The sequence below is a fragment of the Phyllopteryx taeniolatus genome, chromosome 17 (assembly GCF_024500385.1).
Source record: "Phyllopteryx taeniolatus isolate TA_2022b chromosome 17, UOR_Ptae_1.2, whole genome shotgun sequence".
In the NCBI taxonomy this organism is placed as follows: Eukaryota; Metazoa; Chordata; class Actinopteri; order Syngnathiformes; family Syngnathidae; genus Phyllopteryx; species Phyllopteryx taeniolatus.
This window is the reverse complement of record NC_084518.1, coordinates 21,866,635-22,132,820: the sequence shown is the minus strand read 5'-3', so window position 1 is coordinate 22,132,820 and position 266,186 is coordinate 21,866,635. Positions and strand designations below refer to the sequence as shown.

General features: G+C 44.3%; 14 protein-coding genes and 3 long non-coding RNA genes across 33 annotated transcripts; 7 read left to right on the top strand and 10 right to left on the bottom strand.

The window, feature by feature from the left end:
* Window positions 1–642: 642 nt before the first annotated feature.
* On the top strand, window positions 643–20,206 carry si:dkey-175m17.7 (uncharacterized). Its single transcript, XM_061752690.1, has 6 exons — window positions 643–851; window positions 7,687–9,701; window positions 10,043–10,345; window positions 10,734–10,995; window positions 18,274–18,373; window positions 19,433–20,206. Exons 2-6 carry the CDS (start codon window positions 7,703–7,705, stop codon window positions 19,559–19,561), a joined length of 2,793 nt encoding a protein of 930 aa, XP_061608674.1. The 5' UTR covers window positions 643–851; window positions 7,687–7,702; the 3' UTR covers window positions 19,562–20,206.
* A 446-nt stretch (window positions 20,207–20,652) lies between these two features.
* LOC133466896 (barrier-to-autointegration factor-like) lies at window positions 20,653–22,960 on the bottom strand. Its single transcript, XM_061751052.1, has 3 exons — window positions 21,926–22,960; window positions 21,164–21,324; window positions 20,653–20,952 (listed from the first exon to the last, which is right to left on the bottom strand). The coding sequence occupies exons 2-3, from the start codon at window positions 21,287–21,289 to the stop codon at window positions 20,806–20,808; spliced, it is 273 nt and encodes a 90-aa protein (XP_061607036.1). The 5' UTR covers window positions 21,290–21,324; window positions 21,926–22,960; the 3' UTR covers window positions 20,653–20,805.
* Window positions 22,961–23,739: 779 nt separating this feature from the next.
* LOC133466894 (barrier-to-autointegration factor) lies at window positions 23,740–26,615 on the bottom strand. 2 transcript variants are annotated; one of them, XM_061751051.1, is made up of 3 exons: window positions 26,476–26,615; window positions 25,211–25,382; window positions 23,740–25,050 (listed from the first exon to the last, which is right to left on the bottom strand). In XM_061751051.1, the coding sequence occupies exons 2-3, from the start codon at window positions 25,334–25,336 to the stop codon at window positions 24,904–24,906; spliced, it is 273 nt and encodes a 90-aa protein (XP_061607035.1). In that variant the 5' UTR covers window positions 25,337–25,382; window positions 26,476–26,615; the 3' UTR covers window positions 23,740–24,903. The 2 variants fall into 2 exon arrangements, with proteins under 2 accessions (XP_061607035.1, XP_061607034.1); XM_061751050.1 differs by having other exon boundaries at window positions 26,410–26,556.
* A 671-nt stretch (window positions 26,616–27,286) lies between these two features.
* prdx5 (peroxiredoxin 5) lies at window positions 27,287–30,535 on the bottom strand. The gene is made up of 6 exons (XM_061751049.1): window positions 30,377–30,535; window positions 28,196–28,330; window positions 27,974–28,105; window positions 27,816–27,854; window positions 27,672–27,736; window positions 27,287–27,576 (listed from the first exon to the last, which is right to left on the bottom strand). The coding sequence occupies exons 1-6, from the start codon at window positions 30,470–30,472 to the stop codon at window positions 27,471–27,473; spliced, it is 573 nt and encodes a 190-aa protein (XP_061607033.1). The 5' UTR covers window positions 30,473–30,535; the 3' UTR covers window positions 27,287–27,470.
* A 951-nt stretch (window positions 30,536–31,486) lies between these two features.
* Window positions 31,487–45,261, bottom strand: esrra (estrogen-related receptor alpha). 3 transcript variants are annotated; one of them, XM_061751046.1, is made up of 8 exons: window positions 44,763–45,261; window positions 43,479–43,560; window positions 38,287–38,670; window positions 36,550–36,666; window positions 36,319–36,432; window positions 35,517–35,684; window positions 34,917–35,186; window positions 31,487–34,151 (listed from the first exon to the last, which is right to left on the bottom strand). In XM_061751046.1, exons 3-8 carry the CDS (start codon window positions 38,663–38,665, stop codon window positions 33,898–33,900), a joined length of 1,302 nt encoding a protein of 433 aa, XP_061607030.1. In that variant the 5' UTR covers window positions 38,666–38,670; window positions 43,479–43,560; window positions 44,763–45,261; the 3' UTR covers window positions 31,487–33,897. The 3 variants fall into 3 exon arrangements, with proteins under 3 accessions (XP_061607030.1, XP_061607031.1, XP_061607032.1); XM_061751047.1 differs by lacking the exon at window positions 43,479–43,560 and having other exon boundaries at window positions 44,763–45,260; XM_061751048.1 differs by lacking the exons at window positions 43,479–43,560; window positions 44,763–45,261 and adding an exon at window positions 40,911–41,728.
* Window positions 45,262–47,298: 2,037 nt separating this feature from the next.
* On the top strand, window positions 47,299–58,928 carry LOC133467536 (uncharacterized). Of its 2 annotated transcripts, XR_009785241.1 has the most exons (5): window positions 47,299–47,536; window positions 47,599–47,660; window positions 55,756–55,825; window positions 55,909–56,225; window positions 56,606–58,928. It is a non-coding gene; the product is annotated as an uncharacterized LOC133467536 (long non-coding RNA). The 2 variants fall into 2 exon arrangements; XR_009785240.1 differs by having other exon boundaries at window positions 55,909–58,928.
* Window positions 48,875–54,421, bottom strand: LOC133467535 (potassium channel subfamily K member 4). Its single transcript, XM_061752500.1, is given in 9 exon segments — window positions 48,875–49,475; window positions 49,477–49,979; window positions 50,053–50,195; window positions 50,963–51,149; window positions 51,233–51,393; window positions 51,474–51,588; window positions 52,428–52,692; window positions 52,823–52,943; window positions 53,504–54,421. Coding segments are annotated over 9 exon segments (1,584 nt in total). The 5' UTR covers window positions 53,529–54,421; the 3' UTR covers window positions 48,875–49,411.
* A 61-nt stretch (window positions 58,929–58,989) lies between the features above and the next one.
* Window positions 58,990–68,767, bottom strand: adssl (adenylosuccinate synthase, like). Its single transcript, XM_061752274.1, has 14 exons — window positions 68,646–68,767; window positions 65,339–65,578; window positions 64,860–64,962; window positions 64,104–64,172; window positions 63,945–63,995; window positions 63,786–63,852; window positions 63,556–63,663; window positions 62,683–62,764; window positions 61,869–61,995; window positions 61,628–61,782; window positions 61,040–61,164; window positions 60,865–60,962; window positions 60,597–60,746; window positions 58,990–59,724 (listed from the first exon to the last, which is right to left on the bottom strand). The coding sequence occupies exons 2-14, from the start codon at window positions 65,561–65,563 to the stop codon at window positions 59,672–59,674; spliced, it is 1,413 nt and encodes a 470-aa protein (XP_061608258.1). The 5' UTR covers window positions 65,564–65,578; window positions 68,646–68,767; the 3' UTR covers window positions 58,990–59,671.
* A 2,233-nt stretch (window positions 68,768–71,000) lies between these two features.
* kif4 (kinesin family member 4) lies at window positions 71,001–82,898 on the bottom strand. 4 transcript variants are annotated; one of them, XM_061750633.1, is made up of 32 exons: window positions 82,501–82,896; window positions 81,806–81,947; window positions 80,452–80,566; window positions 80,173–80,363; window positions 79,986–80,075; window positions 79,699–79,865; window positions 78,407–78,498; window positions 78,169–78,288; window positions 77,675–77,850; window positions 77,266–77,327; window positions 77,019–77,151; window positions 76,809–76,867; window positions 76,526–76,631; window positions 76,330–76,437; window positions 76,024–76,206; window positions 75,566–75,669; window positions 75,298–75,442; window positions 74,966–75,076; window positions 74,797–74,880; window positions 74,545–74,658; window positions 74,251–74,406; window positions 74,067–74,164; window positions 73,772–73,901; window positions 73,472–73,642; window positions 73,278–73,385; window positions 72,820–72,990; window positions 72,634–72,753; window positions 72,475–72,543; window positions 72,098–72,172; window positions 71,845–71,970; window positions 71,524–71,613; window positions 71,001–71,425 (listed from the first exon to the last, which is right to left on the bottom strand). In XM_061750633.1, the coding sequence occupies exons 2-32, from the start codon at window positions 81,926–81,928 to the stop codon at window positions 71,264–71,266; spliced, it is 3,759 nt and encodes a 1,252-aa protein (XP_061606617.1). In that variant the 5' UTR covers window positions 81,929–81,947; window positions 82,501–82,896; the 3' UTR covers window positions 71,001–71,263. The 4 variants fall into 4 exon arrangements, with proteins under 4 accessions (XP_061606617.1, XP_061606619.1, XP_061606618.1 ...); XM_061750635.1 differs by lacking the exon at window positions 71,845–71,970 and having other exon boundaries at window positions 82,501–82,898; XM_061750634.1 differs by lacking the exon at window positions 72,475–72,543 and having other exon boundaries at window positions 82,501–82,897.
* Window positions 82,899–85,028: 2,130 nt separating this feature from the next.
* On the top strand, window positions 85,029–97,837 carry ammecr1 (AMMECR nuclear protein 1). The gene is made up of 6 exons (XM_061750637.1): window positions 85,029–86,418; window positions 89,568–89,678; window positions 90,791–90,905; window positions 91,092–91,182; window positions 92,841–92,937; window positions 94,021–97,837. Exons 1-6 carry the CDS (start codon window positions 85,934–85,936, stop codon window positions 94,133–94,135), a joined length of 1,014 nt encoding a protein of 337 aa, XP_061606621.1. The 5' UTR covers window positions 85,029–85,933; the 3' UTR covers window positions 94,136–97,837.
* Window positions 97,838–100,370: 2,533 nt separating this feature from the next.
* LOC133466729 (transmembrane protein 164) lies at window positions 100,371–112,010 on the bottom strand. Of its 2 annotated transcripts, none has more exons than XM_061750638.1 (6): window positions 111,202–112,010; window positions 106,312–106,361; window positions 105,043–105,109; window positions 103,878–103,956; window positions 102,465–102,565; window positions 100,371–101,761 (listed from the first exon to the last, which is right to left on the bottom strand). In XM_061750638.1, exons 1-6 carry the CDS (start codon window positions 111,637–111,639, stop codon window positions 101,555–101,557), a joined length of 942 nt encoding a protein of 313 aa, XP_061606622.1. In that variant the 5' UTR covers window positions 111,640–112,010; the 3' UTR covers window positions 100,371–101,554. The 2 variants fall into 2 exon arrangements, with proteins under 2 accessions (XP_061606622.1, XP_061606624.1); XM_061750640.1 differs by lacking the exon at window positions 111,202–112,010 and adding an exon at window positions 111,113–111,132.
* Window positions 112,011–119,963: 7,953 nt separating this feature from the next.
* On the bottom strand, window positions 119,964–176,579 carry gabra3 (gamma-aminobutyric acid type A receptor subunit alpha3). 7 transcript variants are annotated; one of them, XM_061751308.1, is made up of 13 exons: window positions 176,181–176,223; window positions 165,697–166,032; window positions 157,547–157,653; window positions 147,462–147,580; window positions 145,355–145,422; window positions 136,810–137,030; window positions 135,535–135,617; window positions 135,094–135,237; window positions 133,471–133,623; window positions 132,833–133,038; window positions 126,833–126,871; window positions 126,388–126,693; window positions 119,964–125,043 (listed from the first exon to the last, which is right to left on the bottom strand). In XM_061751308.1, exons 2-13 carry the CDS (start codon window positions 165,871–165,873, stop codon window positions 124,984–124,986), a joined length of 1,683 nt encoding a protein of 560 aa, XP_061607292.1. In that variant the 5' UTR covers window positions 165,874–166,032; window positions 176,181–176,223; the 3' UTR covers window positions 119,964–124,983. The 7 variants fall into 7 exon arrangements, with proteins under 7 accessions (XP_061607292.1, XP_061607296.1, XP_061607293.1 ...); XM_061751312.1 differs by lacking the exon at window positions 165,697–166,032 and having other exon boundaries at window positions 176,181–176,579; XM_061751309.1 differs by lacking the exon at window positions 126,833–126,871 and having other exon boundaries at window positions 176,181–176,219.
* Window positions 137,712–172,770, top strand: LOC133466984 (uncharacterized). Its single transcript, XR_009785101.1, has 3 exons — window positions 137,712–138,603; window positions 169,908–170,012; window positions 171,373–172,770. It is a non-coding gene; the product is annotated as an uncharacterized LOC133466984 (long non-coding RNA).
* Window positions 176,580–187,716: 11,137 nt separating the features above from the next.
* On the top strand, window positions 187,717–189,450 carry LOC133467358 (uncharacterized). Its single transcript, XR_009785206.1, has 3 exons — window positions 187,717–188,003; window positions 188,221–188,422; window positions 188,491–189,450. It is a non-coding gene; the product is annotated as an uncharacterized LOC133467358 (long non-coding RNA).
* Window positions 189,451–205,145: 15,695 nt separating this feature from the next.
* Window positions 205,146–244,473, top strand: gabrb4 (gamma-aminobutyric acid type A receptor subunit beta4). 2 transcript variants are annotated; one of them, XM_061752192.1, is made up of 10 exons: window positions 205,146–205,997; window positions 207,828–207,919; window positions 227,210–227,277; window positions 228,248–228,468; window positions 233,431–233,513; window positions 235,545–235,682; window positions 237,121–237,273; window positions 237,875–238,131; window positions 238,678–238,767; window positions 239,282–244,473. In XM_061752192.1, exons 1-10 carry the CDS (start codon window positions 205,918–205,920, stop codon window positions 239,633–239,635), a joined length of 1,536 nt encoding a protein of 511 aa, XP_061608176.1. In that variant the 5' UTR covers window positions 205,146–205,917; the 3' UTR covers window positions 239,636–244,473. The 2 variants fall into 2 exon arrangements, with proteins under 2 accessions (XP_061608176.1, XP_061608177.1); XM_061752193.1 differs by lacking the exon at window positions 238,678–238,767 and having other exon boundaries at window positions 205,147–205,997.
* Window positions 244,474–252,722: 8,249 nt separating this feature from the next.
* Window positions 252,723–258,153, bottom strand: tmlhe (trimethyllysine hydroxylase, epsilon). 2 transcript variants are annotated; one of them, XM_061750809.1, is made up of 8 exons: window positions 257,901–258,153; window positions 257,076–257,213; window positions 256,820–256,996; window positions 255,162–255,441; window positions 254,925–255,044; window positions 253,827–254,063; window positions 253,598–253,736; window positions 252,723–253,457 (listed from the first exon to the last, which is right to left on the bottom strand). In XM_061750809.1, exons 2-8 carry the CDS (start codon window positions 257,206–257,208, stop codon window positions 253,326–253,328), a joined length of 1,218 nt encoding a protein of 405 aa, XP_061606793.1. In that variant the 5' UTR covers window positions 257,209–257,213; window positions 257,901–258,153; the 3' UTR covers window positions 252,723–253,325. The 2 variants fall into 2 exon arrangements, with proteins under 2 accessions (XP_061606793.1, XP_061606792.1); XM_061750808.1 differs by having other exon boundaries at window positions 257,076–258,152.
* A 45-nt stretch (window positions 258,154–258,198) lies between these two features.
* On the top strand, window positions 258,199–264,950 carry mpp1 (MAGUK p55 scaffold protein 1). The gene is made up of 12 exons (XM_061750807.1): window positions 258,199–258,712; window positions 260,957–261,085; window positions 261,202–261,280; window positions 261,402–261,487; window positions 261,599–261,667; window positions 261,828–262,024; window positions 262,464–262,567; window positions 262,655–262,735; window positions 263,498–263,578; window positions 263,663–263,865; window positions 264,080–264,154; window positions 264,242–264,950. The coding sequence occupies exons 1-12, from the start codon at window positions 258,590–258,592 to the stop codon at window positions 264,416–264,418; spliced, it is 1,404 nt and encodes a 467-aa protein (XP_061606791.1). The 5' UTR covers window positions 258,199–258,589; the 3' UTR covers window positions 264,419–264,950.
* The last annotated feature ends 1,236 nt before the right edge of the window (window positions 264,951–266,186 follow it).

Here is a 266,186-nt window from a genome sequence, read left to right as displayed (position 1 = left end):
TCTAGTGGTAAGTGCAGGAATCACTGCCCAGGTACAATTCAGTTGTATTTCACTTTTTAGGAGCATACATTTTCTTTGAACCTTTAAGAACTGTTTGTTTGAAAACTTTGATTTCGGTACAATTTGGATTTGACTTTGGCTCACACTTTACCGCGATGCTTTTAAACGAGCGGTATAAACTCCCGCCATATTCATTGAGGCCAACTTAGCAACATTTCAGCGCGACCTGTTATCGTGAACTACTTAACAATGAACACGGATCGACGACTTGAAGTACTTTGGCCACCTCTGGTAATATGAAAACATTATAAATCCTTCCAATTCATTGCACAGTATTGTGTGGGATTGAAGTGAAAGAGAGAAAGAGAGAAAGAGACCAAAACCAAATGGGACGATGCACGACGAATGTGAGCATGACGACACGCACGCGCGTGGCCCTTTTCTTGATCTCGTGCGCTCGCCCATTGGCCTGAGATGACGTCATGCGCAGCAGAAACAATAGAGCCCACCTCCCAGCGCGCGCGCACTCACTCCGCCAAGCAAGCGCTCCTCATGCCCGCCCCCCCCCCCCCACCCCCAGGCCCCCCCAGGCCCCCCCCCCCCCCTGCTCAGTCAAACAATCCATTTCTCGCTCTCTCGCTTTTTTTTTTTTTTTTAAGTATCTTCTTCTTCTTCTTCTTCTTCTTCTTCTTCTTTTTGAAGCCTCATGACCACGCGAGCGCGCGGACAGGCTCGGCGCCGCGCACATCTGGATCCGACCAGATCCGTCGGTACCGGCGCGGGCGTGAAGACGACGAGTGGTGACGCCGCATGTAAAATGACGACCACACCGCCGGGCTGCCTCTCTTGATGTAAGTGGCTCGCTTCGGTCCGGTTCCGGTCGGGTCGGGTCGGGTCGGGTCCGCCTTGCGTGCTGCACGCGTGCACGCGCCGAGTGTGACATCTGGGAGCTTGTCTCCAACGCCGCTTTGTGGGTTGAACATTGAACGTGCTTCATTTTCAAAGTCTGCTGACATGTTATGTGCGGTGGGGTTTCTTCGAAATGAGTCATCATTGCTGTTTGAATGAAAGGATTGTGCAGGACGCAAAGTCTGTCAACATAGTCCCAAAAAAAAGGGCGATTGAATAGTGGAAAATCAGGTAGTGGGGCTCCATGTGCTGTGGCTTCACGAAGACAACAAAGATGCTATTACCACTTATTATAAGGGCCAATCATCCAATTATGTTTTGATGACATGACAGTTTGGAGATAGATAGACGCGTGTGTTACATACTGCAGCTTAAGTCGACTAGTGCTTTTAGTTACATTACTGTCAGATCATTGATTCCACATCCAGTGCAAAGGTTAGCAATCGAGGGCACAACGGCGGGCACGAGGGGTCGTGCTTCTGAGGCCGTGGGTTCGACTCCTTGCGTTCATCTCGGGGCGTCTGGTTTTCCTTGTTCCGTCAACACGCGAGCAGGCCCCAAAACGCCCGTGCGTTCCATTGTCAAAGGTTTCTACGACCTAATTGAAACGGATGTCAGTTATCCACTTTGTGAAAGTCGGATCAGCGCCAGCGAATGCTTTGCACATTCTCCTCGTTGAACTTATTGTTGAATTCATTCCCCTGTGACGGCGTTAATCAAAAGTGAGCAGTGTTTAGCTTGTCGTTAGGGTCACGCACAAACCCATCCGCGTGTCTTTGCTCTCCAATTTTTTTTTTGGGGGGGGGGGGGGGGTCAAGCTGTTTGTTTGAAATGACCCTTTTTACGCCAATATATCAGCGGCGTGTAAACGATGTTGTTGTGTCAATGCATGACAATGGCTCTCCAAAACGAACAGCGGGGCTTCAGAAGCCCCTCCCCCGAGGAGATTCTTCTTTAAAGCACACTGTGGCTGTTGGGTTGTTTTTTTTCCCCCAGCAGCTGACAGAGGACTCGAATTCCAACTTTCTTTTCTAAGGAGCTTTTCTTCTGTCGCTATTCTTAGCGGTCTATATCAGGCCACGTTTTTTGCTCCTTCTGATGAACATGCGCACCACAAATCAGAACGCTTTGCAGGAATCGAATGTCATCATGCTGCCGGTTCCATTTATAATATCCACTGATGAGCAGTGGTCTTGTCTGGAAAGGACTTTTCTTGGTTGTAAACTTTTCGAGCCACCTCCACACATCTTCTGGGTCTTCCCGTTGCGTAGGTGTCACGTCTAGATGTTGTCGTGCATCCCAATCGGGAGTAGCTCAGAATAATGTTGCAGCGCCCGGAGCGCAGACAACCGCAATTTGGTCATTTGGTTCGCTCGCCGCCGAGCGTGTCAGGACTCTGATTGTGAGGTCCCGCGGCTCGCTGATGAAACGCAGAAACGAGGCCGATGGTCATTTGGAAAATGGCCCGTAACAGTCATTTGGCTGGAGCCGAATGATTGGCAAAAACAATTGGATCGGAAGTCAACGGCAGGTTGAATTGTGGCCCTAATTGCAATTGTGAGGCCGCGCGCACCCTATCGGCTGCGTTTCAGATACGCTTTTCAAATCCCGCGACATATCCCCATTTGCTGAAATCAAGGATTCGCTTGGACTTGGTGCAGATGATGTTGATCCTTTGGCACCGTGCGGGCTCAACACTCTCAACTTGAAGAATGCACGGTGTGGCTGCTTCTGACGGGACATTGAGGACGCAGCGTCTGATCCACGTGCACTTGGGCCGGTTGCCAGTCGACACAGCGCAGGCTTTTATTACCCTTTGAGCTGCACTTCAACTCTTCAAATGTTTGGGTCGCGACCTGACACGGTGGGAATGCAAAGCTTTGTCCAATTTTGCGAAAATACAATTCTTGCGTCATGAAAGGAAGAGTGCTCTTGTTCAAATATTTTAGCAGGATAGAGAGATTTTCTTTTTCAATAACAAATGACGGGGAAGTCTTACATCGTAGTTCATCAAGTCCATTTTCTTTCTCTGTGTTTCTGTTCATAAAAATTCACAAAGACTACAAAAGGTGCCACTATTTCAATAAGCCAAAACAAAATACAGTTTTTCACCCTTTGGTCATTGTCAGGACAAGCTCATCTGTCCATCTTAAAATAGATGCCCTCGCAGAATTCTGCAATCCTGGTGTTGTTGTTGTTGTTTTAATTGTAAACGTCGACGTGAGCGCAGCCCGTCTGTAACAGGACGTTCAGAGGATGCGAAGCTTGCGGCAGTGTCGAAATATAGCAGCGCCTTTTTGCTGTCTTGACCTAACAGCGCCATCGCTTGCCCTTCTTGTAGTGCGTCGTCGTCATTGTGCAATCATAGAATAACTGCATTATTACGCAATATGCTATTGCATGATATGAATATTGATTTCTTGTTTCCTATTGATCGTTTGAGCTTGACATCAAACGATCAATAGGAAACAAGAAGTCAATATTTGAGTGATTTACGTCTGGCGTCCGACGACAGCCCCTCATGTTCAAGCCGCCCGTTGGCCACGGGAGTCAAATTATCGAGATGGTGTTTTCTCGTCTCCAATGTTGGATCCGAGGTATTTGACGTTACCGTAACAACACGGCGCCGTAGTTTGCCCCAAAACCAGAACACTTTGCACTGGGAGAGTCATCGCAATGAAAGTAGATTTGCCTTTGTTAGATTGTGCCGCTTGAACGAGTTGTGTGGTACAAGTGCACACATTGTAAAGCCTCATTGTAAAGTTATGTACACCGAGTGAGTGATGTTTGCAAACCCCGTCAATGCGCTGGAAGCTCAAATGGGTTTTTCTGCAGTCCAACGGCTGCTCCGATTTACGGGGAGGTTGAAATCACCTCGGAGACATTTTGCAGCATTGCTTGAGCCAAACTACTGTATAATCACAACTCTGATTCAGTCGTTCCAAACATCCTCTCGAGAAGCCTCTGCTGTGATGCACCAGAAAAAAAAGGGATTATGCATACTGTGCCATTTCTCCCAATCTTGATTGAGCGTAGCCTGATTGGTCTTTCCTGTTTGCAGTCACACAGTGCGTCCTCTCTGCTGCATTCAGGCACGTGTAATGCATTTGACCACGGGCAGAAGAAACACAAAGATCGTCTTTGAATCTTTTACAGGCAGCTAGCCGTCTGTTCCCCAACAGCTTCTCCCCGAAACACTGCGCCGTCCATCTTTGAAAGCAGACTTAACACAACGGTACATCTGCTCTGTGAAAGATGACTACAGCGCCCAGAGCTAATCACTGGAGTTCTGCTCTTACGTCTCTTGAAGGCAAAGCAATACATTGGAAAAAGAAAAAAAAACTCCCTTGCACCACAAGAGGGAGGGCTCTTTTTTTCCTCAGGGGCACCCTACCTGGCGAGGAAGCGCCGTCACTCGTCACATTGACAGATGGGCCGAATATAGCCACAAGGTTCGCACTTTTGTCTTCGCAACACAAGCCGCGACATGAGGTACACATGGACAATCTAATGAAGAAGGCAAACAAAAGGTTACACTGTCCGAGGGGTACAAAAAGTCTACACACCCTTGTTCAAAAGCCCTGTTTTTTCAAAACTTCTTCCACCATGAGCGTGGCCTCTAAATGAGAAAGAAAATGGCATCTTTTCAAAATCAACAAGTGAAATCATGTGGTTGCACTAGCGTGCACACGCTCCTATATTTGGGATGCGTTCCATCGGACCAGAACGACATCTCTCAAACACGCGGGAAAAGGTGTTATGGTCCGATGAAAGCAAGGTTGAACTTTTGGGCCATAAGTCCAAAAGGTACTCGTTACTAAAAGAACACCAAATAGTGCCGACAGTGACACACGGTGCTTTGGAGCTGTTTTTCTTCAGCTGGAACTGGGCCAGCCTGAGACAAGGTGAAGGGAATCCTGAACAGTTCCAAATAGCGGTCAAGTTAGCACGAAACCTTCCGGCTTCTGCTAGAAAGCAAAAAGCCTACTAGAACAGCTGAAATGGATTTGGGCCTCTTCAGAAGCGCTTTGAATGGTGAATGTGATTCATTCTGAACAGAAGTTATAACAGTTGTTTATTATTGCCGCCGCTCAAGAAGATGAGGGGGGGAAAAAAAAAAGCAATTCCATTTTATCGTTTACATGCCACGTTAATAATAGAAACAGTTTTGAATGATCTTGGTTGTGTTTTTTTTTATCCTGGCATTTTTAAAAAGGGGTGTGCAGACTTTTTGTATCCACTGTATATCATTGTTGAGGTTGTCGTGGTGTCAAAGTGTACTGCATAAAACCGAGAGCCTCCAAAGACTCGTTTGTTCTTTTTGGATGATTTTATTCGCAAAGCATGAAGTGTAAGATTTGAGATTTCTTTTTGAAGGGATCGCATCCAAGCCGAAGACTGCCGCGTAAACCCACCCGTGTGTTGGCCTCCTGGAATCCCACTCGATTCGATTCGATTCGATTTGAGGGCACGGCAATGATATTACTGGGAAATGAATCCCATTAATCCCATCAGATCAAATACACACTTTTGAAAGACTGTCGAAAGATTTGCAGGTGAAGTAAGCTGCGTCTGCTAATGCAAAATTTCCATCGGTAACAGAGAAACTCGTCTCGCCAGTCTAGTGATCCGCTGAAATTGTGTACCCGCATCACTGCCGATACCGGAGGCAGGCTAGCATTGCCTTCTCCTTTTTTGGTGGGATCCTTTTGTCTCGGCGACTCTGACTGTCTGCTGTATGAACAACTATGAGGGAGTGAAAAGGCCACTGGCCGGCCTTCGGTGACTGCGCGAGAGAGAGAGAGAGCGGCTTCCGCCGTGACAAATCTGGGTCAATGTAACCCCCACCCCCACCCCCACCCCCCTCTCTACCACAGGCTAAGCTGAAAAAGAAAAAACAAAACTCACACACTCGCCCGAGATGAGGACGCCATCAACGGTGCGTGTGCGTGTGCGTAAGCGTGGGCATACCAGAGATCAGGTTGCCTTCTCTATGTGTCGCCGTTTGTTTCCGTGTGGGGACGGAGGGCATCCCCGCAATATTTGGGATTTGGTTGTCTGGTCAATTTGGCACACGAGGGATGTTTTGTGCATTTCCATACAACCTCGTCTAATGCTTCGAGCCATGCATTTCGGTTTTGGTTTTTAGTCGTCCACACACTAAAGGAAGACACTTTGCAGGGCAGCCACTTGATTTTAGATCAACTAAGACATTGGTATCGACCAATTTCAGTTCACTATAGCATGTAGCAAAGACAGGGGACAAACAATCATAATCAATGACAATTTTGGATCATGAATGCAATGTTTTGAGCAGACAAATTCTTCATTTTGGCTGAAGGAGCCATTCAACTGTGAATTACAGTCATGGCTAAAAACGTCGGACCCCCTGGGGCGCCAATGTTGTCAAATCTGCACACAGAGATTAGGGAGGGAGGGGCTTCGTCTTCTAGTCAGCGACACTGGCGCGAAAGGCCTTGTCGACTGTTATTCTCTGTGACATTGATGCTGGCGGAGAATCATCCGTCATGTCAATCTGTCGACGTCACCGTGTGAAAAGGCTTCACGCGATCTGAATGCGGCTTTGCTCGTTTGGCTTTGCGACGCAGGTGAAAAACCGAGAACCGCTTTCAAACCCGCAGCCACCTGTATGACGCGCAACCGAGTTTACGAGCAGGCCCGATGAGCCCAAAAACTGCGCTCTTAGCGGTATCGAGGGCAGGAGCCTACGCTACAATTTGCAACCAACTGAACTGCGTGGTTAAAAGTAAATCAAGTATTTAATCAACAGATTAATGAGTGGTGGAGGCATTAAACATCACCGACGATCCTCATTCATCAGTGTGTGTGTGTGTGTGTGTGTGTGTGTTTTCTGTTGTGGTGGAGTGTCATGAAACGATAGAAAGTTTGCCTTTTCACGAACTGTGATCCATCGCTCCTCGGCGCTGTGTCGCCTTGAGGAAGGGTTGGATTGTCGTGTGTGATGTTTGTGGCGGCCCGTTTACAAGACAAATGCACATCTCCGATGGAGCCGACCAGTCGGCATCATTCTGTTCCGATTTTAGCAGTGACCATTTTAAAGCGGACTCCGAGGCACCGTTCAAAATGGCGCGCACGGCCGGTGGGCTTCGAAGGTCGCAAAGTCCGGCGGTGCGTATTGATCGTCGGCCGTGGCGCCATCCTCCACGTGGGCAGACGTGATGAATCCTCTGAGGGAGGAAGGTTGCTGCACGTTCCCCGCGATGTTTGCAAATAAGCCATTTTCCATCCTGATGAGCATACTCTTGCCCCTCTCTGATTCGATTTTGCATCCGAATGGCACCTCCTGTTGTTGCGGTGTCGAACCTTTCCATATATCCATGAACGTTCCGTTTGTGGCGAGTGGCACGGCAGCAGAAAGGCGGACGCGCACACTGAAATGGATTTGGGGTCCAAAGGGGGTCGTTCCTCGCAACAATTGAGGTCGAGGTCTTCAGGCTGTAATCTTCATGTGCCATTTGTGCGGTCAATCGGAGATGTGACATCGATGTGACGTGAGGTGGGACTCGTACAAATGTGACAAACGTACCGAAAACTTTTCCGGTGTTGTGCTTTTGGGGTATGACTTCACATCTCATAAAGCATTGAGTAGCTGCGCCGACAATGAAAGGGCAAATGGTACTGTGGAAATAGGACAAATAGGACAATGATCGTAATTTGGGGACAAAATCTGGGGAATTTGAATTTGTTTGCTTTGCCTAAACTCTGCCTTCGTCTTTCTTCCTCTTTGCCGGACAGCTCCCCATGAAGCCAGATGCCTCCTCTTCCTCTGGACGAGCGCATCGCGGTCATCCGGCGGCCAGAAAACATAGCCTTGCGTGAGGCTTCGCCTCAAGCCCTCCCACATCCCTCCTCTTCCAATGGACAAATTAGCCGTGCCCCTCGCCCTCACTTTGCTCAGCCTCCTTTCTACTCACCCACCTGTAAATCTCTGACTCTGGAATGCAAACGCAGAGCTTCCCGTCCGCAGAAAACCACGGCCGAGCGTTCCGTCGTACCGCCCGGTCACGGGCGCGTCCCGAGCCACCGCCACAGCAACGGAACCGTAACGCTCAGCCCTCGACCGCCGTCCCACACGCATACTATCGATATCAGATTGACTCTGGACAAAGGCAACTCGCTCGAGGGTACGCGGGGGAAATGCGGCCCTCCGCGTTCGGATCAGCGTGAGAGAAGAACCGGCGGTGCCGAGCCGTCAGGCGGAGGTGAGCACAAATCACAGCGAAGTCGACACAGTCAGCCGTCGTCGACATCCGCCGGAGGAGGAGTCCTGCGCTTTGTCCCTGCCCAGGCACAGCGGTACAACCTCGAGAAAGAAACGGCAACTTCTGGGAGCAGACCCGACCCTCAATTCCCCTTGCTGGATCATAAGCATTCCAAGCCGGGAACCGTGCGGCACAGTCTCCCCTACCCCCGCAATTCCGTCCCCGTTCCCCATGCAGCCGTCCTAAACTCTTCCTCTCCGCCTCCGCCCGCACGCATCCCCGCCTCCTTCCAAGAATTTCGCCAGCCTCGCGCATCCCGCCACAGAGATCCCCGTCCTCATATTCTTCACGGTCTCCCCCTGTCCCCCTGCACGTCCCGCGCAGGAGGGTTCCCCAGTCCCGACCACACCTGCACCGTTGACTGCACCCACCCCTTCGGATGTGGTTGCTGGAGGTTGGTGAGGTGCAGAGGGTCTAAAGGGCACGCCTCCGCTTGCCAAGGAGGCGGAAGTAGCTCTTCCACCTCGTTCTCTTGCGTTCATAATGTCGGCGCGGTAAAAAAAGGAGGCAGAGAAATGGGCCTGAGAAATCTGGGAGGGTGCCTTTCCGCCGCTTCCCCGTCGAACACTTCGTCAACCAACAGCACCGTGTCTGAACACCGATCAAGCCTGTTCAAGCCTCTCCGCTGTGCCTCCTGCGCGACTGAGGCCGGACACTTTGAGAGTCCCGCTATTCTTCGTAAAAAGATGGTGGGGGGATGCCTGCCTTGTAGCCCGATGTCCTCGTCTGGCCCTCTCCGGGCAATACAAAGCTGCGTCACGGGTTGCAATCCCAAAGCCTCCCACGCAGGGAGCTCCACCTGCAGCTATTGTAGCAGCGACCCCATAGTGGTAACATTCGACCCTCGCCGAGGCCAAGCCCCGGGACGAAGCATCGGAGCGCCTCATTCGGCCGCGATGTTCCGAGCTGCTGCTGCTGAGGATGATGAGGATGAGGATGAGGATGATGATGATGATGATGATGATGACGACGACTACGGCGTGCGCACCATCTGGCCCGAAGAACTGGCAAGAAAGATGACCCATTCAACGGCCCAAGAGAATCACTGCGCCGGAATAGGAGTGGGCAAGACGAGTTCCAAGCAGATCCAAAACGCAAGCCGAAGAACTGGGCTCGTCCGCCTGGACTGCCGAGAGCTCCGGGAGTACGCGCACTCTCGGCTCACAGACCACGCCGGCCGGCGGCGACTACGGCAGGACAAGACGGCCGCCCTGGATTTCACGGGCCGCGGGTCGGGACCGGGGTACGACGAACAACGAGGAGCGGCCGGCGCTTTTGAGCGCAACCGAGACGCACCGTATCCTCGTTCGCCTTCTCCACCTTCGCCAGTTTCTTTTTCGCCGCCGCCGCCGTCCGCGCCCAGCACACTCATCAAACCCGAACCCCGGCAGAGAGACAGGGAGGGCGGGTGTTCTCTACCGTCAGCACGGTCCCTTCACTTGGCTCTGAACTCACTCGACAGAGAGCAAAATGAGGAGAAGAGCAGAAGTAAGACTCTCATCATTCTGTGTTACGGGTCGTCACCGAAAATAGTCCCAACGTGAAAAGTCTGATGCGTATTTGATGCATGTTACGCATATTGCAAAGCTACCATCAGCTGCTACATATGTCCTGGTTCATGTCCATGTTCCTCTTCCTTTCTCGCATTGTTTTTCGCCGTTTATCAGCTGTTGCCTCTTTTAGAATGAATATTGCTAAAAAGTGAAAGAAGAAGGTCAACCAATTGCATAGCTGAAACTAGGTTTCATGTCATTTATGCCCAAATGCTTCCATTTCCTGAACATTAGATTTTCTGGTGAGCAATAAAATGTCATCTTGTCCTCTTCCAGTGCACCTCTCTCTGCCACTCTCCTCTTCGCTGCCAGCCTCCCTGTCTGACGAGTCGGCGATGACTCCCGACGCGGAGAACGCCGTGGTCAGCGCCATCCTGCCGTTCTTGTTCCTCGGAAATGAAAGGGACGCTCGAGAGCTCGATCTGCTGTTGCGCCTCAACGTCGGCTACGTGGTCAACGTGACCGCGCACCTCCCCCTCTACCACCTCAAATCCGGACTGCATTACAAAAGGCTGCCGGCCACCGACAACAGCAAGCAGAACCTTCGGCAGTACTTTGAGGAGGTTTTTGAGTTTATCGGTGAGATGTTTGCACTCATTTGTTGCGACCGTGGCTGTCTTCTTCGTTTTTTCTCTCAATTCAACTTGAGCGGTGGCCTACGCGATGCTGCTCATACCTGAAATGTCGGCACGCGACGCGAGATATATCGACTCGTAACGCGGAGACACTCATAGGTTGGGGCGCTTGTAAGTAAGTCAAGGTACCACCGTACTTACAACTGCTCTATTCCAGTTTGGCCGTGGGCAAAAAAAAACGATGCTATTCTGCTTGGTCACGGCTGTTGAAGTGGCCTAAAGCGAGGCACTGCACTTTGCCCTCACAGATTGACTTTATCGTGGTGTATTTTCTGGGCTGTTGGGTGGCAAAAGTGACATCGGCTGTTTTTCTTTGTTGGCTTCGTCCACAGAGGAAGCATATCAGAGCGGCCAGGGTGTGTTGGTGCATTGCCAGGCAGGCGTGTCCCGTTCTGCCACCGTCGTCATCGCCTACCTAATGAAGCACACCCTCATGACCATGACGGACGCCTACAAATACGTGCGCAGCCGTCGTCCTGTGGTGTCGCCGAATCTAAACTTCATGGGGCAGCTTTTGGAGTTTGAGAGGGACCTCAACTCTGGCGTGACTCCTCGCATCCTGATGCCCAAACTTGACGGTGTAGAGACCCAGGTGTAAGGACGATCGGGGGATCAGGAACACGAGGGGAACGGGGCTCTGTTTGGCGATCGGTGCACTTTGATACCGGGAAACATGAGAAACTGATAAGTGACCTCATGTTAGTAGCTATTTAACTTGATCATCACCCCGTCCACTTTGTAGATAACGCGCCAATACAGATGCGATCTCTTTTTTTCCTCATCATTTACACGAAGAAGCGTGCAAACGCTATCGAGGCTATGTTTACGTTATGTTGCGGGCGGTCACGGCGGCCCCGTTGCAGGGGGAAAAAAAGGCATTATTTGTGAGCGGAATTGGCAAACATTCGATTGCCGTGGATACCCGGCAAGATGTTCAAATTGTTCAAACCTTTTCCACAGCAATCCGGTGGGCCCTCGCGAAACGGGTTACACGCAACTTAAGCCGTGTGTATGTAACGCAATTTAGAGGTGATCCGGAATGGAACGGGAAGGCTATATTTGCAATCCGGCACCTCGCAATCATTTCGCACAACTCTTATAAAGCTGAGCCATGTGTTTCATTGACCTACAGTGCCCGCGCGCCCGTTAATCACGTACATACACACTGTGCGGTGTGTTATGTACGTGATTAACGGGCTCTTTTTTTCATGTTTTGGTACAAGAGTCAATGTTCGAGGGCAATATTATCGAACATGAATTGAGTGCTAGCGTACTCCGCTGCCCTCCCCGGGAGAAAAATGCGTTTTGGGCAAACGGGGCTGCTGTGGCTTCCGCGAACTCGCCGTCAATACGGCCTCACACAAGCCATACGTGCACGCAAAATTGCATCGCTGCTCTTAAGACGATAGTTTCCAACATGTAGCGACATGTAGCGCGTTCTTACAGTGCACTTTGCCAATCTGTTAATGACGAAGGTTCATAATACAGATACGAGTAGCACGAATGTGTCTGATGATTTCTTTGGGTGCTTTGGTTTTAGTCAGCCATCCTGAAATTCCAAACGGCGGACATTGCCGCGCTAAGAAAGGGAATTTGTCGGTTCCTTGGGAAATGCATATAGATATTTGGTCCACTTATAGGAGCTAATACGAGTGTTGTATCAAGAATTCTGCATTAAGTAAGTCATGTATTATTCAGTTTAAAAGACATTGCTGAGTCCTATTTTTGCGATTGTAGTCTTCCGTCAAATTGTGGAGCTGACTCTTTTGGGTTTTCTTTTTTTTTTTTTTTTTAGCTACGGGTAACATACGTGAGACAAAATGTTTCAAAACAAGTAAAAACACCTCAGCATCAGTATCGTCTCGCGACACAATAGTAAACATTATTAGATGTATTGTGCAGCTGTATACAAAATGAAAACTGGATACAACTCTTGTATTGGATTGTAGAGATGTAATAGTGTGGTCAGCGAGTACTTTGTGTGTATTATGGTCTGGCACCACATTCACACTCGACGGATAACCTTTCGAGTTAAGCTCACAGGACACTTTTTTTGTAATTTCAACTCTAATGTGTTGTTCCCTGACTCAAATTGCATAAGAGAGAGCGAGCGAGAGAGCGAGAGAGCCGTTTCAAGTGTTTCTCTCTTACTGACACTCCTCAAACCAAATCTGCTTTTCCAGAGTTGCCAGCGGCCATTGTTATGTTTGCCCCTCTCCTGCCTTATTGTACTCACTGCGGCGCTCGCGACTATGCATCGCTGCACGGTGAAGGCTTCGCTCGGATCGGGCAAGGTACCGAGAGTCACTGTGAACGCTTCTTCGACTGCGAAGGTCGAGGCCTTGAAGAGGTCCGTCCGCTCGGAATCTATTACTTCTTGATCTTTCGTGTCAGAAAGAAAAACAAAATCGCCACTGAAACAAGATGACAAACGTAGTCTCTCCTGTGATATCTAAAGGTGGGGCTATACATTGTTTCATGTTTATTGTATTCAGCTTTGACTGGCAGGGGTTTGCCCGATGCGGCAGCGTGCTGCTGTTGTATTTGTAAACTCGTTTGATCGAAAGAATTGAGGGTTTTTTGAGCGGATCATAAGCCACGGGAATTATATTGCACCATTTGAAACGCGTGCTGTATATACACTGTGCTGTGTTCCAAAATTGGACGAAGGAAGACGTTTTGCTTGAATCGGTCGTTTTTCCCTTATTCAAATAAGATCATGAAGTGTTCATTTGACTCGGAGAATCATCAATTGAGTCTTCCCGAGCTTCGACCGCAGTGGAAGAGAGCCGTGATTTTTATACACTTCATATGCAAATGGCTGTCGAAGGAAGTTGTTTCATGTCATACTTGATGAACCTACTGGAGAGATATTCTCCTTGGGCCGCAGTCTAGCGGGAAAAACATTTTTATGGGGCATTTGTAAAGCCGAAAGATTTGCCGTGTTTTTTTGATACATTGTAAATAAGTGCATCGCATACTTGGTGGAACGTCCTGTTATACTGCTATTTGTATTTTGCCAATCTTTCATCAACGTGTTACTTTCTGCAGCAAATATCACCTTTCCAGCCACCGCTTATTCAATTGAAAGGCAAAAAGAAAATGATGACCTTCTTTCCTCAGAATTGGACAAGTCCGATGCTCGTGCGTTGAAAATTCTACGACCTATTATATGATCTACCTGTGATCTCCCCTCCTTCCCGGAAAGGATTGTCTCTTTTCATACTGTAGTACTCAGTCGTTCTATTTCGACAATGTCTTCACCTAATTATTTCATGTGCACTGTGACTAATACAATGCTGCTATATCACTAAGACTTCTTGGTATGTCACATTTATCACAAAAAGGTGCAGAAAGCACGCTGCCTCAAAGCTGTGTGTTCATTTCACTGGCAACTTGCACAGCTGAAGCAACTGTCGTGTCTTCCTTGAAAAAAAAAAGAAGAGACATTTTGGACCTTTCTTTTAGGCCGTTAATGGCTCGCCGTGATGCGTCTTTTGCTGCAGATGTGTTGGTCTACAGCAGAGGTCACAATGCAACAAGCCAGCGCGTGAACTTGCACACTGGTGACACGGCGCGCCCACCGGTCCCCACAAGAACTCAAAAGCCGCACAAAATCGATCAAAAGCCTCAGTGGCTCAGAGGAACATCATTGAGATTTGAATCCGCGTGGGGTTCAGAACCCTCTACGGTGGCCGCGAAAGCTTTGTGGGCATTGAAGTCAGATCGCAAAAACGGAACAGCGGCCCAGGCCACCTGGACGCAGAATATTAGGGATAAATGTGTAGGAACAATTCAATTCCTTCCGGAAATGGCCTCCCTCAAACTGCTTCCACAAGTCACAGTTGTCCCGAGATGTATGCAATAAAGAATGAAGACTCAGGGGGGACTAAGTGGCAAAACCCAACTGCAAACCAAGGAATCGACCCACATGTGTAGCTTCCAAACGATAGGTGCCTCAGCTCTAGGAGCCTTCCCAGCTCCTTTGAAATGAAGCTGAAAAATACAATTTGTACATATTCAAATTCACCCTTTGTATAAACAATTCAGGGGTGTCAAACCAAGCAATCATCGTGTAGCACAAATATGCAAAGCATCAAGTTATACTGACGCCATTGAGAGAAAATGAGACCCCCTTTTTCCACATACGTGACATCTTCTAGGCATCCAGCAATTCGAAATGAAATGTGCTTTGGAAGATCAATTTTGTGTGATTATTCCTGTCCCTAAGTAGAGAGTGCGTTGGCACGATGACGATGACGACTTCCCATCCAGGCCGAGCAGTTGTGCAATAGACACGCCCGAACCGTGGACGGCGGCGGCTCGACTGCATTGGATGGGACTGACAGACGATTTACTGGCGCAACTGAAGATCTCTCTCATGACCTCCACTTTCGTCGATGCTTCGAAACCAATCAAATGTTGACCCTCGCAGGATCCGAACAGCGTGCGGTGGGTGCAAAACGCGACGGCTGGACGGTGACGTCGTTCACGTTCATTTCTCGCGGGCACATTGGAACGCTCCCTTTTGATAATAAAACAAGAAATGAAATATGTAAGCGTTTGTGTTATTTGTATGTTTTCCTTCAAGCAGACGACGCACAAGTCCGAGTTCAAAACTTTGCCGAACATCCAAAACCGCCATGCCCTATGAGCCAACCAACCTTCTCTGGAAGTTGAGTATTGAGCGCCGCCATCAATACAGGCAGCCAATTGTAATCGAGGATTCGGATCATCGTGCCACCCACGGCTGCTTGCTTGGGCATTGCGTAACACTATGTGATCGACCCCCTGCGGGCGCATCAATAGGCGACGTGTTCAGTATGTGGTTGCAATGAACGCCTTGCACGATCACGGCGCTCAAGTGCGCGTGTAGACTGCATGGATTATACTGCGACTGCCTTCTATGATTGCTTCGCTTTCTGGCCTGAAATTATCGATAAGAGCGTTGTTGCATACCGTATCGTGGGTACAATGGGGTCCATCCGCCACTTTGCGGAAGTCATTGCGCGGGGGACAGTATGCGCAATGATGTAATGTACAACAGTGTTGGTAATTCCACCATTAACGGCTAAAAGGACTTCTCATAATTAAATGGTGGCCCTCCCTCTGAATATTGTGAATAAATACCTCTTGCGATATTTTAGTCGTGTCCGACGGGACGGCAACCGCATTCAATTGGTGAGCACGCATTGCAATTGGACTTTTTTGCAGCTTCAAACGCATTGCGGTCGAAGTGACCGAAATAGCGGCGCTACATTTACTCGGCCCAGTCCGGTACGGTACGGTCTTCAGATGGGCCCAAATGAAAATCTTTCAGCAATACGCTCGACGACGGAGTCCCCAAGTCGACAGTATGCTGGCCTTTTACGCAAGGCTTATCCAAAACAGCCGTTGCGGGGGGGGGCGATAACACGCGGGGCAGTACACCGCAAGACCGGGTTCCTTTTTCTTTCATCTTTTTATTTTCCAGCCCGAGACAAAATTCATTGAAGATTTGAAATAGGGAAACTGTTTATTTGGATCTGAATGTAAAGGCAAAGATGTGGCAAGGGAACGTGAGGAAACGGCTCATCTCAAGGGTCTCTGAGCTTGAAGGCCTCCGTGCGTCGTCAGGCTTAATGAAGCATTATTAATCAAGTTAGGAGTCAATGAACCAATAGCAGGGATTAGTTTGCGTATTTGGTGGGAGGAGCAGTCGAAGTTCCTCCCAATGATTTGAAGATGAGATCGCTTCAGAAAAGACATTTGTTGGAGGACTTACAAACGGGGGCTTACACGGATACAAAAATACAATCGCGCAGCCCGTTTCATCGTTTGTCTCTGTAGACGACAATACCGCATTGCATCTACGTTTATTTCGATACATCTGCGTGTACACAGATAGCGCTGTATCAAACATTTGGCCTTGACAATAGGACCCAAACGCTCAGTTTAGCTGGATGCCGTCGGAGAGGTACAGTATTCGTTGAATTCATGGAAAGGGGTGTTTGATTAACACGGCTTTCATGCAGAACTCCACTCCAACAGAATCCCGCTCATAATCATAAGATCATAAACTACTACAGGCACCTATCGCATGGTGCAGTGCAGATTTCCTTGCAAAAAAAGACAAAGAACGTATGGAATGTTGCGGTATTGTGTACGGGATTTAGTTGCCCGAATTGGGGGAAATGCTGGGCACGGGTGAACAAAATGGTTTTGAACTCAATTTGAGTACCGAAATATGATGTACTTTTTTTCCCCATTAGCATCTTTTTTATGATGGGCAATAGAAGTAAAAGAAATTATTGTGATTGGCCTCACAGAAGCCTGTTTAATTAGACCGCCAAACGCGCCATTTACGCCTTCGAATGCAACACACCCAAGTGCTGAAGGTTGCAAACAAGGTTACGAGGTCAAGGTTATCGTCACCCTTTCTACAAATTGAATGCCTCTCATTCACAAAATCTCACACCCATAACAATCACTTTTTCCCCATACAGACTGCAATATTTATCATCACAGCGGGTAAAGTGTTGACAAAACAGAAAAATACATCGGTTGGTTGGCTCTCCTCGCATCAACGGAATCATCGCCCCATCCGATATGGCGGCACTGTCGACGTACGATGCTGCCACAAGCGTGATCTGCGCGTATACGACGTATGCGCATTGGGAGCGCAAACGAAATAGATCCACGGCGAGCTCGGAAAGACCTCTTGGTCATCACGCCAACTTTGCTTTTCGCCGGCACGGTTCGAGATCAAACCATTGCCATCATTCACTCCGTTGCTTAACAACGCCGTTCAACCCCCAACGAAAACGATAGTTGGTCAGATATCGAACTGTTGACCTGGACAGTTACGTCACGATGCGCCGCTATTGAACTATTTCAGACATTCATTTGTAAAACGAACCTTGTGGTCTTGGGTGTCTGAAGGCGCAAATTCAACCGGCTTTTTAGTGCGATGCCGCATCTGCCCACAAGAATGAATTCCAGGGTGCTGCTGTATTGTAACGCATTAGACTGCAGCGGTCCCCATAGCAACAGAGGAGAGGGAGGGCATCCCAGAGAGGGGAGGGGCTAGTGATGATTCAGACCGCTGGAGCTGAGATGAAGTACACTGCAAATCCCAAATAGGCAAAAGCATACATGTCAGCTAGCGCGAGGAAGACTGGGAAAATCCCCAATTTTCACACTTCCCCCCTCGTGGATGCAGCGGCTCCCCCTCCTCCGTCTGGCGGATACCACTCACCGCAGAGGGGATTGCAGCGCACTGGGCCGTTGAGAGCCGGGGAGCGTCCGGGCTGCGGTCTGTGAGGGGCGGGGTCCGGCTACATCGACATCGACAAAACGGGAGAGATTGCACCTGAAGAGCACTATCGTACGGGTAAGGAGACGACAAATGGGTGGATGGGGATGCAAAGATCCACAATAGACTCACTTCAGCTTTGTTACTCCTTATTGACAATGCAGCAATTTTTATTTTTATTTCTAGTCACGTTGATGACACACTCAGAAGCAGGGGGTGCTCATTTCCTCCCCAAGGTTGTTCTCGTTGGCGGTCGAATGGAATCCGTTACCGTCACGTATTCTATTGGGTTGCATTATCTGGCTGCATTATGACACGTTGGCCATAACGACTTGAGACATCTGACTTAAGCGCCGTGTATTGTGGCTTTCGACTCTCCTTGGTTGATTTAAACCTATAAAAATGATTCGACTTGACAAACATGCACGGTTTCTTTGAAATTAACATTTTACGCGTTGACAAACGAAAAGCCGATCCTTTCTGGAGCGCCGCGACTAAAATCGAATAGGAAACGTGATCGAGTTAGTGGTTGCGCGCGGTCCGAGGACTTGACGATCTTTTGCTACGTTGGTATCCAGAATGAAAGGAGACACCCCAGTGAACAGCACCATGAGTGTCGGCCAGGCCAGGAAGCTGGTGGAGCAACTGAAGATCGAGGCCAGCTTCTGCAGGATAAAGGTAAACATGGCGTGCACGACATCAAACTGGGAGCTGCTCATAGTGCGCCTGTCATGCAGACAAATACAATAACCAACATATTCAAAACCACCAGAGAGTAGAAAGACATTGGGTTAAAGGCAGAATATTTCATACATAACCATACATTTTCTAATGCGGCGACTGTACGGCACGAGTGCATGCACACGCTTTTTTTAGCTACATCTCCAATATGATGCCTTATTGAAATTGGACAAATATGTGCCCATTTTGCGCTCGCGCTTCTTTGGTCACACTGAAGGCAATTCTTCTGGTTGACGAGAAAGGCAAGAAAGGCTGCGGGGCCGCACATGAACAAGAAGTAACCTGCCACGCTAGCTTCAGCAACCCGGGGTCGTATTGGCTTTGCGCAGTGCCAGAAAAATCACAGGGTTTTTTTTTGGGTCAAGTGAATTTTTTCCACATCAAGATGATCAGACTGACAGCGTGATGAGAGCTGTTTCCAAATATTCTCGGAAACATTCGGCATTCTAGATGCTCGACGGCTAACACTGCGCAACTTAGTGAGTTCCAATATAAGAAAGCTTGCGTAAAAACTGGACGTTGTGTGTATCTAAATAGCTACTGGATTACTACCTGCAACTACAAGCACAAAAACATGTTAAATGGATAAATAGCCCATCTTACGTCTCAATCAAAATGAAGCACCATTACCGCTGAGCAGAGAGTTTTTGTGGGTTTCGCTCAAAAACAACTCAACTGTTTATTTAGCACCAGTAAAATACGTCGGTGGAAGGGTTGTTACATTTGGGAGCAAATGTGGATAAAAGCTACAGACAGATCCGTTGCATTATTTTCACTTTTCACCTTTCAAGAGAACGACACACGAATCAAGTTGAGAAAATTCCTATTTTGCATTTTGTCGCAATATTTCGAGTTCCATTAGTTCAAGGAGCAGATCGGATTCATCCCTGGTTCCCGTGTGATCAAATTTCATTTCCCACATTTCAAGCGCACTTTGTTAGCGTGTGTATTTTAAGCAACGGGCCCACGCTCACGGACTGCTCCGACGCTCCGCAGGTATCCAAGGCGGCCGCCGACCTGATGGCGTACTGCGACGCCCACGCCTGCGACGACCCCCTGATCACACCCGTGGCCACTTCGGAGAACCCGTTCAGGGAGAAGAAGTTCTTCTGCGCTCTGCTTTGAGCTCCGTCAGGGATCGTTAGTAGCCTTCCAAAAACTAGAAAACGCAGAGTACAATGTGCGCGCGTACCACCGACGACGGCTCGGCGCCCATGCGCGGTCCAGCCCAACACAAAAGGAACACGAGCGAGTTGCCAGGTCCAAAGGAAAAGAAACACACACCACACAAAAATGGTCATCTGTAAGGAAACATCCCATTTTTAAATAGGCCACTCACTCAAGAGGATCTATTGATGTGTAAACATTTCCAATGTCGATTTTATTTGGAATGTTAGTCCAACATTAGAGTTCTAATAATGGCTGTTGATTCTTTAAAGTCATTTATGAGTGAACCGTCATCAGGTCAAAGTAATATTCCGATTGTGTGTGAGTGTGTGTGTTTGTGCGCGCGCTCCTGTCCAATATGTGGTTTAGTGCAAAGGTCAACAAAAACATTCCAAAAGGTGCATCCAACCACCAGCGCCACTTCATTAGGTACACCAGCCAATTATTCATACAATCCTTATTTTGACATTAGAAACAATAATACAGAGGTATTATATGTGTATTATTCACTGAGTGTAGTATTTTGACAAACAATGCCATAGAAAGATGATTCTGATTCTGATTCTGATACGCATGGAATAAATGGTTGTCGTCTGTGTCCCACCCTTGCCTCGGTTTTTATCCGACAATGTGAATTATCGTGGCTGTACTTTCCAGTTGCGTCAGTCAGTAGATGATACTTAATAAGCCACTGTCAATAGTTTGCCCTAATAATATCGGGTTACAGCTCTCGTATCGAATACCAGATCCGATTGTGCAGGCGTATCTGGTCAAAGGGACCGTGAGGGTAATTACTGTACATACAGTATTAACATGAAAATACAGTGTCGCAGTTCCAAGATAGTCATTTTCAAACCTCTGATAACATTCTTCCTTTTAAAGGCAAGAGTGGGAAATCTTACTGCTAATTTTGCGGCGTTCTTTTCGGAAACCTCGCCGAATGATTTCAACATTTGGGATTACGGCCGCGTCGTTCACCACCACAGAACATCGAGTACTGAAATAAAAACACATCCCTTCTATTTGATTTGACAAAACGGCCACTGCAGTGAACATGCACAAATTTATTCATTGGCAAAAAATCACAGCCGGACAAAGAAGCATCAGTAATAAGCAACAGTTGCGCTACTTGCACGCGGCCTTCAGAGCTTATCTGACTGGATTCCGCACTTTCAAATGTAACAGTTTGAGCGATGAACGCTTCATAGGAAGGCGTCACACCATTCTTTAAGGCAGCCGAAGCAGTCGCCTTGTTGTTTCGAATTTGCGCCACAAGTGTCCTTAAGCCATTCCCGGAAAAGCTCCTCGTCTTTCTTGAGGACCAGAAACTGTCCAAAGACGACGTACGCCTGGTGGACGCAGAACACAAATGAGAGAAAAACAGCATTTTACCATTCCCGACAGCTGAACATTGCAAACTACATGGCATAAATACTTTGACGTTTATGCCCTATGTACTGCAGCGCTAGCATAGGTCGATGGTTGTGCCAGACCTGTCGTAAAACTGAGGACCCTTGTATTAGTCGAAATGCACGCAAGCGTATGATCATGAAACGGAACCTTGTGAAAACCTTTCTCTTCCAGTCTTTTGCCAAGGACCTCTCCGACGCCGGCCAGCGCAAATACTGGCTTTTCTCCCATTGGCTCGCACACAAAGTCTCGATGTTTCCGGGTTGTCGAAGACATGGCCGCTTGGGCGAAGGTCACAGATCAAAAGAAACCTGCGAGCCAAAGGCCACGAGTATGTCTTAGAAAACGGATGCCGCAAAGGTCAATTACACTCACACAAATTAGTCCAGGTTCTTGTTGCTTTATGAAACTTTACATGAGCAATTGCCCACGCAATCAAGACAGCGCGGGTTCAAGTCCTGACAGCGCCCCAATATGCATGCAACCCACTGTGTCAAAAGAGTTGGCAGTTATTTGACATGGCATTTAAGTGACAAGAGATTCCTTCCAATGTCCTCGCGACCAAATGGACTCAAACGCAACAGGGTATATATATATATATATATATATAATACGCCATCTGTCCAAGTGTTCGATGACAAATGACAAATGTTAAGTCAATGAATAACAAGGTAGTTCAAATGAAAACCTACACTAATATTGCGGACGGCAATGCAGAACGCGCCTCATCTCATCGGTCAAGGGACTGCCGCTCATCTCTTAAAATTGCAACCTCACTCCTCGACGCGTTTTCGCCGCCATGCTATCGAGGATCTTCACAAGGAACGCGGATCTTTCCTTTTAGCTCGCCAGCATCGCCAGCGTGCGATGAACAGAAACGTTTTTGCAAAGCTGAAAGTGAAGAACATTTACCTTTGCTTTGTCATGGACATTCTTTGGAGATTGTGGACATGCGTTCCTTTGCTTTGTGTCCTGAAGCGAGCGAGCGAGCTTCAAAACCCACTAGTTTTTTCTTCAGATCTCTGCTGCCCACGTCTTTGTGACATCACCTTCAAAGAGGGTTCGCTAATATTGCTTTGTGACATGGGGACGATTACTTAAGAGTACGTGTCATTGACATTGACATTGCCCCACCCAAATCCCGCCATACGGCACAGGACCTTCGGAACAAATGGCGAGAGACCACAAAGCGAGCAATCAGCTAAAGCGACCGAACAAACTTTGACCAACGTAGTTGCACTTTCAAACAAAGCAAACCTTTGAACCAGTCTCCTAATATGTGCGCCTCGAACATGCAAATTTGCACGTTGCTTTCTCAGAAGGTCGTCTTGTGGAACCATTTTTAGGTTTGCCATATTTGGAAGACAGCCTTTCTTCCGAAAACACCAGCACTCGCTCGCTCTACGACACATTACACTCAACGCCGACTTTGGGCGGCAGCTGTACAATGTCGGATTGCCCCTTGATAGAAAGGTTTCGAGTCAACGGTTCCAGCGGCTGACAATCTCAGTAACGCCGCCGTCGAAGGACAACGTCTTGAGAGAAGCGCTGCCCAGTTGACCTGGTGACCAACGGCCCCTGCTTTGAAGGCGTCTCTGGATGCACCATTGATTGGCGCCCGCATGTTTGGACAGGTCTGTGCAGAATGCAGTTGATGAGCCTGACTTGGGCCCTGAACTACAATAGATTTTCGACAAAACCGGTTCTTTCGTTTACTCGACGCGTGACACAAACACGACGGCCGCACCAATACATTCACAAATAAACAAGAGCACACCGTAGAAGCATTTTGGATCTTTGTTTGGTACATTACTACAAGTTTTAACTGTGGCTGATCTTTTTGACGACGCTGTTCAGAAGAGGACTATAATTGGGTCATGATAAGATTTAGATTGTATCAGACGTGTGCTACTTTTGAATAGGTGGTTTAGGGCACATCCCAAAAAAAACAAAAAAACAAAAACGCCACCAAACATTCAAACCATGGCCAATTCTTTTTTTCATTGTTTTGATAAAAACCTTTGTGCACATAATTACAAGGCAATCGGACAAGTACAGAAGCGTATGGGACAAGGGCCAATTACATAACAGACTAATGAAAAAAATCTAATCAATAAATCAGTACAAAACAAAAGAGCAGGGATGATGAGGGGTGCTGAATTTGGGGGGAGGGGGAAAAAAAGCTCAGGGTCGTCTTCTCGTGTTTTCATCCGCTCTGGAGGGACATCCAGTTCTCGGTCAATTTAGTGCCCCATTTTTTGCCAGATTGGGATTCCTCTGACGCTGTGGAAGATCACCGCAGTCCATCCAGTAGCTTGTGCTACTACAGAAAGGTCAGGAAAAGGCTACTCGGACACCAACGTTCTATTTGAGGTACATTAATTGGTGGCAGATGTGTGCCAACTTCCATTTAACAAGTTCGAACAGGATTTGTTCATTCTGAACAAAGCCACATTGCCAATTATGAGGGTGTGCACGCTTGTGCAACCATCTAATTCTATTCTTCCTTCCCCCTGAAAATATTATTTTACAATTAAGTAGTAGACATTTCTAAATCAGATTAATGGTGATTTATCTTGGTCTCTTTTGGTATCACAAAACCTGGAATTTGAGCAAAAGGTGTGTAGACTTTATATACACTGGAGGAATCAGCCTGCACACACCCCCCCCACCTGATGGATTATTATAGATTATCAACACTGAAATAAAACCTGCGATGAAAGAAGCATTTCTTCATTTGCGATTTTATTTGATAAAGAGCCACTGCAGTGAACACGTCCAAATTCATTCATTTCCTCAATTCCGAAGAGCAAAACTAATGTTTTCAGAGCCAGACAAGCATCAAGCAGCGGTTATACGCTCACACAGCTCACCTGACTGGATTAATTACAGATAACACATATGAAGGCATCTTATGTTTAAAGTTAACAAAGAAACTTCAGCTTCACTTAACATCAAATGATTACTTCAATGTGACATTTGAACAAAAAGCCTTTTTTTTGTGAGAGCTTTTTAGTAGATATTATTATGGTTGGAGCAACTGCAGTCTATATTTTTTGTTTGAGAGAAAAATTGCCAGCGTTTTCATTTGTAGACTTGTTCAAAACAAAGTTGGAAGGTCAAACTTTAAAACTGCATTTGTGTTAACCAATTACAATGTTACACGCACACACAGCTGAGACGAATGTCAGTTTACCATTTTTTTTTTTTTTTCGTTTAATGTAGTTTTCAACTGTGCCTAACAGGCAACCCATCAACTCTCTTCAAAATTGGCTGTGGACCAATAAATAGCACAAACAGTGATATGATGTGCTGATGAGCTTCACGTAGCTTTATAAACCTTTCGATACGTTGGAAAATCAAATAATCAAGAAAGGGTGAATGAATAGTGAGCAGCTTTGTTCAAACCGAGGAAATCAGTCTATAAATAATTTGGCAAACTTGCAAACACAGATGTGGGATTGTCAAATAAAGGCTGCAATCAATTTTGCTGAAGATCTTTTTGGCTTCCAAACAGCCTTCTTGAATTTGAATCATGTCCAGTCAACAATCGGGGAGGAGGGGCCTTGAGCTTGTGTTGTGTACATTCAATAGCAGCAGTAAAGCTTGAACTCTTGGAAAACAACTTTACCAACAACTTTCAAATTTATTTAGATGGTCTTTAAGAACAATTAAAATGTGAAACAGACCGTGAACGTCAGTGAAAAAGCAACTGTATGATTAAAACTTGACTTCAATAAACCTCATAGGTGTGTTGCAGTGTTTGTTCATATATATATATATATATAAATATATATATATGTCTATGTATATGGTGGATTTAAATCTAGTGAAGAGCCGATGAACAGTTTCAACTACCAGAAAATGTAAAAAACGGACAGATGAATCCTTTATAGGAAGGCGTCACACCATTCTTTAAGGCAGCTGAAGCAGTCACATTGTTGTTTCGAATTTGCACCACAAGTGTCCTTAAGCCATTCCCGGAAAAGCTCCTCGTCTTTCTTGAGGACCAGAAACTGTCCAAGGACGACGTACGCCTGGGGAACGCACAACAAGGTGAAAACAGTATTTTCAATGATTTGCTACCTCTGGGTTATAAAAACAGGGATGCACATAACAATTTTGGTCTTGTTCCCTGCTTGGAGCGCTTCTTTTTTTTTTATTTTTAAATAAATTTAATGAAAGTGAATATGTTACCTTATCAAAACCCTTCTCCTCCAGTCTTTTGCCGAGGACCTCACCGATGCCCCCAAGAGCAAACACGGGTTTTTCTCCCATTGGCTCGGTCACAAAGTCTCGATGTTTCTGAGATGTCGACGACATGGCTGCTTTGTTGAAGGTCAAAGATCAGGTCACAGATAAAACAAGCCTGTAAGCCAAAGACAACAAATCTAGATTTCCTGTGATTAAGAATCCGGTCGTCGCTTGGTTGATTTTTTTTATTTTTTATTATTTTTATTTTTTTACTCGTGTTGCGAGCAAGCTTCAGATATGCTGCAGTTACAGTGAAGTGAGGGGTGGGGGGGGGGGGGGGGGGGGGGGGGGGGGTTGGGGGGGAGGTCGCCACAGTCACCAATAAACTTTCAGCTTTTTACTGAATGGGACAACAATTACAATAACGTGTGTGAAAAAAATCTAATCATTTATTTATACTCGCTTTTCCAATGTGTTACGTTATATATTTTACAACACAGTGCTATTTAGCATTCTTAAAACATTGATGTGTTTTGCGGGCTGTAACAGACAAATGGCATTTCAGATCATTTCCATTGGGAAATTTGATTTGCTATAAAAGTAAATTAAAAAGATTTGTTTTTTTTCCCCCCTTCTGGCTCTTTTCAGTGATTTCGTCTACTTAAGTGTTAGTATAATAATGACATTTGCATAGTTACATTTGACTAAGTGTCAATTAGTTTGCAAACAACTGAAATCAAAACAATGACCATAATATGTAGCATTACGGTTTTAGGTATGTGAATATTGAATGGATTATATGTCCTAAATTAGCAGTAAACTGAAACATCAACCCCCTGAACGCACACAGAATTAACACCAGCGTTGATATTTTCGTAACTACAACAATAACGATAAACCGTTTACGCTCAAGAAACAATGGCGTAGTCATGTTGAATTGCGCGCGCAATCGGTTCCAAAGCTAACATGAAACTCACACTGGCTAAAGTCCACAATATGATCGAGCTGCTGATGAGAAAACAATAACTGTTAGCATAGTTACACAATGTGTGTGTGTGAGATCCATGTTCAGCTCGCTGTGTAGAAAGCACAGTTTGATCGAAACACCAACTATTAGGGCGCCACAATACTAATGGCTAAATGAGCTTGCGCGTTCCCATGTTAGCTTTAAGCGAAGCTAAATGTGCGTGTTTGAATCTTACCGGTGATGCCAAACGGCGAGTGGCGCTCCCTGCGAGCAAAGCTTTTGTTGGCTGACGAGATCTTACCTTCTGGTTCTGCTGTCGCGTCCTGGAGTAATATTAGCTGAATTGAGCCTGCAACGCGCTTCTTCTACTTCCTGCTCGTCTTCTTCGGTGTCTTTTTCTTCTTTGGTGGTTACTGGCAATTGGCGCCATATCGCCACGAACTGGACTGGAGGGTCGTGTTAGAACATGTAATCAAAGTGTCTGCACAGGAGCGTCATGAGGACAATTACGCAGTATCACTTAATTGGTCCCAAAATTATTCATTTACTACTAATAATGTATGGTTGTTCATCGAGCTATGCACTTTTCAATTCCTGCTACTTCATCAGCTTTGTGCTCAACAAGACAGGCCATGAGTAAGAAAAGTACCATGCGGTCGAGAGTAAAGCTAATTATTTGAGTACACTATAGACATTATACTTGTGACATTGTTTGTTGAGTGGTGCGCAATGACAGTTTTCTCAAATGTAAAGCGTGTGCCTTGCGGGGCTCAAAGTTTGGGAAACACTGCTTACGGTACTTACTGTACAGTGTAACTAATTTATGCTTAAAAAAAATCATTGTGGGAGTTTTTGGATCAATTCCCTACACAGACATTTTGAAGCAACATTGTATACTGCTCTATTTAACTTCAAAAAATTGCCACATATAAACAGATGCAATGCAGACAGTCCATGCAAATGAGGTGACTATATTCGTCTTCACAGTGTGCTCTATATTTTGGAATCAGGCATTCACTCATATCAATTTAACACACACTAAAATATCTAAGAACAATACTGAAGTTACTGCTTGAGAAACTCACGTTATTCATGCTCAAGAACAGAAGACAGCATATTAGATTGTTTATTGTCTTTCCTGTCATATTTGTGCGGATTAATGACCTTGCATCTCCATTTTCTAACGAGCACTCATGCAAAATGTGTGGTGCTCTTTGGGACGAGGAAGAAACATTGTAACAGATCTGGACCAGTCAGCGCAACGTTTACAGTTTGCTAGACAAGTTGTAAACAAGTCTAAAGTTCGGACATGATACTGGGTGCCAGGCTGCAGGTCAGCCCGGTGCCGTCGGGCTCCACGTTGATCTTCTTCACGACTCCATCCTCCACCAGCATAGCATATCTGCAACACACGTGAGACAAATATCAAGTCAAATACGGCATTTGAGTACAATTTATCTCACTGCACTGGCAAAAGCGCAACAACGAGTACCTTACCTCTTTGATCTCTTGTTTCCAAGCGCCTGCACAATCTGATCACTGTCAAGTACCAAGTCCACAGCCTGCGAAGCAGAGAGAAACGCATGCAAACACGGTTCCAAGAAGTCGTCGTCAACAGCACGTCTTCATTGTTCGGTTTACCTTTGTAAACGCTCCAGTTGGATCAGCCAGCATTCGAACCTGTGGGAGAAAATACATCGCCTGTCTTGTCTATCAATAATCATAGCACAGTGAAAAATAAAGACTCTGGACACACAATAGCAGCGAGAGAGGAAAACGACGCGTCTTCTGAAGCGTACCTTGCCATCGGCTCCATGCTCCTTTCCCCAGGCAGCCATCACAAAAGCATCATTCACAGACACGCAGGCCACCTCCTGTATGCCTTTACTCTTCAAGTCCGCTGCCTGCTGCACAAACCCTGGGAGGTGAGTCTGAAAGCCAAAACAGAAAAGAGCCAAGTCTGTTGGCACACATTACGAATACCACGATGCGACACGACAACAAATGTAGTTTGCGCTTGCCTTGGAGCAACCAGGGGTGAAAGCTCCAGGCACAGCAAAGAGGACGCCTTTCTTCCCCTTAAAGAGTTGATCCATTGCCACCTTAGTTTCTGGCTTGCCCTCTTGGACTTCCACCGCAGGAAGAGACTCGCCCACCTGAGAGGGGAAATAATACCAAGTCAATTTGCCCACTACGGAGAATTGGACGTCACGCGTGTAACTAAATTAATGACGTACTTGTGTTACTTTATCATATTCCGTTAACCGTATTCCCTAATCGAATCTAATAGAAAAGTAGTCCTACTTTTAGGCCTTTGGCGCCATCTTGTGGCATCTAAGTGCCGAGGCGCTATGTTGGCGTGACGCATCTTAACTGCGAGACAAGCAGGGGAGGAGCTCAATTTAGCCAAGGAGGCAGAAGGCGAAGGCTTAGAAAAACCTATGATCAAGTAGTTGTTGCAGTTACACGTGCGCTTTAGGCCAATTTTCTTTTTGAATCCTATAAATCAGTGAGATATTTATCTTTCAAGGGTAATGTAAGAGGAGTTAGAAATCATATTCAAGTGTTTTAGGATCAGTAGTTTGTTGTATTCGGCTCTAAACATTACAATCGAAATTCTAATATTTGTTCCATGAAATTGTATTCATTTATTCATTTTGTAGTGTTTCTCTTGCCTGCCCTGGTTCCAGTAAGTGTATGGTTATTGGATAGATATATATATATTTTTTTTTTTTTTTTTTTGTCCAATCAGATTTCAGCCTCTCTGTGTTACCATGTCAGTCTAATCTGCCCAGGCCCTTCAGAATAACTAATACTGACAAATATAAGTTAATAATTAGCATCGCTGGTGACAGGATGCATTGTATTTAAAAGTTTGATGTCTTTGGCAGGTTATTCGATAAATATTGAAGCGCCCCAGATGATGTCCGTGGCACTGATGTGTGCGGTTAAATTGCATTTTTGTGTCGTATTGAGGCTTTCTATAGCAGGGGTATAAAGAGAAGGATTAAGTCAGGTTAATCCCCCCCCCCCCCCCCCCCCCCCAAAAAAGGTCCACATTCAAATGTACCACTGTTGAAGGCTACGGTGGGGTCGCTCTAGTTGTATGTTAAAGGATTACTGCCTAAGTACAGCTCAGTTGTATTTAACTTAACTCATTTCAATACATTTGCATTTAATCTTTAAGAAGTGTTCACGTTTTCCCAACATTCGACAACATTGAGGTAGAATATTCGACTTTGCAATGCACTTACAATATATAGCAACATTGAAGTAGTTAAGCGGGCGGCACGGTGAACAACTGGTTAGAGCGTCTGCCGCATAGTTCTGAAAATGGAAGGATGGATATTTAAGCGGTGTTGATGTTCAAACTGTGCATAAATGGTTTAGTGAAATGCAATATTTAGTACTTTTATTTATTTATTTTTTAATCCTTGGTCCTGCTACACTTCTGTAAATGTTGCTCGAGATGCCCGCTTACGTCTTTTTTTTTGTAAAACGTTTGAGAACCACAGCAGTATTTGCAGTTCTACTTGAGCGTCGCTAGAGGGCGACAAACCAAACAGAAGGAGCTCCGTGGTCGAAATGGCCGAAAGACTTTCATGAACCATCAAGTCTGAAATTGACGGATTAGTGGCGCATTTTTTTTATTTGAGAAAATAGAAGGGGAAACAAACTGTACAAAACGCTTGACCAGCCCCGACATAGACGTAGATAGTATGTATTTATATTTGAATAAGCGTGATGTCAAAACACACACATGCGTCGATTAGGTATGATGTAACGAAAAAGTGACATTATTAAAACTAGTACTATTAACATTACTACTGTTTATTGTGCTCAATGTGACGCCCAACAACGCAATGTTTAATAAATATACGTATTGTGTAATTTAGCGGAGGCATTTCATAAGACAATGTATGCAAACTACTGGCAAATAGGCCGCATTAAAGAAACGTTGACGTCACGTTTTTACATTTTAGGCCGTCGCCGGGAGCAGGTGACTAGATGACCTGTAGGTTCCAAACTCCGTGAGGATAGTAAACAAATGTATTGCTAGTTAAATGCTGTCATGGCGACATCACGGACGTTAGCATGAGAAGCTACCAAAAGAAGAATAAGGATCATGTTGAGAGTAGTGCGTGTATTTAATGTACATTTGCGAGTACAGCAAGATGTTGTTCATGTAAACGCGGTCTTACCTTAATCGGCATTTTGAGCAAACAAGAAGAGTGGATCAACCTCACGCAATGTTCGACACGGGTGCGTTTAAGGACGGTGGGAGCGGCGGAAAGCATGTTACGCTAGCTCGCGCTTCATAAAGCTTATGTGACGAAGAGGCGTGTCGAGACGATGATTTCTGTCGAGGAGGCAAACACGCCTCCGAGCTGCCTTCAGGTACCACTAGTGGCGACTGCAACCTCACCTTGACTTCCGTGCCTTGGCCAGGCCTCTACTAAATCTTGATGAACTGCGCCATCTGCTAGCTGGAAGCCATGCGTGTGATGAGTTGCCAAAAAAAAAAAAACGTTTGATAGCATTTGAACGCAGCACGCTGAAGTAAGAGCCCCAAGGTGCCTTTGTTTTGTTATGTTGGAGCAAAATATTTGAAATTTGCAACATGGACAAGAATTCTCTTATTTCCACATAATTAACCCTTACGTAGTGTTCGGCTCAAGTTTGACCCCCCTTTTTTTTTTTTTTTTTAAACTTTTGACAGTAATAGAAAATATCCCCTAAATGTCATTCTTCCCCCTGAAACTTGACTTTTCCTTAAGTGACCCAAAATACAGAAAATATGCAAGTACATGTGCTACAAAGTTTGGGTACCCTCGGCTCTGCTGTGTCAAATTTGACCCCTGTGCCCACATTTGCACCGTGGATCTTTGTAGGCTCATGGGGGGAATCTTGAAACTGAAAGCATAAAACAGCCTAAGAAGCATCAATCCTATTAATTCATTAAATACAAGGAAAAGAAGTCAAGCAGAGGCCGCAAGTGCTGCACCTACAAAAAACAAATATTCCAATGTAGCAAATTAAGAGACTTTCCCTTTACGCTGGAACAGCAACGATTCATTTTTACAATTTTGTTTTTTTCAGACAGGCTTTTAATACATTTTGAAAAAGCTCTGCAGTTCACGATTTGATAGAGACAATTATCAGGATATTTTTGGCCCAGATCAAAATTGACACTGAACATACTACTGTACATGTATGTGCATGTAAAATGACCACGATGTATATGAGGTTAAACAATTTTTTTTTTTTCAAACCACAAATACTGTACTAGAGTAGAAATGACACCAATGATATGAGGTGGGTAGTGTGTCAATTTATTTCATAGCACCTCAAATAATCCACTCCCTCTTGCCTCAAACAGTGGAATAAATATCATTTATTCACAGTGATTTTAATGTGGACATGTTTAGACAAGGACAGCAAAACTATTACCCAACTTTAAAAGAAAACAAAGCCTACACAGAAATTCACAGCCAGCAACACGAATAAAAACAAAACAGTGTCAACAAACAGTATATTGAGTAAAAAATAGAATTTAATAATTTAAATCGTCTGTCAAAATACAAACATTGATTTGAGCTTTTAAAGTGTAGTGGCTATTTCTCATAACTGGCAATGTTGAATGTACAGGGCGGCTGTACAAGGAAACAAGTGAGTTTTGGTAACTTATTGTATTGCTAATTTATATTAAATGTACACGGAAACCACAAATGACTTTGTAATTGCAATTGCAGCACTGCAAACGACTCCCATTCTGTCAGACATTGGGTTCCTATGACTACGTTGCCACGTACCTAAAACATAACAGTATTAATACGAAGACACGAGCTTCACGTAAAAAGACGTTTCTTCGTCTTCTCCACGTTTCAAAATTTGGTTAGTAAGCAAATCAGTATGCTGTAGCCAATAAACAGTTGAACAACTTTGCAGGACAAGATCTTTAAAAACGTTTGTTGAACTGGAAAACATTTACTGTACCCAAAATGCTAATTTAAATGAGCAAATCACAAGATCTGAACATTTTGTCTCCACAGTTATTTGTCTGTTTGGCATACTACTACGCTTCTCTCGCCTCACATATCTGCTGGAAACCACATTTTGATCCCTGCAATATAACAGCTTTCAGAAAACACAGTTAAGAAAAACGTAGCATTGCTAATTTCCTAAATGAACATCTTAATCTCCATCCCACAACAGTATGTCAGAGTAGAAATCCAACCCATTCACATCAACACACCTTTCAAATCTTAGAAAGGAACATGTATGGAAAAAAAAGGGAGGGGAGGGGTGGGGGGGGGGAATTCTTAACAAATTTCAATACACTATAAGCTGCACAAATACTGTACATTTGTAATGAAGGAAATTGTCACATTTGCTGGCTTCATCACTTTAAATTGCATGTTGCTAGTTATATCACTGTAACTGTACATGGCTAAAAGATTAAATGGCACTTTGGCCAATTTTCAGAGGATTCAATGGTGGACAGCAGGTGCATTGAAGGTGACGATGACTTATTTTGGAAGTCTACCATACAAACAATGAATAGGTTGAGGCTTAGGGTACGGAGTCAGACAAGGGTTCAACGTTCAATGTTGCATTTCGAGTTGCCCTGAGCCCATTAAAGGGCGCTTACAAGTTAGACACGTACAAACACAAAGTACATTGAAACAACGGATTACTTTGCAATGCACTTCCTCACTGCAGAAAATGCACATGAAAGGAACACGTTCAACTCATTTTTAGAGCAGCATGGCTGAGGTCCATAACAAGGGTCAAGAGGACAACAGTATGGAAAACAAAAATGAGGCAGATGCATTTCTTTCTGTCCAACCTCGATGTTGCCACACTCAAAAGTGTGGTTGCAAATGGAAGCCATTTTTCGTGTGCTAACAGGATGAACAAACAAATTATAACACCGTCCAAGGAGAGGATTTCTAGGGGACACTTTTCATGTGCACTTCCCCTAGATTATACATTTCAAAAGAACAAACTTCCCACATTTTGAAGAGTTCTCTCTTACCAGGTCCGAAGCAGTCTATGGATGAAATCAAATAAAAGTACTTGGGGTCCTGAGAGTGGAGAACTACCAACCCATAACAAAACTAGGAACTAACCACATTATCCATTTTAAGGTGATCGACATTAATCAAGTCATTATATTGCTTTTAGCATATTGCGAGAAAGTCCTGGAAAAAAAAAAAAAAAAAAAAAAAAAAATCTGCCTACAACGGCACTAAACTATAGTAAAATAATGCACCCTGTGTACTAAAGTGGACCCTCAAGTCTTTGCCGGATATGTTATGGCTTTTGCGAGTCACCGTTGCATCGGTTGCAAAGTTCAAAAGCCGCATGACTGAAGTCTGTTCTGGATGACTTCCACGTTCTCCGGTGGTTATGCAACTGCAGAACGATGCTGCGATGAAACGTCACGGAGGCCACTGCAAGTAACTTGGCATTCAGGTTGTGTCACTTCGCAGTTTTTCTCCACACAAATGTGGATCTTGACAGTGCTCACTGAAGCTTGACAGTTACAACTTGAGAGCGGGCACGATGCTGTCTCTCTTTCCTCTCGTAGGCTACAATGTTAAAAGAATCCCTTTCCTCATGAATAATTCTCTCATAAAATCTCTCTTTTGAGGCAAACAATTCGCCCACTGATAAAGACTTCGATCTCTGCGTCATCCTACGTTTGCTGCTGCTCCCTTTAGGGAGAGTCCATCATGGCTTCCAGCATCTCCAAGAATAGTTTGTGCATGGGTGTACCGCCACGGGTCTTGATGCTGTAGAAAGTAGTCAGAGCCCGACCGGCGGTCTGCCGGAGGAGCGGCAGCGTTAAAAGGAGGCGGCCGGCTCGCTGGGGGTCGTCCGGGTGGCGCTGACACTCCAGCTCCAGCAGGGCCTGGTGGAGGAGGTCCCGCAGCTTCTGCACGGCCTCCATGTCCTCGATGTAAACAGAGTCTGAAAGAGCAACAGGGAGGACGTGATGAGCCACTGTGTTTACTCTCGCAACTTTCCCCAACCTTTATTGACCAAACAGTGGATTGGATGTGCATTTCTAAATGAGCTGCTGACTTGCCAGTCATCTTGACTTGACTACTTTTACCCATACATTAAAACACAGAGCTCAGCTTCCTCTTTCAGACTTGCCTGTTTACTCTTCCATTATTTTCTGTAGCAGTTATGCGTATGTATGCCTTTATTGCCATGGAAACTGTATGCACAGTATAACCAAACAAGCATTTTATTTTAATGTACGTTGACATGATCCAAACTAATGGTGCTTGTTGTTGCCAGCGTACCTAACATTCCTACTTTCACACATTCATCAGTTGGAAAACAATGATTCCTGTCAGTTCAAAGGTTACAATGCGTGTCTTGCAATAATCGGCATCAGCTTGCTTTGGTGAAGCCTCCAGCTTACTTGTAAAAACCGTGTTCTACATATCATTTAGCCCCATTATTATTTACAATTGAAACAATTCTGTTCAAAAAAATGTGCATTTACAAAACAGTTTCTCTCTAGTTTCGATTGAGAGACAGGTGTTACGATAAAATGAAGTTGCAGAACTGTTCTGCACCGTACTAAGAAGTGAATTGAATTTGCTATGAGAGGGGTTAGAACAAGAAACATCTCACAGTATGATAATGCGTAGTTACTGTATTGTAACTCATTTAATTGGCTGGTAAACATCTATCTGCACAACAATACAAGATGTACTGCACCTGAGTTAGTAAGCGCGATGGCTTTTAGCATGACAAACTCCTCTCGGTCCACACTGAGGGCACGGAAACGTCTGGCGAGTTGACTGATTGCCGCATTTAGCTCCGTTAGGCCGGCAACACGAGACATTTCCTCATCAAGGACAAAATCCTCGGCGAAGACGACCTCATCTTCACAGCCAAGCGAGCGGTACGCTACGCCCAGCACCAGCACCTCCAGCCAAACCGACTGTAGCACAGACATCTGGTCTGCTAGCGACAGAGACAAGAAGCCTGCGGGGGAATAGAAAAAGCCAGAGGGAAGGTTCTGAATGCTAAGGAGGAAAACTGGCAACAGGCCTCTCATTTGAGAGTCAGCTGAAACAACAAGTACTGGCAGCAGAGCTTTAGAGCACCACATACTGAGATCCACTTGATAAGAACACAAGCTCCAGCATACAGAATAGCTAACCGCTCTATGGCCCAACCGCCAGTACAGTTACAAAATGAAAACATACCTCCTCCAAGGAAGTTGTTTTCTACGCCACTGTTTGGCTGTTAGTGGGCTAAAGTTATGCTGAAACTATGGGATTGTGAGCTCTGTATTCAACCTGCATCTCTTACCCGGAATGTGTTTGGCCCAGCCAATGATGACGACCAGCTCGCGGTCAGCAAGGTCACAAAGGGTCGTAAGAGTGCGCTGGGCTGTGTCGGGCTGGAGGGGGTCAGGCATTGCAAATAACTTTTCTGGCTCTGCAACTAACAGGTGGGACACGATGATGTTGGAGGAACCTGTACACAAAACACCAAAACAAGATACTTTTTGTTTGGGTTTAAAAAAAAAAAAAAAAAAAAAAAAAAGGATATTAGAATATCATTAAGCCCAATGATATGTTTGTACCCAATAACATTTATATTCAGAATATTATATTTCTACATTTTAAAGTACTGTAGCAGAAAACATTTGACGAGATCTGGTTCCCCAAATTGTAAGCAAAAATTAAATACATTTATTATTAATAATATGAAGAAAATGATGCAGTGACTATATTCTAAGACAAAATAAGTATGCAGTCCAATCAGACTTCGGAACAGTTAAATATTCCTATTTATGGATTGAGTCCATCTATAAAATGATGGGCTTGGTTTTGTGAGGAGACTAATGGACTGGCCATTTGAAAAAAAATGATATAGGTTAAATAAATGATCTGAAGCAGTCTATGAAAAAGCAAACATCCAAATGTAACCGTGATTATTTACATAAATAGAAGGACTTGAGTGTAGTACAGTAGGTGGCAGTGTTTGCAAATACATTCGGATGACTTTTGCCATCGTGTTTGTCACCGATTTTGTTTTAGTTCTGCTCTCAAATTGTTGTGCGCAGTTTGATCTCTGTAACAAAAATGCCTACAGAAACCTTACAAACCCTTTTCGTTGTCCTTAGTTAGTGATAGGGGGACGCTCTGGTATGTTGCGTTCTCCACTTCTGGACGTCTTTTGTACTTCTGTCGTCCACCTCGCACCCTATCAAGACGAACTCCTGCAAAAGGACATTCAAAAAAAGATTATGTTGAGAAAAACACAAACAGCACAAAAAAATCAAATAAATAAATGCAGCCAAATAATCTGCTTGCGGTTTGGTGGAAGTGACGCTCACCCTCTTTCAGCATGCCCACTTTGAGGCACTTGGTGAAGCGGCATGCCTGGCACGCCTTTCTGCGCCTTTTGGTGATCTCGCACTCGTTTGATGCAGGACAGCTGTATTCAATGTTACCTTCATGCAAGAATAGAAAATGATCAGATGATTAAGTAGTCAATCATCAATGAATTGATAAATGAAGGAAAAGGACCTTTATACCATCGCCAGAATGCAAAATACATACAGTAAACCAGCTGAACAGCTGTTGTGACTTTGCATTTATGTTGCATAACAGCATGTATGTGACTGTTCAATTCAGATTTGGAAATAAAATCGGGCCTGTAATTTGCCCACAGGCACCTGCAGGACTAGAAGACACGAAATGATCTGGTCTGGTGAGACAACAATTGAACTCTTTGGCGCAAACGCTTAAAGAAAGCCGTGCACAGGTCTTTATCTGGCCGAAACCATCCCTAAGGCGAAGCGTGGTCGTGGTCTGGTGATGTTTTTCAGCAGCGGGAACTGGAAGGCTAGGCAGGATTGAGAGTTAAGATGAATGCAGCAATGCGCCGTGACACCCTGGATGAAAAGCTGCCACACATCAGGCCGGTACGACGGGTCATCTTTCTGCAGGACAACGACCATAACCACGCAGCCAAGATATCAAAAGGAGTGACTTTAAGACGGCCGAGTCGAGCGGCCCGGCCACGGCCCAGGCTTGAATCGGACTGAAAATCTGGGATTTGTAATGGCTGTCCACCAACACTTCCCATCGAACCCGATGGAAGTTTGAGAGTTGCTGCAAATAGGAACGGGCAAAACTGCCCAAAGACACATGTGCCGTGCACGTGGCATCATTTTCAAAAAGATTCGAGGCTGGAATTGCTGCCACAGGGCCATCAGCAAAGTATTGAGCAAAAGCTGCGAATGCTTCTGTACGTGAGGTGTCCTTTATCCGAATCTAGTGCAAATGTTAAAAATCATGTCATGTCGTCTTTATAGGGTGCTGTGTAGAATTTGGAGGGTTCAATGAATTTATTCCATTTTAAGGGTGTAACATGACAGAATATGGAAATAATCCCTTAAATGTGGTTTTTTTGGTTTGTTTGTTTGTTTGTTTGTTTTGAAGTTAACAACAGTAGTGTTACGGTGGTGAAGGTCAGGCCTCTACTGTTCAAATGATGTACTGTAAAGGCGAACCTTGTGCTGTTTCACATCTCAGTAGAACCCTAATTCCAAAACATAATGGCATATCGAGTCAAACAAAAACTACATTTGAATTGACTAATTGTATCACCCCCATGTCCCAAATGAATTGTGGGTTTTCTGCCAACTATGATCCAGGATCTGCCTGAGGTGAAATGACATGAAACTGCTTCAAATATGGGACTTCTCTTGCCAGGAAACTGTTCATCTCTGGATTGAGTTAAGGATGTCCAATGCCAAGTCAAAATCCAGAGCTCCCTTTTCTGGCTTTGAATACAAAATGGAAACAATCATCTGTTGCTGTCCGCTTACCCCCATGGCATTACAGGTCACTTGCAAATGCCCTGCTGCAACATATGCTGTCATCAAATAAACACCATCTTACGTTTATGCCACGGACAAATGGTAAATATGCAGTATTGTAATGTAGATTTACATACTAAACTTGCATTTACACAAATCTCAAACCTATTTTCATCTATAAATCACTGCACTATTTACTATAGTTTACTCGACACGCCGACGTAGAAAAACAAATTCATGCCATACCTTGGATGGTTCTCTTGAAGAAAGCTTTGCAGGCTTCACATGAAGCCACGCCGTAGTGGTAGCCTGAAGCCACATCCCCGCACACCAAACACAGCCTCTTGGGTAACGTGCTCAGCGCATACTTGCACCGCCCGGCACCGTTTCCGGTCGATCCCTCGTCCGCTCCGTCTCCGCTCTCGTCTTTGAAGTGGCATCGCAAGGCTGGCGTGTAGAGCGGCGGCGAATAGCGTTTTGCGCCGTCTCCTCTGGTCTCGCCACCTCCGCTTTGAGAGGAGTCGGAAGAGGCCCCGCCGGGACTGGTCCGACCTCCCCCGCCTCCCTCCGGACTGCTCGGTTCAGCCTTGATGTAGACGTCTGACCGGCGATCCCTGGAAGACATGATGTCTAGAGGGCAAGAAAAGACAAATAAAAGTCTAAGCAGCATTTGGGGCAGCAGTAGCTCTTCTGTAAGCAAACAAAATCAAGCTCAAGGGCGCTCCGCCCTTTGTGCAGCGCATCACTCCGAAATGGCTCCTTGATGTGCCTGCATGTGTGGTCTTGTGCAACCAAAATATACAGCAGAGTGAAAATTGAAATACGATTGCCATTTATAAACAAGAGTGTGATACGATTGAATCAATTGTTACTGCATTTCAATCCCGTCGGTTAACTTGACATTTTCATCAAAGTGTAAATGTTGCCCAACAGGGGCCACACGACCCTGTCAATATCCAAGCGCCACATAAAGCTGTTAGGAATTTCCCTATTGTGGGACAAATAAAGGATTATCTCATCTCCCCCCAACTATACTGATCACTACTGAATTACTTGCCGTAGTTTGCATCTAAAGTTGTCAATGAAGGAAAACGTGCTACTGCACAGAAAAGCCTGGTTTCTTTGTGCACGTCAGCTATTATTTTAACCCATGGAATAAATTAATGGGATTCTGCCAAATCCAAGCCTTCCGCACCTCTTGAAACTGCACTTTAAGTGTGGCCAGTGTGAAGTCTTCGGCACAGGCATCTCCGTAAATTAAAATAGCCAAGGTGACTGCATGAAGGTCACACTGCTCGTAAAGCGTGCTCGCTCTTCACTTTCCAGACGCATAACTAATGTTATAATATGGAAGGCTGCAAGAGTGCTGCAGCAATGCACGTTCGCTCCTCTCGATGGGGAGAAGAAAAAAAAAAAAAAAAAAAAGTAACATTACAGCAAACATGTTTATGCACACAAAGTCCATACTGTACATGCGATAAGGTGCACAAGGACATTCCCATTAACCATTAAAAATACTGTTTGGCCCATACTAAAGGAATAAATATATGGTTCAATTGATTATTGCATGTTAATAGACTATTGCCCATGAGCAGAGTGTGAATTAAGACTATAAAATGCCACCACACAGGACTGAATTTTAGCTTTAATTTGGCATGTCTCAGTTTGTCATCCTTACAATGTCTACTTTCAAACAACAACAGCAACAGAGTAATACGCATGGTTAGATCACCTTGAGCAAGTTGCATTAGGCTTTAAAGTGGTGGTCAAATTCCCGAGACTTGGGCAAAAGACAACAAATCGGTCTTTGACACGGAACGGAAGAAAATCTAATGAGCACACATACTTCGGGAGCAAGCACATTTGCAAGACGCCACTCAATAGACTACCAGGCCAAATAAAGACAAACATTCTATGACCTTGCTTGGAAGAGTATTGAAGTGTGATTTAGGATCATTTTAATGCCGTTATCATTTGCACCCCATTAATGACACTGTTCCATTTAGGGTTGTCTATTACATCAACACACAGTGCATTTAATAGTTGTGGCGATGAAAGAAACTGCAGCATTCTTTTGAAGGGAAAAAAAAGGTCAGTGAAAAGCTAAAGATAAAATCTTGAGTCATTCATAGAAATGATAAATGTAGCCATGGCGGGAGTGTGACATACCATCACACAGGGATCACAGTGACTTATCTACATGCTAAATCCCAACAAGCTCCAGATATCAATCACAACCAAGTGACTCTGTATGCTTTACATTTATTGCCGCAGCAATAAAGCCCGTGCAATCACAGCTGGTAACTTTGGTTGGAGTTTGCCCCCTCCGTCCTGAGAATGCGGCAGTTAGTGTCGCTGCAAACCTGGGTCTTTAAAAGTGTCCGTTTCTCACCAAAGGGGATGAATCCAAATGTATAACTACTGTGGAATTGCGTTCAGCCTGCCCCAAGTTCTTTCCCGTGTGCACCGCTGCACACGCCGACTTCTGCTTGGCTCAGTCACGAACATCTTGGGGGGGGAAGAAGAGAGAAAAAAAAAAAAAAAAAAAAAAAAGCATTTTCAAGCCAATGGAGCCGTCCGAGTCAACCGGGCTGAACTGTATCGAAGCCAGTTTAAGTTGTCTCAATTCGCTGGTCGGGTGTTTTGACTTGCCACCGAGGCTTCGAATTTTCGTCGATCTCTTGTCCTAACCTCGAACAAAAACAACAGTGGAACGCACCAACATGTTAGCATTGGCTCCCACATTAGCCAAACGCTACAAGTTAGCTTCCCTGAGCTAACCAGCTCGCATTTGCTAACGGTTCATTCACAGCGACCGAGCTACATCCAGATTTAGTTTGGTCACTTACCCAGACTGGGCTACGTCTTACCTTGTAGCGGAGACTAGTTCAGCGCTGAGGTCTCCCGGCTGCGTGACAATATGGTTCAGATAAATCCGAGAAGCAATATCCCGATTGCCTGCTACTAGCTCCGCAGTAGTGTTGCTAATATGAGCCGAGCTGCTAGCTGCCTGCTGCTAGCTACCTCTCCCAGCCAAAAAGCTGTTTGGGCAACAAACACTTCACGAGACCATTATTGTACACCACTCCGACTACTGTACTGTCTGACGCACTTGTAAAAGATAAAAAGCTAATTCAATGCATGAATGCTAAGAGTCGAGTATTTGCCATAATCATGCATTCTCATCAGAATTACTTGTTTTAATTGTATTATTAGTGTTGATTATCTCCTTGTATGCTACATAAACAGTGTCGCAGTTCCCCAATGAATTGAACTATAAAAGAATAAAACATGCAGCGCATTCAGGACGGGTGAGTCACAGTTATGCGAACCCCAAATCCATTCATGTGTTTCGAAATATGAGGCTTGGCCTGCAACAAGATTACTAGCTGTATGGTGGACAGAGAAGGAATGATGTCATGGTTTCTCTGGAAGATCAGAGCACCCACTAAGTGGCCATCAACAGCCCGAAGGGGGAAGATTTGAAGCAGTGATGGCGTCATAGTGGGCATTCGCTGCCCCCCATCCCCCACGGCAGGGGTCTGCAGCCTGCAGCTCCACAGCCGCATGTGGCTCTCTGTGACTTTGGGAAATAAATCCAAAGTATTGCCTTTTAAATTACTTTGTTCAATTTTTTTTTCTCCAAATGTAATACTAAATTTGAAGATTATGGTGCTCTTGTAACCTTCAGATAAAACGGTTTTATTTTTCTCTGTCACTCGAAATATGCCGATATTGAGCTATTCGGCAAACCACGGATAAATCCAACAAAAGAAAAGTTTTTGAAGAAAACACCATTTAATGATATACCCTACATGAACTATATTAAAAAAGAAAAAAAGATAAGCTTACAATTGTGCGTGAAAATGAAGGTGAGTTCTACAACCCTACGTAAAATCACATTAAGCATGCAAAATAAATATTCTAATTGGTTATTATTTTGTGTCTGCTAGTGTAGAAGCTTGGGACGGCCAAGCATTCATAGAGACGTCACGTCCTTCGATGCAGCGTTCAGACTCTCGTCCCTCGCGAGGGTTGCTCATACACACTGAACGCGCATTCGCTTCATTTGCACCACACTCGTGCTTCTCTCCTCCCTTCACATCGAGCGAAGGTGTGCTGTAAGCGGCCACGACCAGCATGACAAGCTGCTTCCTTTGATTTGTTTTTTCTTCAGTGTTCTACTCCCCATTGGAGCCCCTCCGCCCCACGACACTCACGATAATAATAACGAGTAATAACGAGGGACGCCAGACCCCCGTTATTATTGTTGTTGTGAAGCACAATTCACCGAGCGTTGGATTGTTGGTCCATTAAAAAGGAAGGTGATCTGAAAGGGGCCGTGGGTGAGATTTAAAAGAGCGGGGGCTATTTTGGCTCCCATTCATTGGAATGGAATCTGCCACGATGATCATCACTGGCGAAAATGACAAGCTTCGCCATTTCATCCACTGTTACATCATCAATTATGAATATAGTAATGTATTGTATACTTCATAGAGCGTATTATCTTTGTGGCTTTGCAGCGGCTGAGACTCGCTCGCTTAAAACCCGGAAATGCCGTGTTGTACCGACCACAAAGTGGGCAGTTACGTGAATATTAATTGGCAGAATTTCGTCACGACTGTCAGCGTTTTCAAATCCGACCGCTTTACAAGCCTTATGCCGTTTATTGACTTTTGCATTCAATCAACAACCTGCATAGATGTCAAACTTCAACCATGTCACAGACTCATATTGACGTATTTTATGCATGAAATAGTAGAAAAAAATGGATTCTGATGGAAGGTTGGCGACCCCAGCCAGTCATTTACCCAACAATTCCCACTGTGGCATACCCGTTTATAACGCTTAATATTGTGCGTGTTTAACACCTCACATTTTCTGGCAATATGAGTTGCATGTTGTGGTACAACCGATGGCTTACTTTACTAGTTAACAAAAAATAGTATCATCAAACATTTATTGAGCGGCAGAATGTGTTCCACTAATGCCCCCCCTCCACAATGTGCTCTGACGCCGACACTGTTTTGCAGGGACAGGGATTCCTATTTTTTAGTTTATAATATAACTTGGGAGAGTTCTTAAAAAAAATAAAAATAAAAACCTAGAAATTTGGCTTATTTTTCTTAATTTCACCGGCTGCATACAATGCAAATGAAATACAAAGTTATGAAATAAAGTCATCATTCAATTGGGTCTTCAAACCACTTGAGCAAATGCAGGGTTGAAAGGTGTTTGGACCACAAACAACGCGGAAGGCAAGCGAACAAATAGCTTGCCAACAAACAAACCCAAAAGAGCACAATAAACCACAACAAATGCCACCAAGTAAGACCCCTGCTTCACTACAGGATTGCGCTGTAAATATGTTATCAACTTTCCAAACATTATGAATTGCTTGCTTACAACTATCAGTAGATATGAGGGAGCATTACCCGTTTGCCGGAGCGGAAGCTTACACGCACTACGTGGGCCGCAGCGTCTGTTGTAGGTCGTCGACAGCTGCTGTTGGGACGCCTGCGAAGTAAATGGTTCGGGCTGAAAGTTACTGAGGTTTCAAATCACAAAAAAACTGCGGTAAGAAAGACGGCAACGGTGAGCGCGGCCTGTCGAGCCTCTGAACTTCAATCCGGGCCCGAAAAAACATGACCCCGTGTGACCAGTGGCAACAAAAGCATCGGCGAACATAAAAGAACGTCACTTCATCCCAGAAACGTGTGCCACGCAGAATGTATTCAGATTTATGGACAAGACTCAACAAACCGCCCCCCTTTACGCTGCGTGATATGCTCCAAAGGTCAAAGTCACGGGAATGCTTCAAGGACACACGGCAAAGCAGACACCTCGTTGGGAGCTGAAGTTTGGTCGTAGCTCTTTGGCACGCATCGCGGTACATACTTTATGTATTTCGGTCTTTTATTTAAATCTCATGCACAGCAGCCTGCCACGCTCCGACGGAATGCCGACGCTGAAGCCGACACGCCGTAAAGTACAATGTCCTTTAGGTGTGACATTGTTTCCGAGCTCCTTTTCTTGGCCGGTGATTAGGCATCAAATAAGCGCACGTCGAGGTTTTGGATGTGCCGCGCACCGTGCAGCCGCCGAGAGCGGCGCCCAGGGGTGACCTTGCCTCCTGATCTCGAACCGGTGAAAGGTTAATTGCCAAAGTGGATTACGCCTTCAGATGAGTGATCTCAATCCTAGACCGGCAGGCCTCGGTTACATTTGGAGGTCAGTGTGCTGAGAGGCAGGAAGTCCATGAACTCCGAGAATGTTCACGTTCATAAGTTAAGGAGCCTCAAGTGTGGACTGTGGAAGAAAGTGGCGAGTGCGTGCACAACACGGCTCGCTTTATCTTATGGAAATCACACGACTGCACATTTTGTCCCAACGGACAATACAGTACACCCTATTTAAAAACACCGTCTGGAGGTTGATCAAAGACACTGGGGCTCGATTGTGGAACTTTAAGGCCTTTCGTGACGTCTAGAAGTGGCAAGTGCTTTAGTGCACAGACACAAGAGTTGTCTGCAGTCAATTACAAACGGAAAGACAACTCAATGACAAATTCCCACGCCAACTTCACTCTGTCCGACGTGCATACAAATCAAGGCACCTTTATTGAAAAAAAATGTATTCAAAAACCGCACATGCACAACTGACGAATAACCAGCCCCAAATATGTATTTCGAGTCGCGCGGGTTTACTGTGATACTCACCGAAAGCGCCTTTTATACGCGGGGCCAGGCAGGTCCGCCGTCCGTTTGGTCGCAATATCGCGTTCGTCACACCTGACGGCGACTCGACCGAGCAATTTGGGATGCCAGCTCGCGGCGACCCCGTCGTCTTGGCCTGCTCGGGTCCGGACACTGCTCTTCAAATCTTCGCCTTCGACTCCCACAGCTGAAGCTGGTGTTACATGGTCGAGTTCGCGGCCAGGGAATACTGCATCCTCTTGTGGCAATTTCACAATAAAACACTGGCGACACTTGCCGCTAAACCTTCTGGACGTTGCTCACGTTCGGCAATTTTCGCACTGGAGATATTTAACTCAAAACCTAAGTGTACATGTACTATCTGGCAACTAATACAACTGGAATTGCGATAGAATTGCTTTTTATCTTGACGTGTTAAAGATTAGCTTCCGGTCTTACAGTTGTTTTTTTTTCTCACTAACTTGGTATTCCAAATGACGTCAGATCCCGTCCCGTGCCTCGGCTCCTCCCCCTGCCCAAATTTGCGTCTGCTCTCCGGGTTACGTCCACCAGCGTCATCAACTTCGGAACGGGGGAAGGAAATTTTGATATCAAAAATATATTTAGGACAGCGAGGTCATTTTTTTTTTTTTTTTTTTTATATGTACAGATATCTCCCAAATCTTAATCAACCAACACACAGTGAACAACATGCAACAATACAGTAGTGTGATGACACATTTCATATACATATATATATATATATATATATATATATATATATATATATATATATATATATATATGGATGATAGTGTTGGCTTTTTTCAATTCAAATAGTCCCGAACGCTGTAAAAGAGACTTGTGGAAAGTATGCCGTCGGTCTTGTGACACTGGCTCGCGGGACGACGAATTTCCTCCGTGGATCGTGTAACACGAAACCCTTAACGGGCGACATCAGAGTTTGCGTGCATCGCAACTGTTTAGCAGATGGATGGACGTTTGTTTTCTCCAAACACTACAGAGAAAGATGGCTGCGCCGGCACGAGGCTGTAGTCCATTTTGGAAATATATATGCCATTTAAAAAAGATCATCTAGGAAGCTGCATTTGTGTGTATTTAGCCTAGTCTCCGCCCCACCACCCTTTTTGACTAGTCGCGTCAAACGTGCGCCTCGTCGCGGTCACGCGTGCAACGGGCTGTGGGTGCAGGACGGTCGCGGCGCGCGCACGCGCGCACGCAGGCGAAAGGAAAAAGTGACGGCGGTGTCACCGCGACCTTGAAGCAAGGTCATCGAGTCTCCACTGCAGACGCTGCGATTGCGCGGCACCGCATCGCGCCGCTGCAGTGTCAACGCCGACAAAAGCGTAGGATGACTTCAAATGGAAGCATCGGATTTAGTGCATTATGCAGTCTAGCCCGATACTGGATGGGGTATACATAGTGCGCATGGCAGCTGGGGTCCCTCGGGCGCCACTTTCAGCAGGTCCTGACCTTAGACAGGTGCCAGCTGATGCCACTACATAAATACCAAGACGCCATTGTACAGGAAAAGCACATTACTGCATCAATGAGTCATACGTAGCGAGGCAGCTAGACGCTGCACTTTAAGCATTGCGACGAGGATACAAAGTGGTGAGCAGTTGGAGGCGTTAGTGCTGCAGTCTTTCTAACCTGCACAGAATCGAGAGGAAGCGCAAGTAAACCACAACGCGAGAAGATATGGCTCAGTCTTCCTCGATGATGAGCGGTTAGAATGCGCAGTAATGGTCGACACTGCAATGTCACAGAGCGTTGTTCGGTGGAGTTTGGGACGAACGTTGCAAGAACAGTAGGCAGTCTCTGCTCGACTGAACATTGTGTTTAGAATAATATGCACATCAAGAGAGCATATTTTCAGTTGGTTTTTTTCAACTGCAGGTCAGAAGGAAGAAAAGCGTGCGGGCGAACGAGTCAGTGTGCGCCCTCTGGTGGCGGCAGCGGGGAGAGCAGGAGCATTCCAGCAGCTGAGTGTGTCAAGGCGCGCGCGGGCGCGAGTGCGCGCGCGCCCGTGTCCTCCAGTAAAAGGTCACCCACTGCCAGTGCGCATCATCACAGCCTCCACGCCAGAAGGCTGCCTGCCATCTTTGTGCATGCTACAGTAAACTGTCCCATTTGCTTGATTAACCGCACAGTGCTCCTCTGCATATTGCGCGTTCGACAACAAAGACGACGCTTGATGTGATTTGAGATCAGTTATTTTCTTCATGCATAAGTTCAGGTCAAAGTGTGTCGCAAGGCAGCTTATTTTCTCTGCATTCGATGGGGTAACTAATACGATACAGTGCAGTTGTGCACCATTCTAACGTGCAAGAACCAAATGAAAAGCTACTGTGTCGTTAAAAATGGAGCATGAGCATCATTGTGAAGGCAGCTTGCGTTTTTGATCTGGGCAATTTGCTGCTGTTTGACATGAGAGCATTGTTTTCCGACCTTTATTGAGCCAAGACACATATTTTACATTAGGGTGGGTGGGGGGGGGGGGGGGGGATCTCATGGCAACACCACGTAATAAAATGAAAATTAAAATGTCTGCCATCTAGTGGAAGCGCATTTCATTGTTCCGCCTGCCACTATATATAGTCCCTCACTATATCGCGGTTCGCCTTTTGCGGCTTCGGTGCATTGCAGATTTGTTGTTTTCTAACATTTTGACAGTGGCTGATTCGCTCGTTTGGGATCATTTCACACACAAACAGAAGCGCAACGTGCCTGTTGTAAAGCACAGCTGGCCCGAGTCACAAAACTACATGTTTATGGTAAAGTAAACATGAGCTAACTTCATTTTGACGAAGAAATTGTAATCCCATTTACTTCGCAGGCGTCCCAACAGCAGGAAAGACACGGCCGCCGGTGCACTTTGGATCGCATCGTTGAACCAAGGTAACAGAATAAATGCAAGTACATATTCACACGCGACCTGCCGTTTGCCACAAGTGACGTCGAGTCACTCAACATGCAGAGTGGCTCGCTAGCTCGTCGCTAGCTCGCCGCTAGCTCGCTAGCTCGTCGCTAGCTCGTCGCTAGCTCGCTAGCAGGCAGCCAAGTCGACAAGCTCGCTGACTCCGAAAATCCCACGCATTCAGTCAAACACGAGGATGCGTGCTATCGGTATTTTGCGTGTAGTGGCTACGTCATGGATTTCGTATGGAATGTAACGCTCACGATAAATGAGGGATTAGGTTATGTTGCTTACAAAGAGAGTCCAAAAATCTCTCGATATACATTGTATGAAATCAATGGTTTTCCAAGCAATGAATTGAAATGAAGGCTAGCGTGCCGTGGCGCAGTGTATTGTGTTCCTTTCCTGGCTGTAAGTGTTTCACCTGCCTGCAATCATCATCATCATCATCATTGTGTATATTTAGTCTGCATGTGCGCCATCTTCCATGTGCCACTTGTCCCCGCTGTAGAAATGTTTGCCGAGCTCCTCTGGAATTGTCACCACATTTTTTGTTTTGTTCTGGTATTTCTATTAAAGGGCATCGTGTATTGTTCCGAGTCTTTTGAGTCCTCCGACGCGTGAGTGCTTGTTGTCGGTATGTGTGCTATTCCAGTCTTGCAGCTCGGGCTTAATTTGTCCTCGCCGGCATACACAATGTGGACAAAAGTATTGGAACACCTCGCTGTTCAAGCCTCAGCGAGTGAGAGAGAAGGGAGGACATGACGTGTTGAGTGTCCCCTTTAACAAAAGACGTTCGACAATATTGGGCGTGAATAGGAAGATTTGCCAATTGCCAAGGTCGGACATCGCTTACGTTGGACGTGAACGAAGGCACGGCTTACAATCTGCCAAACATACTTGAAGGATTCTCAAGTGCTTCCACATCATCCCAACCTTGCTTCATGCACATTCGCTCCTCCAAGTCCAAGTTGGAAGTTGGAAGACGAGATCGCTCCAGTCGGGCTCGGATCTATTTCTGTATGTCACGCTTAATGATAGTCTTCGAGCTCGGCATCTATCGCACAATTGAAAAGAAAATCCTCTGCGGGGGACACAGCACACGAGAAATAGTCACAATCCGAACTGGTCCGCTCGCTACCCGCAGTACCGATAACATTAATCGGCAATGTCATCGTGAACTTTGTTTCCACAGTAAACACAGTGGTTGTATTTTATTCAAAAAAGACATACATACAGTAAATGGAGTGGAGTAACGTTCGGCACCAGGCCGTCATTTTTTCAATTTTGAAATGTACAAATGTGCCAACTCAAAGGTTTGTTGGCAGGCATCTGTAGGAGGTCAGCAGCACGCAAAATAGTTGCATTTACGGTCTGATGTTTTGCTTTGGTTTGGTCATCCTGATTAGTATTATTATTTTGGACGCTTAAACAACAAATTCATAAAAAAACGAGGCGGCTAATTCTAGAAAGGGTTGATCCTCTCTCAGCCCAGCAGAGGGCAGCGGTTCCTCAGGCAGCAAGTCAAAAAGCTCATTTGAACATTTCAAGGCATATGTGCTCAAGTCAAGAGGATCATCTGCAAAACACATGCGCCCAAAGCTTGTGCAACATTTCAATTTCACGTGCCTGGAAATATGCAATACACACAAAGAAATTGTGTTTTTTGTTTTTTTTGGTCACACCTTTTTAGTGCGTCCCACAGTGGGCACATTGTGTTACAGTAAGTCCTTTATAGTTGAGGCTTCAGCGGTATGTTTGGAACTGGTCGTGGGGTTCCATTGTAGTCCTTTTCTGTGGTTTCCATGACGTTTGGGGCTCCCGCGTGGGGCGGGCCCCCCGTGGCGCCTCCTTTTGTGCGATTGGCCGCGTTTTGGATTTGCTTGCTTTTTGTTGTCGAATTGAGTATCTAAATGTAAACGAGCGCTTTGGGCATCAGATGACTCATCAATGAATGCGAGGTTTTCCCCCAAATAGTCAAGCGGCTGAGAAAAGAGGGGGTCCTTGTTTTCTTCAGGCACCTGCTCAGACCGAGCGGTTTCAGATTCGGACGCTGACTCGGACTCATCGGAGGAAGTATAAGAGGAGTACGATTCCGAATCAGTTTCGCTCTCACTCTGATCTTCTCCCTCAGGAGTCCCAGGAGCCGAACCGCCGTGGGCGTGGCTGCGATCCCGGTGCCGCCGCCGCCGCCGCCGCCGCCGCCGTCTAAAGGGGTCATCAATTTTCCCGGAGATGCGAAAATCCATATTCTGGATGTTTTGAGTCCAGTCAGTGGCGTGGGCTCGCAGTTCCTCCATCTAAGACAGGGGCATCAAATCAGCGGTGATGAAAAGAGCGAGAATGCTAAAACCCACCGGGCGGAATAAGTACCTCTGCTCTGGTCTTCTTGGAGAGAACTCGAAGCCAATTTCCAATCATTGACAGAATGGACGCGAAGTAGGCGAGACCCACCAAGATCCAGAACCATACCAATGGCTTGTACCAGTGGTCACTGCCTCGCAGCCCCGAATCCCCTTCAAGAGGAGCAGCCACGGTTACGATCAACACTTCTGTACAACCTTGACTTCCGTGCATGGTGAATACAAACTTCAGACAGAAGACACCGACACAACAGGCGGGACAACCAGTACTTTATCTCCAATGAGAAAAGAGACAGGAATCATTCACTGGCTACATGGAAATTGTCTTAGAAAAGTGACATAAAGGCATCTCTATTGATAGCGTCGGCCCAACCAAGTCAACCATAAAAGCGTGCTAAGCGAAAGACGGTAAACGGCGTGCTTAAATATTTAGCGCTCTTTAATTACAGCATCACGGCGCCCAAAGCGCAAAAATTCATCCACCAATCGGCAGCTGCTGCCGGGCCCCCTGGGGAGCATATCGGGGTGCAGCGTCTTGCCCAAGGACACTTGGTCGGCGCAGAGTCAGAGCCGGGATTCCGTTCCACCAAAGGCGCCGCAGCCACCCCGAGATGGAAAGACATTCTACATAAAGCAACATTATTAAACATGAAGAGGTAACTTGAAAGTTAGTGAGTCGGAACCAATTGCGATAGAGTTCACGCTGCCACGATGATTGACATGTGAGACCGTTTCGCGATTGCATGAGCTGTGCCTCAATGCTGGCCAATCGCAAAGGCAGCATGCGAGAAGGCCCGACTCAGACAGGAACGAAGCCCTGGTGCAGATTTTTGTTCTCTCGCTGGTACTTGAAATCGACCTTTTTTTTTTTTTTTTTAACTGAAGTTAAAAGTTAATTTTCAGAGACGAGTGTAGTTCACCTGCCACATAGTCTCCGAACCCCACCGTTGTCAGGGTGATGACGACAAAGTATGCGGACTCCAGCAGGGTCCAGCCTTCCACCCTTTGGAAAACCAGGATCGGCACGGCAACAAACAGCAGGCAGCCCAGCAGGATGGACAAGATGGCCGAAATCACTCGCACAACGGTTTGACTGATACGCCATTTCTGTCAGCGGAGAAGAAACCGCAGCGCTGTGGGTCAAACAAAACCAACAGACGGTGCAAGTCGAGTTCAATTGGGGTTCTGACCAGGAAGAGTTTCTCTATTTTGGCAACTGTCTTCCTCAACCCGGTACCCAGATGGTCTCCAACTCCGGCAAGCAAGATGCCAAAGAACGGAATCCCAACCAAGGCGTAGAAAATACAAAACAGTTGACCGCCTTCCGTCTTGGGGGAGATGTTTCCAAAACCTGGATAAGCAGAATCAGACTAAAGAACGATCGGGTCGCCAGGCGGGACGCGCCTCGCGGTCTTGCGGTAGAACACCCACCGATAGTCGTGATGACCGTCCCGGAGAAAAAAAAGGCGCTGGCCAGATTCCACTGGCTGACATAGGTGGCGTTCCTGCCAGGATCCACACCTGCACCGATGGCCTCTGCCACCTCCTGGCACGGAATCGTGGCACAATTCAGTAACGGGTCCGTCAAACATGACAAATCAGTACATTATTCCATCCATTGATTGACAAAAAAAAAAAACTGGACCGCTCCATTCTGAATCAATAGATTTCCTGATCGAATGATTTGTATGAATCCAAAAACGACGCTGCCGGCAAACATCGTTACTTATATTGAACTGCACCTTTGTGAATTCTGATTACAGTGTGGCTTTATGGCAGCGTGTGTCTTACCCGCAAAGCGTACCCAAAAAAAAGGCAACTGTGAAAAGCATGATCTTATGAAATTGAATTGATGTCATCCAAAAAAAAAAAAAAAGCTTCAAACCCGGAACCTTTGACTGTGAAGCGGACGTGGCCGAACGTGACCAATTTTGGAAGGAAATAACATTCTGAAATCATATCAAAAGAAAAAAAAAAGAACAATTTCCGAATTGGAATGATTGCTTTGCCCCCCCCCCATTTAATATTGAACAAGTAATAATCTTTCCCTCCTAAGAATGTATGCAGCATCGTGTGCATGTTACGTAAACGCGTGATGCTGACTTGGACTCGCCGAACACAACTGAGCGCTACGCTGGCTCGGAAGGATCAAAGAGGGCCGAAGAGCGGAGTGGCGCGCCCGGGACCGACGAGTCGGGGAGTGGACGGCGGCGGGGAGGGCGACCGTGTTACTTTTTGATGGGTCGCTAGCTACAGACTGCACGTGCGACAATACGCGATGGAACACTGCACATCTGCTCCTAACGCGAAGCCGCCAGAAGCAGACTTTTGGTGGCAGTGTTGGATTTCTAGGAGGGTTAGGAGATCTCCAACGACTGCGCTTACCTCTATGAGCGCTTGCAGGTTTTCCGGGCCGACACATGTGAAGTTCATCAGGAATTCCCGACACGTGCCCTGCAGCCGCCTGTGCTGGCCTTCCTCCGGCGGCGCCTCCAAAGCCCGGAACACCACGGCACCCAGCACCAAGTACAGCAGCACCCCTGTGAGGATGGCGAGCAGGGTGGAGCAGCGCATGGCCGCACTTCCGCTCGCTTCAAATGTGGGCGCCGGTTTTCCTCTGCCGGGGTCCGCGCTGTTGTGGCTGCTGCAGCTGAAACGGCCCAAAAGCGGTGGCGCCACTTCTCATAAACGTTGTTAACGATTAAAGGTGCGAAATGAACAAAGCCGGACTTGGTCAACGTCATGCAAGCAAAGACTGGTGCCGTTTTAGCTCCACAAACCTGTTACCGCGACCGCGCCTTCGCCTTTTCCAGTCTTTCTTTTCACCGGGCCTAAGGAAGGATTCCCTTGATCCGAAACCACCGGGGAGCCCGTCCGCATCACACTTTGTTGGAGGGGACACTACACACAGGCAAGGACACGTCACGTCGGGGGATTTTGAATGAGAAACAGACTCCTTGGACACTTTGGACACGTTTACAATCTAATGCCGGGCTGTCAAATTCATTCGTCGTACTTTCGGTTTCGCTCACAGGGCCGCCGTCGTGACGTCGGAGAAAATCATAGAAATGTGTCATGGCCGCATTATTCCTGTATTGATTTTGTTCCTACAGTGTAAACTGCTGTACTGTATATTTTGGGTAAAAATTGTATCAGGAGTCATGGAAAAGAGCGGCAACCAAACGTTGAAGTATAAAATAAAATGCTTGTCGTAGCTGTTAAAAGTAAAATCATCATAATAATAATTGCTACAGATTTCATTTCGCAAGAAACACGTCAACATCAGGATTTCGTAGGCCGCATCAAATTCCACACGTGGGCCAGATTCAGCCCCCGGGCCTCGAGTTCGACGGACGGCTGCGATCTGATTCAAAGTATCGTCCCTGGAGACAAGCTAACGCTCGATTTTCATTGGCGATCATTGCCAAATTAGCAGCGTGCTTATCGCAGTGGAATCGCACCGCATGGCTTTGCATTGCGTCCCATCGATCGGTTCAGCCCTCCGTCCGTCTCCGGCACTGCGACTGCCTCCGCTCGCCGTTTCCGGGCCACGGGGCGAGAGGCGGGGTACGCCCCGGACTGATCGTCAGTCCATCACAGGGCTTACGCGCGCTGTACACATTGGCAAGCGTGAACATCACCTCCAGAATACGGCCGATTGGCAGTCTTCGGGCGGCGTCACACAAGGATGATTGGAATTTTGCCGCACGAGGCGGGGGCATCGGAGCCAAACTTGAAGAACTGAAGTGAAGGTGTCGAATAGGCTCAAGCGATGCACATCGTTGACATTTGGGATTGTGGGAGGAAGAAACATTGAAATGCCGCACAGAACAGATTTGAACCCACAGACCTTTTGGTGCGAGGCAACAGTGCAAACCGCTCACGCCGCTGTGCCGAAACCAATTGAGAGCCGTTCTCCAAATCTTACACCTTCGAAAACCTCAGTAGTTCCACCGCTGCAAGCCAGCACATCAATAAACCTCGTGTGGCTTTCAAACTTCGGCACTGTAAATCCATGTGGAGCATATTAACGTTTCGGGTCATTCGTATACAATTAAATGACAAAAATATTACAAATGCATCCATTCTGAAAAGATCAGCAAGAAGTCTTTGAATAGAAGATATGAGTAGGATCCAGCTGTGAACCTGGACAAAAATGTTGACATTGGCACAATTCAATCGTGTCCAGGACATTATTTGGGAAAACGGCTCTCTGAAGACAGCAAAAAAGTTCAAATCACTCACTCACGCCGCCGCAGATCTTTCTGTGATGGCCACATGTGGTATTCTTGCAAAATACATGAAACATGAACACGTTGCGACATTCAACGCAGCAGCAAATCGGATAAAACCCCACCCGACGAAGAAGGACGATGCGGCTACAATATAGAAGGATCCTCTCGGAATACCTGAGGGGGGTCCGGAATGTGCTCACTGCCACAAGTGCACCTACCTTAAAAAGCAAGAACGAGAAGAAGCCAGAGTTGCAGTCGCCTCATGCAGCGTGAACTGATGACTTGAGGTGGGCACATATGGGCTGGGTGCCGGTGCGTGTGCGCGTGCGCGCGCGTGTGTTAATGTGGGTGAGGAGGGAGGCTGCTGCTCAACACACAAGGGAGGAGAAAATACTCAATCAAGCTGACATTATGAGGGTGAAGAAAGCGGAGTAAGAGTGAACTCAAAGAGAGAGAGGGGGGGGGGAGGGGAAGAGGACCACACGTGCTCCTGTGAAATGCGATGTCGAGGTGGACGTGACATCGTGCGGTCGGTCGCCTCTTTGCGCGGCTGCCCGTAGAGATTCAGTGTGGGATGGAGGTCTGATGGCCGCCGGCTCGGCGTCCCCGCTCTCAAAAACCTCACGTGCTGCTCGACAGAAGTGCGGCACGTCTGTGTGTGTATTTTGTTTTTATTTTCAGCGCCTCTTGGGGACATAGGTGCGTTTGGCGCCGTCACTCGTGGTGGCACCTTGCAGTCTGGGGCCTGAAAATGAGGTCCCCGTGGAAAAGGAACAATTGCAAGTCCAGTACTACCGGACACGCCTATGCGGCGTGGGCTCCGCCTGCATAGAATCGCCACAAAAGCGATCCTGTCGAAGGTGGTTGCATTCTGGATGACGCATTTGGGAGGCCTGCGAGCTCAGGCCGTGAAATGCGAGGTCAACGCCCATTTTTGATCACATACATTCAAATCTAGTACCGGCGCCAGCTTTCTAAGGTCAAGCGATTTATTTTCCTTCGGTGCCCAATTCCACCCCACCCAGGCTCCGTAATCACGCAGCCGCTCTGCCGACTGTGTTAAACATGACGGCCACTGAGACGGACCCGCCGGCTAATTTCCTTGGACGTGCGATCGTGAATTTGATTGGCTGCCCGACATTTTGAAGAACTTGGATTGAATGGAAATACATCTCGATCAGGGGTGTCAAACTTACATTGTAGATACGGTTTTCCTCAGAGGGCCATTTTGCTTGTAAAACCATATCAATGTTTAATCGCCTCATCATATTATTACACATCGACAACAAATTGATGCATAACTAGTTTTGAAATCAGAAGTCAAGGATCTATTGTTCAAGTAACTGCAAAAGGGGTTTGGAGGCAAAACATGCTTACAATAGTTCATTACTATTTATTACATGTGAATATTATACAAAAATTTGGAAGAGATTTGAGCAACAATCATGCAAGTTGACACACATGATTTGCTTTCGCAGGCCACATACAATGATGTGGCGGGCCGGATCTGGCCCCCGGGCCTTGACTTTGACACCCGTGATCGAGATGGTGGGTCATTTGATTTTGAAGTGTCACAATTTACTTTCTTGTTTAGTCACAATAATGAGCTTGACTTTCAATTGTTTCCACAGAAAATGTTTTTGACACCAGTGATGAAGAATACGGGAGGGAATAATATGCGGATGTTGCCGGGGGGGGCGTCATTCAGGGGCGGGGGCGAAGTCCAAGTCGGGGTAACATTGGAGCATCAAGTCAACGGAGGTAGGCCGCTCGCCGCATCAGCGCAACCACGCAAGACGAAAACACAGTGCGGCGCAGACACCGAGAATCACAGACAATGAAAAAAGCACGAGTCATTTCGGCACCTCTTGCATTGTGCCAGCAAAACGTGACTACGAGATGCGTTTACCGGCCGAACCAGAAACTCTTCAGGCCGAACACCGGAAAGGTGGGACATTCTACATTTGCAACCACATGAAGTCTTTTTCAATGCAAGTTCAGTGAGTAGCACCGGTACTCTTATTTTAGTAGTGCTGCGCGTGCGTCCATGTAAAGTGTCCGTGTCAGGAAACCTGTGGGCAGACTTCCAAGGATGCGCGTCAGGCGTCAGGCAAAGTGTCCACAGCTGACACTGATGAGCTGTGGTCATCACCAAGTCCCAGCCTCTTTTCAAGCTGGCCAAATAACATCATCCTCAACACGGAGGAGGGGGAAACAAATGCACCGTTACAGCCAATGTCCACAAGGCAGTGCCGAAGAGCCCCTAAAGTCTCCGCAACACAATGGAAACCAGAATGTGTATGTGTGTGTGTGTGTGTGTGTGTGTAGCTACGTCTGCCGGAGTGAAAGCGCATCACTGTCGACAGATCGGTGACTACGGTACTCCTAAGGCCCGCAACCAAAAGCGACTCAACTGGGACAATCGCGGAACAAACCCAGTCGGCAACTCCCAGCTGCACATCAGGCGATTGACCCTCGCCGACCCCCGGTGTTGTCATCGGGAAACAACGTTTTTGGGAGATGCCACGTACCTCGTTGCAATCTCATCTTTTCCCCATTGAATCACAAGTAACATAAGCATGCCACAAGAGGGCAGCAAACCAATACTTTTGTCGAAATGAAACTCCTCAACTGACTTCAACATCGCTGAACGTTTGTGTTCTAGGGCCACATTGGAATTTTAAACAGTACACGTTCGTGGAAGAGCTTGAAAAAAAAAAAAGAGAAAATGCAACAAAATAGCCATAGATGCTTATTTTCAAATTGTATTTTTGCTTAAAAATAGAAATGTACAGTATATTTACAATTGATTATGGTTATATTCGATAAATGACCAGTAAATTTGGACCTACGAACGACAACCGCGGCCTATTGTCCAATGAAAACCTCTCTGGCAGTGTTAATGAGCCCGACGTGAGTGTCATTTGTAAAAAGCAAAATTCGCTCTGATTGTGAAAATAAATGAGTGATGCCAGCTTATAAACGTGACAACATACTGTAAATACACACAAGCACTAACTAGGTCTGCGTACAGTGATGCCATTGTAAAATGTTCGGATGCAAGTCCAACTCCATCTTGGCACAGTACTTAGTTAAAATTGGATTGATTTCATGCATTCGGCAGATCAAACAACATTTATCTCCTTTAGTTCACTCCGCTTTTGAGCGAGCGTCTGTCTCCGTGTGTTCTCATAAAAGCTGAGCGCATTCCATCTGCAATGAAACGGCTGAATACGACGTTTAATTGAATCAGAAGGATGAACTGTCTTTTTTTTATTTCCAGTGAAAATAGACAGCCAGCCGCCAGAGCAGACAGAAATTGTGGAAACGCTGCAGAGGAAAAAACAACAACAACAACAACACACAAACAGCTACGTAACATTTTTACAGGACTTCAGCAGGAATCAAATTCCGTCACATCATGCAAATGTCCATTTTCAGCCGTAATGTTATAAATCGTAAGCGTAAATAACTGTCCTTCTATGTTCAGGTGACAGGCAAGCTGGAGCCTAAGGCTGACTTTGGGTGATATTTGGGGTGGGGCGTCAATTGTAAACGTTCCACACATGCTGTAAAGTGTGACTACCCATAAGCACTGCTGCAACATTTGTTTTCAATTTGAACACAGAGAAAGGCATTATACATTCCAAAAATTGAGGAGAAAAAAAAAACCATACTTACTGGTCAATTTTCAGCTTTGGTTCCTCACTCTTGTGGTTAAATACGGTCCATCGGGTCACGGGAAACGCAAGTGATGAGCCAATAACACCTACGAAGAAGCGAAGCGGTAAGAAAAAGCTCAAATTGTTCGGCCCAAGCATAAACGTGTTGACATTTACCAAGGAAGAAAAAGGAAGGGAGGCCCTGACGACCGTGCAATTATGAGCACTTTATTTTCAATTAAGACTCTTCTTTCTTCCATTTTTGATGATGCAGACTTCTGTGGACTGAAGATTGATTTATTAGCAAACGTCTGCATGTTTGCTTATTTAAGTGAAGGTGCACTAAGAAAAAAAACTGCAAGAATAGCCATTTTCCTAATGCTATTGTGTTACAAAACTGAATCCTGCTTTTGGGTTTTTCAAAAAGGTAACGTTCTTATAGTTTCCATGTGTGAGGATTGTCTCGCCATGACAAAAAAAAAAAAAGAAAAAGAAACACTTGCGAAGTAAAGTACGATTTCCCCTCGGGATTATTAAATAATTGAAATTGGTAATGTATTAAATAGTTCATATTTGAACTACAAGATAAACTCATGAATCAATGGCTAAAAGTTTGAAGCTTAGTCTCCATGGTAACAAGTAACCAAGACTGGAACTAAAGGGTAACTTTGACATATTGCGAGACTATTCTTGTTAATTGCCTACTTTTGGTGCACAAAACAGGTTTGCGTGTGTTGGGCCTCGGTTGCATTAGAAAGGCTGGACGACATTTCACCTCAGCATCGATCTCCCGAGAAAACCACTTTACGGTTTCATCTAATTCCTCCTGGCACTGAAAAGCTTCTACAAAGAGAACGTCCACATGAGGGTTTAAAGGGAGAAAAATACTGGACGGGTCAATCATTCTATAGATTTCCTGGAAGCAATGAACGTGGGGCTTTTTACAGAGATATGGTCAATTAGAAATATTAACTTGGGTGTTCAATTTTTTTTTTATAAATCAAACTGTTTCTAACTAAATTATCCTTATTCAATAGTCAAAGCACAAACAAGATTTTAAAGTTTCCATTTATTGGCAATAGCAAGCCACATCTTTTGCTTTGGACATCAGAAATACAATGTCACAGGAAACCTATTTTACATTCACATCAAAGTTGTGACATGGAAAAAACTTTCGGAATCTAATTATGATTTCCGCCCCCCCCTCCCCCCCCCCCCTTTTTTTTTGTATTAAGGATGATTTACAAAAGCACAATATTCACTCCAACAATCACAGTCACAAACAAGTGAAATGGATTTAAAACTGTTCAAGCAAAGCTATTGTATAATAATGGCGTTCAAGTTGCCATTTCATAGCAGAGATTGTAAAACAATATTACTCTATTATGCCACCCAGTTTCAAAGGCTTCATTCTCTTTAACGACCCAGTAAATCTGTGGAAATAATTGTTAAAAGGTAAACAGACACAGCTCCATAAGCTTCAAAATCATAAAAAAAAAAAAAAATTACAAACATTTCACTGTGGAAAGGAACAATGCGTACAATAAATACGCAATTTTAAAGCTTGACACCCTAAAAACACAAAGCATCAGCTGGAAACTGGTTACTGGTAACTGCGAGGCAGAAACGTTTCAAAAACATCTTTGCTGGTGAAGTATCGCCATTAGCATGGAGTTTACATTTGACACGATGGCAAAGTGACGTCGTCTTGGCCGCAAGTTTGGAAGGCGGGTCAGTACAGTTTGATCATGCTCTCTCTGGACTTTCCCACTCCAACCCACTTCACTGCAATGAAAGGGAACCAAAGGTCATTTTACATGTGTGTTTGACCCTTTGTCACTTGCAATAAATGGCTAAAAGTGCATCGGCGAGAGTGGAATTACAAACGAATGAGCGGAAATTCGGATTCGCTCTCGAGTCGGCTTGAAAAACAAATCCCAAATCAGAATTTCCACATTCAAATGAAAATTAATCAAAGCCCGTCATTTATTCTGACAAGAGCTGCAATGCCATTTACTTCCGCCGCCATTTGCGCATATGCGCAGTTGGAGCCACAGTTGTACCAGATCACGTGGCTGACGTAGCCATACTCTCCCCCGAGACGATAATCACCGCGAAACCAGGAGTTGCGCGGATGTTGGCAGACTGCAACCGTCCGTGGCAGATGAATTTCATAAAGTTATGCCAGATTCATTCAACACATCGCGGCAGATGATTGACGAGAGCTAGCCGAATAACTAACTAGCAGCTAAGCTAACTAGCAGAAGCAGATGTTAGCAGCCAGTGTGGATTTCCGCATTTTACAAACCCGGCGTATAACAGACCACGGCCGCATTGCGGTTGAGGGATCCTGGTTAAAGTAGGCCATTTTAAACTAAAGCGCTTGCCAAAAGGGGCCTGCCAAAATGCTTCTCTGGTGTTGTGACAAAATCTGCAACCCCTAAAAAACTGCGACCAGGACGCAACCAAGGAGCTATAGATAGTTTTCAAACAATCAAATTGGATTTTTCCTTAGTTGGACAATGACGTTTTCATTTCGGATTAGTAGAAGGAGTAAGGATTCGATTGTGATTCGCTAATCATTCGTTACTGATTCGTTCAATGAGAATAGCAAATGGAGATTTAGCATGCAAATCCAAGCTCAAAATGTTCCAAACCTGGCACTTGCAGGAAGTCCTCAATGAAGCGAATGTAGTTCTGCGCCTGCGACGGCAGCTCGGCAAAGCTGCGAGCCGCCTCGGTGCTGCGGCACCACCCGGGGAAGGTCTTGTACTCCACGGTGACGCGCGTCAGAACGTCCATGTTAGCTGCACCACGAAGAACAAAAAGCGTCCAGGTTTACAAATGCAAGGTCAAGGACAGGATCAGACAAGCTGCAGTGCAACAAGCGCCCGGCAGACATTTCCACGAGGGTTCGTCACTTGCCTGGGAAACTTGGCAGAGGTTCCCCATCAACATGATAGGCCACGCCCACTTTGATCTCCGTCAGAGTGTCCAAAATGTCCAGTTTGGTCAGAGCAATGCTGCAAACACAAGCTCAAACTCAGTGCAGCCGTGACAATGAAGAGCAGCCGCACCTGAGGAGATTTCGGTCGCTCACGCCGAGAAGCCGTTGACCATGTGAGCGTATCGGACCAGTATCAAGTCCAGCCAGCCGCAACGTCGCTTTCTGCCAGTTGTCACGCCTACTTCGTGACCTCGCGACTGTAAAAGCGCCCCCGTCTCCTGCAAGACAAATTGGACTGCCATTTGCCTATATGACATCGATTTTCCCAAGTAAAATGAATTAAAACACAAGAGTATTTCCCTACATAGTTGCTTTTTGGTACTCGCAAATTTACCTATTCTGATTTTTGGGGCGGAACCTATCCCCAACAGATCAGATTTTATTGGGACAGCACAAGTCCTCGATAGCTTGAAATAAGGCTGGTATCTGCCCAATACCAATAACTGGTACTCGCCCAACCCTACTTAATGTGATGCAATAACATCAATTTCCACTGTAGCTTCATTTGTAAGTATGTTTACAGGTTGTGCGATATTAGTCCAAACTTGTAACTATACAAATCATGTTCAATATAACATGCATGCGTTTTAGAGAAGAAAAAAAAAAAAAGTTTTTTTTTTTTTTTTTTTTTATAAATCTGGTTTTACACACACAGACGTCTCCAAACGCATCCCAACTCACGTTATCCTGTTCTGTTGGGAAAGCACCGACGCCCACACGGGTCGTGTAGGCTTTGACGACGCCGTACACTCTGCCAACGTGTGACGGGGGCACGCCAAGTCCGGTGCACACTCCTCCGACGGTGCAGTTCGACGACGTCACAAAGGGATACGTGCCTGAGTGGACAATTGTCTATTAGCCGAAGGAGCCAAAAACATCTGGCAGTCAGCACGATTAAATGCCCAATGGTCTTGCCACTCACCAAAGTCAATATCCAGCAGCGCCGCGTTTGCTCCCTCCACCAGGATTTTCTTACTTGGTCCAGTAAGCGCTTTATGCATGAAGTATACGCCATCTGTCACCAGAGGGCGCAGTCGCTCCGCATATGCCTGAAAAAAGAAACGCTTCCTTCAACCAACAAAGAACAACTATTACTACATAGTCTGGCAATTTACTGATTTTATTAGAATTACCAATCAATGTACATTAATAACTGAACACAGTGTACCAGAGGCATGTTTCAAGTTATTTTAAACTTATATTCAAGTATTCTTGAGCACCTGTTGTCCCTCTTGCCAGCACTCCCTGTTGAAGTTTACTGTAAGGTGTCACTTATGTGACTGTTTAAAAGAATTACAAATGTATACATTTAAACACCCAAATGTTCAACCAAACCATATAATTTCGTCTAACGTCTACTGACACAATGCGAAACACCATCGACGGGCTAACGGCAATTAGCACAGATGTTTTGGTAGCGCTTCACACAACTGCGACTTCAACTGCTACATACGAAAATACTTACAGATATTTATTCTCTCAATCAACATTACTGGACCTTCTTTCCCTCTTTGTCTTGCTCTTAATTATGCTGCATCTCAGCCTAGCATGTTGCGACACAAAGTGGCACTACACTGAAGGCGCGCAACTCTAAATTCGAATTTGCCTTTGTACTGTAAAAACCCATTTAAAAACCAAAAAACACGATCGCTTCAAAATCTACGATGTAGCGAGAAGGCGAATGATGAACCGCGATACAGAAGCATAACGCTGTGTGCGATTTCATCCCCTCTCACCTTTAACTGCTCCAGTTCACCTTCAATGTCCACATTGAGATTTGGATACATTGCCAGGAAATGCTCCGCTAACATACGGAACCTAAAAAAAAAAACAAGCAACTATGGTTCAGTTAAACAGTCTGTCCATAGCTATTCATTCAAGCTACAAAAAATTGGACATGGACTGACAGCTGTTTTCCAAAGCTCGTCATGGACGATCGTGTGCCACCACTTACGCGCAGAAGCGTTATTACAGTTATAAAGGTGCTTGTACAGCAGGTGAAAAGAAACTTTGTCCTGAATTAACAAAACCAGTACAATAGCATTTTTGCAATATTTAAATAACACACACTAAGGTGGGCTACTTAAAATGTGCACTTAACATAGCGACAATCAAGCCGGATTTGAGCATTTTCGCTCCCTTACAATCAACGTAAATACTTTAGTGTGCTTCAGTAGACTTTTCAGGCCTCGGCACGGTACTTGGATATTTATTTTTCAGATGATGTTTTACTTTTATTCCATACAGCATCTCCAGTATCTCCACTTTCTACTTCTGACTTTGATTTCAAGTCAGCGGCCGGCGCGATCTTGAGGACTTATGTGGGGGAAAAAACATCAACAGCAGCAGCATGGAGGAATATGAAGCGTGGAGCCATAACGACGATGGCGCGGCAGATTCGGAGAAGCGAGATATTACCCATCGATGGCTTTAAGACCTTTTTTTCCCTTCCAATGTTATCGACTTGAAGAACGATTCAAGGTGAATGTGTTGTCTTATGATCATCCACAATGTCGTCCCCAGATGAGCTACTGCAACAGTCAACAGCCGAGATTCTTCTATTTCTTCTTCTGTACCGCGCTTTAAGAGAGAAGCCCAAACAAACTCACTTGTCCTCAAAGACTTTGAAATCGGAGACAAGGTCACAGACTCGCAGGCCATTCCGAGCGGCTTTGGAGGAGTAGGCGGGGCCTATTCCCTTTTTGGTTGTTCCCAAACTGCAGCAAAGATAAACACGCAACAGGTAATGAGAGGAAAAAGTCGAACGGGAAAGCAGTCCCCCCAGCAGACATGATGCACAATCAGACGTCAGTGCTTTCAATAATGTGAGCAAAATTACTTTTTCCCTTCTTGCTGCTGCCGCTGCTGCTCCTGAATGCCATCGACGGCCTGATGGAAGTTGAACACTAGAGGTGGACCGAGGGAGCCTCAATAACACGCTTCCACATTCAAAAATATATATATATATAATAAGTTCAGATTTAAAAAATATACTCACCAATGTGAGCACGATCCGAAATCTTGAGTCTATCTTCCCATCCTTGTAATCCTGCATAGAAAAATAATCATAATAATAATAAAATAAATCCCATCAAATGGTTTCATTATCCAGAGAACTTGACAAATGCATATTTATATAAACAAGCCTTTACAGTACCTTTGCCTTTTTTCAGGTTAGATTGCGCCTCTGCAAACAGCCCTGGGAGGTGTACGACCACTCCATTGCCTGCAACGTTAAATCAGACATTTATTTACTAGAATGTTGTAAATAAAGCAAAAACCATGCCATTACATTTCTCAGGAATACTGAGGTATTTCTGTGATCGTATCCTTTCTACATAACACATCGTGAACCTCTGTCAACTGTCCCGTTTCTAAAATAAAAAGAAAGCAAGAATTTGTTGTGTCGTTAATCACTGTCCAATGGAAACTCGAAGTATGAAATGGATCTCTATTTTGTTAAACAAACAAAATTCACAATAGCGGATATAAAAAGTCTCCACACCCCCATTCAAATGACTTTTTTGTTGGTTTTTTTGATCTCACACATGCTCGGTGTGATTCAGAGTGAACGTGGCAAACAAACTGCTGCATCTTTTGCTCAAGGGCACCTCGACAGGAGCCAGCAAGCAGACAACTGTGTTGAGTTTGGTTCATTGCTGAAAAGTAGGAGTTCTCTAGACACCAAAAAACCTAATAATACCTCAAGGAAAATTCCTACTGCTTAAAAAAAAAAAAAAAAAAAAAAGAACAATGAACAATGAATGACGCACACAATTGGTGTTGGGATCAAAATGTTTATGGAAACTGTGCAACATTGTGTGTGGACAGTATTTTTTTAGTATTTTCTTTTTATCTTCCCTGAAAATGCAAGTTAGTCGCAATAAATGAGAGAACCATCCGAGGATATTACCTATAAAGGAGATGGCCTTCTTGTTGAGGACACCGCTGGGCAGCAAGTGAAAGTCGTACTCCACAGAGTCCACCACCACAGTGTGACCTGCATTGTTGCCACCCTGTAGACAAAAATAATAATAATTCAGATTTCCGATCTCGAAGGGTACGTAAACGCCACATCCCACGCATTGGCGAAAGAGATAAAACGCCGGTCGGTCGGAACCATTTTGTGCAGCATGACCAGTTCAGTTGACACTTTTTGAAAAGATGAGCACAATTGGAATCTATCGTCGCACACTTCCTGGCAAACATGGCTAGCGGCAATGGAGCTTGTCCACATCCGGGACCTCGACACAGGTCATGAATAATTAACTAGTGCTGATCTGAAACCACTTTGGCTGGCCTCTCCAATTTTATTGAGCGCTCCAAGGACGAATGAATGTCACGGCTGGCGCGCGTCTAAAGTGTGATGTTGAGTACGAGCGTAGCTGCTACCTGACACCTGCACACGATATCCGCATCCATTGCCAGCAAGTCCACAACTTTTCCTTTGCCCTCGTCCCCCCATTGGGCTCCGAGCACCACGGTCACTTTGTTGGCAGGCTCCTTCTGGGAACGCAGCGGCGACTCCGGCGTGACGTTCTCTCGTGGCCGCTTGACCACCGGCTCCCCGTTCTCTCGCCCATTAACATTAGCCATGTTTTCGCTGCTGGATGCCATGCTGCTGCCCTCCTTCTGTTGGAAACCGGAATAGCGTTTTACCGCGTTTCTAAAACGGGAAGTGCTCCTCTTGCGCACTGCCGCTAGATGTCACTGTTTCATTTACGCCAAGTACGTCGACGCGTCCGCCATGTTCAATGTGTCAAATGTTTCCCCTAAACTAATGCAATCAAGTCAATGGACTGAACTTCATAAAGCGCCTTTCTACAAATTGCACAAAGTTAATGCCTCTTATTCACTAATTGACACACGCACTATATAATACATATTTAACTTTTCATCTTACGATTATAAACAGAGGCGGTGAATAAGTGATAAGTGAAAGATTAACGTTTCAGTTATACAGTGGACTTACTTGTGGTTCGGCACCCGCGGATTCACCTGTTCGAAGATTTGTAAAAAAAAATGGTTTTAATTGAAATTAAATTAATTTAATTCCAATTAAATTTTTCTTTTTTGGAGGGTGAACCAACACCAAAAATGCTTATTGGTGGTTTATCCCATCTTATTCAAGAATATTTTGAAAAAAAAAAAAAAAAGTTTTTTTCAATGAAATTATAAAGGGCATAAATTATCCGCCGTTTTTTGCAAGTCACGGTCCATCCCTGTCGCTATCACCCGCGAACAGCGGGGGTGCTCTGTATTGCAATTTTGGAAAATTGATGTACTGAATGAAATCTTTGGGAGCTATTTATTTGTTTAACTTAAGACATGCTGCTGAGTCTGTGAGCCGCCTGCACTTTTTGTCAGAATTTTAAAACAAATACGTCAATTGTTTAAGATTTGAAAAAAAAAGACTAAGGTTGAAAATCTGAAAAGCTGTTTAAAGCATATATGCTTTCAGGCATTGAAATGAAATTAAGTGTTGGCATGTTATTCAAAAGCTTGCAAAAATGAGTGAAAAACAAACATCCTCTTCTGAAAGGGGAAAAGGCCAAATGATGAGACAGAAGAGCCCACGGCTTCCAAGAAAAAGTATTTAAGAGACAACATCAGCAGTCCTACTTCAAATTCGGGTTTATTGCCACTGGTGATTCTCACACACCAGGTCTACGTTTGCTCTGCGTAATATGTGGCAGCAGGCGTGCAAATGAGGCAATGAAGTCTTCAAAACTGCTGAAAACTCTGAAGATTTTCTGCAATGCCGGTGACCAAAATATTTTGGTTTTGTTTTGTTTCTCTGCCGGTCTGTCAAAAACATTGCTTTACATGAAACCAGTTCACGCACAAAAAAGGTTGGGGACACTAGCTGATCTAGTGGATGAGGAAAAAAAAAAAAGGAATGGAATGTGTCAGTCTGATGAAAGCAAACCTCAGAAAGAGACATTTTTTGAAAAGGTTGGCTTTTTTTTTTAGCTACAAATCTGGAAAGAAAAATCTTGATCAGATAGCAAAGCAGCTAACACAACGAGCATGCACTCTTGTGCAAAAACTAACATTAGCACGGATTTACAAGCCTGCTACTTTCAACCCTGTAACTGTAATTAGAGTAATACTAAAATTAGTATTCAATTTAAATGTAACTTAATTTCATGATAATGGTAGTATATTCCGCAATATGTTTGAAATATGTGTTTTTCAGCTGGTGCCTGAGTATCTGTAACAGTTGCGCCAAACATGACACAACTCATAAAATATTGGATAAAAAGTGTACGATTGATGGTTGAGCTGGATGAATCAAATGATATAATGGGTCAGTACCTGTTTTTCCTTGAAAACGTAACAAAAATGATCATATAAATAGTAAAATCCTAAATTGCCCTCCAGTTTGGGAGTAACCAGTATACACACACAGAGTAAATAGTCAAATGAAAATGTCAAAACTTTATTGGAATATTGTCAAGAAAGATTTCGGACAACGCAACACGTTCAACCCTCCTTGCAGCCGTGCAAAAATCATTCAAAGATGGATGGATGGATGGATGATGCACGAAATGACTCCACGTTCTGAAGGACAAACACAGCAGTGGCCTACAGAAATGACAGGCAGACGTTATCATCACTGGCTGTCAATTCATAGGTCATCACCTTGTGCCCCATGACTCTTTTTTTTGATAAACAGCCTCGTAGCGTATTGGCTCATAGCAATCGCCGCAGTCGTCTGTGTTAACTTTCTGCAAGTAGCAGCACCTCCACCGGAACTCGATCCAGCATCCACATGGAGTTGCTGTTACATGCAGCGAGCACCGGAAATCTCATCAAGGCACTGCAGCTCGGCTCCGTCAGGCAGATGTGTGACGAGACCGAGGTGGCTCCTTCCCACTGCGGCCACACGTCCGAGGTGAGAGCGCGACCGAGCGCGTGAAGACCAAAGTTCAACGTTAGCTGAGGTTAAGCGAGGATTTCGACTGCTTTTGACGAGGGTTCCGCTGGCAAGTGACTTTGACCTGCTCATTTCCTCCTCCCGGTTTTATTGCCCCAGATAGACCACATCGTCCAAGCAAGAGTGTGGCCAAAGGGGCAAAGCTTGACAAGATAACGCACGTTTTATGGGGGCAATCATGACGATGCCTGTCAATAGGTGAAAACACGGGCGTGTCAAATCTGCAGGCCTTGCACTTCCTGCTGAAACTGATGTTTGTCTACAATTTGACATTTTGTGACATGTTTCTTCTTTGTCCTGCTCAATAACTCTGTTGACTTTACCTTTCAGTAAAATTCAGCCTGATGACGTTGTTGAAAAATCGAATTAGCTTCTTTGCTCGTACTTTTTTTCTTCCTCTTCGAGAAGACCCAAATGTTCTAAATACGACCAAAAGAAAATCAATCCATCGTAATTCAAACCTCTTCACCTCCTCGGGTGTGAGGCTGGGTACGCCCTGGCCTGGTTACCAGTCAATCAATCAAAGTAAAAGCATAAGAACTAATATAGCCATATTCCCCATTTCCCCTGAAACATTACAAAAATCTGTTAAAGTTTTCCACACTGTTCAACGCCATAAATCAAATTGTCTCCTTTAATATTCCAATGTTCCTTTAAATATTGAAATAATGCTCAAATTGTGTTGTTTCCTGTGAAGAAACTCAATTAGATGCGTTCACGTTAGTTGTAAATGCAGTCTTCAATTGGAGCTGTACTCACCTAGCCGACGACATTTAGGCCGCAGCAGTACGTTAGAGATCAGGCGAGCGAGCTCAGCGCAGACTTGGGTGGAAGTGGAGAGGTGAGAGCTGCATTTTCGCTGTCAAAGGGTTCGTCACGGCAGAGCAGGAATGGCAACCAGGCCGAGCCGCCAGTTTAAGAGATCAGGGGTTGGTGAGAGGTTAATGATTACAATGGCTGTCAATATTTAACAGGCCCTGTGCCCTGCCCCTGTCCAACATCCTGATTCCACGCCGACTGACACAGGGAAGGGCCGCCATCAAGTACATCTCCTTTGTCCTCGCTATAGAATATGCGCTGAACACCTCACAAGTGCACCCGAGGCCAGGAGTCATTCGATGGGTTGTCACAGGCTGAGTCGATGTTCGCGGCAAGATGCAAACGTGCCCCGCGGCTAAGGTTAGCACGTGAGCTCCGTGTAGGAGCCACATTTGTGCTGCGTTGGGTTTTCTCGCGCGGTCACGAACGATCAGTTTACCTGAAAAAGCTCGGGGCGTGAAACATTCTCAATGTAAGGTGACCTGCGGTCAGGTCAGTAAGCACAGTAAGATGATTCAAGTGTGTAGGAAGGGCGGGTGGGGTTGAATACGTGAAAATACGTGGAACCTCTACATTCAAACGCAATCTATTCCATGACGGTGGTTGATTTTGAAGTTGTTCTAATGTACAAACCCTTTTCCCCATTCGTAAAATATCAAATGAATGAATGCAATTTCACTCATTGGCAAGACACCAACCTACTTTCGCTCTCTGCTTACCACCACCACCACCCGCGCGTAGCACACCTTCAAGGAGCACCCACAGAAAAGTCACAAAAAGCCTAAACACGCATGCATGCAAATACCACAGAGATTCAAACCCTGAAACACATGACGGTATCGACGTACAGTACGACATGTCAAGGTTACGAACTGCACACAGTGAGCAACTTTGCCGGGTCGTGTAAGTTTTTTTTTTTTTAAGCAGCAAATGACGGAACCCTATTTTTGGGGAAATGATGAATCGGCCGAGTTTTTAACAGTTGCGCTGGTTTATGGTGTGTCTCGGTTATTAATACTAAACACGTGTCAGACGAGTGCCTGTAAAATAAGATAGAATTGTTATCAGACTGTACGACACACTAAAGACATCACCATGTTCATAATGAAACAGAATGTAAAGGACACAGGAGTTTCCACCTTTTGGAGATGTCGCTTTAAGTTTATATTCAACACAAAAGCAGTATAGTTGTCTTCGTTGAAGCTACAAATATGAGCCAAATATCAAATGTTTTCCTTCAAAGTAAAGGCATATTTACACATTCTTGTAACTGTTCATTCATATACTTGGGTTATCTTATCGCTAAGTTCAAGGCATGGCTACGCCGGAGTGCAGAGTCCAGCATCTTGAAGACTTGAAGAGAGAGAATATGTGCACAGCAATAACGTGTAATGCTGATAAATCACCGTCTTTCACCTTTGGATTGACAGTCATCATTTCAGATGCAATTTCAAGCAGATCACACCTTTAACCTGCTGAGCAGGTCACATGTACTGCTCTCTATGAGCTCATTTTTCCAGAAGGAATCCACTCGACACGTTACACGAGGCACTTTTGGTGGTCGTCTAACGCCATTTGCCTTTGCAAAGATCAAATGCTCAGACGACCGGTGGAAGGCGCCTTTGAGCTCTGCGAGTACACAAAATGTGACGCTGATGTGATATAATCCACCTGTGCCTTACCAGGAAGAGGGTGCTTAAAAAAACAACTTATGGTAGGCTATGTAAGCAAGTTTCATAACTTTATGAGGACCGTTTGAATTTTTGCAGCTGACACTCAGGAAGCACGCCCCAAAAAAGCTTATTTTTCTTCAACGAGCCTTGAAGACAATATTGCCTTTCCGTACTATCGAATGGGAGCAATTTCCATGTGCACACCTTTTAAATGACAGTGTAGATTGGGAGACAGCACATCTGCCTCCAATGGAGAGGTTCTGGGTTCGAATTTCATCGCCTGGGCGGTGTTTGCACGTTGTCGTGCTTGTGAGTTCAGTTCGGATAGTCTGGATTCCTCCTATATTGCATGCATGTTTGGTTAATGCAACATTCCAAATTGTCCAAAAATCATTCTTTTTTGCCATTGGCTGGCGACCAGTCCAGGGTGCACCCTTCTCTGGCCTGAAAAATGCTGTAAAAAAGTATGCAAATGGTGATTCCTAGCTTCCAATTCAGTACTCAATCATGGTAAATAAACATAGGAGTTACATTTTTCATCAAATGAAAGGAGAATTTGAAAGAGTGAGTCAAAGACAAATGACAAGAAACAACTGAACATTGGTAAAAAAAAAACAAAAACAAGATTTGACCCTAAGACTTTATTAACCTTTGTCACTAAAAATAGAGTTGCTCAAAGACAAAGAACAAACCGCAAATTGTGCAGATTTCATGAGCATCTCATTTTGCATTCGTGCATCTTGCATCTTTTGAAAGTGTTCACGGTTCATTTCCTGCCCTCTACACAAACCTTCAGAACGAAACAGCTCGGACGCAAGTCGCACAGTAGGACAGCCCACATAGGCCAAGATGTGTGGACAACTCAACACAAGTTCATTAAAACAGTCACGATTCCTCTCTGATCGGCGTGCAGCCAGAGAAAAAACTGTTCTGAAAACTTGTTAGGAGCCGTTTCTTCTTCTTAAGGAACCTCCTGTCTTCCTCTTGATCCACATCCTGTTCTTCCTCTTGTGAAACAGGCTTACGAACTAACTTTAGTTCCAGCACCTCAAAGAAAAGTTCAATCAATTGTTTACATGTTTGTGTGTTACTTCTCTTCATCAACCAATGAGGAGTAGCTGATGTTTGAGACTGGAGCCACTTACCTTCTTTGTTGGTGTGCAAGATGGCGGCATGAAGAAGGAGCCGTCCGGACTGACAGAGTCTCTGGAAACATTTTCACTCTGGCTCTCATCCTGGAATGAAAATTACTGCATGAATACCTTAGTGATTTTGATGCTTGATCTGTATACAGCATTATGCATAGCTAATCAGATGTCAAATGCAAAGTAGCAATAATGACTCTCCTACTGTTGTGACACTGCATTATAGTGCCCGACTCATTTCCTCCTCTCAGGCAGATAAATGTAACCAGACAGGACTCATAGCAGTGCACATGTACCAAAAGTTACGGCAAGACAACCAACCTCAGCGGCAACCAGGTTGTCCATATTTCGACATTTCTCGTGGTCACACTGGCAATTCTCACTACAAGTCATCTTCCCTTTACGGCAACGACAATAATTGTTGATACAGCAGCCTTTACAAGAACACTGCACAAAAGTAAAAAAAAAAAAAAAGAAAAACGTACAGATCACATTCGAAGACGACGATGACATGCGGTCTAAAGCGAGAACCTCTTTTGTGAAAGCATATCCTGAAAATGAAGCCGGTCCTTACCCCTGTTGCCCTCGGTTTCCTCGAGGTCCGGCGTCCCTTTTCCAGTTTGTCAGGACGCCAGTCATCCTCTTCCTCCTAAGGCACAAAAACAAACATTCACTCATGGATAAAACTTGTTTCGTGATCACTCAGATGTTATCTATCATTCTCACTGTATACTGTCACAAGTTGGAAATCAGCAAAGTTTAGATCGGCGCCATATTGTATCCCCTCTTCCTATTGCTAGATTACAGGTACATCGCAATGAATTAGAATATGACAAAAAAGTCGAGGGTATTCTAATTTATTGAGATGTACCTGCAGTTTTTTTGTGTGCAGTTTTTTTCCGTACTACCAACCGGCGATGAAAGGACAAGGTAACGATCTTGAACACTTACCAGTCTGTGCTGCTCCGCTAGGTTTTGGTTCCGCTCGCACAGAACACGCAGTTTCTGGAGCTCCTCATCCTTAGGCGAGGAACCCCATTATTCAGGCATACTTGTTGATGTTTTTTTTGTTTTGTTTTTTGGAACAATTCTCAGGGTGCCGGGACTAACCTGAACTTTGAGACGCTGCAGGAGCTCCTTCTCCTTTGAGCTCTCCTCATCTTTCTGCTCAGTTTCATCCGACTCCCCACAAACAGGTTTGTTCTGGAGCTGGTCGAGGAGATAATGGACCTGCAAGGAGAAGAAAATACTGTAGAGGGGACAGATCTTGAAATAAAATGTGCAAGCGTGGAGTACTTTATCTTGATGCCTCTGCTGTAATTCCACAAGCTGCTGCTGGTGCTCCATGTCCATGGTGGACATCAGGCGTCGCTCCTCGGCCAACATTTTGCTTAACGCTTGTCCATTTGCTTTCTCCTGTTGGTGTTCACTCTCCAGCTTGGCCACATCCGTCTTTGCTGACACAAGCTGAATAAGAACATTTGCGTACGCATAACATGATCACATTTCAAAGTATCCAAAACCGTTGACAACAATTTCAAGAACAATTCAAGCACTTTAAATGCCTGAGGTAATTTGCATACTTACACAAATAAATGACTGGAACGAAAAATTATTTTGCGAGAAATGTTATTTATTTTATTTAGGACAATACATTTGGTTCAGGTTTATGCCTGCATGTTTTATTTCCTCTATTACACAGGTATAATTGTTGATTTGATTTTGGAACAATTCTCAGGGGTGCCGGGACTAACCTGAACTTTGAGACACTGCAGGAGCTCCTTCTCCTTTAATCTCTCCTCATCTTTCTGCTTAGTTTCACAAATGGATTTGTTCTGGAGCTGGTTGAGGAGACAATGGACCTGCATGGGAGAAATGGAGAGGCAAATATTGTAGAGGGAGAAATCTTTTTTAAAAAGATGTGCAAAACAACTAAAGAGATGAGTACTTTCTCTTGATGTCTCTGCTCCAAGTCCACAAGCTGCTGCTGGTGCTCCATGTCCATGGTGGACATCACGATTCGTTCATCAGCCAACATTCTGTTTAAGTCTCGTCCATTTGCCGTCTCCTGTTGGAGTTCACTCTCCAGCTTGGCTGCAGCCGTCTTTGCTGACAGCAGCTAATTGAGGGGGGCGTGTATGAGCACACGTAACAAGGTTTCATTTCTTATTCAAGACTGAACGTAAAATGGAAGCTCTTCAAAATTTCAAGTAAAACTCAAGCACTTCATCCAACCAGCTAAGTTCACCTCAGCCATCAGGACTCTGACCGCACACTTGGCATCAACAATGCTCGTGATGCCATCTATTCGCTGTTTCAGGCGCCCCTCGCTGTCTGCGGCAAGGACCTTCTGCTGAAGGTCGGCTATCTGGGCATTCCTGTTCAAATGATGAATGTTCATAAAACTGCTGGTTAATGGCAATCAGTCATGAATGTTTCCACACACATTGACTTTGGCACACCTGTCGGGGGCTTCATTGCACCAATAGTTCAAATGAACAGATTAGTGGGATTTACAAAGATTTCCGGTTCTTCTGACAAACCTGAGTTCCATTTCCGTCTTCAGGTTCTCCACCTGTTTGGTCAGAGGCGTTTCCAGCGCCCCCTGGGTCTCCAACTCAGAAATGAGCAGTGTCCGACGCTTTATGGGAGGATGACCCAAATAAACGCATTTCAAAACAAAACGGCGAGACACATGACAGACCCGAAATAATAAGGAAAACCCACCCTGATTTTGGCAGCAGGACGCTCCCCGGCATCAATCTGCTGCTTGAGGTGAGTTATGTCCTGAGCCAAGACTTTCCTGTCCTCCAGAAGGTCATTGAGGTGACGCCGGGCCTCCTCTGTGCTAACCATAACCTCCACCTCATTGAGAAGCCAATTCTGAGCACATGAAGACACACATCCCAGAGTGTAAATTCATCATGGGGAAATACACACGCAGTCACATGGAACTACTATGAGCGGCAGCAATTACTTTAGCCAGGACGTCATCGCAAAATGTTGAAGAGCAAAGACTACCTTCACTTTTGCAGCAGCTCCTTCTATCCCTCGGTTTTGACTGTCTTTTCGCTTCTCCACAACTTCGCTTCTCTTCTGCAGAGCAACTTTCAGGCGCTTGTTTGCAGCTGCAGCCTGTTGGACAAAACGTTCACATCTGTTGTGAATAGGACATGGAGCCGGCTCACGTTCCACAAGACGTAATCTACATTTGTAATTTTGTGCAGCTCACACATGGTAAATTGCACCGAAGAACAAAAGAAGAAACTTCACCTCCTCCGTTTTCCGACGCAAGACATTAGCCTGGTTCTGGAAATCCCTCTCGAGTTTAAGCAACTCATACTGACGCTTACGATCCTGTAACAAGTAGAAATGATTCTTTTTTTTTTTTTTTTAAATGTGTGGCATCCTGGCAGTGTGTCAGGAAGTCCATATACTGTACCTTCTCTTTCAGTTGAAGCACCTCTCTGTCCTTCTTGCTCTTCCAGATTCGAAACTTCTCAGAGTCATCCCTCATCTGTCTCATTAGCTGTATACGCTGGGACTTCATCGCCTGCAGAGACAATAAATTGGTTGACTTTTTGGACCATGACATCTTGAGTCGTTCAAAACAATTGTCCCCAAAAAAATAAATAATTTGTACCGGCATTACCAGATAACTACCGACGTTAGAGCAAGCGTTATTATATAATAATTACATTTTTTTTTTCATTTTTTAAAAGATGCCGTGGCAGTGTATTTGTGTGTGTTCAAGCCAGCAAAATATGAACTGACCTGTATCTCCTGCATGAGCTTGTTAACTTTCTGAACAGATGACTCTTTGAGTTTGAGCATTTTGGACTGTTCAAGAAGCTTCTTCTTCATGTCAACCAGCTGGCCCTCCAGCTCCTGCAGACGCTTCCTGCGCTGTTCACTCAGCCTTTGGGAGAAGGGTGCAAGTCAAGTCAGATGAAGCTGGAAGAGCTGGTTCTTAAGAGATGACTTAATGATGCATTGGAATAAGTACAGTAACCCTAAAGGCATATCTGATCTGAGAACATACTTAGCCTGGTTGGTGTCTTTCTTTGCAGACTGAAGTGCCAACACTAGCTCCTCTTTCTCCTTTTGCAGAGAGTTCACTGCCATCTGCAGATCCGGCATATTGTTCTATGGGATTAAATACAAAATGTCTAATTATGACGCAAAGTGATCTTTCGGCAGAATACCAAGGTGAAAAAAACCTGAGCCAAGGTCACCACGAAAAAGTATTTGCCCCCTTCCCTAATGATTCTTTTTTTCAGTTTCCAAACTTTGTTTACAATCATCAAACAAATGTAAAGTCGACAAAGCTAACACACAGAAACACAAAAGTAAGTTTAAATGGTGACTATTTATGAAAAGAAAAAAAACTATTCAAAGTGACCTGACCCTGTGTGAAAAATCATTTGGCCCTTTGCACATATTTTCCATTTACTGAATGATCTATATATAGTTATTTTAAAAAAAGCAAATGTTTCTCACCTGTTGCTCTGACTGCACGGACTCCAGCTGGCTATCATTCTGGCACATCTTCTTGACCAAGGCCTCCTTCCAACTCAACACTTTGTTCAGCTCAATCAGCTCTTTGGACAGCTGGGCCTGCTGCAGCGCGTGATGCGCTGTAAAGCCATCTAGGGAGTTCTTGCCAGCAGTTCCATTGGTATCCTATTGTCCAAAAATGGGCGAAGCATTTTAGTTTCTATTTTAATAAGAAAACGTACATTCTTTGACAAAAGCACACGATGAAAAAGAAAAGGAACATTTTCACTGGAAGAAAAATCAACTTACAGATGAGGACTCATCTGCTGCGTTTGTTGTGGCATTGCCCAGTACATCTGACACGTCCCCTCCAGCAGCCATGGCGTCAATAGAGGCAGCAATGCCCGCACTCTCACGCTTAAGAGAATTTGTTTTTATCCCAGCTCGTTAAACTTACTGACACGCAACATGTTTATCATCAGGTTTGTAGTGGTCATTTTCATACCTTGAGCTCCAAGATAACATCTTGCAGGTTCTTCATCACCTCAACGTTTTCCTTCAACTCTTGATCCTCTAGTGTCTCCAAAACCTTCTCAAGATTGACTGTGCAACTGGAATTAAGACCACAACAAGCATTCTTGAGACATCGCGACCAATAAAATCAACTTCCCAAAACATGCAGGCCCTCAAGAATGAAACATCTAACCAGCCCAATATTAAGAGTTCCAGTCTATAACATAATAACAAAAGAATATATGAAAAAAGCCAAAACTGACTGAAAAACTTACGCTGCATGATGCTGCAGTTGTTCAAGTTTGCTTTGCAGTTTCTCATTTGTTTGTTCACTCTATAATAAAAGGACATATATGACAAACGTTAAGGTGAAAAAGAAACAAGAGAAATGTCTCGAATGAATAACGTTTGATGCAAATTCACTGCAACAGTTTCCCTTCAGCTGTTTGGGGACCTTGAAGGCAGCCCTTTTCATAGTTACTCACCATAATGATTTTCTCAAACATGAGTGCGGTTTGTCCTGCAGTCTCACTCAGCTCCTTGCTCAATTTGTTGTTCTCGTCCTGCAGACTGCGGTTCTTTTCCAGCAGCTTTTTCACATTCTCGCCAGACTCTGGCCTGAGGGGAGAAAGAAAAACAAAAACAAAAAGAAAAACAAAACAAGACAAGAGCACAACAAATAAACAGTATGACCTTTTGGAAAGCCGCCAAACTTTTCCTCCTGCTTCTTACCCAGACAGCACCGGCGCGACTCCTCCACGGGCGTGAAGAAGCATCACCTGCAGCTCCTGAACCTGTGGACAAAAACAATGTCAGGACTCCCGTTAATTGCCCAACACACTGGGTACACCTGCACAATCAGATGCCATCCGCTACAAACATTCTAAAACTGAGGTTGGAACAAACACCGGCAAAGATTATTATTGTGGTTGTAGTTTGCAGTGGTTAGCAACTACCCTATCATAGAGAATTGTTGCATCTCATTTAGCAAGTTATATGCGCGATAATGGATATTGATGAGTTAAAACCTCTCGACAGTAGTCAAATATGAGCATTACTATCTTTGTAAAGGCTCCTACTGAATTTTCATGTAATTTGCATGTGGTCATCTTGCGTATGATTTTTGTTGCTTCCTATACACCTGTCGCTTCAAACGGCTCATCTCTGCCACTCTGGGGTCGATGTTCACAACAGGCTTGTTTTTAATCTTCCGAGCTCGGTCAGCGTATCGCAGCGTGTTGATGGTCTCCTCCATGTTTGAGTCTGCAGGACTGACGCACGCGATCATCAGCGTGTGACTGTTGCCTCCAAGGGAATCTGATGAGGCACAACAAATCGGTAAACTATGCTATGGGAAAATAAAATGACACTATTCATGCGGTTGTGGCTGTAAATGTAGTCATCTCGAATATCGCTTAAAAATATCTACATTTGAAAGAAATGCATTTTAGCTGACTCAACTAATTCACTTGTTGGGTGAAAAGTGATGAAAGAAGATGAAATCTAACTTTCAACTCAAGCCGACACAGGCAGTATGGACATTGCTTGTTCCAAATATTGTTTGCCTGGAGATGTGATGGGGTCCTCAAAGAGCGGATGTGTCTGAGGCTGACCTAAAAATGAATCAAAGCCTACCTTGTAACAGGCGAGTGAGTTTGGAGTCTCTGTAAGGGACAAAGGCATTTTTCTTGCTTTCATCCCCCAGGGCACTGATCACATTGCCCAAAGACAAAAGGCCTCGATTGATGCTGATGCCTGAGGATCAAAAGGTTATTGGGGACACAATCGGAGGGTAGAGCAATTTCAATTTCATTCTGCAGCACACAAGGTCTCGTTCAAGGTTACGCTAAGCGAAGGTTTCAAAGTGTCGTACCTTCCTTTAAACGATCCCCCTCCGCTTTGGTTTTCTTCTGCCTTTCCGAACCAGCCAGATCCACAAGATGCAGTTTGGAAACAGAGTCGACTCTGCAAAGATCAACAAATAAAGACTGAAAAGGTTGCCTCATATTGCCTACACACCCAAACTATTCAAAATAAGAACGGCATCTTTGTTTCCATGTGAGATTCGTATAACTATCATTCAATACATTTCTAGATCTTTATCTGGACTCATTATCCAGTAAACAGTAGACTTTACGCGATCTGATCGGTGTTATCGGTATCGGTCGATAATTAGCATTTTATGCTGATCAGGTTTCATGTCATAAGTCGCCGATCCGATCAATGACTCCGCACAAGACATTTAACGCCACGTCTTCCAAAAGCTAGTTTCTTTTTAGCCTTGTCACGTCTTGTTGCGCAGTACTGCAACTATCTGACGGCCAATGAAGTGTTTTCAATCATGTCGGTGAAAGAACATGTCGTCGGTGTGGGACTATTTTGGGGTGTCCCAGACAAACAACACGCAAGTTATTTGCAGTCGGTGCACAACTAAAGTACGTCGTGGGGAACGTCATCTAAATGCTTCAACACAACAAATTTGATCGAGCACCTGAAGAATGTACACGAGACGAGGACCATGCCGCGGCATGAGGGAGGGTTGGGGGGGGGGGGGGGGGGGGGGCGACAAACGGACTTCAACACTGGACAACACCCGTCCATATAGCTGGGACAGTGAGAAAGTTAGAGTAGCAGTAAGCATGTCATTAACAGTATTTATGAAAATAATTGCATTGCAATAAAGTAACTGAATTACAGTCAGTTAGCACCCATTATTTCTGTCATGTAATGTTGATTTGACCTAAGCTTATGTCAGTGGCCAATCCTTGAATGCCCCCCCGAGAGGTCATTGGCGTTTTAACTTTTGTCTAAAATGCTAGAGAATAATTTGAGCTGGGACGTCCAGCACGCCCGCAACCCTTGTGAGGATAGGCTGTACACAAAATGGATGGATGGATGAATACAGTACACAAGTATATACAACAAATGAACAAGTCATGTAAATAGACATTGCTCCATCTTGCGATCGGATCGGTGATGGATTATCATTTTTATTTTATTTATTTTTTTTAAACTTGGTGATCGGCCCCAAAAATCCTGATCGAGTAAAGCCTAGTAAATAGTGAGATTTTTAAACGTTCAAGTAATTTCAAAGGGAACAACACATGGCTGAACAGTGACTAGAGAATTAAATTGAACAATTGAAGGGACAATAATGGCACCGACTTGTCTTTCCCTTTGCGTTGCTCCAGTGTGATGGTGAAGATAGCATGCGAGCGTGATGAGGCAGCGTTCATGGCCGTGGAGCCCACGGTGCGAGCGGAGTTGCCGAGCTCCAGGCAGGCTACCATCTCGTGAGCGGAGACCACCCGCTTCTCAGTCAAGCCCACAATCTGAGAGTGGACATTAAAGACATGACTTTCAGACAAACACAAAACATAGCTATGAGGAAGTGTCTGTTGCTCGTTTACTAAGAACTTTTGACATTTCATTTTAAGGTTTCCAACATTTACCTTGATACCTTCTTTGGGGTCTTCCCTAATGCTCATAGCAGGTTTCTCTTTAGCGGGACACAACAAATCCAATACATCCTCATTGTAGATCTATGAAAGAGAGAAAGAAAGGACTGGGTATTAAAAAAAACCAAAAACTTCCAATTGCCAAAGAAATCTTTATTCAATCAAAACAAAGTCACACGACCTCCAGATATGACACTGCCATGCTGAATTCACAGTCTCCCCTCTTTTCCTTTTCGTCAAAGATCCTCCTGATGACTCGTGGAATAACACCAACAGACTGATCATTCTCTTGAGCCGATGTGTACGCACCCCCCATGGAGAAGGTCTTCCCAGAGCCGGTCTGTCCATATGCAAGCACAGTGGCATGGTAGCCTACAAAAGAAAAAAAACACCATTGTGGGCCTCTTTGCTAATTTGGTCATCCCCCCGGTTTAGTCATCTTCTTCAGTCACGCAGCTACCTTTTAATAGCCCACGTATTAAGGGGGACACAGCAGTAGAGAAGACCTCTTCCTGCTCTACAGTGGGATCAAATACGTAGTCGTAGGTGAACGCCTTCTCTGTGCCAACCACCACCTGAAAGAAAGATTTATATCGTACCTAAATAGTATCACCGAAAACAAATATACATGTTGTCTAAAGAACAATTACCAGCTACGCCAGAAGAGTGGACTAGTGGTTAATAGATGTGGGACAGTACAAGTATCCCACGGTACAGAGCGCACATCAATTTTTGGGCCACGGTTCGGTACGCGTTTTTACCAGAAGAAGAAGAAGAAGAAAGTCGCTAAAATACATTTTAAACAGAATAGGAAGAATATATCCCCGTGAGGATTGCTATATTATCTATGTGTATGTTTGTGTTAAATATTCATTATTTGGAGCTCTACAAGTATCGCTACTTTGGCGCAAACTCTGTTAGCTTGTAAATAGGATTTTGCATTGTGCTGTTGACATCAAGTTGGCGATGTGTCTGAAACTAAATATATGTTGTATTAAAATGTACAATGTGTGTAATCCTTTTTGTTGTGGGTTTAGTTTCAGTCAACCGCATCTGAGTGTCAATAAAAAGTAGTCTTAAGCAAAGTTGAAAAGAAAAAGAAAAGAAGATTTGTGGTTTTATGTGCTACACCATTAACTGGGCATGAAAATAAATTATTTTTACTGGAAGTCTGGAATTGAGTAGGTCGACTTGTCTGTGTAGATTGTCAGTCATCCAGGTCATGGTAATCCGCAAAGGCTGAATCAAGGCAACTGGACTGTTCTTATTTGTTGAAGACATTTCACCTTCAATCCAAAATGCTTCTTTAGTTCTAAATTTCTAGTGTGGAGTCCCTCTATTTATTCCTCAGCGTGTGTGTTCCCTGGGGTGGTCGACAATAAGGTGTTGCTGTTGATGCCCAGTGTGGTTGAGTGGAACGACCATCCTGCATACCAATCAGTTGACGGGTCGACATTTTTTTTTTGTGTAAATAATTTTGTACTTTAAAAGCTATGGGGTTTAAATGCAGCAACCCGTTTGTGCACTGGCAATTTGTAATAATGTGCTGTTTTGGTAAATCACCAAACTGCTCGAGGATACAAAGAACATGACAGGATTTCATCGAGTGTGGTGGTTTTCTGGAACATCACCACCGCAGTAAACGGGATTACAGTATACCGTATGTACAGCTTTGAGTTTGTATTTACATTCTTCTATTTTATCCACCTAATGAGCCTCCTGTGGACAAGTGTTGAGAATGAGCACTCACGTCAAACACTTAAAGCAATGTCCAATGTTTTTGTGATGTTCATATCAAGTGAACAAATTCCAACCTGTGGTTCTCCCGGCACAAATGTGAGGCAGCACTGACATCCCTCATTGATTTCTTTTGGCACTAAAGGACGACAGCGCAAGGCGACCCGCACTGGTATCACCTTTGCATCCTCGTTGGTCATGATGGAAATTCTAGATAATCTTTGAAAAGAACAAGAGGCTAATGAGCAAACATATTTTGAACAGGAGATCAAATAAACCTTCACATGTGACACATAATGTAAACTGTTGAAGGATGGCTTGCCATATTATTGAGGAAAAAATATTAGTGGTGTGTCTAATAATACCAGCAATGAAAAACAATAAATAAATAGATGACATTATCTTACAGTGCTGATAAAGCATTGAATACAAACACTGGAAAATGCAATTTATATACTATTTCCAGTGTTTGTTTTGTCTAAGTAATGCTTAAATGCCCGGCGACACGTAAGCCTTACTTCAATTCCACAGTATAACAGAATATGAAAGCAAACCAATGAATTCCTTGGTAAACTACGTACGACGACTTCATTAAAACAACGTCGTTATGTGAGGGTAGAAAATGAAAACATGCACGACAAGCTACACTTTTTTCACGTCTTCTGTACTGTAATAATTACTCATGTAATTATCTGTGTGTCAGTTTTGCTGTTTTCAAATGGAGTACAGACAAAGTGTAGCGTCGGTGATTATTCGTAGTACTTTGGCTTACCTCTCCGCCTCTTCTCCAGCGTCGTTTCTTTCACAGAAAATTACCCAACAGAGGCAACTAATGATTACAGACAACCAAAGTAACCGTCACGAAGCGAATGTGCAACCTGAAATAATTCTCAATCGTTGATAATGATAGCAGGAAAAAAGTGTAATGAAGCCAATCTCTTGAAAGGGGTGTCGTTCCTGCCCGCGACTTTCAAACATCCAGCTCCGCCCCTTCTTCTTCTTCTTCTTCTTCTTCTTCGGCTGCTGCTTCTTCTTCTTCTGCTTCGTCGTCTTCTTCTTCTCTTCTTAAGGATGAGGCCAAGTCAATGTCGCTTGGTCTCACTACTGACACCAAGAGGTGAAAAGGAAAAAGACAGCGTGACATCCTGTATGATGGCTTCACACAACACATATGGGAAGTATCGAAGTACAAATATTGTCACAAAGGCCTATTTAAGTAGATTTTTCAGGTAGGGTACTTCACTAGAGTATTTATTTGTTTTTTTACTCTCTACATTTGAAAACAGATTTCTGTATTTTCGACTCTACTTTGTCAAAATAGGTTCATTTTATCAACCTCGGCGGATGACGACACGAAAAAATGTATTTAAAAAAAAGAAGGCATAAATAGAGAGAGCTTAAGTGGTTGAGATCTAAATTAATTGAACTCTTAGGGCGTTATAATGGTTGATAACGCAACTTGGAGACGATATTCCCATCAATGCACTTATTTAAGAGAATGTTTTTATGTTGTCAGCTACTAGGATGATTTGTGGCTAACGTTGTCTTGTGCTAGCCTAAAAAACACAAGCGTCTGGTGTGCAAGAATTCTTAGTATCTGAAGAAAAATCACAAGGTAAGATGCTATATTAAATAAGAAAGTATATTTTTTTCAATTGTTACTAATAGCTAATTTGGAATTGTTTGTTCGTCAGTTCACAGCGTTAGCAAAGCTACGGGAACACATTGTTTCGATAGCATAAATGCCTGCGTCCATAAGCTAGCTCATGGGACAGTAATAAAATAGTTTTACTTTTGTACTTAAGTACATTTCAGAGTCTGTACTTTTATTTGAGAGTTTTTCATTAACCCCCCCCCCCCCCCCCACACACACACACACAAGTATCTTCTAGGTACAGAGTATAAGTACTTCTGCCAACTCAATGGATCATTGATATATATTAGAAACAGGAAAAGAACTGGCTGCACACATCCATTTTGCAGTCCTATTCATAATTTATTGTAGATCTTTTTCAAACAGGATTCACTTCATCCTGAAAACAATCAGAACAAATAGCATTGGTTTTCAGGATGAAACGATTAATGTGCACATTTAGTAGGAGAGTCATCTTGATATTAAAATACAAAGGGTGAAGAAGATGAATACAGATGGTGGGGTGGCAACATTTACAGCCAAATACTTGAGGTGGTGTGCATGCTAGTTCATCCAGGTCACATTTATGTGCCTTAAGATAGATGTGCTAAGAAAAGAAATATTGCTCAGGACATATGTATTAGTGCAGAGAGAGGAGAAAGATCTGTTAGAAAGTAAGTGTGTGACAAATCATCCCTATTGATGAAATGGGTTTTCAGCCGACCATGAAAAATGGAGAGTGACTCTCTGTTCTGGCTGGAAGAAAAAGGTCATTACACTGGGAGCCAGAGGTGTAAACAGCTGAGTCCAGTTAAATTGATGACAAGGTCTCGGAACAGAAAACAGAGCTTTACATGCAATACAACCAGTCATCACAAACTGCTTATGTTTATGTTCTACCTTTGTCATGTTCTGTAATTCTATGCATCTCGGCAGTGATGACGCTGCATTCGGTTTGCTGCTGCACCAGTACATGTCACTCTTCATGAAACAACTGGTTACAGTGTCGTCATGACCTTGTGTCAGGACCTGCAGCATTATTCACTCTAATACACACGTATGGCTCAGCCTTCTCATCTGTTACAGATACTTCCGAGCTCCGCCTAACAAGCGATTATGTCAAAGTTCCGCATGACGCGAGTATAATAATTCTTCAGGGACATCCGTTATATGATACGTTAAACACTGTAATTAAATGGCTCGATCTCGCTCACTGCCGAGCATCTGACACTGCAGAGGTCATGCACTGAAAATGGGAAGCCCTTCATGGCAATGGGAGGAGAGGAGACGCAGTCGGAAATAAGTCTGCCTGCTGAAAAAGTGATCTATGAATCCTTCAGTGAGATAAAAGAAGTGATCGCTGCGATTAAGTTTAGATACTTTTGCGGTTTTGAGTTGGCACGAAAACATACAACCGCTGGACAACATCATTAAGTACACTAGCACAACCAAATGAAGGGGTTGTACAGTACATCATATATTCGACCGTTAGACAGAGCATAATGTTTTGTTTTGAATGACAGTGTCACACGCCCGCGGTACAGAAAATGGATGGCTGGCTGGAAAGTAATGGGCGAGAACGTCATGAGTGCGCGCGCAGTTTTGAGGAAAGCGCGTTCGCGAACACGCCACTCCCAAAAAAAAAAAAAAATCAAATTTGCGCACTATGCGTAGCGAGGGGACGCAACCTGATTTCCTGAATCGGGTTCCGTCGTGCCGTGCCGACGACACCGACGCCGACGCCTGTGCCCACAGAGCGATCACAGGGCTCTCTTACCCGAACGGCACCGAGTGGCAGCAGCCGAGAGACGGGTACGCAGCGAGGATTTCTCCCGGTTCGAGGACGAGAATGCGCTTCGTTATGCACCCACCGCAACGGATGACAGCCTCTAGACAAACGTTTCTCAGCGCAAACTTTCCGCTCGGGTTGTGTTGAGTCCGCTCCAAGAGCAGACTGCGATGCAGGTGCAAAGTGGGCGCTAATGTTCCTGAAATGTCTTGCTGTGCGCCGACGCGGTCCATTGTGCCACGGCAGCCCCGCATTGACAGAGGCCATTTTAGTCTGCGTGGTCCCAGCAAAGTGTTGTGTGAATAGAAGTTGTCCAGGCAGGAGCACACAAGCTGGTGGACGAGCGATGAGCGTCCATGACACTGTGCGCAATCGCTGCTGAAGCGTTTATGGGTACTGCGTACTTGATCTCCTGGCTTCCAGCTAAGAGGTTTGCCGCGGGGCTACTCCGACATCTGGACCGCCCGGCCGCTGTCAGACGCGGCTTGAACTCGAATGCTCGTCGCCGACTGACTCGACAGCCTCGGAGGGGCGAATACCGACTGGGGCCCGAAGCTAACCGGCTCGCGTGAGCTATGGGCTTCGCTTAGTAAAGTCACGCATCGGGGAAAGCAACGCCTGGTGACGCTGCGGTCTTCTCGCCACATCGCCCGCTTCGACGTTCGCCTCCGACAAAAGACTAGCGTGACAGCGGAGTAGTGTATTGTCCGCCATACGTGTCAACGCAGTGGGATTTGTACGTGCGGTCGGCGTCCCCCCCCCACCCTTCCCGCAGTGACGGTTATGGGTCGGAAGCGGTGTGTAGGTGCAGATTGTTCCAAGATGGCGGCCGGGTGCTGCGGGGTGAAGAAGCAGAAGCTGTCGGGATCGCCCGGGTCGGGGGGTCCCGGCGGGGTGGGGGCGGGTAGCGGGGTGGCAGGAAGCGGACATTGTGGATCGGAGTTGGGGATTGGCTCCTCGGCGACTGTTGCAGGAGCGCCGAACGTGAGCAGGGCCAACGGCCTGGGGGGACCCGGGGGCAACGTTAGCGGCGGCGGTAGTAACAGCGGCTGCGGCGGCACGAGCGCTCTGTCGACTCTGTCTCCATCCCTGGCCGGCTACACTTCGTCCGGTCTCACCCCGAATCTCAGCCCAGGACCTGGATCGGGAAGTGGAGGCAGAAAAATGGTGGTTTCGGCGGAGATGTGCTGCTTCTGCTTTGACGTGCTTTATTGCCATCTGTACGGATACCAACCTCCAAGAACACCCAGGTTTACAAACGATCCCTAGTAAGTCCCAACTTATTGTCTTGTTGATTTTGCTGCACGCTCACAAGAGCACCGCTGTGTTGTCACAGGAAATGCCTTGAGCGGCAGCGTTCCTAGCCTTCGCGTCCGAGTCGGAGGCACAAACTGTCACATCCGACAATGTCACATTTGACATGAACGATTTTAATGTGAAAATCTCTCGACTGTGGCCAGTTGGAATTTGGGGCCTAACTGACTGCACTGGCCTACGCTACATCCACGTAAAGGCTGTGTTCAAATCATTTCACCGGCACTAATGTGCATACACGTGAAAGAGTATCCGTCGGATTTTATCCCGATTCCTGGTCGCTTTCTGCCACAATTTATAAGATAATGCTACCTTTTAACGCTTCTGTCGCCGGCTAACGCTAGCTAAGCCTGTCGGCTACTCGCTACTATTAGCATGCCTCAACAAAAAGGGTGGAACAACTAAAAATTCATTGTAATTTATTAAGTCACACGCAAACCCATTTGTACAAAAACACATACAATATAACTTGATCAAATAAACCACGGTGTATACAGCGTTAGCTTTCGTGCTGTTTTAATCCTGTCCGTTGTACATTCAATGAACTCCATATTGCTACATTCAAAGCTTAGCTCGGTTAGCTCAGTCAGTGGTACCACTCGCTCGATGAGGAAGCACATAATGAGATTGTAATCATTACTCGACTGCTGACTAACATTCAGTCTATTAAGTTTCAAGTGTTTTCCCCCTTTAAACCTCTATTTTTAAATCAATATTGGTGGTTAAGTGAAGTGTAGTCAAAGAGCTAATAACTGCCGTTAGCATTAACAACAAAGAAAGATGTATCTTGCCTAGGAATGACTACTTTTAAACTGTCCCGATTTCAAAATGCTATCAAATATGAACACGGACAGTGCCAATTAACACTACATGGAAGTATAGATCGTGCTTTTCATAGTTTACATTTTTTAAGTGTCACGGCCAAACTAACAATGAGCATCAGACATTTTTGAGCACACCTCATTCAGAGATTGTAATCTGATATGTTGAGTCTGCGATGGTTTAGCCTTCATGACGAGGCTGTTCAAGATCGTTTGCTTCTGTTTCCAAGCATGCCATCGACCAGTAAGGCACAAGTAAGAATACTGTCTCTAAGCGTTACTGTATGAAGGGTGTAATGTCGAATTACTGGTTTTCTACAGCACGATCTTGTGACTTTCACCTTTTTAAAAGTTTACTGACTCTATAAATGCAATCTACTGTATACCACTAAATCACTTATGATAGTCCTTATTTGAGTCCCAAACCCGAATTCTGGTGTGTATTCAGATGAATGAACACTAGTATACGTCCATAAGACAGCCTCAATGCATTTTGGATCATGTCAGATGCAGCTGTTGTACTCGTACATGTAGGGTGGATGTGGTTGAACATGTAGTTTATATTAGGGAGTTGCAGATACCACTTTTTCAGACCTGATAAGTGTACGCGGCAATTATGGTAACAATACGAAATAATGCCAATGTCTTGCAATCGTGATGGAAATATTTTATTTTAATCAAATATTGTTAAAAGTGGGAAACAAAAACTTTTCTTGAACATGGCATATTTTTCAAGCAACTTTTAACACTTTTTCGATTTAAGAACTTGTCATTACTGACATATTAACATCCAACTCTTTCTAAATGCCTTCTGTACAGACCAGCTTAAAATTCTGCAATCAAAGAATGGGCGCTGCCACACAATTTTCCCCATTCCTCATGAAAACACATCTCACAATGTTTCCCCTGACAGACCTTGCAAGCGTGACTAATTTTACCTTTCATAACAGGAAAATCCGCTGACTTTCCCAGAAAAGAAAGACTGCAGAACAACTGAGGCCATGTCTCAGTAATTGTGCTAGTGAAAAATGTGCTCTTCCAGTCCCAATGCCCACTGTAAGAAAAGAGCCCCAGTAAACAGAACATAATGTCTTTCGTCTGTGTCATCATGTTAAGTGTGTCACTGCATTTTGTGGTTTGGGCTTTTGATGTTTTTATTTTTGTATTTTTTCATGAATGGTTGAATTCCATGTTATGAATGTAAGTGCTTGTCTGTCACCAGTCAAGTATCTGGCTCATTTGCAAAGCAAAGCAAATGTATTTATATAGCGCGTTTCATACACAAGGTAACTCGATGTGCTTTACATGATTAAAAGCATTTAAAAACTAAGAAAAAACAGCTTATAAACATTTAAAACAAAGAGGAAAAAAGAAATAAAATAAAATAAAAATACAATTAAAACAGCATACAGTGCAAAAAATACCATTTCAAAGTGGAAATGCTCTACTGAAGAGTTTTTAGCCTGGACTTAAAAAACATGCACACTTGGGGCTGACGTCACTTCTGTTGGCAACTTCTTCCATTTGTGTGCAGCATAATGGCTAAATGCTGCTTCACCATGTTAGTTTTGGACTCTGGGCTCCACTATTTGACCGGACTCTGTCGCTCTCAGAGCCCTACTGGCTTTATATTCCATTAGCATTTCATTCATGTATTCAGGACTTAAGCCGTTTAGTGATTTATAGACCAGTAGCAGAAGTTTAAAGCCGACTGGAAGCCAGCGTGTTGCATATTTTCATGAACCAGTTTGTTTTACTTGGGTTTGGAGAAATCTGTCCGAGCTGACCATGACATTATGATTATGCTGAGTTTTCAAATTTAGGAGGGTTAATACACTTTCATTCAGCGTTTGGCTCATTTTATGAAAAATGTGGTGGCAGCCAAGTATGACACACAAGCATTTGGTGATTCACATTTTGCAAGTGCCAGTAAATCCTCCAGTATTTGAAAGTTTAAAGTTGGGTGTGCCATTCACTGTGAAGTGAATCACTTCTTCGAGCACAGGCCGCTCCATCGGTTAGTTACAGTTCTTACAGAATAATGCATATCGGTGGAGATTATTCCCTGTTGGTTCATAATCATGTGATTTCAGATATGCATGCCTGGATGTACCAGTGGTGTTGATTCACAGTTTCATTTGATATTTCATTCACAGGCAACTACCCAGATAAGTGTTAATTGTTTCTCAGTCTACCCTTTTAGGACTTTTACAGCTGTTCTTTCATCCAAAAGGTGTAAAATTGCCATTAAAATGAATGAATACTGTGCTTTTGTTTTTCAGCCCGCTGTTTGTCACATGGAAAATAGGCAGAGACAAGCGGTTGAGGGGTTGTATAGGTACATTTTCTGCCATGAATCTGCACTCAGGACTCAGGGAGTACACCCTTACCAGGTGAGCCATATTACTGACTGTTGGTATTGTTTGTTTAAGGTTCTTTTTGTTGTTGTTGTTGTTGTTGTATTTATTACATGTAAAAAGAGTAGCTCCGAATTTAGAAGAAAAACAAATATATATATATATATATATAACATGACCATCTACAACCAGACAAAATTTATGGCACCCTCAAATCGGTGTTAACATGAAATGCTGTGAAACTGATGTAAACCTGCTCTTTTATTTATTCGAATGAGAAAAAAAGTGCATTAGTCACATGCACTGTCCGTAGTGAAATTTGTTGTCTGTATTTAACCCATCCCTGAGGAGCAGTGTAAATTGACCTCGCATGCACTTGTCGGTGGGGGAACTCCGCGGAGTCAGGTGTTGATAGTGGTTCAAGCTTGAAGCGAGCTTGCTACGAGGAATTACTGCGCACCAGTCCACCACCGTGCCGCAACTTCATTGTCTTTAGTTGATCTGAAGCCTTGGGTGCTTCTCAAAGTTTCCGACCCTTAATCCCTTCACCAAATCAGCACAAGACCGAAGCATCCGGAAACAAACTGAACAGTTCACATCGGATTGAATTGGGTGATCATGTGACAACAGCTGTCCTTCACTGCCCCCAGATGACCTCTGGAAACGTCTTGAGTTCCAGACATGGTTTAACTCGACAAAACTGCAGTGTACGCCAGTGTGAAAATAAATCAAAATTCGCAAAATTTCCCTTTGTTAGTTTGCTGGGATCATGTGTTTGCACAATTTTGTTTTTAAAAAAAGTATTCACCTCTCTAACTGCTTTGTGTGGAATTTCTCCACTTGCAGTTCCCGACCAGGGTCAGACAGCTCTTTTGCCAAACACACGTAAACACACATGCCTCCGGTCTCCGTGGCAGCTCTCTGGAATTGTGTACAGATCCCTAAAGCTATGTGACCACACCCAACTTCAGATAATGGACCTTGTTGACCCTCCTTGGGAGGAAAATGTAGAAATGTAATAGAAATGTGTTTTGGTTCCATGTTAATCACAGCCAGCCCTCCCAGTTAACATGGATATTTAACTTCTAGAGCCGTCAATGGCAGTGAACGCGTTTAATGTTGTTTCCTTTGTTTTGTTTTGACTGCAGTGCCCTTAAAGACAGCCGCTTCCCCCCCATGACAAGGGATGAGCTGCCTCGCCTCTTCTGCTCAGTGTCTCTTCTCACCAACTTTGAAGATGTCGGTGACTACCTTGATTGGGAGGTGAGTGACAGAGGTTTACTTGTGTAGTATATGTGCACCACAGTCAGAACACTCCTTCATAAATGTCTTCTTTGTAATATTAACGCCACATGTACCCCTCCCTTTTCTAGGACTATATGTCGCTTCATTCTACAATAGATTGTATCAAAATAGTTTTCTAAAATGGTGTCTATTTTGTCATCATAGGTGGGTGTTCACGGTATTAGGATAGAGTTTTTCAATGAGAAAGGATCAAAGCGCACCGCCACCTACCTGCCAGAGGTTGCGAAGGAGCAAGGTAAATCTGTTTCTTCCTGCTAGAAGTTGGCAAATTTGTTGTCATTCAAAGGTGGCAATGTCTTCGAGCACTACAAAGTCACAAGATTTGTTGCTACTAGCCTTTTTGAAAACTAATTGCTAATTTGGGTTTTTTAAGGTAGCTAAATTGGCAACACTGGTTGTATACATAAAGTTATGAAATGTACTGAAAATTAACCGATGACTATCTGAGACAGCTTTTGAGTTGTGGTTCAACAGAATGCTTAAAAACTAATGAAACAGGCCAGGACAAAATGATGGTATCCCTTGAACAGATTGACAACATTTGGACAAAAGGGACATGTTAAAGTAAGGTCTTGTGTCCTCGAATTTGCGACACTTCAAACTTGTAATCAGCTAGTCGCTTTATTTGAAGGGTGCCAAGTAGTCACTGTGCTGTTGATGTTGTTGTCTCAGGAGATGAGAGAGAAAACTATTGACAAGCATGTAAACGTAAATGCTATAAGACAAGCTGCAAGCAGATTGATGATGTTCCTGTGACTGCAGTTGTGCATATGATTGAGATGTTTATGGTCCACGGCACTTCAGCCAACCTCCGTGGACGTGGCCGAAAGAGGAAAATGGATGACAAATTGAAGAGACGCTTGACATGAATGGTAACCGCAGAGCCCAGAACAACCTCCGAAGAAATTCTAGGTACATTTCAAGATCAAGGTAGCCTACATCAGTGTCAGTAGTCGCACCATCTGTGCTTGTTTGAGCCAAAGCAGACTTCTTGGGAGACACCCAAGGGCAGACAACTGTTGAAAGCAAATCATCATAAAGCGAGACAGGAATTGGCCACAGGATTTTGCCACAAATGTCCGTTGAAGAGAAGAGACAAAACTGGAGCTTTTTGGCAAGTCAAATCAACTCTTTGTTCACAGATGTAAAAATGAAAAGAGCAGAGCACCGTCCCTACTGCGAAACAGAGGAGGTTCAGTTATGTCTTAGGGCTGCTATGCTACATCCGGCACCAGATCTTTGGAATCTGTGTCGGATACAAGGAAATCTCAAGACGTTCTGGAGTAAATGTGCTGCCTAGTATCAGAATGCTCGCTCTCAGTTGCAGTTCATCGCTCTTGCGACAGGTTGATGATCCAAAACACCCAAGAATGGCTCGGAGACAAACATCGGAGTGGCTAAGATCTAAATCTTAGTGAACATCTGGAGAAGGAACGGAAACATGCGGTCTGGAGAAGGTGCGCGTCCGACCCGAGACGACTTTGCCAAAATACCCGAATCAAATCCTTTGATTACGGTGATTGTGCAAAAAAAAAAATTAAGTTAAGGGTATTATTTCTGTCCAGGCCTGGGTCATTAGTTTTTTATATATATATATATATATATATGATTCTGTCGAGCCACAATTTAAAAGCAAAGTCTTTATTTTTTTCAGTGCGTTTTTATTTATTAATACTTTTGTCAGTTTGAAGTTATTGCAGTGACCATTTTTAATTATGATTAAATATCAAGAACAGAGGGGTGCCAACCATTTCCTCTGTGCGTATGTATATCACGTGAGCTTAACATAAACGATCCAAATGTGAAATGTAGCTCACTTAACATAATTATGCTCTTGAATAAATATCCGACCGCCGTGTGCCTCTGTTAATTCTAAACACTTTTCTTCTGTAGGTTGGGACCACATTCAAACCATAGATTCCTTACTACGAAAGGGAGGTTACAAAGCTCCCATCACAAATGATTTCAGGAAGACCATTAAGTTAACCAGGTAAGCTCACATCACAGTATTCCATTCACAAGTACGGTGATGCTTTAATGGGGCGGTTTTTACGTAACATGTTCACAATTTCAAACTGTTCCCAGGTGTGCTGTGATGCGCTTCCGTCAAAATATCCCAACAATTCCAAATAATAGCATGCTTTACGCACGCTCTTCCTCAGCCAGTTTAGGGACCGACATTCACTCGTGCAAGCGAGCCAGCCCTCATCCCGTCCACGTACTGACGTGTAAATGACGAGTCTGGCTTTTGTTACATGGGCAGAGCCTGAGCATTTGCCCCCCGGCAAGTGTATGCGTAAACGGCCGGCTGGATCTCGCCGGCGAGTGCCGCTTTATGTCTGCCGGGCGTTTGTCTGTCTCCTCTTCCGCTTCACGCTTCACTTCGAGGGCCGGCTCACATCTCCAGCTGGCTGCTTGCGTCTACTTGCGGAAACTACGCCCGGAGTGTGGGTGTGAGGGGGGTGGGGGCAAACCAGCGCCAGAAGTCAGGCAGGTTCTTAGATTTTCTGCCCAGTCATGGTACCTGTGAGTTCAGCTGCGGGCGTGCCAGGTCGCCGTCGCCACCCCCTTCCGCCTGTCTTTGTGCACAGCAAATAGAAGAACATTTAACCAAGTTGTCGCTACAATAGCAAGCACAGCTGTAAAAATGCCAATAATGGCAGCTCATTTGAAGTGACTAATGACTTTTGAAATTTGTGCCTTTGCATCTGTACATCAACAGATTGGTCACTAATTAACTCCGCTGTGGTCAATGGTCAGAAGCTTCCAAAAACATAACATCATCGCCAAATTGTCTAAAGACCTTGCTAATCTTACTGTATCTGCATTTCTGACTTTGAAGAAAGTAATGAAAACTTGTCTAAAAAACCAAAACCAAAACACCCTTACCTCATTATTGGGGCATTTAGCAAATGTAAATAGTTGTGCTAAATCCTAAATGACCTAAACCAGGAAAAGTTTAGTCTGATTTCATGTCAGACAGTGAGAGAAAAATCGCATCTTTTTATGTAAACTTCTGCTTTCAACTACGTATAAAATACGTTGTTGTGACAATGTCTTTTGGCATTCGTAGGTACCGTAGCGAGAAGATGACAATGGGCTATGCGGAATACATAGCCCACCGCCAACATCATCACTACCAGAATGGCATCGGGCACCCTCTTCCACCCTACAACCATTATTCCTGACAGCGAGCCGCATGACCAATCATTGGACTTCTCCGCGGACCTTTTCCCAGGAGAGCCCGCCCCCTCCTGGTCTAGCTATTTCTACTACTGTACCATTTTATGATGATAGTTTCCGTTGCCATGGTGGCTGTCTCCCAAGACGTCGGCTTGGCAACGGTCTGCTACAAAGCGTCAATTGATTACGGCAAGAAATTCACCTCCTCCGTTGTCTTTCTTGGCCTGTGGTTTTTGCAGCATACATATGTCTAGTAAAGCCCTTCATTTGTATTTTTGAAATTTTAACCTTTATTATCAAGTCTCCTCAGCAAACCTAAACAGGTGTTTGATTCTGTGGATGGAAGGACGTCTCTTACGGTGGATTAACACTGCGTAAATATTGTGTGGGCTTTGATACTGTTTTACGTGTAATCATTTTCTCCCCCCCCCCCCCCCTCTGACTTTATGTAAACCATGTAGCTGGGGGCCACTGTTATTCACAAAGGCTGTTTCGTCTCTCCTCTGATCCCTCTCAAAAAAAAAAAAAAAAAAAAAAAAAAAAAAAAACAAGGTTGTTTTAGCTTTGTAAACGCTATTAGTTAGTAGATGAAAGTTTGTATTTGGATGTGTATACGCACAAAGTGTTGTTTACCGTACAGGATAGTGATGTCCTCTTCGCAGCCTGTGTTCTTTGTGTGAGCTCACAGCTTTTGTTTTTGTTTTTGTTTTTGTGTGTGGATATCGACATTCAATGTCCCCCCACCCCAAGTGAGAAGAAATTGGATTTAACATTATTAATATTATTATTATTATTAGTTTTTGGTTGACCTCCCAATCATTATCCGTGTGTTTTGTGTTTATAAATCTTTCATTAAGGGAGGATAAGTGTGCTGAAGTTTTAATTTTTTTTATAAATCTTTCCTGGTGGTAAGAGGTGTATGTAGGTTGTGAGCAATAGAAGCAGATCCGGGGCCCACATATGCAAGGTGTTGTTTCCACTTAGTGTGCGTTTACTGGTAGGGAGTCATGTGACTGACAGGGAAACTTCGTAAAGCCATATTCTCTCCAGCATACGTTGACTACATGTCCTCATTCTCGCGTCTCGTACATTATCAGTGTACTTTGTAGAAACGTCGGATGCTGGCGAAGCATTGTTCACAATGTTCGATGTATTCCAACCGCAATTTTGAGATTAGGTTCTCTTGTTTTGTCAGCTGTGAAGACATAACAGATTTAGTATGAACCGATTGTTTGCATGGGGTCAAATATGTCCCAAGAAGACATTTCCTGTGAAATTGTTGTTGTTAGTCGCACCGGGGCCGGCCGGGGCTTAAGTGTAGTGTCATGTTGCAAACTGCCTGTTTTGGTTTGACTGACTGGACTTGTTTTTTTTTTTTTTTTTTTTTTTTTTTTGAGAGAGGTTCTCGTTACTTGACCAACATCTTTTGTAACAGCCTTTACTAACTGGCAGATTCTTCCCTTTTTTTTTTTTCTTTATGCAAAAACGTCAAGGGCTTTTGGCAATCCATCCACAGCTAACCCGAAATGACGTTTCAAGTTGTGTTGCCTTAAATGAATGCATTCAAAACCAATGGACCGAGAGAGGATGCGCTGTTCTCGTTGTTCGGACTTCCCGTGCGCCAATCGCGGCACCGAACCGATGGATCGGTTGATCGTTCGTAGCTGCTCGGACACGTCCTACCCGGCTCCCGCCACCTTTGGAAGGTCAAACCACCGGCCGGAAGAGCGGCTGATCGTTACTCTCCTGCTCCATTTAATCACAGCACAACCAGAAATGATCTGCTGCAAAACCAAATTGACCATGCTCTCTGACATATATGTCTTTGTATACACATGCAATGTGTTTAGTTGCATGTACGTATGTATGAGTATGAGACCTATGGTTTTCTCCATGATATACAGTATATATTATGCTTGGACACTCTTATGAACCATTAAGAGAGTGAATAGACAAATATGGTGCTATCAGACCTCATATTGGGGTGGTCACAGCTTGTGACTGGTCATGCGGACTCATCGATCATATCATACTTAAAAAAATAAATAAATAAAATAAATTAATCAAGTGATGTTACATGTAAGATTTTCTCTCTCTATTGCTGCAAAATGCGGCACATTGAAGGAAACAAACGTAGCCCCTGCTTTCATCAAATTCATTGTGGGTGACTATTGGGATGAGTTCCCTATGGGAAAACGATATTCCTTCGCATATAATGAAGCGGGATGACTCCCAGCAGCAAACTATAGAATGTACTGTTAGCATTCACCTGAGATCTGTTGTGAGAGAATCTTACATGTGTTACCTTTACTCTCCTTGAAATATGCAGATCTGTTTTTGTTGTTGTTGTTGTTGTTGTTCCTACCGGTGTCAACACCCGTGCAGGTTTGAAAGGACAAGAAGTCACATGCTAACCTGCTCTTTTACCCCCCCCCCCCCCCCCCCCCCCCCCCCCCAATACGTACACCATGGCCCAGCCTCATGGACTAGTCTGTTCACGTCTTGATGCGTCGTTTGGATGTTGCTTTAAAAAAAACAAACAACGATGACAACCAACAACTCCTGAGCACATTCTCCGTTACCCTCAAGCTGCTGAATTGGTTGCGAAACGGCAAATACTCAAACCAAGCAGTAGGCCGGCATTTTGCATCGTGAGTTTTACGTAGAAAAGCATTGCTTGTGTACTGATGGGACGATTTCAAAGCATTGATACCTCATGGGATATTGGACTTGTTTTTTTGGGGGTAGTTTGTTGTAGCAGTTAGGTGTGTAAGCTCTGTAGGGAGGCTTCAGAGTTCGGCCTCAGCCTTCCGCACGAGGTCAATGTCGTTTTCCCGCAGAATCGAGCTCGAGCTCGAGCTCATGTTAACTTGTCCTGTTTGACTCAACCAAAGATGCTAGCGGCCATGTCCAAAATGCTGCTCTTCAGGCCTGGCTTCCTGTCCTTCCAAAAAACAAACAAAAAAAAAACAACAACAAAAAAAACCCATCATTTGTTTGTGTTTCTGTGCGCGTGTGTATTGATCTCTCAACTGTCTGGACTTGTTAAGCAACACGTTTCAATGACTTGTCATTGAAAGTATCTGAAGCCGTTCATGGCATCAAGGATGGTTCAAAATGGTTGCAAATGTGTTACTTATTTTGTTTGTTATTTTATTATTGCTCTAATTGAAAAAAAATGAAACTCCCATGGTGTGCCTCTTAGCTTTATGGGTTTATAAATGTGTCCCCTCCCCCACAAGACCAGCAGTTATACCTTGTATAAAAGATGGATTTTTTTTACATTTTTTTTATGCCATTAAAGATGAAAATCCCCGTTTTCTTTACTCTGGACCCAGTAGCTGCACTGGTGTACAATCGCACTGATACATTAGATGAGTAGTTTGAGGGGGAAAAAAAGAAAGAATAATCACAAATGAAGCAAGATCTACAATAAACTTGTTTGAAACTTTTTACTACATGGGATTTAAAAAAGAGAACACAAAGAAAATGACTGTTTTTGTACATCAGAAGTTCTTTTCAAAAGACTCTTTTGAATCTACTTTGAAAATGATTTGAGTGGTTTTCTATGTTCAGAATTTTGGAGACACTGACTTCTAAGATGTGTCACTGTACAAAATGAACTTTTTTAGTTGCTGTGGCCTGATGGGCTGGGAGGGTTGCCTGGTGTAACTCCTCATACCAATGATAAATTCTTGTCATTTTGATTTTGGAATCTTGTTTTTACTCTGCTTTAGTAACTTGAAAATGTTGATGGAAAAAAACATGAAGTGGGAAACCTAAAATCCCACCCCTGTAGAGCTAGAACCTTCCTCCTCTCCTTGAATTGCTGTTTGTTTGATAAGACTTGAAATGAGCGTTTAAAAAAAGAAATCAAATAAAATCATGATCGGAAGACCCCAACAGGAAAAAAAGCAAAAACAGATACAAAATATAGAAATGTGTATATATATAAAAAATAAAATAAATGCAAATCAGTTGGGGTGGGGTCTGTGGGCGGGTGGGTGAAAGGAAATCTATAGATGGGTTACCTGAGTATGTAAGCTGTGGATGTGAAGATAATGTAGTTTCAAACATTGTTACATTTTAAAATCATTTATTCAATAAAAAGTAAACTCATACAGCGTGTTTTGTTTCATTTGAGCACAAATTCTCCCCTCCTCCTCATTATGATGTTGATGTTGCAGTTAGACAGATGAATGGCCACCATTCTGGTTGTAAGCTTTCAAAAAGACTTCCAGCTAAGATCTCTCATTCTTTGGCCTGTCTAAAATATAGACTACAACACACAACCTAACATCATCGTGTGTTTTGTCAAATAGAAATACGCACTTGAAAAAACGGTTGTTGTTGAAACCGAATTGGTCCAATGAGGGACAAGACATACAGTATGTCCATGTATTTTTCTTTCTTTCTTTTTTTTTTTTAGGAGAAAGGGTTTATTTTGAAAAATATTCCACAATCTGTTGTTGTATAGTTCTATTTTTTACAATATACCAAATATAGACATAATCCTCGAGAACACAAATAAATAGAAGTGTGCTCATTTCCAAGAAAATAAGGAATCCCATTTTTTGTAAAAGGGTTCCATGTATCGCACCACATACAAAGTGATCTTCCCACTTGTATTACTGCGGACACCAATATTCTTTAGAAAGATAGTGACTATTTAGGGTGGAAAATGTAACCTCCCAAACACTGGAGCATACAGTGGGTACGGAAAGTTTTCAGACCCCCTTCAATTTTTCCCTCTTTGTTATATTGCAGCCATTTGTTAAAAGAACTGTGAGGCAGATGTGCTAACAAGCCGTACACCGTACCGGCCCATTTCTTCTAATCATCCTTGAGGTGGTTCTACACCTTCATTGGAGTCCAGCTGTGTTTGATTATACTGATTGGACTTGATTAGGAAAGCCACACCCCTGCCTATATAAGACCTAACAGCTCACAGTGCATGTCAGAGCAAATGAGAATCATGAGGACAAAGGAACCGCCTGAAGAGCTCAGAGACAGAATTGTGGCAAAGCACAGATCTGGCCAAGGTTGCAAAAAATATTCTGCTGCTGCACTTAATTAAGGTTCCTAAGAGCGCAGAGGCCTCCATAATCCTTAAATGGAAGACGTTTGGGACGATCAGAACCCTTCCTAGAACTGGCCGTGCGGCCAAACTGAGCAATCGGGGAAGAAGAGCCTTGGTAAAGAAGAACCCAAAGATTACTGTGGCTGAGCTCCAGAGATGCAGGTGGGAGTTGGGAGAAAGTTCTAGAAAGTCAACCATCACTGCAGCCCTCCACCAGTCGGGGCTTTATGGCAGAGTGGCCCGACGGAAGGAAGCCTCTCCTCAGCCCGCATGGAGTTTGCTAAAATAAAACACCCAAATGGACTCCCAAGATGGTGAGAAATAAGATTCTCTGTTCTGAAGAGACCAAGATAGAACTTTTTGGCCTTAATTCTAAGTGGTGTGTGTGGAGAAAACCAGGCACTGCTCATCACCTGTCCAATACAGTCCCAACAGTGAAGCATGGTGGTGGCAGCATCATGCTGTGGGGGTCTTTTTCAGCAGCAGGGACAGGGAGACTGGTTGCAATCGAAGAAACGATGACTGTGGCCAAGTACAAGGATATCCTGGACGAAAACCTTCTCCAGAGTGCTCAGAACCTCAGGCTGGGCCCAAGGTTCACCTTCAAAAAAGACAATGACCCTAAGCACACAGCTAAAATACCGAAGGAGCGTTTTCAGAACAACTCCGTGACTGTTTTTGAATGGCCCAGACACAGTCCTGACTTAAACCCAATTGAGCATGTCTGGAAAGACCTGCCCACCAACATTCACCATCCAACCTGAGAGAACTGGAGAGCATCTGCGAGGAGGAATGGCAGATGATCCCCAAATCCAGGTGTGAAAAACTTGTTGCATCATTCCCAAAAAGACTCATGGCTGTATTAGCTCAAAAGGGGGCTTCTACTAAATACTGAGCAAAGGCTCTGAATACTTATGGCTGTGGGATATGTCAGTTGTTCTTTTTTTAATAAATCTGCAAAGATTTCAACAATTCGGTTTTTTTCCCGTCAAATGGGGTGCTGTGTGTACATTAATGAGGGAACAGAAATTAACTAATGGCTGCAATATAAAAAAAAGAGTAAAACATTTAAGTGGGTCTGAATACTTTCCGTACCCACTGTATAATTGCAGAGCTGCTAGGTTACTTACTAGTAGGCAAGAAAATCACAACGACCTTGGTCAACTAAAATAACTTTAATTAAGAACCACACATAATCCCTTAAGAGTAGAAAAAAAAAATCCCTTCTTTACATTGAAGTACAATATATACGTAGAATATGCTACAACGATGTATCCCCCACACACGCTTGAAATGATATGCAACGTGACTGATGAAATATTAATACTTCCTTTCCAATGCCTACGAACGACCCAAAGTGACCTCATGCAGATAGACGATCAGATAATTGCGTTGGCGGAGTGAGTGAAATTTCCACAGGAGCATCAAGCAACACACTCAATTCAAGTTTCCCGATGCATGACTGCAGCCCCTCCCTCCCTCCCTCCCTAATTGACCAATACGCAGGACTTCCTCGGCAGAGGACATCACGGAGTGATGCTCATCACAAATCCTCATTCGTCTCGACAATGTTTGCACTGGAATTGAGCAGGATTTCGTACAAAAACATGGGACAATGAGTCAATTGTTTTGGTCCTCATGTTTAACACGTTGACATTCAAATACAAGACACCTTTTGGGTGTGTCCATTTACCATACAGTATGAACAGAATACATTTTTGAACGATTTTCTACTAAATTCCAGTGAGAACTGATTTATAACAACACTTAAGATTCCCTCATTATCACTTAATTTGAACTGGATGGCTGAAGGGAAAGGGAAAAATGCACACAGACTTCCAAATGTTATTTCCCCCCTTCTACGTTTGAACATAAACACGTTCCCATCAGTTTTGACAACACTGACGGACCCTTCACGTCACGGCACTCTTCCAACTCCAACCAGGAAATGACTTCAATTTACATTTACAGCGCAAAACCAAAACACACGCTTGACGCAAATAAAATGGCAGATACACTCATAACATATGACGTTGTACATGTAGCACATGAAGAAGAGTGACAACAGCAGATCAGTGGTGGGCCCGGGAAAAAAAAAAAGGCAGCATGAGAAATGACTTGATTTCCTGCATAGTCCTGGGAAAATTGTTCTCGATATCAAGCGGACCGAGGACCACCGCCAGCTTTGAAACAGCCACATAACGAGTCGTGTACGTATGCGGGCCAACATGAAAAAGGACGACGCATGGGATCGTGTGCGCTGTAAAAGAGGAGGTATTAAAATGAAAAACATAAAAGCAACATAAAAGGCATTGAGAGTGAAAGGCTCGCGCGCATCGGCGGTTCAGTCGACTTTCTTGCCGCGCAGTCGAAGCGTGTCCAGCAGGTGTCTGCACACGGGGCCCGTGTGCTGCGAGAGCAGCGTCACAAGCTTCCCGTGGATTAGCGTCAGGAGGGTCTGGTGGCCCGCCGCCCACACACGGTACCAAGGGCCATAAAAGGGGTCGGACACAGCCGGGCACAGCATGTTGTTGAGATTCACCTCAGTCATCTGCGGAAGAAATACATTCGGTTCATTGAAGACTCCAAGTGGTCTCTGCGTGTACACGTGGGGGTGAATGGTTATCTGTCGATACGCGCCCCGCGATTGGCCGGCGACGAGCGCAGGCTCGACTCCTGCTGCGATCGGCTCCACTTCGACCGCAACCCAAATGAAGACGAGCGGTGTTGACAACAGATGGAAGAAGGATTTATACAGCGCTATTTCGGAACCCTTAAAATTCATGTTAAATATAATTAGCAGTGGTAAATGGACATACAAGTAGATTCCCTTCCAATTCAAACATACAGCGCCTTTACCCATTAAAAGCACACAGCTCAGCTTCTTCAAGGTCAGAGACATAATTCTAAGCAAATATTGTACCAGCATGGCACAATGTGGGGAGGGGGCAATTCTTCTGAGGGCATTCTTTTACCCTCCAGTCATTGTAGGCAAAAAATATTGCTGGTTAGGTTCCCAGAGGGGCACTTTACATTACATATGAAGGGAAAAACAGCTCAGCAAAAGTCGCAATGACTTCTAATAAATAAATTCAAAAAAGATGTTGTGATCCTCCTCCTCATCTAAGCAATGCTCGTGGATAATCGTACAAAAGGTATGGATATAAGAATAATAAGAATAATATTTCAAATGAATTTCTGTCAAGCTCCAACCATGAACTATCGTAGTCGCCCAGCAGGGGTCTCTCTCTTACCAGGCCAAGGACTTGTAAGAAGAGGAAGTGATAGAGGAAGAGGATGCCTGTGGAGAGCAGCGCCCACCAAATGTCCCCCAGGGGCTCGGGCTTGTACACGCCTAAGAAGAGAAAAGCATTCATAAACAAACACATTTGTGTGTGTAGGGTAAAAAGAAGTTTACCGTGGCACTACTACTCATGTTTGTGAAGCACTGAAAAGCCAAATGTCAATTTTCCATCTTTGACGAGTTTTTAGCCTATGCAATGCGACACGGTTGCAGTGAGATATGTTATGTTGTCACACTGGCTTTTCCTGTTTCCTAATGGCTGCTTTTTCAACAAAAGAGCAGTGAGCGCACAGGTATCAAATGTGCTTGTTTCATATTGACTTCACAACAACACATCTATGCGTTCCTTGTGTCAGAAAACAATAAGACACAAGCGGGTGAGACTGCACCTCCAAAATATGTCCAAAATAAGCGAGTCCAAATATTAGAAGCGCTTCTTTTAAATGACTGCAATCAAAATAAACGTTTTGTCAAGAGCTCTGGGAATTTGACTGTAGTTCTTTTGTGTTGACAGCCACTCGATTGATGTACCTTAAGCAGGGTACGCTCACACCAACAAATGACAAGGAGAAGAGTTTGTTACTCCAACGGCTTCTTTAATTTCTTACGATAACTACTTGCCACCCCTCTTTTTTTTGTTTGTTTGTATTTTCCAGCAGTCTGGACGCCATGTGGCACCATGCTGCCTCTCCCAGGTCACTTTTGGTATTACGACAGACATCTTACGTGACTGTCATCTTGAATCCGCGACACACTATAAGAGCAGTAAAAGATTTTGGTTTTTTGAAGTCGCAAACGACACATTTAAACGTCATAAAACAGACTTAATAACACACACACACACGCACAAGGGCATTACGGTCATTAAATATACTGTCAAAAAATAACAATTAAAACTTCTGCGCTCATGATGAGCTGCCATGTCATTGGGAAACACTGTTCTTATAAATGACTCTCACAGAAAAAGAAAACCCCTGGCGGTGGTCTGTAGACAAACGTTTCCCAGCACCCCTTAAGATGACACAAAGAGCGGCCATTAGTAAGGCGCGCAATTAGCGTCCCGCTCGACACAGACAGGCCTTCACGTTGCTCGAGCCTCCCGAAAGGTGAATTAAGGGGAAATAAAGGCGTAGCTCAATTCTGCCAGGCATTTTATCAATGGTGAGTGGAGCTAGGAAACATTTGTTATAAAGTAGGATGGTAACCTTTATAGGAGGAGGTCAGGGGAGACATAAACCAAGAACAGAGAGCAGCAGCGACTACGGTTGAACCGTCTGACACGGACGACGCGGGCATTGACGTCAGAGGAGAACAAAGTTTGGCGTCGAGGGAGGCGCGATGCAGGCGGAGGTCAACACCTTACCTCCTTTCCTGAAAAGGTAAAGCGGCACCAGATACAGCATGGAGTGCTGAATGTAGTAAATCTCCTTTTCAAATGGCAGCTGAAGAGACAACACAGAGGAGAACTCACACGTTTGGTTTTTTTCTTTTGAAAGGTAAAAGAACAGAGTGGACACGAGAAACACACAAGATTATTTCAATATTGCTTCAAGTGATTGGCCACATTTCCATTCTGTTATATAGACAAAGAGGGATATCTGTGGGAATTTGATTTAGATGGGGCTCTCTGTAAACTTGTGGCACAATTTTCCTCTGTTATTAACAGTCAAAGAAAATGCATGTTTTTGTCTTTCATTTACAAGTGCAGGGTTTCCTCGATTTACAACATACGACATTTCGAGGTTACAAACAGTAACAGTGTCGTTTTTTTTAATGCGATGGTTTTATATTTTCCAATGGCGTTGCCCCGATCCAATCATGTAAATTAAATCTATTTGGAGACAAATGTCATAACAAACAAATGCTTCCCAAACGCTACAAAGACCTTTTTTCCCTTCACACTACCGAACTGGTTTTTCCCTCTGCATTTTTAATTGGACATCATTTGAAGTGGTCATGGTTAACACAAATGTTCTAATTCTTGCTTTTAGTGACAGTTTTCAAACAATGCAGGATCAATCCAAGAATTTTGAAAATCAGCTCGCTGAGGCGGTAAGGTACAAACATCAATACAGTGCCATGTAAGGAATTTAAAGGCACACAAACGGCGAGTAATTCATGAGTGGTAGCGAGAATATTGTGCACAAAAGACACACAATGCGGGCGGGCCTTACAAGGACTTCTCATGAAGAGTTCTGGTGACGTAAGAAATGTCCTGGCCAGAATGAACATTGTTCTTGTGCCCTCAATCTTGAGAAGAACACATTTCTCCGTTCATATTAACTGGCCTTTGTTCCGTAAATTTGACATTATTATTATTATTATTATTATTATTATTATTTTTTTTTAGTCAAACACAAATTAGTACAGATAAATATGTAATTTAGCCATTCCAAAAAAAAAAACATGTTTAATGTACAGTTAGAGCTTAGTCTTCAGGTCCTAACATCTCCACAAAATGAGTAAGATTGAGAAACGGGAACAACGTGTGGACAGGGCAAGCTTGCCGGAGCGTAATTGTTGCTTACCAGTCTAGTGTTGACCACAGGGAACATTAAAGCCAGCAGAGCGCCATTCAACATATGAACCTGCAGCCTAGAAATACACACATGCAATCATCACAATCGGCTGACAAGATTACATTCTGAGGTCATCACGAGGGAGCTTGACAGATTTCAGCCGACATGACCTCCAGCCACGAACTGAGCTCATCTAACACTTCTGCAACGGCATCACCTTTGAGTGCATCAGTTTGAGAGTTACTCGGTTGATGGTCGTTGATTCTACTTGTGCCGTCACATTTGTGACTATTCTAGCTATTGACTGACAACTAGTGATGAAAATGTCGGATGCGTGTGAGCCTGAAGTTAGCTTTTTGTCTCACTCACCGTTCCGTTCATACAAGCAGCCGGCTGTTCTGATCGTCCCACTGAGTTTGAGCTCAAGAAATAAATCTGCCGTCTCGTAAACAAAGATGCTAACGCCGATGCCTTCAAACGGATGCGGTACCAACAGATATGATACATGATAACAATATGGCTTTTTCCCGCGAGACCGTCATGATTCTCGGGGGCGCATTTGGAAATAAACTCTGAGCGCGCTCTGGTACACTCCCGACCGTTCGGAAACTCAGAGCGTTGTTGCAATGTGTGGAACATGTGCACGCTCAGAGTCGAGTTAGGCGTCAGATTGAATTTCCGAACGCACCCTCGGTGAGCACCGAAAACTTACCGAATGATGTATACATTTGTAACACATACATACATACATATCATATTGGAATGAGAGTACACCTTTTTAACAGCCGTAGGTACTGGTGTACGTTAACACAATGTGATAAAATATTAAAATTGTCCTTATACCTATGTATAATACGTACTATGGATTTTTTGAATGAATTCTTTTTAGGAGAAAAATGTGTATTATACACGAGAAATGACGGTAGCTATATTACTAAGACAACCACACCTAGGGGGCATTGAAGGTGTGTGACTGTTCCCAAGTGTAGGCCAAATCTATTCTCAAACCAGTAGTTTCACATTTTCTCATTTGCACATCAACATTAATACATCAGGCCACATTTGTTTGTTTGTCTTGCTGCAGGGGAGACATTTGTCTGATAGTGAAGCAGCACGCTGCAGAGTGGTGGCTGAGCATGTTGAGAGACAATTAATACATTTCTAACAATGCGATTGATATATTTAAGGCAGCTCTTGTATTGCCTTTCACTAAATGATTTGGCTATTGAGTGTATTCATCTGCACGAGATACATAATGAGTTACATACGTGAGCTTACCTAAACACAATCATTGCAGTTTTACATGGCGGGCAGGCCAGCAGAAAGATCTACGGAACAGAAAGACAAACACAAAGTTACACACTCATGTTACATTCATATTAGTGGGGATCGGATGACGAACACAACGTGGCTAAAGTAACAACAACACAAAAGGTAAAAATGAAAGGTTCAGTGCTCGGAAATGAGAAAATGAGAATTGCAGTGCAGGTTCAAGCTTCCCCTGTTGTCAAGCTTTGTTAACAACAATCACCTGGAATGGGGTGACTTTGCTGAGGAGGAACCTAGCTGCACGTGTTGGATAGAAATTCTAATTTCGATATTGGGTAACATGTCAGTATGTTCACCGTTAAGAGATCTGGCTCAGACAGATGACGTTTGAAATGTCATCAACATGTTTCATCCAAAGCATTTATTTGCATCACTAAAACCACAGATCGGACATGGTAGCAAGATGTTTGAGTAGGTGACACCGATGGAAGTCTGGTCTTTTGCGGTGACTTCATCACTGCTGCTTTTTTTTTTCTTCTTCTTCTTCTTCTTCGCACAAGAGATTACACTCTGAAATGGATTTCATGCAAATGACAAGGCAAGCAGCTTCGGAGTAAGAAGATCTTGACTAAGTAGAGATGTTTGCTCGTCTGCTCAGATATTGACTGCTTAAAGATTCATGTGTCACTGCTGACACATTTATCAAGAACTAATACGCTATATAAAATGGTAGAATTTTTTTTTTTTTGAGGACGAGGCTGATCTGTCTGTTCCAAATGATGCATGGCAAAGCCAGATTGGGATAATGTGATAACTAGCATTAATCCCCGGCTGGGCTGCCGCCGCCGCATGAAGTTGGGATATTATTTCCAGTGTGTGTGCGTTTGTGTTAACACTGTTTCGGAGTCATACAAATGCTGAGATGACTAAATCGAAGCCCTGGGATTAACATGTAACATTTTGTCAGTAGGCAGCACGGTGATGTAGTGGTTCACATGTTGCATAGGTTCTGCGTTCAAATCTCAGTTTAGGCCCGCCTCTAACTGGACTCTTAGAAATATGTTATATCTTCCACAGTTTCCCCGAGCACCTTTGCACTGTTAATAATTGTACATTCAACTTTTTCAGATACAGGGAAACCTCTGTGTTCAAATGCAGTCCAACAATTTGGAGGGAAAAAAAATCCCACAAGAAATATTAGAAATTGCATTTTGTTCCAGGTTACCAACATAGTAGTTAAAAAAAAAAAAAAAAAAAGAAAAGTTAACTGCTGAATATCAATACTAGACTGAAGATTGGTTGTTTCGAATAAAAACTAAACATGGCTCACTCTGGGGTGAATATTAGTATTTTTTTTCTTCTGTTATTGACTTAAATAGCAGATCTTCACCCAGACTAGCTCAAAAGTCAAGGCTATTACCACACTGTATGGCAAAATTCTGAATGGTTTGCTCACAGAAGCATTTTCACAAACATGCAAATCATTAGTTACACGTGCTTCACACTTGATGGGTGGGCACGTACTTTATAGTCCCAACAATTTGTATGCTCTTGGTTTGCCTCTCTTACGTGTTCTGGCCTCAGAGTTCAGCGGATGTTTGGTCGAAGCATCCGTGCCGCTTAACGTTCCCGCTTTTTATAAAAGCCGCGGTCTCGCAACATATGAGAAAATGGTTTTCCACTTGCTTCTGGAAGAATAAAAAAAAAAAAAAAAAAAAAAGATTCATTCTTCCATTCATTTTTAAAACTTCTGTTTTCTGAGTCGACGTTCTCACACAGTCAACTGTGTCATCAATCCGGCAAATCACTTGCGGTTCCGGTGTTTGATTGGCTCATTATGATCTATCGTAATACTGAAGATGGGTGACAGCAGCTTGGAGGAGAGAATAAAATGCTGCGTGATGGCGCACATACTGTATTTAACAGCAATTAACTGTTAATTGCAAGAGACCGTGACGCAGTCCGGACCCTGACTGCAGTCCGTCAGATGAAGATCCCCGCTTTAGATACTCACTGAGACGAAGGCTCACAATAAATATTTTGGTCAGATTCCAAATGGTACGACTTCAGGGGCATTCAACTGCAAACAAGTCATGAGCAGACTCAAGAGGAGGACAACAACAACAACAACAACAAGTCAACAACCGTCAACTTCATCACGACTGCGCAGAAGCATCAGCAGCTCCACGAAACAAATCGGCCACATTATGTCCACCAGCGTGAGCGATGGCAAACTATGCGTGACGCTGCTGATGTAGCATTAAAGACACAATTAACTTTAATAGCTGCATGTCCCTATTAATTTTACAGCTAAATGATAAACTCTTGGGGGTTCAGTTCTCTTCCATGGTGATCCTCTGCACCCCGAACAATCTGTCAAATCAAAAGAGAGCCTCTCTCTGGTTTGACACACGGGCACATTTCACAACATGCTGTGACCGACGGCAATCGACGGCAATCTCATCCTGAAAATGTAAAAGAGAGAAGAAACTGAACCACATAAACACACCGATTAATGAATGTTTTTAAAATAAAATACTTTCCGTGAGAGTAAAATGTCCATATGCCGGTAACACTACACCTCAAGTAAAACTACTAAACAGAATGTGTCTTTCTATGGTGATATCGGAGGCTGAACTACAGTAGCAGACACACCTTGTCATTCAATAACATGAGCGTGTGTACTAACGTTTTGGTACTCTCTGTGCTGCGGCGCTACCAACACATTAGCGGTTAGATTTTGCCCAATTTGATGTGCCTGTCGAACTTTGACACCACACTCTGGAAAAAGGTTCAACAACAGAATGTTTTGATAAAAATCTACCAACCATCTGGACTGAGTTCAAACTTGACCGAGTCCTTTATGATTAAGCTACATTTGTTATATCACATTCGTAAAAAAGTGCTGTGTAAAGAAACTATCTTACGCCAATCTTCCTTATTACAAGCACAGTCATAAAATGAACTCAACATAATTGCGATCTAGTGGATCCTCGTTGACATTGCTACTGCTGATAGAGACACTGACCGCTGATGCTAATATTGTGGTCACTTGCTGCTGCTGAATGCAGGTTGTAAACAATGCGACACATTATATGAAACGCACTCAAAGTGACAGCTTGCAAAAAGTGGAAAAACAAGGAAAGGATGAGCCACAAGCCATGAGACAGTTCTATTAAGTTGGGACCTGGATGACAAGGAGAGAAAGGTTAGGCGGTGATAAGGACTTATACACGACTGTGTTGGCAAAAACGGGATTACTGCGATAAATTAATTTCTACACTGTTATGACGGCTAGTTCATGCAAATATATATATATATATATAAAAGTCTCTGTTGCCACATCATGCCAGAGGGGAAGCCTCAACGCTTCACTCAGACTCACCACCCCCACTTTGAGACTCTTTCACCTCAGTAAGGCATACCTGAACCCCGTTTTAGATATAATATATATATAATAACCTAGACATACATTAGATGGGACATTTGGGTCATAACTCATAACACATATTCTAAAACATTGTATTTAGTAGAGATCTAGCACATCTGACTGCTCTGGGAACTTTCCATTTACACTCACCACATGATGGATCACTTAGCGTGACATCAACAAACACGGACGGACCAATAAGTCATGAGCCTGACATTTTTTTTACAGGGAGTGAAATTATGGAATATCCAATTTAAGCTATGAACGGACAACACTTAGCAAAAGCTTCTTACTAGTCTATAGCTAATACGCAGTGCATGTCAACAACACATGCATGGGTCTGTTCCTATTTTACTTTTCTATGGAGATAGAATGCAGGTGACCTTGTCTATTCATACATCCAAGTCCAGGTCAAATACAAAGACGCAAACTGGGATTTGCTTTCGAACACACAAAGCAACAAATGGATGAGCCACTAACACGTGTCTGCACCAAATGGGGTCTTTGAGTTTAATCACTAACCGCCATGTAGCCCTGTACTTTTGCTTCCACTCATGCTGTAAAACTGGTGGGGGGAGTCCACCATTTGTATGCCGGAATTTCAATGGGGATGAGACAGGAACAACTCCCCGAAACCGGATGACTTCAGCGAGGCTAAAAATGTAAGAGTTACAAGAGTAGGCCTACCGTGGTTCTTCTACATTTCATCACCGCACGCTACCAGCCGTGCCAACTATGCCAACTATGTACAATCTCAATAAGAATGTAGCCACAGTATTTATTGACCACATTACAGGTACGGCAATAGGGAAGAGTCAATGAAAAGCACTCCCGTTGCCGACAACTTCAACTTGTAAATCCAACGCGGAATCCTTTTGTGTGGCATTATCTAGCCACAGGTGCAGCAAATGATGGTACAAACAAGACCTCACCTTAACTGTCCTACACCTAGAAACCAAACCAAACTACGGTATTTAATTCTGGATCGTCAGGTTACGCACTACAGTTTATACATCAGACTCAGAAGGGCCAAGTTGAGCACCTTTGATGCGATCAAAACGTTTGCCAGGCCTCAGATGAGATGCATGTTACAGTCAGTCACAAGGAAGTGGGAAAAAAAAGAGAACTTGCAAAAGAACACTATGTTGTAGTTTGTGAAAACTTTTACTTTCGAAAAGGAGGAACTCTCATAGTGGGAACACATTTGGGTAAATCAAACAGTGTTATGTGTGGTTGTTGAGTAGCTTGAAGTGGTGTTGACAAGTATTGCATAATATGGAGCAGTGTTGGTGACAGCCCTTCTTCTAAATAAGGAATAAGGCACCCGAAATATGAGAGTGTAAATCAAGTAGTGGACACAATCAGAGTTTGCAGTTTTACCTCACGTGCTTATCGTCGTCATTGAATGTGCACATCAACGTCAATTAGTCAGAGCAGAGTGTGCCACTGACCCACAGTGTCCTCCTCACCTGGATCATGGTGACCACATGGCACGGATTCAGCAGGTAGATGACCGTCTTGGTGGCGAATTTGAAGCCCACCTCCACTCCAAAAGTCATGCACAGTGCAACAAGCAACAAGTTCTTGCCGAGACTGTCTTCCTTGGACCTTGTGCACTCTTTGCCCACCACTTTGAGCTCTCTGGAGATGTTTATTTTCTTCAACGCCACGCCAATCTCCACCAGGGACACGAGGAGCACCACCAGACTTTCGCTGATGCGCTGCTGGGGCGCGAGGAAGGCGGCGCATTCTGGGCCCCCGTTGCCCTCAAACTTGGGGTCCACCCCGCCGTACACCCAGTCTAACAGGCTGTATATGTTGTACCTGGACATATTCGTCTTCTCGTGGTGGAAAAGATACGAACAAGACGGAATAAAAGACGTCACACTGACTTCTTGGCGAAACATGAACTGCAAGATTTCCGTGTGGCAGTAGGTGGAGAGGAAGACATGTACGGGCCGCCTTGCCCGGTCTCGGCTAGCTAATTAGCCAAACCTCCTCTTCCTCTTCCTCTTCCTCCTCCTCCTCCTCCTCCTCCTCCTCCTCCTTCTTCTTCTTCTTCTTCTTCTGCGGCAGGATGATAAACTTCCAGCTAGCTGCAGGAGGCGGCCGGTACCACCGAGACTAATAGTTGTGCCGCCTCCTCATTCACCCCGCTTATTGATTTGCAGCAAGCCAGCGTGCTTGCTTGCTTGCTCTCAGAAAGTCCCAGCCTGACTTTGCAACATCATCAGCGCCGGGGAGCTAGCTGCTAGCCTAGCCACCAAGCCGTGGAAACACATGAGCCTTATCCCCGATTCTTGCCTCTCAGACTGAGCTGCAGACAGATACAATTGGCTACTGAGCTGCATTCAGTGGCCCTTTCAAATTTGACGACTCGCATTTGAAAGCTGCGAGGCAAGTATCCAATTACGAGCCCTCTGTTTAATATCTTCTATGAGTTATCATTTGTTACATCTGTTTACGTGATTGTCACTTAACATTGAAGATAAGAACATTGGTGTCAAGCCTTAGAGACAAACCGTTGGGCACACTTTGACGCACTGACACAGCCAACACGCAATGGGTGGTACATTCGGATTTTCCGGAAATTCAAAACGTCCATAAAGCTTTACTTGTTAGCTGATTTATCTGAGAACAACTTATGATTTGATTGCATTGCATGCAATAACAAGATATATATATATATATATTATTTTATTCCTTTTTGTATACTTTTATTTTATAAAATGCAAACACAAGCTACATCTCAGATGGAATGCATAGCTTAATTTAGAAAGTCTAGAAACAGACGCAGGTTTCACTTGTAAACATTTGATGTTACTTTCATTAGAGACAGATGATGCAGATGGCCCCTCTGGGGACCTTTCCTGAAGCTCCTGTCATGTGGCTGAGTTCAAGGAAATGACCAAGAATTTCACGGGTAACAGTGAAAACACACCCTCTGCATACCAACACAAACCATAGCCAAGTTTACAAAAGCGCTCTCTTATTTATCAGTTACCCGATTACCAAAGAAACCTGATGTCAAGTCAATCTATTTCTAGCCTTAAATGTACACTCTTCTCCTTTATTAATTACTAAGGTACTTACAGTACAGAAAAAAAAAAAAGTTTAAATGTTTAAACTTTCAATTGTTGCACTTCAATGTGGCAAATGGTTATTCAATGTTTAGGAAATGAATCTATTGAATAAGGGTGAAGGTGAATGGACCGGAGAGGAGGAGGAGGAGGACGACGGAAGAGTGAAAAAGTGGTTGGGATGCTTGTGTCGCTCACTGGCTGCCAAATGCACACAGACATGATTCCATTCATGTCGCAGCGTGTGGTCGGTGGCCAATTTGAACAGGATGGCTGAATAGATGACAATTTTGAAACGTGTCAATTGCATCCAAAAATACTCGAGCCGCAAAGTAAATGATAGAATTCCTTTTTGGTACAGAAATGGTACTAGTCAACGTGGAACTGTGCGTAAGCGTGTAAACAGCTGCTACACGTGCAAATATACGTTACACGATGAGCACCGCGAATTGGAAATTGACCTTGCAAAAGTTTGAACTCTGGTGCTATGATCTCCAACTGATGATAACATACTGCTACTAATCTTAGATCACCGCCCCCATCCACGGGAGAATCATGCACTTGTTTTAGGAATCGCTCTCCTTCCCTTTACTTTCTTCCAAGAAAGAAAGAATTTCGATCCTGTTTCAAGACTCGCTTCTGCAAAGTCTCCAATAAGTAGTGCACACTATTGTTCAAAAGCACCTGTGGTTATCAGAGAAACAGAAAAGTGAGTGGAAGTAAGAATTTATGAATACACGTTTATTGTTGGTGTTGTTTGCAGTGGTGTATTTAAAAATGCCTCTCAGTACAATGAATGGCTCTTACAGGAGCGTGCCTAATCATGAATTGGCTGGTGAGTGACAATATTTGAATCAGTCGTGCCTTTTTGATATGCCTCCTAGAGTTTCCTCTCGGAGGTGTTCTGCCATCGACTCCCATAAATCTTCCTTTTAAGACCGAGTCACCGACATTATTTTCATCAGTGCCATGATCTCCTTTTCATGAAATGTGCAGTGTTTGCATTCATTTTGCAAAGCGTTGGACCATTAGGTGATTTTTCATTAGCAGAAAGATTTTTCTTTTTTCCATTATGCATAAGAACTGCGAATGATGCGGCACAACTCCCTTTAGTATCAATTTCCTTTTAATTAGGCTCTGCTGAGAAACTCATGATCAAACCTGTTTGCCATCGATATCAGTATCACTTAAATCCGATATGCATAATCGTTTAGAAACCATTCTCCAGTACACACTACTCAAAATAAATCCTCTCCAACAAACCTTGGTCTAACATATATGGCAGACTTTAAAATACTCCCATAGATGTACACAGGGAAAATAAAAGCAAAATAAATTGAATGTTGCAAAAATCAGTATGCACCAAGGAAAGTTATGTTATGATCGGGTTTTTGTGGTGTTAGAGGCAAAAATGGTGGTGGACCCAGATGCGTGAAAGCAGCGCAGGAGTCTCAAATAGAAAGATTCACCCCCCCCCCTCCCCCCAAAAAAAGGCAAACAAATGGTAAAAATAAAAAAATACATTTTCAACATTCAAAGTAACAAACACACACTGGGAAGAAACAAGACACAACCAGGCAACCGTGGCTCACAATGACAACGATCCAACCCAGACTGACAGAAAACAGGGAACTAAATACAAGCTAACCGACGAGACGATGAGGCACACCTGGACAAGCCACGATCGGCCGGAGGGAGCCGATTGGTAGACACGCGGTTAACGGGAAACCTAACGAGCGAGACGACACCTTAACACAGGCAAGGGACACGAGGAGAAAACATGACGTCAAACAAAAACTTGATCTAATCAAAACAAAGTAAAACAAAAACACAGATCATGACACGTTTAGCTAAACTCAAGTTTAGATTAAAAAAAAAACCATTCCAAACATTCATCATGGGTATATTCATCATCAAAATTCTGAAAACAGTCGAGTTGAGGAAAGGAGCTGAATGGCTAAGCATGTCCTTCCTTTTATCGGCATAAGAGATGCGGCGTGGGCTCGTGTGCAAAGAGTTCGCTTTAACAGATTGCGCACTCTGGTGGTGGGCGTGTTGCCAGTAATTAACGAAGAAAACATAAATGTTCACGCCAGGGTAAAACCTCGTTTTGCTTGCAATATGCTGGCAGCGCTTTGCGTGCTGGTTTGCACCTGCCTTTCCGACACGCTATTTAAAGTCACCAAATTAGCCAGCGCAATCCGTCTGAGATTTTACAAATCACATTTTCACATATTTGCATATAATCCTCCCACAACACAAAAAATTAACTGCGCGGCAGTTCAGTGCGTTTGGCAGACGCAATCCTGGTTGCGCCCCGGTGAATAGATTGCGTCCATATTTGTTTGCGTGGGCGATCAAGATGGAGACCGTTTTTTGAAAAACCTTCAGTAAATCGGGCCCTAACCCTTTACAAAATGACATCATGCATTTGACGCATAACCTGCTGAACTGTCGTGATTGTCATAAAAAGGGGCTTTCGCAGAGCGCAGCGTCGACGAACCCGTTGATTGTGACTGTGCTACGACGGAGGCAAAACTGAATGGCCATAAAGACGCCATAAGGTATTCTATCGTGGTTGAAGCTCACAAACTAAACAGCCAAGACATTTGTTCAATTCTTACTAATGAAGGTGACAAAATCATTTTTTCAGTTCATACAGCTGTTGTATTGGATTTCATTAGCGCAACTGTATGCAGCGAAGTGACTGGGGAATGCATAAACAGTACAGTAAATACATTTCCTTAGGCAAAGCGACATTTAGATTCCGGTCTGAAGTGTTTGCCCTCCTAAGACTTTGCACTCGTTTCTCGTCTTGTTTGAACTCTTTGCCACTGCTTACACTCTTTTGTGGTAAGTAATTATTTTCAAGCAATTACTTTTATTGTGAACTTGTCATCTCCTGCATGATCCCTGCACTCCAGTTATTTCCCTGCTTTATGGTTATGACATTAGGAGGCAATTCCAGGGAGACATAATGGGAAGCCATCAAACGTGCGTTCCGGTCGGTCTGAGAGAATGAAACCATTTCAATTTCAATATTTTAGTTTTAATGATCATTCAGACAGTTGCTTCATTTGAGGGAGGTGCAGCGCATGTAACAAAAAAAAGGACCAGTTCTAATAGAAGTCACGGACAAAAGAGGTAAATAACGATGCGTAAAGAAATGCATTCTTCTCGTATTTGTACAAGGGCATAATTGCCAACAGGCCAATAATAATCATTTACAATAAGATAGCCAGTGTGCAAACAACTGGCATTTAAGTGCTCCCTGCATATTGTTGTTCTCACGATGTTTTGACAATTTTGTAGGTTTTTATTCATGCTCCTTGTCATTTTCTACTTTCGCTCAAGTAGATGGCAGTTTGTTCGGGAGCAAAGTGATACATCACCAAGTACCACCAATCTATGCTCATGTGAATTGCCGCGAGTCTATTGTCGATGCGCCCCCCCAACCTCTTAAAACAACTCGAGGTGGCAAAAGTACTCACACTCAGACTTGAGCAAAAGTACAGATACTTGTTGATAGGATGATGACTACTTGTTGGTTGTGGCTGGGTAGTGTCATTTAAAGCAGAACATTTTTGGAATATTTAACTTTTTTGCTGTTGCCCAAAACAAACAAACACAGCTATCAGCTCAATAATTACACCCGATCAAACGTCTGGTGTGTGTTTGTGTGTCCTGCGACGTGTCCCTCTTTTTTGTTGTCCTTTTCTGATCACTCGTCCAACTCGCCCGCACAGCCATCTCGCATTATCGCAGTTGGGTTCTGTGCAGTTGCCTGCTTCTCTGAACCTTTTACCGAATCTGTGTGCAAATGATCTAATTACATCGTTTACTGGATTATTACCACTACTGTTTATTAAATCAATATGTCAGAAAGCCTATTAGCTGTTCAGTGTTAAACTGTCATTTGTCTTGGCAAAAACATGTAATTGTAAATAACACTATTTATTGTTCTGTTCCAGTGAGGGTCACGGTGTTTGCACAATTGCACGGCTACAATTTATTACAATAGCATGTGAAAATGTTGGCTAATTCTCTCAAAATTGGTGAAGACTGTGAAGATGAAGAATTGATACGGAATCCATATTGGGATTCATATTCGCGTTGTTTAGCTTGCAGAGGTGCAATTTGAGTTGTATTCATTTTAAGGATGAGCGTTTATGTGACCCAAATCCTTGTTTTCTTATTTCTATGCTACGCTACTGTTATATTGTACTCCTATATGCTTTGGTCTTGTGGCATACATTTAACAATTGATGAAAGAGAGCCTCCGTCTTTCCCTCATTTGTAGCTTCGTGGAAAAACCTGCTAAGTTTGAGTGGCGAGAAACCGAGAGGATTTTTGCACTGAAATAATTGAGGCCATAGTCGTGCGGATTCTGATTTCCTTCTCTCATTGTTATGGTTACCCGGCTATATAACGTGGGAGCTCTGTGTCCTAATCTTTCCATTCTGTAAGTTTTCTCGAACGTAATCCAGAATGTCTTGTTTTTACACGGGTGCACTAAAATTGCACTTGCTGATCCGGCTGCGCAGTCCGTTTGGTGCCGAGAAATCATCTTTTTATTGAGCCTGTGTCCCAGACTTGATCAACACCTGATATCTTGATTTAGACACATCGAGAACAGAATGGGACTTCTGACCTTACGAAGATAAAAAAAATCATCTTGTCGGAAAGGTACTCGTTTCAAAAAAGATTTGCTGTTGATATTGTGCACATACGTGTGATTCATCAAAATAGACCATTGTCATCAGAAAAGTTCCTTCAGTTGAATACTTTTCTGTTCCACTTTCAATTCAACTTGATCATGTCTGGAGGCAGTTTGTGCACTTATTACAGCACATGGAATATGCCTTTGTTTGGGGTGCACATTGTGCATTATGTGATGTAATTTGACGAGCCCTGTCTGTGATTCTCTGATAGTTCGTCCCGCCGGCGTGCATGACTTGGAACTTGGAGGAAATTACATGGCAGATGTCAACCACGCACATTCTTGCACACATACTGTACATCAATTCCCCTGGCTAAGTGAAATGCTACGATTCGTTTCGGCGCCTTTGAACGGTCGCGTTTGTCATTGAATGGGAGGCAGTCGCTCAGTCTGTGAGGACTCGGCTTCCGCTTCCAATCCGTCGAGGGAGTACAAAAGAAAGCGCGACCAGTTGTTGGAGAGTTGCTGGTTTGAGTAGTGTCGAGGCGCCCTTGAGCAAGGCACCAGCCCCCTCCGGACTCAGCTCAGGGACGCGGCACCGCTTCCATCCGTTTGCCGCGTCTCCTTGCCTAAATGTGTGCGGTCTGGTTCTCTGGGTGGTGTATTGCGCGAAACACCAAATACACGGCAGAGTGAGCTTTGAATTTCCCTTCACGGATGGAAGTTTTGAAACTGTCTTAAAGTTAGATTTATTTTTCGCAATTTGCTATGTATAGATGATGGGAAATCTGTACGATCTTTAACTCTAAAATAATATTGTTCTTTAATTGACGTCACTAGCGTGTGTCAACAATGGAGACACAGTTACTGTAAACTAGTTTGTAGTCACACTTTTCATTTGTCTTCATGCAGCTCATTGTCGCGTCCTTTGTTTCACCAGGCGTCTATCCTGTCAGTCCTGATATTAATTTGACTGGTTGTTGCTGGCCTTCCCACACTGCAGGCAAATCCGATTTGTTGATGAAATTGGATCTTGAAGCTCTGCTTTCCGTCGTTTGCAAGCGACCAGATCGGATTTCTTGCATCCGCACATCAGCGCTTTGTTCTGAACTGTCTCATCATGATCGCTATTGGAACAACCTAGGCGCCAGTACGTACTGTGCGCTTAAGTATGAACAGTGTCAAATAAAAGACAATATTTAACCGTGACGTTAATTTGCCGTTACTGTTTATCGGAAGGTCGTCAGTGACGCTTTAGTAGTTCTCTTGCGCGACGTGGGTTCAGTTCCCACTCAGTGATGATGTGAATGGTCTGCCTGTAACCGTATACATATGCATGTCGTTTTACTGGCAACCAGTCTGCCTTTCGCCCAAATTCATCCTTGGTAGCCTCCATCTTCTTGATGAGTGTTTATTTGAGCCAATGTTCCCCACTTGACATGAGGAAAAATGTCACAGTAAGTATGAATACTGAGATGATGATGATGATGATCTCATCTCAATGAATTCACAAATTGAGTTAATCGGTGTGAAATCACGGCCTATTTCGAAACACAAAGCTGATGTCTTTTCTGTCTCTTTCAATGGACCGCCGTCTGTTGTCGTACTCGAGCGGCTCCGACCACCGGAGACAAATTCCTTGTGTGTTTTTGGGACATACTTGGCAAATCGAGATGATTCTGATTGTGATTGTGATATTCTCGCAGAATGCCATTACTTATGCTGTTGCATGAACGGCAACAGGTGGATACTGCCCCTTGCACACACATGGCTCTCAGCAACACCTTCCCTCATCTGAATGTGCAACTGAATTCAATTCCTTATTATGCACGCATGTACGGTATACTAGCCTGACACGTTTTTTGTTATCAAGTTGTGGCGGCGAACTCCTCCGTCACCGTGTGATGCGGCTTGGCGATATCCACAAAGTAGCAAGCGCAGGTAACGCCTGGACACGCATACCGACAATTGGGAGAGTTTGGAGCCCGACTCCACATTTCTCATCACAGTCGGCGAAGGCCCAATTTCGGATGTCTCGAATGATTAATCTGACTGATTGTCCTGACTCCCCCGCCCGCTCCCCATCTGCTCAGAAAACTGCAGGGCACTTTGCCAGACTGCACAAGACTGCTTGTCGGTTGAGTTCAACACATACCGTATTATTAGAACAATACACGCAAACTGCGATTTTTCTTTTTCATGGTTGTGTGTGAGCACTCTCCTTTTAAAAACTCGCCTTTTTTTAGGGGGAAACGAAACCCGACAACACTTATTGGTGGTTTATCGACGCTTATTCAAGACGTTATGGGGTTAAAAAAAAGAAAAAGAATACAAATAAATCTGTGTCAAAGTCACGTAAAGCTCGTTCGGCCGATGCACGGCAGACGACGGCAAACATCTTGGAGCGAAAATATACCTTTCAGATGCCTGAAATGTCTCCATTGGGACTAAAAAGAAGAAGAAGAAGAAAAAAAAAAAAACCCCTCCGAGACAAAATACGACATCCTTTTATTTCAATTTCCATTTGCTACATCTCATGACAGTAAGCACATGAACGAGAGAAGTCAACATACAGAGTCCAGTGACTGAACACAGACGGGGCCACTTCCCAGCAACACTACAGTAGGTTCCCGGGCCTGTCTTTGTGGAGTCTCGTCGGAGAGACATGCGCTGGAATTGCAGGATGTACAACTCTGCTTGCAAACAGCTGCTAATTCACAGTTAAGTTTTTTTCGCGAGGGAAAAAAAAACTGCACACAAGGTACTGATCTCGTAAGTAGATTCACGAACAGTATCTACGGCACGGCGTTAAAACACTATAACACGCAGTGTTACAGAGCTGACTGTTAGACATCGCTACGTATCGAATTGAAAAATAAATGACGCGACATATCCATATTCACAGACTATTGGAATTGATTCCACAATATCTACAAATTCACAACTTGGTAACATTTGTCTCAGCTATCAGTTATAGTTATTTAATATACTATTTGGATATGGAACGCTACCCATCAAGAGAATTGCATCAACATTTTAGAGGTTATGTTGTATAAACCATAAGCATAAATATCTTTGTATTTTTCTATACTTTTTATATGTTATGCCTTGGTGTGATGACATGGTTCCGTTGTGGTTAACTCTGGCCCTGTGGGAAAATAACTGACAAAACACATACAACCCAAAACATTGACTCTCAAATTCAAACAAGCTATGGTTACATATCTGTTTGGGCATGCATTTCAATGTTGATCACGACTATCATCTTAGGGCAAAAACATGTTCATGGTCACTCACAGAAGTGTCCTTGACAGAAACACAAATGTATACTGCATATTGTGTAGAAGGCAAAAGTTGAGTGGCTGTTGTTGCCACCTATACAGCAGATGAACAAAACAGATACTTGTGGTGAAAAATAGCTCTAATGGGAAAAAAACTAAAGTCATAAGTTGGAGCGACGGGAAATTGGGCAATCATTGTGGGTTTGCATACAGACGTAGATATCGATGTACACCTAGGTAAACTGCAGCACAGTCTCGTGAGATCTAATTCAAGATCTGTATCAAAAAGACGATATTGAATTCTGACATACCAATGCATGTCAAAATGCATGCGTATTCTTCCATTTTGGTGTCTTGTCATTACTAATCTAAACTTGGTGTCTAATCGGGTTGTCGTGATGCCACCCTCTTTCTGCTGTCGTCCCCGGGGGAATATTTGCATAGTATGTGGAGAGTGCTGCGATATGCTGGGAAGTTTCTGAGCTCGGCGACCGTACGCATTCATTCGCACGCCATTCGAGAGGTACTTCTAACACCGACCCCCCCCCCATATGACGCAGAACTGTTAGCTCCGTTGAGGCCAATTGTTTGACACGGCTTTTGCTTTGGATCTCATTAGTCTGCAATTGTACCAGCCAGAGGTTACGCCGGCTCTCCGATTTCATCACAAATGTTGCAAACGAAACAAGTCTCCTGATTGACCACGTCGTGTCAGTGAAAATCATATCGCAAACGCATACTGGCATTTTAAGCTTTAAGCATTTGAAACTGTAGGCCTACTGCAAGTGGTTAAGTGGTAAGTTACTTTTTATAAGCATCTTTAGTGGGCATGTAAATGCATCTTTGGTTGCAGCATTAAACAAGCTACAGTTTAAGGTAAAATTCGATATTGTCTGAAGCATGAAGAATTTCTCAGGCGTTTCTCAAACATTGAACATCTTAAATCGGCTAAATTACAAGCCAGTGGGATAAAACACAAACATTCGATGAGCAGGCTGAAGGAAGTCAGTTCATTAAATAGAAGTTGATTCGTATTTATGTGTGTTTAAAAATATATTTATTTGCATTCAACTGCATTTAACTGTCCTCCCAAATTAAATAGATGAAAACAAAATTGGTAGCATTACCAGTCACACGATATGAACGAGGTTTGCAATGATTTTCATGCTGTTGTATTTGACGGTGCATCTTTTGAATATGTAAATTCACTACTCACTCCTGTCATTTGGCAAGCTACTTAATAAAATAAAATACAATAAAAGGCTTCTGCGATCCACTTGGAGGACAGTGACTTTTGACACTTGCTCTGAGAGATGCAATGGTTCATTTCAGTCCTCCAGCAGAATGCATAGTTAACCACAGATTCAAAGAATTGAAAATCCCTGCAGGAGCGGAGTTGCAGAGACCTAGGCCACCTGTCACAACATGATGTGGCAAAAAAATGAGCAGTAATCCTTTTGTTAGGGAGCTATTGATCGCGATTGTTTGGCAGCATCCTCCATGTTGTTGTATTTATGCTGACCCTGTAATCACTCTTAAAATATGCTCCAAATGACATTACCAAGGAAGGAACTTCAGGAATGATTATATTTGTTACTGAGCTGCAGGTAAAGCAGGCTCATAAACTCTGCATGCTTGCAAATGAGGGGAAAAAGCACTTTCCTAACCTTGTCGGTAGAAATGAACATCACATAAATATGCACTAATCATTCATGAAGGTGTCTCTGGGGATATGAGCGGGTCACCGATGAGTGAATTGGCTGGACCACAAGAACACGGACACTAAGAGCTACTTGAGCATAATACTGCATATCCCATTTTGTGAGGCTGCATTTGAGCAGATTGTCATGCGTTCACTTTTGACTGATACATAGGACATGGTTTGTCACAATAAAACCCCTTTAAGAGAGGCTGTAACATAAACTACCACTTATTATTTAGTTTACTCCTTAAGGCTATTTCAAAAGATGCCTTAAGGAATTAAGGAACATATAGCGCTCTATTTTCATGACCGGTGAAATTCCTGTGCGGCGGACAGCGCAACAGTGCGGTAGGGGCGGTTTAGAACGGGTGTCGGTGATTTCGAAGACCAGCGCAGCCCGGCAGATCCGAGAGCAGGCGGGCTGCGCCGCAGTGGGTGTGTCTACAGCTGACTCCGTTCGCCGCGAATCAAAGCGGCTCCTCTCATTCCCTTTAAATGAGGCGCATCTGACAGCCTCAACGGAGACATCTCTGTGTGGACGAGGATGATGCGTAGTCGCAGCAATCCGTGCGTGAGTGGGGCATTGTCACTGCTCTTGGCGACAGACAATGTGAGCGGCTACCCTCACGAAATACAGAATGAGCTGGTGATAACCGTTGATGACTTGAATCGGTCTACCTGTGTCGAGATCAAATTCACCCAAATCGCATTAGAACAGCGGTCTAGGTCTGAGGTTTTTTTCTGTCACCAAATTGTCACCCCGCCGGGCACATCTCCGAGAACACACCGTCGCTTTGCCGGCACGCCCGGCTTGGCGCAGACCGGTCTGCCAAATTGGCAAACGTGCGCGGCGAGCCTTGCGCTTGCACAAAAATCAGGATCCGCCGGCATTTGCGCCCCGCCGCAGATCCGCTATGAAAATAATGTGTGGTATGTTCAACCAATCAATGTTTTCCCCACTGGCTCTGTCTTCGTTACTATAATAATGATTTACTGTATAATCCTGATCGGAATGAATCATATACTTGTTGTCTACTACAAAACATAAAAGTGGTACAAACAGTGTAGACAATCAAAGACACTTTACACAATCAAAGTATGACAAAGGCAAAAGTATAACATGAGTAAAAACATGGCTAGGTAGGCAGCAAAACCCAAGTAACCACTCACAAAGCAAAAGAAAATACTCCCCATATATATATATTTTTTCCATTTCCAAAGATATGTTATGTATAAAACAGCCATGTGTACTTCTTTCATTTCTATGACGAGAGGAAAAACTTTAGAAGTGGGCTTCGGTCTGAGGTAATGGTGGCATTTTCTTATGTGAAAAGCGCGAAACCAAATCAATACTGGATCCTAGAATGGCTTTTGTGCCCCTTCCCCATATAAAGGTTGTGGGTGGCTAGGACACAGCCACAAAGCGCCAGCTCTTGTGATGTGCACACAGGAGCTATTTTGTGCGTGTGTGCGCTGTAGATGTGTGATAATACCTTTCTGTTGTCTGTATGTTAACCAAGGCACTTGGCTCCTTTTTAATCAAACGTAGTCAGCCAGCTCAAAAGCCACTGGACTTGAAAATGCACAGGCTGCCCCATGGGATGCAAAAGCAATTCCAGATGATGCTGCGTTGGCTCTGATGAGATTCAGCTTGAGCTGAAGGCCAGACACTGAAGATTATTAAGGATGTTCCCTATGGCACTATACCGGCAGCCCCGGCTACAGGACCACAGTTAAGCGACCGTAGAACAGCTTCTTGGGTGTCTTCTAATTCATCCTTGCATAATGTGTGTGTGTGTGCATGCATGTTATTAATCCTTGTCTTTACTGGTAAGCTACAATGACAACCTGAACCACATGCTTGCAAAACATAGAAAAAGAAAACACAGTTTCACTGTTTTACAAAATGACAAGCAGTCATTGGAACACTTGGTTACACACAGCGGGAGACAGGGCCAGAGCTACTGGAAGAAGAAAAAAAAGCAATGCGACAGCAACCTCTTAGATGCAGAGATTGCATAACATCGCTGTAGAAAGTGGTCTGCCATTATGCAGCTTTGCTCGATTACATGGAACACGCACATACAGTAAATATGGTGCCTTTCTGTTGGAAACACAAGGTGTGACAGTGATAACAAATTGGCCAGCTGTGTTGTGATCATGTACTCCCTAGAAGGTAATGAGAGCATTTGCCCTCCATCTTTATGGATCAGCAAAATATCACAACACACACACACTCGCAGAAACGTCATTTCACAATCTCCCAAAACTCTTGCCTTTACAAAGATAACTACATTTGTGTCCATATATTAGTTAGCATGCTAATTCTGCATAGGAAGCCGGTGAATTCCTGGTTCATGGAGAATGATGACACCTGACGCTGTACAAGGTAGTAAATGATGGGCAGAGACTTTTTTTTTTCTGGACGCCCTAGATCAGGGACGTCAAAGCCATTTTTGTCGTGGGTCACGCTGCTGCTGCTGCTGCTGCGGTTTCCCTCGGAGGGCCGTTCTGACTGTGAAACCGTATTAATGTTTCATCGCATCATCATAGTATTCAGTGGCGCGAGGGGGTCGCTGTTGTGCCACCTTGAAAAGGACAAAAGTGAAATAATGAAAATGAAAATATTACAAATCATATGTACAGCTATGAGTTCATGAGGAGTAAAATTGGTTGTCTCAATGTATGACGGAACTTCTGGTTTAGGGCGCATCAACAAATGACTTGAAACCTTCATGCTTGTTGGAGGTAATTGGGTCAATTTGAATTGAAGCTGTCAGACAAACTTGCACTGCTTCTTACTGACACATGTTTCTGATATCTTAATGACCTCGTTAAGCTACTCGAGTGGGGTCAATTCTTAGAAACAATCGAAGTATGATGCAGTGCAGCTTGAGACCACTGGAAACTGCGGTAACATTCAACAACATGAATAACCACAAGCTCTGGCGCAATATTATCTTTGTAAAGGCAGTTCTTCTATTGGCTCTCATGAGATTACCTATTGTCCCTAATGACACACACACACGCACACACACACACACACACACAGTGGTACCCTGACCCCATTAATCTGTTCCAGGCCCCCAAAACAAATTATTATTTTTTTTGGTCCCGTGTTTTCTATAAAGAAAAATACCATTGTATTGTACAGAACATAATAAAACCTAATAAAAGACAATGTCAATAAATCAACTGTAATTATTCTATAGTATTTGTGTATCGAATGTGTGCCTTTATGGGGTGTGGCCTAGTGAGCGGTGACAGGAGCTGGAGTCAGTCTGCGTGTGAGCGTCTGGACGCGAGTTGTGGCCTACAGCAGCTCCTTGAGTGTTCTCATTTTGCATTTGTGTTTGACTGTTCAATAAAAAGCTGAAAGTACATGTGGCTCTCCTTACCCACATGTGAGGGCATGCCGTGCCTCAATTCCTTACATTTTTTTCTCACTTCATTACATTTTGGTCATCTTAATTGATCCAAAGCAATGCAATTGTAGTCTGATTTCACTCAGGAAAGAAATGTCTTTTTGTTTTCTTGCCCTGACTTTATTGTCTGTTATATATATATATATATAAAAAAAAAAAATCCTTCTCTCATTATTCTGGCATTTAGCAAATAGAACAAATTTGGCTAATCCTCATTGATTTCATGTCAGACACTCGGGGGGGGGGGAATGCATTTGTGTCTTTTTACACAGTCATGGCCAAAACATTTCGGTACCCCTGGCGTGCCAGTGTTTTTAGCCATGAATGTAGGTTGGGGCACTCGTTAGTCAAGGTACTACTGAAGCGTATGCACGCACGCACGCACGCACGCACACACACACACACGACACGACAAGATGCTAATGGCCTCCAGAAAACCTGTTTTATCTTTCATTGCGAAACCAGATCAAGACTGACTTTTGATGGAATTCAGTTGAGGTTGTTTGCCTTTATGATGGCAGGCTTTCTGTTGACATATGTGGCCCAGTAGCCCAAGTTGAAGATGAAAAAGAGGACAGGGAAAATGATGCGTGATATCTTGTCCACTTTGCTGACTCGGTTGTAAGACTTCTTCGCTTCTGTGTAGGGGTCATCCATTTTATGAAGGTAGGAGTGCTTGGCCGACGCCCCGCTACTAGCACTCTTAGAAATGGTTGTTAAACCTTGGTCTTTGGCTACGTTGATGGCGTAGGTTGTTCCAACAATGTTGAAGGTGTTGTTTGCCTTTTTGGAGAGAGTTGCCGATTCTCTTCTCTGAAAAGAAGAGAAGGCAGCAGAGGTTGTCAGGAGAAAATGCAGCAGACTCCACAATACTTCCATTTGAACTCAGAAAGAGGAAATAGAAGCAACACCACGAGACACGACACACACAAGAGCAAAACAAAAGCCTAACCATATCGTTAATCCTGGCCATGTTAGCCTGAAACGGTTCCTGAAAAGAAAAGTAGAAAAGAAAAAAAGTTGACCAATTATATTAATAATTACCCAACTTACATGCTCTGTTCATCAGTGTCTAGTTTGTACATTTTACACGATTGTCAAATCTGCATCATACAAGATTTGATTGCAGAAAAAAGAGGTGAGCACGAGAATATTCAGCTGGGAAATGTTTGAAAAAGGGTTGAAATTTAAAAAAAGATCCACGTTGGCATCACTTCAACTGGCTGATGTGTGATAGTGCTGTCAGCTGCAGCTAGAGAGCATGATTGGAAAAACCAAAAAGGGCAAAATAACAATGCCTGTAGTCATGTCTGACAAATCAATGAAAGCAGCTCGGCCTCTTCAGGCAGAAAACAAACATGGCACAGGGTATTTGATACAAAACTGCCTTCTTCGTATTTCAGAGAAACCACGAGACTGTGTCTGCTAAAAGAAAGCTTCAGACTGTCATGCTGAATTTGCACAGGGATACACTTATTTCCCAGACCTTAGCATAGGATGATTTCATAATCCTGGCTGCCTCAAAGCGGGCTACGCGCACGCACGGTCAGTATGGGAGAACAAGTAGGGCAGCAAGATTGATCGCAGATCACAGCGCAAGTTTGACTTTTCTGTAGTGTGCGCGTGCGTGCGTGCGCGTGCGTGTGCGAGGCTGTAGCGGAGTCAAGATATCCTCGCACCTCAGACCCGTGAAAGCTTCAATTGAAGAACATCTTTTTTTTTGTGTGTGTGTGTGTGAATGTAACTCCTTCTCAAGGAGGTTGTAACAATAACTCTGTGCTATAACTGCCACTCTGACATAATTAAAACCATATTAAAAAAGCAGAACACCAAATGATCCAAATGATCTTCTGGCGTGCTTCCAAGTTCTGGTTGTTTTTATTAGTTTGAAGTTGTACTATTTAGTTTGATACTTGTTTCGACGGTTACGAATGTTTGTTCGAAAGCGATGTGCGATGCGATCAACCCTTGATCGTTATCGTGAGGACCGATTGCTTCTTTGCACCACATAAGAAATCATAAATGTTCCATATGGTAAAACACCTTTCAACAGTTATTACAGGTTATGCAATGGAGCGAGTTGGCCCTGAAATGGACACTGTCCAATGACAAAGGTTTGTTTTATATCTGAACCAGTTGCAGGACAACCGGCAACGCCGAATGGGATTGTGGTCCACAATAGCGTTTCCACTCGACTCTACGTTGTATGAATGATGCCGAGTAAGAAGAAGATTGACAACTTTCTTGACAAGCCAGTATTACATATCAAATATTTAGAACACGAGAGGTGACGAAGAGCCTGTACATGTTGACATTGAATGTATTGAATTTGTTAGCACGGTATGTCGTGTTCCAAGTATTACAGATGGCATCCGAAAGAGAAAGAAGAGCACTCTAAAAGGAGGTAGTCATTAAGTTCACACCTTCTTTCCTTCCCAGTCTCGACATTTGAAAAGCAATTCTGGTTTATCAGTGCTCCCTCTTTTCATGTCTAATTTGAGGCCACAGCTTTATTTTGTTGCTCTACTTTTTCAGCTTCATTTGACTTTCCTTCCTTCCTTCACGCCATCTTTTTAATTAGCATAACTAATGTCCCCTGTTTCTGTTGCCGAACGCTTCACGATGGATCTCTTTCGGCGCAGCTCTCATCACTGAATGTTGTGTTAAGTCTCTACACTTGATATCGGCATATTGTCAAAAAGGAAATACGAAAAGCGAGAACGCAGCCGCTGAGCTCGCCGCCGTGTATTGAACTGAAGGCCTCCACCGAGTTTTGCATTTCCATTGCTGAAAGAGGACCAACTTAACTGATCTGTAAGTTCCCCCCCCCCCATCCTTCTGCCGAGGTACCAAGTGCAGGTTACTCAAAGTAAGGTCAAAGGTGGTGCTTCACACAATTCTCTCAGTTTATTGGTCAACAGGGAATTGCTTGATATAATTAACCTCTATTGCGATCCTCTGCGTACTGTATCGTCTAATTAGTTACTGTCCCACTGGGATGAGGCCATGTTATTTACATTTAGGGGACCGGCTATTGACATCCACACTATGGCTTATATAGCATTCTAAACTGTGGCAAGTGAAATCAACTGGGGGGGGGGGGGAGGTTAAAAAGAGACCGCTTGCTAATGGCTATGTGACAACACTATCAGCAGTAGACATCACGATACCTTTGAAGTTGTTGTTTTGCCTTCATACGTCCATTGTTTTCTCCCTCCAAAACTGCTGAACAGCGAATACAATAAAGTGAGGAGGCCTAAAGGGGGTCTCGCTCAAGTCGATTTGGACAAGATGACCAATTTCCTTTCCAGGACATTGATCCAGCTCCACCGAAAACCACTGCAATGTCTTTTTTTTGTATCACATAGATGGCTTACTCAGCAGCTAAAGCTAATGCTACTGTAATTCGGTATACGAATATGACCTGAATCGTAGCTAACCAAAAGTCCAAGGCAGGAGGAATGTTCTTTGCCGAAAGAACTGGCAGTCGTTTTCTCCTTCGACACATCGGCGCTGTCCTCTGCTGTACTTCGTAGAATCGAATCCAGCGTTTCCCCAACCTTTAGCGAACAAAGGCATCTCTTTGACATTGGAAAAAAGTTGCCGTGCTCGCAGCGAGGAAGCCATGACTTTCACGGGTTTATTGTACCTTCTGCCAACTCGCAGAAAAGCATTGCCTGTCACGACATGTCGCTGGCAGAGAAAGATGAACAATTATTATTGTTTATTGATGAAGCATTGATTGGGTCACTTTGGAACTCTTTTTGTGGAAATTCTAGACGGAGCCTGGTGATATTATGACGCACTCACATATTTGATAGCCTCAAGTATTTGAATGTACGACGAGTGGGAGTTGTGTCCGTGATTTGGCGTATTTGAGGCTCTTGGAAATCTGGTAGCTGTAGACAGACACTTTTCATTTGATCAAAAGTCTCCTTTGTTGTATTTTTATTCATTCATGTTGATCAGGAAATTTCACAAAATCTCTACAACTCCTTAAATGATAACAATGATTTAGGTCACATTTGAATGAATTGAATTCCTATAAAAAAAATACAGTGTGACTGCATAAAGCAAGGCCCATAAACATACGGTGAGATGAGTTAGGTCTTTAAGAACTTGTCCTGACCTCAACCCCATCGAGCACATTTAGGATTAACTAATAAATGAGAGCGAAAGAGAGGGCCAGGGACATTTGAGAAAGTTTTAACTGCAAAGCAGACACAGAGTTGACATTTTGATGTGCTTTCACTTCCTGTAGGTACGATACAATGAGTGTGGAGGTATTCCTGTAGCATAGAAGGATGTGTAGCAACAAAGGAATTTCTACGTCAACTCGCTGAAGCAGTCGCAAGCGTCAGCGTCCACTTCACCCTCGTGACATCCCGAGGCATGTTCGAGCTTCCGCTGGACACTGACCAAATGCTCCTCTCTACGCTGATGAATCCCAAGCTGCTTTTGGGTTTGCCAAAGAATACACGCTTCCATTCCGACCATATTACACCCTCAGCCGGCTTGAGGTCCGTTGGTTAAACAGATTGTTTGGCGATCCAGAGGGAATGACATCCCACCGAAGCTGTGCAACCTCTAAAGTAAATGAGAACACGCTGACTCGGCTACAGCTCACCATATCGGACCTAAAAAAGAAAGAGCCGGCGGGAAATGGAGTCATTGTTTTTGTTCCGTTGGCTGAATGACTGAGGCGGCATTTTTCCCGTTACAGCCCCACACCCCCTCCTGTTTTTTGTTTTCTTTTTTTTTTTAAAGAGTAGTCTGAGCTTTTTGCTTTCCAGTAGTTGATTCTTGTGGGGAATTAAGGGCAAGTGTGTCATGTCTGCCTGGTACGTCTATCATGACAACTACATACTCGGCATAGTCACGGCGGAGAAGTAAAGTAAAGTAAAGGGTTAGGATTTACTTCTTCACTTCCGTGCATCCATCCATTTTCTATACCTTAATTCGGGTCGCGGGCCACTGGAGGATAGCTGAGCTTCGTGTACCGCAACAATAAAGGAATTGGCATCACTCTACTAAAACCTTTGAGGGGGAGTGTGTATATTTGTTTTGTCATCAAAATCGACATTGGAACAATGGAAGGACTTTATAATAATGGAAATGTACAGTCCATTTAGAACAGAAAATGCCACATTCAGAGATCAAACTTCAGAAACCTCTCTCTTATTTTTCCGAACTTTTATTTATATATTTTTTGGTTGCCGCGATGGTTTCAGGCTTTATAATGATCTTAAGATAAAAGCCAAACTATTTGTAGTTTGTAAGTGAAGGTTGACCATATCATTATTTGAATGATGTGAAGAAAAGCCTCTCAATAAAAAGCTTCGCTGGTGGTTGATTTCCACTTTAAGACCGATCGAAAAATGGCCAGCCGTTTGCTCCTTTTGTGAGCGTGTCTCAGCTAAGCACGTCAGCAGATCTTCAACAGGAGTTGATAGTCCAAAGTTGGCACCGGTTTGCGTTTGCGATGGATCGGTTCTCCGGGTGTGACTCAGCAAATGTCTTCATCGTTGTCCGAATGGGTTAGTTCAAGTTACAATTTGATTGTCGGAGTTGGAGCAAAAGGTCAGTTGTCGAATTACAGGGTTGCGGTCAGGGGACAAGCCCATCTCTTTTTGGGTGCTACGCGGTTGACGTGACTTTTGAAATCCCTGCGAAAAATGAAATGGTGCTTGTTCTGCACAATGTACGGCTCATAAAGTGTTGGTTTTTTGATATACATTTCCTAACATAATGGCTTGGATACTTTTATTTCCTCAGCTGCAGAGAGTACAAGGCATCTATTAGCATCGACTCTCCAAAACCTTGGTCTCCAACCCTCTGCTAACTTTTTTTCCCCACCCTCCAGCGGTACGAGCGTTCACGAATGTCACATTTTGACATTTTTTTTTTTCCAATTTCCGAGCCAATGTCGAAATACTAAGCGCTCTTATCTGCGGAATGCTGCGCATTGTATAATTTCCTTTTTAAACGACACCGTTTCAGATTTACAGACGCCACGTCTGCTCTGCAAGTGGCGCGTGTAAACAGATTGTCACGTTCAAGGTAATTAGCGCCACCTAGTGGCACCTCGTGTTATATTCTTTCCTGTTTTAGGCGCTACTAAATTACATGCGTCTCAACAACAACGAAAGGCCGCTATGTCATTTGGCTGAACCAGATTATTGAAATAATTGCACTGAGTTGAGCTTACAGTGCATTTGGCTGGAAGTTGTTTGGATTTTTTTTTTGCACCCACATTATGGCTTCTCCTTTCAAAGGAACAAAGACTCCTTAATAATAATAATAATCCTAAATAGACTGAAGCACAAAAGTATTCCCAAACTCAACATTCCCAGCAAATGGTCTACACTCATCTCATATTTGATCTCCCTTGCACGGACGGATCCAATTACTTCCACTGTCTTCTTTGCTCATCAACACATGAAAGAGCGCAAACTATTGACAAATCTTTACTTGTGGAGTGAAAGTAATACGGGCCTGCAGGGATTCACTTAAGGGCGCTCTCCCTTTTTTGAGTCAATGTACTGTTCTCTTTAATGAGCGTACTGAACTGCAAGACGCTGTCTGATGTTGACAGAATGGGTTTGCACTGCCTAAAACGCTGCCACCCCTGAATTGGAGCTCGTGTCTTTGCCAGTTCCCTTTACCTCGGTTTTCTGCACTCCACCGTCCTTGCTCCATTTGCCTGTTAATGAATAAATAAAAGCTCCTTTACAGGGCAGTCTGGGTGACTTTAAGGGGGTAATTCACCCTTGTTCAGCCACCGTTGTAAAGTGACAACATTCTCACCGCTTCTTGGAGAGTTTTCAAAAGACACATCAAAGTTACAAGATGGGAGTAGTAGAACCAGAGAGAGACCTCCATTCTGCCATTTTGCTGGACATGTTCTTTATCGTGATACCTAGGTGCAATTTTGAAAACAGGAATCACTCACCCTGACTTCCATGCCCTCTTTTTTCCCATCCCACGCCCAGCTGCGCTTGGTGAAGTAGTTGACTGTGGCAAACTCAATCAAGGCAGAGAAGACAAAGGCATAGCACACGGCCATGAACCAGTCCATGGCTGTGGCGTAGGCAACCTTAGGGAGGGAGTTGCGGGCACTGATGCTTAGGGTCGTCATGGTGAGGACAGTGGTGACACCTGAGGACAGGAAACAAAATCAGTCAGTCTTTTGTCTCTTCCAGTTCTGCTTCTGTTTGTGTTTAGTTTTGGTTAATTGAATATATATAGAGAGATTTTACGCTGCAACTCCATACCTTAGTTTGACCTTCTTGCGAAATCAATACATTATAACCGTTGAAGGGCCATATGTAATAGTCGCATAATAGAAAGAGAAAGGAACTTGGACTAGCAAATTGCACCTCATCTTCGGATCTGGCAAAGTGATGACGCCATGTTAGGGTTAGCTGCATAGGCCTGCACTATCAGAATAAGATCAGTGCTACGTATGGCGTTAAATCAGCTTTGTTTTTTGGTCTGACGTCGCCCTTTGAAAGCCCCATATTCACCCGGCCACCAGCCTCTCAGACCTCAGTTATTATTTAGTGCATAAAAACTCAAGATGGCACTCACCAAACACGGTGCGCGCAGGAACCGACTCTCTGTTTAACCAGAAGGACACCTGTGACAGTATGACTGTCATGATGCAGGGAAGGTAGGTTTGGATCACAAAGTATCCAATTTTCCTTTTCAAATGGAAATATGTTGTCATCACGACATATTCCCCTGAGAGAGAGAGAGAGAGAGAGAGACGGAGACAGCGGCTCATCATTAAAAGTGTTATTATGACAAAGTCGGACAACGCGGTTTGACAAACGCTGATTGAATTAATGCGGGGACATTTATACATATTCAATGAAGTCTATTAATACCGTGGTTGTCATAGCATTCTCACCTCCCTATTTCCCGGCATGTTTAGTAGCTAAGGACTCTGAGGGCTGACTTTTCCTTAAGAGCAAAACATTCCTTGGCCTGTGCAATGCTTATTAAAGGAATCATTTAGCATCCACCTTCCATTTGGCATTTAGTGGCAACAGACCTTTACACTTTGTGTAGTTTCCCTTCAAACCACCAAACAGCACACCAAACAAAGTGTTCTCAGTAGAGTTTCTGAACACTTAGAGCGAGCGCACTTTCATTTGAGGAAAACAGGCCAGAGGGCACCGCAAGAAAGTGGTTTGCTCTCAAAGCGCCAGTGAAACCTGCCACGTGCTCTGAGGGCCACCGGGAGCAAACAGGGCAAACCTTTCACACCTTCAAGTCTTCTGGTTGCGCTGTGCTTCCGTCCTTCTGTTCAATTTCGATACCGCTTGTCTGTCTCGCTGCTGGAGCCAGCTTGAGAAACTTTGGGGCTGCATTCCACGTTTGAGCAAACTCATCCAAACTGTACACCTAAAAATGATTCCTAAACTTGATTCTGAGCTAGAAATGATCATGATCATGTTTTTGACTCCTATTGCAATTGGATAGCGTCAGAATGTTTGACCACATGGCTCCGATTCTGTTGTTCTTGCAACGGTGCCCTGTTCCTTTTTCGATTCAGAGCCCTCAAAGGTCAGGCTCCTCCATAGTCAGCGGAGCAAGTGTCATTTGATCAGAATCATCTTTATTGTCCTTAATGTCCCTCGCTCAATATGAAAAACTAAAAGTGCTAAAGCAATGCAGTCCATTGTGCCCAAATTGTGGGATGCACTTCCATTTGAGCTGGAGACATTTTCAAAAACACGTTTAGGCGGGCATTCCACTAACACTTGTTTAGTTTTTGGTCTTCTTGTGTTAACTGTTTCACATTGGAATCATCTTTATTGGCCAAGTATGTTACAAGACACACAGTGAATTTGTCTTTTGAGTCCTCTTTGTCATAAGTGCTAAATAAATCCAATTCATTTACTGACTTACTTTCCTGTTGTATCACTGTAGAGTTTGGACTTTTCCCCCCCACAGCTTTAATCCCTGCGGCTTAAAGAAAGATGCAGCTTCTTTGCAGATTTTCCCGATCCCACGTTCTGGTCTATTCTTAGCTTCTCTCTAACGCGCCGCAATCATTTTGACTGTTGATGATCTTTCTTTGATGTGCTCCGCGATGAAGTGTTAACTGTTCACATACAAAGATTCCCCCCCATGAGAGGCAGCAGTGCCAACCCACCGTAGCACCATGCTGCTCAGTACATTCCTTGTATTGTCTATGCACTGTACCTGTACTGGAACTTATGGTTTCTTTGCCAATAACGTGTCCCAGTAGGTCATACTGGTTGAGCCTGGAACCATCCTCTGCCACAGCAACCGAGCGCTCGTCTTCTTGAGTCCAGAGGTAAATCACCTCATTGTTGGTGTACGCATCTGGGAAGCAGTACGCACCAAACATGGATCAAAGAAAATGGATTAGAAGCTTGATTTCATGTCGAGAGTGATCATTCCTTTCTTGAAAGTCCAAAAATAAGGCAAGTCTTAATTCATCAATATTCTATTTATGGAAATTCTAAGGATTGATGGATGGTAAAATGGTCTCGAAACCTTTGAGTTGAAGTTGTGTAATGATAATAATAATAATAATAAAGTTTGAAAACGCTCTTAAAGGCTACAACCTGCCTGCATAATGACAGTGCAGTGCTAACGTTTGCTGTCGGTGTTACTTACAGCTTCCAAATTTCAGGGGACAGGCGTGCGCATCCATGGGGAAATCCTCCAGGTGCATGGGACATTCGGCATGAATGGTCAACCTCGGAGGGCGACGGCCGGGAGGGCGAGGTCGAGAGGAGACAGAAAATGACCGCACCAGTCAAAAACACCGGCCGAGGCACAACGTCCACTGTGTGTTTTGATGCTCGCTTGTATTTGTTGAACGGGGATCAATATAAGAGTCAATGTGCTATTTACTGAGGACACAAACGCTGGAACGCTGTGTCGCGCTAAAAGCAATCCATTTATAGAACAATTGAAACACAGAGACTAAATCATCCAAATAAAATACAGTACTCTATTTACAAACACATTCCAACCTTGAACTGTTTCCTAATCAAATCACAAGTCTAACAATAGTATATATATCATAATAATAATGAATAAATGCAGTGTTTCTTATTTGGAATGAATGTCATTTTATGAATTAGTTTTTAGCGGCTCTGTCGGCCCAAATGTATTTTGTATTAAATGTATACTATGGGTCATTTTTCCAATTGCGCAGGGATCTTCACATAGACCGATGAACACTGTTCAACCGCCTTGTTTATGTTCCATATTTCTGACAGGATATTTGACCTCTGCTTTAAAGTTACATAAAGACAAGCACGCACCTTAGTTGCGACGCCATCGGAACGAGAAGCTGCATTTTGAAGCGCTTGTCCACGGTTTACACACAACACAGAGAATCAGACAAACGGTTGCTGACATCGAGCAAGCAACACGGAACGATCCACTTTTTTATGGTATGCAATCCTTTTTTTTTGTTTTTGTACGACAAGACCCCAGTGATGATGATCGGTACGGAAGATGAATGAATGAATGACTCAACGATAAAGACACAAATTGAATGGCGCCCTCTGGATTTTCATCCATACATTGACGTCCCTCCGGGGATGACTTTTAATACTGCCTGCAATTGGATGGTTTTTAATCGCTAATAACACAGGAACGAACCTTTTGAGCATGGCGTAGTGACAAGAGATGAGAACTATACTACAGTAAACCTAGTGAATTCATGAATTCATGGGGATATGCTGAATCCTGTTCAGGGTTGCGGGGAGCCGGATGGGGAGCCCATCGAAGCCGCAAAGCATCTACCTCAGCTTTGGCTGAAAGGCAGACTACAGCCCGGACGGACCCGTTGCCAGCCAATCACAGGGCACGTATGGAGACTGACAACCATTCGCACTCGCATTAACGTGAACTGAACCCACACTGCCCACGTCTTACCTCATAGTGTAGAGAAGCGTGCCGTTGTCAACGAGTCGCAGAAGTTTGTTTGGCGTTGTCATGTTGTGGGCAACGGACTTCTTTCCGTTGTGGAAAAAGGTGTCAGGTGTCCAGATCTTGCTGGCCAGGAGGTTGTTGAGGGGCAACACCTGCATGGGCCCGTCAAATTTCAGTCTCTCGTCTCTCCAACTCTGGCGGAAAAAGACATCGATGGTGTATTCCTGTGGGGAGTAGAGTGTGAAGGTTTAACCCTATGACGCTTTCAGAAATGGTGCGACAGTCGCAGGTGTGGCATTTCTTCTGGAAAGAAAACAATAAGCTATGTCGTCACACACAGTTCTCCCCCGACAGTTGAAGAAAAGTGGACACAATTCATCTTCATTATAAGACCTGCATTCAACATTGATTCGTCATTTTAGTGTGTAGCGATGTTTGCACAAGCTATGCAAACACAACACGACACTGTAGGTGGTTGCCATGGCGGTGATAGTGACTCCATTTTCTTTATTGTAAGCCAGTTGAAAATGATTGGGAAGCTGTACGTCTAATATATAGAACTGTACATAAAAGGTGACTTGCCACAAGAGGGGTCGCAAACGTCACTCGATATTCACCAAGTTCTCAACATGCTCACAGAACAGACGACCGCCGCCCCGAACGCTTTTGCCTGCCGGCCGAGAGCTGCGGCTGCTGAGCTTCTCCAAACGCTACTTTTGTTGTTGGTGCTGAAATATTACAAGAGCCCTTATCTCAACACAGGTACACATTTATGATCGTAATATTGTTGACCACCAGTACACTTGACTGTTTTTTGGGGGGGGGGGGAATTACTAAGGCTTGAATATGTCGGTCAATATATTTTCCAAATTACAAAGGAAATATATTTCCTGTTCCGGCTGAAGGAGTCGGTGTCCCGGCAACAGACCTCCTCATTAGCAGTGTATAGCAGCCGTGCAGACTTGGGTGATCGATCATTTTCCTTTTTCTGGTGCGTTCAAAGGCGGTTCTTGGTGAGCGGTTATGTAGAACCGACTTCGCTGCGGGTGAAAATCAAAAAGCGCTGATCATTGCCAAGTGGCTTCAAAATCCTCAGCGGGGATTTGTAAAGCTTCTACTCAACACAACAAAATGGCCTCTCTGAGTACGTGCAGGATGGACGTTAATTGACGTGCCTGACCTTGCACCGTGCTGCCAACCAACTTGAAACCATTGCACTGCTTTGCCCTTAAAAAACAAATCATTGGATGTTACAAAAAAAAGGTTTGCCTTAAACCCTAAATCATGTTATTTATTAGCAGTCACAGGCTAGTATGGGACAATCACTTCATGTATGCCGTTAAAAAGTAAACAGAATCCATCATCTGTTATGCTAATCACGGCAGATTACAAGTAGATATGGGTTGTTTGCCCCGTGCAAACTGCAAACAAGTGACGGGCGTTAGGACAGCAGAAGCAGATGAACACACGCTGACGCCAGAGGGCAGCCGGATGAATCATTCCTTCGCTCAAAAGAAAAACAACAAACATTTCACAAGACAAACTGCGACGTTGTATACTAGCGCTCCGCTCCAGACCATGCTGCCATATTGGAAGGCAAGACACAATTGACTGTAAAACCAAATGGCATTTTTGCGGAGCTTATTTTTCTTTTGATGTCTTTTTTATTACTCACAATTTACCATCCCGACTGTTGGCAATCAAATTCTTTTCAACTGGATTTCTGTTGGTCGGTTTGTCGGAAGGAATACACGGAACCCGTTTTGAATTCTTTTCAATGACAAAAGAATTTCTAAAGTAAGTGTTATTATTTGTTTTACATCTGCAAATTGTCACGCGTGAATCTCGCAAAAAAGACGTATGGAAATATGTACTGTGTATCTACTGTAATAGATGGAGACATTTTCTGCAAATTGTTATTATTATATTGACTTTTCGGTGTGTTTTTTCGAAATGTCGTAAGGTGAAGTCGATCGGACTTCAGAAGGACTCCACAGGCTTTGCGGAAGATTGCGCTCAGAGTGATGACCTCTTTTATAGATCCATTTGTCTTTTAACATGACTTCTTCTTATTTTCACGGCAAAACCATAAAACCATCGGAAGACGAAGAGCTGTTCGACATCGCTATTGATGACTCCCAACTCACGAGACCTCACCGCTTTATTGTGTTGTTGTCTCACTATCACTTGCTCTCCATCCTCCATACTCTCAACCTCTGCTACCGAACACCAAATACGCGCATTTGTTGGATTTTCGATTATCGCCTGCTCCATGTCAGACTTGTTTTGCAGTTTGGGCTGCCCTTTCCGTAGCCGCAATTCTCGTCTGTCTGGTGTTTGGATGAATTGAAATCTCCAAACCGCACCTGGCTCAGCTTGCTATATTGGAGTTCATCTGCTTGCTTGTATTCCCCGCGTACAAAACTGCATCGATGGTCCAAAAGGCAAAGCGAAAACAAAAAGCCTCACACTAAAGGTAGGAACACTGAGACATTCTGTCATTGATCTCTTTCGCATTTGGATGCCCGTTGTTCGCATATTGATGAATGGATTGCGTCTGACATCCACCACACGTGTCAGTGGAGCTCCTGTGCCCCGATCAAATTCACCAAAATTGCATTCGACCAGCGCTCCACCCGCTGCGCCGGATGCGGTCCGAGCAGGTGTATGTTGAGACTGACCTTCTGCCACCAAATTGTTGTCACCGCACCCGGGCGCACGCCCTCATTGCGCAAGCCCGTACGCCCGGCTTGCCGCAAACCGGTCTGGGCAAATTGGCACACGTGGGCACCGAGCCTTGCACGCAAATCGAGATCCGCCGCATTTTCGCTGTCTTCAAAAATGGAGCCCTATATCTCTGGGTTGGCCTGTGAATGTCTCAGGATGCCCGCGGAAGAGCCGGGCGAAATGGGCGGTCTGGGTTTCTTTGCTTAGGTTAGGTTGCTGGTAAGCGGAAGAAAAAGGATGGCCTTTTCCCCGAAATCGAGAATAGCTTGCATTGTCCGAAATGCCATCGCACACGCCTGTACATCTTGAATGTTTGAGAGTCATTTTTTATGACTGCCGTGGTATTGTCACACTACTTTGTGTGTGCAAAGGCAACATCTGCGATAAAGAAGAAGCATGGCAAACTTCGGATGTCTGACAGTACCTCGTTAGCTGAAGTCTGGTGGAAAAAGAGTGAATTAAACGGGGCGGAATTAGCTAACCATTTCCAGGGTTGAAAAAGCAAGTACAAATAATGGGAGGCTGATGAGGAAAATGGAAATAGCAAGAAAATATCGATGCAACATGAATTTGTAAACATGATTACGTTTGAATGTCTGTGTCGATCGTCTCCGGTTGATAGTCGGCCACCTTTTCTCCTTTTAAATACATGACAAACGCCAGCTTACGATGACGCAAAACAATGTCATCGTCGTATTGTTCACCGTTGAAGTCAACAATCTGCATGAGCTAACCTTACGTGACGGTTGCGATTTAGCGCCCGGTAGAGATCCGCCTTGCCGTGCACCCAATGTTACACATGAAACATGTGAATTTGACAATACACGGCAGGCTGGAGATGACACACAGCGCTCCCTTCAGGCGGCACATCCATTATCTCCATTCTTTTGAGCTTCACCGGGCAATGTAATCATTGCTCAAAGATTTGATTGACGGCAGGTGATTAGCGGTCATTTTTTTTATCTTCCGTTGTCAAGAACTGTCTCTCTCTGTGCTTCTGGTGAATTCACCTTTCCCTGTTGTGAGCGCAACCTGTATGAGATTTGCAACGGACTGTGAAACTACTACAAACTGCAATTATCTTCAGTGCTCATCTTCCTGCTCTGAGGCGTAAACACATTTAGCGCTTCGCTGTGTTCAGCCGAAGGCACATTTTGTTCCGCAAATATAATCACATTGCAGTCAACAAATCAACAACAACGCCCATAACGGCATCTCTTAAAACTTCTTGTCATTAATAACCATAAAAGTAAACACTTCCCATTTGGTTTTATTGCTCTTTAATGACTTCCCCAGTTGGTCCTACTTAGTCATAGCACGTTTTGATGATATGACAGTATAGAATTGTATCACCTAAATGATGTTAAATATCATGCACCAGAATGAGGACTTGTTCAATGGGATGCCATTCTTAAAGGAGACCGAACATGATGTCATTTATTTCCCCCGATGTAAATCAGGTCCAGGTGTCTGTCCCAATAAAATACCACAAGGATCGAGAAAGAATTATAGCCAGTTTCTTAATCCTTGCGAAACTGTATATTTTGAGGGGGGGGGGGGCAAACCTATTACAGTATGTTAAACCATCAGTGATTGATAGCGTGTTCAGTGGACCTTGGAATTTTATGCACACAAACTGGTAACCTGTCTTTGAAGCGGAGTTTCATCCTAAAATTGAGAGCAACTTGCTAGCTAGTTGCCTGTCCCTAGAATTGAAGCCAGAGGGGTCAGAAAAGGTGATAAATACTGTATATATACACAGTCGTAGGTTTGCGACACTGACTGCTTTTGTAAAGCAGCTATTCTCTGTTCGCAGCCATGCTGTTAGTGTAAACAATGCAATTCAGCGAAGAGCTAGAAACTATGAAAGCCGCTAAAAAAATACTGCATTCATCCTTGGCTTGTGCTCAACTCCTCTACAAACTTTCATACAAATCAATTCTGTATGATTGCTTTTTTTTTTTTTTTAAACGCACCACTATGTCCTTCTATTTACTTTTCTAGTGCTGCAACGATGACTGTTGTAGAAAAATACAATTATGACAAAAAAGCTACACCCAAAAAGTTATTTTGTCATAACACTGTTTTAGATGACATAATGATAGATGGAGGTAATAATAATAATAATAATAATAATAATAATAAAAGGCTCATCATGCATCAACATGCATACTTGTGTATGCGGTGTGGATCGTTTCAGGGAAAATAGAGGCGAGGAGGACAGAAACATAGACAGAGCAAGTAAGAATGACGAGGCTGGAGACCAAGGAGCACACCCCCCCCCCCCCCCCCCCCCCCCCCGCCTCCTTAGTGGCGATCAGCGTCAAGATCGGAACCTACGGCAGGGCCTTGCTCTGACAAACTGCAGAGATTTGCCACGGTCGCCCGCCCGCTCCGAGCTCATTGCCCTCACTCCCGGCAACATTGCTTGTTATTTGCTGAGCATTCCAAAATGTGATTTCTTTATTTTTTTCTGAAGTGTAAAAAGAGGTATGGCATATTGGGTTTGAAGGTTACAGGTGAGAAGCGAGACGTTTCTGGGACATTTGAGGTTGGAGATGGGTAATTGGACCAGTGGCTATATAGTACGTCCAAGTAAGAGTAAGAGATCCCCTGGGCTATAGCGTCGTGTTTGGGGAACAGCTCATTTTCAACTATTTCTGCAAGCGTTTGATGGCTGGCATGACGTAGCCGGCCGGAGGGAAGCCTTGTTTAACACTATTGGATTACATTCTTCCATTTAGCGGAACCGGTCATCGACGAATCCTTCGATGTAGCACCATTAACAAGTTGACATTTTCACTTAACTAGAGAAATGTTTGTATCTAAAAACAATGGTTTTTCGAGCCAATTCCTGTTTTTGGATACCCACTATTCCAGAAGGTGCCACCAATAAAAATAACCTTTGGTTGCCATGAAACTGGGATATTGTTGTTCACTTCAGGAGGAAAGATTGTAGTCATCGAGCAAATGGCTAAAGAAATGGAAACGCTGACTAGAATAGGAGGTATAGGATGGAAATTCACTGCATCTACAAAAAGCCTGCCTGGATTTTCAGACATCTATATAAAAGAACATTTCGGAGTTCTTTCCACTTGACATTTAAGTTTGATTGTTGGAGCCAAACGGTTTCTTTCATTTCAAAAGAAATGGTGAGCCACTCTATAGCTACATTTTGTAGCTTGTGAGTGCCAAATACGCTGCAATTAAATGAAAAAAAGCTCAAAATAACTCGCCATGGCCATTATTATGCGTTCCCAAGCTCTGTAAATGCGGCCAAGCACTGTGCTCGGTAGTCATCGTTAGTATTTGAACTCACAACTCCCATCCGCGCAGTGGCTGCCCTCCTTTCTCGTAATGGGGACCAATTCCGGCAATTTGTATTGCTCACTATTGAAGTCTGCCATCGAGCGCTACTCGTGAGTCCCGTTTTTCTCATCGTAGAGTAAAATGTTGTTATATTCATTTCCCTTTCTGCTCAGTGACCAGTTTCCAATCTTTTGTAAATTGTGTAAGTTTGTTTTTTAATTCATAGATGAACTGCACTAAATCATGTGTGCAAAGAACTATCACATCAAAAAACCAAAAACAAAGCAGCTGCACTTCTCTGTCGTGCACTCGTGGTGCAACTTTGGACCGATGTTGAAATGGAAGGCTTGAAGCCTCGATGTGGTCTTCGTGTGCTCAAGGAGAATAAAAGCAGCGACATTGAATACGCAGAAAGGGCCGACACGTCGGGAAACAATGATTGTAATACGAATTGTCGATGATTGTAATAAAACAAAAGTACATCATTGTTCGGCTACAATGCAGTAGGGTAATTTCCTGAAAGGTTGTATCAATGGTCCAATAAGCAGTCATGTGCTTCCAATGAAATAGACTCCAATTGTCCCCTCTATTTGAGACGATGTGCCATATGTCCTTTAAGTACCCTACGCGACAACTTGATTCATGCGCTTTGCAAGTGGGGCATATGAAGACAACGCAAGATGGGTGCAAAAAGCGAGCCACGGAAACCCCCGAGGGGGGTGTTATCTGCTGAAAAAGATAAACGTGCTCTCTGTTGTGATACGAACATGCTCATGACCCAGAGTCATCGCCCAGATACGATGGATGTGAGCATATTGGTATTATTATGTACTGCATATACAGACGTCTTTAGGTTATGCACAATGGGGGAATTGAACCCTTTCCACAAAGCGTATCGGCATATGCGTTTAAAATGCGTACGAGCCATAGAATAGCTGTTTTCTTTTGAATGCGTGAATTGAATAACAATTGTACAGTGACGAGTTGAGGAGAATGTGAGAGGACTTTAAAGAGTTTTAAAGCAGGCCAGAGACTTTGAAATCTTGACTTAGCCGAGCAACACAAGACTTCGATCATCTGCTGCAAATACCCCTTTAGTGAAAGCAAGGGAATACTCTCTAAAGACCTCAGCCACTGTCATTATCACTAGCGATATACTGTATCCATTTGAAAAGATCCTTGTGGATTTGTATAAAATGTGACTTTGACTGCACCGCCGCACTTTGTGTAGACCTCTAGTGAGACCGAAGAACTCCAAAGCTCACTAATCTAGCTCCATAATACAAGATGTCAAGCCAGCTCTGAGCTCAAGCAAAAAACGTCCTTACCCCGAGGCGGTCAATTATATCTGCCGTGATCAAATATGTCTTGCGTCCAATGTTTAAAGGCGCTCATCCAGGTCTCTTAAATGACTCTTAAATGAATTTCACGAATAAAAAGGTTTGCATGGTCTGGATTGTTGATCTAGTCTGTGCCTGTTGAAGATGACTTCATTGTTGATTGTTTTACTTAGTTCATCATTGTTCAGTGGTCTGCCTAATGGCTAATATATGCAAGGCTGTACTGTAATTAAAATGATTCATGATAATAACTTGAACTTGTTATTTTGCCTCATTGTTGTCAACATTCAACATTGGCATTGCATCAGTTACATTTGGATGGTTTTCCTTTTTGTATTTTTGACCGTCTAGTTTTGTTATTGCATAACCAGTACTTAATGTTATTTATATACAGACTTGAGTAGACCAATTTCCCGACGGAATGATTGACAGTATATTGTTTACTTACAATAAAACCTACAAATAATATATTCCCTTGTAGAAAAAAAGGCAGGGCCATAACTTGATAACCATAAACAGCTACACTGTTGTAAAAAGTACTTACCCCTTTCTCAAATTCTTTTTTTTTGCATGTTAATGCTTAAGATCATGAAGCAAATGTAGATATCAGACAAAGATAACCCAAGTAAACATAAAATGCAGTTTTTCAAGGGTGATTTAATTTCTTGCCCTGTGTGGAAAAAGTAATCGACCCTCATGAATGAACTGTGGTTGATCGCATTTTTGGGGGGAAAGCGAGTTCATTTTCAAGCCTAATTACCTCCAGGTCTGTTCAATCAAGAAATCACTTGATCAAATCAACCTGTCTAACAAAATGAAGTGGCTGCAATCTCCACACAGATGTGAAAGGAACAGAAAATGCTCCATTTCAGTTGTTGCTGCTGAGGGTGGCCCAACCAGTTAGGTTAGGTTTAGTAGGCCATCACTTATTCGCACAGGGCCAGGTAGCTTTGAATAGTCGCCCCCCGACTTATTTTAGGTTTGCTTGGGTTGTCTTTGTCTGATATTTATATTTCTTTGCTGATTTCAAACAAAGTCAGGAAACTATGCAAAAAAAATACAAAGTTGAGAAGGGGGCCGATGCTTTTTTTTTTTAATGGGGTTAACATGAGGGGTTAGCAAATGTAAATGCTTTTGTTGAAAGAGATGAAGATGGAAGGAAAAATACTCACCATGTCAGTGTCCGACACTGGGCCAAAACTTGTCACGTAAATGTTTGTCGTCACTTCGGTCACACTCTCTGTGAAAACCGACAGAAAGGAACGCGACGTGAAACTCAGAGCAATCATTCTCGTCAGTCTTGCCAAACGCATTATTCATGTCCATACATAGCAAGGCTGTAAATTAGCACTTGCTTAATGGGGGTTAACCAAATTTCATGTCACTATTTAAAACAGGCTTCTGGCGTTCAAAACAAAAAACGACTGAGCAAATATGATTTTCTTATTGACATTGTTAAAATGAAGACACATTTGACAATATTTCCTTGACGTGGAAGCTAGATGAACTATTTCTAACTGGATGGGATCATCCCTGTCACTGTTCTTCTATCTTGTTTGGATGCCAGAGTTGCATTAAGCAGAATAATGTGGACGTAGCTGTCCTACCCGATGTGACGCCGTTCTTCTTTCCACCGCAAGCTCGATGAGCCTGCGCTATATGATGAAACAACAATCAATTCGTTCTTAACGATCAATTCATCGATTCCTAAGCCCGAGTACAAACACAAGCTAGATCAGGGTTTACGGTCCCAATCTTTATTGCGGTGTGCTGAACTGACCTAGAGACATGAATTCATTGGCACGGGAAGGTTTAGGGGCAAATCATTTCTGATGGGCTCCAGGTTGGTAAATCTAACATTTGTCTAGCTCAAATGTATTTTGTCCACACCAGCGAAAAATGCTTTTAGAGCAAAGACATCCACTTTGACCCAAAATAATGTGGTTGTTTTTTTGGGTCTGCACATAAAGCAGCTTAGCATCTAAGGACCGGCCCTCTTGTCAGTCCTTCGCAATGGCTACAATTATTTGCTATTACACGGTTGTATAGACATCATACAAAATATGATGAGTAAATGTGATCATCTATTATGTATGACCTTCCAATGTGTTTTCTGCTCAAATTCTGGAATAATTGCATGTATCGCTGCACCTTACATTAGGGAAACTTGCAAATGGGGAAAATGATCAGAATGCATCAATGTCATTGAGAGTTGCTGAAAACCACCTCAATTTGAATTGGAATGAATTAAGTAGGACACGAGGCAAGGGTAGCGGTAGACCAAGATTTGTGGCTTGAATCAGCTCCTCTGGGGCGGATATGTGAAGCAGCCTTTTGGGTCTCTTGGCGAGACAAATAGCTTCTCCCGTTAGCGCAACAACTCGAGAGTGATGGGACTTTTATCCAAAAGCGAAGGAGACACTTTGCGCTAACTATGTCCCGGACCTACGAGACCACCCGCAGGTGAAGTCTCCTTCTCTTCTGGTGAAGAAGCCCCATGAGAGAAGCGATCCACTTCCGCATGAATCATCCCGACGACACAAATAGTTGGCGCAAAGTGTGTGATTATCACCACGCCGCGTCAGCTGTGTTTGCATGGCGTGCATCGGTGGAGGAAGAATGACTTTGTCTGTTTTCTTTTTCTGTTTACAACAATGCATGCATCAGAGCATTAACGGCAGAGTGAATAGATGTTGCTGAAAACGAAATGAAATTGAGTTTTGAAGTTCTATACATTCTAAGCGACTGATACGTTGGCACACGATGATCGCTCTTGTAAGTCTGTATATGACATGATGATTATATTGCAGCTTTTCAAATAGATACCTTTGAATTTGTTGTGATTGATTTCTATAACTGTAAACTTGTAGCCTTTCAACAAGAACCCCCCCCGTTCTGAAAGACCAATAAGTGACTTCGATGCATTGTGCCAGATTCCTCTGTTTGGTTGCAGCTTCGAAGCCTTGTCGCTTGGTGGTCTGCAGCCTGGTAGCGATGCTTGTGGCCTTAGCAGCAAGCAGTGAAGCACAAAAAAACCATTCCGGCCGGATGACTGAGAAAAGCTCCGCTCAAGCATGTGGCCGTACTTTGTGGGAGAATTGGTTGAAATGGCATCGCTTTCTCCTGACATGTGTAGGCAGGCTACTCACCACGGATGTCTTTCACTCAAGGGCCAATGCATCCATCCATGGACATTTAGCTGCACTTCAAAGGGATGCTAGTATTGGCGTGTCATCAAAACATTAGTCACGACCGCCACTGTGCAATACAGAGCCTTACCTCCCAGCCCAGGACGGAGTCTGTTGTCGTATCCATCCAACAGTCTGTCTAAGATGCGGGTGAAAATTGTGATATTATTACTGTCGTCAGGCAGCGGCTCTCTGTGTCCAACAACGGCACTTTAGGAGGAAACAGACCAGAATGAGGGTCACAAATACGAGTGGCAAAACAATGAATCAAGCATGTACTGCATTTCGCGTTTGGATCTTGGCAGCGATTCGTGCGCATTGTCAAAACAACCTGAAAGTTCCCTTCCTTCCAAGTGTAGGGTTGCACTTTGCAGCCGCATCGCGCTGAGAGGTGCTTGTAATTGACAGCCCCCTTCACCGAGACCTCACCGTGTCACGCAATGGAACTCTACCCTCTATGCAAACTACAAACATTCATCCACTTTCTTTCTTTCTTTGCCCTGTTCCTGAAAATTGCTTTTACCATCCACTATTTGATGTTGCATTTTGCTATGATTTAGAAGTCATTAGAAATACTTTTGTGAATCGTATGTGTTTCGGCAGGAATTAGTTGGAATATTCTGGCAGCAGCAAGCTCACCCTGCTCCACCTATTGTATTTATCAAATGCCATGTTTTCCACATTAACTTTACTCACCGCAACCCTTTGTGAGAAATGTCATGATATGGTATACAATAAGTGACCGTAGTTGTTACCAAGTACTTATTAATGTACGTCTCATAATCATCAGGAGAGAATTGCGGCAATACAGTAAGGCTATTATTGTTCAGTTAGAGCGCTGATGATTTAATGAGTACAGCCTTTAATTAAGCTAGAATCCCCCGAAGGGCTAAAATATCCAAGTCATTCCCAATCAGCAAATACTCCGTGCACTGATAGCAACAATGTTCCAGTAGCAATGGATACAATTTATTTTAAAAAAAAAAAGCTCTTAACAACTAACCTGCAATTGGCTTAAAGGGGAACCTTTGCAAATCTGTTTTAAACAGGCCTTATCTAGTTTCATCTGCCTTGCAACGAGAACAAAAATAAAACTAAAACAAATCCATCAGCGTCCAACAGAGCTACAACGTTAACATTTAAAGCATAAATATGAAAAATGTCAATGTTGGAGTTGGCTTGGGCATACTTGTTTCAAGTCAAGATATCAAGTGTCATAGTGTGAGCGGCAGTTCAAATGAGACAAAATCGATGAAATGCTCCATATTTCCAGGGATTACATTATTAATTATTAATATTCATTCGGTCTCCTGTGAAAAACAAGCATGTCAAATATTTCCTAACTGCAATATTTTCTATTGCTTGATGTCAGTCTGTCTGACGTCTCGTAAGATTCTGAGAGGTTCCGCGTTTGCATATTTGTCTCGGTTCGTCGTATAAATTGTTGATTTTCAACCTGTCTGACGGCATTTTAAGTTCAATGCGGCGTGGAAGTTTGATGGTTAAAAGTGAATTGCGGCTACTTGATCATTGCATGAGAAAAATTCATAAATGCTGTGTGAAGCACCTCTGTGACATTCTGTTGGTTTAAGGCCTCAATACACCAAAATTCCTCATTTTGTATGTCCTGTAACAAAATCAAATCATACTTGATTTCTTTTTGGGGAAAACTAAGATTAAGCACCCTTTTTTGTTTGTTTTTGTTTTGGGGTTTTGTCTTGTTTTTGGGCAATTTGTAATGTTTCGGTCAATATTGAAGAAATAACAACCGGGCTGAAACGGCAAACAATGTTTGAATCCACAACGTGATTGTGATCTGATTTTTTTTTCTGATTTTAAAACAATGAATAAAACAACAACAACAACGCTGTATGTAATGCAGCATGGCACATAAGAGAAAAATATTTGTAAACGTTTCAGGCCCCACCCGAGTACTCAGCAGCTAACACGCTGACGACATGGCATGAGAGCAACTTTAAGGTCCTGTGAAATGCTATTTCTCCTTCCCATTTCCAGCAGAGTCGATCGACAGCGACGGATCAATGCTCCGTGTTCACTAATGAGCTTATGTAGTTTCATAGGATCAAAGCGCTAGAAAGGTAGGATTGCTGAAATATCTGTGATTAACTTATGGCATCGATTGTAACATTGCTCCCATCGGTGCGGCGTGATGTCACCTCCGAAGATTGGATTGGATTGGATTCTAATTTGAACCTGCATAAAGCGCTGACAATGACATGGTTCATACCTTTCGCGGATGGTTCAGCGAAATGGTGAAATATTCCACAGTGGGCACTTGAGGATGCATCTCTTTCTTCTTGTTATTCGCATCACACTAGCTGCAGTGATACACGAGCCTCAGATGCCATAAACATCCAGATATTCCAGCACCCAAGTGGGAGCCGATGCACTTATTGAAGAGTTTTATTGTCGAGCACCAGGGGCGAGTCAAATCAAATAACGTTAATTAGCCGAGCTGCTTGAAGCGTTGCGGAAAGAATATTGAAACCTGATAACTTTCCTGGCTGAGGCTTTGGGAGACCTAGTTGGGATATTATAAATATTTAACTCCAAGCACCTATCATCTCAAGCTGCGAAAATGTGGGGGGGTGTTCTCATTAGCACATCCCTGACGAATAAATTCCTGGCTAAAATGATGCATGGGTTACCTAATCTCTCCAACAAGATCCTCCCATCAACGATATATTGATAGTTATGCAGCGGCGCGTTACGGAGCACATTGTCTTTTATCAGTGGGTGCCATGTAGCGTTTTCAAGCCTTAACAATGCGAAGGATTTGTCTTCTGTCGTCCACTTGCCTGTTTAGGAAGATTAGATGCAACGGACGGACGACTTGGAACAGTTGCTAACCGAGCGGTTTGACTTCAGTCGAGGGGAGATGCTGCTATAGTTTTTATCGACCTCAACATATTTGCCCTTGTCATCGTTTAAAGAGGTATGCTGAGGATACACTGAAACTTCAAATGCACGAGACTTTGTGTAACCTGGAATCTACTGTCAAAGCCTTTGGAGTATAAGTGATTTCTTCCAGCAAGGCCTGTAGAATTTCAAAGTATTCTGGTCAATATGTCAACAATAAAGTGCCAGTTGATGCACTTATTGAAAAGGTTTTCTATTGAGCACCAGGAGTGAGTGAAATCAAATCATGTCACTCAACGCGTCTGATTTAAAAACAAAAACAAAAGTTCAGTGAGATGCACACAGTTGCTGTCTTTCTGTCTGATGTATTGTCATGGCAATTGAATGTGTCATTGTTTACTCGTCATTCAGTTCCCCCGTTGTCGATCGAGGACATTTAGTCAAATGCCCATACTTACGATACTACTGTGAAGATGCAGCTACTGAATATGAAAAGGATCTTGTTCAAACAATACAAATAATAGCCACAAAGACATTTCCGTTATACCCGTTGTGATGAGGAAGTCTATTTCCAACTTCCTCCAACTCTTCTTTTTTTTCCCATTCATTCCAACTGGACTATATTTTTCAGCAACATGGCCCGTGCAAGCACTTTATTAGTCTCTCAACAGAAAATTCAGTTTAGACATACAACATGCTATGCACACAGAGGAATAGACTCGCGCTGATGGACAAACATCAGAGGGAGCGTATGCGCAGAAGGGCAGCAAGGGCAGTTGGGGACTGAGTGCCAACGTCAAGAGTACCTCAATAATGCTCTCGCAACGTGCGGAGTTTTCAACAAAATCCTGCACCAACGTGGCGGACGTTGCACCAAGAAAGCCTTGATAAGATTTTTCGAGCAACCCAGAACACCCTCTCATTCCACGTAAGCCTTGTAATTTCTCTCGAGAAATGATATTTGGCAGTCTATCGGCAGAGCCGAAGCCAAGAACCGCACTCCATTGGCTCCCTGCTGAACTCTTCCATTGAAAGCATCAAGGTGAAGGCCAACACGAGACTTCTCGCCTCATGAATAACAACGAGACGCTGTATGACGGAGACTGTGTGGAAAAGGCTCGATTGTGCCAGTCAAAGGGACAAGCTCTTACCTTGACGCAATCATAGTTTGGGTCAATGTTATCTGTGATTGCTTGGAGAAGAGCGTTCTTCACAGTGTTAACCCTACAATTAACCAATGTACTCATTCGTATGACACAACTCATGACTAGAACTAGTGATTCTAGTGATAGTGATTTTGAAACATGCTGTACACATTGTTACAAACCCTTTTCACACTGTAGCAGTGGTCCAGCCTTTCCCCGTGCTCCTCTTTAAATTGAATTCCCTATAAACTGCCGACTTCTCTCATTTACACTCATTCTCACTATAAATACTCTGCATGACTGCAGTGGCAAAGTAGGACAGGTCTTTGCTAAATGCGGCTCCCAAAACGAATAAGGCGCTTTGTCATTCAAGATATTATTTTTTTTTTTTTTTTAACTCCGAGTTGACAGAACTGGTATGCAAATTTCCGCGGCCTCGACTATGATCGATCTTGAATGGCACGCTCGAAGCTGGCCAGTAAAGAAAAGTGTCAGTTCAAGAGGAGTTGACTGAAGAGTGTACTCTGTGCTCCTCAAAGCCTGTTCGGCTTCCCTCTTATCTGTGCAGCTGTCGCACTGCCATTCCTGCATAGAACACTGCCACAACAGCGAAGGGAAAGCCATTTGCAGAGCACAGACCTCCTCCGAGGTACATGTAATGTCATTCGAGGAATTCATGAGAATCTGCAGACCTTTGCCAAATAAATCCAAACCCTCTGGTTATTAATAAATGAATGAATGGATGCATACATACTGGAGATAAATCTCATCTGCTGAGTTCTGAGCTCTGATACTAGGCTTAGCCACACTTACCATGCAATGGTATTACACCCTAGTGTTAGGGTGTGTAACGGCTTAAATCGGTAGGTCTAGCCAGAGTGACTGGAAAGCGACTTGGGGATGTAGGCAACAGACTGGAGACGGCGTATGTACGTGCGACAGCGGGCAACGATCCAACACCGAGATAGGATCTGAGATGTGGGCTATCGTTGCCGGCGACATCAATCCAGTCTCTGATGCACTTTTCGAAGCAAGCCGCGGTGCAACACACAGCGCTCGTATCCGCAGAGATGCTATCAACTCGTCACTTGCTTCGAACTGGAAGCCAGTGACGTAAAACCTGACTTTCTGCATCACGACTTGTTCTTTAGCAGAGATGGGCCTTGTCTTTAGCTTTATTATGAGCAGGTGACACAAATACGATATGTAAGTTACATTTGGGGTGCGTTAGCTTTCTCCTTAAAGTGGATCACAACTAAATTGACTGAGCTTCTTCAGTGTTAAAGAAAGCCCATTTGAGACATTTAAAACTTACTGTGTGTGTGTGTGATAGTTTATGACTTGTTGCTCGCAGAATTGTTGATTCATTACAGTTTTCTCGAGCTTCCTTTCTTAACCAATTTCAATTTATCTGATTGTAACAACAGATTGACTGTACGTATCTTTCCGCCCGAGTGACACACAATAAATCAATGTTTCAGAAAACCTGGCGTCAAATCCATTTTGCCTTATGTTTAATCAACACCTACTGGGGATGTGTTCGAATTGGATACTTTGGGTGAACTCTCATTATATCAATGGAGAATTGACTGAAAAACAAATGTCATTCGGGCACAGCTCATTTGAATTTGGAAACGTTTTGGAATGCTGACAGGACCACTTTGTTTTTCCTCCTTCTGACAGCACTTTATTTCTTCATTGTTACTAAACCGAGAGCAAGTGATGCTTTTTTTAGACACACGCAAAAAAAAAAAATGGTACGGCACTAACCACTTACCTGGAAAGGTACGCGCCCCTCTTATGTGTTCTTTTTCATTCTATTTTTTCTTTCAACAACATTGCTTTAAATTATACAGGCAACAAAAACTTTTTGGAAAGTCCGGTACGTGAACCAGTACCAGTTAAAAAATAACATCCATCGATTCTCTATACCGCTCGTCCTCTTTAGGGTCGCGGGCTTCTGGATCCCATCCCAGCTGATTTTGAGGGAGAGGCAGGGAATACCCTGGACTAGTTGCCAGCGAAACGCAGACTGAGGCAACATTTGGAGTATATAGCACAGATGATGTCAATGAGATCAACAGATTTTCCAGCTGCTGCTTTGTAGGCAGAAATGATAGGGCTCGATCATAACTGTCCCGTAGGGCGAAGGGGGGATGGCACATGCCAGCTGAACCCACAAGGCAGCTTGAATGGAAATTTTGGCGCCGATGGCATCGCGTCAAGCTGGATCAACATCAAGATGAAAGTGTCTGTAAAGTGAAAATAAATATGTCTTCTAAATTTGAGACGCCGCAGAGAGGAGCGTTGCTAAATTCGAGTATATAAAACGAGGCTCCAAAATGGTGAGCGGTGTGGGCGTGTCTGCTGAATGCGCTGTAACCACACCCCGCTCAACGATGACCCGGGAGACCGGATGCTACTTCGTCTAGCATCTTTCTCACGCCTGCACAAAATCCCATGTTTGAACCATGAAAATATAGTATATCCGCTGAAATATTTCCCACTGGGTCGCCGTGACAACGAGGCGCTCTAAAGCGGCCATGGCAGCCTGGAGCCTCTGTCCACACATTGGCTGTCAAAGTGTTCTGCATTCTCTCTGTGAGGTGCTTGCACACAACTAAGCTAAGAAGTTGAATGCTTTATCTCCACAATTGACTACTACTATATTGTCTCTGCATCTCTGCACGTTTTCATCAATTATCTTCGTCTTCACCATTACATGTGCAATGTATTTCGAACCAAATCTCTGACTTCACTTGACAGCCTCTGTAAAATGAACGTTATTGTCCAAAGTGTGCTGAATTAGTCTTGGCTCTTTTGGTTCCAATTTACACTGACATTTCACACAGCCGACCTGACATTCCCTTTTCGGTTGGAATTTTAGTATACACTGTACCTGTGACACGTCTCGGAAGTGGTCTGAAATGTGTTCCCATACCGTAGAGTATGTATAACAGGTGGCTAGCATTGTCTTGCTACTGTGATTTGGTTACGGCAGGAGGTAAATATTCACTGATAAACTACGATTAGCAATATTTTTGCCCAGAGTCCCGCCATCCTCCCATCGTTCAAGGCAGCCCCTGTTTCACTGATAATTCAATCAGCAAAGTGGCTTGGCCATGAGAATACATTACCCCCGTCAAGACCTGTGACACATTAACCTTGACAGCGCTGCCGAAACAGAATGTTATCTGTTGACCGGGTCACCTCTCAAAGTGATGTTCCTCTCCGCCGCTCGGTGAATAATTCACGGAAGACGAGGTGAGAAGTCTGGCCAACGTTGCGAGCAATCCATAGGGAAAGTCTGCACATTGCACTCTCATCCTTATAGCTATTGATTAAATGCTACATTAGCCAGCCACGTAGCTGCACATGACAAACGAAAGAGAAAACAAGATAGCCGAAATAAAAGTGTTGACTATACAGGAGAAAGAAGTTTGGAAACAAAGATTTGCAGACAACTGAATGAGAAAAAGGGCAGCTATTTTTAGGATTTGTAATGCATCGATTGTTGGGAATAAAACTATCATGCCAAGTTCAATGGCTCTTTGCAAGACAGATGGATAATGCAGATGTAATCTTGCAAACGGATCTCACCAAGCTTCGAACAGATGTGATTGCAGCGAAGATGGACCCGACACGTCCTCAAGGCAGCTGCAATGGCTTTCAATTTGGCTTTAATGTGGTTGTAAACAACGGCGGCCCTGATATAACAACACATTTCATAGATTAAACACGAACAAAGGCATGAGCTATCAGCATTCTTGATTCAGAGGTTAGTTTTGACTCTTCCTGATAGACACGGACATGGGCTTTACTTTATTCTTCTCCATGTTGATCTGACGATTGACCCGTTTGACAGATGGAACGTTCGTCCAATTACCCTTCTGCGTTTGTTTGGAGAGTGCCTATCTGCTTCCAAATAGAGTCTATCAGTTGTGTGCCAGGTGGATCTGGGAAACAAACCATCTGGCATGTCAGGTTCCTTTTTTGAATGAGCACAAAACCGCGCTGAGTTGCAGAATGCCAGTTCCCCAAAGGGGTTTTGTCAGTTACACGGTAATTCATCAGGAATGTCTTCTGCCTCAACTGTACTAAAGCCGATTTGCATCCCGATGATAGAATCAGAAGGCACGGGGGAAGTGGCAGAGGAATCTCTGCTGATGCAGAGACATTTTGTGCGCCGATGCGCTGACATTCTCCAGTTACAAAAGAATATCAGTGTGAGTGTGAAAGACGATCAAGATGTACATTCACCAGCACTAGGAGCGGGCATTTCACAAACATTTCTTGATCGAATAAAGGGAAAATAAGCATCAACAACTTGATTGTTAACACCGAAATAGTTTTAAGGAGATAAGAGTCTCTTTTTGAATGATCTGAACTCCCTTTAGATCCAGTATTATATTGAGTAGAATAACGCTACCTGGCAAGAGATGAATGACGCTAAGATGTCGGATGTCTTGTCAGTTTCCTTTTTAGACTGCATAATAGTTGACAGCGAATCAATAGCACCGCAGCTGGTTGCAGCCAAGTAGTGCAATTGCTTATTTCTTTTAAGAGCCAGTTCATAATCGTTTTCTTTTTTTAAACACAGACATACGATAATTTGAAAGTTGACATTTCCGGGAAAGGACATCGAATATGTGCACTTGATTATGGTTTAGGTAATTATGGAAAATGTACATTTGTGCTGTGCTCTGGCCATGAATCATGAATTCCAATGCCCGCTGGGAATTCAGACCACAAAAAAAAAAAAAAAATTGTCCCTGAGGATGTCAACATGTCATATTCAGTATGTTTTTTAATATGCTGCTCTCATTAAGAATGACATCTTTGACAGTGGGGGTATTGGGGTATATATGTGTGTGTGTGTGTGTGTACTGTTAATAAGTCCCACAAAATGGTTCCAAGTCCAAGATATTATCGTCTCCAGATCAAATGTAAGTTTCCCCAAGTGCATTTTCATGTGTGCACCTTGCCCTAACAACCGCTTTGACCTGACATACCTCAGACAAAATCTTATCTAGAAAAAGAAAGTTGGCACGGCAGATAATATGCTTTCTTATATATGAAGTCATTACAAACACAACTTGCTACTAATAACCATGGAGAACCGTGTGGCACAATGACAAAGCAAACTAGGCTAACCTTCTTCCCACTATTATGATTTCTTTCCCCAGCCGGCTTTCTTCTTGGTTTGGTGAGCTTTTGCTTCATCGTGGAAAATCTTAAAGCGATTTACACTTTGCTACTTCCCCCTGCTATGATATCCTGCCTTATCAACAATGCTAACATAGCAACTGGCGCACATTCTGTTGACTTGAAATTACAAGGGGCATGATTAGAATGACACCTCGACACAAAGGAGTGCTGTCTTTTTTTTTTTTTTTTTTTTTAGCTGACTCTCAACACACACGTTGAAAATTGTGCACAAGAAGCAGGAGAGAAAATGCTGTGAATGGACAATCACAGCTGTGGTGTGCTGCACAATGCAAATGAATTCAGCAGTCGGTAAAATGTACTGTAGATGTGTGCACCATTTTTTGCTTCAGCACGAAGTGGCACAGGTTCCGTTTTAATCCACACATCTTCTTAGTCAGACATGAGTATGAGCGAAGCATACTACAGCAATATAGACATTTGGATACTCTACTTCATTTTGCCAAATCACAGTCACAATCAAAGCCACTTGTCTTTCTAACAACAAACAATGATTTGATGAGTCCATTTTCATGAATGCTATTCCTATTTGGAATTGTACCAAAGTCCTTCTTTGATAGACAGCAGGACTTTCCGAAATGCAACATTTGAGGCAACTTGGCAGCCTTGGTAAATGTCACCTTTTCATAGGTAGGGCGGTGTCTGCACTTTCTTGCTGGTAGCATTTGTGATCTCGAGCGATCGATCCTATTCAATTCATTTCTTTTGGTGCGTCCGATTAGATTTTGCAGGTGTACCTAATGAGTTGATATTCGCTTTTAAAGATATCGGCTCGATCACAGCGGCCGGTGTAGCGGTCGGGTTGATTAACGATTAACGTGATGCAAAACACCTCACGCAAACGATAGCTGGCAGGGAGAACGGAAGACGGTAAATCACACACGGTGGAACAGAGCGTGTGTGAAAGGAGATCATTTTGTCCTACCTGGCTTGAGGAAAGATGCTGAGGCATAGAAGGAAGATCCACAAGGCCGAGCGCAGGGGTTCAGGCTTCCGAAATGGAGCAGCCATATCAATGGAAACACAGGGTTCCTGAAGGAAATGGCAGAGCATGATGTCATGAAACCTTGACGTTTAAAACGTGCTGCTTTACGGAACTATCTTTTGACAAATATCCACAATGAGAAAGGAGAAGAATCGGTGCAGAATTATTATCTCTGTCAAAGAATATGTTGGCTTTACGAATAAACACGTCACTGCTCACCTTTTCTTCACTCCGGGGCAACGCGCGCATACACCGCGCCACAGTATACTTCCGCCGTTAATTAGAACCAAGATACATAAAGCGTCTTTTATATGCGCCAATGAGGATCTGGCGGCAAATAACCTTGTGAGAGCACTCCGAGGGTGCATCTGCCTCGAGTCTGCGTGTTCGTGGACGATCATTGTCATGAGATCATTAGTTTGCACTCTAAATATCGTGTGCCGCACTGCCGCACACACCTGTGCTTGGGGCGGAGAGTCTCCTCTAAATTGTCGCGCATGTTTTAAATGACATGTTCTCTTGGTGCATAAACTGTTAAATGAAGGCTATTTGAAGTCATCCGACAGTCATCACAAGTCAAGAGAGCAGATCCAAAAAAACCCAAATATTTTCATTTCATGGAGGGAAATCTATCGCTGCTTTGTCCGCAGATGAAGACATTTACAGCCTGTCGTTCTGGACGGAAGAAAACCGAGCCATCGACTTGGCACGTTTAGTCCGTGTGTGTGTGTGTGTGTGTGTGAGAGCTATGGCCTTTCGTCGTTGATTTCGCCGAACTTCTTCAATGTTTCGCATCAGTAAATTCAATGGCCACATGTCAATTCAAACACTCTTGTATCTCTTGTATTAGCTATATTGGGGGAATAGAAAATACGCATTCGTATCTGATGAGTGCAATCATAAAGTCACCAGAAACACCACATTTTATTTTGCAATATTTAACCATACAACAAAGACCACTATATCATACCACCGTGTCGAAAACAAATACATAACAAACAATAGAAATCCAAGTATATACACTTGATAATTAAGATTGGACCAGCATACCTAATGTTGTAACCAGTGAATGTGTATTATGTCACCTTCTACATAAGACATTTGCAATTTCCCGAGTCCTGCATTATGGCGGTTTACAGACGTCGTCTCATGGACGTTTTCGGAAATTGGCAGGTTTGCCATTCATTGCAGGCGGGCGGCCTCAAAGAAGCCAAACAACCTCAGTGGAGCAGATGCACGGTCGCTGGAGCGCACGTGGAGCAGCTGTTTTGTACTCTAAAGGCTTTGATTGCGCTTTTGTGAGATTGTGCTCCCTTCACGGCCAGCGCAGAAAGAAAAGGATCCAACGGACCCCTCTCTATTATTGAGAGCACTTCTCATTGCAAGAATAAGAAACAAATGATAGGACGGTTAGATCGGTAGCAGGCTTTACGGCTGTTGACACGTCATTTGCGTTAGCCACTGAGACGTCACTCACTTATTGCAGCCGAGTTGTGTCCAGAGAGACATACGGTACACGCTATTACGTTTTATAATCAAGACACGTTCACAAATCAACATACTTCAGGTCACCATTTCATGACTTTTCTCCAAGGTTAAGAGAGAGAGAGAGAGAGAGAGAGAAAGAGAGAGAAAAAGCAGCTACTGATTGAATTTGTAGGTCAAGAGAGCAGCCAAGCGGACTGAGAATGAAAAGTGATGTCACTCAATGGAGGGCTATCAACATTCAGTCAAAGTTAAGAAAAATGCTCGCATGGTAAAGCTTTGCCTGGCACAACCTTCATTGACTGATCCAGTTCACGGAGAACCGATAATATTTCAAGTGTTTACCCTCTGCGCTTTTGAAATGAACAAACGTGATACAGTACAACCGTTATTATAACTGCACATTACACGAACGATAAGGTGCTCGTTCGGTTGTTTCGAGTCTCCGCCACGAGCGGCGATTCGAAAAATTGCCGGAGAAAATGCGCTCAACGGCATTCTTGCAAAGTCTCGCAAATACTTGAAATACGGCCATGACAAACAGAACGAGCGCCGCCGGCCTGCCGTCTGCAATTGCGCACCTGACCTACCGATACCTGCCATGCAAATGAAGTGCTCACTTCCTGGGGCTTCGACTGTGCTTCAAACGGAAAAGCAGGGGAGAGAAAAAAGAAGAGGGACGCAAGGCTTTTGTTGGCAAATTAAAAATAGCTTGCCTTAGGTGGCAGTAAACGTAAAGCACTCAACATTTCACACTCTCATCATTTGTTTTCTTTGCTGCCGTCATTTCTTCTCACAGGCTAAAAAGGCCCAAATCCAATGAGTAATGTCATCTTTTGTGACAGACTCAATAGGCTGGAAAAGCATTTTCATTTCATTTTCGGATTGCTTCTGTTTGTAAAGAGATTTGTGCATTAAAGATCAGTGATAAGGAAAGGAAAGGAAAGGAAAGGAAAGGAAAGGAAAGGAGGCTGCAGTTCAATCCCGGTTTCCTTCCTTCGGGTCTGGTTAAAAGGTTACTTCCTCCTGCTGAACTTGTTTTTTTTTGTCAAGGCATCACAAATCCATCCAATCTATTGCTTTCGGTGTATATTCAGCATATTCACACACAAACGCAAACAAACACAAATCTCCTGACCTCCTGCCGAATCCCATTTATCAAATCTGCAAAGTATCCAATATACAAGTGACCAACATCTGTAGCTCGACACATGGCGCAACAGAGTTCACTGAACCGGGTTCAATGCAAAACCACTTTCCGTGAGGCAGCATAGCATTGTTTACTTAAGGTTTTCAATTATTTATTGATGGGCCGGAATAACTGGAAGAGTTTTACCTGCATGTTGTACATTTTCTGCTTCACTCGCACTTGACAATAAACATGCTGCAGTGAGCCAAGTGTCCCTACAACAACCCCCAAATCCCAACACGGCGCTGCTGGGAGTGAGAGACTTGATCAGATAAATGGAATCGTTGGCTCAATCAGTAGGACTTTTGCAATTCCACTCGGTGGCAACACCGACACGCTGTAAATCTGCATACAAATCACTTTACGCTTCATTAAAAAGAAAGGAAAGCAGCTGTTATACTAGGGAAGAGGTGCTGGCCTTGTAGGTGAAATCTGTTGCTGTTCATGAATATATACACGTATACATATACATATATATATATACACGGTATTTGTTTTTGTTGATATTTAGGCATGTTTAGGACATACTATACACATATATACGCCGAGATTGAATTCTGAATCGGCACCTTTCACTTGAAGAGAAGGCCAAACAGAATATTTTGTGAAAGGTTTAACAAGAGCAGGCGGCACGGTGACCGACCGGTTAGAGCGTCAGCCTCGCGGTTCTGAGGACCCGGGTTCGAATCCCCGGCCCCGCCTGTGTGGAGTTTGCATGTTCTCCCCGTGCCTGCGTGGCTTTTCTCCGGGCACTCCGCTTTCCTCCCACATCCCAAAAACATGCATTCATTGGAGACTGTGACTGTGACTGTGAATGTGAGTGCGAATGGTTGGTTGTTTGTTCGTATGTGCCCTGCGATTGGCTGGCAACCGGTTCAGGGTGTACCCCGTCTCCTGCCCGATGACAGCTGGGATAGCGACCCGCGTGAGGAGAAAAACGCGACAGAAAATGGATGGATGGATGAATGGATTAACAAGAGCAGATTCTTTCAAAGTCGATGGCTGAGAGGGACGTCACTAAATGAATATCGCTGTTCAGTTGTGTTTGTCCTCACTGGATTTGTATCGAAACGTGAAGAAAGCCATTTTTGGATGGTTAACCAAACTGGATGAAATGTTCCATGTCGGGACCTCTAGGAATGCATGGATGGATGGATGGAAGACGCAGGTATGCACCAAAATAAATGAATACATTCAAGAAAAAAGAAAAATCTGTACGATTCCAACTTCAATTGTGCCTCATACTACATAAATTGAGGTACCTGCATGGTTGCAAATGTTCAGCAATCCAAGTGATGTGCGCAGCGAGTGATATTGCAGGTCCGCATAGTAACCCGGTGCTGTGGCGTTGCTATGGGAATACAAATGATCACATGCAATCGATTTAACAGGCGATACCCCGCCGGTGGAAGAACGGCTAAGGCCTTTGAAATGGACTGAAAGACTCCAAACCGGGGCACAATAGAAAAGTCTCCAATCCTGTGCCTCTTCTCGTTTCACAGGTGTCTCACATTGTCAAGCGTTGGCGCGCTTGACAATGTGAGGTTGCTTCCATTATTCATGAGTCACAGCATGTGCCACTTGTGTGCAAGGCAGTCATTATTTGATGGTTCCCTTTCCCATTCATTTCTGGAATCGGATTTTGGGAACAATTGCATTTTCGAAGGTGCGGTGGTGTGTTTAACACTGCAGGTATTAGCTGCCCCCACGAATCTTCATTGTTGAATTGAGTGAAAAGGGTCCTTTCGTCAATAAATAGCTAAATAAAGAAATACATACATAAATAAAGAAATATCAACAATTGATATTGGAGAGATTTTCACCAGGAAACATTTGGCGAATAACTCTGACTGTTATCATCAAAAGTTTGCTCAAGACTTTTTGGGAAGTAAAACCGTTAAAAAAAATGTTCGTTTGTTCATTTAAACGATGCAATTTTGCTGGCTTCAAATGCTATGTTAAAAATGTTTTGGAAAATGCTACTACTATTGATTCTACCGAGATGTGGTCGTTTGGGAAGAAGGCCTTGGACAACTCTACAAGTAGATATGAAAGGGTATTAATAGTGTGCCATTGATAATTGATGAATTGACAATTGATTAAATGAAAGACCATCGTACTCATTTCGGCCACCGTAATCATGTGAAATTTTCCGTTTCTTCTCAGCTTCTAAAGCGGCACCGGCAAAGTGTACATTTGAGTTTAGAGTAGCTCACTCGTAAGGACGGTGTCGAGTCTCGATGCGGTCAAAAATAATTGGCCAGTCGGGGAGATGCCGGTCCGCTTCCTGACTACCGCCAAGGTGACTTTGAGCAATGCACCAATCAGCCAGCCGCCCCATCACTCTGACTTCTCTCTCCTCGCATGTCTGCTTGCGTTGTGGCGTGCAAGACAAAATATAGCGAGCGGAGCAGGCGTGGCCGATTCATTTTCCGAAGTGGCCACGCGATGAACTGGAATGCTTGTCGAGCGCCACGCCGTCAACATGCTAACCGTCCGTTGTCATCAATATTCATTTCTTGTCTTTACAAAACGCAGAATTGTTTTGAGAAGATGCGTGGGTATCGTATGTGAAGAGTTCATACGCAAAAGCAGACTTTTGTAAAAAAAAAAAAAGGTTTTAAAGGTTAAAAGGAATCAAATTTAGTTAGGGTATTCTAAGTTTATATAAATGAAGCAATTACGAGGCAGACAAATCCATTTAAAATGTTTGCATTTTACTTTTCCATTTTTATTTTGACTTCCGGTTCGAAACGGAGGCTGGGTCAGATGTGAGCTGTTCGCCTTGTCACGAAGGCAATCTCCAACAAGAACATTGGCTGATCGCCACGTAGCAATAAATCCCTCGGGCACAGAGTGGTTGGATACTTTTTCTCATCCAATAAAACCACAAACCACACATTTTGAGATGAGTCCAGAAGCAACAGCAGTTGTGCGTGCTATTAAAGCCTTCACACTATTATTTAGGTTCGTTAATGAACCTGCAACGTCACACAAAAAGATTCGGTTCTCCAAACGACAACATCTAAAGCTTCCCCGAATGAAACATGAATTAGATGAAGTGGATCTGCAAGCTAATGTGCAAGCTCGAGAGCTCCAACAATATGTGTTCCGATGATGTATTGTGATTTGATTGGATTTGTTTTCCCAATTAATGAAAGTCTTATGAGTGGGACAAATTTGAGTGTGGAATGGACTATTGCCTTTTCCTACATACGTATTTTTCTTCAAATCTGAACCAAGCAGGTATCGCAGGAATGCGGTGGGTGGGTGGTCCGACCACGTTCATCGAAGAATTGAATGGGACCAGATTCTGGTTGGTTCTGTAAAGCTTCGAAATGAAAGTACAATCATTCCGAATGGGATTGAAGCATCCACATTACTTGGGCCTCTGTCGCTTTTTTTCCCCCCATTACCTAAAGACATCGAATTTCATTTGGTGATTGCATTGGGACTCAGGAGTCAACAGCGCAAGGCGATGAGATGGGCTGGTCATTCTCAGATGGGATTCGCGTGTCATTTCCATCAATCAAGACACTCCAAACGTCCCCTCCCATTACGGTTGCAACTCGGGTCTGAGGACGAGAACGTCAGCTGTTTGCCAGACATTTGTTCAGTCTTCGTAATTGGTTGGTTCACATCATTTGTAGCCAGGCTAATAGAGCTCCACCGTTTGCGTACAGACACGAGAATGTTGACGAGCATAGATATAGATTGATAGGGTAGAGATAGAGAGAGAGGGCTAGATATACCTTATTCATATTAAAATATAATTTGATTTCAATACTGAACGGAGAATTCTTTCATTTCTTATTAGCATGTCGCAGAATTTAGCATTTAACCTTGGTGTGCACGTAACAAAATCAATGTCATCAAAAAGGGGTTTTAATGCCGACTTTAACTTTTCAGGGAGCCTGCAAACTTCTACCATTTCGAACAGGGAAAGGGATGTTCAAACTAAATTCCACTTTTTATTTTGTTTTCACGGAGTCAAATTCATCAAGCATAACATCGAACCACTGATATCACCACTTTTCTTTTCAGAACGCAATTAAATGATTCTAATTTTAATTTGACATTAATCCCGACATATCTGCTACAAACCTTCTCAGGATCTTTAAAAACTAATTTTGAAAATTCATGGATGACAAGAATAATTATTGAGCTTTTTATTTTGGTTAAAGAGCTTCAACTTACTGGTGTGTTAACCACGACAGAAACATCAAAGCTATTTTGGTTGTTACCAGTGTTGTTTGTTTGGGGCAGTTGTGGCATAAACCTTACGTTGGCTGTTGGCGTAAGATAATTCGCTTGCCAGACCCAGTGCGTTTTTGGGATTGCCATCGCCCATTGTTTATGGCGACAATTTATTAGTGCATCTTTGACGAGAACATATCGATCGCACTAACTGTTAAGGCAAGCGCGGTGCAGTCGGTGTAAAGATGTTCTGGCCATTGCTAACATGAATGACAGATATAGAGCCCAACTGCAATTGGTTTGCATCCTGTTAAGAAAAGCCTTACAAAGAGCGAACTGCTCCAACAGCCAGGCTGCTTGATGCACTTTACAGTCATATTTGCCTCATCCTTAAAAATGTTGTCTAGATTTCGATACCTAACCAGACATGAACGTACTTGAAAGTTGCGCAGCTACAAATGTAACATCCATAACAATTAAGAAGACTTGATATTTTGGGATATTTTTTATTTGTATGCAGGTTAGTTAGGGGCGGCACGGTGGCCGACTGGTTAGAGCGTCAGCCTCACAGTTCTGAGGACCCGGGTTCAATCCCCGGCCCCGCCTGTGTGGAGTTTGCATGTTCTCCCCGTGCCTGCGTGGGTTTTCTCCGGGTACTCCGGTTTCCTCCCACATCCCAAAAACATGCATGAATTGGAGACTCTAAATTGCCCGTAGGCATGACTGTGAGTGCGAATGGTTGTTAGTTTCTATGTGCCCTGCGATTGGCTGGCAACCAGTTCAGGGTGTACCCCGCCTCCTGCCCGATGATAGCTGGGATAGGCTCCAGCACGCCCGCGACCCTAGTGAGGAGAAGCGGCTCAGAAAATGGATGGATGGATGAGGTTAGTTAGGGTTACAAGTCCCGTCACTCGAATGACCCGTTTCCTCCTCGGACACAATAGGATATTACTGATGGGGTTCCTACCGAAAGTTGAAAGCGGAGCTGCAGGAAATATGAAATCTTCTCCCAAGAACTGATGTTGTGTCTAAAAAAAAAAAAAAAAAAAAAAAAAAAAGAAGTCTCTCTGCTGCAAATTTCCAAATACGCATCACGCCGCAGGAATAGAAAAGGTGTTTCGATTTAATGCGCAGAAGCTGGTGCGGTGCACAGAGATATATCCATATCGATGGTATCTTTGAATGTACGTTATCTGGCCCTCCTGTGGATAATAATCACCTTTGCCGTTTTTTCCCTTTGGGCCTGGATGGGAGGCCCCGTGGAAAGGATGTTTGCGGATGCCCTTTGGATCCCACTTAGTATGAGCGATGGCGGTGGCGAGGGCGCCTCTGGCAAGTGTGACTGCAGCTGTGGCAGCGCCAGGTGTTTTAGGCTGTGCGGCACTCCGGTGAGCATGACCCATTGTGACTGCAGAACGGATGATGGCGGGTGCAACTCTGGCAGATGATGGTGGTATAAATCAGCTCAGCGCATTCTCTGCTCCTCGGACTGCATCGGCGAGGCCCGCTATGGAGATGTGACAGGCTATCCGCGATGAACATCATTCTGGATGCTCTGTGTGGGCGAGAGTGCCTCTTGTGATGAAAGCAGCTTTGACTACTAGTGCAGCAAGTATCACTTTGGAGACGTTTGCCGCTTCGGCAGAAGCTATGACGATAAACACTGCCGGAGGCTGCCGGGAGAAGGACATTTTGGGTGGGGCCGATTCGCTCCAGTAATCCCGAAACGAGTTTGTCTTGTCATGTGGTTGCTGTCGGGCAGTTCCGATTGTTTCTGCACAAATGCAAATATTTTGTGTCAAGCTTTTTCCTTATTTGTCCAAAAACAAACACACCTTTGAGCACAAACAAGCAAACAAGGAGTAGCAATGGCAAAATACTGCGTAGTACAGTATGCGCACGGGGGACAAAACGAGCCAGCCGGCTTCATTTTCCTCCTCTACAACATCGTTCCTGCACATTTTTGTTCTCAAATAAATGTTTCCAAAGACGATATATGACGATATATGACGGGCACACAAATTCATTCAGCCACACGAATCCACCTCTCCTCCCATTCACACGATTGACAGCAGGATTCTCTTCAAAACACCAATATATAGTGTAGCCTATCAAAATATTAGAATGAGATTTCCAATTTTTATGCCATTGCACAGTGTACAAGGTCCCCAAAGCATTTCCCCAACTTCTGCTTTATTTAGAATGGCACATACTTCGTTAAATACTTCTCAATCAAATATACGCTTGTTAGTTCCATGTGTGCAATTCCACCAATCTGAAGTCACATCCTCTCCAACCTCATCTTTAGCGTTTTATAGGCTTTCTCGGCTTTCACAACGCAACCTTCATTTTGTTTCCTTCCTTCTGCTTGGTGCATAATGGCCATTTACAAACCATTTGTAGCTTTCCTTTGTTTTAAATATGTGACCATTTAAACGTTTTTGAAACTAATTGGCCAAAAAAAAGCCAACAAATGTGGTCACGATGCAAAAACAAGCAAACAAACAAACAGCCTGAACTAGTTGTCGGGTTCATTCAAAATAGTCAAAGTCAAGTCAAACGTTATGACTAATAGGTACAAATGGTCAACAATTTATATGACAGAATTCTTCTTCTTTTGAAACCAAATATGCATGTAGTTAAGCTAATTAAATGCAATTCTATTGAGCATCCCTCCCTATGTTCGACGTGCTATACGCAAGGGCAAAATTCCGAGCCGTTGCTTGTGGTCGTCTTGTGCTCGCCGAGGACGGCTCTTAACTTTCTTGGCATGAGGTCAAGCTCATCAAAGTGGGAGCGGGAGCCCGACTACCCGTTTGCGGGCAATGCCGAGGTTTTAACCGAGCGGCCTTGTTGTAACGACAGGATGGCACCCGGGCAAAGATTGCAAAAGATTGCGCCTCTCGTTTGTCTGGCCACATTCTGCGGTATAGCATCGTGTTGCTCGGCGCCATTATTTGCTGGCGCCACTGAGGGAGGACATAGTCTTCAAATCATTCAACTACTTTCTATTCAAATAAAGCACCAGACCACAACGAATTTTCTTGGAAGAAATTCCAAGCATGTTGCTATCGTCAGTCAGGGGAATGCTGACTGATATAAACTCCATCTGAGCGCGCTGGGCCTGTTCCGATTGTAGAAACAAGCTTCCAACAGACTAAGAGGATGTTGTGTTGTTGTTTTTTTGTGTTGTTACCAGCGTTTCCTCAACCTTTATCTTGAGCCAAGGCACCCATTTCTCATGTGAATCTCAATCTCACACAAAAACGTCACAGAACGTACGAATACTAAAATAATGATGATCCTGTCTCCATTTTCTAGCCTACCTGGGCGGGCCTCTTTAATTGAACACAAAGCTGATCTAGTCACAGGAAGCCATGATTAGATACACGGGTTTATTGCACCTCCTGTCGCACGGCATTGGCAGAAATGTACAGTGTCCAGATCTCCCACCCGATGCTGCTCGTGTGCATATTTGCCTGGCAAATGTTGGGACGCACCAGTCCAAAATCTACGCTACTTTTTCAAATTGTACCTTTCGACACTAGCACACCGTTTTTTTGTTTTTTTGTTTTTTGTCATTGAGGCCCATCCGCCTCGTGCCACATTCCAGCATGCCAATGCAACAGTGATGTAAAATAAATCTCTTATAGCGACTGCAATTGAGTGTCAGTGGGACTGTGGCCAAATGCTGCACAATTAAAATGCCTACAGTTATCTGGCAGGCTATGATTACAAATAATAATACGGTTTTAGTTGGAAAATCACCCTGGAAAAAGGGGGCGGGGGGATTATTCTTGTATTGAAACCATCATGCGCTTTAAATGACATGCAAAACATTGCAGTCATTTGCATAAGAAAATCAATCTTGGAACAAATAATACCAATAACTAGGCACCTACAGTTTACTGCCTGACAGGATTAAGTGCTAAAGTCCTAATAGGTCTGTGCATTATTTTAACGACACAATCGACCTTGCTTTAAATCAAAGGGTACACCTATTTGATTGAAGTGATAAAAATCAGTGAACGACGTGACCTCTGAGGGGCGTTTTCTAATACGACGGGAGCAGATGCTGACTCAGCAACATCGCATGGTAAGATTCATCGCACACAGCAGACGACAGACACACACACACACGCGCGCACACGAGGTTGCGTTATTTTCTTGATGAAGACATTCGGCCGCGAGCCCAAGACTATTGCAACGCCTGTGCCTGAAATGAAATAACACATGGCTTTTCTGCCGTTGCTGGCTTCCCCGTAATTCTTTCTTTTCTGTGACTTAGTAATATGTTTGTTGGGCTCTTCCACTAACACATCATCACAGCATCACTTCAAACTTGTACACCCAACAATGCGCGCAATCTGTTTGAGGGAGTGAACACGCAATTTGGGCTGTTAGTTGATGAAAACCTTTCATTCTCTTTTTTCCTGTTCTTTTATTGAGAGTCCCAAAGGCGGTTACAAATCAAATGTGCTATTATTATAAATCGGGCCCCTAATGTTTGATGTAGACCAGAATTGAGTGAAGACATTGTATAAGCCTCCTAATTCATAGGAATTCTTTTTTTTTTTCCCCCTTCAAAATGATCACATTCTAAACATTATCCAGTCATTTCGATGAATGATCAATGCGCCGGCTTTGCATTTGCATCAATTTTCGAAGACAATTTTCACATTTGGTTCATTTGTGGAATGAGCGGTGCATCGGCGTTCAATGTGTCAATCTTCAGCCACGAGCAAACACCCTTTTCATTCTTGTTTTGAGCTTCCGGTATCCCCAGGTGCTGACAAAGGAAGTGTAACGATCTCCATCCTGCTAAAACAAGGCCGGTCAGCATTGAAGGCATTTTCACATCTCCATCGGTGGGGCCGAACTCCATTCAGCAAGACGACAACCGCCGTGGAGCGGCGTTAATCGAAGACCATGCGCTGACTCCTGTTTGAAGCGTGGAACGCCATCTCTCAGTAGTGTGTCACCAGACTGTTGTGTGTTGTTCTTCTGCTCTCCACTCAGGTTGCTATTTTATTTGCTCAACGTGTAAATTGTAAAGTTGCCAAAACAGGTGTGGCTTGTCTTGTTTCCATTTTTGGTTGTTCCTTCAATCTTCCAACTTCATCACATCCAAGTCAATGGCAACGTCCAAATAAATTGTTTGGCATCCGCAGTGAACATTTGGCACATTTAACATCGGCATTCCACAATCCGCTCTGAAAAAATGCATCTTCTTGGGAATGGATGTTTTGGCAAGACGCATCGTTATAGAGGAAAGCAAAGAAGCCAAACATGAATGTTTTGACTCTTTTTTTGGTTTGTTTGTTTGTTTAATGTTTATATTCCATTTTGGAAGTAACGAGCTGTTTTGAGTGGATTTCCTAACCAAGTAATATCCCCCCCCCCCCGCCCCCCCTCCTCTATCTGCTGCAGGAGCTTTCCAGCATGACGACGGTTTTGGAGGGCAACAGGCAGTCCGCTGCAATGTGTTCTTGCGTGATTTCGACCTGGCAAAGCTGTGAGCGCCGCACGACCAAGGTTAGTAACAAGTGTGTGCCACGAGGGGAACAATTAAGCATCTACTGTATAGATGTACTGTATATATATATATCTATAGATACAGCATACAGATATTTTGGGGTTTGGTTTTCAAAGAGATAATTTGATTGTTGGTAGTCTTCTAAAGAAGGGTTGATCATTTGCTGGTTTTGCTTTATGAAAATGTAATACAGCGATATATTACCGGTTTAATTTTGGTCTCCCTTATAGCCAATAAAGGCAGATGCAATGATTGTAGTCTATCGATAGAGTGTTGTATTTTCTTTGGGCAGCACCACTGTATTATCACATCATCAGACTACTACATCTTACTGAAATCGGGATACATCGATTTGCAAATAGAAAGTCCAACTTCCATCCCGGCTTTGTATATATTGAAAGTTTGAATTGGATGACTCCCCTCCCAGTTCCAATATAGCAAGCGAATGGGAGTTCTTCAGGCGAAGAACACCATTCATATTCCATCCATAACCTTTCAAGCCTCTTTGCGGGACCTGAGGATCTTTTGCCTCTGCGCTAGATATGCAGCTTGAGGCTTTAGCCTGAACTTGTAACCTTAAAGGTCCAAGGAAGACTATCAAAATAAGGGCAAGGCTGCATTATATTATCTGCAGCCTCTTCTTATCAAAACGTTTTGGAAAAGGGAAAACAAAATCGCTTCATTTTTGCTGTAGACTGAAAACATTCACAAGGTGAATGAATATGAGACGAGAGAGCAACATCTCAGCTTTTAGTTACATTGAGATCTGATACATAACTTAGCATTATTTGTATTTTATGGAGGCAAAAGTATTGGAAAAGATAGACTTGAAGTCTGACATCTTTCATTTCTGCAGTACATGCATTGAAGAAAACCTACAGAAAACGATCGCATTCAATTGATTGAAACCAATCTTTTAAAACACAAATAATCAATGTGACAGGTTTTGCTCACATGAAAAAGGTTGGTCCAAACTAGAGCCGATATCTTCTCCATTGGGTACCGGACGCAGAAAATGAAAGCTGAAATGTTGATCTTTTGTCTCATCTTTGGATGTAAACCTCAAATGTTTTCATTCCACAGCAAAAATGAAATAATTGGCCTCACCGTTCCAATACTTTGGAAGGGAAGTGCATGGATGGATTTGATTTTGGATTTTGGATTTTTGATTCCCCCCCCCGCCTCGTCCCTCCTCCTGTTGCTTTGCACTTCAAAACGGGTGCCAGTGATTATGACGGACAAAAGCACATCTGCAGCGACATCCGATTGACATTATATCCCGAGAGTGCTTTTGTTCCGCGTGAATTGATTTGACCGAGTACGATTTGCATTCTCATTTTGTTGTACTCTTTCCCAAAGCCAGTAAAATACACTTTGGAACGAATCGCATCGCAAATTCCAACGGAGTGACGACTGAGCAACTCCAGAAAAGACTCCAACAGTGGCTCATCAATCAATAGTCATTGATTTTCTCTGCTCATTATGCTCTTGTTGAAGATGTTTCGTGGAATTTTGGTGAGTACTTTTATTGGCTAAATTGCCGAGACGCGCGTTCGCCCAAATACTCGAAATCCATTTTTCCGTGCCGCCAACTACGGATGTGGCGGTTGCTGACAGCCGACCAAAGAGTTGGTACCTTGAAGACAGAAGTACATGATGATTACTTTTAGCTTTGAATTATTATTGTTTTGAATATAGTTTACCAAACCAGACCAAAAAAACAACAGCAAACTTAAGTTTCAACAAGTCTGACATGAAATACCTCGCTCGCCACAAAGGATTTTTGATCACGCCGGATGATGGACTCGCCATTATTCTTATTGGCAGCAAGGCTGGTTGTTTGACTTTGTAGCATTTGTTGTCATCTCTGGCCTGGTGGAGCCACGCTGCAAACACCCGCTCAAAGCCTCTTGGTCGTGACTGACATGATCACGGTGGAGGGTTCGATCCACTTGGAGGGCTCTTGTGATTCTCTCCTGTCAGCTAGCATCACCCTCCTCATCATCAGACAGGAGTTTTGCATTAGTCGCGGAGCTGGGCACCCGGGCTTACGTCTCAGAAAGTAGCCGCTTGTCGGAGGAGGGCTCTTTGACTGTTAATTAGCATACTGAGCCTTTTGGAAAACACGCTGTAAACGTTCACTTCTTGGGACAGTTGAGCAAAGATGACGCTTTTCCTCAACTCTCTGGGAGACATTTATCTTGTAATCATCGGAGACGCTCTGCATTTTGCAGCATCATTGCTGACTGTGCCTCAAGGAACAATATAGCAGAGTTAATCCTGTCAGCAAAGCCGCTGTTTTTCCCTCCACGTTGTATCGGAGTCCATCCGCAGAACCCAACGCAATTGCGAACGCATCCTCTATTGCGATTTGTCCGATGGAGCCGATCCACTCGATCACCCCAAACGAAGCACATCCATCTGTAAGTCTCACGGCAAATATCCCCTTCCTCCTAAACAAATCTGCTGCCTTTGACACATTGGCTGCACGCTGGACAATAAATCCGCTTGCTAGATTTCCGCCACCGCAGACATTTCCAGCGAGAAGACAGAGGGCGGCTCCGTATGTCTCAACAGCTGAAGAAAGCGGCTGAGAAAAGTCATTTCCTTGCAGTCGCACTCTTGAGCCCAGGCAGTCATCGCTTCGCGAGTCCTGAAGTGTGCAAACTTGAGGAGGATGGCTGGGGGGTTAGAACATATGAGTGTGCACTACATCAAATTAGAGCGGAATATGTGACTGCGGGCCAGAGGAACTCTTGCAGGAATGAAAGATGCTTCTCGAGGGGGGGTGGGGGGGGGCGACGTCTTATCGTCTCGATTTAGAAAGACATAAAACCAGCGCACACACGTGTGAATACGCACAAAGCATACTCAACATGAATACACTTCCTGATGTGAAATGTCTGCACTTCACATCGGGCCCCCTGCTTTGGAGAACGTGAAGAAACATTTGCGCCACTTGAATCCAGCAGCCGAGTGCTTTGTTAGCGTCATCTTTTCTGAAAGGCGGCCGACGTTTATTGAGTCCACATTAAGAGCACGGACTAAATTTCCACAAAAAAAAAACAAGAAGAAGAACATTGGTTCTGTCGTTTAGCGCAAGCGTGCAAAGCCAGGCGGAAGCTCCCTCACAATCATGTCTCATGACTCATAGAATAGAGTGTGCACAGCACATCGGGTACATAGCGTACATTATTCCATGTATTGTATGGGCTGCATAGTACAGTTCAGTGTAGTGACGCACCGAGAAATTACTATGCCAATTATTAGTCATTTTTCATAGTTCATAGTAAAGTTTTGGCAACATTACAACATTACCGCAGGACAGTTATGGCAGTGTATTTATGTAAGAGAATAACAATGATTCTGCATCCTGTTCAATTACACAACATAATCGTTACTCTGTAATTGTGAATAAATGATGGCTGCAATATTAGTTATTTGAATGTATTTATTGTAATCAACCTTTTTTGGTAACATCCTGTTTCGGCCGTTTTATTTCAGTGGCAAAAGTCTTTCGGCCGGAAAGAGGAAATGAACTTTTGTGTTCTTTTTGTCCGAAAATGCGCTGCACGACTAGTTGGGTCCTTAGAATTGCGATCGGCGGCCCCCGCTTACGGCGCCGCGCGACAGAATCGTCACTTATGTGATGGAAAAGGGAAGCATTAGTGAACAAAGCATGTCTTCGTGCCATCAATATGATTATGTCATGAATAAAGAACATGAAATGCTGAATGACCTCCATTGTTTCTCTTTGTTGAAGTGATTGTCCGATTGTGATTCCATTTTGTGTGTTGTTACACCAATTCCGCATACGGGCACGGCTACGGACAACGCACGTGCCTCCAGGTCAAATCATGATGATGAGCGAATCCTTCTTCCACGGGAGGCTCCCGTTAAGTATCAAGGGCACAAAAGCAGTACAAGCCCTAACCCTAAACCCGCTCCTACAAATATCTTCACCGCTTTCAGAGCTGGTCATCTCACTTGATTTTCAAGGGGAAGTCGAGAAAACGGACTTTGGAATTGCTTGTATGTACACAAATACCGCAATTGGCTCTCGGGACCGTCTGCCCATCCATCAAGTGTTAAATTCACAAAGTCACAATAAAGTACATTTTCTTTTCATCCGCTTCCAATCTCTGATCATGTGTCTGTAATGTGCTATTCATTCATTCATTGATTTTCTACTGCTTATCCTGTGCAGGGTCGTGCGGGAGCTTTTAGTAAGAGGTACTGCACGCCCTGTGCCAGGTGGCACTTTTCGATTTAAAAAAAAACAAAAAAACGATTCACACCTATGGACGATTTCGAGTTAACCATGTGTGCAGGATTTTGGAATGTGGGAGGAAAGCGAGGTCGTACAAGGACAACTCGCAAAAGCGGCTGATGTGCTAATCGTACGTTCCATCGTGCCACCGATGACTGCGTTTGATTATTTCGTATCCAATTTGCCAGTGAAATGCCTCTTCCATGAGTACAAATACAATAGATGGCTTTTGTCTCTTTGTGGGCAGCCATGTTACTTTTCATTGAAAGTCAAATTCAGATTCAGGGTTCAAAAGAGCTCCGCCCCTCGTCATTGGCACACCCCGCAGTAGATGACTGGAGAAGGTGAGACCAGCTCGTTCCCAGCTGGTGGGATATGATTAGAGCGTGAAACGTGTGCTGTTATTCTTGAGCCTCGAGGTATTTCGACAATGCATGACATAGCGCTGTTTTAATTGGTAAAAAACAAACAAACAAACAAAACAACATAATCTCCTTTAACTCATTCACTGCCAGCCAGCCTTCCCGGTTAACATGGATATTTGACTTCTCAAGTCGTCAATGGCAGTGAATGTGTTAAGTCCTATTGGATGTGGTTTGTTGTTCAAAGTCCAGAGGGGAACAAGGAGCAAATGGCCCAAAAAACGACGAAGATGAGGAAATAGCTTCTGCTTAATTTGTTGGACAATGGGTGACCTGTTTGCACATCGCCGCCACTTGCAGCGCTTCACTGGCAAAGTAGCAAGTTTGAACATCGCGTGTAAGTCAAACGTGAGCTGAGACTGCTTGTGCAGTGTGAGGTGAGTTAAGAGGTTTTAAAAACCTTTCTAAAATTGAGCTTTGCGTAAAAGCACAATGATGCCCAACTTTTTCAGAATGTCCGTGAATGAATTGCAATGCTTGGACTATGTTACAAGAATTCAAATCCAGGGTGACCCCGCCTCTCGCTCAAGGTCAGCCGGGATAGGCTCCGGCTTACCTGGGACCCTTAATGAAGACAAACGCTATAGCCAACGGATGTATGGATACATTGAATAGCTCATTTCATTTCCTGACTGGTTGACGACGGGAGTTGCGACCACCTCAAACGGATGTTCGAGTCGCCCAATGTGTTGCTGGTGCATTGCATTCTAAAGAGTAACGGACGTCGTGTCCCTGTGATGTCACAAAAGGTCAGATGCCAGCGAAGAAGGTCTGCGGTTCAAATCTCAGTTTGAGGCCTTTCTGTGTGGAGTTGCTCTCCCGCGCCCCTCTCGGGTTCCTCCATGTACGGTCGAAAACAAAATCCAATTTCCAGCCGGTTATCTGGAAAGCGAGCTCTCGATCGGATTCCCGGGAGCTGCACGCTGGCTGCCCACCGACCCTCAAAGATGCCATGAATGCAGAGCACACATTGTTCCATTCATGTTTCGCTACCTTTACCTTTTTACCCTTCGGGTTTTACATCCGATACAGTAAGTCGACACGCATTACAGGGTTCATGTTGTCACCAGCGGTGTTGACTGAAAAGTAGGCTGTAAGGAGAGGGGGGGGGGGGTATTTGCTGGAGCTTTGGTTCCAAGGTTAAGTTAGCGTCTGCTCAACAGTCTCGTCACTGGTTGCGGCCGCTCCAGCCTTGCAAACGCGCACGGTCAGAGCCGCGTGTGCGTTTCTTTGCGCAAACGTCGTCACGTTGTTTTGAATTGCCCATGCAGGACGTATGTCGCAACGCGCGTCAGTGTCGCATCGAGGGGCTCGAGCTGCAAATGAGAAGGCGATCGACAACACGGCCGCATGCACGCACGAGACCTGTTCAACCGCCACACTGCTGCAGTCGCGCCACGAGCCGAACTACCTTGAACGCATCACCCCGTGCAAAACACAATCAAAAGCAATTCAAAAGACAAAAACACTCTCACCTCTTGGAAACAAAGCTCGTCTTCCTGCTGTTTCTTCTTTTTTTCTCTCTCTCTCCCCCCCCCCCCCCCCACCCCCCTCCAGTCTTTGCAGTTAACGAGGTTCCGACGCGGGGTCCGGCTGATGTCTCTCTGCTGCCTTTCGGGATTTCTTTTCCTTGTTTTCCTTTTTTTTTTTTTGCTTGCTGCCAGCGTTCAAATAACAGCGAGATTGTGTTCCCCTCGCAAAAAAAGCTCTGCCCTTCTCAAACTATCCTTCCCGCCCCCAACATGTCGCCATCTGAGATTGGTGCTCTTCAGGAGGGGCAAACCCTGAAGCCGCTCATGTGTCACGCGCGCCACTGGCCACGTGGACGCGCATCGCATGCTTGCCGACTTGCCTGCGATGTGCTCGACAAGTGGAAAGGACCACCCACCCATCAACTGAACGTTACAAGTATCCAACATATGAACCATCCAACACACACACACACACACACACACCTTTTTTTTCTTTTTTCTCTTTGCTGCTTCTTGTGCCTTGGTGGGGGAAGAAAGAAAGAAAAAAAAAAAAAGCCCGCAGAGGATGGACCCACTTGTTCCTCCCGGTTCGGAGGCAGGTGTCCAAGGTCCAGTTTCCGGTGACAAGCGATGCCGACTTGACAGTGATTTAGCAACCTCATTTGAGAAAATGGGAGACGATTCCTCCCTCTGTGTGACCTTGGGGAATGTTTTGGTCTAATCAGGCAGACGAGCTGTGGAGGGGAAACAAAGAAAAATGAGATTCTCCTTCATTCCAGATTGGATGACGGGCGCAGGGTGTCATTTCTCTGTTCTTCTCGTCGCGAACATTAGGAGACGAGTTTGCGCACACGAGCTGATATGAATCTGTGACCTCCAAATGATAGATTAGTAGGGTCAAGGTTACATTCATTCACACACAGAAATGCATTTCAAATAGTTCACATTTCCTATTACTGCTGTTTGGTGCAGGAGTCCCCCCCCCCCCTTTTTGACGTCCTTGGAGCGATCGTGGCGGGGACTCCCTCGTTCTGCTGGCGGACTCGGGCAGTGGCAGAAACGATTTGAACCCGCGTGGTGCTTTGTTATTGGAATTCTGTGCTCGGATTGCCCATAACGAACACCGTGTTCAAACATAAGGCTGTCCACATGCGCACTCGGCACCAGGACACCCGAGGCCGCAGTTCGACGGTGGACTTTGCGGCCTCTTGTTTTGGACACTCGAGTGAAGAGAAGGGCGGAGCTGTCAACCGATCGCCGCCTGGCGTTGTGTTGGCACCGCCGGTCCGACCCGCCGTGCCCAAACGTATCGTGAGGGTCTGCTGGGAAGGAGCTTCACCCCTCGCCTCCGGCAGAAGCACGACCGCGCGGGGGACCTTGATTCCTGGATGGATGCTCGTTTGGGTTTTGACTTGAACGATAAGGTTGCACGCTTAACTGCCAACTATATTTGGAGGGAATGATCCCCAGACGACTTTAAATTGAAGGCAGAGGTTGCCTCTTTAGGGAAAAGTGCTTTGGCTTCAATTCATGACTTATAAAGGAGCCATTTTTGCTGCCTGACCTTCAGGGATGTGTTTAACATATCACAGCTCAGATGAGCTAAAGTTGACTTTAGTTAAACGCCAGTAACGTCGAGTACGGTGTCAAATTGATAGATTGGGACATGTCTTGTCAGCAGAACACACACATGGTTGAAACTTGAATGCAGCCTTACCACAATAGTGTACACAAAGTCTGGAATAATGAACTGCTATCTGCTCTTCATTGGACAGCTGCAATAAATGTTCAAGTCATCACGGCAACAAGGCGACAAGGCGATGCCGTTCGTTCTCCATTCTGCAAGTGCACCACACCGTGCGTTTTTCAAGGTCCAGTCCAGCAAATCGCTTCCATTTGCATCTTGGTACATCCTCATCCCCAATGTTGCCACAAAGGTCGCTAAGATCATGTACAGTAGTGTCTATTTATATGTATTGATACATATTTAAGCAGCCGAGTCGTCGTGTCTACATCTGCTGGTAATCCATACCTCAGTCAAATTGGATTCTTTCAACGCAATGCAAAAACATTTTGCCCCTTTTTTTTGAATTTTTTTTAATTGTCAAGTAACACATATCTCCTGGCAGAATATGTGAAATATTGAGCAGGAACCATCTCATTTTTGTTTTTGTTTTGTTACGTTTTGTCGAATAATTGTGCTTTTCGGAAATGCTGCCTTCACATTTTCTACTCATCTTCCAGGTACTGCGATGGATAATCGGACCTTTGAGCACAACCGCGTAACGTTCTCTTCTAATCAAAAGGAGGACAAGTCAATCAAATGAAAATAACATTGCTTAACATTGGGAAAATATCAATCAGTACTTCTACTTTCATCATGTATCTTTACTGAACTACTGAGGTTTGAGTAGCCGACTTTTGCCACCTCTGCCTAATCTAATGAAGTTTCCATGGAGTTTCCCTTTCTTCCCTTTGTGGGTCTCAGTTTGGGGCTTCCATTTCAGTAGAACCCGTTGAGACTGTGGAAGTAATTAGTGGTTGTAATCATTTAGCTACGAGCGCCGGTTCACAAGTGGCGTGAGCTGTGTTGACTGGTCATGCCAGCGAGATTTTAGGTTTGCTTTGAAAAACCAAAAAAAGATTCCCTTTGGGTGCCAACACCAATGGCACCTGCTCAACAAACACAACATATGATTCATCATTTTCCTTTTCTGTTTTTAAGTGTGAGCCTCTCCAAGCACCTGTGCATGACTGAAAGCAATACTATTTTACATCCATTTCATGTGGCAGCAATGGTAAAGTGAATCAAGCGTAATGTTCCATTTTCATGCTTTTCAACAGTTAGCAAGCGCCCTACAGTTAGCTTCCTTTCATTAATTCCTTAAGCCGACGTAATCATGTCCTCCAGCTAACAATTATAGTGTAAGCTCAGGCAAAACTGACACCGAAGTACGTGCAAGTCTCGGCTGCTATTGCTAATTACTCCCTGCTTGTGGACAAGACGTGCAAGAGTGAATGTTTATCAAAATCTGGCCTGTGTACACATGAGGGCTGCCGATTTGTTGAGAAGTTGCAGCACAGGCAGGTGCAACATCTAAATCGCAACAATTGGAGCTGATGTTTTAGGAATAGTAGAGTAAGTGAAAACACCGAAGTGCTAAAGTAATGCAATGCACTGTACGGATTTGTATTCATACCCAAGACATCCTGGTGCAACATGAAGAAAAATATAACTCAACATAACTCAAAACATAAATCATAGCATATGATGCATGGAGCATGATGTAAAATGAAGGGACTGTAGCGGTTTTAGTTTGGGGTTTGTTTCGACCTCCAGTACTTTGTACTCTTTGCGCTACGTGTATTCTCCCATCCACACTTCTCCCATGACACACCCACCGAGGGTAACCGGGACATGATGCGCAAAACAACAAAGAAGCGTGCGTGATTTATTGAATTCTGAGGCTGGCTGTAAATCCTGGAACATGGAGTTTTTCTGAGACTTGCGAATGTCATTCACGAGGACAAAGAACACTTTTAAATATGAAAATACCTTACATATAGAATGTACTGAATGGAATCCTTTCATGAACCAACTGTTTTAGGTACTGCTACACAAACTTTGTGTAGCTTGATTTGAATTGCTTCCGAAAAATATTGATGCTTGTTGCCAAGTTACGATTCATTAATCTGCCTGGCAATTTGCAGATGTTTCGGTTTGTCCTGAGAGAGTGAATGCTACATACGAGAAAACCAATCATAGTTAAACAGAACATAAAGTTTAGAGGTGATGATGATGCGGGACATGACCATGCTGACCACACGATTTTATGCTACACTAATGAGGAATCTCGAGAGAGAGAGAGACGGACGGCACCGGCCCGAAATAGTCTCGAGCCTGAATCGTTGTCTACGTCTTCTGATAACGGACCCACGCTCAGATGGTCACGGCCACTGGCTTACTGCAAGGACTCGTCACTTTTCTATCTCGTCACCTCGGTAAGCACGGCTCATTCATCCTGTTCGTGTCACCCTCTGTATAATCGGTCTTCCCTTAGACGGCTGAAATGAAGGCCAGCAACATTTTCAAGCTAAAGAGCCTCTCCGCGTCTCCCCTGATGAAAATGTGCAATAGATGGGTATTGTGTGTCCCGGAAGCGCTATTTGACTGTGAAATGCCAAACAAAAGTTTGCATTTGATTTGATCCTCCAATGCGTTCTCTGGAGATTTCTGCAGTTTGTAAAGAGAATATTAAGGGCATTATCAATAATGCACTTGGAATGTTGTATTCACTACATGAAGCAACGCTATCATTCTGTTAAGGCAAACTGGCAACAGTGGCGCTATGATACTATTGGCAGCGTTCATAAAAAGATCGTGATAACATTGAAGCGCTGCATTACTATTTTGCTTATCGAATTCCATCCATTGTATCCAACTGTAGTGTAGAAACATATACGAAACTGAAACTGAAAATGAAAAAGAAATGATTTGTATTCTTCCGTACCCGCGAGCTATTGGGCTTTGTTCTTTCAATAAAAGATTTCAAATGAACGGGCGCTAGATGTTGATGCTCTAGATTTATGAACACGTGAATGAATGGGAAAGTGGGAAAATAAAACTCCCATTCACAACTTGATGCAATTTAGAGACCTGTACAGACTCCATTAGAGAATGTGATGGCGAGACTCCACACCGGCCGGCATCGTAGGAACACGCAAAGTACACAAAGTCTTCTTGCTGACTGTGAATGCCGCTCTCACACGTCTCATTTCGATTATTCTTTCTCATAGCAGCTTTTTCACGGAGCCAATCCATGTCACATAGGATCCGGTTCCGAGATGTTCATCCTCAGATGGAGGTTGCGGCTTTTCGATACATACCCCGCGCCCACCCGCTCGTCTGTGGAGTCTTTCAAGTGGCAGCGCTTTCTTTGTGGATTGGAAGAAGAAGGAACAAACAGCATTTCTCAGCATTTATGTGTGTGGGGGATGGAAAACTCCCCATAAAATAAACCCTCGTGGGGGTTTCTTTCTCCCTGCAACACTCATTAAGATCATGAAAGAGCCCGTTATCACTACTTTTACATGTTTCGTGCGATAACTTGATGCCACGGAACACGCTTGTTTTGCCGATCTGGTTCTTAGCCGCAATTTCCTTCCACAACTTGATTTCATCCATCCATGCGTTTTCCCAAGCGCTTATCCTCAAGCGGGTCGCGGGTGCTGACGACGGGCGAGAGGCGGGGTACACCCTGAACTGGTCGCCAGGCCAAGCCAATCGCAGCACTTGATTTCAACTCGATGGATACAGATTTGGAAGGTTTTCATCATTGAAACCATTGCGAGTATGTTAATTCGTACTCCCAAGTCATCTGGGATGACTCCAGCTCCATGCGACCCAGAGCAGAAGTTGCGCCATAGATAATGGATGGATAGATAGATAGATAGATAGATAGATAGATAGATAGATAGATAGATAGATAGATAGATAGATAGATAGATAGATAGATAGATAGATAGATAGATAGATAGATAGATAGATAGATGGGATGAAAAGAAGTTGACGTGCATGCCAGTCCAACGGTAATGGAATGCGTACTGTATTATAGTACTCTTCTCATGTAAATGTGGCCGGAGAAGGATCTTTTCAGCATTTGCTCGACTTGTGTGATGAATTCAAAAATTGACGAGGACAAGAATGGAACACTGTAAAGAGAAAACTCCTCCAAGTCCCTTTGCTGTACCTCTCTCGAAATGACGTCGGCAGTAGCAGAATAAACCGTTCGCCGCAGTACATTGAAGTCGTCATTCAAAGTAAGCCAACAGATATGAATAATAGATGCGTGATGAGAGACGACCATTCATCATTATGGCATTTAGGTGCAAAGGAAATAAGAATGATGGAGTAGGCACAAGTTAGGTCAGCCTCGGTGCACCCACGGGGAAACGCAAGCGCAGGGAAAGCCACCAGCTCTCTTGCCAAAGGAAACAAACGAGCGCCCACGTTCAGCTTTGTGTTTTCTCCGGAGGGCTCGCGGTGCCACGGGAAGCCGTCGAACGCTTTAGATCAGCCGTCTGGATGCAAAATGCAGGAAACGCTGCGCTCCAAGGCCGAGCGCGGTCGTTGACAGCTTGAACGACGTGAACAGCCAAAGGTAGTATCTTCAGAAGCAGATCAAGACAAAAAAAAAAAAAACCAGAACATGCGTTTGCCTGTGGTAGAAGAGAGAGAAAAACTTTGGATCTGGGACACAAAGTCTGAACATGAATCTCTAGGGGGAAAGCTGCTGGTGGTCGTTTATGACACGGCGGCAGCTTGTGCTTTCACAAATGTCGGCCCATTTATTTACTTCAATCACAATCATGCCGTCCGTTAAGATGAACACCAATCAAAAGTGGAGGTGGAATCAATACAAATTATCGCTCGCCTCATCAATGGAATATGAAATGAACAGGCACGGTGGATGAAATAAGGTGACTCGAGGACTCGTGATGTTTTATGATCAGCAGAGGATGTACAGCGTGATAATAAAAAACGCTTGAGAGCAATGATCTTGTCAGCTCTTGGGTTGAACGCGTGATCAATGGACCGATGTGACCCAAAGTCCTTCGCGGTGACTCGGAAGTGTCCGTGCTGTCCGAGCAAATCATCGGAATTGAGGAGCATGTGTGATTTAAAGCCCGCCTGTCACAAGTTAGTACAGCTCCAGCACAAATAATTAAGGCTTACATTCCCGCCACCTTGTCCAAATAAGCAAAGAATTGTCGGACAAATGTGCAGCGTGCGCTCAAAGTAATAAACAGCGAGGCTTCCGGGAAAGCCCCGGCCGGTGGTCTCAATAAATAGCGTCGGTGCACGTTTTTCCTCGGAATTGTAACTTCAACAGAACTTGATAACGCACAAAGTACTCGAGCGCACTACATAATACATGCGTCTCGATTACATCTCATTGCCTCACAGAACATATTAGAAACAGCATTAGAAACAATTGAAACGTATTCACGACCGGCCTTGAAGGAGTTAGGAAATCTTGGAGTACATTTGAAGCTAAACAGAAAATCAGTGAAAAGGTCGGGGGCCTTTCCACTGCTAAAGTAAGTCTTGCATCATTATTATCCGACGTTCTCCAGCGGTATAGCGGTGAACGAAAAATGGGGCTATCGTAATAATGAACTACTAAAACGGAGGTGTTCAGGGTATTTTTTTAAATATCTGAAAGCTCCATTGAATTTGGTGAAATGAAAAACGATCTTTTTCCCGTATTTCACAGCATGGAGATTATGAACACGTATCGCATCCAACAAAACACACCTTGAACAATAAATATATGCTCGCTCAGGAAACGTCGTAATGCTTTCGCAGCCGATACTGTCCACATGGCCTGGCGTCTAATAGAAATAGATCTTCTGTCCTCCATATTCCGAATTGCGAAAAGGAGGTGACTACACCGTGGCCCTGCAGGAGACTATTTGAAATCACATTTGGGATTGGACAAAATAATTGCCTCTTGGCTCCGGGCCCAGAATGTGGAGAGCAAGCCGCTCTGGTCTCAATTGGATCTGTGATGTCAAGGTGACAAAGGCAGACACCGAGCTGGAAGACGTTCGATACTAACGAGCGGTATTCCTCGGAAAGGACTGCAAGCGAGCACTCTATGGCCTAAAGGTGTCCCAGAATGGGGAAGCGTCCTCGTGGAGCTCGTCATCCAGTCGATTGTTGGTCTTACGCTCTTATGTGTCATGTGTGACAATGACTTCTCGAGAAGCTCTGAATCACCGAAGACCCCCAAAACGGGCGACCGGGCTGTTTGTCTGGCTCCCGGCCTGGATGGACAACATTCTGCAGGGGTGTGCTGAGGAGCTCCAAATGTCCTAACTGACATATTCAACACTACATTGAGTGACGTCGTCGTCCCCAAGTTTCAAAGTGGCGTTATCTCCTACCTAATTCCATCAAAAGTGTTTGCTTATCGAATGAAATGTGAGATTGAATTTGACCCCAAATCACCATAATCAACATTTTGGACATGCACTTAACAACCTTTTGGACGCCATTTGTATCAGCAGAATCGTATCGTGTCACGTCGCCGAACGGGAATCCATAAACCTGAAGATAAAGTAACAGCGTTTGTGCCCTCATCAAATTGTGGCGAGTGTGCAAAGTTCCGAGCAACGATTTCACTTTGAGTTTGATGGAAGCAACCTACCGCCTCCCGTCATTCGTTGCTTTCGATTAGTTCAAATGGGATTTTACGAGGACATGATATTTCGGTGTCTGGGTGCACTTTGCACAGCCTGCCAGAACGCAAGATGAGTAAAAGTGTCCGAGTCGGCTGCGTGACGTCCACATGAAGTTACACAAAGAATGACTTTCTTCCCGCGGGCGAGTTCAGCCTCCACTTCTGTTAGACTGGACCCAAGTTCAAATATTTTTAGTCTGGCACAAGTGCCCATAATAGATGGTGACTCTTATTTGCTCTCGACATAAATGTGGCTTGCTTTCTTCGGGAGGACTTTACAAGAAGAAGTGAGTTTCAATTCCAGATGTGCTACCCTTGCCAGAGTAGCGCGTCGAATAGAAATTCTGAAAGCTTGTCACCGTGCGCTAGCTTACAAATTGTGCACTCCATCCATCCATCCATTTTCTGAGCCGCTTCTCCTCACTAGGGTCGCGGGCGTGCTGGAGCCTATCCCAGCTGTCATCGGGCAGGAGGCGGGGTACACCCTGAACTGGTTGCCAGCCAATCGCAGGGCACATAGAAACTAACAACCATTCGCACTCACAGTCATGCCTACGGGCAATTTAGAGTCTTCAATTCATGCATGTTTTTGGGATGTGGGAGGAAACCGGAGTGCCCGGAGAAAACCCACGCAGGCAGGGGGAGAACATGCAAACTCCACACAGGCGGGGACGGGGATTGAACCCCGCACCTCAGAACTGTGAGGCTAACGCTCTAACCAGTCGGCCACCGTGCCGCACAAATTGTGCACTCATCAAGAGAAAAAAGTCAACACTTTGCAGACCTCGCTGAATGAAATATGAGCTTTTCAAGGAAATCTTCATTGATTACAAAGTACAGCATAGTTAATGGGGAGCAAAATAACATATCAGCGATCGATGGGAAATCAGGAACCGATTGAGGGACTGCATTTCGGACCACACTCAAAATCAAAGAGGAAAAAGGAGACGAAAGCCCCCGGCGCGGATGTGTATTGTCAGTTAACCAAATGAATGGGGAAGACCATCACTCAGGATTTGATTTGCTATCCGAAACGGCAGGTCTAACAGAAGCGGGATTTCCGCACTGAGCTTCGGCGAGCTAACCCACGAGGACACCCGTAGCGATCTCTTTCCCTTTTAATGATCATGTGAAGAAGGTGCCTCTGCCTTTCTCGCCCCATTTCATTATCCCTTTCCGAGCAGTTTGTATCCTTGCTTTCATCTCCTTTTGTTAATGAAGATCCCGTTAACTCCCAATCGACTTCTGCAATTACACTTTTCAACAAACTCCAAAAGTTGAGCTCTTCTCTGTTTTCTCTCTCTTTTTTAATGTTATTATTTCAGTCTGTATATTCAAAGCCTTTGAATCCTTTATATTTCAGCCCGCAGCTTCAATTCTGCGAGGTTGGGACCTCAGGGTACTTCCAAGTCCTCCAAGATGGAAACTCCTGAATGTGAACCAAAGGAAATGCCGCCAAAGGAAGATCGCAATATCTGCACGGAGTCCAAAACGTGCGATACAGGGGAGGGGAAATGACAGCAAATGTAAATCACATTCTGCTTTCTTTAGTTGATTGGAGTGCCATACGCTGTTGAACGGGATCAAATATAAACGCTGCCGAGTGCCACAAATAACGCGTCTGGCTACCGACAAGGGACTTGAAGCGAGGGCGACGGGTTTGTGCGCAGACTTGAATTGACATGCTCTCATTGGTAAGGAGAGCGAATGCGGAGGGCCTCCGCTCCCGAGTGACTCATCGTCATCACGAATTTGACAAATGGGAATGGGCATTTGGGTCCTGATGAAATGAGAGGCATTCAAGTCCTTGGGCGATGACAAGCTAAGAAGCGTTTCCTTTCAGTGCAGGGCTGCTGTGTTGTGCGGCGGGACGAATTCTTGCAGTTGCGCTATTTCGTAGAGCTCGTCCACAATTATTCCATTCATCATCGGGTCAAAGAGATGCTGCACGCCACGGTACACAAACAACACTGCCGATTGTGCTTTTTAAATGAGAGAAGCTTGAAAATGCGGCCGGACCGTGGTAACCACGAAAGACACATTTGATGGTCTGTGTCATCTCCAGTAAACAACTTAATAAGTGCATCCCACAGAAATGATACTGGAATGAAAACACTTGTGCCTGCACGCTTTCATGACACGCATGAATCCAGCGAGTAACAACGAAGGTACTGTATGCTAAGTCGCTTCTTACACGCCGGACTACATTTGACAAACATACGAGCGAAATTGAAAATCAAGTCTTCATTTCCATGAGAAAGGGCTCAATTTTCACTCTCGGAGAGGTATTCATCATTTACATGTTTAGCGCAAGCTTGCATTTTGCAGGAGTGTTAACACTATTGCGTCACACTGAGGTGGTTCCAGTAGTTGCATTCTAGTACCCATTTCACTATTTGCTTTGGAGTACCATACTGAACTATTTGAGGAGGTACTGTTGTCCTTACCAATAATAATTAGCGCTAAGGACTCTTTTGTGAATAATTTGCAAAATAGTCCTCAGTGTCACTCTGTTGCCAGTGTTTATTATGTTCTTAATTTAGCATGCCGTAAAGCAATTCTAAGACAGGCAAAGAAGTGCAAATGAAACACGCGACAAGAAACGTTTCTATTTTGGGTCTCTTTGGCAAGTCGAGACCAAGTATTGCTAATTTTACCGCGCTGAAAATACACATAAAAGGAGATTATGCATCCGCTCCGTGAAGTCTCGGCGCCCTTTGCACAACGGTCGTTGCACCGGACTCTTGCGATATTTGTCATTCAAACTGCTCTAAGTGCCAGAGGACTCTGCATCTTTTGTCACAATTGTCCCAAAAAAACAAAAAAAACAAAACCAAAAAGTACAAATACCGGCATTACCAGATAACTAGCAACCCTTTATTGCTCAGTATTCTCTGTCAATGGACCGCCGTCGGTTGTCGTACTCGAGCGGCTCCGACTACCGGAGACAAATTCCTCGTGTGTTTTTGGGACATACTTGGCAAATCGAGATGATTCTGAATCTGATTCTGATTCTGATTCTGGTCAAAAAAGCAAAAAGCTGTGAAGCTTCGAAAGGTTATGTCCAAAGTCACTTCATCGTCAATCGATGTTTTTGTTTTGCTTGTATTGAGTTGTTTCGCCTCGCTCGTTAGGTTTTGATTTGCAGCTGCGCTCGTCAGCGCTGCTCCTCGCGTCTGCCAATCAGCTCCCTCCAGCCGCTTGCGTCGTGCCCAGGTGCGCCTCGCTGCCTCGTCAGTTAGCTTGTATTTAGTTCCCGGCAGGTTTCTTCCACTTTGTGTCTGTTCATCGCCGTTGCTGTCTTAGTTCTGTTCATTTAGTCGCATAACTCGGCCCTTTGTGGCGAGTTATTCTCTGCGTTTCTTTGAACCTTGCTTTTCTGGACTTGGCTTGAGCTCGTATACCTTTTCGAGACTCCTGCCTGTCCTCCCTGCTTCCCTGCGTTTGGGTCCTTGACTTTTTTGCCACAAAAACCTGCAAACTGTGATAGATTGCGGTGTGTTGTGCTCGTGAGTACATGACTTTTGCAAAGGCCGAGATTTCATCAAGGAAGAGGCGGGTGTATGTCATGCTGTCTTCGGTGAGAGTAGGCCCGTCTTTATCAAAATGCATCGGATGATCCGAGTTGTACGTCCAAAGGAGACTGCGGCTCAACAGTTTTCTTGGAAACCTTCTTTCTTCAAAAGAATGGCTGTTCGCAGAATTTCACAGCGGCCCTAATTGATCTGCAAGTCAAATCGCATCTATTAGATTGGGAACGAAAAATATATGTGTGTGTGTGTGTGTGTTGTCCTCAGAGCATCATCAGCGAGGAAGGACACATGACTCCATCCAGAGGCTTTCACTGGTACTGCACGAAGGTGTAAACCGCGGAGTGAGTTGATTCTCCTGCCTCGATCATCCGCACGGAGACTTCCTGAATCTCAGCGGTGGTCACCAGATGGTGCTGCAAAGGCAGGTTTGATCAATGAACGCCTGCTCCACTCAGTTGGGGTAAAAGTGAGTGAGTGAGTGAGTGAGGGAGGGAGGGAGCTCCGGGATCCAGATCTTCATCATCATCTCTGCAGGTCGCTGATGCTGGCCGTAAATCTACTTCAAGAGGAGGAAGGCAGTTGCGTTGGAGAGACGAATGATGCTCGGTACTTTGGAAATGAAAGATGGCCTAGCCTTACTTGCTGGAGTTGTCCTCTTTGTTGGAGACCATCCTTACTGGTCTCATCAGATTGCTCATCTATTCTAATTAGTTGACATTTGCAAAATAACGATAGGCAATTTGTCAGGGATGTGTTTCTTGAACTCAAAAGCTCGGTGTACAAGACCCTTCTTCTTTAGATTATGATGATTATGATGATGATGATTTATTGCCTCATGACTCAGCTTTTGTAGTAGTACCGTGCAGCAGTGACTGAACATGACACAGTGAAAGCTCAGAACTCTTTGGGTTGGTTTAGTTGAGTTGAGTGCAAAAATGATTTTCAATACACCGTGTCCTGATTCTGATTGACCGTAAGGAAAATACATTGAGGTCACCAACGGTGACGGTTGCAAATTGTGACCACCATTTTCTGAGCTCAAAGATCACGTGAAATTGTCTCACTGAGATCCAAGATCTCTTCTTGAGTATAAATGTGTCCAGATGAATCCTATTATTATTATTTTTTTACATTTTTGGTTGGTAAGAGGCAAACTTGTTACAGCCAAGTTCTACGAGCAAAACACGGCTGTAAGCCATCTGCACACATTCCTATACTGTATTTAGCAATCAGCATGTCGGGTGAGACTGCATTTTGTTTTTTTTGGTACATTTTTTTTATGCATTTGTCATGACTCTGAACTGATGGGAACGATTGAAGCGACTCAGCTGTGTGCTTTTCGTATCGTATTGCTCGTTAAGTTCGACACCGCTTCAAACTACAGCTACAAAAATAAACATTGGAAAATTCAAACCTCACAAAAGTGAGCATTGTTAGATTGTACACAATTTTCAAGAAAAAGCTGAAATGAAATACAAATAAATCAAAAATAAGCACTTAAAAGTAACAACCTTTTTTTCTTCATTCTTGTCTTTTTTTTTTTTTTTTAATAGCTCTTTGTTCTCCGCTCATGTCTATTTTTGTCTCAGTGTTCACGGGAGGAGTCAGAGAAATGACGAGGCTTGGGATTCTTGCTCATCTCCATGGCAACTATATTGCTAGGCTTCATTGTCAAGCGCCCCTCTTTTTGATGCTCCTCGTATACCTTTAAGGATTTCATATCCATCCATTTTCTGTGCCGCTTCTCCTCACGCGGGTCGCGGGCGTGCCGGAGCCTATCCCAGCTGTCATCGGGCAGGAGGCGGGGTACGCCCTGAACCGGTCGCCAGCCAATCGCAGAGATATAGATATAGATATATATGTTCTGACATTTGTGACGGTCCTATTTGACAACATTGACCCTGCGGATGCTCTTTAGTGGACTTTTGCGTCTGCCGCACACTTACCCCAGTATCTTCGTATTCAAGCCACTCATCATTATGCATCCCACCCCCCACATCCGCCAATGAGTGGACTGAGCTGTGTGTTTCTCTCTTAACCAATGGGCGTGCTGTTGTAGAGTCATTCCGTCTCCCTTTGCCTGCCATGCGGTGTGCCGCCGCTACGAGGCCCACTTTCATGAGGAGAGAGTCGACTTTGTTTAGTTCAGGGGGCTTTTCCCTATTTTTTCTCTTCCCCCCTTCCTGTTCGGGATCCTGCCGGGAAATGTAGCTTCACAATCTCTGCAACATGGGCCCCCTCTTTTGACACCCACGCTGTACTGCTTGCATGCTATGCGATTGGAGGATTCGATATAATTTAAGCCTCTCATGAGTTCGCTTATAAATGCGAACTTATTATTCTTTAGCTGCAAAACCTGAACTCCAATATAATCCTTGCATCTGTGCTACGTCAAATTAAGCAGCGCAAACAAACCGGCATCCACTCGAATTCCTCCCAGATTCCCCATGCAGCCATTAGTCATCTCATCGTGAAACTATTTTCAAGCTGCCTAGTTGGGAAACTGAGCATGCTTTCCATTCTACTTGCGGGAGTTCCTAACGCTCCTGTCGCCATGTGACGCTACAAACTCACAATGGAGGCTTTTGAAGCTTTAGGAGCAAGAAAACTCCACACGGAGGCGTGAAGAAGAAGAGAGTCACAGGCGCTATAATGGTAACAACACGGGGGGTGGGGGCTGAGCGGGCACACCGATGAAACATGAGCGCAAGACGGAAATATACCATGATGCTCAGCCTCATGGTTTTAATAAACAGCCATTATATCACCCTGAAAAGGAAGAACAAATATGCTTGTCCCCAGGAAAAACAAAAACAATGTCAGGGGAGATAATGGAGTTAATTGTGTGTTGCCATTTGTGTGAGTTCACATGCGTGGGCATATGCCAGTAGCCCCGAGGAACTAAGCGCTCACCCGTGAGCCTGCAGATTGCCCGGAAAATATGCCTTTCACTGTTGGCGGCGACCCCTCCCTCCGTCACCTGGCGGGAAGGAAGCAGCTGGACCCAGCGGGGCCAGGTGCAAACGTCACCTGTCACACTTCCACGCATGCCAAACACAAATAGAAATGCAGGCAGACATTGTCCGAGCTGCAATACTTCAAGCGGCGCACCACCAGCACGGACTCTAATGACTCTGTCTCGAGCGGTGTTTCACAACATTTATTGAGCCAAGGCAAATATTTGACAGTAGACAAGCCTGACAGCACGCCACCAAAATACAAAAATCTCACAAACAGTATGTGCATTCTGAACAAAATAATGGCCAGCTCTGAACTTCCGCACACATTTACTCGGTGTGAAATCTGGGCCCGTTTCGATGAACACAAGGAGTTGAAGAATGACAAAAGGAAATCTTAAAGGGGTGACGGTTACAAAAACAAAAACAAAAACTATTGCAAATATTTCAGACATCATTTCAATTTGATTTTGAATCCATCAAGGTACAGCTAATGGAAACATCCGGCATATGCAGGAGATGGAGATAATCATGATCTCTCGAGTGCTATTTTAGTTTGGGATAATGATAATGTTTTGTTGATCGTGGAGATCGGCACCCGGTGCAGCGCAGGCCTCCGCCCGTTGCGGAAGTTTGAAGAAAAGTGAAAGAAAACAAATATGTGATTGTGTCTGTGGGTTCCTGGAGGATGACATACAGTAACGGATGTGCGATAGCATTTTGTATTTCGGATGCGGACAAGTCACCAATCCCAGCGGATGAAGGAAAATGAAAAGAAATTGCTGTATGCGAACCTTTTTATCAGGGTCCACAACAAAATTGAAATGGGCTTTTCTTTGCACCACTTTGCACTTATGCACCACCTCCGCAGAGTGTCATTGGGGCTTGTGCTAAAAATAGGGACAAAGAACTAAATGGGCGGTCAGGGCTGTTCCATTTTCTTTCCGAACCTTTTATCCAGGCCCTCAACAAACTTGAATGGTTCCTTCATCTCTAAATGCGCCACCCCTGAATACCGTAAAGTGCATACTCCTACTAGCTAACTAATTGACCCAAAATCACATTGCGATCAAAATGATACCTCCACCAACTGCAAAAACAAAAACAACACTACAGACGTAGTGGTAATCCCATCAAATAATTAGCCTTTGGCGATGACCACTATGTCTGAACACAATTATTGCAACCTGCTCCTTAACACTTGAATTCTACTGTTGCCGTGACTTGAAGTGAGCGACAGTCAGCAGGACTCTCTGAGGTCATCGCAGGAGCCCCACCCCGCCCCAAAAATGCGCCGTAATCAATACCGGCAATGAGATGCAGTTTGACGAGCGCTCCATCAGGAGGTAGATTTGTCATTCGCTTTTGTATTGTACAAGATCATTTACAGCAGAAGCACAGGAGGTCTTGTCAGCAGTTTTCCTATTTTGCCCCAAAAATAATCGAACTTCTAACAAAATGTGTATATCTGCATATGTGCAATTAGCATAAAAAGTGGAACTGCTGATGGAGTCAAAACAGAAAAATGTCAATGATGGGGTATACAATAATATGAAAGAACGTATACAATGACAAATATTTGAATTTGTATTATTATTATGATCAGAAAAGCCTTATAAACATGATGAATCTGCAGGAAGATGGCTGCCCTGCACTCATCAACTGACAGTGTGAGTGACATTGTGGCTCTAATGGGGTTTACCAAAATAAAACCCAGACCGACGTGAGGATGTCAAAGGTTCCATCCATCCATCCATCCATAACCACCTCCGAAACCGGGGCCCCCCCCTCAACACTTTCTCTGCACCTTGGTGTGATGAACAGAATCGGTGACAAAGGGCAGCCTTGACGGACTTCAACCCTCACTGGAAACACAAAGCTGTCTTACTGCCAGCAATGCAGAGGAAAACTCTGACACCGGTCGTACAGGGACCTGACAGCCTGTGTCAGTCAGGGGGTCATGCACCTCGTCCCCCCGGAGCAACAGGACTTCTCGAGGGACGTGGCCGACCTCCTTCTCCGAGTCCACGGAGCGCATCATTTCCTCAAAGCCATCTAGAAGTTGTCCTCCGTGGTCTCACCGAACTCCTTGGGCCTCGGCGTCATTCCTCCCAATCGAGCTCTTGCGGGTCTCACCGTCATTGCCTACATGAGCAAGGCGCAGGAACGTGACAGAAGTCTGTGAACACTACGACTCCCCCGGGATTATTCACATCTGCAAAAATCAGCACAGTTATGTTCGCAGCACAGTTATGTCCTGTCAGATGAGCTCATAAGGCACAAATGGGCCACAGTTTATTGGTCGACACAGGATCTTTGCACGCAGAACTCGCCCATGGGACAGGTGATACTTCACACGTCTCAAAAATGTGAAACAATAAGAGAAGCGGCTTGCACACACACTTCTCTGTTCCAGTGATCCTCATCTTGCTGTTATCCAAACGGGAATAAGAGGGAGAGAGTCGAGTACACATTTGTTACACGTTTGTCACGGAGCAAATAGAATTAACGCAAACCTTAATTCCCCACAACAAGCATTCTCTCTGTGTCTTTCTCCCCGCATGTCTTGTCAGTGCTTGATACTACACAGTATGAACTTTTTCACTCGGGGTCGCAATCCTGAGCTGTGCACACTGAGGTTGACAACTTAGTTTACATTTGGTTTGACACCAGAAAAGAAGGCCTGGGCTCGCTCGCAGAAAGAGAAGCTTGTTTTTCTGCCACATTGATGACGCCTCGCCTGCATGGAAAAATATGGAGATCCGAATCCAGAGCCTGTGGGGCCTAAATACTAGCTTGTTGCCCTGTGCCTGACTGCAGTATATCGTACGAGGTGACTCATCCATACAGGCCTCCGTATATACCAAGTAAAGCATAAATAAGCCGCGGGGAAGATTCTGTTGCTAAATTAGCGGCCACTGAAGGCCACATTACGGAAGGATGCATAATCAGGCTTGTGCTTAATTCAACACTGACCATCTCAGAGAGAGAGAGAGAGAGAGAGAGAGAGAGAGACGTCCAGTTGTTTGTCTTTCTGTTCGTAACATTGACTGAGATGTACCGAGATGGTACCATATCATTTATTTCAAATATTTAACATTTTAGAAAAAAGAGTTTATTACTGGACCACATATGTAAAATAAATAGTGATAGTGAATTCATTGCTTTCCTTGTCTCTAAAAAGGTAGCACAGCTGCTTTGAAATGGCGCAAGTCACACATTCGCACACACCCAATCCCCTTGTGTGCACTCTGCAGCTGTTCCTGTTCAGCACGAGATTTGACTGCACGACTCAGGCTGGATTCAAGTTTTCACCTTTGCGGGAGAAACGAGATAGCTCGAGGAATATGATGTAAGCGTGAGTCCAAGTGTTGAACACATTGCATTCGTAATATGTATGAAAGTGTTTGCGTCCAGGCGGGTATTCTGTAATGCAGAACGCGCATGATGTGACTCTATAAAGGATCAAAATAAGACTACTCTCATGATGATTTAGTAAATAGTCATTCCTAGAAATTGGCTATTATTAGAGCGACTGGTGTTGATGTAAGTATAGTGAACATAAAAATAACTTCACTGAAATACATTTTTTTTTTTAAATTTCGTGATCTCACAGGAAAAGCAACATAGATAAGCAGAAGTGCTCAGGTACTTTTTCCTGGTCATGTCCTACATTTGCTGGGCTGAGTTCAGGGCAAACTCTTATAGCCCCAATGAAAAAATTGGGCTAAAATCAAAGTTCTGCCCAAACTGAAAGTGGGGGGGGGGGGGGGGGGGGGGGAAAGGCCATCTAGAGTTAAGTGTCAACGCTCCTTCATTCGTTTCTCATCAGGATTCATTATCTATGCAGAGAAACGGAGGGACGACAGCAAAAAAATCCATAAAAGGGTTAACTGCAGAATTGAAAGTGGCAATATGCCACTATCATTGGGCATATGTTAGCGTCACACATGAGAACTGTTGGCATAATTAGCTTCTTGGCAACTGGGAAGACAACGCTGGCCTCTGTTGTTTCTCCCATCATCTGAATTGTGCCACAATAAAAGCAGTGATAGATGTGCTCACTCACTCACTTGCGTTGCGAGCGAGCGCATCAGCCAGATGATGAAGTGGCTTGTTTGTACAGGGATGTCATCTATCTGCACAGCGCATCCCAACACTCACATTAATTGACCTGACCAGTCTCAAACCGTACAGAATAGCCTTGAAAACTCAAAGTCAAACAAGCAATAAATGCTGACTTTGAACTTTGGCTGACCAATAGATTATAGTAGCATTGTCAGCTAGCCATGTCGCTCAAGAGTGTGTGGCATCACTTCTGTTAGTCAATTTGATTGACTAATACGCTGTGGGCTTCATTTGATTTTTAGACGTTTGCGCAAACGGTACTAAACAAACTGGAAAGTAAACGGTATGCAGTTCAATTCAAACAAGCGCACCGAAGGTTGCGTGGAGCAGCAATGCCGAAGGTTCTGCTGCATCCCGCCTTGCATGGCTGCGTTTCGGTGTCCGGTAGCTCCGTTTTACATTACACGGTAGGTATACTGTATACAGTAAGGGATGATGACTATGTTCTAGTTTCCTTCTTTTTTTCCTTCCCCCCAGAGATTTGTATTTGCATATTGGCACACAAATGAGGCATATCAAGAAAAACATTTATTGCTCACAGTAATAGCAATAACAGAATAATACTTGGATAATGTACATGATGGGGGCGGGGGTCTCAGGGGTTTTACAGCAATCCTTTTCACACTATTACGAGCACGCATCAGATACTTGCCAATTCAATCATCTCCACATGTGAGGGTGGACCGGTTCTTGTGGTCTACTTTCTGCTCATTTCCTCATCATATCTGCTCTTCAATTCAATTCTGTACAAATAGATTGTGCAATGGGGAAATGCTGTGTTTGTTCATTTGTGATTGGATTGGCCAGGTATCAACACTCATTCCTCTCTTTATTTTTCTTCCTTGTGGGAAGGTGTTCGAGCAAGCGAGGCTGTGATAAGCTTCCAGATAATTAATTTGGAGGGCACCGTGGTCCACTAAACAAGGCCCGCCCGTCCCATAATATATGTGCCGTGACAGCACGCTCAACAGGCATTGGCTGTCTCCACGATGGATCTATGTGAAAGTTTGGTTCTGTTATTCCAAGGGTTCAGACAAACTTGCTACTGGCACTAAAAGCTGAGCTCTGCTGAGAGACCTGTCGTGATTTGTTGTCGTCTTCGGCAGGAGGGATTTCATCTGTTGAAATGATGCCTGTGCTTTTTGTAGTAGATTACAGTCCACCACAAACTATGTGAATCTATGCGTGGGCCAGCTCAATTTCAATAGCTGAGGAGAAAGTTCTTTTGTTAAAAAGGCTCCACTTTAAAATATTTTAGTTCTCCAGCTGGAAGTTCCTGAAAATGGCACAATCATTGTTTTCATGTAGTTGCTGAAAATTGTGCTGTGGGAAAACAGAGATTGAGGGCTCTGTTTTCCTAGACAGCGCATCTGGGCAGGGCGCAACTGTCAGCAGTTTCTGATTTTCGTGCAAAATGGCAGACTGGCCTGTGCCAAGCTGGACGTTTTCAGTGCCCATGGAGATGCGCCTGGCAGAGCGACATGTAAACATTCGCATACAAGTCCTGGTGAAAGGTAGACCGCTGGTCCAACGCGATTTTGGTTCATTTGATCGGGGCACAGGCAGACAGATATTGAGGTCCGTAGACATATTAAAGTCATCAGTGGTTATCATCAGCTCATTCTGTATTCAATAAGGATACCTGCTAACAATTCTTGTTGCGACACCATGACCAGAGCAGTAACAATGTGCCACTCCCGCACCGATCGCTGCGATTACGCATCGTCCTCTTCCGCAAAGAGATCGATGTCATCGTGCCTCATTTAAAGGGAATGAGAGGTGCCGCTTGATCGGCGGCGATTCCAGCCGGCTGCAAAAACTCCCACAGTGGCGCAGCCCGTCCACTCTCAGATCCGCCAGCCTGCTCTTGTGTACGAAATTACCAATACCGGTCTAACCTGCCTCTGGCATCAAGTTGCGCCGCCTGCTGCGTGCGATTTATACCGTTTACGAACGTTTTAGAAAGCACTATACCTTAGATTTGAAATACATAACTCTCCTAGTTTGAAACGTATCCCTCACTGTAGATGCGGACGTTTATTGACTGGAGCACAAATGTATTGGTAGGCATTTAGTTTTGGTGTGTTGTTGACAACAGGTGTGTTTCAAAAGAGAGTCGATGAATATAATGAACATGCCCGTGACCTAGGCTGTCAGAGCAGTGAAACAAGATGGATACCCTATTTGCTCTTGGCCTTGTGGTTTGACTTTGATCGAATGCTATTTTTAGTACAGTTTATTGTAAATCACAGTGCAAAGTCCAACCTTTGGATTAGAAAAAGCAACAACAACAACAACAACAACAACAAAAAAGGAGTTTACAGGTTTTCAGAGCAACTGAGATTGACTGGGCCCATTCACGAAGAGCTCTTCCAAACACAATTGTGCTTACTGCACAATGTTTTGTCATTTATTTTGTTAACCAGAATGACTTAGGCCCAGCAGAATGGATTGGAATGGATTTTTCTTTTCTTTTTGGTCAAGTCATATGAAGCCACTTGTTGCTAGGCAGAGGTTTCAGGGCTCAGTCCATCAAACTTTCCCATAGGCATACTGTATGCCAGCGATGCCCACTATATTGGTTAGTTTATAGGCAAACTTAGGGACTGACTGTCCTGGATAGATCATTTTGAGATGTTATATTACATGATGTTGTATTGGTGTATTGCTATTAGTATGAATTAAGATGTACCCTGTTTGAGATTGATGCCCAGCCTTTGCTGATGGATTGGCTCCAATGAAGCCTTCACTCATGATGTCACAGTGACCCACAGATGTCATTGCGCCTCATGTTCCTGCCCCTGTGAGTGACCTTTAGTTCAGATCTGCTAGGAACAAAACGTACAGTAGGAAGTCTAGAGTGCAGCAGCTGAGCTCGTTGTTCTATGCTGAAGTGCGTGGGTGCGGTAATTTGTCTTTTGGGCTGCGTGTCTATTAATGCCCGATGGTCTGCTGCTACCTGCTGGCCTTGTGGAGGTCAAATAGTCAAGCTGCATGGCTTCAATATAAGAGACGACTCCACAGTGTAAGGTATTATGTGATCTGCGCTGTAGATGCAGGGTTTAGTTAAATAAACATTTGAGTTTTAGTTTTCTGTCCAGATTTATGCAAATTATTTAAGGCAGTTACACACATTGCTGTGAAAAGCGCAAACTGGTCCAATCACCTTTGAAAGGAGTGAAAACACCGCAATTCCCAACCAATGATACATTGAAATACAATTTGATATTTGATACAATGATTTGATACATTCTCCACTGATGAGGATACCATGCTACTTCGGAAGATCCATGTGGATGGCTTTCCGGATGAGCTCAGCAATAAACACACCATTTCCCGCTATGGTATAAAAGGAAGAAGTGTGCCTTCTGGAGTATAATACATTTTTCATTCAAGACCCAAAAAGAAAATACAATTGAAGAATGAATGAATGGGTGTATAAAGGTCGAAAAGCTCATGGTTTGGTCACCATCATGCCCTGATCTCAACCCTATTGAGAGCCAATGGCGCATGCTTAAAGGGAAGATTTGGGAGGGTGGACGGTAGTGTTGCTCAAGTACAGTTCGATTGCATGAAAGATCCTTTGGCATGCACAGGAGTCCAAGATGAGAAGATAGGATTTGGTTCCATTACATTTGCGGATGACATTCTTTCGAAGGGCAGACAAGAATTAAGTCTTGATGTTGACCATTTGAATGAAAGATGAGCGGTTTTTCTTAAAGTTATCCATTTGGTTATTACGTTTTGCAGAGATGATTTACTCTAAGACGAGATTTTTCCATTGGTTGATGCTGGTAGCTTATCTTTCCCGTTTAATAATATTGTTGATTATTATTATTATTATGGAAGGTCCCGGAATATATTGTGCATGCCCCTCGAGGTTCTAATCCACCTGTCTTAGTATTCATCTTGAGAAGTAGATTTTTTTGGCACCGAAAATATCTTCTCGGCTTCTCCGCACGCATGTCACCATGTGTGTCTGGCCCTCAAAATGTTCCGTGTCCATGCATGGCTCATTTAGCAAACCCGCAAAGACGACTTGACGTACCTGCCCGCCACGGTCACAGAGCCTCCCACTCATTTTCTTAATGACTTACGCCCTCGGTGTCGCTGTGATTAGCTATGATCGTTGCCTAATCTTGTAACTTCTGGCAGCTGTAAGCGATCTTGTCAATTAAAAGAAAACTCACAGCGGAGGATTGGGTCCCACAAGGAATTACTAGTAAATTATTATCCATTTACGGTCTGCTTACAGCTGTGTAATTACACTTGACCACAGGTCCTCCTACTGTGTGATGAGGGGGCTTGCAGAAGTCCACCTCTTTTTAATTAGCCTTGATGAATAAGGCCCAGAAATGCGGATGCTTGCGCGGCTTCAAAATGACGAATTGGGAAATGGTAACTGGCAGCCCAACAAACGCTGAAGTCGGTCACTATAGTTGGAGATACGGCAGCTCTCCTATTCTAATAAGACAAACAATGTGAGTGCTCATTTCATAGTGACACAAATCTGCAACTCACAGGATGTAAACGCTCCTCTATTTTTGTTTCAATGCATTTACAGTGCGAGTAACAGTCAGCACCGCATGGCCCAAGTTGGCTCCACCCGCAGTTCCGAATCCGCTCTTAGCGCTTAAAAGCTTTTCAATGCGTCTCAAAATATTTATGAATCGAAACACAGGTATTTTTCCTTCAGCAACTGAGTGGCATTGGCGAAGGCCGGAGCCGGAGAACAACCGACGGAGTCCTATTTGCAGACTCAAGCAGAAAGTCCATTTGGGCAGATTCAAGTATTGACTTACCATTAGTAGGATGCCTAATGGCTCTATAAGAAGCTTCTTGTGATCACATGGATTAACAACATACAGTCGCTATCGCATCGATTTGAAAATCCCGATTTTGTAATGATGAGCGATGAATGAATATCGCGTGTATAAGTGGACGTGTGCGCAACCGTGAGTGGTTTTGCGTATTTGACAACAACATCGCCGCCTTGTTGAGCCCAAGCATGAGGCTCATTGCCTCAGGTCTGTTTCATATTGTAAATGAATGATTCTCCGCTGGAATTGTGTTTGGGAGAGTGTCTGCGTGTGTGCTTTGGTATTGCAAAGGAAATGACAGAGCAGGCTATTATTTCCCATCTCCCACGTTCAAGACCTCCTATTCTGGAATTCATTAATTCCGTGGCGTTTGCAAATGCATGTCCAATGCCAATCACCGGGCTTTGAATTTGAAAGATCATCAGCGATAGGGGGCGAGGCTGCGAGGTGACTACGCCTCCGACTTTGCGACTCAGTGTTTGTTAAAGATAATAGAGAGGAAAGAAAACAACAAATGCAGCTAGGTTGACTGGAAAGCTTCTGCTCTCTGAATTTTCAAATACCTTTGGCACCGTTGTTTTGCTTCCCCCTCCTGTGTGTATACAAGCTGCAAGCAGTCACACGGCTGTTTCCATGGCAATATCTAGCTGTGTGAGGAATTCATTAACCCTTTCTCACAGGAGTTCTGTGCAGAATACAGATAGGAAATAAGGAGGGGATGCGATGATATTATTTATGAAATACTTCATATCATATTCCTGGAAGTCGAGGGGAATTCATGTTTGCTTTGGCATTGATATTCTTTGTTTCTGTGCCAAGCCCTGTTGTGTCAGGCTTTGACATTTTCCTTTCAAGGACAGCAGGGAGAGCAAAAGTATGCTCTTTCAATGCAAATAGCAACGTCCGACGTTACGCCAGTTACCTATTTGCCGAATGGCCAGATAGAAATGATAGACGATGGGTGGTCCTAGCAAGACAAAGGAAGAACGGCCATTCGACACAAATACAAACAAGGGAGTGTTGTGACTTACTGAAGATGTTTGGATATGGCTAAACCATTGAGAAGATTAACCTCATGCCGGGCCTTTACAGACACTTGATTATTCATTTGATTCCCGTCAACAAAGGTATGACGTTCCCGTTAAACACGCGACAGACCCGCAATGTGCTATCAAAGAAATTCACTGTGCATTGCAGAGACATTGCTATACTTCATCCATCCATTTTCAACAGCGCTTAGGGTCGCGGGACGCCGGAGCCTATACCGGCTGACTTCGGGCGAAAGGCGGACTACACCCTGAACTGAATATTTGTCCCTTCAGGTGTTGTGCCTTGCCCATGGCAATTTTGGGGTTTCCCCCAAAAAAAAGAACATTTTGATGCTGAAGGTCATAAAGCCTCTGAAGTCTCCAGTGGTATGTTTTGTGTGACTTCAGAACAACATGTTCCCACAAAGTAAAGACAAGAAATTGGTCAAAATCCAAATGGAAGGACGTCAGGGACTTCCTGGTTCCATTGTCACTGCACGGAAATACCCAGTGAGAACTGCACGTAACAGTGCTATGACACATCTAACCTTCGCTTTGTCTGATTGGTGGGATTCAGAGTCCCTGAGTGCCATTATTATTGATTCTTTTGAAGAAAACCATTGATTTCCATCAAGGGCCAACACTTCTCTCTTCATGGTCAATCGGGACGTACTCATTCATTTCAAAAGACCTTGGAACAGTGGTAATGCCCGGTGCAGTATGAGCAATCAGACCCCAATAGTTGAACAATCGTGTGGTAAATGTTGAAGCGGTGCATCTGTCATTTTGATCGTTCGCTTTAACGGTCGCAGATGGATGTAATTCATGCCACCGTTGGGTCATAAATAATCAATGGGATTTCCATCCAACATCCTGGAGTATATCTTGCATCATTCTGGCTGTTTATGTGATTGCATGACAAGACGTGATGGGATTCTTTTGGGGTTTTTTTTTTGGATGTAGACATGGCAGCAGAAATATCCAGGCAAGTTTTCTGGCCTGGTTATTCCGAGGTTTGAGAGTCACCTGCATAAACTTCTCCCAGCTATTTGCGACATTGCTTTGCAGTTTGGCTTTCACGAGCAACAGTTTAGCAGAGCTCCGAGTGGGCGTAGCAACAATTGCTGCCAGCCCGCTTGGGGGGCGCTAGCCGTTCAAAGCCTCTGATCTCATCATGTCAATGACTGGCGGGATTTACATTGAGCTTGAACCTTCATTTGATCTGCCAAAAGCACTTTCTCAAAGGCTGCATTGACTTTGAGCGACACCTGTGGCCACAGCAGAAGAAACAATGGCGAGCAATGCATGTAGCATAGTTCAAACGTCTCATTGAGAAGATCCAAAAGATGTACGGGAGGATATTATTATTGGTACATGTTGCAGGTGTACCTAACGAAGTGTCTCAGTTGTTTCCGGGACAAAATCCCAGATGTTACGTACAGTCCAAATCGACAAAGCAACTCAACATTTTGTTTCCTAGCGACGACTGTGTCGACTGACAGACGTGAAGAGCAAGCGGAAACGGCATCCATGCATTAACCATGTGACGCTATTTATATCAGAGGAACAAGGTTGACCCACTAACTCACATGTGAATGGAGCGAAGCAGTAGAGCGCACGGCGCATGCATGCGCTCGAACGCCAATGACAATTGATGACTTATGAACGGAAGCGCCGATCGGAGTGACCAGCTCCACCACAAACAGACTCCTACTTTGCACTTGGTCTTTTATCCAACCACTGTTCTAACTTCACATTTCTCCACACGAACATGATGGACTCAAGGAATAAAAGTTACTCCCCCCCAAATTCTTTCAAACTTGTATTTTCGTTTGGAAGCATGACGTATGCTCTGAATTCGAGTCAACTTTGCCATCCATCCAGCTCGACTTTTTGAAACACTTTTGTGTTTTCGTCATTTGGGCAGTTCGGCACAGGACAAAACAGAAACAAAGAATCATTCCTATTTGCATTCACACTTCTAAAATGTCTTCTTGTTTCATGTACGCAAGCACCAGGGAGAGCAGAAACCTCCTCGGTGAGTTTTACCGGGAGGCAGATGTGGAAAACAACACGCGCCACGCCTTCACTAAACAAACTCAACTCAACTCAACTTAACAATTTGGCCAACGAGTCAAATAAAGTGAGCTGCTAATGACAAAACTTGAAGGCCTTCTAAAGTGATTTGTCGCTCCCTATTTCCATAGGATGACCGAAGGTTAAATAATACGAATTCATTCTATTCACATCTTGTCTTTTTCAAAAATGATTTCATTGCCAGCTGTTCTGTCATTAATATGCTCACACTCAGCGTAACGCTCGACTGCCCGCGGTTTGTCTGTACTGCTTGACATCGATTTCTGCCAATTATGTGTCAACAATTCCTGAAAAGCCAGACAATTATGGAAGGAGGAAGGATGAACCGCTGGCATAATGGAATCGCAGATGATTTCAAAATGACAGCGTGTCACTTTGTGTAGGTCCAAAAAGTATTCAATCAAATAAAAAAGAAAAGAAAATGGTGCACTGGTCATAATTCCGTGCGCAATTAGTTTTGCCGACTCTACATCAGCATTCATCTAGTGGTGGAAACCAGATTTTAGCCTTTGGTTTTGTGGATGAAAAGCAATCTTTCTTTCAGCAGAAAAAAGGACGAGCACCTGTGAGTATGATGCAAGCAGTGAGGCATTTGTAACTCGATATCGATGGACAGTAAACCTCCCTCGGGCAGCATTATACGGAAACTGATCATTTGCATCACGGCAACATAATCCCTTCATGTATCAAAGCAGCAATGGCGGCTGTGGCCTCTCGCTTGCTTCCTTCCACATTGGGGCTTTTTTTCTTCTTCCAAACTTCATGTCTCTATCGGAAAGCATAACTGAGCATATCTTGCAGACTTTTGGCACCCTGGTTGTGGATTATCACGATATGCTGCAAGCAATTTCTCCCAAAACCACAAAGCGGATGACATTTATTCCATTCTCTTTTATTATGTTCTATTGTCTTTTTATACAACACTGTGCTTTTTTTTTTTTTTTTACATTTATTTTATTTGTATTTGATTTTTTTTTTAAATGTGGAGGACTTTTGAGGGCTGGAATGGCTTAATGGCATTTCAATGGATTTTAACGGGGGAGGGGTCTCGTTCACGGAACAAATTAAACTCGCAAAGTCAAGGTGCCACTGTGTAATTAACACTGTGTAAATTTTCTGTAAGTTTATTAAGTGAGTTATACCTTATTAAGTGAATGTTCTTCTCGTTTGAAATGGTAGGATAAGAACAATTTTGCCGATATGTGTACAATACATTGAGGGTTTCCCAGGCACGATTATCACGATACGAACACCCAGATGGATTATAATTTCTCCTGTTTTTTTTTGTTTGTTTTTTTTAACTTCATAGCTGTGACGTCATCCACAGGTAAACCGTTTGTGGATGTGGATACTGTACAAGCAGTTCCAGCAACAGATGACGAAAGAGAGATGAGGATGAGCACGTGTGCTGATGAAGCACACGTGGGATGTGATTGGAGCTGATTTCCTTCCCCCGTTCTTCTTCTTCTTCTTCTCCTTTTTTCCAAGCAAATGAAAACATGGTAGATGTGTTGCTTTTTTTTTTTTTTGGTCCTACTGTCACCGCCGTGGCGACAGTAGCGGGTCTGCTCATTTAAATGAGCCTTTGCGCATAGCCTTCGAATCACCACAACTGCATCCGCGCCGGATGGGGTTGCTTAGCAACTGGACAGCGAAGCGATCCCAGAAGAAAACCTCCTCCTCTGTATAAAACACGAGCTTGTATGCTCCTTGAATGGTGATGCGAGCTTGCTTGCTCGCCGCTTCCGCAAAGCTTCTGTTGTTTACAAATGTAAATACTGTAAAGACATCCAAACCCCGCGCTTCTTGGGAGTTTTCACACGTTACGTCCATTTTGTCACATTACCCAAACACACACACACACACACACACCAAGTCATAGGTTTCGGTGAGAATACACAGTTGAGCGCATGAGCAGGCTGTCGCTAAGGAATTCACCTTAGGTGTCCCCCCCCCCTCCCCTTTTTCCTCCCCCCACCCCCTCCAGCCGGAAATGTATTTTCATTTCAGAGCTGAGAACTTTAAAAATAGACAATAGGTGATTGCGCACCGTATGTCTGCGGATGCTTGCATGTCTGCGCTCTGTGCAGAGGTGGAAGGTGTCCAAACGCCATTTGGGGCTGGGGCTGGGGCCGGGGCTGGATCCGGGGCTGGGGCCGGTGCCGGGGCCGGGGCCGGGGCTGGACTTGCACGGGAAACAAGTGGACTTTGCCCATAGCTTTGCATCGCTGAGGGGACTCTCGAATACACGCGCTGTCATATTAGGGGCATTTCTTTCCACGAGAGAAGCGATATATGCTGCTCTGACGTCTGCCTCAGATATTTCCCACTTGCTTTTTTTTTTTCCTCTTCTCTCCGCTTCCTCCCCAATGTGCATTTTCCCCTCAGCGACTTTGCGCTGATCTCCATCATCATCTGCAGCAGCGACAAGAGGGGAACGCGGGGAACGAAGATGCGATTTTTCTTTTTGTGAGCTCCAAGCTCCAAGCAAGAACTGAAGCTTTAACGACATCACGTCTGCTTCCAGTAGCACCGCTGCTGCAGCCGCAACCATGCATGCTCTTGTGCACACTTGGACCGGGAAATTCCATCCACCGATTTGAGACAACTTTCTGGCTGTTTTCTCGCCATTCTCGGCACCGCGTTTTGACATTTGGAATCGATTGTGCGCGCTTGAGTTTTGAGCAAGATGTCCGATCTGGTGGTGTTGGTCGAGGGGCTCTGTGACCTGCACGGATTTCCATAACCGGGGCCAATTATTAAGATTTTTGACACCGAGAAGCCCGCTTGAACACGTCGCACGCGTAGATGTAGGCTACAGTTTATTGGACATTCGACTCCCATTGTGCTGCTTTTACTTTGTGCATTTGCCGGACCGAGGGACCAGCTGACTGGTTGGATTATAGATACTAGAAATCAGGATTTGTGGAGATGTCGGGTCGTCAAGAAGATCAATTATGTGGAATTGTCTCTGCTCTGGCGGCTTTGTCCTTCGCATGCTTTATTCAAAGGTAAGAAAAAGTCGGCCGGGAAAAAGAAAAACCCTTTCGCGGCACTTGACGTGATTATCGGCCAATGAGAGGCTGAGATGTGACAAATCGCATTAAAGGGCTGCCCGGGCCTTCTTATTAGCGCCGTCGCCGTGGCGCGCGCCATGTGTGCACCCCCCCATGCCAAAATGCAATATTCATAATTACGGGCATTATAGTGCAAGGAGGCTGCCACCTAAAATGGGGAGACCTCAGCAGGAGGCTGCAGTAGAGGTGCCAATTAGTTGATTGCTTCAGTTTGATGACATGATTGACGTGAGTGACAAAATCAGTTCAATATCGGACATTAAAGGGGCAAGTATGTTAACACAACATCCCCCATCCCCGTCACACACGTGAAACCTTTGAATACTATCCACTGGCTTGTGGTGAATAAATGAAGAAATAAGCCCCATTGGTCATCCGCAATCAGAAGGCACTGTGTGTGTCAGATTCCCGCCATATAGCCCCTCTCTCTGTTCACCTCGAAGCCTTGCCGTCGAATCACACCAAGCCCGGAAGAGAGCATCATCGCAGCCGGCGGAATCCGCTCGACAATGAATTTTGCCGTTGGGGGCACGATGCGCCGCGCACCCCGTGTGGCCTGCTCCTTTCCCTCGTCTGCGGTCACCCCGCGGCCTCGACAATCGCGCTTTCTGATACGTCCGTTACGATACATCCTGGATTTACAACAACAAAGAAAGAAAGAAAGAAACGCATAGCCAGGTGGGCGATCGTGTCGGGTATCATTCAGCTCCTTCTTGCAACGAAGGGTGCCCAGCCCACAGGTTCTGTGAGCATCCGGCTTGATGAACAGCTGCACTTGCTATATGAGCTAATTGAGCAGCGGATCCCCTCACTAAGCCGCCGGCTTTGGTCTTCCTACCAGGGAGAGATTTTTGTTTACCACTCCGCATCCTCCATGTGAGCTTCCTTGAGGGGCTGCAGGTCGTGGCACCGATGTTGACCCTCCTGTTGTGATTCGGGTCGAATTGACCCATTTTACAATTCCCGTTAATAATTCCACATTGTTCCTGAGAAACAACAGAGCAGGCGGGTTCAAGATGTCAGTCAGACTTTTGCCGACTTGATGAGTCTGTCTCCCCGCTCGGGCCAATCGAACCTGTGTCTCGACAGCATTGTATTTTTGTATCCCTCCGTGAGATTATGCAAATGCGGCGTCATGACTGGAACATTTACTATTTTGGATGACCTGCTTCCATAAAATCCTAGACAGCTGCATATTCATTGCTTGAACTGATGACATATGAATATACATAATAGTGGGCTATACGAGGGGTGGTGCATGTTTAATTAAACCTTTCATGTTGGATTGAGTCAAACGTTTGTATTTCGTGGGTAGAAAAAAGTTTTATCGCAGCTCCTAATCACTTCAGACTATATCCGCGTAATCTTCATTATTTTACACATCGAGACATTTGGAAAAAGTCTGTGTTTCTTATGCATGACTGTGTGACACTGAGAATTTAAAAACCCTGACCTCGACCCCATAAAGCACATCGGGGATGAACTGTGAACCGAGCCCCGAGTGACCAACGTGCTCACAAATGTTCCCGAAGAATGGACTGAAATGTATGCAGACGTTCGCCGAAATCTTGTCGAAGAGTGCCAAGTTGTAATAGCTGCAAAGGGGCAACTTGAATTTGTCTTTATAAGCAGTGACTGAGCGTCCCCCCCCGTTCTAGAGTTGCATAGGTATAATGTGACGACGAAAACCTATCCCCACACAACAAACAGCCAGGTTCAAGCCCTTTGTAAAATGTCTTTTTCCTTTGTGGTTTCTACCCCCAGCTCCACTGGAAGCACGGGAATGTCTGTGGCCAAGACTACCGTGGACAAGTTGCTGAAGGGATATGACATCCGTTTGAGGCCTGATTTTGGAGGTAGGCCTTGCGACTGTACGCTTTGGGGGCTCAAGCTCTTTCCCATCAAGTGTAATTTGTGAGTCACTCCTCTGAGAATGTGTCCAAGAGCTCGCCTGTGGCAAAACCGGAGCTTTCAAGTGATCGCAACCATGTCGTTACGACGCATCTGTTCACTTATCGAAGATGGCCGGCTTCCCCTTAGAAAAGTGGGGCACACAAGCGGGGGAAAGCCGAGCGCACACATTAAGCTATTATAAAACAAACGTGTTTTGCATACAAATACTATTGTACTGAGTTATGCAAAAGATGTGTGAAATGATCAGATCACCTGCAATAGGGTGTACCATTATTAGGATTCGAGTTCATGAGTAGTTAGGATCATTTACCACTATATGCACTTGTATCTGCATAATTGGAAGGGCAACACGTAAAGTGGGTAACTTGATGAAGCTGTTTGTCTTGACCATGACGCACGCGCTTTTGTCTTTAGCGTTATAAAAAGAAGTGTATTTCACTGGGCCACCGCTATTTGCTCTGTCAATTACGATTGCCTTTACTGTGAATGCCTCAAATTTGAAATCATCCAAAACTTTGTGAAAATAGGACTTTATCCACATGAAACCAAGGTGGCATGAAAAATAGCTCAGTTGTATTTTGTGTGTGTGTATTTTGGTATTGAGCAAACGATAAGAAAATGACCCATTAACAGCAGTGTAGTGTATAGAAGAAGAAGAAGAACCGTTTTTCTTGTCGTGTACATGTGCAAACACACGCTGTTAGCGGCACACGCTGGCGCAGGGGGGCTACTTAAGCGCCCGGGGTGCAGTTCAGCGTATCGGCGTCTTACTCAAGGACAGCGGAGCCGCGGGGCCGAGGGAGGTCGGGGGCGGATGGGCCGCTGCCGCGTCCTCTCAAGCTCTGTCCATACTTGATGAAGCTGATGTTATTTTGCCCACATTCTTCTGCCAGCCGGCGACTTGCGCCGGCGTCCCCACGGTAGCCAGCGGAGATCTTAACCCCCTTGGCCCTTAACCTTTTCCATTGAGCTGCTTTTAACAATCAAACGGTGGTGCAAAGCAGACATTTCATGAAAAGAACACGGTAAAGAAGTGTGATTTGAATTCAACGAGTGCAAGGAATGCAATAGTCTGTGGTTCGCCACTTACATTTACAACAGTGTTGCCTGACTAGAAATGAATGGACAGTAACTGGAAACATAACAACAGGATAAAAAGCTCACAGTGCTTGCAAATGTTATGATCATGCATGTTCTGCCGCATTCATTCAATTTGAATGTCTCCCTGCTAACCAAGTTTATTGATTTCTTCTGTTGCTCGGATCGCCAGTCTTTGAAATTGCTTCCAAACATACAATTCATTGAGAAAGGGTTCACTTTGAAGCAAGTCAGAAATGTGATATTCAACAAAATACACCCTGTGGCGTGAGGATTTTTAGCCGTATTCTTCCATGGTTAGAGATGAGATTTCAGCAGTAGTCGAAGTCTCAACACGCGTTGTCCATTCTTTAGCACGTACCGAGCCATTTATCCGGCCATTTTCCATCGTGTTTGTTTTCATTAGGGTCACGGATGAGCTGGATCCTATCCCAGCTAACTTTGGGCGAGAGTCAGGGTAAAGGCCAAACTTTTTGCGAGCCAATCACAGAGCATACATGGACAGGCAAGCATTCACACCTATGGACGATTCATAGACTTCTGTTGACCACAGAAGGATGTTTTTGTTATGTGGGAGGAAATCCGTAGTACCTGGAGAACACTCGTGCAAAAACATGCAAACTCCACAGAAGAAGACCTTAACCGAGATCTGAACCTGCAAGCGCAGAAGTGTGAGGAAGATGTGTTTATCACTACGCCGGCATTCTGCTGTACCAAGACACAGGAACATAATTGAGAACAGTAGGGGAAAAGCGGTCTATAAATGCGGGTCTGCAAAAAGCTATCATGTGGAATGGATGCAGAAAGAACTGCTCTTGGCTTCCCAACATCTCGCAGACATTAGTGGGTAGGAAGCACTGTTGGGTATTTCGGTCATGCACTGTAAGTGATGTGATGAGATCTTTGTCGAGCTAAATTGATATTCTGTTGGCGGTTCTGGCTGGCGATCACTTGTGCTTTGATACGTTACGCAAAGTAATCCAAAAAGTAAGCTGACAGTTATGTGAGGCCTTTCATCTGAACACAACATTACAAGTACAAGCAGTCAGCGTTGACCTTCTTAAAACCACTGGCTGCTGCAGCCTGGTGGGAGGCTATATCCAGGCACGTTCCTCAGCACAAATGAACTAAACCGGGCTCGTTCTTTTTGCACACTTTAGGAGATCCGATTGGTAAGCTTCCAATCCAGAGGTAAATATTTGGAAATAACGGTGGAAAACATAAGAACTACATAAGGTACACCTCCCTTTCTAAAAGGCCTATGTGCCTACACGTGTTAGCCTGATGTCAGCCACTCTGACAATAACGGTAACTGCTGAAGTTATTTGTTGACTCTATTGAGTGCTGTCATGCATTTTTTATTTCATACGTTGCACTTAGCTAGAATAAATAGTTCAACAATATCAGAATCAGCAATAAGTTAGAACAGTTTATTTCTAGCTCATATCTTTCAGAGTCATTTTCGTGTTTTGTTTCTAACTACATTCAATACTGTATGTTTGAAGATAAGTGTTGAGAAGGTGGAAAGACTGAGAACAACATTTTTTGGGAGGGGCTTAAAAACAACATTTCTGAGAAAAGCGGGCTGGGCCATATACTTTGTGGCATGAGTCCCTTCTCCCACTATGGAAACATCAAGCGCCCTTATTCCATGCAGTGGCTATTCGGCAGAATTGCCACTTCCTTCTTTATAATAACTTGGCATATTTATACCGGTAGAGCATGTAGTTAGCCATCAAAGGATGACGACAACGTCAAAAAAATGTCCATCCATGCATCCCTTTTTTACGCCGCTTTTCCTGACAAGGATCGTGTGCTGGGGACTATCCCAGCTGACTGCGGGCGAGAGGCGGGATACACCCTGATACGGTCGCCAGCCAATCGCAGCGAAGTGGAATGTGCTTCGTGTTGCTGGGGTTATAGCGTGCCAGCTGTGGTGTGTCCCCAAGTGCGCCGCGTAGCGAGGCAGCAAGCTTATATTTACCATGAAAATGTTCAAAAGTCATTGAAACTTCATGGCATTGGCGGATGAGTGACAGCAATTCTTAATTGAAATAACATTTCTGCAAGATCATCCCCTATGCCGCTCCCGGCCACTCGGGGCAGATTTCCTCGCTAACTGATGGCTATGATGCCGATGCTGTGATTTACTCACGCGTCAGGTCGTTCGCGAATGAATTTCTTTCTCGGACATATTGGCTGGGCACGATCACAAATGAATGATGAACTGAAATTGTGATGTATCTTTTCAAAGGGATTTTTCTCCAGAACTGACTTTGTCAAGCGGTCCGTTGGCACAGTAAAGCAGAACGAGCGAGTTTCAAAGTTTCCGGTGGCAGAGAGTTGCAGCTCTTTAACCTCGGGCCCGGAGGCTGTACTGTCGTCTCGGCCGGTTCGAGCATCAGTCAGCTGATGCTCGAACCTTCAGCTCTTGGGTCTTTTCATTTGGAACAGTGTGAGTGGTTCCTTAAATACGACACAAACAAAACTGGATCGAAATTGACCAGAAAAAGCCTACGATGCAGTTCAGTATACACAGAGAAAAAGGCCACAGTCAGAACTCGATTGATTAGAACAGAAATGCATTATCAGATTGTTTCACCAACACTGTCAGCTAGGATTTTGTAAAAATGATTAGGATTTTTGTTTAAGAAGTTGAATTACGTTGCTTATCTTATTCATTCTGAATTCTCACTTTTGTAATAATGCTTCAGCGGCACGTTAGCGTTCTCTCTACACACTGTTCAATTGCTTGATCGAAGTAACAGTGGGACATGTAAATACAACCGGTGGTACTACTGCTCAGTCTGCTATTGGAGTTAGAAGGATAGCCCATTCTGTTCATTTTGTTTTGCTTGGTACATCGTGCCCAGAACGCACAATGCTGAATTTGGTACATCAGTAAGGCACCATGCTTGTTTACTTGTCATCATGCAGTAAGTGGGCAGGATGCACCGCTGCAGTTTGAAACTTTTGCTATTGCTTGTGGTGTTGAACGCTACGTGGGGGATTGCGGATTCATGTGTTTCCGCGTCTAGCTCGTTAGGCTGATAATTGAAGTGGATGTTTGACACTATGTGCGGCTCACAAGCATAATGGGCTACAATGCACAATTGTCAGTGAATATTAAGAAATGCAGTTTAGATGGAATATGTTGGACAGAGAATGCGCTTAAAAATATTATAGTCTTTTACTAATGCAGTTACATACATGGAAATATGGTTGACTATGTTTTAAAACAATGCTGATGTAAAGTTTGAAGTCTGATTGGAAAAAAACAACAAAAAATCCCTGTGTTGCAAATGTGGACATACAGCTATATCAATTCAACTCAAATGTTGAAGCATTATCTACCCACGGACATGGATACACTGATGCTTTGGGAATTGAACTTCCAAGTTAAATGAAGTTCTCAACACACATCTTCTCGGAATGACCAGATGAGTGTGTCTCTCTATTTGTGTGTATTGCCAAGAAGGGCCTTTGTAGCAGGAGCTATATTCAGCCTCGGGTGCAGATAGTTCTTGTTCCTTTTCATGTGAATCGTCGCAACACGGCCCACAAGGCAGCCGTGGTAGATGTATTTTGATCATTTGCTTGTGTGGTATGTTTTGTTAATCTGCCGGATTACTTGTCAGCGATATCTATTAGGGGGCAATCAGCAGCAAGTCGAACAGTCAACATTTGTCAATCAGTGATTGCGTCTTATTAATAAGCCTGTCAAGACAAGACATGTGTCCTCAAATAAAGCCATGTTACTTCTCGTAATACTGCCATGTTTAAGCCTGCATTCACTTCTTTGATATATTCGGAATAGTAGTAGTAGGGCCTAGTACTATTAGTTTTAGTAGCAGTAGTAGTAGTACTACATTTAAAACTACCACCTTCAAATATGTTGAAGTATAGAAATCTAGAAATATGGAAGTATTTTGTAATCTCCTTTCTGCGTCTTCCTTTGTTAAAGCTGTACTGTGTTTATCATTTGGTTTATCGTCTTTTCAAATTCCTTAATTCTTTCTTTTCAATCTTGCACACACACGAAGGTGCACATACACACATACGCAAAGTGTAAGAAGTCGACACTGATGCTGACCAAAACCTTTGGCACAAATGATGCGACCTCAACATCTGCTTGCACAGTGGGACATTATTATACTGTATGATTAAATCAATTTCATACGAACGCTGACCCATAAAATCTATGTGAATATGTTGTGTAAAGTAATGAAATTCATTAAATAGATCATAAGAGGTCACATAATCTTTATGTACATCAAGTCTTTTGTCATTATTATTTTCTTTTGTATTTCCCAGGTCAATGGCCACGACATTAGGCACATGCACGCACTTGAATGGGATACGAGACAGGAGCTATATAGAAATGAACAAAGTTAGCTTAATTACTTATTGTGCGTTTGCTTACTTAACTTCCGAAGTTATCCGACTCTTAATTTCCTCCATTTTTGTTGTTTATTAGAGTGCTGCCTTGCGACTGACATGTTCAATGTGGTGTGGTTTTCGCAGTTACCTGTGGCCTTATTTCGAAGTGGAAAACCGACTGCTCCAAACAAAGCACATCTTAGTGGAAATGAAGCGTCCCTCATGTATCCTGCCAGAAAATACTGTACATTGAGGTCACATTTTTGTGCACAAAACAATGGAACATACAGCATATTTGAATCAAAATGACGTTTTCTGTGTTTGTCACAGTACTTGAGATCTCGGAATGGATCCAAAATTGCATTTTTGGGGTTTTTGTTTTTCTTTCTTTCTCTCCTGACGCAGAAAAGAAAGCACAGCGGGCAGGGCAAGCTGCTTTTTGCTTGACAATTGTGCCATGTTGCTTGGGTTTGTTTGGGTTGTTTGGGTATAGGTGGTCAATAAGAATGCCAGGTGTTGCATCTTTTTTTGTTACAGGGAGTTCGGGACTGCTGATAGGCGCGCGAGGGTCACCGCCTGAAAAGTATTTTCGCAATTGTCCGATTCTGTGTCGTAAAGCCGCGTCACTCAATGTCGGGCTGTCTTAAGAATGACCTCTTAATGGTGTTCCGTGGGGTGTATGCTTTCTAGATGCAATCGGAGCAGTTACACTAATCACCGAGACTCATTTTTGTCGCGGGTCACATTGTAGTCACGGTTTCCCTCAGAGGGCCGTGGACTGTGAAACCAAATAACGGTTTCGTCACCTCATAATACGATTACATACACACAACAAATTGATGGATACCTGGTTTTGAAATCAGACGTCAAGGGTACTAGTTTGTTCAACATAGTTACTTTAAACAGTAACAGTAACTTGCAATAGCGCAACAATACTATTTATTACATATGAGAATTGGAGCAAGAATTGATGATGATTTGCTTTCGCGGGCCGCATGAAATGAGTTGGTGGGCCAGACTTGGCCCCCGGGCCTTGAGTTTGACACCGGTGACCAAGCCAGACCAAAATCCACAAGATTTGATGTCTTTGACTGTTGCTCCTTTGCTCTGTGATTCTGTAATGCTGTTCCTTCAGTTGTGAAAGGCCGATTTAAAAAAAAAAAAAAGAAGAAAAAAAAGCTATTTAACTGAGCATTCTGTAAACAAGCATACGAAGGACAACACATCTGGAGAGCATTGAAACACACTGTTTTTTTTTTTAGTTTATGGAGCATTCTGCACTGTGTGGCTACGATGAGATTTTTAGCGTTGAAAAATGTGAGATGCAGCAGAAAAGGTTTCAGTTCAAGTTGTATTAATAAATGATCACTTTTGCAGCATTTGGACAGACAGCACAGAAAAGAAAAAGTATGCTGCTGGGATTGCAATGTCAGAGTAATGAATCGCTCTGCTGAGAGTACAAGCGAAGAACGAGAGGACTGTTTGAGTTTCTCTGGTTTGCAGGAACAAGTAACCTGTCCTTGGAAAGGCACACGATGGCTCTTCGTTAAGTGTTGGTGATAAGAGCGGACATGTTTCGTCATGTTTATGTCAGGTTTAGCATCCTGAGCACATTACAGTTCAGTCATGTGTACAGCAACAGAAAAATGCCAAAAGTTAAAGGTTTGAATTGGCACATTTCTTGACGGACTTCCCGTACTTGTTTGGGATGGATGAGAGATTACTTTCGTTTGGCACTGAAATAGTTTGGCTCGTTCCATGAACATAATTTTTTTTGGGGGGGGGGGGGATAACTGCATTTTCAAGTTAGTTAATATGATTCCAATAAGAAATCTATAAAGCAAATAATCATTATCATCATTCACTATACGACCCACCCAAACAAAAACCTCAACCACTTCGCTACAAGTTTGTTTCCCTCATATTGAGTCGGTTTTATCATCCCTTGCCCTGAGTAAATATGATAGAAGAATGTACACTTTATGTAAGTTTCAAAACTTTGCCCAAGCCACCCACATGCACACATGAATGATACATTGCCTCTTACACAAGCAGCTCCACCCTTTTATACAAATGAATCTTGTCCATCTCAGTTGTCGCTTATTGGGATTGCTTCGCATCCATAATCAGAGGCGATCCGATATTCAAAAGCACACTTTGTTGTTTCGTACCTGTTGAGTAGGTCCCAATCTGAGATGCACAAAGCTGTTCTTGAAAACGGTCGCCAATCAATCACAGGGAAAGACAAGCATTCCCACTCACATTCAAACCGTCACTCAGTAGGACAAGGCGGCTTGGAACGTTACGCCATCAGTGACTTGATAATGCGACTTGTACGATCATATTCAAGCATGGTAGAAAATGTCTGATTCTGGTTGTTGTGTTGATTAGTCAGTCGATGAAAAAGACAATTAAGCATGAATTGGATACTTTACAACCCCAAAATCCCATTTGGCCCGATCTACGCATACAATCAAACGTTTACGCATGTCCTTTCAGAGACTTGTTTCGTGTAAATTGCGTGGTGTGTGCATATGTGCAATATACTGTATCTTGAAATGGGACAGCTTTTCTGTGCCCCGACTAGATATTCATCACAATGCACTTAAGCTTGAACGGTTCCAGCTGATCGAGCACGAGCGTACATGTGAGACTTTCGTGATCTCGAACATTACGTAGCATCAGCAGGTTCCAGCACCACTGGAATGCAAAAAGCCAGACTCCTTCTGTGAGGCACAAGAGGCTAAAACTGTAACCACCCGATCTCAGGCTATAAGCGGCGATGGTTTTTTCCCGCTCTGATCTGTCGAGGCCGAAGTTCCGCCTGGAGCCATGACACCGAAGTATAGTCACCTGCCGCCGTCTCTTCCGCTCACAGCCTGGGCTTTTTTCTGATTTCATTTCCCATTGACCCAAATGAGTCCCAGCTGCAGCTTGATCTTGTTTCTAATGGAAAAGCGTCACACGTAGCCATGAAACCGAAGATCAGAAATGCGCTCGGTGTGTGGAATTGACACATAATTGACTGAATATAAAAGGGAGAGCCTCACAGTACAGTATATTCATCTCACTTTGTAACGGACTCACTCAGACAAAACAAGATACTGCTCGGGTGTTTGCTGCTCTTTGAAGAAATGCAGTGTAGCTCGAAGAATTCCAAAATGCTTTTAATGCTTTTGAAAAGTTCTATATTGATTTTCAAACGATCCAGATTCAAACAGAGTGACTGAAAACATATTGTAGATCATTTGCATGTGCGCGTCCTCCATTTACGAAAGGTTGCTTTCCTCACTCTTTAGACTGGCACAGTACCGTCATTGTTTTGAATAACCTCTTTGAGATTTAAATACAGAATGAGCTGGTGATAACCGCCGACAACTTAAATATGTCCGGGCACCTCAGCATCTGCCTGTGCCCTGATCCGATTCACCAAAATGGGGTTAGACCAGCGATCGATCTACCTTGCTTCAGGACTTAGCTGTGGTCTGTGCAGGCGTAAGTTTAGACTGACTTTCTGCCACCAAATTGTCACTCCGCCAAGGACATGAATCTCGCTTCACCGGAACGTCCAGATTGGCGTAGACCGCTCTGCCAATCTGGCAAACACGAAATTCAGAATCCGTCAGCATTTGCGCTGTCTATGAAATGAGTGTGTAAAAAGTGTAAAAAGGAGTTAACCACTGTTGATAGTAAGTAATACAATAAAAGATTCTGCCCTAACAGACAACAAGAATGGTTCACCAAGTTTATTCATGTTTTTGTAACACCATTTTTTAAGAGATTTGCTGAGGTCTCAGGCTGACATCTTGCATGATATCATGTGTGAAGGCGGTTCATATTCTGAACTTTAGTGGCGCTATAAAGCCAGCTGTTGGTCCAGTTTTGGATTGTATGACTTGAGAGCGATTCAACCTTGGACTATTCTACTGTTCTTATGACCTCTGTCTGCTACTTGCAGGACATCAGTGGCAACTTGCATTTTGGCAGTCGGAGCTCCTAAATGTTAGCAGCCAGCTCTTCCGAGGCCAGTCGACACTTGAACGATACTCAGGGCGAGCCCTCTGGCTGTGTGTGTGCTGCCACGTGTCGAACGGCGGGGCTTCTTTGCATATGGGCTGATAGTGCAGGTCGTCGTAATTCAGTCGCAAAATAATGCCTACTCAGCACAAAACAGGAGCGCCTTGTCAGAATCCCCGAATGGATGTTGGGGCATGTACAAGTGATATCTATCCTGATGAAAAGAGAACGACCGGTGATTTATTACAAAGGAAACACAGGAGAAAATGCTCTAGCTGGGCGCTTTTCCCTTCACTTAGATTTTCCATTTGAATTAAATGAGGTGTGCATGTCGGCAGGGGGGGGGGGGGGGGGGGGGGGGGGGGGCTGGGTGGTGGTATGCGATAGCGTGTAGGCGAAGAGAAATACTTCATCATCCTATTCAGAGTGTTGTTTTCAGCAACTTTGAAATGGAAGTGCAAAATGCTGATAGAATGTATCACACTAGACCGCAAAATAATAATAATAATAATACAAAAAGACAAGGTCAGATTTTGCCGAGGGAACCTGCATTTTCTCCGCTTTCCGTGAGTCCGATCTTGAAAGGGTAGTGATCGATGAGAGGTGTGCCCTTGACAGGCCGGCCGAGGGCAAGTTGTTTCTGGAAGATAAGCAAGGCAAGAAACGTCATTTCTAGTATAGATAGATGTCGTCAGCCTCACTACCAGGAAGCACACTTAAAAACCCCTCCCATTATTGAACCCCAACAGGCAGGGGTATAAAAAAAGGTTTGCACATAAACATGATATCCCAGTCATGCTGCCCTGAAGAACAAACTGGACAGATAATATGGAGATGGAGTTGACAACATGTTTATTAGGTACCCGATTCTCCGTCAGATCAAGATCAGCTGGTTTTGTTTTTTTTTAGCTTGTTCGACCATTGAATTTCAGATCGTGTATAAAATTGACCACGTCCATACATACCGTACGTACCGCTCGACCAACCCATACACAAACCCTCCCACCGACCAAACGACCAACCGACCGACCAGCCCACCGACCCGCCCGATCCGACCCAACCCGACCCCTGCCCCTCGTCATCGGTCTACCAAAATCCGTCATCGGCATTGACCACGCAGTAGAGAAGTGGCTCATTCGCATGAGACAGAACCACCTCCTCATAATAGACTAATCTTAGTGGGCTGTACAAAAATAAAATCATATTGTCTCCTTTAAGTGTGACTCCCTTACACTGTCACATAATAACTGCATGTATAAAAATGAATCGATCAAATGAATATAATATTGAAATATCAAAAGTTGGAAAATTATACAAGTGAAATCATTTGACTAGTTGTTTGCGAGTTTTGAGTGACTGAGAGGGACTTCTTTGGTACCCGTATTTCAGTGTGCGAGCTGATCTCATGAAATAATATGATACTGTACAGACTGTCCTACAATACTCGAGGTTTTAAGTTTAAGTGTTTGCCTTCCTGAAAGCAAACACACTTGACCGAACTGTCTCGCTTCCGTTTGAGTCAGCGCTTCATTTGCTGTGTGCGGGTTCATGTTGTTTTTTTGAACATTGATGCCGCTTGTTTTAGATATTCTTTTTTTTTTTTCCTACCTTGTTTGTCACTTGGCGGCACGGTGGCCGACTGGTTAGAGCGTCAGCCTCACAGTTCTGAGGTGCGGGGTTCAATCCCCGTCCCCGCCTGTGTGGAGTTTGCATGTTCTCCCCGTGCCTGCGTGGGTTTTCTCCGGGCACTCCGGTTTCCTCCCACATCCCAAAAACATGCATTAATTGGAGACTCTAAATTGCCCGTAGGCATGACTGTGAGTGCGAATGGTTGTTTGTTTCTATGTGCCCTGCGATTGGCTGGCAACCAGTTCAGGGTGTACCCCGCCTCCTGCCCGATGACAGCTGGGATAGGCTCCAGCACGCCCGCGACCCTAGTGAGGAGAAGCGGCTCAGAAAATGGATGGATGGATGGATGGATGTTTGTCACTTTGGCTCTGCTATCCAAAGACTTGTGTTTGTCACGTTGTCTTTTGTTCCTTTTTTTCCGAGGCGTCGCGGTGTTCTTTCATCTCCTCCTCTACAATGTGACCGTCCCTTCGTTTGGAGGATTGTCCTTTTATGTTCAAACGGCTTTCGACGTCAGCATGGGAGGAACCAAAAGAAATGAGATTGACATAAATAAAGATAAATGGTGCCTAGGATTCGTGTCACACATGATCATAACCGTTTTACATTCCTTAATGATCTGTTGTTGGAATATAGATATGTGGTCATTAACCAACACCTAATAACCAGTTTGTTTACACCAATTGTGTTTCTAATTGTTCCTCTCGACTTGACTGAATTATACATGAAAGCAAAATGAGGTCACCCAAGTACTTTAACTTGAATGTTTTCCTAAATAAGCGCTAGCAACACTAATTACTTGCACGCACCATAGTTGCTGCGATGGTCACATTTGAATAGATTTGTAAACATGTTCATGATTCCTATCCTAACTGTAAACATTGTGGTGGATTCACACCAACTGCCCTTACTTCACCAGTCATGAAGCTTTGTCAGGATGTGGCATGAAGTATAAGTATAAGTGGGATTTACTGCAGGTTACGTGCAAGGTTACTCAGGAGATTACTTTAGCAACATGGCGTCAGATGAAAGAACGATGCAAGTCGGGCTGCCCTTCCCCGCTTGTCCCTATACTGCAAAGACCACCTTTCCTCAAGATTATAAAAGGCACATGCATGCATAGCATTGATTAACACTGTGACTAAATCATACGTTGTGCCACGAAGCACTATTACATGAATGACACCCTTCTTTCGCCAGTGAGTTTCCAAATCGCTTTGTGATGCATAGACAGCAGTGCTCATTTGACAGGACAAACCACTTGGAAAAGAAAAAGAAATATCAAATGTATGCGAACAAATAAAACAATCAATAAGAATCAGAAAGCTTTATTCAATCACGAGTCGTCTCTCTCTTTACTTGGTCGAATCGAGGCGACTGGACTTTTCTTGTTTGTTAAAGGTGAAGACGCTTCACCTTTAATCCAAACGGCTTCACCTGTGCTTTGCTTATAACAACGTCTGAGCCGTTTTACCACAAGATGAGTAAACGACCGGTCGTTCATCAGGCAGCAACAACAATAACAACAACCTCATGTAAACAACCCCAGGGGACGCACCCACCAGAGGCAGGCACACATAAGAAATGGAGAACTGACGACGTCTTTCGGATTAAAGGTGAAACGTCTTCAAACGATGCGACCTTGGGGGAATACATGACCTGGATGCCTGAGAATCAACAAAAAACAGCTTCAAATTCAACTTTGGGTATTCGTTGGCGTAGGCCTTAGCTTCAAGCGACACGATCTACTTGGTGGCCAGTTGAGTAGGTGCACCTACACAGTTACAGTCAAGAGGTGCAATACAAGGGCTTTCGAAGAAGCTTTACTTTTACAAAGCCAACATGCATAGTCTGGATTGGCACACCGGCGGAATATTCATTTAACAATACTTTTCTTATGAATATACTTGTTGTACACATGGCTGACTTTTGTGCAGCCAGCATGGGATCAGTGACTGTAGGTGTGAATGTGAATGCGAATGAGTCAGCTGGGATAGGCTCTAATAAACTGTGAACAAAATCAATACAAATGGAGGGATGCACAGTTTGCAATGATGTACAGTAATACTACGTCATCGCTCTGTCAAGTACCTGTACAGTATTGTTATTTTGTGCAATTAAAAAGGAAAAACTGCCAATGATGTTGAGTTGCACTGCATCACACTGAGAGCGGTTTCTGATATTTGGTTTACCTTTGGTTTAGCAACATGAGAGCGTTTAACTATCCAGTCGGTACCTGTACCGTTGAGATGAAAATGGAGCTTTATTATCGTTTTATTAAAGTCTTGTGATCGACATGATTGGGTTGTGCGGATGGTCCTAAATTTGAAGTCAAGCAAATCAATTTGGTTGAACAACTTTTACGGTACATGTGGTGCATTACAAAGGGAGGGTGCCCCGCGGTGTACAACGTGGTTGTCTACAATGGATGACTTTTTATCCGACATACATTCGTAATGTAGTTTCCTTGCATTGCCGAAGTACTGAACTACCAACGAAATCAACCTTTTTAATCACCTTTTAGCCACTCGAGGTGCGTCATTAACGCTTCTTGTGGGAACGTGATTTATGGGTTGCAAAGTCCCCGGGTAATAGGTGCAGTGTTTCGTAAGTCAATGGCAAAATCAGTGTATGCAAGTACCAAGGAATGTTCGTATTGTTTCGCTTTTTAGTGCAAACGCTAAGTAGGTTTCATTCATCAGCGCTGAGCTTTGTGATAAGATGAGGCCACCTTTTGTCTTTGTGACTTGTGGTGATGTACTGCCTCTGCTCTCTTGCTTGACCTCAGCATTTTCTTTTGCCTTCTGTTCCCTATGTCAGCTGCTGCTTTCATCATTTCCCTTTATTCACCAGCGGCATTCCTTTAGCCACGCTGGCTGCAGCAGTCTGCAGCATATTCACGACTGTCCAACACAGCGCAGCACTCCAACTGCAGTCGTAGAAAGTTACTACTGTATCTATTGCTGCATACTGTACATGTGTCATTGTGACAAAAAAAACAAAAAATACATTTTAGTAAGATAAAACGCCATATCTAAAATGATTTCGATCTCCGGTATCTTGTGGGGAAATAGCATGTGTTTTGATGTCTGTGCATCCCGTTGCTCTCGTAGCAGAGGCCAGCATGAGAAGTGGCGAGCTAGCGACGATGTTGGACAAAAATTCGTAGAGATTTTGAATTCTCAAAATGCGAATGAAAAAAACTGTCCCATACGACAGTATAGTCACCTTTCGTCCGGTAGATGATTGTGCTACATGAATGATTTGTGCATTAAGCTGTACTGTAAATGTTTATATGTAGCTGTGAAAAGATTGTGCCCGGCCGGGATGCGACAGGAATACAATTCTGTGATTTGATGCCGCCTTTACTGAGCCACCATCAACTTATCTATTAATCAAGTTAAAAGCATGATAGGTCTTCTTTGAATATTTGATGAGTACACGTGACTCCATAGTGATGTTAGACAGGCTGTTTTAGTACTTGACAGTTTTTGCTGTAAAAAACATAACATTGGGCAGCTCCATATGCATCAAATATGCAACGGTATTTTTTTTAAGTAATGTGTGTTACAGTATTGCAAATACAAAGACATTTTTATCCCCCCCCCCCCTCCTTATGTTGCCAATGCATACAAAGTGCCATTTGGGAGAGCTATGGCCATGTGTGAGCTGCATCTTAAAGTCTTCAACTATGAGGCCAAATTACGTGTTCTTGAGCACGACACGGCGTCTTTCATGGCTCCGTACTGTGCATCCCCTGAAACTAATGAATTTGGAAAAATTCTTACACTTGAGATGGATTTGATTTCGGATTGGAAAAATAATTTACAGTTCCGAACCTTCCCCAGGTTGAGTTCTTGAGCAGTGCCTAGGGGAGCAAGCTGGAGTGAAAGGTCCATGCTGGTGCGTAATCTGGCCAAGATTTTGAAGAGGACGGGTCCCATGACAGAGCCCTGTGGCCCACCCTGATTGACTGGAGCTGGAGTGGATTTGGAGCCATGGATGGTAAAAAAAGAAAAAACAAATTCCCTTTGGACAGGTTTGAGTAGAACCCGGTAAGAGGACGGGATGGGAAACTGCGTCGAAAGTTACGATAGCGAAGTCAGGTAGCGATGAGGAGGTTGTTCTGTGAGTGTGTTGGAGCCTAAAACCCTATTAAAAGAGGTTGTTAACCGCTCTGCTCTCGGTCTCGATCAGGCTTTTTGAGAATGGGTGTGACTATAGGTACTTTTCAAGCCGAAGGGTACCAGACAGTACCAGACAGTTAGCTGGACTATCCAGTGAATGACGGAGATGATGCTCATTGTATTGCTTCGCTGGTTACAGGCTACATACTCCCAAAATAGTTTGTATTGTGTTTTTAAGCATGGATACACAATAGCCCAAATTGTGGTACCGAAGAAGCTGTTGATTTCAAACATGTCCTCTTTGCTGAATCACAATTAGTGTTCGACCGTGTGAGCTAAGATTGCAGCAATAATTGATGTGAAACACTGTATTACATGCGGGGGAAGAATTGGGTGCAACATCTTGTTTTATTCCTTCGATTCTTGAGGATTTCGTGAGTGCAGTCGCCATTGAAAACAAAAGCAAATACACACTCGACTGGATAAATCATGCTTCTCTTGCAACACAGTGGGGAAAATGCTGCACAGTTGCTATGGAGCCCTCTGTTGCTAGGCAATAGGTTTATTTTCTGAGGTTTTTTTTCTCTTTCTTTTTTATAAGAGGCAGAGTGGTGTTTTCTTTGCTGTCCAGCAAATGTTGTTCCCCCCCCCAGTAGGCTTTACCAGAAACAAAATATGTAGAAAGAGACTTTTCTCCTTTTGAAATACAGTTTATTAAAAAAATCAATCAAATCTTACTGATTGCATGTTCAAATGAGCGTGTATTTGCATAAAATGTGAGCCTCGTGACATGCAGGACTCACCGGGAAAGCATTGGATGAATACCTTGATGGTAATGTTTTCCATTGCAGGACAACATTCCCGCTTCCTTCAACTGTGCCTTAAAACATATTTCATTCACATGTTTTGTTGCTGTATGTTATGAAATGAAAGGTCTTCCTTTCTTTGAAAGTTCACTTGAGATGTGCTCTGAATCAATGTCCAAAGCATTTCATTCTGGCCATAATCTCATGATAATCATAAAAAAAATACCCATCAAAGAGCAGGAAAAGTTAAGAATGAGAAGAACATCACGTGTGGCCGTCTTGTGGCTGTGGCTGAAAAGCATAAGCATAAGCATTTTTCTTGTTTTTTTAATTCACGAAGAATTCTTTTCTTAGAATCCCCATCACATCTACCAGCGGCACAACTAATGGCAATTTTTGAACGCAATGCTCTTTGATAGTCCGAAATGTCTCATCAAACACAAAACGAATGATAACAGCAGGCTGGTTTCACTCGACATGCTTTTTGGCTCGCCAGCCACCCTTTTTGGTTTTTTTCCGCGAGCACAAAGGCCTTCTGTTTCATGACGTGTGTTTAACGTTAGTCGTGTGATGAAGGATTCACACAAACCTGTTCTCCTCTCTAATTCAAACACTCCCTGGCAGACGAGCACTCGACTCCCTTGACAACCGATAAAGTCTGTAATGATCCAAATGGCAGCCTTATCGTGTTACGCGAGGCTTGAATAAACACTGTTAACCCGAACAAACACCATACCTTGATGCGCCCGCTAAAGTCTGCTGTGTTACAATGAGATTCCATTCTTGGCTCTCAGCAACGGACAATACAGATCATGACATCCACTCTACTCTACTCTCGTCTACTGATATTTGGAAGTTTAAGCAAGTAACCGAAATCGCACGACTAAACAGATTCTTTGACAGTCAAAACGTAACATTATTATCTTTGTTAAGGTCAAATTCTTTTAAGATTGTTGTGTTACTGTGCCCAGTATTATGGCTTATTTTCGTGTACGGTATATCGTCAATGATCACGTCGATTGTATCGCTATTTCCAGTCCGTGATGCAAGCATCTCGTGTTTAGCTGGTTGCAGGCCAAAGGAGCAACACTCCCTATTTGACAGACTAACGGGAACCACAACTCGTGACAGCACTTATCACAATTGGGCTGACGTTGCACGCGTGGGCACTTTTTAGGTCTGTTGCGTACGCTCGTATGCATATTCAGAATTGTGCAGCACCTACAGATACAGAACGTTTTGTAATTGTGAAACGACCACAGTGGCAACTACATTTGTCTCCATAGAAGGCCACCAGCGATGATACGACTGGAAAACGGAACTTATTGCAACATAATGACATTGACATTTTCGGACATACTTGGCGAATAAAGATGATTCTGATTCTGATTTGGTGCCTGATGACAGTCAGGCACCAAAGTGGTACACGTCATCTCTATCCTGGCTGCTCAGAGCAATGGGGCTGTCGACAACTGGCCATTGAAAAAAAAATACACAAAAGATACACACACCCAAAAATATTGTTCCATTTCAAAATTGTTTGCGCCGACTATAATTGTATTCTTTTTCTTTCTTTATATAGTCCGGTCATATCTCTTAGGGCATCTGGGTAGTTGTATGGACAGATTGTCTGCATTCACATCTGAAAGAAGTCCAAATGTTCGTCTTTTGGCACGTTTCCGATAATACTGTTGTTGGGAATAAGTCGACGTGCGGGCCACAAGCGATTTTTGGGGAAGAAGCTGTACTAACAAAGCGAGAGTTGGTTTCACTAAAGCAGCATCCAAATATGCAGAGAGCGACACTTTGCTTTCTCGCTTCCTCTTCATCTCGCGAAGGAATGTACTTTGACATCTCCGGGGAAAACGGTTACTGGTCGCTTTCTCAAAGTGCAATGGAAATTGGCCCGACTTTCCCCGACTTTCCCCCCCCCCCCCCCCCGTTTTTGCAACGAGATGGGTCAGGGAATATGACAAAGCTTCAGGGCATTTAGAAATGGGAGGACGAGGGCCGCTGGCGAAAACCGGATTATAGGACACGACAACAACATGTCTCGTGTGCTTATCACAGGATTTTACAACTAGCGCTAATTCAAGCTAAAATAAAGGGTCCCATTAATACATCTTGGGACCAAGTTATTTATATTCAGTGACATCAATTAAATCATTGACATCATTGTAGACTGTTTGTATTTTGCCAGGATAAACAGATTTTGTTTGGGGGGGGGCATGTTACACAAAAAGCAGCTTGTTTTCTACGGGAGTGTTTTTCCCGTTAATGCCCATTAATTCAAAAGAACATCGGTTGAGTTCAGAGGTCTCGGTCTTCTTCCTCTTGGTTAGTGCCTTGTCCACCTGGCAAGCAGAACAGCGAGTTTTCTAATATCCAATATCAGCTTTGAGCCTTGCACCTTAACCTACATTGTCATAATTAAACAAATAAACTGGGATGAAAGATTCATGATGACGATAAGCATGAAGCATCTTTCTCACGAAGTCAGCTACAGTTGACTGCTCGCAAGTTCATTGCATGCTCAGTGTGAATGGATTCTCCTTGTAAAGCAGCTCGTCTGAATATTGAAGGGGGCTCAGGTGTTGATAGTACATGGAAGCAACTTGCCGTGCATATCTGTTTACAAGATGTACTGCAAACATGTAAATGAGGCATAGTTGGTTTCTCGCCGCTGCTTGACATGAATTTCGAGCATACTGCACTTTAGAATGTGTTTTTATGTTGTGTCATGACTAACAGAGTAGCTTCTCCTTTTTTTGTGAGTGTGTTATGAACACGCTCTTAGCAGCAGCAACTGATTTCGTTTGTCACTGTCACAGCACATCGCAAGTACACAGAGTAACCTTTGAATTAGTGCATAGCTTGCTTGAAAATGTCATTACCATACGTGTTTTTATATATGTGCAAATGGTGAATAGTCCATTGCATTAAAAGGAACAGTGCATATTATTTTAAAAAAAATAATATGTATAACGAAAACTATAGAATATGTATGTGAACATACAGAAAAAAATATTATTATTGCTGAATTAAGAACAAAATGAAGCAAAAGATGATGTCGATTGTTTTATTGATCCATCATCTCAGTTTAAATATGCCAACTTTACAGCGCAACTTTCCTTCTCTTTTTTTTTTTCAGTGTATTTCTCCTTTGCTTCCTCAGGTGCTCCAGTCATTGTCGGGATGAGCATCAACATAGCAAGCATCGATTCCATCTCCGAAGTAAACATGGTGAGTCTCACAATGTGGCATCATGGGATATGCACTGAAGTTGCATAGTGTTACATACATCAGGTAGCAGCCTCGAATATATTATTGCCGATGATATGGCACGGTGGCCGACCGGTGAGAGCGTCTGACTCACAGTTCCGAGGACCCGGGTTCGATCCCCGGCCCCGCCTGCGTGGAGTTTGCATGTCCTCCCCGTGCCTGCGTGGCTTTTCTCCGGGCACTCCGGTTTCCTCCCGCATCCCAAAAACATGCGTGAATTGGAGACTCTGAATTGGCCGTAGGCGTGACTGTGAGTGCGAATGGTTGGTTGTTTGTTTGTATGTGCCCTGCGATTGGCCGGCAACCGGTTCAGGGTGTACCCCGCCTCCTGCCCGATGACAGCTGGGATAGCGACCCGCGTGAGGAGAAAAACGCGACAGAAAATGGATGGATGGATATGACACTGTGTAGTACACGCTGTATCATTTAAGTCTTAAGTAAAAGTATTGAATTATTGAATGTCTAGGTTGAGGTATTATTGTATATTTGGAGTTATATGAATATATCATATATATCAATACATTTCTCCTTCAATGTGGGCTAGACAATTAACGTCCACAAAGAGATCCTGCGGCGTTTGCTTCGTTCAGCGCGCGAGAAGAGGCAAGCGTCGTTGCCGCCGCTTCACCATGACAACGCGGCCGCTCACAATGCCCCGAGCATCTGAGCGTTCCTGGCCGAGGAGAACATTGCCGTGCTCGCCTGCCATGGCTTCGTGTGATTTGTTTGCCGCCTCTTTCCCAAACTCAAGAGAGTCATAAAGGTTGCCTGTTTTGAAGACATAGAAGACATGAAATGGCCGTGATTACGGCGCTGCGGAGGATGAGTGCACGAAGGCGTGGCCGAGGAGGCTAGGATTATGTCGGAGGCGATGAAGCAGACGTTTTTCTGATGGCAAACGTATTCAAAATCCTATTTTCTCCCTTTCCAGGACTACACCATCACAATGTATTTCCAGCAGAGTTGGCGAGATAAGCGTTTGGCCTATGGTGAACTGAACCTCAACCTGACTCTGGATAACCGTGTCGCAGATCAGCTTTGGCTCCCAGACACCTACTTCCTTAATGACAAGAAGTCCTTTCTTCACGGAGTGACAGTTAAAAACCGTATGATCCGACTGCACCCCGACGGCACCGTCTTGTATGGGCTGAGGTAAAAACATTGCGATCACCACGTCTCACGCACGCTACGCAGAATACCTACTGTGCTGGAGATAGCTGATGAGCTCACTGCCCTTTGTTCTTGGAATAGCTGTCACGGTAACGTTTGTACACTGTTTGGACAGAACATAACATTTCTGAACGACACAGTCAGCGAGCAAACGCTTGCATCTTAACACGGTCTTTGGTGCGTCGTCTATACGCGGTAGTGTAACCACGATGAAGGGCGTGTACAAACAGTTTTTAACAATTGAGGCCAAACCCCATGATTTGCTGCACATCATACAGCATTAAAGGAGGAGGAATGATTATTATCGCTTTAGTGCAGAGGTGCTCCTCTGAGGGGAACGATCGGCAACTGAATCATTTACTTTCGTCGCTCGAAGAGCAGAAGTGAACATGTGCATCGGCTGTGAGGATAATGAACTGAGTAGAAGGAGAATGAGTCAAGAATCCTCCTGACATGTGGGTAAATAGTACAAATGCACAGAGGGACATACTTGGGAATGTTCAAATATAACACAATGTCCTGAGGTTTTTCCAAATCTTAATTAATTCAGGTGCTTTTCTTCAGAACTCTCTAAAATAAAAGGCTGCATGGGAGTGGATCAAGCTGCAAATATGTTTTGTTCTATGAATAAAATGGCAGTGACAAGGTTTAGATCACACGGAGGGAGGAATTGTTAATGTGACAATCAGTGTTCAGACCCTCTGAATTACCGAATTTGTTCTGACAAATTAGGAAAAGTTTGCTTTCATGACTCTTTCGAAGCCTGTGAACGTACCAGCGCAATGCGCGGGAGCGTGTTCCCAAAGTTGAACTCTTGAGCTCAATAGTCAACGTTTGCTTGGACTCAATTCATAAATGAACACCTTTAACTCCACCTCGGATCAAGATGCAGTCGGCCATCTTCAGATCTATTGGATGGGCGACCTGGGCCTTATGTCTTTTTAGCAATCTCGAATTCAAGACCGCTATTCTCCAGCATTTACAACATTTACAAGGATCGTCCATTCATCCCATTTCTATAGCGTTTATCCCATTCAAGGTCACAGAGCTTCTCCCAGGTGACTTTGGGGGAGAGCCGGGTAGACCCTGGACTGGTCCTCAGCCAATCGCAGGGCACTACTGAGACCAATGCACAATTACTTTCAGCCAAAATACGCATCGCTTTTCAAAAGTTGGACATTTTCTGACAGCAAAACAAAGTTGCATTCAAGGCCAAGAAACGTTCTGATGTACAGTATGTCAGAGGTAGAAGATTGTTACAAATTTCTCTGGCGCCAGCCGTAGCGGCGGCTTACATTCCTCATCGGCCACATTCACACGCTATCTGGGTACGGCTTGCTGGAATCGTACAACTGAGTTCTTTCTGTCTTGTTTCATCTTGGAACACAATTTTTCAACAAAACAAATGCGTCATTTCCTGATGGGTATATTAAACATGGCAGATTTTTTTGTTTTTTTTTTTGGTTTGGTTTTTTGGATGCCAAGGAATGACATTTGATTTCAGCAGCTGAGGGACCCCTGAGTCCCATCAGTTCAAAATAGTAGTATCATTTACAATATGGAATCTTATTTGCAGAGAATGGGGAAGTCAAATCTGATCCGAGCTGATCGAATTGCGGTTGAGAAATGGTGTTTGCTACTAACGGATCAGAACCAGACATAGCGCATATCGCCCAGCGAGGTCTATGACGGCCTTCGTACATTCCATTCACCTGCCCGCCTATGAATTTGCTCATTCATCTCGGTCGCCGTATCCTTAGGGCATTGAATTGATCACATCTGCACTGTTGTGGTTGTCTTCTCTATCCAGAATATGTAAGCCTTGAGGTAAAAGTAGATGAATTACTTCTCCAATTACGAACAATTCTGCCCGAAGAGGTCTGTGAAAAGTAATCAGTTTCACAACCAAGGCCTGTCTCGTTCAGCACAATACCAAAGCAAGAAAAACAAGAAGGGTTTCAGAAACTATAACCGAAACATGCTCACAAATGGGAAGTGAATTTATGAAAGATTACACAATGTATGGCTTAGAATCTTGTCAGACGGGAAACTTACACAATTAGAGAAGGTCAAGTTTTGGTGAAAGGGTTCAACTTTGCCAAGTTCCAATAGATGACTGAATCCCACACTTTGTAAACTTGTGCATGAACTGATGAAGCCTGCTCAGATGAGAGGCAACCAGAGCAGTCCAGTAGCCAGAGAATCCTTTTACTGAAGAACATATGACTTGCAAAGGCAAAGGCAAACCTCGCCTTAATCCCCCTGCAATTTCTGTTTTATTCTGTGCCTAAAATTAGGCAAGCGGAGAATGGGACAAAAAAAACGGCACCAAAACCCATCGCTTCCTAATCTGCATTAACATTCCCAGCTCCAGCACTCGGGGTACGCAAGGTTCCGTTGGAGCCATAAAAATAGCCTCATGAGCTGAGAAAATTGGATGGGAGCCAGAAGAAAATGGGATTACCTGCACTCGCGCACACATCCGCTGATTGTGTGCTGCAAGAAACGCGCTTCGTCCGAACATCTGCAGAGGTGCTTGTTTGTTATTATCACTCACTCTGCCTTAATGCTTACTGACAGATTGCATCGAGACCTTGGATCTGTCCTCAGGACAATTTTATTTGCCACCACAACAACAAAGCATTTAGGAGCAGTGCATTATCAACGAGCAAAGCAAAGAAACTCTCTTATTAAGTATTATCATTGTAGGAATGTTATGACTAATACAAATATATGATCCGTTCCCTTTTGTGTTCACATATTGTAAATATAGGTAGCCGCTTCGGGGGTTACGGAAACATTACTCCCTTTTACTCTGTGATTGCGTTTGTCTTTTTCTTATTATTCTCTTCACAGATGGGCTTTAATAGATAGTTTTCAAATATCCAATTGGATTTCTCATTTGTTGGACTGTGACATGTCTTCACTTCAGATTCAGAATAGTCAAAGGAGTAATGATTCCATCCAGTCGTTATTGTCAATAGGAATCACCAATCGGGATTTAGAGGGTGAGTCGGAGGCCTGCTTCTCAATGTTGATTCTGAAATGCACCCAGTATACTGGCACCATGCGTTGCACCAGTACCAACAACACTCAGCTCGTAACCTCATTCACCCACCGAGCGACTGACTCGATCAATCTGTACTTCTTCTTGTATTTTCCATATTTAAACACAATAGAATTGTTTTTCCCATGGAAGTTCTTCATATTTCCTGCTATTTTCTTCGCAAGCTGCATCAGCAGACTGCGTAGGTGTCAGAAGTGTTGCTCATGCATCGGACGCGGTCATCCACCTCCAGACCACAAGCAGTTCCAATAGATGTATCTGTATTGGACGACTGCCACTTGATTTGAAAGCATTCGGGAGGCTTTGCGTCACAATGTTCACGCGTGCACCGGCAATGCACGTCATCCTCGTGAGCTCCGCAAATGCACGTCAGACTCCTCAGGTCCTCTGGAACTGCTGCCCCCGAGTGGTCTCCAGTGGGACTGAGCGCCGTTGACCCACATCTATCGACTTCTCCAAATTCCAAACCCTGTCCGGTCCACGGCACCTGCATGTGCCTACTCGATGTTGTCTCTTCCCTGACACATATAAGCACAGTTTTATTCATTGCGGGTTTCCGTTCGCGGTGCCGAAGGGGCAAAGAATTCTTCTCTGTCCGTTAGTCCAAGTCTACTTCACAGTGCTACCAGGAGGAGCTTTCCTTAGAGAGCAGTCGCTTGTGTCTTTTTGATCACAGGGTACAGACTGGAACTTCTGCTTTAGTTTGTTTTCATTTCACTATTTTACGTGTTTTGCATTACATTGGCATACGTCGGTGTTATGGTGGGCGCACCGCGGCCGCGCTGTAATGTTTTGCTCGACACTCGGCGACCCTCGCACGATCTGACGGGACGCAATCCAAAAGCTAACATTTCTGCCTTGACAATGATCGAAACTGTCAGGGATGTTTGAATTGACCATGTTTGATGTTTGTGTTGGACTTTTAGTGCGTAATACTGATTCTGATTGCTTCACAATTGTATTGCGCTTGTGTACTGAACTGAGCGAATAATAGGATTGGTTTGTATTTTGTTGATAGGCTTCATTTGCTATGGATGTGTAGCTGCATACGGTATCTCCCACTGCATACAAAGTCTAGCCCGCTGTGAATGACAGTGTTGCCTTTATGCAGCTTTTTACATGGGATGTGTAATTGCCACGCGACCTCTCCGATTCATGCAATGAAGTCGGCCAACATTTTCTTCTTCCCCAACAAAACCTCATTGGGCAAGGAACAATGAATGTGCTCTCGCAGTGCATCAGCAGTGTGTCGCCCCGCCGTACGCAGTCAGCGGAGGAGTGCTGCGAAGGCAGCAGGGAGGTGTAGCACAGCACAGCGGTAACAAATGCAGTCTGAGCAGCAGAATGCGGCTCAGTGTCATTGTGAATAATAGATATCGCACACCGGTCACACGCGTTTCGTTTACTCGGCATCAGCTTCGGCGCGTGCACATTTCTACACCGCATCGATCGAAAACTACATAGATGTCTTACATACTGCTTTGTTGAAGACCCTGTAAAGTACAAAATAAATGCCTTCAAAATTTGAAAAGTGTTGTTAACGACCCCGATAAACGTTATTCATTCTAAATAAAGTTTAGATGATCTCGTGGGCATTTGTGTTGCTTTCTAGCAGGAGCCTGAAGGTTTTGTGCTAACACGAACTCCTATTTCAAACTGTTTATATTTCCATCCTTCTTGGTGTTGGTTTGCGCCAAGCATTCCTTTTGGAATTCATCAGACCATAACACATTTGTTGAACATTTGTTTGGGAGACTTGGTCACTTTCTACAGTCACTACATGCACAAGTTACATTTCCAGGGGGCGCTGACCTTGTTGTAATCTCATTTGTAAAGAAACCCAGGCAACATTTTGTCTGTGTCCTTTCCCCCTCCAGAATAACGACCACGGCCGCTTGCATGATGGACCTGAGGAGGTATCCTCTTGATGAACAGAACTGCACCTTGGAAATTGAAAGCTGTAAGTAAATGCTCTCACCAAGACCTTCAAAAACAAACACGACAGCTGCTGATATCATCGCCTTCAAATGATGAATTATGACGTGCTGTCTCTAATAGTTATTTACTCCTACATATCTACAGGCCAACTCGTCTGGACCGTGTGCGCTTACGCTCACCACACGTACTGAAATACCTTTTATGTGTAATGAAAGTTTTGGTGAAACAAATACTGCGAGTAACTGATCGGCTATTTCGATGACGTCAGGCTTTCATCGGAAACATCGGAATCGCGTCACTTGGACCTTGTTGTGCATTTCCAGCTTTCCTGTCACCGCCGACATGGTTAGGTACAGCTGCATGAGATCTCATGAGATTCAATGCAAGGGCTGCGCTACATTGGAACTCGTGCTCAGCTGTGATTGACACTCTATTATGAGTGCGTATCTCTCACGTGAACAACAAAAGTTCTCTGTCTGACAGCGTCAATCAAAACTGAACGTAATCATCATTTGTTTTTGATACAGCTTGATACGCTGCAGTATGAAATGCCTTTGTTGAGGTAAAAATCATCATTTATAGTCAATACTAATGTCCTAACACGAGAGTGCAATGAGAATGATTTGCTCGGAACTGTCACTGTAAATCATTCAGAGTTTCCTCTTTTTGTGAATAATGCAATTTGAATATTTGATGGAGTCAGATCCAATTCTAGTAGCTTCTTTTGGTTTGGATTCCTTCGAATGGTTTATCCTGGATGGATCACCGTCCGGGAGGAAAACGTATGCGCTGCTGTTGTAATCCCAAATTGTCTCGTGCGATCATTTCCATTGTTGAATTTATCAATCAAATCACTCTCCTTGCTCAATATGCTGCATATTTCTGCTTCCACTTGTTGCTTGTTTACCCTTGGGATCTACAAAACGTAGATGTGCCATGAATTCAAACATTGCAGGATTTTTTTTAAAGGTTTTTTTATTTCTGCTTATTGGATTTTCAGTGCACTCTTATCAGTTTGATGGATTAGGCACCTTCCATCCACAGAGAGATTCAATGCTAATGGCTCCTGCTCCCTGGGTGAATTTAATGTCACCGAGTCCGGAAGTGTCGAAACGTCGTAAAACGCAGCGCACTGCGCTGCAGAGAATGCATACTGGCCCGATGACACAAATCTGCAACTGCGATCGCTTGCCAGCTGAGAATGTGCAGGACAGCCAAGTGACACATGCTGATGAATAGTCATGCTGGGTTGGAGGCACGAAGGGATGTCGCGCAATCGGGCTAAGGGTAGTTGAGCGTCCGACTCAGGCAGGCTGTTTGGAAACCAAAGTGTTTTTGGTCTCCATGAGCTTATTTGGGAAAATATTATTCCGATTTGCTATATCGCCTGTTTCACGAAGATCTTGAAGAGCGATGAGAAACTGTGTTGAAAACGATGTTAGTGTAGGAGACGGCTAATAATATTCCAGAGGTTTTGTGGGAAACTTATTGTTAGTGTGGCAGTCCGAGGCAATTGTGGGAGTATCACTTGTCAATTGCCTCCGATTCGTTGGATGACCACTTCTGATCATTTTTACCAGCTGCAAACGTGTACCGTATGTTTGCAACGCCTTACGTTCGCTGCCCAGCTAAGGCGAACTTCCTAAATCGTGACTTTGACTAACAGTCAAAATAAAAAACACCACAGCTAACCGAGCCATGCAAGGCACAAGCAGAGTTTTGCGAGCATCTATGAGGAAATAAGCAGTGGTACCGTACTGTGTGTGGTAGCCAGATACACGACGTCTGTTCTCGTTCCAGTGTGAGTAACCGCATCAGACGTGTTGGCTCAGAGTTTAGGTTCGTCTGGGAATAACAAATGTCTCCGTTCCGCGATGTAATATCGTTGCTCAGTGTCATGGACATCAACTCAGATGTGAATGAATGGCTTTAAAGCAGATTGCATCGCTCATCAGAAAGGCCCCCCACGAGTTGCCGCTGCATACGTGGCCCACGGTTCACGGTTATTTGCTGACCGTATGTGTTTTGGTTTGGTTTGGCATGTTCTTCCTAGATGGATACACCACAGATGACATCGTGTTCTTCTGGCAAGGAGGCGACAGCGCTGTGACGGGTGTGGACAAGTTAGAGTTACCTCAGTTCTCCATTGTGGACATCCAGTTGGTCTCCAAGGAAGTAAGGTTTACCACAGGTGAGCGATGGACAGCTTCCATCAAATGAGTCAGTCTCGCATTTGTCCACCGTCCGTGTTCATAACGGCAAAAGAAGTAAATGTCCATAGCGGTTTGTACATTCGGAGACAAATTGCCTCCACTCGTACCACACACAATAACAAATCAACACCAGCACCCTTTTTTTCCTCATGATTCAATTGTTGTACTAATTCCATCTATTGGTATTTTTAATGTTCAGATCGTACCCTAAACGGTTTGTTTGCTTTTTTAGCTGCACGCTTTTACTGAGCTCTGATCTGATTTGACAGCTCTTCTTATACTTTGAATGTATTTATTATTATGTGTTATTATTTAGCTTATTCCTACTGAATGTAGGGTTAATATAGTTTAAATATGCAGTAGTGTGCAAAAGTCAAACTTTGCTGTTTGAATGACCTTTTTTCACAACTTTGACAGAGAAAAACAAGAAATAAAACTAGCAAAAAATATAAAACAAATGGGATCAAAACTTGATGAACAATTGTGCTACTAATTATATTAGAACGCAGATAGCCTCGAGGCATCGTGTCACTACCGACTAAGGAGTCGCAAGCAGAGATAAGATACAGTGGTCAATGTTGGAGTTGAGTGAATGAACCTTTCCGGCCAGAACGAATCTTGGACGGACTCGGGCGCTGGCTCGGTGTTTGTTTCCCGTATGCACAAAGTACGGATCGATACGTCACTGTGGGCTCCTCATACGGGCATCCTTTTTAAGATTAAACCCATCGTGCTTATCTCGATGCTTTCCCGAAGAAAGAAACTCAGTAAAACTATCGATGGAGTGCAGTGTTGGATTGAACTATGTTTACAGTCATCTTTTGAGTCTGCAAACTATAAATAAGGCCATACAGCTGAAGCAGAACGCTCTTGCCTGGTTGAGTTTATTGCTTTTTGCGTCAGCATTTTATGCACCTGCTTGTTTCAATGTAACTGTAATCGCATTTTAAAAAGGAATTGGACATTTCTCAGCCAAATAGCCACGAACATGACCGACTATAGCGCCTTAGAACGATGCGTTTTGTCCTTCAGTGTGCAGCCGTGCATAGCAATCACCTTTGAAAATGGCCTTTCAGTAATGTTTAGAGGACAGAGGGAGCGAGAAGGAAACAGCGAGCAGCTCTCTGTGACAAGTCTCAGAGGGATGCTGGAGTGGCCTGCTGAGATAGGCGCTTGCAGAAAAATCTGCCCTGTTTGCGACTTTGTGCCACGTTTAATTGGAATTGAACTTGTCCCTGGAAAGGAATCCATCGCTTTGGGGAAATGAAGCGCTCCATCTGAACAAATGGAGAAATGACTACCCCGCACGTTGTCGAGTGCAGAGTTTTTTTGGCGCTCTGACCACTTTCCCCCTTTTCTAATTTTCACTCTTCCCTGATCTTATCCACGCTGTCACTTCGTTGTTTCTGCTCACAGGTTCTTATCCGAGGCTTTCGCTGAGTTTCAGGATTAAGAGGAACATTGGATATTTCATCTTGCAGACATATATGCCCTCCATCCTGATCACCATTCTATCCTGGGTCTCCTTCTGGATCAATTATGATGCCTCTGCAGCTCGTGTTGCCCTGGGTAAGAATGACTTCCATCTTCAAATAGGGCCCCGTTTCAATTCAAACACCACCAGAGGAACCGCAGTGTCACACTGTAAATGATTGAACATTTCCAAATTATTATTATTATTATTATTAGTTGCCTTTGTTGTGGTAGTAGTTGCGGCAGTGGTAATAGAACATGTGTTTATATGCGATATATATATATATATATATATATATATATATATATATATATACCGATACAGTATTTTGACTGTATTTTTAAATTTGTGGAGCATTTTAATCCTCAACACTTATTAAAACTTTTGGTTTCAATATTAGAATATTTATTATTATTATTATATGTCAGCTCAGTAGCATCAATTCATTCTTTTGACATTTTTCGTTCTTTTTTCATTGTTCCTTGCCCAATAAGGGTTTTTTGTGAAAAAAATATTTTCTCTTGAAGAAGCATATCATATGCATGTGTAAAAGGCCTAATTCATTTTGAAGTAGTTAGTAAAAGGGAGATTTTACTCAACTAATGACCTACTGGAACTTAAGATGAGCGAAATTTGGCATACGCTGATTTTTGTGTATGCATGTGTGTGTGCGTGCGTGCGTGCGGCTGCACTCAGGTGTGACAACGGTGCTCACCATGACGACAATTAACACCCACTTGAGGGAGACTCTCCCAAAGATCCCCTACGTGAAAGCCATCGACGTCTACCTCATGGGCTGTTTTGTGTTTGTGTTCCTGGCCCTGCTGGAATATGCCTTTGTAAATTATGTATTCTTTGGCCGGGGCCCGGCACAACAGAAGAAGATCAATGAAAGGCTGAATAAAGTCAACAATGAGCGCACACGATACGAAGAGAAGCGCCTAAGGGAACAGGTTTGCATCTTCATCTATATTCGACTTCACTGCGTCAGTCAGACTTTAAGCAGGGGAAACAAAAACAAAAAAAAAGTGCAATGCATTTGAATATTTAAGACAGCTATTTTATTGACATGATTGAATAAAGGGGGCTTCCGCAAGCACCGTGTTACCACCGCGGCCAATTCACCAACCATCATCCATTGCGTTTGTCTCAAGCACTGATTGCTTTTTATCCAGCAACGCAAAGCCCCTTTTCATGGAGATAGCCCAACAGTGGTATAAACATTCGCATTTCTTACTTAGGCGGTGTCACTGTGGGCGTCATTCATTCTTACCCCGCTACCTTGTAGTGAGCAAAATACGGCATAATGAGGCTGAGGCCTAGCGATGAAGTTTCAGACTGAATGACGCCTCCTGCTTCTGTGTGGAAGATGCTAATGCTAATGCTAATGCTAAGCCTTTCTGTGTTTCATGCATTGTGTCATCAAGTGAAAATGTGCTGATTTGCCAGTATTTGACAGTCATTTTAATGTTCTCTTCATTTGTCTTTCACATTGCAAGGAGTCCATTTCTGTGCCGTTTCAAACCGACACCTTCAGGTCATTTACACAGCGAAGAAATCTGTATCTCGAGGAACAAAGAAAAGTTGGGGTACATGTATTTAGAAATCGTATAAGCTGTAGGCCATCCCTCACTACAATTCACTTGCTTCAAGTTGTCGAAGTGCCAAACTGGTTCCAAAATAGTTGGCTGCCACTTCACATGAAAGCGTCAGCACTTTTCAAATAAAGTGTGTGTGTCGTTTCAAAATCTCTGCAATGAATTCCACATTTGATACGAGCAAATCAGCCCAAGAAGGCCGCCTTCACAACAATCAGTGAGACATTGACGATACTTGACATTGCAGCTCGGGCGCGAATGTATTTTCTCATTTGGTCTTCACTCGGTGTTATTGTTGCTCAAGACCACATACGCTCGGTCGGTTACGCTAATAAGTACTGTACAAAACGTGTTCGTGTCTCCGACTGTTTTGGAACCAGGGTTCGCACCTCACTCATGTATGTCGCAATAACATCCCATATCGCCTCTGCATTGTGCTTGAGTTTGGAAATCTGGGGAGACCCCACACCACACTGATGCCTCCGTCTCTCGGCGTGTGTCGCAGGTGGACGCGTACGGCAACATTCTCCTCACCACTCTGGAGATGAACAACGAGGTGATGCCGTCCGACGTGGGCAGCAGTGTCAGTGACTCTCGGAATTCAGTCATGTCCTTTGACAGCTCCGGGGTCCAATTCAGGAAGCCCGCGGCGCCCCGAGATGGCTTCGGCCACCGCTCGCTGGATCGCGGCGCCGTGCGGAGCCGGGCCAACTGCCGACTACGGCGGCGCTCGTCCAAGCTCAAGTTGAAAATCCCAAACCTGTCAGATGTGAGCACCATTGACAAGTGGTCCCGGGTCATCTTCCCAATCACTTTTGGATTTTTCAACCTCATCTACTGGCTGTACTATGTGAATTGATGCGCATCCCACTAGGAATCATGGGCCATATTTTGAGAGCACATTGAATTGGCTTTGATACAGTTCCAAAATATGTTATACACATACAGGTTGAACATATGTATATGCATATTTCTATACAGTATATTATATTTATATATATACACACACACACACACACACACACACACACACAGGAAACCTGAAAGACTTTTCTGCTGTACAAAGTATGAATAGGATGACTTGAATGTTTAAAAAAAAAAAAGGCTTTGAGTTCCTTTTTCCTCCTGAAACCAACAAACTAGCAAAGACGAGATCCCCGCAGGGATTTTTGGAACGACAAGACCGCATGATATTTTTGCTACGAAAAAAGAAAAAAGACAAAAAAGAGAAGCAAAAGCTCTTGAGGGAGGGAGAGAAGATGCCCACTTTGACTTTTTCTTGATTCTGGTTGTAATCAGAAATCCTCTCCTGCAGCTCATGAAATCAGCCCGAGCGAGGTCCTCGAACACCTCCCCCCCCCCCCCCCCCCCGTCCCCCATGTAGCCCGTGGATACAAAGTGCACGAAGATCTCCCGGTTCCACCGTGTACAGCAACCTTGTTCGGAATACGCGTTGTTCCTTCGAGATTTTCTATTTTATTTCGGGTGGAGGCGTTCATCGATCACATTTGTGCACCGGTCAACGTAAACGTCAAATGACATTTTCAGGTGATGGCAGGGCGGCGGGGTGCACTTTTCGTTCTGGTTTAAAACAAGTGCTGATTATTGTAGATATGATTTTGTCTTGAAAAATACTGTGATTTCAGAGTGTGGGAAAATGTTCTAAAAGCTAGGGCATTACAAGATCCAAGTTTCGCATTCCTCATTTGGATGGTTTGAAAGAAGAACATTGTGTACATTTTCTCATGAACGTATATTTGTACTGTTTATTTCCTCTTGTTGATTGAGTTACACGCTCTTTCGATCACGGACGTCATATCCTGCTTTGTGTTTGCGAAAAAGGAAATGGGGCGGGCTGATGCGTCGCTTTTGTGATTCGTTGGAACCAATCCGCAGTGTAAGTGTCGCAATGATGTCCGTTGAACAGAGTCGACCTATCGGGCGGGCCACAGTTTTGTTACGTCGTGTTCACGGTTTATTTGTCTGTTGAGCATCTCTTCAGTGTTGGACTTGTTGTTGAGAAGCAGAAGTGGAATAGAGTAGTTCAAGGGTCACAGACCGGAGGTATGGATTCAACATTTTGAAGCCAAACGTGCAAACCCTCAAGTCTCAAGCTCACTTCAAATGACAGCCCAAAGTAGCCCTGTATTGTTTTGTTCTACTCTGTAATGCAAATGGTAGCCTCGGAGTTGGTTTCAGACTGGAAAATCCAAACTTTCAATTTTGAAAACAAAAAAAAGACACTTAGACTGCAACTACAAGGTCTAGACTCCGCAGCAGGCAATAAGAGGATATTTGTATACCTGCCCAACATACCTTCCCTTTTAACTTTAAGGGCTCTATTTTCCTAGATGGCGTAGCTGAGCTGGAGCGTAAGCACTGGCGTAGCTTGATTTTCGTGTAGGCGCCTTTGCCGATTTGGCACACTCGCCTGTGTCGGCTCAGAGCGGGCGTGCCCTTGGAAATTTGATGTTTCAACTTACGCCTACCGGGACCAACGGTGGCTAATGTCAAGATGTACCACCCGTTGTTTTTGGACCCGTTTAGAATTAGATCGGTGGAATATTTTTGCTCGGCACCGAGACGTCGCGCCGCATTTAAGGGGAATGAAATGAGGCGCTTCGATTGGACAGGATGAAAGTCAACTGAACACGGCCACACCAGCGCAGATGTGCCGCTTTTAAATGCGCCGGGGCTTCGCGAACTTACCGAAACTGGGTCTAGGCTGCCTGCTCGCGGAGTTAGGCCAAGCAACAGCGCTGGATTTAAGCAGCCACGAAAATAGAGCCCAAAGTCTCCCATGAGAAAGTCAACGTGAGTCGATTCTGCATATTGAAAATTGGAATGGGAATATCTGAATTGCCGCCCCGCACGATGTATTTATCCATAATTGGTCAAGTAGAAGATTCAGGTGGTCAGCTTTTGTTTTTTTCAAGCATATTGCAGATGTAAGCTAGTGATTAAAGATGCTTATGCTTTGCAATGTCCATGTTGCTAGATTATCATTGATCAATGTAGAAAAAGGTGGCATGGGTTGTGAAGGAATGGTTCACATCATAGTACAGTTTTCATTTTGGTCGTTTTGCTAAAAGTGGATAGTTGCAAGAAAAGTATTTGTGTTTGTATTTGAAAAGCAACTCAAGCATCAACTGTTGCGCTCTTTTTCACGTGAGCAAAAAAGCAGCCCTTGCATGCGTCACATTACGTTCCCCTGTCGTCACGGCTTTCCGGGTGCGGAATGAGCACGTTCGCCCCGAAAGCCGTGAGGAGTTTATGTTTGATGATGTGCTACTAGCACGTGCGCTTCTACAAGAGAGAGCTTACGTTGGTTTAACATGTCGAAGGTGTGGAGGAGGGGGCTGTTGATCTGAGTTCAATGTGACTTGTTCTTGCCTCGAGTGTATATGTGTAATTACATGTAATTACTGTACTGTAAATATGATATCTTTCACTTAATAGTTCTGCATGCATGAACAAAAACACGGCAGTTGGCAAATACCAACTCGCCTCACTGCTAACGGCATGGACAGCTTCTCTAGCATTGGCATACTTCTTGCAAACAAAACCGAGAATTCCCCCCCAAAAAAAACAAACAAAAGGACGCGTGTTGACAAAATAATGGAGAATTCAACAAGTCCTCTCACAGTGATGGAGTTTGCGGAGACTGTTGAGGTTCGCCTGCCCCCCAAGGGCAAAGCTAATGTCGACTTAAGCTTCGGCTCACTGTCGGCGAATGGGATGGAGTCGCCTTGAATGAAATGAGGCGTTTACCTCAACCATTAACCAATCACTAATTCACCTCTCTTTATTTCTACATATATATATATATATATATATATATATATTGAACAAAAGGGCATTACGGCCAAGCGGCTAGAGGAGCAGGATATGCCTTAAGAAGGCGAGGGGGATGTTCTTTCCTGTTCCTCGAAAATACGACGCTGTCGTGTGCCCTTGAGCAAGGTACATAGCCAAGTCCTCGTGCAGCCGCTCCCTTACCGGCGATAGACCTTAACGTGTGCAGTCCGTAAAGAGGGATTTTCCAAACACTGAGCCAATAGAAAAGGAGCCGAATAAAGTCCCAATGTCAAATGTTGTTACCGTGAAAGCGCAGGATAAGACTGTACGTGACAACAAAAGAGGCGCTTTGTCTGGTGCTTTCTCAGGAACGCACATTAGACCGTTCATATTCATGATGATCTTCACGAAACCTGGAATAAGGCGGAACTTGACGAGATCCTGGACGGTCCTCATCCCAACGCAGGCAAATATGTCTTCCTTGTAATATTCCGACATTATTCTCCAAAACATGCAATTATTCACCAAACATTCCGACTTTATTCTCACAGCATTTGGCCCTAGCCGTTTTTTTGTACGACATCAAGCAAAATAGTACAAAGTGCAAGGTCATCGACTGATAGTAGGGATAATGAGTATTTCCTATTTGAAATGAGCTTGAATCAAAATGAAGCAGGCCAATTTCATCCACCAAAGCCCAGACCAAGGCTGACATGCAGACTTCTCACTGTTGGAAGAACTTTAGTTGCTGCATTCATTATTTTGTGTACACCAAGCAAGGTTTACTTTTGCATGACCTGACCTCTGGAAGGTTTCTTTCCTTAACCTCGTCCTATTTCTTAGTCGGCATCATATGATTCATCACCGCAGCCAGGACGAGAAGGATCCAGTGTTTACATGCTCAAATTGCACTTGTTTTACAGCCAGCTCTATTCAATCTTGTTCGACAAACCTTTCGTCATTAAAAAAAACAAAACAACAAAACCATACAAATAAGACCAAATGTAAACACGGAACGAACATGTTGGGATTCATGTGAATCGCAGCGCAAATGCACCGCAGCTTGTCGTCAAGCGCACAATTTGATCGGGTTCGGCACGCCCTGACCGGCTACAAAGGATGGAAAGGATGCGGCCCACATAAGCCATGTGAGCGGGTGTTCCCCATATTTTCCCTGTGAGGAGCTCCCTTTGGTTATTATGGGCTGTTGTTGATTGCCATTTGGCGATACTTGCCAGAAGCTTCCCACTTAACACATCATTGTGCCTCCGTCTTTTCCGTTGCGCTTGCCGAGCAGGGAGACCAGCTCACGGTCGGTAGAAATTGGCGAAACGCACGCGATACAATCCGCAAAACCAGCCCCTTCGTTTTTTGGGACTCTAAATTGATAACGTGTTTGGCCTCATTCCTGTGTTCATTTATGATTTGTTGTATTTGTTGCATTTGTTATGGATTGTTATTCTTGTCGTTGTTGTTGTTTAATCACGAGAAAGCAAATGTGATTCGTCGGCTATAACTGGCACCGGAAGAAAAACAATGCATATTTGTTTGGGTTTTCCTTCACATTGGAGCGCTTTTTTCAGTTGTTTAATGAGGTGTTTGATTTCATTTGGAGTATCGTACCCATGGAAATCAACATTTGTGTGGTATGATCTTGTATTATTTCGTTCTTTTGTCAGTGCAAATTAATGTTACGGTGTCAATCAGCTTTTGTAGGTGTTTGAACAAAATGTGTTTTTTTTACAAATACAAGGTGTTCAAGTATGTGGTATAAAAAAAAAGGGTTATCATTCAAACAACGGACTTTTTTTTACAAATAAAGGCTTATACAGTAAAAAGGAAAAAAAAGCTATGTCTTTTCATTTGCCCTTTGAGGACTAATAAAACATCAGTACTGTACATTTTCATTTGCCTGAAGTCTCTCTTGCAATATTAGTCCCCAAAAGGTGAATAGCTGCTGAGGCTGCATAAAAACAGCGGAGCAGCAGGTATCGAAGATGGCTGTTGGGAATTTCTGTCGGCGTACTCGCCATACAAGTCGTATTTCAGACAAATAAGAGAATTTGAAGGCAAACACTCGAATTTCATTCACTCGAGACACGACATCCTTTATATCCATCTGTCCTGAATAAAGATGCAAAAGAACGACCGCTGACAAGTGTAATATTTGCACAATTGGATTGTTGTCAAACAAAAGAACAGTCAAAGTGATCGACTTACTTGACTGCGGGTGGGACAAAGTGGCACTGCGGCAGGGGCACTCAAAAGTCGTCGATAATGAATTGGTTTTGTCAGAAGGACTATGCACTGTGGTTAGCGGTCAATGTTTCCCCAGGACACCGGACATGCTCTCTCCCCAGGATGGGGCCCAACGGGAAAAGTTCGGCGCCCGTAGAAGGTGAGGAGAAGAGAACGGCCTCCAAACCAGAGCGCACTTAGAGCGGAGCAGAAGCCACGTTGGAGGGAGACGTCGAAAACATTGCGTTGAATTGCAGGTTGATTGGAGACGTGCCACTGAATAAAGCACACACGCACACTTTAAAGCCGACAACCTTTATATACTGTATAACTTTCAATAAAAGCACAGAGAGATTCCGGCGTCGAAGATGCTTTCTGTTGATGTCGAGTGTCGGCGAATGATCCCACGTAGCGGGTCGGCGACAGCCGACGGGCGCAATCATCTCCGCCCCTTCTCGGCCTCGTCCACCGGAGACCTCGAAATGGCTCCAAGGTGCCAATGTGAGTGACTACGCGCGTGTCACCTCTGCGATAGACTGCTGGCGTCCTTGGTGAGACTTGCCCGCATGCTCAAACGCATTTCACCCCCCGACCCCACGACCTCAAACGGGATTAACGGTTTAGAAAATGGACGGTTGAGTGTCTCTCAAGTCAAACCCGGATCACTCCCATGTGCACTCAATATTCTTTTTGCCAACACAGACAACAAATAAATCCAATCAAATCCAATAACAACAGGCCTTTCGAGTCGTTAACAGTCACAGTTGCGGGTCGATGCTTTCGTAAAGTCACGTGTTCCGGGCGTCATGAAAGATTTTTGAGCCCAGACGTTACGCTGGACTGTCATGAACTGCGGCCCGGTGTCGCCCGTGTGTGCGAGCGCATACAAACGACACGCAGCGGCGAGGACTTCCACGAAGCAGCTTGAGGCGACACTCGCGATTTGACTTACACTGACGCTAGTGTTTGAACAATCGGCGCTTAGAGACCCGTTCTGCCTTGGGAGAACAGCGCTAGCGTCGTTCGGACGCTCAAACATCAAGCGGCGGTTCCCAAACCTTCAACATATTTTACGAGCAACCGACCGAGTCGCCACCGTGCCGGCTTGTTTTAAACAATACGTTTGAAACAAATACAAATACAAATACAACTAAAGAAAAAAAACCCAAAAAAAGGCTTCATGGTTGCTGTATGGTTTAGGGATAGTTACTTTGGGTGGCAGACCGGGTACACCGGACCGGTCACCGACCAATCGCAGCGATTAGAATAGAATAGAAATATAAAGCATCCACCCAACAACCCACAACGGAAGCCTCAGACAAATATGACCCAGTTCCCCCATTGGCCCTCTTTTCTGCTTTATGTCCTTTCTTTTTGAAGACATAAATGATGCACATGCCAAGAAGGAAAGGCCCGCCTGCGCCGGCACAGTCGGAGGGGAAATGAGCATTATCTTCACTTCGACTGACTAACTACGATTTAGTCACGTATGCATTTCCCCTCTCAATCTGTTGTTGACGAATTCGTTGGCAGTTGCCTGTTCTACGGTGTGCGTGTGATCGATCACGTGCACGTGCGCATGAAATGCGAGGGGAAAAGAAAGTTACAAAAAGATCGCCACTCGTTCGGAACCTCTCAAATGTCAAACAGTTGATCAATGACCGTAATTACTCTCATTGAGCTTCGGACGACGAAAGTCTACACATATTAGCGAGACTAATTGAAGGTCGGGGGTCAAATATTGATTGCAAGGAGATCATCCGACCTTAATACCCGGACAGTCGATATCACCAATATGTGAGCAGGTCACAGAATGCTGCTGCTGTCAAGAAGTTGGTTTCGTTTAGTAGTTTGCACGTCCCCAAAATGATAGCGTTGTGAAAAGGGATGCGATTGGCTGACGACCAGACGATTCGGGGTCTTTGCCCAAGATAGCCGGGATCGGTTCCGGCGCGCCCGCGACTCAAGTGAGGAGAAGCGCCACCGAAAATGGATGGAGGTCATCTGCTCATGTTGCGTCACCCAAAAAACCCTAAGAAAGCACAACAGCCATTTTTCCTTTTGCTCGTCCATCTCGATGTCCAAATGCGGATCACGTCGCTGCATTGTCTGCTGTCAGCTCGAACAAGCGTCTGCGAAATGCCATTGATTTGAACGAGAAAGACAAGACAGGAAAACGAATAGGAACAGTTTTGCGTGCAGTTGTGCGGAACCTTCTCGGGTCACGTTGCGCACCCTAACCCTCCGGACACAAGGCCGCTTTAATGCTCGGGTCAGACTCATTGATTTCTTCGAATGGACTCACAGCGGCCTGGACTCCGCACTTTGACAGTTGATTACGGTTGCCTTCAGAGGACCAAGGCCGTCGACGGCGTTTCCGACGTGTCCGAATGTCCAGAAATTCGCTTTTTACCATCGACATCGTGTAATAAGGTCCCGTGTAGCACGTCTAGCACCTCGACAGCAGCGTGCAGAAATGGGATTGATTTGAATGAATGATAAAGAAAGGCAAGTGCGCTGCTCCCGAATTTGCCTGCAGTTGTGTCTTTGTTTGCGCAGGTAGGCTCTTTGGGAACCGGAGCGTTACACCTCCGCTCGGCGGACGGATACGGAGCGGCGCCGTGAAATGCGCCTTCCGTTTCCGTGTTGGATTGTCAGCATCAAATATTGAAAGGATGCATTCACATGGGGCAGGGATTGATGGCAGAAAAAGAAGAAGCTGGCAGCAGTTCGGCTTACTGACTTTCCATTTTCTTTATTGATTGATGACTGACTAAATGTGACCTCTCGAGTCATACGTTACAGTCACTGTTTTGACCTTTAAAAAGGTCATTCAAGTATTCACCAGGATGCATTTCAATATCTTGAAATCGTTACACAAGATGAAAGTTTCAAAAAATAAATTACAACATTAGCTTGTGAGAAGCTTTGACTTTTTCCAATTCAGAACAAAAACAAGCCAACAGATAAAGTCAACATTTCCTCGCCTTGACTTGGCACTTATATCGAGAACCAATCCATTCGTCAGTCAATAGGCAGTTCGATGTGGTGCTACAAATCAAGTTCTTTCAGTAAATGCATCAAATGTCAAGCCGCACGCTTCGTCCGATTGCGTGGCCACGGGCTTCTGCAAAAGACGGAAGGCGGAGTCGAGCGGAAACTCTCTGAGGCTCGTAAGTTAGGAACATTTATTGTATCTTCTTCACGCCATGTGACCGTCACAAGATCACTTGATCAAATCCTCCTCAAGGCATCTTTTTCGTTAACAAATCAATGAACAATGGTCAGTGTGTAATATTAAGACTCAAATTCCATCGTGATGTTTGGACTGACAGTGGAAGCGGGAGGCTTGGAATTTGGACTTTGCTTGGCGTTCAAAAAGAAGTTCAACCAAAAAAAGACTAAATGAATACTGAAAACATTTACTCCAGCTCTGTTGTCCCAGAAGTCGTCGTTAGGTTGATGTGCGATGGCACGTAGAAATCGAAGATGGCAGCCATCGACGGGGTGCGGGAAGCACCGGAGCGCCGCAAGCTGAGCGATGAATCCATTTTCCCAAAAAAAGGGTCTGACCTGTCAGATCGTGGGAGCTGCTATTAAGCCTGCTTGTTTGCATTAATAGATTACAGCTACAGCTCAATAAATGAGAATATGTGTTTTTATTTTTTTTTAAAAAGCACTAGTAGATTCATTAAATCTACTACTGGGGCAAATTTCTATTTCAGTGTGCGTTTATTTTCCCATGAATAAAGGTGCTTTCAGTGCAAAATGAGCCATACAGTTCAAAGTCCAAAGCTCCCGAAGGCGTGCCTGTGTTGCACCGTCTACTGTGGCATTGCTGCGCCATTGGATTTTGGGTGTCGTGATCTGGTTTTGTTGACCGGTTTGTTGGGATTAGATTGTTTTGTTGGCTTTGGTTTGTTCTATCGAGTCTGTCTCGTCTGCTCGACCTTGTGCCAACCAATCAGCTCCCTCACGCCACTCGTGACTTGTCCACGTGTGCCTCGTTGTCTCGTCAATGTCTTTCTATAGGTCGTCGTTCCCTTGTCACGTTTTTTTGTTTTGTTTTTTTTGGGGGGGTGGGTTGCATGCAGTGAGTTTATCCCTCATGTTTTTCTCACTTTTTGGACTTTGTTCATTTCATATTTTGGATTCATTCCGCGTGGCTTTTTGAAAATCAATACTTTCTTTTGTGATTCCTGCACTCCCACTTTGCCTCCAAGCGTAACAAACACTGCACGCGACAATATTGTTAGCGCAGATGTGAGGTCAAATGACCACTTGGAAATGTTGAGCGACACTTATTTTGTGCTGTACGCAGTAGGACAATGAAAAATGCAACGCAAAAGAAAGTCCAGGTCCAATTCATGCTCTGTCACCTATAGCAACACTTAACTGAATTTGTCAGAGGACAAAAGAATCAGGAGCCGTTGCGCCCGCCCGCCCGCCTGCCTGTCAGTGTTGCACTTTTTTCACAAGGTTTAGTTGGCCAATTGTTGCAAAACAAGTGCGTCATGCTCACGTTTTGACGCCGATACAAGATGATAGTTCAGTGTGACTGCATTTGTTCACACTCTCTTCTTCTTCTGTGGGAGCCAGATGATGTTTCACCGCTTTGAACCATCGGGATTTGAGAAAACTGGATTTTTGTATTTTTGAAATTGCGCAGCCCATTGTGTGATGGGCGACCTGTGTTTTTGTGATGAGGGGAATCAGCGTTTGCTCATCTGCTCCCATCGGCATCCTCGCCTTGTTTTGAAAATCGAAAAGCCTCTTCTGCCACCTGCTGGTTATCTCGTTGTTCCTTAAACTCGTCTGTTTCACAGTGCAGACTGTATCTGCCTACAAAGGAGACATCAGCAATGAGCTATTGTGCAAGTATATATCACAAATAGTCGTAATAAAATCTCGTCAAGTCAAGTCGGAAAAACTACTCCTATGTGCGGCGCCAACCCGAAGTGCTGCTTCACCTTCACATCTCCTCAGAGTCGACGACGCGTTGTTCTGAAAGCAGCAGTCACTCACTTTTGAGGGGGGAGGCCCGTTGCGGGCCCAGCAGAGTCCACAGTCTGTCCCAGACCGATTTATCATCGCCTCTCGACTCAGCTCGGGAGTCGTCACCGTGGGCCGGCGGTCATTCGTTATTAAAGCCGTATTGGTTAGTGGGATAACGACACCGTGCCGATACGGGACGTGTTTTCTCTTTCGCGCCGGAGGTTCATCGAGAACAAATTGATTGTTCAAATAATCGACAGCCATTTTGCAGACCTCGTTTCATTTCGTTTCAGCCTCTCGACAGGAAATATTCTCCGATTTCTGTCGTCCTCCGCGGAAGCAGATCGATGAGCTTTGCGTTTGATCAAAATAAGACATTTGCAAAGATCTGCTCGGACATTGGGAAAAAAGCCATCGCCGTCATTGCTTCCGAATGAGTTAGCGAGCAGGGCTAGCCGGGCTAGCCGGGCACGTGCGCACGCAGGCCTCAAGTGGTGCTCGAGTGCCTGCCATTTTGCCCTGGATGGGAAAAGTGCCTTTTTCTTCATTCATCAATATTTTTCAATGATATGAGATATATAGAGGCTATCAAAAAAATGTTTGCTATTTATTTGGAGTTAACCAGACTCGCTTTAAATGTGTGTGAAAACGGCCAGGTGGAGATGAAATGACCTTCATTTCTGATTTACAAGACGAGCAAGGCAGAGTTAGGAGCTGCTACTAAACGACCGGCCAAGTCGCGCAAAAAACCAATTCCATCGACAGGAAATCAGTTTCACAATGCTCGGGCCTTCACCCGCTGCATCCTGTAACAGGCTGCGTTGACTTTTAGAAGCTTCAGACATTCACTCACCGTGGGTGGCTCTTGAAAGAGTTCCCAGTTTCATCTACGAGTCTTGTTTCCAAGTGATCTTAGTGTTCTGCATTTGGCGCACTTCTCAATCAAATTTTGTTCTGCAAGAGCAAACGTGACGCGTCCTGGAAATAAAAACGCGAAGCATTAAGTCAACCATTGTCGAGTCTATTTGAAAGCTGACTTGAATATGTAAATTGTCAGTATTATACAATCTCCTGTATTATTTGCCAAATCCTTTCACATTCCTTTGCATTCCGGTTTTTCCCAAATGCAACATCCTCACACGCACGTATTGATCGAAATGGTCGCCTCGCATGGCGTGATTATAGACGTCTGAATGCTCTCATTCGCGGCGTTACCAGGACAACATTGCAGGCCTCAGTATGCTCAGCTGTTTCCATGGTTACTACAGCAGTCTCCTCGTAGTCTGCGATGGCAACAAGAGTACGACTGTGACCGCATCTTTGTGCTTTGTGCAGTCCTCTGCATGCAAATGTCTCATCTGTCCTGGCACCGTTCGAAACAATTCAAGCGACACACACACTAACACACTAAACACTCATGTGTTTAGGTACCCATGTATATCGGTGGGAAAAAATCTGTCTTTACAATATATACCTGTACAATTGTCAGGGAGGAACAGACCTCGTTGAACTGTTGTGCAGTAGAAATCTAGACTAGAATAGAACATATGACTGGCATCGAGAAGAATTGTTGTCCCTTTTAAAAAGGAAGGACATGTCATGTCACCGTTACAACCAGCAGGGGGCATCGCGCATCCATTCCATTTAGCTGCAAACACATCACGTGGGAGCCAACAAAATATTTCAGGAATATTGATATCCATGACATATTCAGCTCCAGTAGTTTAGTGTTACATGTAACTAAACTGTCAAGTGACTACAATCAGTGAATGAATGAATGAACATATATTGTATAGGTGTCAGGGTTATTTGAACACCAAGGAAGGAGACAGAAGTAAGAATCAGGAAGCCCGAGTGAAGCAACCTTGCGAAGTGAGAGAGAGAGCAGCTCCAAGAGCAAGCATCTGTCGCTAATGCGACCTCGGCTCTCAACCCGAAGCGCTTTGCCCTCCAGCTGCCATAAGGCCGAGATTTGCCCATGTCTCATGTTTACCTTTCGTTCGAGACACGTGTCGTGTGAAATTGTATGATTACAAAACAGAATTTCTGCCTCGTCGCTTAGACTCGAGCGACTGTTACTACTGCACTCAAATATAGCAGTTGCACTGTTGCTGGCCCTGATTTCATGACAGCCCACAGTCATATTTGTCGTCGGGACCAGGGGTCTCCTTGTATCTCAATGTGATTTGCAAAATGATTATTACATATATATATATATTTTGTCTTCAGGCGTATTAACCTGACTTTCGGCACATGTAAGCAATTCTTCCGCTACCCACACACGGGGCACATTCACCGAATCCAAAGTGCGATACAAAATGAGCCATTTTGTCCCATGGCCCGCCCGCACGCACGTATAGATTGTTTTCTTTGCCCGGTCTTTTTGCCATCATTCCATCTCTGAAGGGAACAACTGCAACGTTCAATGCTGTCATTCAATCTCTGCCCAATCGATTTGCTGCGAACTGCGGGCTGCTCCAACATTGTTTCCGGTTTCGGGATCACAGATAACTCGTGGTTTTGTCAGGGTGTCGACATTTATTGCTCCACGAGCAACTCAAACAACGATTTTGTCTTTCGACATTTCCATCCATCCATTTTCAACAGCGCTTATCCCGGTTAGGGTCACGGGACGCCGGAGCCTATCCCGGCCGACTTCGGGCGAAAGGCGGACTACGCCCTGAACTGGTCGCCAGTCAGTCGCAGGGCACATATAGACACGGGACAACCGTTCGCACTCACATTCACATTCACAGCGTCACTGAACCCACGCGGCCTGCACCAAAGTCAGGCGAGTGGACCACTACACCATCAGTGACTTCTTTCGACATTTCTACATTGCTTTTTTTTTTTCTTCTTCTTCTCACTATTCTACATGCTCCTGAATCACACAAAAACATGGAACTGCATCCAGCTACTTTTTCTAATTGGTTTATCATTTTCCATTTGTGTATCATCTTTTACAATTTGTCCGTGTACAGACTTATCGAGTCAAGACAAGCTCTTCTTGCCCAATGTCCTTCTTCTTCATATCGAGGATTTGAAGGCCCCCTTCAGTTCAATCTTGCAATTTGGGGGAGGAGTCTGGACTTCATACTCCACCCATCATTCTGCTCCAATTGCCCACAGCACCAGTGTGGCTGGCGATTCACATTCTTGTTTACAGAAGGCGGAGGAGAGCCAGTATAAGCTGGAGGCTCCCCCCCCCCCGCAGGGCCAGATAAGAGAGGAGCAGAGGCCTCACGTGCCCCTCCCTGTTGTCTCATCGTCTTCATTTCTTTATTGCCTTGTGGAATTTGCACTGTAACCCTCCTCCAAACTGCTCCTGCTTCCAGCGAACAAGGGCGCTATCATCTCAATGCAGTTACAGTAACTGTGGTTTTTTATGCGATAATATATAACATTTTTCCATCAATAGGGTGTGATGAGTTGATTTCATGAGACCGTTTAATGCTTTGAAGCCGACTCCACGGGGTGAAAGGTTCCCAAGGCAAGGGGCTCTCTTCCACCCACTGGGATTATGCCTGCAGCCCAAAAATGCGTGCGTTGCTGAGAACCTCGTCTCTGCTCAGATAGCATCCGCAGAGTCGCCTCAGGCCGGTGAAAGCCTCTCTGCCGTGCATGACCCGCCAGTTGTCGATGAAAATCACCTACGGCGATGACGAGGATGAAAAATGTTCACTTTGCATCGCAATCACATTGCAATCTGCGTCCGACATGAGAATTTGGCGAAGCGTGCGATCGGTCTTCCTGGATATTTACTGGCGGAAATGCGGAGATGCGGTCTTACCTTTCCCGGAGTGAGTTTGACCCACAGCTCGTTCTGCGGCCGCCTCAGTTCCACGGTCAGCTCTCGATGGGCCGCGTACCAGCGGCGAATGACATCGTGAGGGATCGTGTTTAGCACCGATCGGTCATAGTTGTTGTACCTGTTTAGGATGGAAAAGGATCGTTTGATTTTTAAAATACAAATAAAAGCAGTAATTGTCAAATAACAGCAAGCGTGACATGAGACATACCGAATCAAGTAAAGTTCATGATTCCAAGGATAAATATTTAGCACGGGGGCAATGCCTATCATGTGGTTTTGGTGGCTGCCCGTGCTTTCGACATATTCGTGTCTGATTGGAACGCGGGAAAGCAGTTCAAAGTGTTGCGGCGACTGCAGACGAACAGCTTCAGCTGCGTAGAAACCGTCCACGAGCAGAGTCCTTCCTCGAGTTCCCTCGTGCTTCAGACAGTGGAAAACCTGAATTCTGTAGGAAAACAAAAGCGTGGCAAGCAGCGCACAACATGCTGTTTTTCCAGAGTTGCGGAATACGGCGAGATTGCTGGGTTTGATTCAAAGCAAACTTACAGCCAAGCACGGCATTTTCTTTAACAGCAGAAATTTGGCCCAAAACATCATTTTGTTGTTTCCTGCTCATCAGTTATGACCAGCACTTGACGAACTACGAAGTTAGCAGGAGGAGATCGCGTATTGCTTTCAGATGTACAGTACATTAGCCACAAATATTCGGCTTCAGCAGGATTACAATGCACAATAACCTTCACATCTCAAATTGACCTTCTCCAAAGCTTTCGGCGCAAGTCCAGCCGTTCAGTTTTGCCTTGGTTTTGTCCGACTTGCTGTTCTCTCACGAGAAGCTGAACGGCAAACTTCACAACGGGTGCGTGAGCCGTACATCCACCGATCCACTTCCGAGAATGCCTTTCTGTGACTCTTCCGGTCTCTCTGTTGCAACCTCAACTCAGTGGCCACCTCCCTCACCCTGAGGACTTCCTGTACGACGGCTCAATTTGTCTCGGCGTCAAAATGCGAGCGGCACGATGAAGACGACTGTTCGAACAGCATTTTGAACTGAAACACGGACCGACACACACCTGTCGTGTGTTTCGCCGTTCGGCTCCTTGTTAGCGAACAACAAGTTGTTGCAAAAAGTCATGAAAACCGTTGAACAGTTGGCTATTTTTCAAAAGTTTCAGAGATTGTCAAGACAAGTTATAGTGCATTTTGGTTTCTTGCCGAACATGCCTAACGCTTTGTGAGTAGCGTGTACGAGCGCACTTAACATGTGAACTGAGCCGAAGCGTGCGACTATTTCCCTCGCACTTACCCACACGGCTCGTGAAAGTAAGACGTGTCTGTGTGGCGGTCCAGAGCGAGCTGGCTGTAGGCAGTGTCTCCTCGGGAGAAATCTGAAGTGAAGCACCACATCCTTCCGTACGTCGTCTCCCTGGCGGAGCAGTGACGCAACACATGCAATTGGGAACGCCGCATCCGCCGCGAATGTCTCGTTCGGGACACGCGTCGTAAACAAACCCAAAAATAATCGAAGCGTTACTGCGCGTACCTGATCAGACCGACCCTTTGAGTCACGGCCTCCGTGGCTTCGACCGTAGCGGGGACGCCGTCTACAAAAGCGATCCCGTAGAGAAGATAGTTCTGGAGAAACTTCTTGAGTTCGTCATCGCTGCTCATAAATGTGGCCCATTGGGAGGAGGGAACATGTGCGTTATTATAGATGTCTGCATTCCAGAGGACGCGTGGCTGTACGGTGCTCCGCTTTTTCCCCTCATAGCTGTTCTCAGCTAGCCAGCTAAGGCTGTATTTTGATACGTGACCACCGGGCCCTAGGATGCAAAAACAAAACAAAAAAGCTTTTTATTCGCGTACAGGAGAGTTCTGCAGATGTGAAGCAGCTCGTGGTTTTGGGACACTTCAACTATGCGATAGTTTCAAAAGACACTGAAAGGAAATGATGTGGCTGAGGAAATTACCACGCACACACGCACAAAACAATTCAAGCAGTTTGAAGTCAAATTGTGTGCACTTCTCCACTTTCTTTTCATCTGCATTATTCCGAGGCAACACCGCTTGCCGCACCTTTTTTCTTTCATTGGCTTCGGTGCCATTTCTGCCGAGTTCGTTAACATGAGCTAATGATTGGCGCTTTTATTGCGCCTTGTTGTTTGACAGCCGCCAAATGAAGAATCATCTGGTGGGCAGAGGTTTTGGGGTTTTTTGGGTTTTTTTTTAGATTGCGGGGCAGGGAGTCGAGAAATAGAATTGACTGAAGGTCAACCGAAAATGCATCGAGTTAATGAATCAAAGACGATGAGGCGTTTTTGAGATGTTTCTACTTATCCCTCCCTGCAACTGAAGGACACTGTACAATCGGTCATATTTGCATTGATCTCATTTTGATAGTTAAAGCCTGAAAGTGTTTTGACTCGTGTGCGCGGACTCTATTGGTGGGCGCAAAGGGATGCGCATTCGTTGCCCTTTTTATGTGCCGCACGTTACGAGTTGACCGGCTTTCGAATCCCGAACGAGAACAATGACTCTGGGCCGCAACATTTACCGAGCTACAAATTTGAACCGGTTGATGTCAGTCTAACCTCGGTTCCACAAATAGTCACAATCCTATAGGTCTGGTATCTTTTAGTGTGTGTGTCTCCAGTTTCGACAATCAAGAGCAACGTGCCATTTCCTCAAGGATGACTGTACTGGGTGAACCATTAAACAATAACACTTAACAAAGGGAGAAGTGCTCATGTGTTTGTTGCGGAATGTAGACGTCACTTTGACTACGATATTTCTCTTGCTAAATGCATTTGCAATCAACATTTTCTGTTCACTAAATTCTTTTACGTTGTGTCCGACGAATGCTCGGCGGCGAATCTATTTTGGCTTTGGAATATATATTTTGTGTGCATGATGTGAACCCTTTGTTTGGTTTTGAACACAGGAGAAGTGAATTCGAGGCCATAGTTTGGATTGCGATGGTGGATGTGGTTTGAATTTCGGGATTTGTGCTTCAGGTTTTGAGAAAGTGATGACGAGTCCTGCTTCACACGGATGTAAAAACGCCTCGAGACAACTTCTGTTGTGGTTTGGCATTGTACAAATAAAACTAAACCGAACCGAATTATCTTTTGGAAAATGCCATCTTATTCGACCGTGCGATGGACTCTTCACAATTCCGGTTGGCAGGCAATATTGACTTACAAGTGAGGATGAGGTGGTCGTCTTCCACTCGGATGTGATCGGGGTGAATATGGAGGTCAACACTTGCGGTGTCCAAGTTCCTCTGGTTTGTTTGGGAGTTGTACGACGCGGCAGAGCGGCAGTGATCCCTCAGCCACACGTAGTCCAAATGCATCCGAGTCCCTCTGTAATGCAGCTCTGGCACACACACGTGGCGAAAAAGGCGCATTTTGCAACAGCTGCCGTGCAACCGGCGTCCGCATTTGCCGCAACTCACCCAGACTGTCGTGGAGTCGGTGCAGAGTCGTCGGCGGGCCGGCGCACCGTCGGACCTGCGTCTTGGCGAGAGGCGACGGGCGCAGGGCGTGCGCCACGGCGGCTCGCAGGCTCCTGCTCAGCGTCCCGATCATGTCGGCTACGTCGCAGAACAGAAGCTCTCACGATCGCAATTTGATTCAAAATTATTATTATTATTATTTTTTTTTTTTTTTAAAAGCGGCTTTCAACGAAGCGACTTTATCCTAACATTAGGAGACCTGGAGGAGTTCTGAAGCACTTTCCATTTTACGTGCGACTTAGTAAACTAGCGGTTCGTCGCGAAGACTACATGACGCATGCGCATGCGCATGCGCAGGCGGAGCGATTTTTGCACCGGTGGCACAAAGTGAAGTCTTCTTAAAGACGCAGACCTTTTCCAGTTTCAACTGCTGTTTTTTTGTTGTTGTTGTTTTTAACCCCATATGGCGGCAGACTTTCTGCGTGGCGGTTTTTACTTTATGTCAAACTTAATAGTTAAATCGACAACGTTGTCGTTCATTCTGTATCGAGTTTTTTGCGACACCGTTTGTCCTTTTACCACACAGAATCTCTCAAGTCTGTTCTTGAGTGTCTGGAAATTGGCGAACATAACATTTATTACCCATCCATATCCTTATCCGAGGTCGGGAGCTTTAGCAGGGACGCCCAGACTCCCGTGGGTGCCGGCCCGGCCACCAGGCGCTCGCCTTCGGGCCCCACATTTATTAGTAGTAGTAGTAGTACAGCACTGTAATAGTAACACTAGTAGTACTAGTGTTGGCCACGGGATGCCGCTGTTTTGTACCAGTATTGCGATAAGCAGGCTGGAAGTCGAAGTGAACCCTGTTTTTGCTGCTTTTCCAGTAAGATCCCAAAATAGTCACGAATCTCGCTTGTTTTCGCCATGACCAAGGGAAGGCCTCGCCCTTCGGCGTCGGATCTGCATTCCTCAAGTCCGACGCCAAATGTCGTAGCTTCTACCAACTCATCCGTTTGGTGTGGTATATTGTGTTCGCGAGTCGCCGAACGCGATCCCGGGACCGTCCGCCCGCTCGGGCTTCCTCGATGGTGCTGCGGCGTGCTGCCTTCACGTTCTGTCGGACATTTGACGACGCCCGTATGTGCCCTTCGCGTGTGATATGCGTGTGCACACGTGCCGCCTTAATATGAAACATGAAAAGGCAGCGCCGCAGGAAAGGCTGCCGTACAAGGTCCCATTGAATCCGATTTCTGGAAAGAAACACCGTAATCGGTGTCGGTGTTGGAGCGAACACTCCAATGTGTGATCTTGTGGTCGGCACGTGAAGGCAGCACGATCCTTGCCCTGTTTACTCGCAGTGGATCTCATGCAGGCAGCCGATCAGAACCTTGGACCTTTATCTCGGCGACGTTAGAACGTCAGCTGTCCTTATCAACATTTTCCAGCCTCTCGCGGACCTTGCACGGGGGCCAAATCGGGTTTTTTTTTTTTTTTTTTTTTCTTCTACCGGAAAGATGACGCTGAAATCCAATAAACACGAACCGGCTCTCACACTGGACCGTGCGGACTCCGTCCGGACAGCCCTCTCCGATCTGTACCTGGAGCAGCTTCTGCAAACCAAACCAAAGCCCGACAAGGTAAGTCGTCGCTGCCACCTTTATTCTTTGTCAGTTTGCGAGATGGCACATGACCGTCGTCTTGCCTTGTAAGTGCAAAACGACATTTGAAAAGCGGATTTTCTTTCGGGTCTTCAGTGTTATAACTTCAATGTTATTTTGGAGTGGAAGTGAAGCGCGGGGTCCGGGCTGGGTTTCGTTGAAAGCTGAGTCACCTCAGCCTCGACCGGATCGAGCACAGACGCCTCATTACACCATTAAGGCTTTTCCACGTCTGCATTCACTCACCTTCCAAAAATACACACGGAAAATCGTGGGACAGCCGAGGGGGTCAACAAGCTTCTAACATCATCGTGTTTTTTTGTTGGTTTTTTTTGGAATGGAATGAACTTTAAAATGCACGATTGCGGTATTGTTTTGCATACAAAGTAGGCTCACTTGAGGTTTATTGAGTGCATCGCGTCCAGGCACGTCCAACTTGCAAGACGGATCATGGTGCAATGTTATGCAAGACTGGGGGAATGGCGTGAACAAATGGTTCCAAGAGACCGCGTGAAGTTGCCAACTCAGCACTGAGCGACAGGAGGGGCATGACAAAGAGCAAACTTTTTATGATTATTTTTCCATTTTTTTCCCCCTGACCTCAGCACTTCGGTCTCCTGCTTACTGCTGATGTAGTAGCAAGTGAAGTCTCGCCAGTGGAGATTGCTGACTAGAATGGTGGTCAAGGGTCACGCAAAGCCCCGAAATGCCAACTAAGCGATATTGTAAGACGGTGGCAAGTAACGGAGCGTCGGAATTTAGGTAGATGACTTGGAAGCTGATCTGTTTATCGCTGCAGCACCACTTTGACGTTTTCCTTTGAATGGCTCGCGAAGGGGGGGGGGAATGGTAGCGTTTAGGCCTACAGAGCCATTACTTGCCATCTTGAACCAAACAAGATCATTTTTATCTTGAACTAGTTTGAGATTCTGTTGTCACTTAATCAGACGTGCTAGACGAAGCCCTTCGTGTAAATTAGATATCCTGATAAAGTGGGCCGGGAAAACACTTTGGGAAGACCAAAGGCTCCCCATTCAGGTGGCAAGCGGGTCGTCGTCGTCGTCGTCGTCGTGGTGGTGCTTTGCTACTGGCATTTCGAATTCAAATTGCCCTCCTGAAAAGGCCTCTCGCAGCCCAGTATCACGTGACTGTGACACTTTCAGTTTTCCTTCCTCACGTCTGGAGGAAAACTGCACAACGTTCCCAAATGGTTTGTGGCTTTGGCAAGTTCTTGCTTATTTATTGACGCCACACAGGTGAGGAGCAAGGCGGCTTTTTTGGGGGGATCTCACAGGGTGTCGTTTCATCCGCTGGCGCGCGCCGATGTTTTCCTCTGTCGAAGCCGACCGAATAGCACCAGGCTGGTGAATTGCGTGGATCTAGACTTCCACGATTCCCAACATTCAGTCGACTCTTGACGACCAGATTTAGTAGAAAACACAAATAAGATACCAGGCATACATATCAATGTTTTGTGTTTTGTGTTTGTTCCACCGGCAGCAGCATGACTGTGTGAACCGTTGTGGGAATGCTGTGACGTTTCAACAAGTCAAGGTCACTTGACACCGAAGTGTCCAATCCTGTTGCTGTCACGTCATCGCGAATTTTGCTCAGCGCCGCTAGGGGGCGTATTAGCACGGTGTCTGGAAACTCGATTGTCACGCTTTGACTCTTAACCAGCAATGAAAACCGCAATGCATTTTGATTCATATATTTTCATTGTATTGGCTATTTATTAACACGTCTAGGCCGAAAAGATTCGAGATTAGCCTTTGCCAAACTGTAAAGAAAGGGCTTTCCTGCTTTCAGTCGTCTTGATTTGAGTTCATTTAGTTGTCAAGCGCAGGTCATGAATCCAGGTCCGGCCTCATCTTTGCAAGCGATAATGTACAAATGCCTTCAAGATGACTTATTTGCAAGAGTCATCCATGACAGTTAACGTCATCTGGCTTTACTGCTGTTCTCCGACGGGATCCCTTGATGACTCCGGTGGTATCCATGACCACACGAACCTGTTGGAGCAGATCGTCGGATGTGTTTAATGAGGTGTTAATAATGCCGGGTTGATTTTTAACTTAGGACATGTGTTGAAACCGCAAATGAAACATTGGCAATTAGCAAAAGGCTTTCCTTGTAGCGATTAGGAGCATTTCAGGATGCAAGAGGTCCTCATTTTCATTTGTAATATTCTGATATATTCTCTTTTTTTTTTTTTATTATCAGGTTGCTATGCAAAGCTTCGAGAATAAAGGTGCTGAGCTTTATACCAACGGAAGTGCCAGATACATGAATGGCACCGAGCTGACCAAAATGAAAGAAGTCATGTTTGAAAAAAATCCCTCGGAACCAATGGTACATTTGATATTTGGAACACATTTACACTCCCCCCAGTCCGAAAGGTACTGTGGGTACATGTTGCTTGTTTCCTCCTCGTTCATTCCCCAACATGATCTTTCTTTCATCCGCAGGGGGTCACGCTAAAAATGAACGACAAGCAAAGATGCACGGTGGCCAGGATATTGCACGGGGGCTTTATACACAGACAAGGTAGTAAATCACACATTGGTGTGATGGAAGCGGCTCACGGGGCTGCTTTCTCTACGTTACGATCGCAGTCATCGAAGAACGTTTGCTGCTTTTAGTACATTACATTCCTCCCGTTTTTCAGGCTCCTTGCACGAAGGTGATGAGATAGCGGAAATCAACGGGAAAAGTGTGACTAACCACACAGTCGATCAGCTCCAAAAGATTTTGGTGTGTTAACGCTGAATATGTGCCGTCATTAAAGGAAAACACGGCACACGCAACACCTTGTTTTTTCTTGAACTACACCGTGACCATTCAACTGCCATATTTTCCCCACAGAAAGAAACCAATGGAATCGTCACCATGAAGATTGTTTCCAACCAGAAGAGTCGATCCAAAGCCTGCGAGGTAATAGCAAAAGTAGCAACAAACGAGGCGTGGGCTCGCTTGGGTGAAAATGTTCATTAACACACAATTAATAGCAATACGCTATACAGGATATTGTTTATTGTGGTAAACACTGAAAGTCTCACTTACAAACTCACGGTATGGCACTGTGGATTTGCAGACGTACATGAGGGCCCAGTTTAACTACGACCCGTCCGCAGATGAGCTCATCCCGTGCGAAGAAGCCGGTCTGCGTTTTCAAACCGGCGACATCATTCAAATCATCAACAAGCAGGATCCCAACTGGTGGCAAGGCACAGTGGAGAGCAGCGCGGCAGACTTTGCCGGACTAATACCGTCGCCGGAGCTCCAAGAATGGTCGTGCGATGATATATGTTGCGGTATCGTACGCGGTTGTATCAAGCATGACTTCACACAGATCATTTGAACGCTTTTATTGCCTTCTCGGAAGCTCAGTAAGTGCTGCTATCAATGCCACGTCTACGCTTTTCTGTCTACGTTGCTCAACGTAAATGAAAACGTGCACTTCATCCATTTTCAGTCAACACGAGGACAATTTTCAGAATTTTGATGAAGATAAGATTCAACTCTGCTACAATTCATATCAATTAGTAATTAGTAATCCAAAAAATACGCTTTGCTAAACATTCATTGGTTTGCAATTTTGTTTTCTCCATTCATTCGTTTGGAACATGTTTTGTGTGCGCTCGAATCTTTGAGGCTTTCTCATGACTTGACTGTAATGATGTGACCCTCATGGAGAAAATGTTGCTGAAAACCGTGTTTCCCCCAACAGGAGAGTGGCAAGTAAGAGCAAGGCCAAAGACGGCAGTCAGTCCTGGAGCCCGTTCGGAAAGAAAAAGAAGTGCAAAGACAAGTATTTGGCCAAGCACAGCTCCAGTAAGCGTGTCACCGGCGTCGTATTTTCTCACACCCGTTGTATTGTTTTGTCTTCCAACCCAAATGGCTTTCTTTGTTTTCTTTCAGTTTTTGACCAGCTGGATGTGATTTCTTACGAGGAGGTTGTCCGGCTGCCTGCTTTCAAACGGAAAACTTTGGTGCTCATTGGTAAGTTTCATTTCTCTGGTAATTCCCCCAAAATTGTTATCCATCCTTAGTGATGTGTTAATATACTTACTTCCAAGCTAGACAATTCAGTAACCTCACAGTCTGAGAGAGTTGCTGTGTCGAAATGTTCAAGTCATGAATACGGCACGTTGATATGTCGGCATATCGTAGCGTTCCAGCTGACGTCGGCGCAGTCTGACTATCGATGCAGCGAAGCGCTTTATGCTCGGCTTACGTGATGATCCTAGTGGCCACGGCGGACTCCGATGAAGCTCCCCGGCCGGGTCCCGCCGGACCGCGTCAGACAGTCGTAGAATGTGCAACACCCGTATCGCATCGGGTCCGTAAATCGTCAAAATGGTCAAAAGCCGAGACGCGCCGCGCCGCGCCACGTTTTGTTTCCCACAGCCGACTACTTTCCTCATACGCGCCATTACTGCCGTGGCCAATCGTTTTGACATGTTCAAAATCTGGCCCGGCAATCACGGCCTGTCACGTTTGCCCGTGCCGACCGCCCGCGTTGCCCCACGTTGCCCCACGTTGCCTCACGTTCATCTGTGGCCGCTAGGAACATGTCAATAACAAAAAAAATGTCAATGCTGTTAGCGACTGTTAAAACATGAGACAGAATAATCATCCTTTTTTTTTTTTTTTTTTTTTTTTTAAACACGGGTTCGAATGTTATATTATCAGCATGAACGCAATAAAACAGTGTCGCATATGATTACAACTATTCAATCTATTTGGAATGTGTTGTTTTAGGCGCGCCTGGTGTCGGGAGGAGTCACATCAAAAATTCATTGCTGACCAAATATCCTGAGAAATGTTCTTACCCTGTACCACGTGAGTAGTACAGAAGATGACATCATTCTTTCCTGCATTCAAACGACAAGCGTGACTCTCACAATTCTAACTTCGCTTGCACAGACACCACCAGATCACAACGTAAGGACGAGGAGAACGGGAAAGAATATTATTTCATCTCCAACGACGCCATGACCAAGTGCATCTCCGAAAATGAGCTGCTTGAGTACGGCAGCTTCCAGGGAAATATGTTTGGTACCAAAATTGAGACCATCCAAAAGATCCACGAGCAGGGGAAAATTGCCCTGCTGGATGTAGAACCGCAGGTTTGTACTGCACACGGGGTTCCACAGTTGCGTTCCGACAACACCGAATCCGTCGTTGGAACACACGTAGTCTCGATGGCTAACGTAGCAGCAGAGTCACAATGACAGTCTGCAATATTCGTATGAAAAAGGCTACGCCGCACGTGACTCTAGTACGGGTGATTTCTGATGATGCTTTCGCTTTTCCCATTTCCCATTTCCCGTTTCTTGGCAGACGTTGAAGGTCTTGCGGACTGCTGATTTTGCTCCTCTTGTGGTGTTCATCGCACCCACCGACACGGCACCTCAGGTGAGACAAAGCGTCGTTTGAATGCACAACGAGGATATTGGAACCCAGCAGCTCAGCTCGTGTTCTGCGTGTTATCGTCCGTCCCAGACGGAGAACCTGACGATGATCCAGAAGGAGTCGGACGCCATCCTCGTGGCCTACAGACACTTCTTTGATTTGATTCTAGTCAACAACGATGTGGAGGAGAGCGTGAAAGGTGTGGAAGAGGCCTTGGAGCAGGTCACCTCCACTCCACAGTGGGTGCCCGTCTCGTGGGTCTACTGATCAAGACGTTAGACACCGCGGTGCGGGATATCTTATCAGTTTGATTTTGAAAGCAGTGCAATATCACTCCTGACACAAAACCTCTGAGATATTGACGTCATTTTGGTTCATGTTCATTGGCAGATTTTTGGTTTGCATTTAAAACCAGCAATATTTAGAAAGATTGATATCAGAAAGCTGAGAACCTCACCGGGGATGTATTATTTGGTCGCTCGTTTAGTTGTTTGCGCTTGAAAATGTGCAGTTCTGGTGCCAACAAACTTTGTGATTGTTGTGTTGTGGGTAAATGCAGAAGAAGACCCTAACCGTTAAAGAAATCCTCCATTTGAAATCACCGGATTGTATTATTAGTCACAGCGTCACTCTTCAGTTATTGTTCTTCAGTTCTTAGAACGTGACTTGCAAATGTTTGTCTCGCCGCACATTTCAGTCAGTCGGCATAACTGTCACATCAAACTGTATACCTCGTGATACCTCGTGAGCAGTTTCAACGGCACTTTTACAAATATTAAATTCCTCCGCTCTGTGGCAACTGCGTCTTTGACTATCATTCATTTTCAAACACTGACCAGGAACCTTCAGGATACCAAATGTGATACAGCCATGATCTGAGGTATTATGCACTGTGTCAACGGTTAAGAAAAACCGTTTCAGAGCACACTTTGAATTGCAGTGACGTTTTCAGAAGTCAATTTCATTTGAACGTTATTCAAAAGCTGTATGTCAGAGCCGTGAAATACACAAGTACCGCACCGTGTGTATATATATATATATGTATATTTCTTTCTAGCGCTACGCATCAGCTCATAATTTATATCGTTAATACGCAACATCCAGCGTTTTCATGACTGATTCCGTTTTGCGCTGGTTGCTGTGTCTTCTGTGACATTTCTGAGCTATTGCGAGCGACACTACTTGTCCAAAACTTGGAATTAGGCATCTGGTGTTTCACATGAATCGGCTAGCTAGTGATCATTCGTGACGAGCCGGGGCGAGTAATAACAAAGCAAATCGAGGCGAAGAAGAAACGATTCATCGAGCAAGGAGTCCGGCGGTGTGGTTTTCACATCAGTCTCACCGTTCTGAGATTTGGGGTTGAACTCTAGACTCTGCTTTTCATGTTCTCTTTGTGCTTGCATGGGTTTTCTCCGGCTCCTCAGACTTCCTCCCACAATAAAAACATGCATGTTAGGTTCATTGAAGACTTTTTGGGTGCCATGTGAATTCACCCTCACAGTCACCCGTCATAGTAATGGTACATTTATTTGTGTATTGAACATATTAGGTAAGGAACTTTACGAAAAAGGGATCGGTGCCAATAAGATGCAAGTGCAACGTTGTGTAATTGTGATATTGAATTGGACTCCTTTTCGTTTATGCACGTACAGTAGTCTTGTTGATATTCAGTTTCTTTACAGGATGCTTTAAAAGGCACTCTGAACATGGAAGCATAGTGGAATGTTTCAAATTTGTATACATGTTTTCAAAGGCTATTTTTGGAACAATACATGCTCTTTATTGTTCTTATTTCAAAAAAATGTCAGTCCCAGGTTGAAAACAGCTGAGAACCACTGTACTAGTACACAGACCTTATGCTGGATGTCGAATCGATAAGGAGGCTACTAGTGTGCGAGACATGCCTACTATTTGGGCCAAGTAGTGTTGCTAGTGCAGGACGATAGTTTACGCGTAAGGTTTAACTGCACACTGAAGGCCAAAAGTGGCACTAGTAAGGAAGAAAAAAAAAAGCCATTACTAGTGAGTACTA

Excerpts from the sequence above, each read along its gene's own strand:
- si:dkey-175m17.7 (XM_061752690.1), top strand. The coding sequence starts at position 7,703 with ATGCCTCCTCTTCCTCTGGACGAGCGCATCGCGGTCATCCGGCGGCCA. Across the intron at positions 9,702-10,042 it reads AAATGAGGAGAAGAGCAGAA|TGCACCTCTCTCTGCCACTC; the intron begins GTAAGACTCTCA and ends GTCCTCTTCCAG. Across the intron at positions 10,346-10,733 it reads GGAGGTTTTTGAGTTTATCG|AGGAAGCATATCAGAGCGGC; the intron begins GTGAGATGTTTG and ends CTTCGTCCACAG.
- LOC133466896 (XM_061751052.1), bottom strand. The coding sequence starts at position 21,289 with ATGTCTTCGACAACCCGGAAACATCGAGACTTTGTGTGCGAGCCAATG. Across the intron at positions 20,953-21,163 it reads AAGAGAAAGGTTTTCACAAG|GCGTACGTCGTCTTTGGACA; the intron begins GTTCCGTTTCAT and ends TGCGTCCACCAG.
- LOC133466894 (XM_061751051.1), bottom strand. The coding sequence starts at position 25,336 with ATGTCGTCGACATCTCAGAAACATCGAGACTTTGTGACCGAGCCAATG. Across the intron at positions 25,051-25,210 it reads AGGAGAAGGGTTTTGATAAG|GCGTACGTCGTCCTTGGACA; the intron begins GTAACATATTCA and ends TGCGTTCCCCAG.
- prdx5 (XM_061751049.1), bottom strand. The coding sequence starts at position 30,472 with ATGCTTTCCGCCGCTCCCACCGTCCTTAAACGCACCCGTGTCGAACAT. Across the intron at positions 28,106-28,195 it reads TCACCCCTGGTTGCTCCAAG|ACTCACCTCCCAGGGTTTGT; the intron begins GCAAGCGCAAAC and ends TTTGGCTTTCAG. Across the intron at positions 27,855-27,973 it reads AGCATGGAGCCGATGGCAAG|GTTCGAATGCTGGCTGATCC; the intron begins GTACGCTTCAGA and ends TTTCTCCCACAG.
- esrra (XM_061751046.1), bottom strand. The coding sequence starts at position 38,665 with ATGTCTTCCAGGGATCGCCGGTCAGACGTCTACATCAAGGCTGAACCG. Across the intron at positions 36,667-38,286 it reads CTTCAAGAGAACCATCCAAG|GTAACATTGAATACAGCTGT; the intron begins GTATGGCATGAA and ends TCTTGCATGAAG. Across the intron at positions 36,433-36,549 it reads AGTGGGCATGCTGAAAGAGG|GAGTTCGTCTTGATAGGGTG; the intron begins GTGAGCGTCACT and ends GTCCTTTTGCAG.
- adssl (XM_061752274.1), bottom strand. The coding sequence starts at position 65,563 with ATGGCATCCAGCAGCGAAAACATGGCTAATGTTAATGGGCGAGAGAAC. Across the intron at positions 61,165-61,627 it reads TCCCAACAGAACAGGATAAC|GAGACGGGGGCGCTTTTACA; the intron begins GTGAGTTGGGAT and ends TTTGTCTTGCAG. Across the intron at positions 59,725-60,596 it reads GGACTTCCTGCAAGTGCCAG|TGAAGTGGGTTGGAGTGGGA; the intron begins GTTTGGAACATT and ends CTTTCATTGCAG.
- kif4 (XM_061750633.1), bottom strand. The coding sequence starts at position 81,928 with ATGACCAACGAGGATGCAAAGGTGATACCAGTGCGGGTCGCCTTGCGC. Across the intron at positions 80,567-81,805 it reads TTGTGCCGGGAGAACCACAG|GTGGTGGTTGGCACAGAGAA; the intron begins GTTGGAATTTGT and ends TCTTTCTTTCAG. Across the intron at positions 77,328-77,674 it reads TGAGCCGTTTGAAGCGACAG|GTTCAGGAGCTGCAGGTGAT; the intron begins GTGTATAGGAAG and ends TTTTGTCCACAG.
- ammecr1 (XM_061750637.1), top strand. The coding sequence starts at position 85,934 with ATGGGTCGGAAGCGGTGTGTAGGTGCAGATTGTTCCAAGATGGCGGCC. Across the intron at positions 91,183-92,840 it reads AGAGGTTGCGAAGGAGCAAG|GTTGGGACCACATTCAAACC; the intron begins GTAAATCTGTTT and ends TTTCTTCTGTAG. Across the intron at positions 92,938-94,020 it reads AAGACCATTAAGTTAACCAG|GTACCGTAGCGAGAAGATGA; the intron begins GTAAGCTCACAT and ends TGGCATTCGTAG.
- LOC133466729 (XM_061750638.1), bottom strand. The coding sequence starts at position 111,639 with ATGTTTCGCCAAGAAGTCAGTGTGACGTCTTTTATTCCGTCTTGTTCG. Across the intron at positions 105,110-106,311 it reads ACTGCAATGATTGTGTTTAG|GCTGCAGGTTCATATGTTGA; the intron begins GTAAGCTCACGT and ends GTGTATTTCTAG. Across the intron at positions 101,762-102,464 it reads TCTTACAAGTCCTTGGCCTG|ATGACTGAGGTGAATCTCAA; the intron begins GTAAGAGAGAGA and ends TTTCTTCCGCAG.
- gabra3 (XM_061751308.1), bottom strand. The coding sequence starts at position 165,873 with ATGCTCACCGGAGTGCCGCACAGCCTAAAACACCTGGCGCTGCCACAG. Across the intron at positions 133,624-135,093 it reads AACCATAAGTTCCAGTACAG|GGGAATATGTCGTGATGACA; the intron begins GTACAGTGCATA and ends TCTCTCTCTCAG. Across the intron at positions 133,039-133,470 it reads TCCTGCGCGCACCGTGTTTG|GTGTCACCACTGTCCTCACC; the intron begins GTGAGTGCCATC and ends TCCTGTCCTCAG.
- gabrb4 (XM_061752192.1), top strand. The coding sequence starts at position 205,918 with ATGTCGGGTCGTCAAGAAGATCAATTATGTGGAATTGTCTCTGCTCTG. Across the intron at positions 237,274-237,874 it reads TGCAGCTCGTGTTGCCCTGG|GTGTGACAACGGTGCTCACC; the intron begins GTAAGAATGACT and ends GGCTGCACTCAG. Across the intron at positions 238,768-239,281 it reads AGGAACAAAGAAAAGTTGGG|GTGGACGCGTACGGCAACAT; the intron begins GTACATGTATTT and ends CGTGTGTCGCAG.
- tmlhe (XM_061750809.1), bottom strand. The coding sequence starts at position 257,208 with ATGATCGGGACGCTGAGCAGGAGCCTGCGAGCCGCCGTGGCGCACGCC. Across the intron at positions 255,442-256,819 it reads CGACCACCTCATCCTCACTT|GGCCCGGTGGTCACGTATCA; the intron begins GTAAGTCAATAT and ends TTTGCATCCTAG. Across the intron at positions 255,045-255,161 it reads CAAAGGGTCGGTCTGATCAG|GGAGACGACGTACGGAAGGA; the intron begins GTACGCGCAGTA and ends CTGCTCCGCCAG.
- mpp1 (XM_061750807.1), top strand. The coding sequence starts at position 258,590 with ATGACGCTGAAATCCAATAAACACGAACCGGCTCTCACACTGGACCGT. Across the intron at positions 261,281-261,401 it reads GGGCTTTATACACAGACAAG|GCTCCTTGCACGAAGGTGAT; the intron begins GTAGTAAATCAC and ends CCCGTTTTTCAG. Across the intron at positions 264,155-264,241 it reads CCACCGACACGGCACCTCAG|ACGGAGAACCTGACGATGAT; the intron begins GTGAGACAAAGC and ends CGTCCGTCCCAG.